The sequence below is a fragment of the Camelus dromedarius genome, chromosome 5 (assembly GCF_036321535.1).
Source record: "Camelus dromedarius isolate mCamDro1 chromosome 5, mCamDro1.pat, whole genome shotgun sequence".
In the NCBI taxonomy this organism is placed as follows: Eukaryota; Metazoa; Chordata; class Mammalia; order Artiodactyla; family Camelidae; genus Camelus; species Camelus dromedarius.
The window spans coordinates 55,153,808-55,442,165 of NC_087440.1; the positions used below are offsets into that span (position 1 = coordinate 55,153,808).

The 288,358-nt window shown below is 38.1% G+C and overlaps 3 protein-coding genes, 1 long non-coding RNA gene and 1 other non-coding gene across 12 annotated transcripts; 1 reads left to right on the top strand and 4 right to left on the bottom strand.

The window, feature by feature from the left end:
- Nucleotides 1-335: 335 nt before the first annotated feature.
- ATG14 (autophagy related 14) lies at nt 336-36,661 on the bottom strand. Of its 2 annotated transcripts, XR_010380973.1 has the most exons (11): nt 36,416-36,661; nt 26,293-26,355; nt 25,102-25,144; nt 23,155-23,236; nt 18,081-18,318; nt 15,025-15,254; nt 13,657-13,774; nt 12,201-12,291; nt 12,037-12,122; nt 7,284-10,658; nt 5,458-5,565 (listed from the first exon to the last, which is right to left on the bottom strand). XR_010380973.1 is itself a non-coding variant. In XM_031453768.2 (10 exons), exons 1-10 carry the CDS (start codon nt 36,634-36,636, stop codon nt 5,259-5,261), a joined length of 1,479 nt encoding a protein of 492 aa, XP_031309628.2. In that variant the 5' UTR covers nt 36,637-36,661; the 3' UTR covers nt 336-5,258. The 2 variants fall into 2 exon arrangements, 1 of the variants encoding a protein (XP_031309628.2); XM_031453768.2 differs by lacking the exon at nt 7,284-10,658 and having other exon boundaries at nt 336-5,565.
- Nucleotides 36,662-38,492: 1,831 nt separating this feature from the next.
- Nucleotides 38,493-60,233, bottom strand: TBPL2 (TATA-box binding protein like 2). The gene is made up of 7 exons (XM_010982958.3): nt 60,156-60,233; nt 57,349-57,806; nt 56,645-56,732; nt 54,486-54,577; nt 51,014-51,181; nt 46,510-46,604; nt 38,493-38,608 (listed from the first exon to the last, which is right to left on the bottom strand). Exons 1-7 carry the CDS (start codon nt 60,207-60,209, stop codon nt 38,532-38,534), a joined length of 1,032 nt encoding a protein of 343 aa, XP_010981260.1. The 5' UTR covers nt 60,210-60,233; the 3' UTR covers nt 38,493-38,531.
- A 52,810-nt stretch (nt 60,234-113,043) lies between these two features.
- On the bottom strand, nt 113,044-135,312 carry LOC135318460 (uncharacterized). Of its 2 annotated transcripts, XR_010380975.1 has the most exons (6): nt 135,220-135,312; nt 133,742-133,814; nt 133,170-133,226; nt 129,179-129,238; nt 128,867-128,992; nt 113,044-117,504 (listed from the first exon to the last, which is right to left on the bottom strand). It is a non-coding gene; the product is annotated as an uncharacterized LOC135318460 (long non-coding RNA). The 2 variants fall into 2 exon arrangements; XR_010380974.1 differs by lacking the exon at nt 128,867-128,992 and having other exon boundaries at nt 135,220-135,299.
- Nucleotides 135,313-135,362: 50 nt separating this feature from the next.
- On the top strand, nt 135,363-235,150 carry KTN1 (kinectin 1). Of its 6 annotated transcripts, none has more exons than XM_031453767.2 (44): nt 135,363-135,498; nt 168,146-168,698; nt 171,828-171,974; nt 173,468-173,641; nt 174,658-174,788; nt 179,809-179,925; nt 181,948-182,088; nt 184,722-184,828; nt 185,641-185,773; nt 187,145-187,232; nt 189,809-189,975; nt 190,399-190,467; nt 191,899-191,936; nt 192,656-192,746; nt 193,106-193,174; nt 193,704-193,741; nt 193,881-193,962; nt 194,736-194,804; nt 199,810-199,844; nt 200,249-200,339; nt 201,034-201,102; nt 201,727-201,764; nt 202,450-202,540; nt 202,693-202,761; nt 203,876-203,913; nt 204,458-204,548; nt 204,625-204,693; nt 205,166-205,203; nt 206,613-206,703; nt 208,260-208,328; nt 209,404-209,441; nt 210,748-210,838; nt 212,880-212,966; nt 216,277-216,366; nt 218,565-218,645; nt 219,431-219,520; nt 219,640-219,732; nt 220,873-220,944; nt 221,179-221,262; nt 221,426-221,509; nt 223,894-223,977; nt 225,957-226,049; nt 226,893-227,013; nt 234,666-235,150. In XM_031453767.2, the coding sequence occupies exons 2-44, from the start codon at nt 168,176-168,178 to the stop codon at nt 234,668-234,670; spliced, it is 4,086 nt and encodes a 1,361-aa protein (XP_031309627.1). In that variant the 5' UTR covers nt 135,363-135,498; nt 168,146-168,175; the 3' UTR covers nt 234,671-235,150. The 6 variants fall into 6 exon arrangements, with proteins under 6 accessions (XP_031309627.1, XP_064342041.1, XP_064342042.1 ...); XM_064485971.1 differs by lacking the exon at nt 234,666-235,150 and adding an exon at nt 231,745-231,951; XM_064485972.1 differs by lacking the exon at nt 234,666-235,150 and adding an exon at nt 231,745-231,950 and having other exon boundaries at nt 171,828-171,965.
- On the bottom strand, nt 217,226-217,423 carry LOC116153764 (U2 spliceosomal RNA). The gene has a single exon (XR_004137644.1). It is a non-coding gene; the product is annotated as a U2 spliceosomal RNA (small nuclear RNA).
- Nucleotides 235,151-288,358: the final 53,208 nt, after the last annotated feature.

Genomic DNA, 288,358 nt, shown 5'->3' on the forward strand with positions numbered 1-288,358 from the left:
CAGTCCAGTGGAGCCAGGCCTGGCCTGCCCAGCTTCCCTATTCTGGGACTGAACTGTTGGCCTCCTGTGTGGGCAGCCAAGCACGATTCAGTGTGCATGACCTGCCATGAACAATCCTCCTTCCACCCCAGCCCTGATGGACTCTTCTTTCTAAGCAGAGATGGTGTCCTGGCTGCCCTGGCATCCAACCTGGGACCCCTCTCGCATGACCTTTTCCATTTCCAAGGCCAGTAGTCTTGGTTTCAGGCCCTTCAACTTGCTTCCAGTGTGTGCTCTGCAGAGGCTCTTTATTACACACCTACTCAGCAGGAAACTGCTGACACACTCCAAAAGAGCAAATTCAAGGAGGGTTTATTTAAAGGGTGTAGATACAGAGGCAAGCCCTCCCCAGTATGTTTGTGGCCCAGGGCAAGAATACAACTAGAACCCTCCTGCAGCCCCTTCCCCCCAACTTTATACTTTACTTATTGATTACATGTGAAATATTATTTTGGGGTATCGAGTTAAAATATAAAAATATACTTTACCCATTTTCTTTTACCTCTTTAATGAGACTACCGGAAAGTTTACAATGACATGGGTGGGTTAAATAACTACATTGAACAGCACTGCTATAGATCAATGCTTTAAAAATGTTAATATACATATGAATTATTGGAATGATTATGACCCAGTGTGTCAAAGATGGCACCCAAGAGCCTGCATTTCTGACAAGCTCTCGGGTGATGCCAGTGCTGCAGGATCAGGGACCACACCATGAGTAGTCGCAAGGCTCCAGAGAAATTTAGGAGCTAATGGGTCTTGGGCATGGTGTACCAGAGACAACGCGGGAGCTTTCCAGCTCTTAGCACGCTTTTCCTCAAAGACTATCAAAATGGTAGCTGAACTCGCAACTTAAACCAGTATCAATGCCCTTCAACCAGAAAATAAGGTGTATTTCCCCCTGTGGGTGGGTGTTAGATGTGGTTCTACTCTGAAGGCAACTATATTAAGTTGTTAACATGGAAGGTAATACCCCGTCTATGTTAATCAACCTTGGATTGGGCGGTGTGTCTCTCCCACCTACTACTTCCAAACCACGTGGCACTTTCTTTCTGAAATCAAGAGTCATGTACTTATACTCTAGAAATGTTTTCCTGATAATGTTTTAAATTTAGGGAATAAGTTGCTGGGAAAGGTAGGAGAGCCTTTTCCTCAAAATCCAGGTGTCTTCTGACGTCACACAGTAAATGCTAAAAAGCCACACCCAAAGGGGGAGATAATGAACAATCTGATATGGACCTGGAGGTACCAGTGCCCTCATGACTGAGCTGCTTCCACTCCTCTGGCTGCTGCCCATCTTTCCACACTTACCCAATGCTGTCAGATACCTTCCTGCCTGTTTCTCACTTTTTAAAGGGACCAAACTGTCCATCAGATTTTCTCCCCACCACAGACTACCCCACCCCTCACTCTCTCCTATAAAAAGCACAACAAAAAAGTCACTGATGTGGCCCTTGCTGTTTTACCATCCCTTTTCTTCTAGACAAAATGGTCCCACTGGTGGTTTCTGGTTTAAAAAAAAAATTCCACTTCATCTATGTAACTCTAGGCAGATGGTAAACCCTTTTCCAGGATATTTTTTCACCATCTCCTTGGAATGGGGTGTTGATAGCTTTCTCTCATTTAATGTTTCATGTCTGAAGTTCAGATGACTTACCCAAAAGTCAAATTTCCTGGTCCATTTTGTTGAAGCAATTTTCAAGTGACCTCCCAACCACTAAGCACAAACTGATCATTAGTTCTTCCATCTGCTTCAACCTGATTCCTGCATCAATCGTGAAGTAACTCTGAGCGCTGGGAACCTGTGTGCATACACTAGACAGGAGCATGTTTTTAACTGTTACCCAGGGAGACTGAAGGACTCAACGAGAGGCACACGCCCTGTTTGGAAACCCTTCAGTTCCCTGGCCTGTTCTGCTGCTGCTGGCTGGTCTCCTCCTGCAGGTGAAGGAGCAGGACGACCACGGCAACAGCTTCTTGGCATTTCTCGGCGTTGTCTTGGAGGGCCCACAGTAATAACCACTCTTAGTACCCCCATCCACCTGCATGTGGCTCCTCCCCATCATCATCTAGCCTGAAAGGTACAGATTATCCACCTTTGGGGAGACAAAAAGAAAACAAAAAGGAAAAGGAAAAAAGGGAGGGATTCTCTAAAGCTGCTCTGTTCTCCTTTCAGTTTGACAGATCCCCTCTAACATTTCCCTTTCTTGTCCTGAAGAAAGTCTAGGCAGATTCCATATGGTCAACCCAGAGGCCACACCCCTCTCTCAAAGGGCTGTTGCAAGACAACAGAAGTCACTGTTGGACACCAGCATCACATGATGGCTACAAAAGAAAAATGCATCTTTAGAGAAAGTAACTGGTAAGCAGCTGGTTTTTGGCTTACTTAAGATGGACCGTAAGTTTTAATACACCCATGATCTATAATTTTAAAAAGAGAGTTAACAGGCATTTTTTATTACCTGGCCAAAAAAAAAAATTGTCAAAAAAATTATTCTATAAGTTGTATAAAATACTCCATAGTTAGATCTTATTCTTGCTATCCTCAGTTTATCAGTAGAAATGAGTAATCGGAGCTTGAAAAAGACATACATATTTGCAAAGTACTGTTAAAAGATTTATTGCAATAATACAATAAAAGTTTAGAAAACATTTTTATAACTCAAACTGGTTTGGAAGTTGCAGAGCAATGGGGGCTCCCTGCAACATGGCCCAGCAGAGAGATTCTTGGACACTGTAGTTCTTTTAACAGCATGCCACCAAACGTTCTTCCCCAAATCATCACTACAAGAATCCTGAAATGAATCCTGTCCGCTACTCAATGCTGACACTGTTTTCTCCCTTAAGTTACAGATGTGCAAAACTTTTAATTAATTATCTTCTATTACAAAAAAAAAAGTCTTTAACAGACTATTTTAAGCAGCCTATTTGGTGCCTATGAATTTTTTTTAGTATTACCTTGTTTCAACAAATCATTTTATTATGGAAAACACAACCAAGTTCTATGGCTTTTTGTTTAAAAAAAAAATACCAGCTTCAATTTATTAAAAAGCTGTTTACATATGGTTCTGGCACCTACATGAAAGATTTTAATGAGCAGCAAAGAGAATAGAAAAAACAGTGGTTGAAATGTATATTTAAGAATATTTACAGGGTGGATCCAGTGCAAAATAATGAAAACCAAACTATCTCAGCAGTGTAAGCCAGTATGTTGGTGTTCAAAACCACTGAAGGTTTGATTTAACCCTAAGTAAAGTGCCTCTAGTTGATATTAACAAAATATACCCTATCAGTCCCTACATTTCCCATGTCCTCGTGAGTTTTGTTGAATTACTCTAGTCCGTGATGTCTGGGTTTGCTCTTCAGCTTCATCTCACATTCATGGTTTCGTAAGAGGCTTGGGAAAAACCACGACTGTCGGGCATCTTTCAGCTTAAGTCATCCTCTACCCACAAGCCCCAAATCCCAGTCTTCCAACTCTTGAATCTAAGCTCTTCTTTCTGAGGGTTTGAAGTGCCTAAGTCCCTCTTATCTCCTGGGATTTTAAATTCATTTGGTATTTATTTGTTCAAGTCCACCACAGCCACTGTCTATGAACTACACTACAGACTTGGGCGGGACAATGAAACCCAGCAGTCATGAAGTGAGTACTTAAAGCTGATACCGGCTGTGTGAGAACCCACGAGGGGAAAAGCCTGCTTCCTCCAAAGTGAAAAATTCATAAAGTCAGGGAACTTGGGACTCCTGGATAGGAGTAGACACCCTTCTTCTGCAATTCTACCAAACACTAACTATCCAATAGCAAGAGCTATAGCACCTCGGATTTGGAGGCATAGTATCAAGTCTAATTACAAGGAGAAAAGAAGCGAGGGCAGGGCAAACCTCCAAGTGATTCATCTGAGGTACTAACATGCTAATCACACTAACAAGATATGATAATAATGCCTGTTAGGAATTTTTCATAGGATTTCTTTTTGTAGTTGTTACATAGGACTTTCTCTGCAGTTATTAAAAATAAAAACTACTTACATATTTGTACATAATGCCTCTCTACAGTTTTCTTATAAGATTGTCACTAAGAGAATGAGAAGACACATCAGCTGAAAATGATCTCTTGGTGAGGGAAAATTCTTCCCATCGGAGATTTCCCAGGACAGAGGAGAGCAGTATCAGCCTCAGTGAATTGCTCTGCACATCTAAGCAAAGGTAGTGTCCACAGAGCAACAGAGACCTCTAGGAAACAAACAAGCAGGGCAGTTTTCCCTGGAAAAACCTGCCACCTACTAAAGGCTTCAGAAAGAAACTGGACACCAGAAGAATGACCAGAGGCCATTTAAGTGGCTTTTAACCAGTGCCCAGGCAGGCATTTAGCTTCCATAAGGGAACAACCTTAATGACTTATTGGCCACTAATGGAAAACAAGTTCAATTTCAAAATACACATAGTGTGGATGGTAGGAATTCAACAGTCTAGGTAAGAAAATTTAAAGAACATTGTTTTAAAATCTCTAGGACATTATTGCAGCCAGGATTTTTTCTGTTCACAGATGTGGGTCCTAAAGAAAAAAAGATCTTGGTTTCTTTGGTGTGTGGGGAGAAAGAAAACAGGAATGTCCGACGGGCCATGACAGCAGCACAAGTGAAATCATTTGTAAACTACGTTTCCCCCGCCAAGAAAAATCACACCTTCCAGACAAAACAAAAGCCCTTGACCTAAAAAACGAACGTGACCAAATCATAAAGAAATCAAGTGTTTCAAATTGCCTGTGGTTCTCTGTACAGAAAATAATGGCATAAAAACAAACTCATAACAGTTTTCTATCTTTCAAGTCCTAATGATCAAGAATCACTTCCTCGTGATTCAACCTCTAAAACAAAGTCTCGGCTTCACCGGGACCAACATGTCAGCCATGTCTGTGGGGCCCATGGCCTGTGATCAGAGGAGCCCAAGTGCATTTCTGCCTCAACACAACTGGCCACACTGGTCTGGAAAGGACCTGGGACCCCTCTGTCCTGTTAATTACCATCAGCACCCCGGTCACCACCGTTGGCCATTTGACAAAGGGAAATGCTTGTTTCCCTGCTTTAAAAAACCCAAAAGTATAACAACCTCTTTTTGTTCCAGGCACTATCTTAACTAAACACGTAACATTTCCTAGGGCGTAGTGGAGGAAGAACCTTCTCGATGCAGATCTGGTGTGTCTTGGTCCCTGCTTATTAACGGTGTCCAGTGTAAGCTTTAAACCAGGAGGTGACGGAGGCCGCGGCCGAGGAGATCATCCCGCCGGCACTGCTGCTTGCGATGGGTGGGGACGCCTGGGTGCTCTGGCTCTGGGAGACCTCCACGGGCTGGGAAGGGATGTCACAGAACCGGGGGCTTGGCAGGTTCTCCCAGTCTGTGCCCAGGTCAGTTTCCTCATCACTTACATGCTCGTCTCCACTCTCGTCTGATTCTCCAGCAACTCCTGGATCCACAAACTCCATGGACTCCTCTAGGTCTGCTCGTACTTCAAAGGGTCCTGACCTGCGTTCAGACAGTGAAGGCCCCTTTAGGACAAGCACCACTCTCAGGACACAAGACAAGATGCTATGGGATGGACACAAGAGACCCAGAGCGGTCACTGCACTCACTGCTGGTCTAGAATTGAGTTTTTCTTTACATAAACAATAACAGCATCCAAGTAATGAATAAAACCACCATACTTTTCCTCAATTCAACCCTATCTATTTGTGAACACTCTGGATGGAAAAAAACCATCCACTGAAACTGCATGCTGGTCCAACATATGATTTCCTGCTTCAAACAACTGCAGTATCTATTTATTCCAATGAGAGATTTCTGACAAAAACAGCCACCTGATGTATATACACTGGTATATTAGTGTAACATAAAACTGTACAGGTGTTCTCTGCCTTATGGAAACCCTCAATTATTAAACTCTTAAGACTCAAAGGGGCTAAATGATAGGGGTTGTAAGCATGTTAGCAAAGCTTCCTTGGACTGGTGTCAACAGCAGGCTCCTGCACACATTTTAAGGTACCATTACATAATCTTCTAAGGACACATTGCCACCGTGGAACCCTGGTCAGCAAACCCCACACGGCCCTCACTGCCTCTCCCTCGCTCCCTTTCAAAGGCCCATCAGCTCCTGCCTGTAGGCAGGCAGGCTGCATTTGCTTCCAGTGGGCAGTCGCCCCCCTCCTCCGCCCCGACGGCCCCTCCAGGGGGTTTCCCTGCAGCAGCTGTATGGTGGGAGCAGGTCACTCCAGCAGCCTCCCTCTCTCCCCTGTTGTCCCAAAATTAAGGGCACAATACCTTGGTTCATTTAAGAGTTTCACTGATAGTTCCTTTGGCAAAAATGACAGACGTTAGCAAAAATTAAATAAGACACGAGAAATTACTAAGAACTGTAAGCTTGCCATTCCAGTCTATGGTCCAAAATTCTTTGCAGCTTTTATAGCAATAAAAGCCTAATGCTGGCCTCCAATGCATCTCACCAGATCCATGCCTTCTGACACTTTTTACAGGGTCAAGCAACCTTCATTCCTCCAAGATAACCCTGCTTCCTGGCTAAAAGACAGCAACAGTAATAGCTAACATTTCTGTTCCAGGCACTGTTTTTAGGCCTTTACAAGTATTAACTGGAAGAAGCACCACAGAAAGGTTTCCCCTTGATCTGCAGTGAGCAGTTTACATTTCAAAGAGCCTCTCAGACCAGCGGCTCGCAAGTTTACCAGGCCTCTACCCTGCCCAGAAGTCCTTAATTTGCAAGAGGTGAAGGGAACAAGAACTGGGCCCGAGGGGTCTCCCCAACAATCTTCCAGCCTCTTCTGACACTTTCTCAAGCAGACGAATAACCACTGCACCCAGTATCTTTGCTCTCAGTATCCCTTTCCTGTTTCCTGAAAAGGTTCTCCTTGTAAGTTCTTTTCTCCTTCCCTTTTTCTTTTCCTTGACAAACAAGGTTGACTCCAAAAACATTCTTTTAGATTCTTCTCCTTCTAGCTCCGCTCCCAAATACCCTCCAGCCTGCCAGAGTATCCGTCTGATGGTTGCTAACTTAGACATCTTCTCAGACAGCTGAGCCAACCAGTCTCAAAACACAAGCCAGCTGGGACTCCTCCCCTCCTCTCTCATGCTCCTGTCAGATATCACCAAACAAGCCCCCTTTCCATCCTCACTGTGTCCCCCCAGCTCAGGGCCTCACTGCATCAGACCCCCACTCCTCACCAGGGTCCCACCTCCAGTCAGCCTCCCTCCATCTTCTCAGCTTCGGACTCTATTCTGTTCAGCCTCGCTGTCCAGGGGCCTCGGCACCTACTACATGGTTACGTCTCCAAACCCCCAAGGCTCCTTCACAGGCCCAGGTCAGCTCTCTACAGCAGTGACTTCCTGTTAGTGAAGAGGCATAGACTGTTTTTGGTTCATCTTTCAGGCTGACACATCTGCTCTTGGGGTCCCTCTTGGCGTGAGGCTGCTATTGTCCCCGGACCCCCTCTTTGAGACCTTTCCCAGGAAAGGGGCGGGAGTGATACAAGAGGGGAAAATGGCACTTCCTCCAGGCAGCACTCCCTGCCGGAAGCCACCTGAACTCCAGCTCTCTGCTTGGAATTCCACAGGGCAGAGTCCACTGGGCCTGGAGAAGGTGCCCAATTAAGTACTTCAAGTGAAAAAGAAACAAGTAGATGATTCCCAAAGCAGCCAGTCAGAAAATTTCAGTTTCCAAGAGTACCCTACATTGTTGAGAACCGGCAGGAGAAGATGTTTTTCCACTCAGCCTCTCTCCCAACAGATATCTATTATCTGCCCAACATACCCCAAGCCACACACACAATTACACAGCAGAAGAATTAAGTCTTTTTTGCTTAATGTCTTTGGGGAATAAAGATTATAAAGTCATTCCTCCAGTTTTCAGTTTAGCTGAGTAACTGATATCCTGTTCTTCAAAGGCCCTGAAGCAAGAATACTCATTTTCTCATGATGCTGCAGGGAGTTACTCTTACCGATTAAGGTGACAAAATGATCTTTTTGGCTTTTGAAGTCTCTTTTGCAAAGCACTTCAAAAATCTTATCTGAAAGAACGTACAGCCTCAAGAGTAAACCCTAATGTAAACTAAGGACTCTGGATGAAAATGATGTATAAAGATTGGATTGGGTAAGAAAAATCAATCGATACCAAATCTAGGGGGAAATTCTGATCAGGATAACTACATGGCCTCAAAGTGTCTCCCAACTGCTTACTAGCTGCAAGGAAGGAAAAATATAGGAATTGTACAGAGGAGAAGCTGGAAAGCATCTTGACTGGGTGATCAAACTAACATCATCAATAAGGGAAAGATAGCTACTGTGGGCCTCTGGATGTGATGTCCAGGAGACACTCCGCCTATGCAGCAGTCCAGCCTAGAATGTAATTTGACCTGATGTCATTTCGAGGAAACATCAAACTCAAAATGAAAGTTCTATTTTAAAAAAGGAAAAAAATGGTTACGTCATAAAAGACAAGGTAGGCTGTGAAAATGTTCCAAATTTAAAGGTGTTTAAAGAGACACAGCAACTAAACACAACACCCAACTCAAGACTGGACCCTACATTGGGGGGAGGTGCTATAAAGGACATTATCTGGTCCACTGATGACACGTGCACATGGGCAGTAGAGTACTGTACCAATGTTAAATTTGCTGATGTTGGTAACTGTGTTGTGCTTAAAAGCAAGAAAATATTCCTATTTTTAAGAAATACACATTGAAGTATTTAGGGATCAAGAGCCACGTTGTATGTAACTTATCCTCACAGGGTTCAGAAAAAAAGTTCTTGTGTACATGTGTGTGTTTCTGAAGACAGACTGCAGAAGTGATCCAGCAAATGCAGTGAAATACTAACAACGGTTAATCTGGGTAAAGGGTAAATCTGTCTTTGTACTATTCTTATTTTTTGAAACTTTTCCTGTAAGTTTGAATTTATTTCAAAGAAAAAAAGTGTATGTTAGATTCAGGATGGGCTCCTCAGTTCAGCTGGTCTCAGTGGAAGCAGGCGTCCCTCCCAGGTTCTGTTAACAACCTCTCTAAAGCCTTGATTTTGACTGAGACAGGGGTGAGAGGGGACTTTGAAGCTTACCTCCTGGCTGGCAGACACAAGCTCGGCTGTGCCAGCAGCCTGCCGTGCACGTGTCCTTCTGTCAGACAGAGCCCTCCACATGGAGAGCTGACTCGAGGGCAGACCACAGAAAACTTCAGGCCCTCCAAAGAAATCCAGTCCTAGAAGAAGGGGATCTGTTTTCCTGAACAACCAGCAGTACTGGGTGTCATCAGTCTTTTCCTTTTTTGCCAAACTGATGGTTGAAAACTAGAAAGCTGTTCTGAATTGCATTTCTTTACTCTTGATTGAGGCTCAAGATTTTTTTCATTTGAATACTGACAACTTGCATTTCTTTTGTGTGAAATGCATGCCTGAATCCTAAGTCTATCTTCCTATTAGATTTCTTTCTTTTATTAATTTGAAAGATTTCTTTTTAGAATTCTAGATTTTAATCCATTGTTTATTATAAAGGTTAAAACATATCTTTTGCTTGTCTTTCAACTTTGTTTATGGTATCTTTTGTCAGAAACATTCAGTTTTGACACAGTAAAATGTGTAACTCCTTTCCTTTATGGTTTTTGGGTTTTGTGGCTTGCTTGGGAATTCCCTCCCCACCCTATGATTTTAAGATTATCTTTTCTCCTAGCTATTTTATAGCTTTTTTTTTTAAAAAATAAGATCTTTTATATCATCTGGAATTTATTTTTACATATGGAATGTAGCATGAATCCAACTTTCCCCACATAAACACCCAACTGGCCCACCCCACTGAGCTGCTCGTACTGATTCAACGTGCCACCTACCATCTACTACATTCCCGCATACACAGGGACTCTGTATTCTCTTCTTCCAACTGCTCCACCTATTTGCACTCCAACAGCACCCTGTTTTAATTACCTTTATACTATGTTTTAAAAGGAGCCAAGCCCATCCCTTTTAATTCTTTTTCAAAATTTCCTGTCAGACTGTGCTTACTTGAACTTTAGAATCAGCCTGTCAAAGTTCCATGAAATATCTTGAAATTCTGACCAGGTTTCCTTTTGGGCAGAAGTGGCATTTTTACCACACTGAGTCTTCCCTTCCTAGAAAATCCTTTGCTGCCCCAGGCTTGCTTTCATTCAGTCTCACACCTCATACAGTGCCTGGCAATGAAGGACATGTTGAATACTTTTTAAGTTTCATATTTTCTTTATATAGGTTTGCATATATTTTGTAAGGATTATTCTTATATAATTTATGTTTTTGCTGCTACAGTAAAAGGGACCTTTTTCCCACTGCATATTCTAACTAGTTGTTGTCGGCATCTAAGAAAGCGATTGCTCTCTGCACGCTGATCTTGTATCTAGCCACCATACTGAACTACCATTTCTAATAGTCTCTTAGTTCTCTTGGACATCCAGTTTAATAATCACACCATCTGTAATGCCAGCTTTCTTTCCAGTACAAACACACTTGACTTCTTCATAAAAATGTTTTGCCTTGGCTAGGCCTCCACAGCAGTGTTAACACAGCAGTGACAGTAGGCATCCTGGTCTTCCTGACTGTAAAGGAAAGCTTCTATTAAATATCTCTGTACATAACATGTCATTACATGTAGTAGTTTTTGCTGTAGGTTGGTAGTAAATATTCTTTATTAATAATCTATTTTAAGTTGCTAATAGTTTCCCTTTAATTATTAATGGGAACTGAATTTTATTCACTGCTTTTCTGCCATCTATCAGGTTGATCTTATGTAGGTAAAGTAGTTGGCCCAGTGTCAGTAAATGTTAGCTCTTATTATTAAGGATAAATTTCCTAATGTAGAACCCTTCACAAATAATGTACAGAGAGGACAGCAAGCAAATCCACAGGAATCAACCACTAAAGATGGGATGGATTTCTAAAAGGTTGCTGTGATTCATAAACTAATGAATGGAATTTGGGGTAAGGGGCATAAACTCCCTTTAAAATGGCATAAAATTCTAGGTGTGTGTGGAATTTCCAGGAGAGAGTTCACAGCTTTTCCCAGAGGGGTCTATGTCCCAGAAAAGTTAACCCCTATTTTAGGTGGGGGGAGGGCTGAGGAAGAGAGGAAAACAAGACAAGGTAAGAGCAGATTGCCATGGAAGTTCACTGCAACTTGAAGGGAGCCAGGCACCCTGGTCAGTGGAGGGTCCAGTGTCAAACCAAATGAATGACAGGGAAGGAAGTCCCACCTTTTATTTTCCTTTGTTCTCTTTCAAAAATTCAAATACATTAACCAAGCTACATCTGCAGAAATGTATGGACAGACTTCTCAGAGCAAGGGAAAAGATCAGCACCCAGAGAAGGGGTGCTCGGATGGTCCCAAAGATAAGCCTCATCTATAGTATGCTTTTGTGGGCTGAGAGTAAAAAGATCCCACAGACCAGTCCTGGTTGGTCTTTTTGTTCCTGACTCCTGTTTTTAAGATAATGGATTTCAAACTAGTTCATCTCATAAACTTCTAATACTCTTTATCTCCAACAAATGGTGGCCAAATGGACTCAGTGACAAAAAGTTGTAAGAACTGTTACGATGAGAAAAATCAGCAGGCGCAAAAGAAAATACAGAACTGGGGGAGACAGTAGGCAGAGCTAAAGAAGAAACAGGTGTGGATTCAAACAAATGGCTTTTGGTCTTCAGAGACAGCACCAGAAGTCCCCACTCTAGGAACAGAAGGGTTCTATTCTGCTTTAGGTATTAAAAACGTTTGCTATTAATTTCCTCTGAGAAATGACTATATAAGGACCATAAGGGTTCAAATATGATTAGCCACTGTCTCCTTCCATACAGGACTGGGTCATCTTTGTCCTTTCTGGAGAGTGTAAGGCTGGGCCCTGTACTCTGCCCACACGTACAGCAACTTGACAGTAGTCACACCACCAACGCTTAGAGAAAAGCAACAAACATGATTCTTACCTGCCTAGGTGTTCAGAGTTCGGACTGACCAGGTACATTAGATTCCTGAGAGTATGCAGTGGTTGTAATTGATCTAAATTTACATGCTAGAAAAAGCAAAACACTGATTAATATTTTCAACCATGTAACAAATTAAAAATTAGCTTATAGCACATTTTCCGTACCTGGGAAAAGCATAGGTAAAGAATATTTGCATTTAGTTTCTTCACTGCTCGAGTAAATTTCTGTCTGCTGAGGTTCTCCCCACAAAATTCACTGTAAAATAAACAATATAGTTTGTAAAGTTGTAATTTTTGAGGAAATTCTGTATTAAAATGTTCATTTTGAAGAGTATGCTTTACACTACAATTCTGCACAAACCATAGCCCACATCCTTTGCCTCTTAATAAACTGTACTTAACAGAAACTTTCTAAGAATGAACTACTGCCTTCATGGAGAGTAATTTCACTGCATCCATAAAAATTACAAATAAATGCATGTACCCTTTGACCAAGCAAAACTTCTGAAAACCTATTCTACACAAATACTTGCACATTAGTGAAACAACGAATGTGTAAGATTATTCCCTCAAGTATAAATAAGGGGCATAGGGGACTGGTAAAATCTTGGCAAATCTGTACAAAGGAAAACTTTGCAACTGGCCACATTAAGCAGAGTGACACTGAAGGCCCACAATGGTCCCACAATGCCACCGGTGCTACAGCCTTGTCCCCGCTGCCCTGTTCTCTCGCTCTCCCCAGGCTCTGCACCTGCCCTTCCCCTTGCTGGCAGCCTTCGTCCCCAGGGATCCCCGTGGCTTGCTCCTGGCCTCCTGCAGGCTCACACATGATCACACACCTGCCCACTCAGACATGATAAGCCCCTACTTGCCCCCGCATTCCCTCTCTTTCACCTGCTCTAGTGTTCTCCCCAGCACTCAGCAACACCTGACATACTGTCTGTTTTTCTATGTGTCTCTCCATTACAATTAAGTGCCAAGAGGGCAGGGATTATCTTATCATCACTGTTCCCCCTCAGTGCCTAGAACAGGGCCTGGCACATAGCAAGTGCTTAATAAATCTTTGTTAAATAAATACTTAAAAAGCAAGGTGCAAAACACCTTAGTTTAACCTGATACCTTTTGTGTTTAGGGAGAGGGGGTGGAGAGTAATAATACATATTTATATTTACTTGAAATGCAAGGATAACAGGAGTGGGTAGGAAGGTCTTAGCAGGAACTGGGTGGACTATAAACCTTTACAACTTTTAAAGAATTTTGAACCACATGTTTTTTATTTAAAAAAATTTTTTTTAAATTCAAGTGTTACAATTTACCCAGTTATTACACATAAGCAAACCTTCAGAATACCCTGTTTTTCCTTCAGTTATCTTTTCACATGGGAGAATTCTGTGGTCTTCTCAAAGACTTCAAGTGCAATTTTAAGATAATGACACATTTGCACATTAGACTTTTGAAATCAATGAGGCTTACGAAATCATTCTCAGTATTTCATGGTCAGACTTTTTCCACCTTGATAATACTTAAATTCTTGTTTTTGGTTTAATTAGAATACGTAAGAACACAACAGAAACATGAGAGAACCATGAGAAAGATCACATCACCACCTTTAATTACTTGCCTGTTGCACAGCTTTTTGGGAAGATTTACGTCGAGTATATGAGACAAAATATTGACCAGCTGAGTCGCATAGCACAATGCAGCACTGATGGTGTAAGCAGGGTTGTTATGCTCCATGTCTAAAGTATAAGAACAACAGCCATGCACAAAACTTTAATTTCAATAAAAATATTCATGAACCTAGACTTTTTATGATTTGTGGTTTTATCAATACATTATCGATAACTATGTTTTACTCTTTACTAATAAAAGGTCCATGCCAGACATTAACGTTTCATCATTTATGACTTTTGCTGAGTGGAATTAACCTAAGCAAGCAGGCCTAAATGGACCCAACATAAATGAAACTGAAGTCTGAACTGCTTGGACCTAATAATGTATTATTTATTAGAACAACTGATGCCCTATTTAAATGTCACCTCCTCAGAGAAGCCTCCCCTGACTACCCCATGGAAAAGTAGTCCCTTCCTCTGTAGCCCTGTCCCATGATGGTGCTGCTTCTGTCCACAGCCCACACTCAGCACATGACGCCTTTGGTCATTACTTGTTTGTTTTCCTCTCCACAGAAAAGCAAAGAGCTACACCTGTCTTGGTGACATCACCTCTGTATCATCAGCTCCCAGCACTGCGCATGACAGTAGGCACATACTGAATACTTGCTAGATGACTAAATGAATAATCTTTCTCTATCAAAGAGAAGCTACCAGGGCTTTAAAGGGTTTTTGTACTGGGGTATTTCAAGCTCCATTTAGGACTGCTACAAGAAGTTCTTTACCAAATTAGAAACTATATAAGTGAGACCCAATGGGCTAAATACACTTCTTTAAACAGTGAGATCTTTTTATACAAATAAAACAATATTGATCTCAAAAGGTGAAACAGCTTAAAAACAAAACAAAAACAAAACATGTTTTCAGTCCATCCACTGATGGATAAACAAAATGTGGCAAATATTTGCAATGGAGTATTATTCAGTTGTAAGGAGAATGAAATGCTGATACATGCTACAATGTGAGCGAACCTTAAAAACATTATGCTAAGTGAAAAAACCAGACACAAAAGGCTACATAGTGTATGATCCCATTCATATGAAATATCCAGAACACACACATCTATAGAAACAGAAAGCAGATCAGTGGCTGACGAGGGCTGGGAGGAGAGGGGGATGGGCAATGACTGCTTTAAGCCCCATAGTTTCCATCTGAGGTGATGAAAGTGCTTTGAACTAGACAGAGATGATGTTGCACAACACTGTGAATGTACTAAAGACTACTGAATTACCCACTTTAAAACTGTTCATTACATAAATTCTGCCTCAATTAAAAAACATGTATTTATAAAAATGTTCAAAGATTATTTTGCCTCTCACCAGGCCCCTGCGTGGTTTTCTTCTCTTCCACCCAGCTGTAGTACGCAGAGTAGTCCCCGTTGCTGGGAAGGCTAATCCAAGGCCCTGTGATGCTAATGCTGGTGTCTCCATTGTGATCGTCACAGACCCATCTCCCCGACAGGTAAGTCGTCCTCCGGGCTTCGGCCAGCTTGCTCACGGTGCTGGAGGTCATGGCGCTGTCACTCTCTGAAGACACATCTGCGGGGTCTCTAAAAACCAAAGAGGCATATAGATGTCAAGGGACTGGGTTTTAAAGAGAATGCAGTTACTTGGCAGATAGGGAGAACCTTGGCAAGATGCATGCGGGGACAGGAACTTAACTGGAATATACAGAGATAAGCAACTCCATCAGAGATGAGGATCACACCAGCAGAGGCGACACAGAAGCCACGGCAGTGTGAGGAGACAGCACCACAAACGAGGGCCTCATGTTTTAGGTTCTCAAACTATTTGGTCTCAAGACGCCTTAATGTGCCTAAAATTTTTTTAAGGATCTGAAGAATTTTTGTGTAGGTGGGTTAGATCTAATATCTACTGTATCAGAAATCTGAGGAAAATTCTAAATGATTAATTCATTTGAAAATAATAAACTCATTACATGTAATGAGCATATTTTTATGAAACAACAACCTGCGTGTTTCAAAACAAGAAAATTAGTAATCCAACAAATAAAGCTTTTTAAACTCTTAAAAAAAATTAGTGAAGTGACATTATTTGTTGACCAGCTGAGTCACACAGCACCATGCAGCACTGGTGAATTTTGAAAATCTCTTTAATACCCAAGTCTTTCAGTTGCTTTTTCAAGTAGATCTTGTGTCCTGTGGGAAAAACCAACTAGTTCCGCCTGCAGCTCACTCACGGGCTGTTCCTTGAGCCACTGCGGCACCTCCGCGTGCAGCCAACTAGCCTTCCGCAGACTTCCCATCTCGCCGTACGGCACAGTTGAAAGATGTACATGTAGAAGTCAATTAATAATTTCTACTGCCTTATCAGTAACATTCTTAATGTGAAACTGGCTGGTTTTTTATACTGCAAAGACACGGCGAACATGACTATGACTACAGTTTGGTATCACTGCCTTGAAATCTGCCAAGACACTAGAGCTTCTGCCCACTATGGCTTTGGGGCCGCCCGTGCAAATGTCAACACAGTGAGAAAGGAAAATAAAGTGTTAGTATCATTATAAAAATAGTTTTGACTGCACAGACTCTCCGAAAGGGTCTCAGGGACCCCCAGAGGTCCACAGACCACACTCTGAGACCTGCTAGCCTAAAGAGTGGAACGCGAATGAGAAGTCACGGCAGGTCCCACACAAGGCAGGGAGAGAACATGTGTGTCTGGGGAGCAGAGAGGATCAGCGTGGCTGCACGGAGGCATGAGAAAGTGCTGGAAGATGGTGTTGGAAGAGTGGGACAGACTGGGAAGGGTCTTCTGTGTTATGCTGAGTTTAGATTCTGTTTTCTTGGCCAGTGGCTCTCAATGCTTCTTCCTTCTGCCACAAGTACACATAAGGTAACTCCTACTGGCTGTCATGGGTAAGACTGGAGGGAGGGAACTATGCCCAGTGCTGAGCTGTACCTCTACTTCTTCCTTCCTCCACTCAAGGAAGTTTGAGAAATGTGAATGAGCAAGAAATCCTATTACAGGGGTAACTTGAAAACTATCAGCTTAAAAAAATGGTTTATAATAATACATACTAATATATAAGATTTAAACAGCCCAGGTATGGAAGAGAGTTTTTCTCTTCTTTGACTTTGTGTTCAGTTGTCAGTTTCCTTACTGGAACAGCTATGTTTACTGTAATGTGCTTTAACATCAACATCAAAATGTATTTTGACATGATGTCTCTGTTTTGTCAGCTTTTTTCTCCCCAAAGGCATGGCCAGCTGTCTTTATAAACCAATTTTTGGATAATCCAATTTTTCCCCACTGATCCAAATGCCACCTTAGGGTCTATTTCTGAACTTTCAACCCTACTCTATTTTGAATCTGCCTTTTTATTTTTATATTTGCCAACTATTACTAATGACAAATTACTTGGTAAGAGTCAGAGAGCAGGTTTTCAAGCCAGAAGCAACAACCAGACCTTTAGGCTTTTAGGAAGCTAACTCTGGCCATAGATAAAGGGACAAGTAGGGGCAGCAAATAGTTAAGTCCCAAGTAGCAACAGTCCACTGACTGCCCAATTCCAGGGAAAGGTGCCAGAAAGCGAGGGCAACCAGAAGAGACAGGAAAGTCTTTAACTGGAACAGCCTGATGGTTAGTGAGAAAGCAAGTGAAACTCTTCAGGGGTAGCTTCTGCACCTGGATGGTCATCAGCACCATCTGGGGAAGTTAAAAAAAATAAAAGTATAAAAGAGATGGACTGGGAGGCTGAAGGTATTTCTCTGGAACCTTTTCCTGAAGTTCCTGAGTGACTCTGATGAACAGTCAGGTAGGCGCCACTGTCTGGTTCATCCCACTGACCCCTAAGGGTATCCACGCACGACAGCCCAAGACCCAACTCTGAGTATCCAGTGCCTGACGTGCTAGCCACCAGGAAGAGGCTGAGTCAGCGTGTCTTGCCCACCAAGTAAGAGACCCCGAGGTGTTTTCTTCCATCTTAGCTCATGCTTTCTCTGTGAAGTAGGCATTTATCATTCCCGTCTAACAGACAAGGAAGTAAGATTTCAAGGCTCAAGAACCTGCCTCACAGCATTTAACGAACAGATAAACAGCCAACTGGCACTGCAGCTGACATCAGCCAGACGTTCCTGATGAGTGTGAGTCTGCACCTCATCTGGATGCTCTGAGAGTACACAGGCTCGGGTCCCACTTCTCTGAGGGCCACCGCCCTTCACCCTGCCCACCCCCCCACCCCCCCAACTTCATGCAGTGTGCACTGTTTGCTGAAGCAGATAAGACTTAAAGTTTCATTACCAGGAAAACCAATGAGCTCAGAACAGTGCCCAATAAATGAGGTGTTGACATGCTTAAAAGATACTTGATCTTTGGAACTGGAGTTTTCCTTGAGTCAAAAGGCTAGCTTACTGTACCTCACGCCAGTCTTTACTTCCTCGATTGGAAAAATGACAGAGGTGAGCTCTAGTATGTGAGATCGCCGAAGGTTTGCCAGACGCTCGTAATGACTTTTTAAGTCAGTGGTTTTTCTTTCTACCAGGTCACCAAGTTTTCGATTGTGCCTCTGAATCTTCTCCTTTTTCTCTTGATGCCGTTGTGCTCGAGTATAAAGCTTCTGATTCTTTTCCTTGGTTTTGAGGAGGCCTTCAGAATCTAAAATAAATAAATCACACCCAACAATTATCTCTACAAACAGTTCCTGGGTACTGCAGACTGCCCCCTAAGCATCAGTGCCTTCCTGCAGTCTAAACTGAAAGTAAAACCTCAATAAAATTAACTGGATGATGTTCACTAAGTGGAAACTGAGAGTTTCGTTCAAGTAGGTATTACACATAGAGCAAAAGGAACGGCCACTAAAATGACTCTGGGTCTTCATTTGTAATCAACACCAGTGAGCATCACTCAACAACTATCAAGTTTAAGTTCAGCACCGGAAGCACCTTTATTATAGTAAGCAACAAAGAACAGCCATGTTGGGCAGAAAAGAGATGTAATTCTAACTCTGAAAAACTTACTGGCTATCTGATTTTCCTTAGAAATCTCTTAAGTGTGTCCTGGGCTACATCCAGAGAACCCAGTAGGTGGTTACACAGCAAAGAAACAGACCAAGGGCTCTGAAAAGTTACAGTGGAGTTCAGCCCCCCACAGGGTAGGAGCACCTACCATACGCCAGCATTTTAAGCACTGCAAGGGCAGCTAGAACCTTGGTCTACACAACCAAGAAAACAGACACTCATCCTGCCCAATGTATGTTCTTTTGATGGAGCTCCTTCAGGTTCTAGGTCCTAAGACCTGCTACCAGTATCAGGCTGTGGCTAAACTCCTCTAGAGTAGCAACAGGTTGTGAAATCTCAGACAGATACCTTGGGACAACTTAGGAGACTCAAACAAGTTCAAAATCAAGCTCATTCTTTTTCCATGAAACTTTCCTCTTGACACATTTTAAGCTAGGTTCCCTACTTCATGCTTATTTTTGACCTGTCTGCTGTCCAAATCAACCCCTCGAGGGCCCATTCCATGAGTGGTCCTATAGTTCCTTGCATCAAGACCTTTCTTTTCATTCCCACTATCACAATCCTAGTTAACTCTCACCAAAACTCTGCCTATCTCCAGGTGGCTCCATTCCGTACCTTCACGCCCCCTTTCCGTGGCTCAGTCTTCATGAGCCATTAGTTCTCCACTGCTGTTAAAAATACATGTCATTTATTTCGTCCCTGATTGCCTTTTAGTGCAGTAGAGCACCCTCTGCATGCACTGAAGAAGAGACTTCACTTCTTGCTTTTGAAAACAGCATGAGAAATATGTTTTTCATCCTTCCTCCTCAGCTTTGGTGTGTAAAAATTTTCCATCGGGGGAAAGCCTTCTGATTCAGATTTAAAGATAAGATTTAGCAAAGTGACTAAAATGTATTAAATAATGCATTACTTTATCAGCATTTACAGAAGTCTGGGGGCGAAAAGGTATATAACAAGAGGAAGTTGGAAGGTCATCGGAACCACCCAGAACAGTGCTATGCAAAGTATGGCCTGTGGATCTGGGCCCATCTACAACCCTTACCAGGCACGAGAAGTACAGAAATACAGAGTCGGTTCAGGCTACTCGGCACTGCCATGCTATCCAAGTGTGCCATCATTTTTCTAGTAATTTATTTTATTTTACAAAAATATTGGTTTGAGTTTTTACACATAGGAAGCGAAACAGAAAAAAGTGGTCTTTCACTACAGACAGTTTAAGAACCACTGACCCAGTCCTGTCCCCATGCATGAGATTTTAATTTACTAAGTCCGGAGTAGGTCCCATGATTCTCTCTATAGATTTTTAAAAGGTTACCAGGTGACTCCAAAGATTTGCTAGGGATGGAAACCACTATTTTGGGTCTACTAATTTAGAACCGTATCTTTTATTTTCTATGGTTGAGGCTTTCGTATTTTGGAGTTAGGAACCTATTAAAAAGAGCTGATCAACATAACACTGTAATGGGGAGTAGTAGAACCAAGAGCTCACCTCCTCTCACGACTACAACAAAGCTGTAACTGACTGCTAAACAACCATCAAAAAAAAAAAAAAAAAAGACTGGAACCTAACAAAAAAGATCTTCAACTGGAAACATAAAGAAGGAACCACAGTGAGATGGCACACAGGGTGTGCTTGTGATGTAACTGGGCCCCATGCCCCCCTGGTGGGCAACCCACAAGCTGGAGAAAAACTACATTGCAGAGGCGTCCCCACAGGAGGGAGAGTTCTGAGCCCCATATCAGGCTCCCCAGCCTGGGGTTTATGCTTGGGAGTAGGAGGAGACCCCAGAACATCTGGTTCTGAAGGCCAGCGGGACTTAATTGCAGGAGCTCCATGGACTAGGGGAAACAGAGACTTCATTCTCTTGGGAAATGTACACAGAATCTCACGTGTACCAGGTCCAAGGGCAGAGGCAGTGATTTCATAGGAACCTGGGCCAGACCTGCCTGCTGGTTTTGGAAGGTCTCCTGGGGAGGTAGGGGGCAGCTGTGGCTCACCCAGTGGACATAAAGGCTGGTGTCAGACATGCGGGGAGTGTTCAACTACATGAGCTTTCCTGGAGGCTGACATCTTGCTTGGGTCATTAGCACTAAGACCTAGCCCCACCCAACAAATTGTAGGCTTAAGTGCTGGGAAACCTCAGGCCAAACAACATACTAGGTGGGAACACAACTCCACCCATCAGCAGATTTCCCGAACCCACAGCCTCTAGACACACCTCTAGACAAGACCCTGCCTACCAGAGGACCAGGACCAAGCTCCATTCAGCAGTGGGCAGGCACCAACCCCTCTTGCCAGGAAACCTGCACAAGCCTCTAGTCCAGCCTCCACCCATCAGGGGGCATATACCAGAAGTAAAAAAACAACCACCCCACAGCCTGCGGAAGGAGTCTGCTAACGCAGGCCAGAATTTACCCTGGGACCAGCTGGACTCCGGCCCTTGGGTGACAAAAGGGGAGTGTACTGCTGGGATGCACAAGACATCTCCTACAGAGGGCCATCTCTCCAAGGTGGAGAAACAAAACTAACCTACATAAAAATACAAATAGAAATTTAGACAAAATGAGGCAGCAGAGGAATATGTTCCAGGCAAAGGCACAAGATAAAACCCCTGAAGAAGAAATAAGTAATGAGGAGCTAGGCTATCTACCTGAGAAAGAGTTTAGAGTAGTGATTGTGGAAATGATCAGAGAACTGCAAGTGAAGTTTTTAGTAAAGAGTTAGAAAATATAAAGAATACCCAAACAGAGCTGAAGAAAACAATTACTGAAATGAATAATACACTATAGGGAACTAAGAATAGACTAAAGGAGGCAGAAGAACAGATCAGTAAGTTGGAACACAGAGTAGTGGAAATCACTACTGCAGAACAGAAAAAAAGAAAAAAGAATGAAAAGAAATGAGGATAGTTTCAGAGAACTCTGGGACAACATGAAGTGCACTAATATTCACATTATAGGGGTCCCAGAAAGCGAAGAGAGAAAGGACCTGAGAAAATTTTTGAAAAAATAATAGGTGAAAAGTTCCCTAACCTGGGAAAGGAAACAGTCACTCAAGTCCAGGAAGTGCAGAGAGTTCCACACAGGATCAACCCAAAGAGGAAAACACCACGGCACATAGTCATCAAATTGACAAAAATTAAGGATAAGGAGAAAAAATTAAAATAAGCAAGAGAAAAGCAACAAATAACATACAAGAGAACTTCCATAAGATTATCAGCTGATTTTTCAGCAGGAACTCTACAGGCCAGAAGGGAGTGGCATGATATATTTAAAGTGATGGCAGAATCACTTTAAATACAACCAGAATACTCTATCCAGCAGGGCTCTCGTTCAGATTTGATGGAGAAATCAAAAGCTTCACAGATAAGCAAAAGCTAAAAGAATTCAGCACCATCAATCCAGCTTTACAGCAAACATTAAAGGAACTTCTCTAGTCATCAAACCGTAAAAATGTTGGGAGTATTTGACAGGAGTTGCATTGGATCTGTAGATCGCTTTGGGTAGTATGGCCATTTTGATAATGCTGATTCTTCCAATCCAAGAGCACAAGGTATCTTTCCATTTCTTTGTACCATCTTCAATTTCCTTCATCAATGTTTTGCAATTTTCAGAATATAGGTAACCTCCTTGGTTAAGTTTATTTCTAGGTATTTTGTTGTTTTTGACGCAATGGAAATGTTTATGCCAGTTATAAAATTCTGGTTTTTGAAGTGAGAAAAAAAAAGTGAATGAAGGGCTGCAAATAGCAAAATATCCTTCTTTTTTGGAGGTGAGTTGTATTCCATTGCATATATACGCTACAACTTCTTTATCCATTTATCTATTGATGTGCACTTAAGATGCTACCATATCTTGGCAATTATAAATAATGCTGTTGTTAATAGCGGGTTGTATGTATCTTTTTGAATTAATGTTTTTGTTTTTCTTGGATATACGCCCAGGAGTGGAACTTCTATTTTTAGGTTTTTGAGAAACCTCCATATTGTTTTCCATATGCACCAATTTACATCCCCACCAATAGTGTACAAGGGTTCCCTTTTCTCCACATCCTTGCCAATATGTGTTATTTGTGTTCTTTTTGATGATGACCATTCTGATAGGTGTGCGATGATACCTCATTGCGATTTTAATGTGCATTTCCCTGATATTAGTGATGCTGAGCAACTTTTCAAGTTCCTGTTGGCCATTTGCATTTCCTCTTTTGGAAAAAGTCTATTCAGTTCTTCTGCCCATATTTTAAATGGATTGGTTGGTTGTTTGCTTTTTAATTGAAGTACGGTTGATTTAAAATGTTAAAAAAAAAATTCCTTACACAAATGTTTTACAAAGAGAAAGGCAAGCAGTAAACTTTTCCCAGTTGCTGTTGCCCCCTACTTCCTCTCTCTCTAGTTTCTCTCTCTAGTTTATTAATCCCACAAAATACCACATGAGCCCCTTATTAGGTCTGGAGAGAGGGGGACAAATTACTTACTTTTCTTCATTTCTTCATTTCCTTTACATATAGTTTGTTTCAGCTGTTCAATTCTCATCTTGCAGGACATTATTTTCCATCTCTTAAAAAAGGAATGCAATAAATATCACAAACGTTGATCTCGTATAATTAATATGATTATCCACCTAAGGCCACTACATATATAGAGGTATATCTTAGAAAATGTAATGAAGAAAAGACCAATATAACTGTATTTATTACAGGTTTTATAACTGGCGAATTACAAAGAAGAAAAAATGTTATTATGGCTCAGTGCAGAGGCTGCTAGGAAATTAAGAAAGAAATTCGCATAGTTCTTTTATGTGTTAATTAACACACAGGAAAATGTTAAAGGATATTCTCACAACATGCTCTGTCCAATATACAGCTACTGGTCCCGTGTGGCTATTTAAAAATCTATTAGAATTATATATAATTTAAAAATCCAGTGCCTACTCCCCCTACCCAAGTGGTGTATGTCAACCCTCCATGTGGCTAACGGCTACCATACCGGGTACTGTGGATAGAGAACACCTGCATTATCAGAGAGTTGTACTGATGAGCTGCTCTAAACCCTTAGTGCTGGTTACTGAGGAGACCATCAATTGTATTATCTCACTGATACAATAAGCTAATATTACTTAAATTCCAGTGGGGTGAGAGAAACATCTGAGAACAGATTCATGGGGACTGAAGGATTCAGGAATGAACTAGCAATGAGATGTCTTCACTTTTAAGAGCTATTAGTCTTTAAGAATCAATATTCAAGCTTGTGATAAAAAAAACTAGAAAACAGAACAAGGAACTTTGAAAAATTTAGGATGGGATTCTTTATAAATAGTCTTTTATAATCTTTTTCCATATAACAAACACACTTTGTTTATATAACATTCAGAGCATATGCAGAATTCACTTACATTACATTTAAATATTATTTAAAAATTATAATGCTTATTAGTATGAAAAAAATTAAGTATCACAAAGGAGAAGAAAGTGATTAGCCTAATTCCTTCCTATTCTTCAGGAGTGATCTCAATTACAGGTTGACAATTTTTTTTCAGGATTTTTTTTTAGAGTATACATATATTTAAAACACATACATAAATGGAATCATACTTTACCCTAGTGTACCTTTTTTTATTAAAAAATCTATCTTGGACATCATTTCACACCAATACATGTAGACTGACCATATTCTTTAATTATCTCATTCTGTTTGATGAGTATTTAGTACTATCAGTGATGCAGGCAATCAGCTTCTTTACCCTTAAGTCTCTGTATTCACGTGCATTTTCTTAGGAGGAAAATTGCCAGATATACTACATGCATTTTAAAAAAACCCAAACCACCACCAAATTGTCCCCCAAACGAATATGTTAATATATATTCCCACCAACAGTGAATAAAAGTGCAATCAATCAAACTCCTTATCTTCATATGCTATATTCATTTTTTCCCAGTTTAAATTCATTTTGCTAGGGACTTTAACATATAGAACTTTTAAACTTTTATGTAGTCTGTCAAAATGTTTTCCTTTATGCTTATAAAGATCTGCTCACCCCCAGATTATAGAAATACTCTCCCATATTTTCTTTTAATATTTTTTAGTTTACTCTTCACATTCAACCATTAATCCATCTATAAAGTGTGTGGTTATGATGAGTAAGTGATTTCAAAAATGACACCTCACTGTTCTTGTATTTCTATGCCAATACCAGACTCCATAATTATTCCTTACGGTGGTTCCACAATTAATTGCCAATACCCCATTTTTGGTATCTAGATGAAATATCTGAGAAGCCCACACTACAAATATATTCACAGAGGACTGCCAAAAAATGATCAAAAATAAATTTAAATTCAAAATGATTTTTTTAAGCTCTACCAACTTAAAAACATGTAACTTCAAGTATAAAGAATATTACTTAAATACATCTGAAAGCTTACCAACTGATCTGTTATCCATTTTCCTTCCATAGCTTTTAACACTCTGTATGGAGAAGAGACATAGGAAATAAGCTCTTAAGATAATAAATGTTGTGAAGCTCAAAAATGCAAAATCAACACCTTTTTAAAATAAGGCCTTAGAAACAGCTGGAAATACCAAAGTGGGATGTAAGCATTTAAAAATGTTTTCCAAATTCCCTGTTCTCTGCATTTTTTTCCTCACCTCCTTCCTTTTGCACTTTTAACACTGCCCAGAGTCTTTCTATAAAGTTTCATAATAAACTTCCATAACAGCCATAGCCTTTGTCTTCCATCATAGTCAGTAATTTCCATCAGTCATAATTAATAATAATGACAGTTACAAGATAATTCACTATCCAAAATGCTATTGTCAATTCCCCGCAAAAATGGCACAAGGCAGCTTTGGCAAAAATCTGTTCTATGAAATGAAGTGTTCTATGGGAAAAAAAAATAGAAGTTTCTGTGAGAGAGTAAGTTAGAAGAAATGACTGAATTATATAAATCCAAGTAGGTTTCTCTGATGCAGGGCATCTCAGAAGATTTAATCTGCTTATAAATATGTTAATCAGACTTGGGGATGTGTAGAGAACAGTGACTAGATCATTTGGGACATAAGGTTCTACAGGACAGTTCTCAAATCCAGAGGATGAGAGATTCATCAGGGGTGCTTATTAATACTCAGATTCCGGGGCCTCCCCACAGACCCACTGAATCAGAACACCTGAGAACAGGATTCCAAGAAGCTGCATGTTTAACCATTACCCAAGTTAATGGACTCTTCTCATGTAGATAATCTGCAGACCACACTCTGCAAAACCCTGATACAGAAGAATAAAGGTAAAGAGAAGCAATAACGTCCTATAAGAGCCGCCACTACTGATTTAAGTCTAATATGCCTTCTGTCCTGGACCCACTTACCACACATCAATTATCAGGGCCAGGGGTTTGATTCATCTACCCCATCACTGCCTGCTGTGAACCAGGTACCTAGTGTTTCCTAAAAACTTGATAATCTCTATTATCTTGCTTCTCCTAGATGCACTGCTCTTCACACTTTGTATCCTAAATTCAATGAATTGGTAACCCACATGACTGCATACCACAGCACTGAATTAAATCATGTGGTAACTGGATAACCTCCACAAATTAAAAAGTAAAATGAAAACTCACTCTTTTTGAAATTCTTCTTGCTTGCTCTTAAGCTGGCTTAACCTTTCCTTCTTGTCTATAAACCTATAAGAAAAAATTCAATGTTTTATTTAAACTTTCACTCTTTTCAGTCGAATGAGATTATGCAAATTCCTGAGAGCCAATCATTTCTGCGGTCTCCTCCAGAAATGTCACCATCCTGAACACATCTTCTCCATGGGATGCACACAGCTGCTTACCATTTGGTTATTTAAAACTACTAAGTTCAAATTCTCAGCTTTAGAACTCCTTCATGGGTTTAAAAAATGTGCCTATAGGTTTTTTTCACCCCTAAGTTAAACTGTCTTCCAAAACAGGCACATCAGAACACTAAAGTGAATCTGAATTCAAGGAAACTGAGGCTTCTATTATAAAAATAATTTTAATTAAGCTTAATTTAACCCTGTTCTAACCTATAAATTGGTTCCTTATAAGTATTAAAGTAAAATTTTTTTTCTCACTGATGTTATTGCTAGTCATTATGGGCTAACAAGTTACTTAATAAAAGTTATCAAAAGGAGGGAATATCACATTGCAGTTCATTTTTCTGTTTGTTGGTATTCTATCCTTATCCTGATTTTCTTCCTGCTTATTTGGGATTTAGTTTCCTTATTTTTACTTTTTGCAGTTTAAGGCAGAAACTTAGATCATCGATTTTAAGCCTGCTTCTCCCTTTTTAATATAACCATATAAACTTATAAACTTCCCCCCAAATATTGCTTAAGCTAAACCCTAAAAATTCTGATACAGTATATTTTATCATTTAATTTGAAATTTCTAATTTTCCATAAAATTCCCTCTTTGCACCATAAATTATTTAGAAGTGTGTTGCTTAATTTCCAGATACATGGGCTTTATTAGGTAACTCACTGTTACTGCTTTCTGCTTTAACTCTGATGTGGTCACAGAATGTACTCTATGAGATTTCAATCTTGTGATTTGAGACTGTCTTAGGGCCTTGCATATGGTGTGCCTTGGTGAAAATTACATGTGCACCTGGAAAAATGTGTATTCTACAATTGCTGGGTACAGAGTTCTATCAATGTCAACCAGATGAAGTTGGCTCAGTGATATTCAGATTTTCTAGATCTGTGCTGTTCAATATGGTAGCCATCAGTCACATGTGGCTACTGAGTACCTAAAATGTGGCTTGTTGTTTAATAAAAATTTGGGTAAAACGGGGAGGAAAATAGCTTGGTGGCAGGGAGCATGCTTGGCATGTATGAGGTCCTGCGTTCAATCCCCAGTGCCTCCGCTAAGGTGGGGAGTCGGGGGAAATGAATTTGAATAAAAAAAATTGTACAACTAACATCATGCAACTGATTTTGAATTGAGCTAACCGTGGCTCACTATTTTCAAAGAGACAAAGGTAATGCCACATGCTACAGTAACATGGTAAGGAGTCCAAGATTAGGCTTTTGGCTATCTCCTAAATTTCTAGCCTAAATGAAAACAATTTAACAGAACCGTAACAGCCCCAAGAATCTCTTCCTTAAAATAATTCAGATATAGAAGTCTCTAATATACATTTCTATAATTCCACATTTTAAAATGTACCCAGATATCTACTTCTAAATGGAAGGTATAAAATGGTCTGATTATAACCCTACCATTAGCAGTCAATCACTAAAAATGTACTATATTAAACAAAAAAGCCAATCAGGCAACATTATATGTGACAGAATTATATACTTATGTGACTAAAATAAAATAAAATAAAAAATTCAGTTTCTCAGCTTCACTACTCACATTTGAATAACCACATATGGCTGATGGCTTACTGGACAGCACAGATATGGCAAATCCTTGCACAAAGGTCTACTAGGTAGCACCATAATGTCCAGTAGTAGATTCACCAATTAATTTATCAGGCATTACTTTGTGCCTGCAACTTGTAACAAAGCATCTTCCAGAATGTTAAGAAATCTAATCATATATTCTTATCAACTGGCTGTGTACTGAACATGTTACTTGTTATATGCTGTCATTTTCTTGTATCAAAAATGAGAAACTAATGTGGCATTTACTTCCACCTCACTGAGGCAATGTGGTGATTCATGCTCTGATAACGTGACAGAGATGACAAGCTCACAAGACTCATCAAACTGTGCAAATGGGTGACGTGGGGGATAAAATCCTGTTTTCAGAGGCTATAAAAGTGCTCCTTTCCAATCTGTTATAAAAACATCACTTTGCACTGAAACAAATTGGGATGATAACACAGTCCAGCTTTGTATCAAGCCGGTTAGTTCTCCTGGGATTTGTTAAAACAACAACACAACAACAAACTTACAACATAAATACACAGATGAGAGAGGGAATAATAAACAGAAGATAACAATTCTTACTGTATCAAAACTTCATGAGTAATGTCATTATTCACAAGGAAAATTAAAAGTAAGTGGTGTTAACAAAGCTAAACAGCAGACTGATGTCAAGGAATGTGGCTGGTCAGCATTTCCATTGCTCATCAGCGCACTCGTCTATTCTCTGCATTCCCCACCCCAGTACTCATGGAGATAGATTAAAAAAGGTGGGGTGAAGGGTTCAAGCTGGGTTTATCACATAAAATGTTTAGTATTTTTTTCCACGTCATAACATATAGCTCTATCACATTCTTGAAAAAGCACACGGAATTTCACCAAATGAACCAAGTTTATTTATATAAGCTCCTATTGATGAGCATTGCCATGGCTTCCAAATTTTTGCTATTATCAGTAATGCTATAAATGAATATCCCAGTGCACAAATCTTTACAAGCTTCTAGGTTTCTCTGTGAGAAATTCTTATAAATTAACCGCTGGGTCAAAAATTTACATGCAAAATTCTGGCAGTTAACCTTTAAATTTCCTGTGAATCACTTCATATCACCTGACCAACCTGTTTTCTTGCTCCCTCCCCCAAACATTGCACATTTTAGTCTTTGCCAACCTGACTGGCCCCCAACTCCTTTCCTTCAAAGATTGAAAGGCCAAAAAAACCCAAAAAACAAAAACACCTCAAAACTAAATCCTTTCAGATATGCAACTCAGGGCCTTAAAAACTATTAAACCCTTTGAACAAGTTACAGCAGTTCAAGGGAAACAGATCAGAGATGAAGAAGATTTATGTCTGAAGGCACCAATCATGAAACTAGTCATAAGCAAAAATTGGAAACTTTATAATGTCCAAGGGGAGAATGACTATCAAATGATACCATATTGCCATGAAGGATATTATAATATTTTTTGTAGACAGACATGAGTATGTGTTTATGAGATGCTGGGTTAAAGAAAACAAAACATTAGAGCATCAAATTATATACACATGGTTCCAGAAACGAGGCTAGAAGTAAATATAACAAAATATTAACAGAGTTGTAATAATATGGGCAAAATCTATTTCCTTCTTTAGGTATTTTTGTACTTTACAAGTTTTCTACAATTATCATGTATACTTTTCTAATCAGAAAAAAAAGAATCCATTCCATCAATTAAAATTTCTCATGCTCTTCCTTGGAGGATCACATCCACTATAGAAACAAATATGCAATCCCTTAAAGTATCTAAAGTCCTTAGGTCTCCTGACACAGATTATATTCTTTGGCTTCCTTAAATCTAAGGGGGGAAAATGAGCACTAACAGTTTTAAGGTCAGTGGTGGGGAACCTTCCCCATCTCTGATTTGGGCACAGATTTGGTGAAGAGTTAATAACGATTCTGGCTCTACAAATAAGGCAGCAATGCTTCTGAGGGAGCACGGGGCCTGGAAAAGAGCACAGCAACCTCCCTTATTTAAGCAGAAATGGTGAAAGAACTGAGTATTTCTTGAACTAAGATACTAACACAGCAAAGATTACTAGCCATCATATTTTTCTCCCTTAAATTCTTTAGGTATACAAAGGTATTGTGTTTATGGACAAATACCATATGAAAAAACACAGTCCATATCAGGATGGTTCTTCTATCTTATGTAAGAAAATTTACTTAAGTATGAGAAAATGCGCAGCTGATTCTTGAACAAAGTGAGTTTGAACTGCCTGGTCCACTTAAACGTAGACATTTTTCAACGGTAAACACTACAGTACTGCATGGTCCAGAGTTGGCTGAATCCGTGGACATGGAGGAACCGTGAATACAGAGGGCTGACTAAATCATAGCGAATTAACCCCATTGTTCAAGAGTCAACTATAGTAAAAACACACTCCACTGGCAGGAACGAAGGTTGAATCATTAGCAACAAGTAGAAACAAAGAACTGTTTAGTTTCCTCACTTGTAAAATGGGAATAATTCTTATCCTGCTTGGTTATAGGGGTTAAATAAGATAAAAGTGAAAGCATCAGGTACAGGCACTCAGCACATAATATAGGCTAGTTTGCCTTTTCTTCACTGCAATGAGTGATTTTGCACTTCAGCTTACTAACATATTAAATTGAATATATATATTATATATATATTTCAGATCTGGAAGTAAATGTAAGAATTAGCATAGCCGAGCATAACTCCTCTGAGTTTCCTCATTTTAAAAGCAGGTTAATAACTCGTGGTTTTGTGGTAAGGAACAAATGAGATAATAAATGCAAAAGCCTTTTATAAATTCTAAAAGGTATGTATAATGGTAACAGTTGCCAGTAATACTGATTGAAAACAAAAGTTATATTTTCTTAGCAGATTTCCAAGTATTGGTATAAATACAATAATAAGCTGCGTGGGATGGGAGTTGTGACCCTTCCTGAAAAACATAATCAAACAGCAGTAAGGCTGATAAACTCTTGGCTAGAGATGGGGAGTTCAGTTACCTACAGAGCTTCTGTTCTGCTGAGTGGGTTATACAAATGCGAGTCCAGAACTGAACTCTCATGACAATAGATTTTTATAGGCTCTGGTGACTGACAACCGAAAAGATACTGGAGGGAGACCAGAAATATCCAAAGGACAGTTTTTTGGATATTGGTTGTATCTTCCCCTTGAAATCTTTAGTAACCTCTAAATTTCTCACTGGGACTTTATCCCATCTCTCAATTTGTTCAGTGCCCATATTTCTGTTTCCTGGTAAAAGTGTATTCATATATTCTTAAAACTCATCAGTGAAGGTAATGCTGTGTTATTCCTGAAAGTGTACTTGCAAAAGCAATATCCATATGCTCATAAAATGTGCCTTTCTTTTTGATCCATAGTTTAAAATAACTGGTTCCTAAACCAGCACGATGATTTTCCTTGGTGCTACAGCCTCTGGGTATCCTCAGATTATGTCCTGTCTCACTACTACACCTATCATAAACTGGTAACCAGTTTCTTTCCAGTTTTGAGCACAAAGATTACTTCAACTTGTCAGTTATCTATTGGGTAACAGTGTTATTTCTGGTGTCAGATAAATGTATAATTCAGAAAATTATGTTCCTGTTAAAAGACTTATAATTTTAGAATATTCACCAGTACGAGATCCAAAGAAGATTCTGTTGAGAGAACTTCTTAATTACTCCTCTTCATCTCTTAAAGAAGCACACAAGTTAAAACGCCAATGAAAAAGCAGAGAAGAAAGTGGGCACTGTTTCAGGACTGGGGCCGCAGTGCGAGATGAGGAAAGGATAGTGCTGGTGAGGACACCAAGGTTATAAGGAAGTGTTCCCACTGAACAGTAACAAAAAAGTCATGAGTTTAGATGTTTTTCAATCTAACTGCCAAACTCACAGTGTCCACAAAATTATACAAAGACACATGTTCCCTTTTTAGGAGTCAAAGGAACTAATTTTGGGGAGATACATTTGTTCTTTAATATCTAATTTTTCTTGAACTGATATACCATTAGAACATGTATATTCAGTGAGTCTATTAATGAAACCTGAAAAAAATACATTTACATTTACAAGAACTTTGATAGGCATATCACATTCAAGACCCATGTAGGCACAGCTAATGTGGCTACTTTACTGTAAAGAATCAGAGGTTAAACAAAGGTTTTAAAATTGTGTTGTAAGATTCCATATTTTATTTCCAAGTGGTTTCCCACAGCTAGTGAGGAGGTCTTCATAAAGTAGAAGGAAAAATAGACTGAAAGCAGAACACAGAATACAAAATTTTTCATAAGTTCTGAAGACAGTAGAATACTTCACAATCAACATCTGGCCCACACAATTTAAGGCTTATCCGTAGTCAATGTAAATCCTTGAGAGCAGAGACCTGCCTTTCTCTTCTGTAACTGCCAGAACATTTTATGCAGATAACTACACACAGTGAGAGCTCAGTAAAAGTGATCTGGTCACCAGGACAGTGGTTCTGGGTCTCAAGAGATTCTTAGAGTCTACTAGATACTGGGCACTGTTCTGGGAACAAAGGAAAACAAACCAGCAAACTCTTCTCCCTTAGGAACACACAGTTCCAAACAGGGAGTGATGGAAAGTGAAGTGAAGCTACCTGAGCAGTCCTGTTACCCCTCAACCCAAAAGTTTCTTTTTCATTTCTGATTTTGGAATGGTTCTGGTATCTGCTCTTCATTTTTCTGCTTAGTTGTGTGTGTGTTTTTTTTTAATTTTATTTTATTGAGTATAATCAGTTTACAATGTTGTGTCAATTTTCAGTGCAGAGCCCAATTTTTCAGTTCTACATGAACATACATATATTCATTGTCACATTCTTTTTCACCGTGAGCTACTACAAGATCTTGTATATATTTCCCTGTGCTATACAGTATAATCTTGTTTATCTATTCTACATATACCTGTCAGTATCTACAAACTTCGAATTCCTGGTCTGTCCCTTCCCACCCACCCCCCTTTTCTGCTTAGTTATAAAAAGAAACCCACTAGAACACATCCCTCTTCTGAAAATAATTTGTACTGCAGTGTTTAAAGTTGTCTTGCCTTTGCCATTTCTTCAACAATTTGCCTATGACGTGCTACCCGCTGACACTGCTCTAAGCACTGGGGATCGAACTGAACAAAACCAGAATTCATGCCTGCATGGAACTACATTTGGGATGCAATTACCCTCCTCAAATAAATACACCAATTACCATGCTCAACACCAGGGAAGAACTGAGTATTGTGACAGAAAATAACGGTGAGGGAGATGGAAGTAGGGACCTACCTTAGTGAAGGTCAGGGAAGGCCTCTCCAAGGAAATGACCTCTAAGCTGAGACCCTAAAGTCAAGGTACCAATCAGGAGGAAAAGTCTTCCGGGCAGAGGGAACAGCAAGGAAAAGGGCCCAGGGGTAGAAAAGTTTCACGTGTTTGAGGATCTGAGAGAAGGCCCCTGACCAAGGAGCTGTGAACATGAGGGAACAAGGCATGAGTTTATTCTATGAGCGCTTAATACATACCAGATGTCATGCTGAATACCTCAGTGCATACTCTTATGCAATCACTACCAGAAACCTATGACGTTAGATACCCCACCATTTTCAAAATGAATTACGCACATGAGAGGCTAAGAAACTTGCTCAAAATCACATAACAAGTGGTGGAGCTTGGATGCAATTCAGTGCAGTTTGAATCCAAAGATCACATTTTAAACTCAACCTTACAGCCAAAGTTAGAAGGCAGAAGCCAAATCACATGGGGCTCAATATGCCACAGTCAGGAGTTTGAATTTTATTTTAAACAAAGTAGAAAGCTTTAAGCAAAACAGTGACATCATCTGATTTACATTTCTACTGTTGCTGCTGTGCAGGGGGCCAGAGGGGGGCTGGCGGGGATCAGCATATATAAAAGAAAGGAAACCAATAAGTAGCCAGGAGAGAAATGATAGTGGTCTCGACTAGAAGTAGACAGATTCAAGATCTACTCTGGAGCAGATCAAAGTAGACTTGTCAATGATTTGGACACACAGAATTAAAAAAAAAAAAGGAAAAGCTAGGATAACTCTCAGGTTTCTGGCTTTAGTAACAAATGGGTCATGATAGATAATAATGAAGTGGTTCAGGATCAGACTGAGTTTGAGAAGAAAGCGTAGATTCATTCAAATCTTTATTAAGCTTCTACTATGTGGGGATACAGCAGAATACAAAACTGTCTTGTCCTCACAGAGCTTACATCATTTGAGTGGAGAGCAGTTAGACAAATTAACATGTAAGCCATAAAATGGTAATAAGTGCTATACAAACAATAAAGAAGGTTAAGTGGGAAAGAAGTTTACTATTTTAACTGAAAGGTCACAGAAAGTTTCTCTCATGTATAAGCAGAGACCTAAAGGAAACAAAGGAAGCAGCCCTGAAGACTTCTGGGAGAAGAGTTTCTGGCAGTCTGAATAAGACTGCAATGGTCCTGAAGCAGGTGTGTTCTTGGTACGTTTGAGGACCGGCAAGAAGGCCAGGGTGGTACTACAGAGTAGGTAAGGGAAAAAGCAACAGGAGATCAGAGGAGGAACAGGCAATGTGTAACTTTGCTTAAGGACTCTTGCTTTTTTCACTTTGGGTAAAATAGGAACCCTCCAGAAGACGTGAACAGAGGACTGGAAGAGTGGTGTTACTCAGGCTGCAACATGGAAACAAGGGAGCAAGGGTGGAAACAGATTCAAGAGGCAATAATCCTCTGGTGGATCAGACCAGGAGGTGGTAAAAGGGTCTGATTTAGGACAGGTTTTGAAGGGCTGATAGGATTTGTTGAAGGGATTAGATACGGTGGCATTAAGAGAGGAGTCAAGGAAGACTGGAAGATTTTTTTGGCTTGTGCCAAAGAATGAGGTTACCATTTACTGGGATGATATGAGCGTGAGAGAAAGAGATTTATGTCGGAAAACTATGAATTCACTTTGCCATATTAAGATGTATATTCATTACAGATTTAAATACACAGTAGACAGTTATTTTCTGGATTTCACAAAAGCCTCAGTTGGAGATACAAGTCTTCGGAATACTGATGATATTTAAACCATGGGAATGGATCTAGGAAAAAGTAAATAGAGAATAGGGTCCAGAACTGAACCCCTGATAAACTCCATTAAATATTTCTATTTCCTACCTAGTAACCTTATAATAAAACTGTTCTCATTTTTAAAGCTGTTACTTATTACATCAGCAGTTTCTAAAGTCATCATCAATGGGACACAGCGATAAACTAAAAAGATTATACCATGCAAATCTCAAAAGAAAAAGAAAAAAATGAACACCACTCATGATCAGACTATCAGGTATTCAAAAAACAATTCCAACTATACATGCTATACAAGTCAGTGATTAAATACATGGCACATGGGTTCAGGCTGCCTAGATTTTAATTCTGGTCCCCACACTTATTATTTATGTGACCCAGGGCAAGGTACTGGGCCACTTTCCTTGGCAGTAAGTTGAGGATAATGACTTGTTGGATTGTTGTAAATGAATTAATACCTGAACTTTTGCACTCAAAAAATGAGCTGTCTTACTATCATTGACACTAAGTTATTTAAACAAAAGTTGGGAGTGAGAAACCTTGCAGCTAATCACACTAATTTTTCAATTATCTTAACCAAAGACTTGTGGGTCTGTTTAAATTTCAAAACAAGGCCAAAACGTGTTCCTAAATTCAATCCTCTTCACTAAGGGCTTGCAGCTCCTAGTCTGGATTTTAAAACAAAGCCACAATACACCCCCAAATTCCTTAGCATCCAAAGCAATCTTTGGAGGCAGAGGGGAAAAGGGAGGAACCAGATAGTCGACCTCACACATTAGAGTAAGTACGTCTGATAACAAGGTCCATCTGTGACACAGGTTACCAGGGCCCGAATCCCTCTTAACCAGTTATTTGATTCCCTTCTGGCCTCTCCTCTAGAGGATGAATGTGCTTTCGAAGATACATGTTAAACAAAGCTTTTGAATGGAAGTGCAGCGAAGTACATAGAATCCATCTCTATGGCAGTTAATAGGGAAAGACCTCTCCACAGTCACAATCTATCCCTTTTCCCTAGGACCCAGGTGCACCGTGAGTCAGACTCCTCTCTAGTGGGTTACCGGAAAACGGCGACCTTCCCTTATCTGGCCTCCACCCCCGGCTCTGTCCCCTGGAGCAAAGAGCCGGCGCAAAGCAGCTACCCTCCCTACCTCGCCTTCCTCTCGCCGGACTCCGGGGCCCACACTCGGGCCCAGGTTACAGCCTCCCAGCCGGCGGAGACACCCAGGGAAGAAACAATAGGGCCGTGGCGGCTGCCGTACCTTTCACGGTCGCGGCCGTCGAAGTAGACGAAATCGCCGCTCTGGACACACTTGGCGCAGGTCAGCCGCCGGCGAGTGGTGTTGCACAGCGGGCACCGCTCGACCGCCACGTAGAGCCCTTCTGCGTCGTCCACAGAATCCACCAGGTCCGGGGCGAGCGGCTGGGGCCCGCAGCCAGGAGCCTCTGGCGCCCGGGCTCCCTTCCCACTGGGAGACGCCATGATGGCCCGAGAACAGAGCCAGTCACGTGGGATTTTGTTTTCAACCCGGTGCATCCTGGGCGAGGAGGAGGGGCCTGGGAGGAGCCTGGGGGAGGCGCCGGGAGCGCGGCGGGGGTCGCACCAACCCTCTCCCAGCCTGACCCAGCCTTCGGCTGCCCGAGGCCGGACGGGCTGACGATTTTCCTGACCGTTCAAGGGCTGCGGTCCCGAAGCAGGAAGAATTATGTTACAGGGGCGAATCCGCCCAACAAAATGTCATCAGTGGCTCCATCCTGCCCAGGCTACAAGTTAACGCCTCAAACTTATGCAAGAAATAGTAATACGATGCCCTAAGGATTCTGGGGAAACGGATTGGGACCGCAGTAAGGGGATTTCTGCAATTCGCTATGAAGGCTTTTAAATTTGGCTAAAACTACAGCAGAGTTGGGAGAGGGAGCTGGGTCTTGGAGCGAGGTTGAGTTTTTTGGCTCACCCACCTTAAGTGTGGGATTCGGGGCTAATTCCTCATCTCTCTGTGCGTGTGTTCTTACCTGTTAAAATGGAGAGAATTACAGTACCTACGTAACGTCTGATTAATAAGTAAATTCGTTTAATAGTAATGTGATAAGTACTTAACCGATAATAGCTAACCAGTGGAAACAACCATAATGAACGTGGAAATCAAAGTTCTGTCTTTCTGAAAAATAAATTTTAATGTCCAGCATTTGGCCCCTACTCTGGGCCGTGCATGCCCTGAGAAAGAAACTACACTGAGTAGAATTTAACACAGATTATTCCAAAAATCTTTCTGTGGAGGTAAATAGGGTGGATCGGAGGATTATATCGGAGTAACTAGTGTATGAATATGCCTCTAAACTACAGAAGGAAAAAAAAATTGGGCTCAGAGGTCAAATGATCTAGATCAGTGATTCTCAAGGATTATTTTGGTAGGTTGTAAATTGATGACTGCCTTAAATTCTCTCTCCCACTAGGGCTTCTCTCCCAAGTTCCATATCCCCAAATTCATAACTGTCTACATTAGGCTTAAAGTAATGTACTGTGACCACCACAAGCTCAGCAATTCAAAAACTGAACTGAACTCTCCCTCCCCAAAATGTTTCCTTATCTTAGTGAAAGACAGAACCACTGACCTTTTGGGAACAAGATCCATGACTCATGTTAGCCCAGCCCTCCCTGTTAACCTCCATATCTCCATCAAATAAGGATGGTTCCACAACCTAATAAGGTCTCGAATCTGAAAGCTTTGCTCCAGCCTCTTAGTCTTATCCCATCTATTTTAATATAATTAGATAGAATTATAAAAGTACCCAAAAAAGCACAAAATCCCTAAACTGTTTTCAAAATAGAGCTTACACTAAACCTAAAAGGTTCCTGAAAGTTTAAGATTTATTTTTAAGGGAGAGAATTTTCTCTGACCATTTCAAACAAAAGGATATTTAATTATTTAATTTTTCAGACTCTCATGTTTCATTTGTATTCTGACAGGATCCTTCACAAAGTCTGTACCTAATGGCCAGGATCATCTACTCAATATTTAAAAAGGCAAAAACCAGGCAATTTCTATCCTGCTATTTTGTGCAGTTACTTGAAATGTCTATATATTGCTATGTATTTTCAGAGAGCACATGTTAAGGTACTACATCTTTTAACAGGAGCAGAGCATTAAGTTTTAATGTTGCAATACCATTCTAGCAAAGCTGTAAATCTTTCAAATTCTGAAATAAGTTTACTTGTTAACATATGAGAATTATTTTGAAAAAAAGTTTTTTCATTTCTTAACCACACTTTAATAACTAAAGTCAAAATGTGCATGGAACATCTACAATCCAGCTGTTTCTGTGCTGGGCATATGCACATATTCAAACCAATATACTATGAGATGTTGAATGACATACTCAGGTTTTTTTAAAACCCTTTAGAATAGGATAGATGTTTTCAAATGCTTCATAGATCTCAGAACGTTCTTTGGCACCTATAAAGAAATCCAAGTTTACATAGTCTTTAATATAAAAACAATACAAAAATTTTCTTAAAACTAAAATTTCATTGTCATCTCCAATTATTTTTTAATACAATGACGTCTCTTTTGGCATACCTGAGAAGTGGCATTTATTCCTGGTAAAGACAAAAGGATTTCGTGACTATAGCCACTTTCCCACAAATACATACCCTAGAGCAGAGTTTTCTAGTACTTCTGCTATGTGGGCATATCAGTATGTCTTCAGCCTGGTAGGGCACAGTATGAAATGGGGATGTTATCTCTCAGTGTGTCATGAACGTGACCACAGAACATGACCTTCATCAGCACCTGTGGGCCCTTAGCTACCAGCAAAAGGGACTTCCTTTGATTCACTCATCTCTAGTTCTCTAGTTAACATCCTGATGCCTAGGTTGACTAACAGAGTGAGACAAATGGAACTAAAGTTTTAAATTTTCAGTATATGGGATGGGATTATTAGAGGGAAAAATTGTACCATTGTTACCCTTAGAGATAAGTTTCAAGGTATCTTTAATTGTAACAGTTCAAGGAGTTAAGATGGATAAAAATAAGAGTTAGACACTGTCCCCACCCTTGAGAGAGATGATCAGTCCAGCACTACTCATATTTCTCACCGCCACCAACCAGTACTAACTACTTTCCACTTCAAAGCGATGCAGGCACATTGTGTTAAGGTTTAAGGACTGGTAGCACTTGTGTTTATATGAAACTGTCAGCTAATCAGGAAACTATTATCTGATATTATTGGGCAGCAGGCAAGTAGATTAATGAAAAGAATATAAAAACCGTTAGCATGAAGAAAAATGGAAAATAGATTAAGGTGATACCTACTCATTCTTGAGTGCTATAAACTTAGAGAGGAGGAAGGCTCAGTGAGAGCAGAAATAACCTGTGAAAGGTGGTTATCTGGCTTAACGATGGGACTAATGAGTGGGAATTACCAAAAGGAGGATCGCCAGATTTGAGAAATAGGTAGAAATAAGGACTCAGAATCAAGGATGAGCTATAATAATTAAAAAAAAAAAAGGAAAATGGCAAGTGTTGGCAAAGAGACTGAGAAACTGGAACCTTCACACGTTGCTGGTGGGAACGTAAAATGGTTCAGCTACTAAGGAAAACAGTTTGCCAGTTCCGCAAAAATGTTAAAGTAAGAATTACCATGTGACCCAGCAACTCCATTCCTGGGTATCTGGGTATACACCCCCCAGATTGAAAACAAGTACTCAAACAAATAACACGCAAGAAGATACATATTCATTGTAGCACCATGCATAATACCCCCAAAGTAGAAACCCAAATGTCTATCAACAGATGACTGTATAAACATATTGTGATATATACATACAGTGGAATATTATTCCACCATAAAAAGGAGTGAAGCACTGACGCATACTGCAAGGTGGATGAACCTCAAAAACAGTATGCTAAGTGAAAGAAGCCAGAGATGAAAGGTCACATATTGTAAAATTCCATTTATATGAAATCTCCAGAAGAGGTAAATTCACAGGGACAGAATGAAGATTGGTAGTTGCCAGGGGCTAGGGAGAGGGAGGAATGGGGAGGAACTGCCTAATGATACAGAATTTTATTTTGGAGCAGTGGAAGTGTTTTGGTACCAGATAGAGGTGGTGGTTGCATGACATTGTGAATGAACTAAATGTGCTTGAATTGTTCATTTTTAAATGGTTAGGTTTATGCTGTGTGAATTTCATCTCAATCAATTAAAAAAATTTTTTTAAGAATCAAAGATAAAGTACTTATAAGCTTAAAATTTGTGGAGGGAAGGTAAGGGCAAAAGATTACTTATTCATTGCCAAGGAGTTTATTCTCTGAGTCTCTACCCTCAAAGATGTGGGGTGAGGAGGAGGGTGAGTTATTGACATGGATAACAGAAACTTGGTACCTTTGAGGTAGGAAAAATCCCTAAGTCTCAGCAGATTTTAGTAACAGCACTAACATTTTAGTTTCTAAAGAGACTAGTTTTGTAGAAAGCACACAGTGAGTTGGGAGAGTAAGTACACCACCATTATAAAGAGACTCCCTGCCTCTGGTCTGGTGGACTTTTTCAGCTTCTGGGTATACCTGAATGGAACAGCCTTCTTAACTGGGAGACAGGGAAGTACAGTAGGTATAGCAAACTCACACACATTCACCTAGTGCCCCTTTCCCCCAAACTAAGGTTCTTTTTATATTTAATTGAGTAACAAGAGTGTCTAGGTCCAGCATTTGGTTAACTATGTACTTAAGTTTTATCATAACACTTTTTAAAAAAATTACATTCGAGCTCAGAAGAGTGTAGCATTCTGGCAGCCCTTAGAGGGTAAAAAATACCCAGCACCCAAGAGGGAACAGACATTGAGAGTGATCATTATTTTATATCATAGAAAAACAACTTTAGACACAAAGGGCTTTCAGGAGATTATCTAGTACAATTTCTTAATTTCCTGTGTGGGAAATGAGGTCCAAAAAGTTGAAGTTTCCCTGAATCATGAGTAGCAACTATGGAAGAAGACCTCTTGTACCCAGTGTTCCTTCACTTACACCGAAAGGCATCAAATAAACATTGCCAGAAATTGTAACTGAGTATTACAATGAGGGGATTTGGTCAATTTAATCAATTATTTCCTCGTTGAAATATTGGCATCAAAATTTTAAGGGAATCTAAATTGGCCCCATAATTCTACTAATAATCAATCTACAACCAAACATCCCAATTTGTGGCACCAGACTCTGATTAGATGACCCTTGCCTTTTAAGCAAAACCTACCAGTCCTTTCCTTCAGGTAATGATGAACACCACTTTGGGGGATAAACACCATTTCTAACCACAGTGACTGAGATGGAAGATCTGTGGCTGGTGCATTGGAGAAAGGATCGACTTGAGATCAAACTACATGGGCTTAAATGCCCGCTCTACCACTAATTAGGTTTGAAATCACAGGTAGGTTGTTTAACTTCTGAGTTTCTGTTTCCTTACCCATAAAATAAGGACAACAACCTTCTCACAGGGTTGCTATAAGGGCTAAATGAGCAAATGTTTGTAAAAATCCCTTTGCAAACCATAACATTTTACAAGTTCTAAGCCATTTTTATTATCCTAGAAGAACATACTTCAGGATTAGGGATGTTGGGATGGCTGGTCCAAGTTATACATGGCTTACTTATTATTTGGCTCTGTAAGAGCCAGTATTGCATAATTTGTCTGTCTCCTTCACCAGGGCTGGATTTTTGCCAGATGAAGAGTATGTTAAATTTGCTTTTGCACCCTCAGCACCTAAAACAGTACGTGCACCTGGTAGGCACGCAAAGTATATTAAATATCTATCACTGTCGACAATGTTTGTACACTCATCCCTACCCCTTAGCCTGCCCAAATACCAATTTCCAATACTACTTGGATTTTCCAGTTCTGTTCTTACACCAAGTCACAACTACACATCTTATTTTCTCAAGTGATACCATATGTGTATGCCCATAAGTGAAAATCTTACAAATTAAAAAAAAAAACAGGATTAAACCCCTCAAAATACACATTTTACAGTACATACTAAGCGCTATTAGTGGTGGATTACCAGTAACAATTGATGAGGATATTCTGTTATCTCTCTGACCCACTCACTAGTAAGTCTTGCTGTTTTTATGCTGCCCTCTGACCTACCCATTTCCAAGAACCACTGACATACAGCTGAGTAACAGTGACCCTCAGTAATAGAGACCCAGCTGCTTCATCCTAAGCTGGAAGGACATAAGTAAATGTGATCCATTTTACTAAAGCCTCTTTAAATTTCATATTCCTATCATCTGGGCAAGGCATGAGAGCAAAATTTTGTCTTTTTCAATGCCAGGGTGAAAACAAGAAGAGTGGGCTTTCATGGAGGTGATAATAGCTAATATTTATACCATGTTTACTATATGCCAGGCATTGTTTTTCTGCCTCCTCACAATGCTTAGCAGGTAGCTTCTATGACTACCTGCCTTCTACATATGTGGAAATCAAGGTGAAGAACTTCAACTTCCCAAGGTCACACAGCCAATAAATGGTAAAGCCTGGATTCAAATAGATGATTGGTTTTCAGCGTCCTGCCTCTTAGCCACCATACCTGCTGCCTCTCACCACTAAGAATATTTTTCATTCCTTCAGCTGACAAGGAGGATTGGGGGAAGTTGCCCAAAAGACCACACAGGTGCTTTCATAGATACCTACAGAGGAGGAAGGACAGGGCGAGTATGTGAAGACGGCGGGGTATGGAGCCAGGCTGCTTCAGTGCTCACGCGTGCTGCGGGACATGCAGCTGTTCGACATTGTTGAGGTTAGTTAACCTCTCCATTGTCCCCATTTCACAGGGGAGGAGACCGAGGGATTAAGTACAACCTCACAGAGTTAGGTAGAACCCACATAAAAGCCCTTACTTATCACAGTGCCTGGCACATTGAGTGCTCAACAAATGTTAACTCTATTATGTCTCATCTTAGATGTGAAAGCTGATATATTTGCTGTTCATTGCATATGGTCCCAGCAGATCCTAGCTCTACTATTCATTTTGCTGTGGTTTGAGAAAAATGGATCCTAAATGCCATGTCAGCCATGGAGAAGCAGCATGGACCTGGGAAAGCAACGGTAGGCGTGACACAGGTCCCTTTGCTGTCAGGGACTGTGACAAAGTAGGGCAGTAGGGCCTCTTTGTCCTCAGCTCACTTAACTATAATTACAACATTCAGATGCAGCCTTGGACATGGTGGCTGAAGTTTTTGGCACCTCAGGGAGTAAGACAATTTTACATGGATAAGTTATTTTCAAAGACCCTGCCAATAGTGTGTGATACAAATAGGTGGCAATTTGAAACCTTTGTATTATGTGCATTGGTGTTCTATAGTTTCTAACTAGGGAAGAGCTGGGATCCATTATTTAATACAGTGAAATTCAAAGTGCATTTGAAATTTCAATACTCTTAATATTTTCTAGGCAAAAGGTATTCACCCTTGTTGGGACCTTACTTTCAAAATAGCTCTGCAGGGTCTTGCCATGTTGGACTAGACCACAGGAGCTTCTAGGACTCCACTGGATGCTCTACATGACTGCCCCCCACTGAAGTTCTAGAGCCAAGGCTAAAGGAGGCCTCCTTGGTCCCTTTCCCCAGGTTTTCACCCAAAATTGGGCACTTGAGTTTTTAATCCCTTTGCAGGTGAAGAGTCTAGGTAAGTTACCAATAAGAAATAAGGAGCATTTGTCTCTAAGTTTGGAGCAAAAGTAACCTAAACCATGTAGTTCTAGGTTAAGTACTAAGACAATACGGCATAAAGAGGGAAAATCCCAACAGATAGTAATTACTCATATTTCAGTAGTAAGACATTGACTGGCTATTACTTCACAATACATATAAGCAGAAATTTGGATTTCAGTTAATACATCTCATTCCCTGTCTCCAAAAAAGTGATGATCTATGACTTCCAAGAATGAAATTTAGCTTTGCCTGCTCTTTGGCCTGAATGCAGTAACAAATTTTAAGAGAAGTGTATTGTACAATCTTCAGTACGGTGTGTTGACTATCCTTTACTTTTGTGATTTGAAACTTCTGGCAAATGTGTGCATGAAAGTTTTTTTTTTTCTTTTTAATTTGAGATAAGTAGGAAAGTTGGTCTGAATTAAGGATATTTAAAGTAATTTGTTCTTGTGTACCTATAATAGGTACTTGGCCTGTACTTGGCAATTTGCACTTTTAATTAGACAGATTCATAATGATACATAGTACATAGATGAAAGCATCCTTCCAAAGGTCTTAAAAAATTTGTTCCCTTGAGTAGGGCACATATTTGCCTCCAATATCTACACTATTCAATTTACTTGGCAGGCTTTTCCCCCTTCCTTTAGGACATACAGAGGTCAACTTTATGTCAGTCACTGGTAGGTCTTAATTACTCTGGACACTAAATTGGTGGCATCTGAGGAACTATAGCTTTGTTGTATTCAAAAGATTCTTGAATTACAAACAGGCCTTCCCCACTTTGAAGACACATTAGTTATTTCTTAGAGGAAAACAAACTGTAAAACTTACAAGGGAAGGGAAAAAAAAAACCTTACTGAGAGTCCTATAAGAAGACTTAAAACAGACATTCCATGTTTTTGGATGCTGAGTGATGGTAACTTTAACGATGTTTCTCAAATTAATTCTGCTAATGCAGAAATCTGGTTTTAGGTGGGGCAAGATGTTATAAAATTTTAAAGTTTGTTTGGAAGACTAAATATTTAAGAGGAACTAATAAAAAGAGAAGCAATGAGGGGAAACTTGTCCTATCAGACAGACCACTAGAATTAAAGCACATTTATGCCACAATATAGTATAAGTACAATAGGATTATCACAGTATGTTTCTGGAGCAAAGGCAGAACTGGAGGAGAGACCCATACATAAAAATAAAAGTCAAAAGGAGTCATCACAAATAAATAATGAGAAGAATATGTAGTTTTCAGATGGCTGGCTAGCTAGCTATTTGGGGGTAAGGTATAATCAATTTGGCTCATGCCATACGAATCTGGTATTCATCTTGGAAGAGGAGAGTGAAATATGTAAAAAGTCAGGCAAAACAAGACAGAAATAGCAACCTTTAGAACAATAGTACAGAAAAGAGTCTCAACTATTTACTTCAAGAATTTTTAAAACCTTTATGTAAAAATAAGTCAATTGGAAAAAGTCACAAAACAAAGGGTAATCATTCAATATTATGTTGAACTCATACAAATTCTTAGGGGTTAGTTTGTAAAACTAGTAAGAACTGAACAGTAAAACTATTAAGTACTGAATAGACAAACGGAATTAGTTATGTACATACTATTTACGGAAGATACTGGATATGTTGAAAAGCGATCTATTTCTGATAATCAGTGAGGTTAAATCAATGAGATCATCCTCACTTATACAGGTAAAGTTTTCTTTGGTATAATTTTGTTCTGAATGCTGCTGAGGGTTTATAAAAGGTATTTAGATACACTGCTGGTAGGAATGTATGATATAGGAGAACTGTATTATACATCCCTTTATAAAACAATTTTGTAATTTGTACTAAGAACCTCAAAAATGATTCTGTCTTTATCCAACATTCCATTTCTGAGCATTTACACTAACAAAATGATTCTCCACACATAAATATAGCCAAATGTTTGTGCCACTTATAAGCAGCTGAGAAGGAACATTTAAACACCTGACAATGGGAGAGTAAGTTTGATGCAATCGTATGTTAGAACAGAATTGGGAAACTTGGGCCTGCTGGCCAAACCTCGTCTGCTGCTTGTGCGGCCTGAATAGCCTGTCAGCCAAGGGTGATTTTTATATTTTAAATATTTGGGGGGCGGGAATCAAAAGAAGAGAAGAGTACATGACACATGTAAATTATATGAATTATATTCACATTTCAGAGTCCTTTCTTTTATGTGATGTTTATAGCTACCTTCACACTACAACGTCAGGGTTCAGTTGTTGTGATGGAGACGCTATGGCTCACAAGCTTAAAACATTTAGAATTTAGCCCTTTGCAGAAAAAGGTTTGCTGACCCCTATAAAAGTCAGAACATTGTCCAGCCTTTGAAAGTCTTCATGAAGGTTTGTAACAACGAGTTAAGCTATGTATGTTACAACGGTTAATAAAAAGGCAGGCTGTAAAGATGAATATATGTATCAAAATGACATAAAAACATGGAAAAAAGTTGCATTGTTTTGGGTACTGGGACTGATAAGTAATGTTATATTCCTTTCCATTTTTCTTTTTTTTTCATATATTCTATAATAGCATGAATTACTGTATAATGGTGAATAAAGCTATTTAAAGCAAAGCACATGCACAGCTACTGAATTTTATGAAAGTCAGAATCTTAGTACTTACCCGTCAACACAACTTTTCCAGATACAAAGATAAGCAACACAATCCGTGGTTTCACCATTCTATAAATGAGGCCAGGAAATAGTTCAGGTTCATAACTGTTAAGATATAAAAGGAAAAAGTTAGAAGTATCACTCACTATACAACTACTTTTCCATAATATTCAAGACCCAAAATACTAAAGCAGTTTTAAAAAGCTATTTTACCAAAAACCTTTTGGCCATCTTGATAAAAGTAGTCTTGGGTGTCCTAGGTAATTTCTGTGACAGTCAAGAACAGAACTCATTTTTCGTCATATTTTTCCAAATGCAAGTCACCCTAAGCTATTAGAAATGAAGGTAACTTAGGACATCAGATTTCACATTTTAAGATCTTGTTGGTTAAATGTTCTCCATCTTTCAAAAAAAGTCTATCAATAAAAATATATAAACATGTCTTCTAAATTTACCAAGTTCCCCAATAATGAGTACATTTTGTATCTACTTACAAACTAATTGCTAAAGTTAACATTTTTAGCAGATAGAATGTAAAAAAAATTTCTAGACTGCTGTTATTTGTCTTTGGACAGATGCTGTATAGAGAAAGAAAACTTAAACTGTCTCAAGTTCTAAAAACTCAGGATTTGTTCCTATAGATAATAATACATTCATATTTACTACTAAATGTAAGCTGATTTCTCCAAGGAACAAGGGATAATTGAACAAGGAATTGCTTCTCCACATGCCAGCCATGGAAAAGAGTTGTTGAGATTCCTAGAAAGGCTTGAGGAGCCTACAAAAAAAGAGGTCAAGAGTTAAGAGGAAGTTGATGAAATAAAACTATTCTCAAAACAATGACTAATGGAGTATAAGAAAAAGAAGAAATCTGAGAAATGGAACACTATAATACACATGAATCTTTGCACTTAAAGGGTGAATCCAGACCACAAAGAAAAACTCCATTCCATTTGACAGTGAGTAAGAGCCATACCACAGGAGATGTGAAACCACTTATGGGCACCAAAAAGAGGTACCACAGTGGTCAGGCTACCCATCTGAAGTATATGGAGGTCATTAAGGGTGGGGCATCACTCTACTTCCTTGCAGAAAGCCTGTCAAGACTTCTGCCCACAAACAACTTACAGACACTAGGGAGACAATGATGCTAGCTGAAGCCCTTAAAAATCTCTATGAGAACTGTGAGGTTTGAGCCCAGAAAGTGAAGACTTCCACAGAAAAAAATGTTTCCATTTGATTTCCAACAAAATCTTAGGACACTCAAAGGAAAAAGAGAAAACAAAAGCCTTTGGTATGTAAATAGCTGAAAAATTCCCTAACCTAGGAAAGGAAGTGTACAACCAGGTCCAGGAAGCACAGACAGTCCCAAATGGGATTAATCCAAAGAGAATGAAACCAAGACACATTGCAATTAAAATGGAAAAAATTAAAGATAAAGAGATAATATTAAATACAGCAAGGAAAAGCAACAAGTTATGTACAAGGGAACTCCCACAAGCCTATCAGCTGACTTTTCAGGAGAAACTCTGCAAGTCAGAAGGTAGTGGTATGATATATTTAAAGTGATGAAAGGGAAAAATCTACAACCAAGAATACTCTACCCAGCAAGGCTTTCATTCAGATTTGATGGAGAGAGGAAGAGTTTTAGGGACAGGCAAAAGCTAAAAGAATTCAGCCCCACCAAGCCAGCCTCACAAGAAATGTTAAAGGCATCTAAGCAAAAAAGAAAAGGCTACAACTAGAAACATGAAAATCATCAAAGGAAAAAGCTCATTGGAAAAGGCAAATATGCAGTAAAGGTAGTAGATCAGCCATGCACAAAGCTAGCAGGAAGGTTGAAGGACAAGGTAGCAAAATCATCTATATTTATTCTCTGTCTCATTTCAAAAGAAGGTTGAGGCAGGAAAAAAAGAGGCTTTAGTTAGGGATGGGGAACATTTCATGAGGATGGAGAACCACAAACAGCTGCCAATCTCTTGGGCAACCCAACTTCAACTCATTGTTCAAGTCTCAGCTTAAATGTCACTTCCCTTAAGAAGTCTTCCTTGAGCTTCATACCTCTCCATCACGTTAAGTTCCCTGCCTGATGGCACCGTAACACTCCAAGGGGTGTTCGCCTTCATAGTTACATTTCATTATTGTCTTTAGTGTCTCTGTTTTCCCTTTTAGGCAGTGGTTCCATAAGGGCAAGGGACCATGGCTGTACTGATTGTCACTACCACCATAGCATCTGCTACACAGTGGCCACCCAGATTTTACTCATTTAAGAAATACTTGTTATTAGACTGTCTTTGATTTAAAAATTGAAGGGGAGGTACCAGAAATTGACACAACATTGTAAACTGACTATAACACAATAAAGAAAAAAAAGAAAAAAATCTAGAGCTAATAACAAAAAAAAAAAATTGAAGGGAAGGGAGAAAAGTGTACAGGGATAACTGAAACAATTATGACATAGAAAGACTGATGGAGAAGATGCCTAGTAACAAGGGAGATACTTGTATTTTCAGATGCTGATATACATATTTGTAGAATCAGGGGAATTAAATGCATTTGAGGTTTTAACAGAAAGCAAACTTGACCTGATAATTAAAACTGATATGTGCCATGGTTCCCCACAGGGCTTCAGGCAATTAAAGAGAGTCCTCATTTTAAAGACACAAACCTGCTGAGAAAGAGGTGTTTTAATGGCCCAATGTCGCAAATACACACACTGGAGTCAAAATCTAACCTAAGGATGCAGAACATTTGGAAGAGGCAAGAATGAGACTAGAAAGAGATAGCTGCAGAAATACAAAGCAAGCTTCCTGGTCAAATTTTTTTAAAAAGATGGTTGAGATCATAAAACTGGCTCAGGACGAAGACAGAACAGTGATGGGCCTACTCCACTGGCTAAAAGCAGTGCATCTGATAAATTCTCATCTGGCCCTACAGGCAATTTTATCGTTCAGAGGTAGAAGTAGTGACAAGGGGCACTCCCACTGCAGACTTAAATCTGATCTACAAAGAAGACAATCTTCGTGAGAAAGAAATGAAATTTGGGAGGAATTGCACACATCATTTTAGAGCCCTAAATGTCCAGAAAGGGGGAACTAATATATTAATGTACCTTAGAATTGGGGCAGAGATCGTTCATAGGTTCAGAAAAAGCTGGTTCAGAGAAAGACTAGAGGCCCAACGTTGAGAACCTGGAAGATAAGATGACAAGTTTGTGTTGAGAGATTCTTAAAATGAAAGTTTTACTATGAATCTTCAAATTACCCCAAGATTGAAAAAAGGAAAGGATATCTAGAGAGGCAATATGTCTTGCATGGGGAGCTTTCCAGTGAACTCAATGGGTGCCTCAGTAAGCGTACAATGGAAAAAAATCAACGCAGAAGGAAAAAGAAATTATAATCAAGGGGAAAATAAACATTGCCTGAAGAGTATCATGAAAGCTAAATCTCAGAAAGAACAGTTTTTTTTTAATGTTAGGAAGAAACAAATCAATTTTAAACTCTGTTCAGGTCACGTCTCAAAGGAAAGCTAACAAATGTTAGAGAAAGACAAGCTATCTGATCCCTCTCCATTCTGTTTAAACAGAATGATTGCTCAAAGGCAAAGGGAAGGAAAAGCAGAGTGAAAGGACTTCAGTTCAAGCTAGTTCAAGAGAATTTAAGAGCATCTGTGATTCTAAGCCAGTTTAAGCACCCTGCCCCAAGTGTATATCCCACCGGTGGTGGGATTCGGTGTTGACCAGTGAACCCCCATCACCACTCTCTGAGGGCCTGAGCAGGCTGGGAGAAACACCCAAGCAGCTGAGGGAAGAGGAGGAAGAGGAGCATTTGCTGTTGAGATGGGAAGTTACATATGAAGAAGCCAGGCAGGCTACAGATACTCCCCAAGGAATATGATTTCATGAAAGAAGAAACTGTGGTGGGGGCTCCAGCTATACACAGAAAAAGAAAACCCTTGAGCGAAATCAACAGGACAAAAACTAGATAAGATTGCCTTCATAGAATGTCCTATGGCCATTCTTTTTTTTTTTTTTTTTAAATCTCTCCAACCCTTTCTCCCCTCACCAGCTGTCAGCCCTTTCTACTTATCTAATCCATGTCATAACCTTCTTTCCCCACCAGTCCCATCACCCCCCAGCCAGGTGTGCCTGTTTTAGAAATCTCTGTATCAGGAGTCTCAACGTGTGGACCTCTGGCCAGCAGCACTGGCATCACCTGTGAGCTTGTTAGAACTGCAGCTTCAAGCAGAATCTCTGGAAACACCAGCCCAGGCAGGAATGTGTTTTGATATGCTGTCCAGGTGATTACCATGCAACTTAATTTTGAGAACCACTGTTTCAGAAGACTGAACACATATGGTAGTCAACTAGGACTCAGGCATAGCATCTTTACCCTTTCACCTATTGTGGCTTTTTAAAAAATTACATTTTCTCTGAAAGATACATTATATAAGCAGCCCATAATACAACTTTAATATCTTGGTAAACCCAAAGTTAAGTTATGCAACAATCATACCTACTGAACTGCTGATGGGTTAGCACCAAACCTTCCAGCCTAATAGGAAATCTCACATCACAGCTTCCAACCATGTTCTGAATTTTAAAATCGAGGAATCTGGCAGGAAATCCCAGCTTCTGCACCACACGAGCATACTTTCTGGCTGCAAGTCGAGACTGCTCTTCACTTGTGTGGAGGGGAGGGGTGGTGGTGGTGGAGAGACAGACATAATGAAAGACGCCTTAATCACTGTGACCGCTTTACTGCTTGGACTGTATTGACGCATGTCTCTGCTTGTACTTTTAGCATTTGTGCCATGTTTATCTTTCAGTATATACTATGAACCTGTAGACTTTGAGGACAAGGACCCACCTCCCCTACATTTGTTCCTCGCACCTAGAGAAAGTTATGGCACAATGTTGTTGTGTTCCGTTGTTGAACTGAATCATAAACAGATTGTTGTCTTCAATTGTCACTTTTCACATGGAAGGTAATTGTTTATTTTGCTTGTTTTAAGTGTTGTTAGAGAAAATTAACTCTTCCACTGGTTCTCAAAGTGTGGCCTCAGACCAGCAGCAGCATTACTACCTGAGAACTTGCTAGAAACGGAAAGTCCTACATCCCACCTCAGATGTGCAGACACTCTGGGGAGGTGAGGGGTGGGCAGAAGTGTATGTTTTAACAAGCCCTCCAGTGATTGTGATGCTAAGGTTTTAGAACCATCCTCTGGTCTAAAAGTGTGTGCCATTTAGATGGGAACAACAGCAACAAAAATAAGGACACATGCACATGGAAACTCAACATGAGGAAGTGAGCTATGTGCCAAATGAGGCAGGACGTCAGAACCTGGGTCTTTATGGGACAAATTACATACTTAAAATACCTCAAAACCTGCCCAGCTTTGCTCAGACTTTCTCACACCATTGACATTCAACTCATACCCAATATGAGGAAGAAAGAAACTCATCCACCTCTGTGGCTATGTTCTTCAGTTTGTCCTACTCCACCTCTAAATCCCTGTCAGAGAATGTGAAATCCTGGGATTTGGGGCTTTTTGTTACATACTTTTCAGTGGTCACTACCAAAACAAAACAATGAGTAGCAAGGGGTTCCCAAACAGGGGCAACACCCGGTGGGTGAATCCTATGAATTCTACCCTCTCTTATGAGGTATCCCTGTCTTTAGTTGAAAATCAGATGCACCTTGAAGAAAAGCCAGACTGAGCTTGCTCGCCTGGACCAAGGGGAGCGGTAGTGTCTCTTTTCTACCTAGAGCCATCGCAACACTCTCCTTTCATCTTGATTCTCCTCATCCATTTCTAACTTCTGAAATGTCCTTGGCAAGGCTGTGTCCCCAAGTTAGCAGTGAAATAAATGGTTTCCACGTTGAAAAACCACATTTCGCCTAACTGACCTATTAAATTTCCCACAGGGCTAATGTTTATAAGGCAAATTTCAAGGTCAAATTTCATAGCCCTGTAGTTTTCTGGATCACACAGAAATTCCCATTCAAACAACTCACAGTTAATGTTTACACACATGCTCTTGTACAAACACTAGAAAACAGACTAAGAACCTTAAAATTTCACCACCAGTGGTCAGAACCACTGATAAATTTGGCCCCTCTACACCTTTCCTATGCAAACACAGGTATCCCTCACTAAGCAAACTATGGTTATTACAAACTAAAGAGAACAGGTTTGGATAAATTTTTGGAGATAATTCTGATATCTCATACTACACAAACTTTCACAACTCTCTATCCAAAACTCAAGAACCAAATATATTTGGATAACAAATATCTCTTATTTATCTGAACTTACCATCCAAGCCTACACTATCAGATTTTAGGAACCAAATAAATTCAGATGGGGAAAAATGCTCATGAATGTGTATATGTGTGCTCCCCTCCCCCAAGTTAACATCCTTCCAACTCCATATATATGGCTAACCATAATTTTATGATCTAATCAAAACCATGTTACTAGATATGGTTCCTCCTTGCTCCTGTTTTAAACAATGTCTAAATGAATGTCCTTGCAGATCTCTTGCAGAGTTGTCCAATAATGGAGACTTAACAATGGAGATTTCTAGGTCAAAGGATACACAGATCAACAGAAGAGAAAGCTCAGAAACTTACTCAGACACAGGTAAGGAACTTAACATGTAAAAACAGGTTGGGAGAAAATAGATTAAAATGGATTCTTTAATAAATACACTGAGACACTGTCCATTTGAGAAAAAATTATCGTATATTGAAATAAAATTCTAGACTTGCTCTGCCCAACATGGTAGCCACTAACCACATGTGGCTCTTTAAATTAAAATTAAATAAAAAGCTCAGTTCCTCTGTGGTATTAGCTATATTTCAAGTGCTCAATAGCCGTATGTCACTAGAGGTTACCACACTGGACAGCACAGATACAGAATATTTCCATCATCCAGAGAAAGCTCTAGATGAATCAAAACCTTAACTTCCTTTCTTTAATACAAAGCAGGATCTGAGAAAGCCAGAAAAATACATAGAGGTCAATACTTATATCATGTGTACATGGGGAGTGCCTTCCTAAGAAATGAAGCCAAATACTGAAAACATAAGGAAAAAAATTGGATAGACTATACACACAAAAAATTAAAATGTGTTTTTAAAAAACCATAAAACACCATCAACATTAATATGGGAGAATATTTATAGTATAAGATGATGAAAATACTTAAATACTAAAAGACAAACCTCCCCCTAGAATATTGGGCAAAAGATACAGTAGGCAGTTTGTGCTTACGAAAAGTCAGTCTCATTACTAAATTAAAAAATGTAATTAAAATAACAACTTTTTGCCAATCAACTTGGCAAATCTAAGAAAAGATATTAACACCCAGCATTCATCAGAGACAGTGAACACTAGGTACAGCTCTCGAGCGAGGAGAAATTGGTGCAACCTTTCAGGAGGACAATTTACTGCTCATCTCCTCACACTTAGAGGGAAGAGCCTCTCTCCTACTAGTTTTATGGTGAAAGGGTCTCCATCAGCACAGGGCTACCTCTGCATGAGATCCAGGAAAGACGAGCCTTCTAAGAGATGCCTCCTGAGCGAATGTGCAAGCTAATGGTCAAGAAATGTCTAACCTCCCTCCTTTAAAAAGTTCTATCCATTTATCTGCCTGCCATGAGGAAAATACACAAGAATGACTCCCCCGGGTTTATAACAGGCTTTACCACTCCCATAGCTTTTTTCTTTTTTTAAAATATACCTTAGAAACAAATTGTAACCCCCTAATGAAGCCCCTTTCACTATGGGGGACTGTAAAGTGGAATATGAGGCAGTATTATGAGGCTGAATGTTTTTAACCCAAAATTTGGCATTTCATGAATTTCACTCTTCAGTGAAGTGTTTTGCTTCTACTCTGTGTTCTAGGACATGAATGCCATCCTTCCATGTTTTACATTTTGAATGAGTTGTCTGGTAGTGGTGGAGGGTGGCTCCTCATACCTTTTGGCTCCTGTGCAGACCATCTTCCCAGAGCTGAATATGAGGGCTGTTGTCCTGGGCTCTCGGATCCTCATTATGACAGCAGCAAACCTCTACACACAGAAGCCAAAAGGACAATTAGCCTCTGCTAGCAGTTAACACTATTCCAGTTGAAAAGCTGAGCTGCGCATGAAAACACTCTTGAATAAACTGAAATTTAATGGGAAAACTGAAAAATGGCTAGGTCTATTCTCCCCCACATTAAGGTTAAGAAAATTATCATGATTCTAAAATGTGCTTAGAAAGAACAGGTAAGAGTAATAACAGTAAAGCTAAAATTTGTGTGTTATGTTTCAGAACTTATGCTTAGAGCTGTACAGGTTTTATCCTCATGACAGGACAAAGTTGAGTCCATTATAATTCCCATTTAGTGCACAGGGAAAGTAAATGGTTACTTAACTTCCACGATTACACAGGAAATAGTAGAGTAGAGATTTAAAACCATGACAAATCAGACTTCATGCTTTTTGCTTTGAAGCATTTTTCTTTCAAAGAATTTTTGAGAAAAAAGAGTATGAAGTATGTTACAGGTTTACCAAGACTCTAGAATGTACTAAAAAGGAGCCAAAATATAAAACAGAAAAAATACACATATATATACATGGGCATTTCAAAAGATGAATGACAGTTATTTGTCAGGTTCTTGCCTGCCATAATTCTCAGTGTGGTCCCCATGCCGGTAGCATCTATAAGTCCTGGTGCTGATGCAGGGGAGGGCTGAGAATGACTGGCCTGCCACACTGACTGGTTGCGAAATGACCTGCTCCTCCTGGTTATACACAGACTCTCGTCATGCCCTCCCGCCCTCCCCATTAAGCTGGGAAGGAAACTGGAGTGAGTACCATGCAAGACTAAAGTTCCCATAGGTCAGAACCACTCCACCATAGGACCATAGATCCCTCCAAGGCTGGACCAGCAATTTCAGATTTGACATGTTCACAGACGGTAAAATGAACCCTGAGTCAGCACTACACAGAGCCGATCAAGTCCTATTAATGTTTTCCAGGTGTTTACTGAAAAGGTAGCACTCTCACCTGGTATTCATTTTGTTAAATTCTAAAGCACCTTTAAGGGCTAAGCCAGAATTTCTTTGGCTGTCAAGTCCCAGTTTGGACAGATCCTGTACACTGAAATAAAACGATGGGAGAGCTGAGGATGGTGGAGAATAAAATATGCTTAAAATGTTGATTGCTCAGTAGTGTGGTTAATCATAGCTGCAGCCATAAAAATCCCAGCTCATTACTAGGTTTCTGTCCCTATCATAGCCAGCTACATGAAATATGAACAGAAAAGCTGCCTTGCATTTGGGCAACATTTAAATTCAGATGTCAGCAACAACACTACTATAACAGGAAAAACAAATACTTAATCTGTAAATAGTTGATGCTCACAAAGTCCTCTGGGTTCCCACTAATAAGGCCTTTTTCATCTAACTCCATAAATCCTCCAACCTCCAAGGCAGTAAACTTTTCCCTAGAAGGGACTAGGTCTTACTCATCTTTGTACTCCTAAGTACAGAGCCCATCAAATAGTTAAATGTTGATGGAATTAACAAATCCACTTCCTAGGTAAATAGACCATTTGAAAATGGGGTGCCTAGTCTTGGAAGGACACAAGAAAGAACAAATTTTATTAAACTTTGAGGGGAAAAAAATCCTCGAATTTTACAGTAGTAAGAAGAGGCTTGAACTCTACACTTTAAACAATTGAGCTTTCTCAAGTAAGAGAAACTTTAAATGGAGAAACACAAAAGTGTCAGCTAGAAATAACAACACTTAGAAAAAATTATTTCCAGAAATATGGTGACATTGTAAGAAACTTAGCATCTCCACAGTCAGGCTGGAAATAGTTATGCTAAAAGGTTCTTCTGAATGACAAGGGAAAGATCTTAACTTTTAGGAACAGTTCAATCATTACTGTATCCAGCATAGAAAATGAGATTATTTTTTGTAAGTTCAAATCAGAGAATGAGACAATTAACCTTCTGAGTTGCCCAAGGCTTTTCACTAACAAATTTTTCTGTTAAAAATAAAAACAGAGGAATGTGTTAATGCCATGATCATATGAAAGAAATAAAACCTAAATAGAAGCTAACTGTTGGAAAAATTGAGCAATCTTACCTTTGGGTTATATTCTGCATTTTTTGCATGCAAAGCTATTTTCTTCAGATCCAATTGACAGGCCAGGTTTACAGTGGAAACTATATTCCTAAAGAAATAAGTCAACCTAAGTTATACCAGATATCAAAAGTAAAAATTAATTACAACATATTAACCTTCTTATTTCGTAGGCTTATATTAGGTGACTTCCTAGGGGGAGAATTATTCTAAACATGAGGTATATAGTAACACAGTCCCTAGTAAAATGTAAAAATCCTAAAGTACTAAAATAGCTTTTTCTAAAATTTCATGACTAGCTAACTAAAGTTTTAGATATATTTTTTAAACTGCTTCAAAATAGAAAGCCTAATATCAAATCAACTTGCAGATCAAATTCAATTTTACATCTTTATATCCTTTGTGTTTATCCAAACCCAACCACAATTTTCAGCAACTACTGTGCTTTAGTATAAACAATATAATCCTTCAAGACTGTGTATACTAACCCTGAGTTCCCTCATAGGAGATCAAGAGTTAGTGCTTCACTTTACAGATAACCAAACTAAAGCCAAATCCACTAGAATAAATGGGGGAAAAGTCCGTTTATTCTTTGATAAAACAAAGAATAATAAAATCTGAAATTCTCTTCCTTACACTAACATCACATTTAGGAAAACAAAATGTGTACTCAGAAGCATCACCCATTTGAAAAAACAACTACTTACTGTAGTTGAGGCACAATTCCAGGACATTCTGAAACAGGGGTCATTGGTGTCATGGGAGTTATGGACACCAGAGGCAAGGAGTATGGTTTCTCAGAAGAGGGCTGGACTGAGTCAGCATCACCAGGGTGCAGATGGGAATTTGACTTTGACCCACTGCTGCTGCTAAAGGCCAGGCCAACGTCCTGTTGGCTGGGTGATGGCAACCTACTTTGCCGACTTTGAGTTTTACAATTTTCTTCAGTTTCATTCTTGCTTCTAATGACAGTCTGGTCTCTACTTTCTTGTGTAAGCTCATCTGGCAGGAAGCTAAGATCCACAGATGAGAAACTGTCAGAAATTTCTTTGACTTCTTCAAGCTGTGAATTAAATGCAGTCTCTGGATTGGATGAATTAGGTATGTGCACATCACAAGGCACAACTGGGCTGAGCAGGAGTGACCTGGGTGGGGAAAGGTCATCCTAGGCCGTTCCCAAAACAGACAAACAAAACAGAACAAACAGAACATCATGTCACACCAAAGGGATGCCACCATGGCCAGCGGGCAATTCATTCAGACGAGGCAGTTCAGGATAGCTTATGTTCATGCCCTGCACTTTCCACAAAGTTATAGAATTACAACACACTTAATGAAAACAGGGAAGTATATCTTAAAAAGCAGAAAAAGCATTTTTCATAAAATGCTTTTCTTACTTTGGTTAGATCCTTAATAAACTGCCACTCTAAATCCAATTTTGTAACTAAGACAATTGAGCAACCATGCCTCTAAATTGTGGGTACTTTGAAGAGTACGGATTTTATCTTTCTTTTCTTTTTCTTTCTTTTCTTTCTTTCTTTCACAGGAGGAGGAGGTACTTAGGTTATTTATTTATTTTTTAATGGAGGTACTGGGGCTTGAACCTAGGACCTCGAGCATGCGCAGCACGCACTCTACCACTGAGCTATACCCTCCCTTAAAGAGTACAGGTTTTCTGTACTCAAGTTGATTATAAATCTTAGCTGATTTAAAGATTATTTTGAGTTTTAAATTCATATTTTAAAGAGAAGAGCAATAAGTGAAGGAAGTTTAAGACATAGCCTTATGTGCTATTCAAGCCATCACTAAGGACCCATCTTTATTCCTTCTAGCCAAAGGAGAGATAAGAAACTATTCCATATTCTTTTTCACCATAGGTTACTACAAGATTTTGAATTAGTTCCCTGTGCTATACAGTATGAACTTGTTTTATCTATTTTATATATATTAGTTAGTATCTGCAAATCTCAAACTCCCAATTTACACCAGAAATTGACACAACATTGTAAACTGACTATATTTCAATAAAAAAAAAAAATATATATATATATATACAGGGAAAAAAAAGAAGTCATTCCAGTTATGTGAATGTACAATAGGAAGAAAGTTATTGAAATGTAACTGGTAAGTCTAGTTTAAATCAATGTATTGTATTTCCAGTCCAGGGAAGGCTGCTCAACTTCCATTACCAACAACTGAGGGAATGAGGTGTGCCTCTGAGGGAAGTAGCTAACGCAAAATTCATGGCCTTTGTTACGGAAAAAAGTCGACGACCTCGGTACATATATTACCACCCACTTTACCCAAGTTGCAGGCCTGGATTCTAGATTTTGAGCACTGCTGGCAGGATAATCTCATGCCTTAGAAGATCTTACTTCTGACAACTGAACAGTCACAAATGTCTTGTGTTGCATCTTCTCAATGACAAAGCTACCTAAGCTAACCTAAAACATCTGTCTAGATCCTATTGAGTTGTCCTATTACTTCAAGTCCAGCAGATGGCAGGGGTGACTAATTGTTTGAAGAAAATGCTTGGAAGAATGCAGTCACTCTCTTGAAATACGATTTTTGACTTTATTTCATTTTGAATTATGTTATTAGCTCCTATCTCCACTCCCACCCCACTGATTGGCCCTAAAAAAGTGAGGTGGGGGCAATGGCCCAGATTCCTCTCCATTATTTCCCTGGCCTGTTCTGTCCTACTCTGAAAAGATCTCATCAGCCAATTTACACTAAAGCACTAATATTTGCAAAAATCAGTGTCTCCCCACCATCTTCCCATTATGGCATTTTAGCAGGGACGAAGCTCTCACCCAAAGAACTAAATTTCAACAAGGAATTTAAGGCAATGGCAACAAGATATTGAAGATGGATGTTTTATAACAATGGAACTCTGACAGCCTCCTTTACCTGTAGTTTAGCTTCAGGAACACACCTCAGAGAATATACCTAGAGTATTCCCTGCATCCTTGGCCCTATATCTGAAGAAACTTTTTGTTAAACTGTCTTTGCAGAGCCTTTAACTTATCTTTCCCAGAACCTTCCCAGCGTGGGCTCTCCTTTGCGATGTTAAACAATACACTATGGGATTTCACTATTTCTACCTTTTGCCTACTTAAAAATCCACCCCCGACCCCCACCCTAAGTTGCTCTCTTGCTTTTCTTTTGGAAGACTCCCTCCTCTCTTTTCTACACTTCTTAAATTAAAAAGCAAAAACAAGCAAAAAAAAAAAAAAACAAAAAAAAAAACAAAAGGGTAAGAATCACAAACTGAAAGAAGCCACAGGTGCCTCCAATTTGGTTCACACTAGACCAGGTTCGAGTTCAGTCGGCAGCCTTAGGTAAGTTATTTCACTTCTCTATGCTTCAGTTTTTACAACTGGGACAATCAAGCCCACCTCCTAAGGTCACCAGGAGTTTTATGAGCTTGACCCGGCGCAGGACCCGGCGCTCAGCGATAGGGCAGAGACGCGGACACTGACTCTGGGACAGTGGCGGCGGCTTCCAGGCTCACCTGGGCGGCGCATCGGTCCAGGTAGAGCTCCAGGTACGTCTCCTCCTCCTCCATGGGCGGAGGGCTCACTGTGGGGGTGGGGGGTGTTGTGGATGGGGGAAACGCCAGCGCGAGCTGAGCCGCGGCGAAGTCGGATGATGCTCGGCGGGCTCAGAGGCCATTTATCCGCCCCGGCAGCACGGGGCGAGGCGGGGCCTCCGGGGATCCGGCGGGGGCTGCGGGTCCCTGGTCCCGGGCTAGCCCTGGCCACATTTTTGCAGACGTGAGTGAATGGATAATGAGCCAGGGAGGGGGATGCAGAACTCAGCACCCGGCCCACGGGTCTTGAGGAAGGCAAGGAGGGCTGAGGGTGGGGCTGGCTAAGGAAGGGGCTCCACGCCAAGGTGCAATTACCGCACTCCGCCCACAGCTGAGAAGCAACTTAGCCTGCAAATCTGGAGATTTTCTTTGGTACCTTCAAATGCTGCCTTTGCCTCCTGGAGGAAAAAAGGTCTCGGTGTAGGTAGCATAAAAGGTGAATGGGCTGAAGAGAAAATAAATAATTTTTAAAAGAAAAAAAATTTTTTTTCTGTCTCTTGAGCAGAGCAAGTGGAACTTGAGGCACCTTACCCAGTCAGGTGTTGCACTTTTATGTCATGATTACTTCTCACCTTTAAACCACAAGTGGATTTTTCTCAATCTCAGAGAATTCAGTCTAAAGCCACATACAAAAGAATGTGTTACTGCATAGGTAGGGTTAATGCAGCTCAAGAAGGTAATGTAAAATCAAACAATCAGGGTTTTCCTCTTTCTTGAAATTACTATTTTAATTTTAAGTACCTTAGCTTTCATAAGAACTTACATGTACAGAATGGTTCTGTAAATATAATTGACACTTTTTATGTAACATATTTCAAAATGTACATGGAGACACACACATAAAATGTCTTTCCTTCTAGCCTATACTCTCTTAGAGCAGGAATTTTGATTACTCATCTTTGTGCCTCTGTACCAAGCTCACAGATGACGGATAAAATTTAATCAGTGAATGAAACTGTCCTCAGAATGAAGCACAGTACAGACAGAGAACTCTAAGAATCAAATCAATAAAAATTTTATAGAATTTCTAATCAAGAATATAGGAAATATTTTGATAAAGCTGGAGTTTTTTATAATGGTTATGATGATGTACAATTTAATCTAATGATTTATGTTAAATGAGATAGCCTACCAAAAATGTTAAGCACAGTACCTGCCTAGCAGCTCAAATATTAGCCCTTAGTCTTGCTGTTAGACTGATATGGACCAAATTGTGTCTTCCCCCTCAACACACACAAATTCATATGCTGAAGCCCCAATCCAGTATCACTCGTGTCCTTATAAGAAGAGAGAGACACCAGGGCTGCATATGCACAGAGAAAAAGGCCATGTGAGGACACAGTAAGAAGATGGCCATGTGCAAGCCAAGGAGGAGGGCCCCAGGAGAAAACAAACCTGCTGACACCTTGATCTGGGACTTCCAACCTCCAGAACTGTGAGAAAATTAATTTCTGTTGTTTAAGCCATTCAGTCTGTGGTATTTTGCTATGGCAGCCCTAGCAGACTAAAACAGAGGCTTATAAAGTGCCTCTTTATATGTGGTAGGCGGAATTCTGAGATGCCCCCCCCCAAATTCCCACCTTCTCCCAGTTATTCAAACACTAATCTAGGTACTTCTGTGAAGGGATGTTGCAGGTCCCAAATCAGTCAGCTTTAAGAAAAAGAGACAGATTATCCTAGCTGAGCCTGACCTCACTGGGCAAGCCCTAAGAGGAACTGGGCTCTTCCTTGGGAGAAAGATTCAAAGCTTGAAAAGAATTACCATAAGGGAGATTCTCCATTGCTGCTTAGGAGATAGATGGGGTCATTTGCAAGGAAGGTGAGTGACCTAAAGGAGCTGTGAGTGGCCCACAGTTGACAGTCAGCAAGGAAATGGAAAGCTCAGTCCTATAGCTGCAAGGAACTGAATCTGGCCGACAACAAAGAAAGGAGTCCCAGAAAGGAGCTCAGCCTGGCCAATCCCTTCATTTCAGCCTTGTGAGCCCTGAGCAGGGAACCCAGTCACGTTGTGCTCAGACTTCTGACTGATACAACTATGATCTTATAAATAGGTGTTGTTTTAAGTCACCAAATTTAATTTGTTACTCAGAAATAGAAAATGAACACATCATAAATTATGATTAAGAAGTGGGAACACAGATTTGCAGTGATCTGCAGGGCAAATGAAAAAGCAAATGAATAAAATGTTAACAATTCAAAGTTTGAAATCATTTGCAAATAAAAATTTTCAGTACAAAAGATGAGTGACTGTTTTGTGTATGTTTTCAGTTTTGATAAGAGTTAATTTATTCAAAATCTTAAATTGATGTATTTCTGAGAATCGAAGATTTGTATGGTTTGGTTCAATAATAATTTCTGGTATTCACTGAACTCTTACTATGGGCCACACACTGCTATAAGTATTTAATTTATACAAACTCACTTAAACATCACAACAATCCTGTGAGGTAAGTATTCTTTTATCCTCATTTTACAGTTGAGGATACTGAGGCACAGAGAGATTAAGTAACTTCTCCCAGGTCACACAGCTCCTATTCAGAATATCTGACTCTGGAGCCACATGCTATGTATTGTCCCCCATCAAAGTCTACATATGCCATTTCAAATTAGTGGTTTGTTTTCATTTGAACTGCACTTGTTAATCTGTTTTGATTCTGATAGTTTTGTTTGTTTTTGCGTCAGAATTTGTAATATTTTGTACTTTGGCAAAAAAAAAAAAAAAAAAAAAGAAAGAAAAGAGAGAGAGAGAGAGAGAGAAACCCAAAACCCACCATATCCAAAAATTTTAATTCATCATTTCTTAATTTACTATTATAAAGATAAATGAGGTGAATGGGACTATGTGTAAACTTTTACCAAGCACTTTGCACATATAAAGTATTGTTTTTAATGTCTTTAAGAGAGTAATTAGTTAACACTTTGATGAACCATGTCAATGATCAAGAGTCTTTAAGGAAGGTCAACTCTATGAAAAATAAATAGGCTTTTAACTATTTTTTAAGAGGTTCTGTCTGTCATCATAGAAAATATTAAAATGAACCCACATCATACATTAAGTGTAATGTATATATAACTAGTTAAAAATTGAATTGCTGTGATTAGTTGATATGTCATATTTTGTAGACATTTAATCAAACATTAATTTGAGCTTTAGAATTTAAAAAACTTTGAAGCCAACAGATTTTTCTCAGCTCTCAAACAATTTTATTGGCCCTTGAAAAGTTTGGAGGCCCTAGGCATGGGGCCTTAGCCTCTAAAATGCACCCACACTGCTGTGGAATGGAGATGGAGCTGCACCACTGAAGGAATATTGGGAAATATTGTTTCACTAGGGGGTGCTGTTTCCCCTCCATGAAGGGAATTTCCTTTTGTTTGGGGAACAGCTTTTGGAGCCAGAGTACAAAGCGGTCTGTGGATCCCCTAGATGTTAAAATAAAAAGTGAATATTTCTCTGTGTCAAAAGATCAGGGGGTACTACCAAAAATAAATAGGATCAGTCTGTACCAACTGATACAAATATATTGGTATATTTTTATACAAGGAGATACAATTTTTTCCAGTGGTTAAACCAATTGAAAATGCTTGAAGAGTAATCTGCATTCATGCCTTGATGGGTGTTAATGTGAGAGGCAATATTGCTGCCTAGGAAAAAGCTGAAAACCAAGAATTTTCATAAATGTGATTAGGTTTCTTGAGGCCACACTAGGCGAGAACATTTTTTAGTCTGGTGGCAATTTTGCTAGATGCAGCCTTCTCTCCCTCTTAGGAGCCTTGGACATTTCACTGTGATGAATCTCTGTAGTCAGCTGCCAATTCTCCTCACACGGATTTTATACCCAAGAATGTGGAGGTGGATTTGAGCATTGCTTGAAGGTCTTGTCTAGATCAAATTTTGATGCATTCTTGTCCTTTCAGCAATCATTTGAAATAAAAATATCCCACAATAACTCATCCTTCCCCTTCACAGTGGATATGGAGCATAAACGTCTGCATCTGGGAAGGAGCCTATATCATGACTTAATTGAGGAGGCTCTGATGCACTGTTGTCACAAATAATCTTCTTAGTCACCATAGCCTTGGCTCACCAATCTCAGTCCGTTGAAAATCCTCAACAGTAAAGGCAGCACAGTGCTTCCCCGTTAATGCTACAGCTTTCCTTCCCTGGTGGTACCACACTCTGGATGTAGAGAAGACTTGCTGTATTTTAATTTTCCCAGGAAAATGGCTCAATTTCATGCAAAATTAGAGACAAAAGTTGAAATTTCACAAGTGCTTTTTTTTTCCTCTTTTTGATTAATCCCTATTATTTTCTCTCTGTATGGACATCTGCTATCAGACAGTTTCTACAAAAAAAATGTATTCTTTACAGTATTTTCATTGTATTTTTTGTACATTACTTTTTAAAGCATATAAATAGTTAGTGTTATTTACGAGCAGGGTTTTAGCAGTTGTTACGTGGAAACAGAACCGAATCAACCAGCACTGATTCTGGGCAGGAGAGAGATGCTTTATGGTTTCCCAGTCACAACACATTCAGGGATGCCTGATCCTAGCTACCTGCCCCCTGCCATGCACAGATTAGGTTTTACAATGTTTGCTTGGGAAAGTGCATATAAGAATTTCAGCTTCTGCCTTCTCACTGAACTCCACTTTGTACACACCTCGATAAAATATGAATCTACACGCCTGCGCTTGCATGCTGTATAATTAGAGTCAAGTTGGGAATGACTCTCCAGTACCACCTTCCCCCTCAAGAGTTAACATTTAAAAATTTAATTCTGATAGATGTCTCCGGAAACTTGAAACATTTCCTATGCAAAATCAGGTAGACTTCTGAGATTATAGCTGTTTACCTATCTGTTAAGGGTCTGTCTCATATTTCTAACCTGGGAAGCGCAAGAAGAAGGTTGTTATTTTCATTCCCAGCTTCTTTGATATCACATGGACCTCCTTTCTGCAGTGGTGGAGAGCGAAAATCTGCCTTTCTCTTTGGAAATAGGTGAATGCATACTGGGGAGTGGTGGTGTCCAGTGGTTAAGAGCCCGAACTTGGGAGTTAGAGCTCAGTTGGAATCTTTGCCTAATCACACATAAGGATTGTGACTTTAGGCAAGTGACTTAATATCTGTAAGCCTTAAATTTCTCCCCTGTGAAATGGAGCTAGTCATAGGACTCTCCTCGGGCGGTGGTAGGATTACAGGGGGTCATCGGTAATGCACTCAGTACAGTGTCTGGCACTTGCCAAACAGCTAGTCAGTGGTTGTAGGGTTGCTGGGACTATTTTCTGCAGCCAGGTAGGAGCAACTACCACCCTCACTTCTAATAGTGAACATCTTTTAGAAAACCGGAGTATTCTAAAACAAAAGACAGAACCATTCATCAAGAGCCTTGGCCCTTTAGAAGGCAACCTTACAAATTAGCCCATGGGAGTACATGGGGGAGAGTATGGTGTGTACAGAGAAGAACTAGCAGTGCCCTAAAGGTTTCCACACCCCCAAGAGGACCTTGAGGGGAGCCACCTTTGGGAAGAGGCCCGAGGCCGAGGTGAGTCAACACACCGACCCAGTTCCTGAGAGAAGGCTCCCTAGGGCCGATGAGTCACTCTTCCCTTAAATCAGGAGTCAGCCCCTCCCCTTCCCTTTTTTTCCTTTCTATTTCAGAGTCATGTCAGTGTTAAAAGTTACAATGAGAATAATAAAATATAATTACCATGATGACAAATCCACAGATGACACTCTTAATGAAAATGATTTCTCCTCTGGATATGCTGTGCTTACTCAGAAGAGCCACTGAGTGGCACATCTCCCACTTGGGCTTCTTGTAAGTCAAAGGGAGTAACTATTGACAGAAATGTCCTAGGAGTGACCAAGGAGAGACTCTCTACATTTGGGGAAGACCTGAGCACTTCACTGTGATGGAGAGTTGGGTTAGAGAGCTCAATCCCTTCATAACATCTCCAAACATGTCTCCCTTTACAATTTTACTTCAAGACAGTTTATCTGTCATCTTCCCCCCACCATGGTCACTCATCCATTACCCTGTGCAAGTCACTCCTTAGATACTGCAGAGGACACAGTGATGCCTGTCTTTCAGGAACTTACAATATAGTAGGAAGATGATGACAACCACAATAACAATAAAGATAATGGTATTAATGGCTTACTATGTCCAGGCACTGCTTTAAGTCCCTTAAAACTTCTTTTTATCAAAACAATGCTGTAAGTAGATGTAATTATCATCTCAGTTTCAAAGATGAGGAAACTGAGGTCTGTGGAAGTTTGGCAATTCACCCAAACATAAGTCCTGTGTACAAATATGCAATAACACCAAGTAGAATTCAGGTAAATGTCCTGGCAGTTTATAGGAGGGAGAGATTACTTCTTGTGGATTGGCATCAGATCATACTTCACAGAGGAGACAGCGACAGAGCAAAGTCTTGCAGAACAAGGGGGGTTGAACTGTAGCCCCTCCAAAAGACATGACCTCCCAAAACATGTGAATATGACCTTATTTGGCAAAAGGGTTACTGCAGATGTAATTACATTAAGGAGCTAGAGATGAGATCATCCTGGATTTAGGGCCCACCCTAAATGGTGCCCTTCTAAGAGAAAAGCAGAGGGAGATTTGAGACATGCAGAGAGAAGAGGGCTATGGGAAGATGAAGGCAGAGATTGGCAGCCCTACGCCAAGGAATGTCAAGGATGCCGGCAGCCACCAGAAGCTAGGAGAAAGGCATGGAACAGATTTCCCTCCCAGCCTCCTGAAAGAAGCAACCCTGCCAATACCTTGATTTTGGACTTGTGGCTTCCAGGACTGTGAGAGAATAAATTTCTCTTGTTTTAAGCCACCCAGTTTGTAGTAATTTGTTGTGGCAGCCCTGGGAAAGGAATACAAAGGATAAAAGAGACTCGCTGGGAAACAACAGCTCAAACGTAATCACTGAAATGGAAAAATACAGAGATTTGAGTGTGTGTCTATTTTGGTTTGGCTTGAAGCATAAGGATCTGGAAAGGGAACAGGCTGTTTAAGATGGAGGTCATGTCATATGATGGGGGGCTTTGAATATCATGTTAGGAAATCTAGATTTTATTTGCTGAGCAACGAGGAATTTGATGAGAGTTGTATATTTAGAAAATCAAGGTATTTCTGAGCTGGTGGGAGGTAATAGAGGCCTGAATCAGGGCAAGGGCAGTGGGAATGAAGAAGAGGGATGGAGGGAAAGGATCCTGTAGGGATCCAACAGACTTGGCAATCGATAGATTCTCCGTCTGACTTGCTTAGTAGCTTGATTCATATTTTACCTGCTATTATTTTTGTGCTTTTGTCTTCTAGGCTGCCTCACACCCACGTGTTAAATGAGCTACCCTGAGTCTTTTGGCTGCCTGTCAAGTCAGATTATTAACTGGTTCTGCCTTCCTGACATTTGAGCTGCACTCTACTTTGAGGACTTTTCTTTTCCTGAATCTTAGGAGTGTTGATTTGGCTTTCTCTGCCCCTGCTCCTCCTACGTGAGCTGAACCTTCAGAAGCTGTTTTGGTACCCTCAGTTCCCTCTTCTTCACTCCCATCCTGCCTGAGTTGGGAGAAGGGGACAGAATTTCAGGGCTGCTGTGCTGGCCTCCCTCCAGCATTCTATAATAGATCCTGTCTTAACAGTTGATGTTAAGTGTGATGGAGGGACAGCATTGACCAAGCTGTGAGATCTGAAAAAGATACCAATCTCAGAGTCATTTCAGAAGTTGGACATTGGCTATGCCCTGGAGACCTTTCATGTGGTCTGAGACTTCAAGCCTCATTATCATCATATTCCTTTGGTTAGTTTCCCCAAATCACACTGACCCTCTTGATCTGGCTTTACACTATGAGACCAATGGGAGGAAAAGAAGAGGAACCAGAGTTTATCCAGGGCTGCTTCGATGCCAATTATCATGCGAGGTGCTTTGCATGTGTCATCTCACCTCATCTTTATGTCAGAACTATGAGGCAGATGCTATTATTCTCACTTTACACATGAGGAAACTGAAGCTTAAAGCAATTAGGTCATACAGTGAGTGATGCTGCCAGGATTCCACCTTGGGACTTTCCCAGACACCACATTGCCTCCTCCATAGGGGATTATTTTTAGTCAGTGCTACTAAAGGCATAGAGTTCAGTTTTGGGCATATGTGCATGACTTGCCTGGTGCGTGCTGGTTTTTCACTTTGTGCCATGATTTTGTATGATCATTTCTCCTGTGGTCCCTCCTAGAGCCCAGGCACTGACCTAGCACTTCCTGGACATCAGCTTTAAGAAAGTTTGAGGACTTTCTAGGCTGATGAACTTGTGCTGTTTCCCAAAGGAACAAAAATGTGTTTTAGCACCAGGTTGCAGTTTGCAGTTTCCTGGTTGCATCTCTAGGTTTGGTTGTATTGGAAAAAGGGAATAAAATGGGTCCCCTTATGTAGCCTGTATCTGCGTTGGTTTGAGGGAAAGGAAATGACTTTGGTACATGTCATGGTGGTACTACTTGAAAAACCTGCTGTGCTATGGCCTCTGTTCACAGTTTCCAAATTCTAGTTTCCAAACCCAAGTCTATATCCTCAGGACTGCAAGCCCACTACCCTAACAGACTTTGTGCATGCTGCTTTTGTCCCACCTTGTCCCTCCTGCTCAATCTCAGAATGTGCTTCTCCTTTCTTCCTGCAATTTTAATCCTGAACTTTGTTCATGGCTCAGTCCCAGCTCACTTCCTCCATTAAGCCTCTCCTGGTCGGTTTTCCTTTTCTGAATTCCTGCAGCCAGTGTGCTTCTATGACGCTCTTCCCCAGCTCTCTTTCTGATTCTGGGTCTGTGCATTATCTCTTTAATTGACTGTAGCCTCTTAGAGTAAAGAGTGTGGTCTTCCTTTTGGCGCCATGGTGCCTGGCAGAATGCTGGGAATACAATGAGGGTGTTATTGATCGAATCCATAAGTTACACATACACTTCTAGAACACAGACGACCTTGCAAAACCTGCATTGCTTCTCCCACTGTGTACAGGGACAAAGTCCAAATTCCTGAGTATGGAATTTTTTTTTTAAAGCAAAAACAAAGAACGAAAACAAAACAAAAAAAAATCAAACCTCTCCATCTTCAGTTTCCAAACTATACTTCCAGCCTCTGAAAAAGCATTAAGTTATCATTGTTCCTACAATTCTCTCAGCTTGGTAATGCCATTTCTGGATACTCCGGCTCTGGAAATTTGTCCTAGTCTTCAGATGCCGCCTTCTGTGTGGAGCCCTCCTCGATCTCCCAAGACACAGCTAAGGCAGTTTCTCTTCTGAATCCCTGTACCATGTCACGTTAGCTCCATTTGGCCTATACTTCATTTAACCTTGTCCTGTATTTCATTGTTTACACTCCCTTCTGGATTGCGCACTGCCTGAGGAGCAGAAGGCTGTCGACTCACTTTTGCACCCAGTTAATGACTAATGTAGGATAAGCAGCCTTTCATTAAGGCTGGCTATGCTTGGCGGAGTTCCTATCTGATAGGAATCAGCAGCAGCTCTAACGCTTTTTCACAGCAGCTGCCTGTAGAGGAGCTAAAAGCAGAGGGCAAGGAGGGAACAAACCTGCTCCTTCCTTCTTTCCACCCCCTTCCCTGGAGGCAGAGACAGGGTTCTTGGGTGAGGCTTCTGGATGCTTAGCTGGCCATCCTTAGCCACCACTCTTTGCTGGAGAGGAAGTGGAAATCGTTCCCAATTCAAGTGCCCACATCACATCAGAGGCAGGCCAGGGCCCCTATATCTTACGAGTCAGCAGGCATTAGACCAAGTTCCCTTACCTCTAAAAGCCAGAGGATAGCAAACTCATTATCACTGTGCGGGCAATCATGAGCATTAGGCCAAGGTCAGAGCAGCCTGGATGGTTGTGGGGGCTGCTTTTTTTCAGGGATGGTGCAGTGAGCCAGTTTCCTTCAATTGCTCATGACTTACGCGACTCACCAGCAATGAACCGGAGACATCCACTTGACATCATTAGTCGTGTGAGCCAGATGTCAGCCACTAGCTGTTTCTAACTTCCCCAGCTTAATGAGCTCATTTGGTCCTTTGTGATTTGGTAAAAATTGTTACAATCTTCATCCCTTATGCAGTAAGTAGCCCAGATGCTTTCTCAAGAGCTCTGAAAATTCTTTCTGACAACACAAATGAAGGGAGTTTGTGTCCCCTCTGCCACTTCTGTCTGCTTCCACTGCCTTCTTGGTCTCCACTCTGCGTTCTGCTCCCTGTAAGCCCTGTTCCTTTTGCATATAGTGTCTACTTACTGGACTCCTGACAAACCCTCAGTACTCAAGTGCCGCTGTTCACGGCTCTGTGTGCTGCAGACTTTACTGGAGATTTGGGCAATGGGATTTGTGTGTGTGTATGTGTGTTTCCTAAAGCTGGTGTAATAAAGTAACGCAAACTGAGTGGCTTGAACTACAGAAGTTTCTTGTCCCACAGTTCTAGAAGCTGGGAGTCTGAGATCAAGGAGTCGGCGGGGCTGTGCTTCCTCAGAAGGCATGAGGGAGGGACCATTCCAGGCGTCTCTCCTAGTTTCTGGTAGTTCCTTGGCTTGTAGCAGTATAATTCCAATCTTCACATGGCGTTCTCCCTGTCTGTGTCAAAAATTTCTCTTTTTATAAGGACACTAGTCATATTGGGTTAGGGGCCCATCTTCAGTAGGACCTCATCTTAATTATATCTGCAACAACGCTATTTCCAAATAAGGTCACAGTCTGAGGTACCATTGGGGGCTGGGGGTGGGGCAGGCGGGTGTTAGGACTTCAATGTATGAATTTTCAGAGGATATAATTTCAACCATAATAGTGTGCGTGTGTATTAGGGTTGGGAGTGTTACATTATATAATAGAAGGGCAAAATACTTGCAACTGAATACTTAACCATCTCATTTTTTTAAAGTCCTTCAGTTGTTTCATCCTCTGGGAAAATTCCTATCGTCATTTCTTCCCCTCGGCCCCCTGCCATGTTTCTGGACCCCTTCTGATCCTTTTCTCGGACTTCTCTTGGCTTCATTGTGGTTCATTCAGCAAAAACTTCAAAAATTACTGAGTGTTTCTGATGCAAAACAGTTTAACTATTTTCCTCTCTCTGCAAACTGGCCAGACATGGCCTAGAGGCCGTCCTAATAACTAAAAAGTCCATCTGAGATGTTTCTAACAAAGACAGTTCTCTGCCTGAGGAGGAATTCTGTGATCAGCTCTGATAGTAACATTTTCTTCCTCCTTCCATCAGTAAATTAAATGAAATTATTTATTGTTCTAAATATTTTAGTGAACTAGTTTCTGTTTATTTCTAGATGTGTTAAAAAAAAAAAAAAAAGAATGCCTGCTGCATAGAACGAGATAAAAACAGAAATGATAGTGAGCCTAGATTGTGCATCTTAGACCAGGGATGGGCAGCTTATTACCCCTCTTTCTACTGGAAGGCACACTGATGAATATGGCACCCTCTTCTGCTGAGCAAAGACCTGGCTTCAGATTCCTTCTCTCCAGAGTTGATTCTGGCCCTCGTTACAAGTCCATAGTTACGGGATAGATAAAGCCAATTTGCCACCACTGCTCTAAACATTCTGTGAGGGGAGTTTTATGCTTTTGGTGATTAGTTTTATTTCTGTTCATTAACAGTTGCCAGTTTGGAGAAATGAGTATAGAGTATGGAGAATGTGATTTCTGTATCAGTCAGTGCATTTCTTGCTCATGCCATTTGTCCTTCCAGGATCAACTGAAGGTCGGCACCTTTATCCAGGGAGTCATGCTGACAGAGCAGCCTCTATCTGGAGCACTGCTTGTGTTGTGGCGGGAGGAAACAAGTCATGTGAACCATGCATTGAATCTTAAAGCTCCTGCTTGTGTCACTTCGATTCAAATCTAATGTCAGGGAGGTAGGCAAGTATAATCCTCCCTTAGGGATCACAGCAAATACATTCATTCAGTTTACATCAGATACTTAACTTTTTTATTGTTCTTAAATTAATGCAGTAAAGGAAAATAGAGTCCTTTTCTATTTGTCAAATTTCAATTACTATTCCTTATTCTTCTTACTATATATAATAGAAAGTTATTTTGAGGTTTAAAGAATAGAAATACATATTTGGTGTGATTAACATCAGGACTTTTATCATTCAACATCTTTTCTTAAGCTGGGATATAATTAGTTTTAACAGAAGGCTGCTTAATGGTCAGAATGAGGTATATTATTAAAGCAGACTAAGATAATAATCTTAGTGGTTAATTTTGGACTCTAATTATCCCACACAATAGTGTTGTCTTTTATTCACCTTCATAGCAGAATGAGGTAAACCTAACAGTATTAACCTCATGAACCATACTCCCTTTAACCTTTTGAAAATATATTGTACTCTTATATATACTTTTAGTAGGAAAATAATCTTTTCATATTGAAATACATTAAAACAGACGTAAAAACCATGATCACATTCTGTGATAATTATTCACTTAGTCCCAATAATGTAAGAGTTTCAGCACGTGACATAAAAAGCAGAACTTTGAGAAGATGTTTGGAAGAACACCAGTTTAGAAAGTGTTAATAGATGTTACATTAAAAAAAAGGTTTAGTAATTCAAGGGTTCAGGGTGTGCTTGGCTAAACACAGTAAACAGGTTTCTGTGATGCAAAATGCCTCAGAATCTTAATGATGCATTATTAGTGCATGAGCCATTTATCTGGTAATATTCTTCAGAACACGCTTTGGGAAATGCTGACTCATAGCTTTCAACCAGTCCCATTACAACCACTTTTCAACCTCATTGGAAAGCCAATTCTTCAAGCCTTCTAATTAATCAGCCTTCTGCTTTCTTTAATTCCCTGTTGATCCACCTTAGACTGAATGATTCATCATTTTAGTAATATGCTTGGCCAATTATCTACCCCCTTATCTCTTATTTGTACCAATCTGGCAAAACCCAATTGTGGATAGATCCAACTTCCTGCTTCCACCGAGCCCTGCTGGAGAAAGCCGTATCGTTCACTTCAAATAGGCCCTTAATAAAGTGACAATCCTACTGTATTTCCTTCTCAGCTCATGTCCTACTCTCCCACTCCGTGTGACACTATTTCAAACTCTTTCTACTTTCTGGATTCTACAACCACTCTCTCTTCTATCCCACTGCATGCACTACCCTCCTAGCTCCTTTACACAGTACAATTGTGCCTGGTGTTCCCAGTCCTACAAACCTCCTATAGCTGCCCCCATTCCAGCCTCCTTGTCCCCTGTTGGGATAGTAGAAATGTTTCTGCTCCATTTAGGAACGATCTCTCTACTTGTACTTTGATTCCCAGGCCTTCCACCCTCCCAACTCTCCAAGGACCTTAACACTATTGATTATACTTTCTTTTTCCTACATAGAGTCAATCCTACTTTTCAACTGGTCTTTCTCATTAATTATTAACTTTTCCATATGCTCAAGTCCTTCCCATTACGAAAAAGAAGGAAAAAAGAAAAGAAGAAAGGGAAAAAAAGGAGGCGGAGAAAAATTCTCCCTTGATATTACATTCTGTTCCAGCTAGTGCTTCCTCTTCATGGCCCGAAGTCTCACTATTTCTATTTCCTCTTCTCCCACTCTTTACTCAATCTGCTGTCATCTAATTTTTTTCAGTTTTAAATTGAGATTTAACATACATTTGGGAATATGCACTAATCTTAAATGTACACCTCAGTGAAGTCTTTTATACACCCCATGTAGCTACCACCCAGATCAAGATACAGAGCATTTTCAGGAACAAAAAGTAGCAATATCTTCAATGTTTAATAACTTGATATCTTCACTTAACAATACATTCTGTAGCTCACTCCAGAGCAGTGTATTGAGACCCTCTTCATTTCTTTTCAACTGAGTGGTGCTTCATTATGTAGCTACACCATCATTTATCAGTATTCTGCAGATGGACACCTAGACTGATTCCAGGCTTTTGCTATTACAAATAATGCTTTAACAGTTTTGTTACAGACATCATTTTGTATTTCTGCCAGTCTATGTTTGGTCCAGATTCATAGAAGTGAAATTACTGGGCCAAAGGCTAAGTATATTTGTAGTTTGGGTGGATAGTGTCAAGTCCTCTCTACAGAGGCTGTGCCATTTGCATTCCCACTAGCACTGTATTAGAGTACCTGTTTCTCCACAGACTTGCTAAAAAGTTAATAAACATTTACATTCTATATGCATATCTTTTTTCCCTTTATTTTCTTGCAGCTTGAGGTATAATTAAAATATAATATACTGCACACAGTTTGATAAGTTTTGCCAGATGTATACAACCATGAAACCATACTACAACAAAGATATTGAGTACATCCACCTCCCTCCACAGTGTCCTCATGTTCCTTTGCAATCTCTTTCCTTCCCCAATCCCATCTCCAAACATGAGTGGTCTCAAAACCTTTACTCCTTATACTCCCTTTCTCAAGGTATCAGGAGGCATGCCTCCCAATGTAAGAGTCAATTAAGAGAGAAGGAAACAGGAGGGAGAAAGGGTAACCCTTTCTCACCATGAGAGGGAAGGGAGATCCCAGCCTGCGGCCTGCAGCAACCCAGGCTGATGGCACCAGCATGTAGGGCAACCCATTTGGATTTGGAGCAGGTCATAAGACTCCAGGAGAGAGGAAGAAGATGAAATCAATGCAAAACTTGATAGAGCAAAAACTTAGGTGGAGATTCAGGGACTTAAAATGAATGTTTGTGGCTGAAAACCAAGCAAATGAGGAAGGTAATTAATAAGGAAAGAAAGGAAAAATTATCCTGATATGCCAAATGGCTCAATCATGAATATCATTTGCATTGTAACTGTAATGTAAATATTGAGGCTGATCTAACCAGAATTATGATATGAGTCTCTCAAGGGAGTGGCAGAATGGGAGGGGCAGTACCTGTGGTGGGCAGGAGTGAAAGCAGGCTAAATCCTTCCCTTTCCACAGGGCAAGCTGAAGGTGCATTCTTACAAAACTGAAAGATCAACAAGCAGCAGAAGAAGCAATATTCTCTGCTCATTCTTACACAGCCTTGCATCTCGGCTTGAGTGACATGTCCACATACCACTTTTCCTTACGGCCTTTAGTGGTTCTCTTTCAGGCATTCGTGTACGTACCTATTAGGGTACCACCATCATTTTAAGTTTACTTTTCTGCATACCCATGGGTTGTGAGGTCCTTGGGGGAAGGACAGTATTTTATAACTCCTTGGTCTGACACAGAGAAAGTGCTAAGTTAATGAACAATACTACAGAATATTGCAAAAGCAAAACTTACAAAGTCTTGATAAAATTAAAAGGAATTGAAAGAGTCTGTTAAGAACCACAATATATTGAAATTAAAATCAAATCACAATTATTTAAACATTTACTCATCTGACTCCCGGAAGCCTTAAAACCTTCCACCTTCTACGGTATTGAACTGTAGTCATCCACAAATTTTCCCTTAACCTTTGGGCTATTGTGCATTTTTCTTATTGAGACCGAGTGCTTAGGGCCCCTAAAGGGATCTGTATTTAACTTCCTCATTCACCTACAGAAAGGTGTTACATTCACTTTTCTATTACCTCCTGCTGGGATAATTTCACAAGTCCTAGGTATTTCATCAGGAATAAGAAACCACTGTTGCCAGGGAACATTACGGAATATTAAATTGTAGTTAACAGTGAAGGTACGTATTACTTTTAGAACTCCATATCAAGCACGTTAATTGATAAAATATATTAATTTTACTGGAGGTGGAGAGCAGATTAGAAAAGGAAGTTAGATGATAAAAATGTGACTATTTAATTCGTCAAATAAATTTATTTTTGCTGAAAAATTTCCTTTACATTATGAGCTTCCCAAATGCATCTGCTTTATTTTTTGTTGCTATTGTTTTGTTTTGTTTTGTTTTTGGTTTGGTTTGTTTTTTGGGGGGGAGGGGGAGGGAGTGTAATTAGGTTTACTTATTTATTTAGTTATTGGGATTGAACCCAGGACCCCCTGCATGCTAAGCATGTACTCTAACCACTGAACTATACCCTCCCCCATAAATGCATCTAAAATACAATTCAGTTTGGCACAACTTGACTTAGAGATTTTTTTTTTTCCCTAGGAGAACATCTCTAATGTAAACATGTAAATCTCTGTTTTCCTAAAACTACAGTATATTCAGCTATATGCTCCAAATGACAAAGCAGGTGGAGGAGGCACCTCTGACCATTTGACTCAGTGATTCACTAACAAAATTTACTTTGCGCATCTTCAAAGTTTTGTGCTTTGTCCTGCCCAGGGGAGGAATGCTTCCATTAGCAGATGCAATTATGGTTCTAATGGACTGGAAGGTGAGGTTTCCACATGCCACTGGCTGAACAGACAAAGAAAGAGAGGTTTACAATGTTGATAGGGTAATTGCGCCTGACTACTAAGGGGAAATGAAACTGCTCCCTGTGGAAAACACAGAGATGAGCCAGCTAGATACCTTTAAAGGAAGGACTGCTGCCCAGCTACGGGCAATGTGATCAGCAGCCAGCTTCCAGATATCAAGTCCTTAGCTGACAAGAGATGCCTTGCCCGGGCCACACCCTTCCTGGGATAACCATTGATTCGGGACGCAGTGGTGACTGGCAGTGCTTCCTCCAGAACTCCCACCAGGCTGGCTGAGGCTTTGCCGACTTGCACTACAGTTCAGTTATTCTGCTCAATTCTGCTTCTGCTCCCTTAAAGTCACAGGTGTCGATCCCTAACAAACAACTGGCACCCCAGCCTTCACTTCTGTGTCTGCTTTCACAGAACTCAACTGGCGACATGGCACAGAGTGAGGGAAAGAACGAATATGGATGGGACTCAAGGGAACCACTGGACCGCCTCCTCCACTGCCGATGGCAGAAGTAAGTGGAAAACTGCAGTAACCTGATTGCAAGTAGACCACAAAAGGCTTAGATCCTACAGAAATTAAGGCTTAGTTTATTTCATCAAGTAAAAATTCTCAACCAGCTGAGATGCTGGTGGAAAACCGAGGGAACATGGAATAGGTGGTGGAAAAATAAGTCATAAATACTATGGTATTTATACAACATTGCAGAAGTGAAAACAATTTCAGCAACTCGTGTTTTCCCTTTACTGTGTCATGTACATACTTATGTGTTTAGTTTCCCCTCTTCCTCCTTTCCCCCCACAGCTATGTATAGAGAACATACTGGTGGTAGTTAACTTTAAATTTTATCCTACACATTACGGACTGTCAGTAAAGACTGCGAGAGAACAAAAGACAATGGATATCTCCCAGATATCCCGGACTTAATAAGCTGGATGTGGTAACTGTTTAGACTTTGAGATTTTAAAAAGGGATGAGTATAGTTTTACTTGCATAAGGATAATTTAGTTTTATTAGGGGAGAGCATTTTGGGGATTATATATATGTGAAGAAAGGTATTGTTGATATTGGGCTATGAAGGAGTAGGGAGGAAGAAGGGAGGGGAGGAAGAGAAGAAAAAAAGAGAAGGGGGAAGGGAGAAGGAGGAGAAGGAGAAGAATTATTTTAACATATCTAACACTGAGCACTAGAATTAACTTACTTGATGGGGTAAGTCATTTCATCCTCAGGACAGCACTATGAGAATGGTACTATTATTATCTCTATTTAAAGATGAGGAGGCTCTTACAGCTTAATTAACTTGGCCATAGTTGCGGTACATTTGGCCCTAAGCATTCTGTGTATAGGGCTTGTGCCCGGTATTGACTCATTTTATTGTAAAGGAGATACGTCATTCCTTCAGGTTGCCCAGCATCTGAATCCCTTATTGTGCTTGGGAAATTCTCCACATGAATCTGGGTGGGAGACAGCCCACCTGCCACTACAAAGCTGAAGTGCCAATACTCACATCCCAGTTTCCCTTGCACCTTGGGTGTGGACGTGTGACCAAGGCTCACCCACCAGGTACACTCTCTCTGGTGGCCACTACAGCAAGAGCAAGTTTCAGGAGCACCAGGGGCAGCACTGTTAGCGGAGTCTCTTGCCGGGGGGTGGGGGGTGGGGTGGGGTGTGTGTTGTGTTGGGGTCAGAAGGTGCAGCTTCTGGTGCTTGGCAGTGCAATAGGCCTGTCTTCACTACCTGGTCTTGAAGCATTGTTTCAGATGTTGTTGGCCATGAAGTCTTTTTAAGTTTGCTAGGTAGCCTTCTTAACAATCCTGTGAGTTCCCCAATATTCTGATTTGTAACAACGGCTCTCACAGCTGTTTAGCCTGTTTTTCTAAAATGAAATACTAGCTTCAAAGATAGAGCTCATAGCCTTTTCTTTACCAGGCATTGCTCTAAGTGCATTTCAGACATGAGCCAAATGGAGTCTTAGAAATCTTAAGACTTCAATTCAACTGTCGTCTTCATTTTACAATGAAAATACTTAGGTACAGAGAGTTTAAATGATCTGTCCCAGATGTGAATGAAAAATACTGTAAACCATGTCAGTAAACAAAGAATGCTAAAGCCGTCAAGTCATCAGCCGCTGCCACCCCCCAACCCCCCCAACCCCCTCAACAATGAAGACAAGCCTGCAGCTCAGCCTCTGCAGCCATTCACAATGGTGCACTCTGCGCGGACTCAGAATAATAAAAGGCAAGATACTGGCCCTAGATAGCTAGATGCCTGTCAAAGGAATGAATTCAATGAGCCCAAATGTTTGCTTCTTCCCATACATAGAAAAGCACTAAATTCTTTAACTTGAGGTGCCTGGTTTTCTTTAGATAACAAGTAATCTTTTATTGTTCCAACTCCTGGTCTTTGTTGTAAAGCTATATATCCTAGCTCCTCCCCTACCTCTTCGGAGCAGTTCCTCAGAGCCATCTGAGAGGCTGTCAATCCAGCTTGAGCCCTCCCGTCAAATAAAACATAACTCAACTTCTAGGCTGTGCATTTATTTCAGTCGACACAGGTCACACAGAGATGTGACTCAAGCCCGGGTAGTCTGTCATCATAGTCTATACTCACCACGAGCCATTTTACCAGGGCCCCTTCTTTTCTAAATCTTTTGTTTTGATTCTGCCTGCCCTTGGATGACTGCATTCTATCATCAGAGTTTTGTTTTGTCTGCTTTTTCAAGAAGAGCTCAAAGTTGCTGTTTCGCTTGAGTCCTCTCATGCTGGAAAAGTCTCTGTATTTTGCTTTCATTTATGAAGAGCAAATTTGCTGAATATAATTTTTTTTAAATAAAAATTCTTAGGTCTCACTTTCCTATAGACCTCTCCAGACATTATTCTACTATCTTCTGGAACAGATGATTTTTGTGGAGAAGTAGGGCCACTAGATTTTTCTCTCTTGTGTGTAACTTTTTCTTATTTGCTTTGTATGTAATTTTTGCTGTTCTCTGTCTGGATTGGTCCTTTTCCCTTCATTAGAATATACCTTGATTCGGGGAATTCTACCTTAGTTTTTCCTGGTCATGTTATGGCTTTCTGTCCTGAAGATTCAAATCTTTATTTTGGAATAATTTTTTTCTATCATTTTTGGGAAAAATTTTAAAATTTATTTGTTTGTTTCTATTCTTTGAGAATATCAACTGTGTCTGCTAGATCTCCTTTGACTTCTATGTTATCCTCTCTACTATTTTTTATATCATTGCCCTTTTGCATCTTTCTGGGGCTTTAAAAAACCTGTCATTTATGTCCTTTGTTCTTGCTTTTGATTGTGTTTTTCCACATTTATTTATCATGTAGTGTTTTTTGACAATGCTTTTCTATTTCTATTCCACCATTTCTTCCTGAGCTCTGCCGGCTTGCCTTTCATCCCTAAGGTTTTTCGAAACCTTCCTCTGTTTCCTTGGGTAATTCCTCTTTTGTGTTCTTTATCTGTAGTCTGATTACATTTCTTTACTCTTTTCTTTCTTCTTCCAGCCTATATGCATAGAGCCTGGATGGTTTATATCTGATGACAGCAGGGGAGATTTGTAGGGGGAGGAGGCCAAGAAAAGTTGGAAAGTCTTCAGCTTCCTATAACCACTGCTTCCTCTTTCCTAAGGGTTCATATACTCTTCATACTTGGCATTCAGGAGGTTAGTGCGGTATACAGCAAAACCCCCCTTAAACCACCTCTGGAAAATCCCTTAAACTCCCTTTCTCTCTCTCAGCTACTAGACCAGGTTATAGACACAACAACTTACTGCTATCATGGTCTTTCTTCCCTCCCCTGCCACATGACATTACAGAATTGGAGTCTCACTAGGGGCAACTACTGCTTCTCCCATGCCCCTTGGTCTTAGTGTTTTAATCAAAGACTCTTTGAAACTGTCACCTATTCTCAGAAATACATACACCCCACCTTATGTCCAAGGCTCTCAGTGCTTTTCATCATTTCTGTTCAAATTTGAAAGTGTTTGGCAAGCATTCTTCATGGCTGTTGTTTGGAATGGTAGTATTTCCCTGTTTCATTGAAGATGGGATTAGGAATCAAGGAGGGGTTTATCTAGGTGGTTCTAGATCAGGGTCTTTCATGAGGTTGCAGTCATCTCAGGGGCTGGAGAATCCCTTCCCAGGCTCACTGTCGGGCAGTCTCAGTTCTTTGCTGACAGTTGACCAGAAGCTTTAGTTCCCCAGACATGGGCCTCTCTGTAGGGCTGCTAACACATGGCAACTTGTTCCCCACCAAGAGAATGTGATGAGAGTCAGAGAGAGACAGGGAGAGAGAGGGAGCACAAAAGAGCAGCCAAAATAGAAATCATATTCTTTTACAATGTAATTGTAATAATTAGAGATAGGATGGAAGAGGGCAGGGCACAGCCACTCAAGGAATGACAGCAATTTAACACCAAAACGGAAGATTCACCAAAATGGTGGAAGATTCAACTCGCAGTTGGCCTTGAGGATTAAGTTGGTGGCAGGTCTGACTTCTAGTAGACCTTGAGCTTCATTATATGCTCATGGTAACAGTGTGATAAATAACATGCCTGCAAGCGCCATGCCAGTCACAAGGCTAACTGCAAAAGGCCAAAGAATGGGTGGTGGCCCAATCCCTGGGAATCCCAGCCCCTTCCCCGGGGTAGTTGGAATGGTCCCACTTATAGGCATGTGAAGCTACTGAGCCCATAAAAACGGGCAACACCACGCCTAGTGGCCTTTTTCGCGCCCTCTTCTTTGGAGACGGTTTGCACTCTGTCTATGGAGTGTGCATTTACTTTTACTTTAACCTGAGCACTCATATCCTACACCTCTTTCCTTGCCTTTCTCTTGCCTTACACTCCATGCAGTATGTATCTCTCTAAATAAATCTACCTTTACTTAACTGTGGCTCACACTTGAATTCTTTCCTATTTGAAGCCAAGGACCCACACTTCGCAGGGCATGTCCCAGGGGCTCAACCGAGACCTGGGACACGGCCCTCCTCACGCCCCACATCCATTTTCCTGCATCAGTACCATCACTTCTGCTGTATTCTACTGCTCACACAGACTCTGGCCTAGTGTGGGAGGGGACTGCACCAGGGTGTGAATGCCAGAAGGTAGGGATCATAGGGGCGACCTTGAAAGATGGTTACCACAAGCACGTGTGTGTGTGTGCCTGTAATTATGTATATATAACATATCACATACAAATTAACCAGAAGAATGTTTATAACAATTCTAAATTTGAATTAATAATATAGCTTCAAAATATATAAATCAAAAATTGATAGAACTATAAAAAGAAATACATAAAATACATAAATCTCCCGTCATAATGAAAGATTTTAGCTCACTCACCCAGTAATGAATAGATCAAGTCGATGAAAATATCAGTAAAGACAGATTTTTGAATAAGACAATTAACAAGTTCGATCTAATGGACATAGGTACAACTCCATAAACCAACTGGAGAACACACTTTCTTTTCATGCTATACAGAACCTTATGAAACTTGACTATTTAATAGTCCACAATTTAAATGTTAATACATTTTGAAGAACTGGAACCACAATTTCTAACCACAATGCAGTTAAAAATCAAATCAGTTTGTAAAAAGATGACGTGAAAATCTTATATGCTAGCAAGTTTTCAAATAAACTGCTAAATTATTCACAGGCAAAAGAAGAAATCATAATGAAAATTTAAAATACGTAGAACTGAAAAATAAAAACAAATGCTACATATAAAAAATTTGGAGACAGTGACAGCAATGTATAGAGGGAAACTTATAATCTTAAATAGATAATTTAGAAAAGCCAAAAGACCAAGAATTAATGAGCTAAGCAGCTAATTTAAAAGTCTTTAAAGTAACAAGAGAATAGAAGTATGAAAATAATAAAGCAGAAATTAATGAAACAGAAAACAAAGGTAAAAAAGAATAAAAAAAAATTGGTTCTTTGAAATGACTAATAAAATTAACATACCTCTGGAAGATTAGTTAAGAAAAAGAGAAAAGGTACAAAAGTGCTATACTGGGAGTAACTGGAACATAACATAAGGAGCAGCAGAGATTAGAAGGAAATTAAGAGAAAAACTCGTGACAAAAAATTTTAAAGTAAATAATAAGTGAACTAGAAAAAAAGTAATTTACCAAAATTAACTAAGAAAAACCAAACTCAATCCTGCGTATTCCTTTAAACGCGTGGAATTGGTCATTTCAAATGGGATTCTCATAAAGAAAACAGCTGCTCCAGATAATTCTTAGGACAAGTTCTAACAAATATTCAATGCAAAGTCTTCTACAGAACTGAATGAACAAGAACATTTATTCATCCAATGGGATTTATTAAAGTATTAATTTCAGAAGATTGTAGTAACTATTAACAAAAATCAGGAAAGCATTTTGTAAACTTTTCTGTTAAATATTTACACAGTTCAAAGTCATTATTGGGTTTATTGTAAGCTCTGTCTGACTCAGTTTACATAACTGAACTTACCTCAGGTAATTAAAGTCCAGTGGAATCCTGTTTTAAGTCCTCTCTTCATCTATGTTAATAGAAGCAATCATCTCCCGTGGGTGTGTGAACTTTCCAGCAGACTGTGAGAGCGTGGTGTTGCAGTATCTGTAAGTAGAGACTTTGGAGTCAGCAAAGTCCACAAACTCTTCCCTAGGAATCACAGATGGGAGGACTTCTTACATACCCATATCAGTTCAAATTTGCTCCACGTTTTTCATTTAAATAATCTTATATAATATGACTGAGTTGATGTAATCCCTCCTCCCTGCATTCCAAGAAGAATCTGGAACCTGGAACTCAATCTTGACCACTGAGTTTAACAGCAATATATTTTATCAACATAAAATGTAAATTCAGCCCTTTTCTATTCCTGTTCTGCATGTTGCCACCGTCTGGACTTTGTGAAAATCCACCCATTAGTTTATGATGCCTGAAAAATCCTCTCATTTATCCTGGCTGTGTCCTCTGATGCTCTTGCTGAGATCCCAGGGGCTGTATTTCCCTTTTGTGATCAAGTAAATGATCTCTGCCCTAGATGTTCATGAATCACAAGTGCAGATTTCCTCCATTCTCTGAGTGTATCTTTTACTTCTAGTGGAGGCATCACTCCCAACTTCTTCTGGAGGCTCCTCATTTCCAGCAGCCCACAGAATCTTCCCTGTGGTTTTCTGCTGAAGTTACGGCTTTGGAGTTAGACACACTCAATATCGAACTATAAAACTATCAAGTAGCCGGGCAATTTATTTGACTTTTTTTTCCTGCTTGGGTTTCTTGTCTGTTAACTGAGTACAATGATTCCTGTCTTGCAGGGTAGTTGTCATGGACTGAATGTTTGTGTCCCCCTAATATTCATATGTTGAAACCTACCCTCTACCTCTATCCCCAGTGTGATGATATTGGGAGGTATTTAGGATTAGATGAGGTCATGAGGATGGAGCCCTCCTGAGTGGTTTAGTGTTTCTACCAAGAGCTTGCTTCTCATCTGCCATTTAAAGGTGCAACTAGAAGGCTGCCTCCAGACAGAGGGCTTTCAGCAGAACTCGACCATGCCGGTGCCCTTGTCTCAGACTTCCAGGCTCCAGAACTGTGAGAACTAAACTTCTGTTGTTTATAACCTACCCATTCTAGGGTATTTCTGTTAAAGCAGCGCAGACTAAGATAGTAAAAAGGTGAGAATGAAATTAAGTGCTTAGCTTAACACTTGAACTCAGTAAACACTCAGTGCATGCTGGTCATCATTATTATCATAATCTCCATTCCCAAAGCCAATTTTCTGTGTATTGTGGGGATAAATAGATCTTTGAATTTTTTGTTCTAATCTCTATTGATTATCTATTGACCTTATTCATTTGCGGGAAGGGCACAATTTAAAATTTTGATATTTAAATACCCTGTGAGGTTTCTGGGAGCATAAACTGGGAACATAATGGTGATGGTTTGTATCTCTAATTGCCTTTAATGTGCTTATAGCCTCCCTGGGAACCTGTACCAAGTCCTTGGGAAATAGTTTAGCCATTAGTACGGCAATGTCTCTTGCTTTCAGGACTCCCAACAGTCAGTTGATATTTAAATCTTATAACTTAGAAGGCCAGATGAGACCATCTTCTCTGTAATTATTTCACAGATGTGCACAAGGCAGTTTTTCTCACAGTTTAGGCCTCATTGGACCCCTTATCAGTGTTTGGCACACTTGTGAACTAAAAATTTTAGGTGAAAATCTTAAAAGATCACCCACTAGTAAAAAGTAATATTCAAAATTTATGATGATCATTTCAGATTTTTAAGAGGGATGATGTAAGCAATTTTTGTCAAGTCAGCATGATGATGGATAATTTGAACTGTAGGTCACATTGGTTTCTTTTCTCACAACCACAGGTGGCTGAGAATAGCAGCAGGTGTTGTTTTTTCTTTCAGATCATTCTCACTACTATTTGCATGGATATGGACCCCCTATTTTTAAACAGCAGCATCCCCCATCCCACAGCCATTTGCAGTAATCCTCCGCTACTCATCTCATCAGGAGGTGAAATCTCTTCCATCCTCTCTGTAGTGTTCCCCTTAGAAATGCTCCTTTTTGGAACCCAGCCATCATGCACTGAGACTGTTCAAGCCCACACATGGAGGAGGACCACAGTTTCCTAGGGACAGCCCCAGCCGTGCTCCCAGCCAACAGCTAGACTGACTGCCTGCTGTATGAATAAGGCCATTCTCAGATAGAGGTGTCCCTCGACTTTCGAAAGTTCATTTTATGCCACTTAACTTTTATGAAAGACCTACATTAGTCCTTAGTTGTTTTTGCTAAATCAAAAATCCAACGGGGATTTCACCTTTAGGGAAAAAGTGAAAAGTGAAACTAGTGTTCAGCCTTTATTTTGCAGCAGCCATTATACAGGCAGCACACGCCAAAGTAGCAAGCAAGGCACCACTGAGATCCCTCCCGAGAACTACACTCAGCCTCTCAGCCACAGGCCATCATACCTTTGAACCATATCTGAGAGCATCTCTGCTTTCTCTTGATTTATTTTGTACATTCCTTAGCAAGATATGTCCTAAGATAATTACTTCTTTGCTTTATGCCATTTTGGCTTATGAAAGGTTTCATAGGAAGGCTTTGCTTTCTGATGGCAGGGAAACCTGTAGCCCAGCCCCTGGTCAGGCTAACCCAGCCAACACCAATGACTCAGAGACAAGCTGTCCCTGCCCAACCCTCTCCAAATTGCAGAATTGTAAACAAATACATGATTGTTGTTGTTTTAAGCTACTAAGTTTGGGAGTAATCTGTTATGCAGAAATAGAGAACAATTTTAGGGCTCCATCAGATGACAGGACTGTAGCATATCATACTCAAACACTGAAGTTTGAGTGTGTTGGGTTAGGAGAGGCAGGGTAAATGGATTCTTAATTCATTCTTTGGCCACAGTAGACTCTGAAAGTGACTGATTCACTGTTGCAGCTTTTGAATGTGATTTAAAATAGGCTGAATAACACATCATTGATTTATCTGTCAGATGTCTGAAGAATCCTCAGGAGTTTGTGAAAATTTAAGGTCTTTAGTGATTGAGCCAATTGTACACAATTCAGCCTTTTGAAGAAGTCCTGATTATTTTACCTTTAAATTATGTATTAAACATTAAAAATCTGGGTAATTGGTGCCCAAAGTTAGCTTCAGGTCAGTTTCAGACACCCTTTATGCTCCCCCTGAGATCTCCTTGGATGCCACATCCTGATCCCTTAGCCACTTACTCTACCTTACCCACAATCAAAGCCACCCAACTCCACTGTGGCCACGTGGTTCTGCTCCCTGGGTCTGACCAGCCTCTCACTGGGAGTGCTGGGTCATTCCCCTTACTGTGCTCCTGCATCCAGGCCAACCACCCATGTGCCAGGGAGTTCTGGCTCCTCCTGTTACTTCTGGACTTGGACAGGTCCCATACCACCAGGTACAGGGTCTACCTTCTCAGAGGTTACCAAAGGGGCTTGAATTAATCAAGGTTCTCCACAGAAACAGAACCAACTGTATTTGTGTGTGTGTTGTGTAAAACTGCCTACTATTCTCTCTGAATAAAGCACAGTGCAGATCAGCACTCAGCTGCAGCTCTTTTATTTGAATATCATTCTTGTTACGTACCTGCCTGGTGCTCTGTCACTGCTGATCTTAGCACACCTTGTCCTGGTAAGATTATGACTTGCAGAATTTTTGTAATCAAGCAAGTAATTAGCATGGGTTTTCAGGGAGAAGGAGACCAAAAAGTCATCCAGAACTTCTCACTTACATATTATATACCACAGTTTGCCGAGGGCTGATTTACACCCTGATTCTCATTAGTGATTTCCTTCCACTGAGAAGTACTGTGTGCACAACTGATGGTAACTGCTCTTGCACCACGCGTGCCTTTGTTGTTAGCTTCTACATTCATTACAGGATTTTGCCGAAAGCTTTTTCTCTGTTCCTCTGAATATGATTCTTGTCATCTGCTATGCAATTACTGTTCAGCAATGCCGTGATATGCAACTCCTTTAATGAGACTCATAAGAATGAATGATATTAGCATTGTTTGATCTAGCAGCAAATTTCATCACTTTCGTATTGGAGAACACTCTTTTCTACTTGTTTTGGAATAGAACAGATCATCGGTTCACCTGAGTGGTCACGATATTTTGTTTGAATATTACAATAAGGATTCATGCTATTGTTTGACATTTGAAAGCAGGCAACATGTTGAGACCTAGAGAAGAACAAACTGATGAATGAATATCATTCAATTTCAAAGATTCATTATATGTTCTGTCTACACTGTTCATCTTTGGTTACTTGTGGGAAATCAGTACACTCACAGATTCACTTGTCCCAGCATGACTAGATTCATATTCTGTATCTGTTCTAGATTCTTGGTCACTTTCATTACTATATTTACACTTCAAAGAACCATGTTAAAGGTATTGTTGCATTGGACATAAAATATAACAAAGAGTAATTTCAAAAGTGCAAACTCAACAAATACAAGCACTATTAAATGATATGAAAGATATTCTCTGAGATAAATTATACCACATTAATTGAACGTAAGCTGAAGCAAACTGATAGAAGTAGTCTTTGTAACATTTTTACAACTTTAAGCATGTAATGATTACTATATATGAAATGATATTCATGGGAAAATCCTATTTAGTTACATTAATATTGCTCATATTTTTAACTGTATGTGTAAATTTATTAGGTTTTGCTTGAGGCTTTAAAGTGTGATAGGTTTCAGACAGCAAAAGTTCTAAGAGAGACCACCATGCAGAAACTTTAAAGTAGATGTTCAAGAATCAATGGAACCTTCTACAATGATGGAAATGTTCTATATCTGTGCTTTCCAATATGGTAGCCACTAGACACATGTAGCTATTAAACACTTGACATACATCTACTGTGACTGAATTTCTAATTTTATGTAATTTTGATTAAATTTAAGTAGTGGAGGACTGCAAAGAGTTAAATGGCTCTTAAACCCTTCACTCACACTGAGAGCATAGATGGGTTCAGAAAGAAAGGATTGGAGAAAGCTATGATGTGAATTCCCCAACCACTACCTAAGAGTAGAGATGGTGAGTGGATGCCCCTCACTTAAGCCTAATGAAACAAGCTCTGTTCCAGAAATCTAAAGTTGGCTGGCTAGCTGCTGACATGCAAATAAAAGTTTAGTAGAGTCAACTCTTCCTGAATGTGTTCCAAGATGTGAGAGAGAAAAGTGTGGGTATCTACTCACACATACTGCCTGCTAAGAGTGTCCTGAAGGGTTGATGAGGGCCTAGCAGAGGCTGAAAAAAAATCACCAGGTGCCCTTGAAGGAGTAAGACGGACAGACCAGATAGATTTAAGATATGATTGTTCAGGGGGGAAGGTATAGCTCAGTGGCAGATTACACGCACAAAGTCCTGGGTTCGATCCCCAGTACCTTCATTAAAAATAAATAAATAAACAATTTTAATCCCCTCCCCCCCCCCCGCCAAGATATGATTGCTCAGATCAAGGAAGGTACAAATGAAAGATCTCTGACTGGGAAGTCTGAAGAAACCATGAAAGTTACCTACAAAAGAGTCAGCTTTAAACATCTGCCAGGACCAGTCTTCAAGGGTATGTTAGATCATTCAAAGAGAAGGTTTCTGCCTTCCTTACCTCTTCCTCCCTACCCTGCCTAAGGGGTCAGGGACCAAGGTTGGCAAGCAGGACAAGGAGGGAGTGTAGGAGCCCAGACATTCTACTTCACTAAAGGCTTTTGTTTATGTCAAGTCATAGTAAGGATTTCCTAAAGGTGATTAGAAAAGTCATGACACTGTTTGAGTTCATTCAGAGGCAAAGGAAGAACCAGCTCCATCTAATAAATTTGAAGGGACAGTGAAAGACAAAATTAAGTTGCATTATGATTACAGCTCATGAGTCCAGCTTTTTCAGTGTATAGATATTTATGTGAACAAAACTGTTCCATCACTTTTTCCTCTGAAATAGATCACCAGAAAACCACTCGATGGAAGGGTGTATATTTTACATTGCTGGAGTCCCACCCTCCCTTTTACTGAGCTGTCCAACCCATCCCTCAGTTGCTGTGCATGTTGGTGACAAACCACACATGCTGCACCTTTCGCCAGAGAATTGCTCTAGTCCGGAGAGAACTAGCTCATCTAGAGACATCTGGGAGGTTAGCTACTTCGCCTCACCTAGCCAGTTACTGACTGATGTGGGGAACAAAGCTTCTTGCCTCAAGAAGGGATGAACTCTGTGATGCAACACACATTTCAAAGCTCCCCATGGGATCAGTGTGAAGCCAGACTCCAGATAAACCTGTGGCTTTGCTCAGCTTTTACTCTTGTCCCACTCTGTTACCCTTCTCCCTTGCAGGTTTCTCCAGAGAGCACTACCCAGTAAATGACTCACCAGTCCCAGCTCAGGCTATACTTCTAGGTAACCAGACCTAAGCCATTATAAGTTATTAATTATGTTCATTCTTTTCACTGACTTGCCTAAAAGTTCCCAGATTTTTAAATTTCATGGTCCAGTAAAATTTTTTTTTAAATTGGAGGACCAACATGGAGTTACCAATATTTTGTTTTGCAAATAAAAATTAAGGAAAAAAAGCCTGTCTATGATAGACACCACTGACAGCATATTAAAATCTCATTCTCTTCTTCCTTGTTTTCAGAATCCCAGTTTTGTTCAGGTATCTGGTAGCCAGGGCATTCATGTTAACTGGGCTTCTCTTCTGCAGCAAGGAGTGAATCTTGATTAGAGTAAGCCAGTTATGTAATCCCAACTCCCCTGCCAATGATTTGGTTAGGAGTGAGCCTTGATTTAGTTTTAGCCAATGAGATATAATACATGAAGAAAAAGTGCTCTTCAGGGTAGGATCCGGGTTGTGGGCCTTGAAGCTTATACAATTTGGGGACCCTTTTTTAAGGAAAAGGGTATACAATTGTCTAGTTTTTTTTTCACAGTTTCCAAAAATATATGAGTGCATTTATAGGGTCCTCTCCAGGGCCTTGGAAAGAGCCTGTGAAAGAGAAGCGTTCTAAAGTTTAAGCCTCTTTGGTTTCATGGTAAATCACCACTGGCAGTCTTTCTTTTTTGAACATTGTTATCTTCATGGGACAACTGGAACTGTGGCAGCCATCTTGGGACCATGAGGAAAGTCAGCTGAAGGGCAGATGGCAGTGTTCGAAGATGAGAGGAAACTTGTTGGAATCACAGCACCTGACTTTCCTGGAAACTCCTTTAAGTGCAGGCTTCTTGCATGAAAAATAATAAATATCTTTATTGCTGAGGCAACTTTTCAGTAATTTGTAGGCAAAGACATCCAAACAAAGACAACTGCCACCTACTCTCTTCATTGTTTCACACACAAACACAAACACACGTACCCCTAAAAATGTGGAAAGGAGATAATCTCAGAATATAGGATGATCCTTTATATCAAATTAAATTATTTTTTATGGAAAACTTAATTCATTATCCCTGTTTTTCTTATTGGCTGTATATCTAGTGGAACTTTCACCATGGTATTTGGGAAGCACTGGCCTAGACCAGTGCTATTCAAAGTGTGGTTCCTGGGCTAGCACGAGTCCATGAGCTGTTTGCTACCAGCCTACCAAGAGACAAGTACTGAAACTGACAGTAGGAAGTTAAAATTCTTTTATAGCATTTACAGATTTGATAGTAATTTTATGCTACAAATTAATGAACCAATATTGACACATTATTATGAATAGTCTGTACTTTATTCAGACTGTCTTAGTTTTTACCTAATGTCTTTTTCTATTGCAGAATCCCATCCAGGACACTATGTTACATTTAGTTGAAGCGATGCCTTAGGCTCCTCTTGGCTGTGACAGTTTTTTAGACTTTGCTGTCTTTTGATGGCCTTGACAGCTTTGAGAACTAGTCAGATGTGTTGTAGAATGTCCTTTAATTGAGATTTGTCCGATGTTTCTCTCATGATTAGTATGTCTTTGTTTTTTAATTTCATTTTTCTAGAACCGTAATTCATTTTTATTGTGTTTTACAAAAATATTCATCTGCGACAGATTAGAAAAAAAAAAAACAAAAAAACCCTGGTTCTTCATCACAGGTAGTTTGAGCAGCACTGGTCTAAAGCACTACTGTTCTAGCCTTTTCATTAAAATTCTCAGTTTCTCCTGATGAAACTAGTGGTTTGCCTTGGGACACCATTCTGTTTTCTGAATCAGAGTATTAGGAGTGGGGCTTCTCAGTTTGAATCTTAAGAAAAGGTAAATCACCTTTTTAAAAGATTATCTTTTGGACTACCTATAGTGTGTCAGCAAATACTTGACGGCTTACAAAGCATTTGAAAGAACACACGAACTCTCAACTATGAAGAAAATGTAGTGTTTCTGAATCACGATCTTTATTCAAGGGGCTTCATACAATTTAAGTCAGAAGCCCTACAGGTATCATACAAACCAGAATACAGTCATAGTGACAATTCATCTACATTCTGCCTTGTTCTGCCTTGTCATCAGGTGTTTTGTTTTTGTTTTTCTTTCTCTTCTCTCTTAATTTCACTACAGCAAGTACCTTGAGCACTGGGAGCCAAATGTTCTCCACTATGTCATATTCCTCAGTAGGTTATCACTGTCATCTTCCTCTTTTTTTCATGTCTCCTCTGATAGACTCATGTTGAAGCTATAAGATGAGGCCCCTAAACCTTGCTCCTTTGGGGATTCTTTCTTTGATCCTTGTGTCTAGAAACTTTGCTATAATGAGCCTGCTTTGGGCTTTGATGATAAAAACCTCACTTAGTATGTGTTTCCTCTCTGGAATTTGATTTCTCCAGTTGTAAGATATGTGTTAAACAGTGTATATAAGCCACTGTATGCCACTTCCTTTTATTTATTTTTGTAATTCATGAAAGTATAGCCAGTTTTTTCCCCCTGTGTGTAATGTAACAGCCTTTAATTTGGGGTTTAGATCTCCTGTTTGCTTCTGAAGATTTTGACTTCATTTTGAAAAGCCAGTTTTTATTTCTTGCCTCACTTATAATGACAGACACAGCTGTGAACTTGAGTTCATTTTTTTTTTTGTTTGTTCTTCCAATAAGTCAATTGAGTAGCCATGGAGTGTGGGTTTGTCACCAGTTGTGGGTTCTGGCCAGAAGAAGTCCCACCAAGACGGAATGAATTACTAAAGACTCTGGGGAAAAGTCAAGAGAGCGAGAGGGAGTTGGGAGCCAACTCCACGAGCCTCTCAAATTTCTCATATTTATTGAGTACAGTCGAAGCAGGAATTTAGGGAAGGACAGGGTGAGATCACAATGAGTACAAAGGCTTTGTTTATTGTTGGTGTTTGGCTCAAGGTTAGAAGACCCTTTTTGGTGAATCATAATCATGTTGAGCCTATCAGGGCGGAACATATGAGAATCAGCTGCTTGACAAGATATTCCTGGACTCAGGCGACTGTGCCTGTCTTAGGTTGCCCTCTCAGGGGACCTTACCAGTCATTGGCTAACCAGCCTTCTCACCTCTGAGTCTGCAGCTTTTTACCATTCCAGCCCAAGGCTGTTTTGGGGATAGAAGACTAACAGCAGGCATGCCCAGCGTTTATAGCCGGGGGGCCTGGGTCATAGATAAAACCTCAAGGCAGTTACTAAGCACCTCTTCTTTAAGGAGATAAGTGGCTGGAATTGTTACAATTTGTTAACCAAATCATGGGCTCCCACAATGGAGTTTTTTCAAGAACAGTTTGCCTTAAGGCTTTAGACTCATTTTTAAAATTGTGGTAAGACTATCCTTGCCCCCTTCTTGATCTTTACATAACAGCTGCCAACACAGAAGGATGAAGAAAGGCACACACTAAGACTATCTTTTCATTCATTCAGTGATGATCATATATATATGATACTACTGCTGACCCAGCATCGCAAGGCTTGCTTGAAAGGTAGACTGCTCCCGTTTATTGTGGGAAACGTGACCATATTTTCAAATGCTCTGCCAGAGATATCTTTTTCCCCTGAATATATTTCTTTAGAACTATTTAATTTTCTTGCTATAATTTTGTCTCTATTCGCTTCTGATCTAGAACCCTGACTTTCAGACGTCTGTTATGATTGGTTTATTTCCTTTCTTATTTCATTTTAAACAACTCAAGGAAAGACAAATTATATATTTTCCTGTAGGTCTGTCTAGCCAAATGTGATTTTGCCACAAGGTCGTTTGTTCATTTGTTCATTGGCTCATTCCTTTATCTATGTAGTCAGCAAATGTTTATAGAGATCTTGTTATGAGGCAATGCTAGTGTGAGGTACTAGAGATACAATGATGAAGACAGACAAAGCTCTTGAAAAGAAACTTTCGATTTAGTGGAAAGAGACAAGTTAAATACATACATACATACATACATACAGATGAAATTCTGATCAAAGCTGTGCAGAATAAGTGCAACTGCAATTATCCTAGTTTTGTGATTGCAGACTGGAGGCTTTTCTTAGCGAAGTGATATTTGGACTGAGACTTGAGGGATAAGGGAAGCTGATCAGGTGAGGTGGAACGAAAGACCTTGCTACAGTGAACTTGTATATTGGGCGAATCTGATTCTCTGCTTTTTTCTTTATCCTGGAAGAGTTCACTCACTCAAATAATACTGAGAATCTACTATGTGGCAGGCAGAGATAAAAACTTTCATGTGGAAAAAATGTCGTATTAAATTCTCCTTGGTGGTAAAGAGAAATAGTTTCATTTGTAATCCTTAGATCAGTTTTGCCTCTAGGGTTCATTTCTCCTTTTCTTTATTTCAGTAATTGATTAAGAAAATACTTAAATAAAAACACTAAGGATAGAGGGGTGGATTATAATAATAATAAAATAATAATATATTATTAATAATAATGAAATTAAAATAATGTTTGTGAACTCATCAATAATCCTTTCTGGGTTTCAATTGCTTCATCTTTAATATGATGAGCAGAACTAGGTATTGTACAAAGCTTCTCTCAGCCTCTAGTTTGGGTTAAGAGCCACTCTACTGAAAGCATCTGCCTAAGAGAAATAATTCTGGCAGCATTATTACTTGGAATGTTTTGCATGAAATACACAGAAGAATTACTTCTGTGAATATAGTTTTGAATTATATGAAGATGTTTTCAAAATCTTATTTTAATTTAGCTGTCAGTAAATTTCTCACGGTAAATAAATTATTTATTTCTGTTTCAATTCACCAAATACACTATTGCTTGGAAACTTGTACTCGAGAAACACTAAACTGATCAAGTGTACATTCAGGCAAGTGTAATCAGTTACGTAGTTAATTATGTATATAAATTTCTTTTTGAATCTGTTGCTCTTTAAGCCCTGAGATTTAAAACAGTTGTTTGGAACTGGAAAGCAAAAGTTAATGCCAGGCATTAGACATTTTCCCCCTCCTGCTCAGTTGCAGAAAATTACAAGATACTAAATCTTGGCCTCATAGTACAGTTATAAAATGTTGTATTTTCCATATAATCCTTTGTGTGTGTGCACACATATACACAAATATTGCTTGAAGAGATATGCAAATGCCTTTAAATATATTACAAGTTTGGCCAGAAACAAAGCCTCTGGCAAGAGACTGAGAGAGTGCTGCAGCATTTTGCCAATTTTAAACCTGCTTCTATTCCTCGTCTGATTTCTGGCTGAAACATGGGCCACCTTCATCATTCTGCGTAGATGGCACCAGCCCAGCTGTTCCCTCATCAAATTGATTAATAAAGATTCCAAATGAGTCGTAATTTCTTCTAAGGAGTAATTTTGGCAAGAGGATGACTTGGCTGAACTCTCTTGCCTCTCTTTATCCAAACAGAGTGTTAGTCTTGGAGTCCTGGCTGCGTTTCTGCAGTGTATCCCTATGGAACACCACCTGCCATTGGATAGATCAGGCAGTTTCTCCGCCCACTCTAAAGATGACAACACAGAGAATAAAACCTCAATGATACTCACAAGGGGAAGATAAACCTAATAACTGATTAGTGGGAAATGGGTTTGGAGTCTGGTAAGTCAGGATTGGAATACTGTTTTCACTGTTATTTGCTATGTAACTTCAGTGTCCCCATCTAAAAATGGGGTAATGATACTGCAGCCCACACACAAGTAGTCCTTGTTGATTGCCCCATGCTTTCTTAAGATCCAATTCAGTATATTAACATTTATGGGAAAACATAAACCAAAATCCACATCGAAAAGTGATGAAGACCAATGAGATTACTCAGGGGAAAAGGGGATTACATTGCATAACACCCAACAATGCTCTTTAAAGCTCCTCTTTAAACACTTTTACTTTTCCCAAGATTTCAGTACCTACATCAATTTTCATATGCATTAGTTAGGATAACAAAGAGTTATTATAACAAAGAGTTCCAAAATGCAGTGGTCTAAAGAAAAGAGGTGTTTTTTTTTTTTTTCTTCCCTCTCTTGTGACAGCTAGGATGTAAATGATCCTGGTCAGCAGGGCAGCTCTGTTTCCTTGTTATTTGAGAACACAGGTTCTTTCCAAAGCCCTGCATTGATATCATCTACATAAAACTGGATAGATTTCAGATGGAGGGGATAGAAAAGAGGGTGTGGAGGAGGCACATCTCTGTGTCTGAAGACTCAGGCTCATATATGCATATTTCATGTCTGCTAACATTTTATCATTAAGTTGTTAACAACTTAACCACTTGACCACACCTACTATCACAGTTTGCAAATGGCCATAATTCTTCACCCTGCCCTGTACCCAACCCTTTTCATTGTGACCTTGCAGCCCCACTGATCAAGAGGTAGAGTTTGTTTCTCTTCCTCTTGAATCTGGCCTGGACTTGTGATTTATTTTTCCTAGTAGATTATGGCAGAAGTGATGTTGGGCCGTTCAGAGCCTAGGTTTTAAGGGCCTTCTACTTTCTCTCTTGGAGTCCTTTCCATCTGCCATGTAAAAAAGTGAACAAGTTCATGTGAACAAGTCCATCCAGCCTCCTGGAGGATGAGAGACCATGGAACAGAGAGGAGCTGCCCCAGCTGAGCCCAACTGAAATTAATGATCTACAGAATTATTAACTAAATAAATGGTTATTTGTTGCAAGTTGGGTTCTCTAGGAAGCAGATGCTGAGATGGAGTCAGGAATACAAAATACCTGTGAAAGGATGGGGGAGAGTAGAGCTCAAATGGTAGTGTGCATGCTTAGCATGCATGAGGTCCTGTACCTCCCCAGCACCTCCTCTAAAAAATAATAAAATAAATTAAAAACCCCAAAATACCTGTGAAAGGAAAAGGAAAGGAAGCAGGGTTTGGCGGGGGGGCCATCAGAGCATGATATTCCTGACAAGCTTCCATCAGGCCAACAAGGAGCTCCAGAACAAAGACTGCCCATTAGAGGAATCCTGCACTGGACAGAAATGGCTAGACCTTTGTATCACTGCCTTGCTCAGTCATGGGCTGTGTGCTACGCTGAGAAGAGAATGGTCTCTGTGTGAAAGTTGTTAGCTGATTCCACCTCTGTCAGCTGGTGAGTCCATACTCAAAAAGGAATCTGCAAGATGCATCTCCATATATACCACATTGTTTTAAATCACCAAGTTTTTAGGGTAATTTGTTATGCAGCAAATGCTAACTGATTTGCATAACTGCAAGGGAGGCTGGGAAATATAATTGAGCTGGGCAACCTCAGCAAACAAAGGTACCACCCTTATTAAAAAAGAGAACGTGAATGTAGGCATGCGTGCAGGTGATCACAAATGCTTGGAATTTAATGTTTACCCTTTATTACCTACCTTACATGATTGTATGTAGTTGTGAAAATTAGAACTAATATACATAAAGTACCTAGTAGAGTGCTCAGAGGTAGATCCAGGTTTTGTAGGGCCCAGAAGCTTATATAAATTGCAGGTCCCTTTCTAAAGAAAAATAATACAAAATTACAGGAACAAAACTGAATTCAAGACCTTGGAAGGCACCCTTGTAAGTGAGAGCCCTGAAGATTTTCCTTCATTAGCTTTATAGTAAACCTGCTCCTGATGATGCCTGCCAGATGGTAGATGTTATAAAGTGTATGTTATTCCTTGTCCAGTGAAAATAAAGTCAAGTAGCCACTAACTTACTGGTAGTCAGGATTTGCACAAACAAGGTGTCAGCAGGTTCACTTAGGTGCAAAATCCATACCAACTTCAATTTCCTCCTGAGGGGAGTGGGAAGGCCTCATCATACGCAGAGATCACTCATTCTTTTTGTCTTTCAGTCCCATGAACCTCTGACAGGGGAATCTGCAGCCTTGTGAGACAATCAGGCTTTCACTCTAGAAGCTGAAAATACCAGAAATGTACTTCCTGAGCCTCTCCTGCAGCCAAGGCAGAGGCACAGTGCCAATCAATCAGAGCACATGACCTAGACTTTGAACCGAAATTACAGTGTGAGGAAGGAGCCCAGCAGAATTCTGTCTAGTAGCTATTATGAGACACAGGTGCAGTGTCTCTGGCAACAGTGCCCAGGGTCCGGTGTCCAGTGTCAGTGGGGTGGAAGTGTTAGTTGCAGTCGCTGCACCCAGGGGCAGTAACAGTGAGTAAAGATCGCATATCAGTCTGAGTATGGATCCTGGCCTGCTTCATAGCCTCCCCAAAATTCTGTGAGATGCCCAATATCTTTACTTTTCTTTTCTTTTTTCTTTTTTTAAATAAACTCATCAATTGGTTCTGAGGCTGTATTTTCACAGATTGCACTTAGAGAATCACTGCCTTTAAAAAAATTTTTTTTGGCAGAAGGGGAAGGTAATTAGGTTTATTTGTTTATTTATTTCTGGAGGGGGTACTGGGTATCAAACCTAGAACCTCGTGCATACTAAGCATGCACTACCGCTTGAGCTATACACTCCCCCTGCCAGTATCTTTTCAATAGATTTCCTTTCCTGCTTAAATTAGCCAGAGTAGTTTTCTCCTGCTTGTGACTGAGACCCTGATTGATATACTATATCTGGGTTTTTAATTTCAGCCCACTCAACTGGGGAGCAGGAAATGTTCCTTTCCACTTTGGGCACCTTCTTACAACTGGAAATGCTGTGGAAAGAAGAATGTGCTTACATGATAATCTGATGAAAAGCATTTTCCTCCTTAGAGTCAGATTACTCGTTTGATGTCTTCTGTCATTTACTCGCTATTTGACCTTGGGCCACACAGGAAACTCACAGTTTCTGAGTCTCTAAAATGTCTGTTTATGCATCTGGGGTTTGTGTGAGGCTTAAATGTGATAGCATATGCAAAAGTGATCTTTAAATTGTTAAGGAGTTAACAAACGTAAGTTATTTTTAAATATATATATATATATAAAAATCTACCAAGCTCTTGCTCCAAAACCAACACACTAATTCCTCCCTTCGGATAGTTTGGATAGTAATTAAAGTCAGTTTATGAGCTTGTACACATTCTTCACATAATGTGAGCTTGTTCCATTTTGTTTGTATAATTAACTGGTGGCATTTACTATGCCAAATGTACTTTTGTTATTTTCTTCTTGCTGTGTAAGTCATAGGAGTCACCTGTCTTAACAGCTCTTAGGTATTTTTCAAAATTTGTGAAGAAATGCCTTTTATCATTTTGGGTTCTTCAAAGAAAAAAAATGTAATGTGGGAGAAAATAATAATTTCGTGATCATTTATGGAATCCACAGATTGATCTTAGCTCTTTTCCATTCTTAGTTTAGAGTTTCAGTTTCAGTTTGGGGTTTCAGAACATGGTTAGAGAACTTGGATAAGCAGGAAATGAATCTCGGACAGAGTAGACCTAAGGATCTTTGGATTTTTGTAGTTATTCTTGAGATTCTTTGCAAAATATTGTTTGGCCTGTGTATAATATATATTCATTACAGAGAAATTGGAAATATACATTAAAAAATTCTAAATCTCATTATTACTACTTTGGCATTTAGTTATCTTTTGTTTAGTTATTTATTTTGACTATAATTATCCATTGCTGCAGAACATACCACCTCAAACTTCGTAGCATTAAGCTTTTTATGATGCACGTAGTCTTTGTGTCAAGAATTCAGACAGAGGACCACAGAGTGAGTTGTCTCTGCTCCATGATGTCGGGGCCTCACCTAGGAAGAGAACTGCTGCTGACTCATAAGCTTTGACTGGAATCATCTGGTGGCTTCTTCACTCACAGGTCTGCTGGTTGTGCTGGGATGACACAAAGGCTGGACTTGGCTGGGGTTCTTGACTGGACTGGGGAGCATCTAAATTTGGGCTCCCTGTGTGGTTTGGGCTTCTCACAGCATGGCAGCTGGGTTCTGAGAAGAATTATCCAGAGGAAACTTCTGGAGAGTGAGCATTCCAAGAGAACCAGGCAGAAGCTCCTTGACATTTTCTGAATTAACTTTAGAATTCACATAGTGTCACTTCTGCTGTACTCTATTGATCAAAACAGCCACAGGCTTGCCCAGATTCAAGGGGAAGAGGACATGCAACCTACCATTCAGTGGAAGAAGTATCAAAGAATTTGAAGGCCAAGTTTAGAACACATATCTTGCAAGACTTCTCTGTATGGCCTACACAATATACTCATATACACACATATATTTAAATACATTTTTAAACAAAAATAGGATCATATATATTTTGTGTTAAGCATGGTTTTATGTAACAAGGAAGTAAAAGTTTTATTGAGATGATTGTTGACTTGTAAGAACCTTTAAGTTCTGAGAAGTTCTATAACAATGATCATAAAATGGTCACCAATCAAAGTGCAATTTAGGGTTCCTTAAAGGTTAATTTAGTCAGAAAAATATGATAAAGAATATGTGTATGTATATGCATGACTGGGACATTGTGTTGTACACCAGAAATTGACACATTGTAACTGACTGTACTTCAATTAAAACAATCAAACAAAAAACCCAATATTACACGGCCTTAAGAAGGAATGCAATTCTGACACGTTACAGTGGATGACATGCTCAGTGAAGTAAACGAGTCACAAAAGGACAAATACTATATGATTCTACTTATAGGAGGTACCTAGCGTAGTTAAATTCCTAGAGACAGGAAGTAGAACTGTGGTTACCAGGGGCTTGGGGAAGGGAAGAATAGGGAATTATTGCTTAATGAGTACAGTTTTAGTTTGGGATAATAATAAAGTTCTGGAGATGGATAGTGGTGATGGCTGCACAACAGTGTGAATGCACTTAGTGCCACTGAGCTGTACACTGAAAAATGGTTGATGGGCAATTTTGTTACGTATAGTTCACCACACAAAAAGACCCCCCCAAATCACTTTGCCACCGGCAAAGCCCACTCAGGTCCACGGGGGAAAGTAAGACAGAATCTAGGTGAGAAAGTCTAACCTTTTGTGCTTCGGTCTAGTTTCACTTGCTTCTGGGTGCTGTGAGCAGAGAGAGGCTTTGCACCAGCCCTTCAGACCAGAGTTCCTAGTGCATTGAAACGGCTGCGGCGACACCTCAGCTGGGTGGACCGCATGCAGAACCGGGGCTCACGACACTCAATCTAAGATGGCGGAGGCGGGCTGTGTGCACAGCGCCCCGCACTGTGAACTGGAGCCTAATCTGCGCAGCTGCGTCAGCCCCGCGAGAACCCCGCCCCCTCTCTGCTGCCGCAGTCCCTGCAAAGCAGCCCCGCCCTGGCCTGTCAGGGAGAGCAGGTGCTCTGGAGCCCAGGCTCGCACCTCTCCATTCTTTGATCAAAGAACGAAGCTTTTCCTTTGCTTCTGAACCAAGGAACTTGGTCACGTTCTATCGGCTGGAACAACACCGGGCAGGAGGACCCTTACTGGTACCCAACTCGAAATATTACATATAACTGGATCTGATTATTTCCATATTAAAAATATAATTGAGAAAGAACTAACAATAGTAGTAAACACTTATGCTTACTGATTCTCAGGCATTTTTCTAAGTACTTTATCTGAATTCATTTAATTGTGCCAGCGGCCAATAATGAGATAGTTTCCACGATCATCTCCAATTTACAACTAAGGAAATAGAAGCAGAGAAAGGTCAAACAACTTGCAAAGGGTCACTCAGCTAGTAAGTGGTGAAGCCCGAGCAAACTCAGGCCCCCAGAGAGACTCTCCCCTTCCTCCATGTAGCACACTGTCTCTCTAATCCTGCAACACACTAATGTGAGAGCCAGGTTAACAACATAAGGGTGCAAGGAGAGAATATACTCCTGCCCCACAATACGAATGAAACAGCTAACAGCATGTCCTCTGCTGCTGCTGCTGCCGTGGCTCTTTCATTCCCTCATTTGACAAGCTCGGAAGTTCCAGAAAGTTTGAAGCCTTTGGGCGGTGAGGAATAGATTATTCTGAACGGTTCCTGCGATTGGACTTGCAGATTGCTCGGTAAACACTGATGTATGCCCTGCATGGGAATCCTCCGGGATATACTTAATTTTAAAATTACGACATGAGCATTTCATTTTGTATTGGCTGGTACACAGTAAATGGAGCAAGCAGAAGCCAGCTGATTTCCAGAGAGGCAGAAAGCTCAGAAATCCCAACCAAGAGTCATTTAGTTATCACATTCTGGGGCATTCTCTCACAGAAGTACACAAAATCAGCACTGACAGGCCATTTCCACTCTTCCACCTCTGATGGACATGCGCTCCAGAAAGGAGAGCAGTAGGCACTGAGCTTTACCTGGCGATTAGTCATGAGGATTGTGGTCCTTGCTGTGCTTTGCTATGATCTCAGGGTCTCTTCACTAAAAGTAGCTGAATTGAGTCCAGCTAACATATTTGAGATTGCCTTACCTTACAGAAGCCATCATCTGTGAAACGTCTCAATTTTTTGTTGTGATAATAGTAAAAATGGCGTAAATTGAGAGCTTACTAAGTGCCTGGCACTGTACTCGGGACTTTATCTCCAAATAGTAAATCCTTGCATTACTTGAAGTATTCCTTTCAAAGCACCGCATTTCTCTCTTTCTTCTCATTTATAGCAAAATAGCCTTAGATCTTTAAAATAGAAGATTGAAGTTTTTAAAAAAAGGAAGGAAAATTCTGACACATGCTATAACATGGGTGAACCTTGAGGACATTATGGTAAGTGATACAGGCGAATCACAAAAAAAAATTAAAGCACATGATTTCACGTATATGAGTACCTGGAATAGACAGACTTGTAGAAAGCAGAATGGTGGTTGCTGTGGCTTGGGGGAAGGGGAAAATGGAGAGTTACTGTTGAATGAGTATAGAGTTTCAGGTTTGAAAGATGAAACAGTCCTGGAGACTGATTTTATAACAATATGAATATACTTAACACTACTGAACTGTACACTTAAAATAGTTAAGATGGTAACTTTTATGTTATGTGGTATTTACCACAATTTAAAAAAAGATTGAAGTTTTTTCTTTTTAAAATTCAGTTTTCTCAAGATTTCTTATTAGTATATGGGAAGATGTGTGAGTTGTCTGTGAAAATTATTTTAGAACACAAAAGTAAAGACAGCTGTTGATTTTTTTTTTTAACTAGTCCTTGAAAGCCCTTCAAAGAGAAAAAGCTAGCTGACAGGCTTTTCATTTAATGCTGCATTTGCTACATTTTACCTGTAAGCATCTACAGGCTTTGAATGTAGTAGCTGTATACTCTTGGCAGAACAAACATGGAGCATCAAAGATGTATTGACAGTGGGTTCTTTCATCAGTTTAGTGGCCTAAGGCAGCACTTCATACTGTTAGAAGTGTTTTAAGAGCATAGCAACTCCAAATGCAGGACTTTTTATCCTTCCCTCCATGCTCAAATATCCTAATGAGTAGTTTCATGAAAATCGGGACCAGATTTATATCTTATATTAGCTTTAATACTGCTGACTGAAAGTGCACCAAGGATTTTTGCTTTTTTTTCTTTTCTTTTCTCTTGTTGAGGTGACAGGAAGTTATGCCTTTGTTCTTAAAACGAGGATGCATCAAGAATATCTTACATAACTGGGATAACACTTAAGCCTCATTGCTAATACTATGCGAATGGATGCTCAGTGAACAAAGGTGCAGGTGCAAAAGTTTAGAGTTTAATGGAAGACACAGGTATTTTACAAGAATAAGGTAATTATGATGTGTCAGAAATGAAGAGATCAGAAAGTCAAATGCAATGGAAAAAAAGGGCGCAAAGATACTGTCTGTAATTAAGAAGCTTCAAGATCAAAGAATCTAAACAAGGCCTTAAAAGCTTTCAAGGTAAACTCTTTAGATAGGAACTATAGAATACATACTTTGTTCTTAAGTATTCTGTATTTAATATAAGTACTGAATATTTATTGTGGAAATCCCTCTCCAGAGGTAGGGAAACCACAGTGGAAATCAGGAGGCAAAATTTCCAAAGTTACTCTTTGGTGCTTTTGAAAGATTTCTATTTGTTCTGTTCTTTCTGTAAATCATATTTCACATGGTGATGACCTTGTCATTTTATTGCTTGATTTTATTGCTAGTCAATAACCATGAGTGATTAAAACTATCTTTTCCAGTGATCGGTTTGAAATTATGCCTCATCAGTGACTACTCTTTGTTGAGTTAGCTCAGAAATCATTTGAGGTCGTGATCAGCCATCAGTAACAGAAAAACCTTTTTAGAGGAGTCAAAAACTAGGTGTTGATTTTTCTCATTACAAGAAGTCTAGGGGGAGGGTATAGCTCAAGTGGCAGAGCACATGCTTAGCAAGCACAAGGTCCTAGGTTCAATGCCCGGTGCCTCCTTTAAAATAAATAAATAAATATAATAAAAAACCTAATTACCTCCTCCTGCCAAAAAAAGGAGTCAAGAGGCTTGTGGCTACCGGGATCTGTTGAACAGATTAAGTTGTCAGGGTCATTGTCTGGGTCAGTGTACTTCAGGCTTTCGGGCCCAGAACCTCTTTACATTCTTAAAAATTACATTATTACTGATATTTACTGTGTTAGAGAACTTATAAACTTAAAAAATTATTTATATATCAATTCTTATGAAAATAATAAGCCAAATTACAAATTAACATGTTTTGAAACATATACTTTCAAAACAAAAAGAAAAAAATCAGTGAGAAGATTGGCATTGTTTTGAATCTCTGGCTTAATAAACTAGATTCTCAAATCTCTTGCAGTCAATCTGTTGGGTCAGGGTCATTCAGTTGATACATATGAGGGAATGACCTCATAGATCATTCTGGTCTCACATAGATACGCAGTTAGGAAAGAGATGACCTTGAGAACCTCCTGAAAAGGCCTAAGGGACTCCCAGGGGTCCTTAGGCCACACTTTGAGAACTATTGGACTGGATGGCTCTTTCTCTTCATGTTTGTTGCCTCCTTGTGAAAGGACGACTATTGTACCTCTGATTTTTGTTTTCAAATCAGAAAGAACTGAGAAAAGTATAGGGATTTCTGGTAAGACTTGTCTTCTTAGTAAATTTCCCCTTCATCTCATTAATCATAACTGGATAATACATCATGATCAGACCAGTCACTGACAAGGAGAGTAAGAAGATCACAACTGATTTAGAACTGGGAGCTCCCTGGGGCCGGTGTAGGATTTACCATCCCTGGAATTAAGAGCGCGCCCTCTGCCTAGGGTTTCCAGATTTAGTAATAAAAATTCAGGACGTCCAATTAAATTTGAATTTCAGAAGTCAGAGTGGCAATCTGCTTCAGGAGAACTCTCTGTGGGGCAGGATGGTTGTTGGGGGTGGGAAGAGAGGATGCAGAGAACAGAAACCAGCTTGAGGAAGGCAGCAGGCAGGAGTTTGTTTCTGGGCTTTCAACACCTAGGGGTTCAAGAGAGGGCTGCTGTACTTCCGGCGAAAGCAGCATGGCCAGGGAAGAGTAATGGAGCAGAAAGAAAGAGGAGAAGCCAGTCCGGTTGGCAGAATGTCTGCGAAGCCCTACAGGACCCAGTCCTGAGGTTTGGCCCCTGGTTTCCAAGTGCCTCGGAAGATGGACAGAGGAAGGCAGGCTATAAAAATGCAATCTTGCTGTCCCCACCCCTCCTTTCCAATCACTCTCCCTTCCAGGTTAGAAGCATTTATATTTGCACTTTCTACATTTATTGATCTTCAGATTTCAAAAATAATCACTGCCTTTTCATTAAAATTCTCAGTACTAATTTATGCCTCAATAAGGTTGTAAGGAAGCAACAAAACCAGTGGAACCTGATGCTTTTTTTTTTTTAAAGCAAACACTTTCAGCAACAATCAAATGGCAAAATAAATTCTTTTAATACTCTTTACTGCTTGGCTTGTATAAATCATTACCAACCTAAAGAAATGAGGCAGTAAGCTATATTGTAAGAAAGCTTTGCTGGTAAAAGGGAAGCAAAAATAGTCACCAGAGATTGCATTTTCCTATGGAATATGATACTATGTATGACAAAGTACTAAATCTTTTATTTTAAACTGCAGCTCTGACAGCCCAAAGAATCATTCATTTATTCACTTAACATTTGTTACATGCCTATTCTATGTGCTGGTGATACAAAGGTGAATTAGACATGGTCCCAGGCTGTTAGTAGAGGGAGGGGAGTATGTTAAGAAATAACTAACAGCAACAAAAAGAAACAATTATAATAAAATCTTCAGTAGTTAAGTGAACAAGAGATAACATTTATTGTCAAGCGTCGAATGAGATGCTCTATATTAAGGATCAAATTCCATAATCAGTATTGGAGGGGTGGGTATAGCTCAATATTAGAGTGTGTACTTAGCATGCACGAGGTCCTAGGTTCTATCCCCAGTACCTCCATTAAAAAATAAATACGTAAATAAACCTAATTACAGTCCCCCCCAAGCCCCCCCAAACCCACAAAAAACACCCCCCAAGTCAATATCAACAATCAAATTTAACCTTTCTGATAGGATTTATTATTATCTTCGTTTGGTTGGTAGATAAGGAAACTGAGCTCAGAGAACTTTAAAGATTTGTCCTTGTTACTAAGTAGTGGAGATGGGATTCAAACCTGTCACTCTGGCAGGTGAGGAAAGGTTTTGGTGAACGGGTGACCCTTGGAAAACAATTACATGTTTCAAGTAGGAAGAATGGAGGGGATGTGTTGAGGGTGGGGCAGTCCGAGAAAGAGAGAAAAATGGGTAAATGGGTGGGAGACAGGACACATCCAGCCTGTGGGGAAGCAGGGAGCAATTCTGAGAAAGCTGGGCATGGGCAGGGTTTGGTGTGGAAGTAGGGGGAAGGCAAGGCAGAGCACAGGGGCCTTGAGTATCTTACTGAGGAATGGCAGCTTTGTTCCTTTGGAGAGACTTAGAAAGGGGGACAGGATCAGATTTGCATTTCAGAAAAATTACTCTGACAGCAGTGTAGAGAAAGGGAGGCAGGAAACTATTTGTCTCCCTGGCTCAGGAGACCAGGAGAGTAATGCCACTCTTGAGAATATAACTTAGAGAAACTCAAACATCTGCTCAAATGCCGAACTGTCTGCAAAATCCTAAATGTCCTTCGACAGAGAACAAATAAATAGTGATATAGTCACATGACAAAATACCATATGGTAGTTAATGTGACTGAATTAGGGCAACATGTGTCAACAGGAAGAAAAAATAAAATTGAGAGAGGCAAGCAGGTGGCAGAGGGTATGTATAGTAGATGTCATTTTAGTAAAATTTAAAATCCTACTAAGCAACGCTTGAAATTGTTTATTGATTTGTACATGTCTAGAGAAAGCATAAAACATACATGAAATTGATAATAACAAATTCATGAGAAAGTGTTGGGGAAGGAGGGACTTGGGAATGGGGGACAGGATAGCCAAGGTGGGCTTAAATATATGTATCTATATTTACTTCTATATCTATAACTTCATGTCTTTCAATAAAATGGCAGGTATGACAATGTTAAGATTTTGATGAAACTGGTTGTCAGAACACAGTTTGTATTCATTTGTTATATTTGACATATAACATTAAAAAAAAGTTAAACTTGGATTCAAAAGTGTACAACTGGGCACATACTGAAATCTGCATCACAATCTTACACCTGTTTACTGTGCTTTGCCTGGTAACCTCCTGTGGGTTTGTCACCAGTTGTGGGTTCTGGCCAGAAGTCCCACCGAGACAGAATGAATTACTAAAGACTCTGGGGAAAAGTCAAGAGAGCGAGAGGGAGTTGGGAGCCAACTCCACGAGCCTCTCAAATCTCTCATATTTATTGAGTACAGTCGAAGCAGGAATTTAGGGAAGGACAGGGTGAGATCACAATGAGTACAAAGGCTTTGTTTATTGTTGGTGTTTGGCTCAAGGTTAGAAGACCCTTTTTGGTGAATCATAATCACGTTGAGCCTTTCAGCTTATCAGGGCAGAATGTATGAGAATCAGCTGCTTGACAAGATTTTCCTGGACTCAGGCGACTGTGCCTGTCTTAGGTTGCCCTCTCAGGGGACCTTACCAGTCATTGGCTAACCAGCCTTCTCACCTCTGAGTCTGCAGCTTTTTACCATTCCAGCCCAAGGCTGTTTTGGGGATAGAAGACTAACAGCAGGCACGCCCAGCGTTTATAGCCAGGGGCCTGGGTCATTGCTAAAACCTCAAGGCAGTTACTAATCACCTCTTCTTTAAGGAGATAAGTGGCTGGGATTGTTACAATTTGTTAACCCAATCATGGGCTCCCACAACCTCCACAACTGACCCTCCCCACCCTCAACATCCTCTTTTGTCTTTAGACAAAAATGGTATTTGAGACCATTTTGGTGAGTTACTTAGTTTTTCTGAATCTCTCCCATGTATACATGTTATTAAACTTTGTTTGATTTTCTCCTATTTATAAAAAAAAGTGTACAACAAAAATAAAATCTCCAACAAAAAGAAAGTAAAGAAAGAGAAGGAGCACTCAGGCAGTAGTGCAGCCCAGAGACAGGGAGCTGGAAGACCACTGCCATGTCCAGGCAAGAGGTGATGGTATGTGAACTGATGGCAGTGGGAACGGAGTGGCCATGAGAGACGGGAAGTAGGTGACTGTTGGGTCATGGGAAGTGGGGGAAAGAGTAGAGTCTAAATGTCTCCCAGCATCTAGGTTGCGCTACTGAGTGGGTGGTGGGGCCAATCGCTGAGAAAGGGAGTGTAGGAGAAGTAACAGGTCTGGTTGGTGTGTGGTGCATGGAGATCAGTTTCAGACATGTTCAATCAGAGGCTCTTCCAGGAAGAAATTTCCAATGTCATTTGATATTCAGACCAGGAGTTCAAGGTCTAGGGTAGAAATATAAATTTGGTTGTCACCAGCATTTGGGGGAAACCAAGAGAATAAATAATAAGATGACAAGTCTCACTGTAGGAATAATATCAATCAATGTACAATGTGGATAATGGTTAAAATAAATTTTAATGGAAGATGAGGTCAGGTATGAGAAGTATGATACGTAAACAAAATACGAACCCTGGCTTTTACTTATCGTACTTGAAACTGCTAAAAGAAGTAGTAACCTGCCTCTGACAAATTACATGTCCAAGAGATATGTGTTGTCTTAACCCCTCCTTGCCATGAAGAGGAACTTACTAAGGATCCTTGGAAACTTTGATCTCTCTGCAGGGTGGTTTGGAACCAGCATAAAGGCATTGCTAAATCACCAGTGGAAACCAGCCTGATGCTGGTAAACCAGTCAATGCTCAGGATCATGTAGGGGACCCATAAAAACAAAGCAAATTCTAGACTGACCAACTGGAACCCTGGAGCTGGAGCCTGGGAATCACAGTTTCAAAAAGCCCTACAGGTCAGGCTGGTCATCAGGTTATCAGCTGGTCATCAGCTGCAGTATCAGCTCCTGACAGCAGCTGTCACCTGATGTAGTGGTGCCTGTCCATATCTATTTAACTACTTATCCTCCACTGGGACCTTGGGCAAGTTGCTCAACATCTTTATGTCTCAGTTTCCCCTATCTGTAAAATGGGAATAAAAAAAGTGACTACTCTTGGGGTAGTTGTAAGGATTAAATGCATTAATTTATGCCAAGTACTTACAATAGTACCTGACATCACCATGTAAACATGCAATAAAAGATAGTATAATTATTATTTTTATTAATATATGTGACAAGGTACTGAGACACCACTTCTGCCACTATTTTTGCTAACTAAAATATTATAATAATTTTTTAAAAAGAATAAAATTTTACACTTGAGTCCTTTATACTAAAATCTTCACTTCCCTTGTCTTCCAAGCCTCGTGAAGTAGTTGCCTTGTCTCTTTTACTTCTTTGGCACAGGAAATTTATCCTGAAGTGACTGGAAGCATGAAAGCATATTTTATGCATGAACTAGTCTATGAGAGTTTTGGCGTTCGAAGGAAGATGAATCTGTATTCAAATGGCTCTTATTACCATCCAGGTGCCTCAGCAGACCTTGATGATATTTGGAGTTTCTGGAAGTTTCAGAAGAAGTATTTCCATGGTTAAGAAACTTGCTTCTAAGCAAATTAGTTTGTTAGACTTCATGTCCATGCATGCCCTGAAGACCTAATTACATGGACTTCCTGAGGTAGATGTATCATAGTATACCTACATTTTTGAAGGGAACAGTCTCTGAATTATTACAGTGCATATAGGTTCTTAATCCAAATTGGTTCATAAAGATGAAAAAGAATACCTGCCTATTATAGACAATCTCACTAATCTCATGCTAACCATGCACCTTGGGTATACTTCATGAATATTGTGTTGAGTCATTCTGATAATTAGAATTCCTCTACATTGAAAGTTACTCAGTAGTTTTAATTTCATGAGAAGATAATACTTCTAAGATTTTTGCCTAATAAGTGCTTAATTATTTCTAAATCATTACTAAAGCACATTTAAGAGCTAAGTAAAAAGATAACCAACTGAGAGAGGGCATGAAATGGTGTGACATTAAAATTTCAACACATTAAAAAATGCTCAACATCAATGTTATTAGGGAAATACAAATTAAAACCAAAAGAACTTATTCTAGAAGGAAGAGGAAGTTCTGGGACCAGGAGAATAAAGAGAAGCCTTTTTCCTAGGGCACTTGGTAATAGAGGTCTACATTTATACGGTGTATTGGAGGGAATGAACTTCTTCAAGACCGGTCCTTTAGGTGAATTTTAAACAACCACATGAAGCAAAGACTGAGACTTTCTGCAAAAGGTCAAGGATACAAAAAAGGGAGGTACAATCATTCATTCATTCAACAAATATTCATTGAGAGTCTATACTATGTGTCAGTGATGAACACGGCAGACAAGGTCCTTGACCTCAATGAACTTTACATTACCATGAGGCAGACAGAATTTTAATTAAGAATCAAAGTAAAGTATTAGTATTATGATAAAAATAAGGATCTATAAGGATATAAGCCAAGGGGTTCTTAAACTGATGTAGGTGATAGGGAAGGACTGTATAAAGAGGAGATATTTAATGAGATTTAAAGATTGATTAGGGTTATCCAGATGATACAAAAGTATAGTTAATAAGATTGGGAGAGGGTTTTGTTGGAGAACAGCAGTAAAACAACCCTGTTTTATTCTGCTGGAAAATTTAAGCAAGAAAAAAAAATCCTATAAGATTATACGGTATAGCACAGGGAAATATATACAAAATCTTGTGATTGCTCACAGCGAAAAAAAAAATGTGACAAAGAATGTATGTATGTTCATGTATAACTGAAAAGTTGTGCTCTACACTGGAATTTAACACAACATTGTAAAATGACTATAACTCAACAAAAAAAGTTAAAAAAAAAGAGAAAAAAAAAATCCTGAAACTAATTAGCAATTGAAACAAAGTGACAGGCTCCAAGGTTAATACATATAAGTCAGTAACTTTCCTATATATGAGTAATGAACAACTGTAATGTGAAATCTAAAACACATTATCATTTATATAAGCACCCACCAAAATGAAACACTTGGGTATAAATCTAACAAAATATGTATAAGATCTTTATGAGGAAAACTATAAAACTGATACAAATAACAAAAAAGAACTAAATAAATGGAAATATTTCATATTCATGGATAGGAAGACTCAATACTGTCAAGAGATTATAGATTGGCCTATAGGTTCGATTTGATCTATGGATTCAATGCAATTCCAAACAAAATCCCAGCAAGTTATTTATGGATATGCACAAACTGATTCTAGAGTTTATACGGAGAGACAAAAGACACAGAGTAGGCAACACGATACTGAAAGAGAAGAACAAAGTTGGAAGACTGACATTACCCAACTTTTAAGATTTATGACAAAGCTATAGTAATCAAGACAGAGTGTGTTGGCAAAACAATTGACAAATAGGTCAGTGGAACAGAACAAAAAGCCCAGAAATACACCCACATAACTATAATTGAATGGTCTTTAACAAAGGAGCAACGATACTCTTTTCAACAAATGTTGCTGAATAACTAGGTATCTATATACAAAAAGATGAATTTAGAGACAGACCTTTACACTCTTTACAAAAAAAAAATGGATCAGATCTAAATGTGAAACACAAAACTCTGAAATTCCTAGAAGACAACACAGGAGAAAACCTAGGTGATCTTGGGTGATGATGACTTTTTAGACACAACACCAAAGGCATAATGCATGAAAGGAAAAACTTGTAAGCTGGATTTCATTAAAATTAAAAACATCTGCTCTGTGAAGGACACTGTCAAGAGAATAAGAAAACAAGCCATAGACTAGGAGGAAATATTTGCAAAAGATGCAACTATAAAGGACTATTATCCAAGATATACAAGGAACACTTCAAACTCAACAGTAAAAAAACAACCTGATTAGAAAATGGGCAGAAGCTCTTGACAGCTCACAAAGAAGATAAACAGATGGTAACTAAGCACATGAAAAAGTGTTCAACATCGTTAGAGAACTGCAAATTAAAACACCAATGAGCTACCATTATGCATCTGTTAGAGTGGCCAAAATCCAAAACACTGACAAAACACCAAATGCTTTTGAGGATGTGGAGCAACAGGAACTCTCTCATTCATTGCTGGTGGGAATGCAAAATGGTTTGGCCACTTTGGAAGACAGCTTGGCAGTTTCTAACAAAACAAAATATACTCTTACCATGTGATCCAAAAATCTCACTCCTTGGTATTTACACAAATGAATTGAAAACTTATGTCCACACAAAAACCTGTACATGGGTTTTTATAGCAACTTTACTCATAATTGCCAAAACTTGGAAGCAACCAAGAGGGATAAATACGCTGGTATAGCCAGACAATGGAATATTAAAAAGAAATGAGCTATCAAGCCATGAAAAGACATGAAAGAAACTTAAATACATATTACCAAGTAAAAGAAGGCAATCTGAAAAGGCTAAGTATTGTAGGATTTCAACTATATGACATTCTGGGAAAGGCAGAACTATGGAAACAGTAAAATGATTAGTGCTTCCCCAGGGTTAGCAGAGAGGGAGGGATGAAGAGAGCACAGATTTTTAAGGAAGTAAAACTATTCTATGTGATACTACAATGTGGATACATGTGATTATACATTTGTCAAAACTCATAGAACTGTACAACTGCAAGAGTGAACTCTTATGTAAATTATGAACTTTGAGTGATAACGATGTGTCAATGTAGTTTAATCGATTGTAACAAATGTCCCACTCTGGTGAGGGTTGTTGATAGCGGAGGAGGTTGCATGTGTGTGGGGACAGGGGGTATAGGAGAATTTTCTGTACTTTTGTTCAGTTTTGCACGAACCTAAATAAAACTGCTCGAAAAAATAAAGTTCATTAATTAAAAAAAAAATCCTGTATGCTACTTTAGTGAAAAGCCAGAGTAGGAGCCATCTTTGACAATTAGCTTTCTTGGCCAGGATACATGGCTCTCTGATAAATTCCTCCTGGAACCACATTAGTATCTGACCTTATTTAACTTGGATTCCAGATCAGGTAGCTTGAGTTACATCTTTTTCACGCATGTTTGAGAAATACATAAAATGAAAAATGCACTTTTTACTAAATCAAATAAATAATGCATCCAACAGGTACCCTTAGCAATTTAACACAACTGTTAATCCAACAATTCAACTTCTAGTAATTTAATATGGGAAAATAATTATTTAAAGAAGTTTAACATAGCATTGTTCATAAAAATAGGATATAATTTAAATGTTTACTGATAGGAAATCAGTTACATAAAACAGAGTGTATATATACTATTCAGCAATGAAAAGTGTTGACGTAGAGCTATATTTATTGACATAGAAAGATACCCACAGCATCTACCACAGGAAAATAGCAGGTTATAAACCGGATACATAGGTGTGTGTGTTCATACGCAGTCCTCCTGGGTGGTAGGTTTTAAAGTGTGTGCCACTTATCAGTTTATCACTTTTCAGCTTCAAATTCATACTTCATTGCCTGTTCTGCAAAAATGGAGATATATACTTTTCCTTTGCCAGCTGATACACATGTTAAACTTTATCAGTACAGGAAGCCGAAGTTTCATCGCAGATGGACGGGATTTTCCTCCCTTGTTCCAGTGCACTGCCTTGGCAGGCTCCTGTGGCCAGAAGCTTTCCCCAGTAGCCCCATCCAACCCCTCCAGTGGTTGTGGTTTTGCAAAAGAACACTTCTGGTTTACCCAGAAACCTGGAAAGTACACTTTGCGCAAGTTTCAACAGCACAGCAGCAGTTCAGTATCCTCCCCGCCACATGAGAGGGTGGGGTGGGGAGGTCCTTTGGCCTACTGTCTCAGACTTAGGGGTTGTGGCAGCTCCTTGTATCTGCCCTTCTTATATTCTTTAGAGTTCTTGTTTCTTACCAGCTGAATCCTTGTTACTCCAATCCTCTGCTATAGTTAGTAACTTTTTACATTAAACCTTCCTTCCTCAAAAACAAAAAAACCCTGCATAAAATTAACTATAACTCTACTCTCCCTATGATAACTGCCATTAACATCTTGGTGCATATACTTTAAACCTTTTTTTCCCTATGAATGTGTGCGCATGTACTGTATGTGTATATATACACATATAAAAACCCATATTGATATCCATATATAGTTTTTAAAACAAAAGATAAGGCACATTATACAGTTTGCTTTGTGAGCTTTTTTACATTAATATTTGTAATGGTTGCACTGGATTTCACTTGGTACATGTATCTTAAATTGTTAAAAAAAATTTCCCTAGTTTGGGACACGGGCTATTTCTAATCTTTTGTTATTATAAACAGTGCTGCAATGAACATCTTTATGTTGGAAATCTTTTATTCCTTCAGATCCACTTCCTACTTTTCTCCATCCTTTTCTCAACTCCACTCTCTTTATGGAGTATAATAACTGGTTCCTTTGCCCTCTAGCTTCCTGTTAGGTCCAGCCCCAGCAGAAGACTGGAGCAAAGGACAGGAGTGAGGTCAGAGTATTCATCCCGGCTCCCTCCTTGTCAGATCTCCTAGAGCTGGCTGTGCTCCATAACTGAAAATCTCTATCCTTATGAGGCTAACCCTACACCACCCTTTCTTCCTAGCTCTCAAAACCAGTCCTTCCCTTGTCTTTTTTTACTGGGCCTAACGGGGACAGTTCTGCTGCTGCTGGAAGCGCTGGGTATCCACACCACTGTAGTTTTCCTACAACTACTCCATACCTTTGTAAATTAACCCCACTCGAATTATTCTAGTTGCTATTTTCTCTAATATGAATTTTGTGTTTACATCTTCAAGTACATCTTTAATTATACTCTTCAAGTAAATTTCTAGATAAAAAATTTGCTAGAGCATTGGGTACATTTGTTTTCAAGATCTGTGAGACATGTTTTGGTATTCATTGTAGATGAAATGTCTATAATCTTGGTGATCTAGGGAGTCACTCTTTAAAAATGTGTAATCTATATTCTAGATCCAACCAGATGAGGCTGTATCTAAAAATTTAATAAGGATAAAGAATTTGTCAAGGAACACAGCCCACAATTTACCTTGGTCCCCGAGAAGTTCTGGAGACCTCAAATCTTCCTGAGCTTTTTAATAAGCCCATTTTGTGAAGGAATATTACTAGGATCTAGTTAGAAAGTGAACTAAAGAAAGAAAATTCAATCAGTTGATGCTGGTTTATAGAGTTGAATAAATAAGACTTCCACATGTCAGTTGTTATCTGGGCTTTGGAGACCTCATTCGTCGAATTTCTAACACGGGTAGCCCAAATTCCTCTCAATGTTTCAATCTGAGCCCCAGTTCTCCTGATTATGATTTCTTATACGTGAGTTTCTCCAAGACAATAAACAATTTATAACAGATGAGGCAGATATGACTATTTTACAGACTGAGGGGACACAAGAAATATTGTAACTTTTACAGGTTGAATCATATAAGCTGATTTTTATAAGTCAAAAACTGTGAAATATCAGCAATTCCATATGCTTTACCCTAGTAATTTTCTCTAACTCAATTTAATTCTATCTTGAATCTTCATCTTGCCACACTGGCTGGAAAGATAACCTTAGCCATTTGCAGGATTCCTCTACACCTCCCCCTTCATCTACCCCTGTCCTCCCTCCAACCTCCTCCTCTACCTGAGAACGTGTCAGTTTCAGGGTGAATCGGGTGTTGTGGGGAGGGAGCGAGCATCGGGTCCAGCTGACGCTGTCTTCCATGTCCTCTGTCAGCCTCTGTTCTCCCTAGGCTGTGCTGGGAGTATGGGACTCAAGAGAGGCTGCCCAGGGATCTGCTGCCTAGGCACACTGGTCAGCACTTTCTTCTCTGGGGTCTTATTGCTTCCATAGTAAGTAGCACAGCTTTGATTGCAAGAGGGTTTCCAGATAACCATGCCAAGTCTTACCGTCAAGGAAATGGATCACTGTCCACAGTGCCTGGCACACCATAGGCACTCACTAAATATTGATTGAAGGGATAAATAAGTGATCTGAAATGGTCAACCTAAGCACACTAAGCAGAGTGAGCAGAAAAATGGCAATAGCAAACCCTTATAGGACTCCTAATGGGACAGGCATTGTTCTAAGTGTTCTATATAAATTAACTCATTCAGTTCTTACATGACCCTCAGAGCTATCTAACTGAGCAGAGCTAAAGTAACTTCTCAAGTTTGTGGCAGACCTCTGTAGTCTGACTCAAAATCTGTGTGCTGAATCACTGGTCCATACTGCAGCCCAAGTGTGGAATCAAGGACGCTTTCTAACTGTGCAGAGAAAGAGCTAGGCCTTTGATGTCCTTGGGGATTACATTCAACTTTAGCCCAGATTTCACTAGTGGCATTTATCTATGATACTTAAGGTCACTAACAAAGCCCGGGCAACATCCTGGCTTGCAGCCAGCCCACTGGCCTTCCTGTCTGGTAAACTTCGCAGGACTGGTCATGTGAGAAAGACAGCTAACAGCAACAATTGCTGGGTGATGAATGGCTAGAAGTAGGGCAGCTCGAAGCATGACGGGGACAAGGAATGCAATCAGGAAATGCTGACCTGGAACTTGGAGTGGGGTAAGTTGGGCTGTGATGGATGGAAGGCAGCAGCTGCACGTACAGCCTGTTGGAACACACAGTCTGAGAAGCACGGCTTGATTTGAATTGAAATGGGCAGCTTGAGAGGCAGAGAGGCAAGCAGTGACCGAAGTCACAAACCAAAATACAAACCTTCCATTCATCTTTCCAATCACACTCACACTCTTGGGTAATGTTGTTGTTCAGCACCATTCTTCAATATGATAAAGAACCATGATGCAGGGCTGTGGGCCCAGGGCCACGCATTATGAGACTTGTGAGGGAGGAACAGGCAGAAGTAGCTTCAAGCTGAGATTTAATGGGCACATCTGAGCCAATCTCTGAACAAAGGTTCCTGTTTAATATTTGGAATGGCAGTTCTGGAATGCACTGAGGTGCTTGTGAACAAGAGCAAAGTATTATTGGTTACTTTTGATTTCACACCTCAAAGTCAAGGGCTTCTTCTGCTATTTTTCATGTTTCCCATCGTGCTTATAGCTCTTGCATCTCAGCCCAAGTCAGAGCTCTGGGCACCCTGGGTGCCAGGAGACTTGACTCGGCAGGAACACAATCCTGAGTGGTCAGTGGAATGTTGGGTCCACGCTCTGTGGGCTCCATATTGTTCTGGATACACTTGTACAATTTGCAAGAGGAAGACACTTCATGGGTCAGTGGCTTTTTTTTTAAATTGAAGTATAGTCAGTTTACAATGATGTGTTGATTTCTGGTGTACAGCACAATGTTTCAGTCATAGATACACATGCAGATATTTGTTTTCATATTCTTTTTCATTATAGGTTACTACAAGATGTTGAATATAGTTCCCTGTGCTATACAGAAGAAACTTGTTGTCATTTTACCTTTCCGAGACAGGGACGGGGACGGGGACCGGGACGGGCGCGCGGGCCGCTACACTGGGAAGCGGGGAGCAGGGAGGACTTGGCGTCTCCCGCTGCATTTGAATCATGCACCAGTTCTGCCCATGCGGTTGAGGGTGGAGAGACGCAGTGGAGTTTGGAATAAAGGAAACTGTTGGAAAAAAAAAAGAAGAAGAAGAAACTTGTTGTTTAGCTATTTTACATATAGTAGTTAGTATTTGCAAATCTCGAATTCCTAATTTATCCCTTCCCACCCCATGATCTTTTTTTTTTAAATTTTATGTATTTTAGGGGAGAGGTAGTTAGGTTTATTTATTTATTTAATGGAGGTTCCCAGGACCTCGTGGATGCTAAGCATGCACTCTACCACTGAGCTATACTCTCCCTCTGCTGTGACTTTTTATTGCAGGCCTCAAATGAGACTTAAAATGGATGTTTAAAAACGAACCCCTTATCAGATATATGGCTCGCAAGTATTTTTTTCCCATTTCATAAGTTGCCTTTTTAGTCTTTTGATTGTTTCCTTTGCTGTGCAGAAGCTTTTCATTTTGATGTAATCCCATTGTCTATTTTTAATTTTGTTGTCTGTGCTTTTGGTGTCATAACCAAGAAAGCATTACTAAGACCAATGTCAAGGAGCTTTCCCCCACCCCTCTTTTTTTTTTTTTCCCTGGGAATTTTATGGTTTCAGGTCTTGCATTTAAGTCTTTAATCCATTTTGAGTTGTTTTTTGTGTGTGCTATAATATAGGGGTCTAGTTTCATTTTTTTTGCATGTGGATATCCAGTTTTCCCAGCACCATTTATTGAAGAGATTATCTTTTCCCAGTGGTATATTCTTGGCACCCTCATCAAAAATCAATTGACCATATATGCATGTGTTTGTTTCTGGGCTTTTAATTCTTTTCCATTGGTCTACATATCTGCCTTTATGCCAGGATCATACTATTTTAATTACTGTAGTTTTATAATATGTTTTGAAATCAGGAAGTGTAATACCTTCATTTTTCTTTTTCTTTCTCAAGATTGCTTTGACTATTTTGGGTCTTTTGTGGTCCATATGAATTTCAGGATTTTTTTCTATTTCTAAAATAGAAATAGAAAATTCTAAAAAATGCCATTGAGATTGTGATGGGGATAGCATTGACTCTGTAGATCTCTTTGAGTAGTATAAACATTTTACTAATATTAAGTCTTCTAATCATACAACTCAACAGCAAAAAAACAAATAATCTGATTAAAAAATGCACAAAGGGCTTGAACAGACATTTCTCCAAAAAAGATATACAAATAGCCAAAAGGTATATGAAAAAATGCTCAATGTCATTAATTATTGGGAAATACAAATCAAAGCTACAATGAAATACCACAGATACCACTTCATACCCACTAGGATAATTATAATAAAAAGGAGAGATAATTGCAAGTGTTGGTGAGGATATGGAGAAACTGGAACCCTCATCTACAACTGGTAGGAAGATAAAATAGTGGAGCTGTTACAGAACACAGTTTGACAGTTTCTCTAAAGATTAAACAGAGTTACTGTATGACCTAGCAATGCCACTCTTAGTTATATACCCAAGAGAAATGAAAATACATGTCTATACAAAATTTGTACACAATGTTCATAGCAGCATTATTCATAATAACCAGAAACAACTCAAATGTTCATTAGTTGATAAATGGATAAATAAAAGTGGTATGTTCATAAGATGGACTATCATTCAGCCAAAAAAGGGAAGAAGTGCTGATAGATGCTATAACATGGATGAACCTTGAAAACCTTATGCTAAGTGAAAGAATCCAGTCACAAAAGATCACGTTTTGTATGATTGTTTTCATATGAAATGTACAGAGTAAGCAAATCAATAGAGACAGGACATAGGTTATAATTTTCAGGGGCAGGAGGGTTTGAGGGAAATGGGGATTGACTGCAAATGTGTACAGGATTTCCTTTTGGGATGATGAAAATATTCTAAAGTTGATTGTGGTGATGGTTACACAACTCAATATACTAAAAACAATTGGTTTCAATACTTTAAATGGGTAAATTGTATGGTTTAAGAATTATATCTCAATAAAATTTATACATATTAAGTATATATAATATATATGGAATCAATAAGAAAGGAATAAAAAATACATTAATCTTTTAAATATTTTATTTTAGCCTAAAACCATTTCAGTGTGCATCCACCCACCAGTAGTTTGATGTAGGGCCAAGATTTCTTTGAGTATAAGTTTGCTGATTGACATTCCATATTGTTTTTCTTGCATTAATCACACTCAAAATGGTTGTCTATGATTTCCATTTATTAAAAGATAAATGAGAAATTGAAGACATTTGCATGTAATTGCAAAGGTCTTTTAGATTTTTTTCAGTGCTTTCAATCTTTTGTAGTCATCTCACCCACTCCTAATTTTTTTTAACAGCTTTATCAAGATATAATTCACACAACATAAACTTTACAACTATAAACTGTACAATTTAGTGGGTTTTAAGATAATTCAGAGAGTTATGCACATACTTAATTTGACATTAAAGTTTCTAGCTATTTGCCTTTACCAACTCTTTCTACAGTAATGAACATGGTTTTAATAAAAAGCTCTTTTTGCACTCAGCATTTGATTAAATCATGTAAATACAGTAACAGAAATCTGACATGAATAAGTTTGGGAGAAAATATTTGATCCTTGGTAAGCATATACAATCATGGGCATAGATGTGCTTGGGTGTACTAGTGTGTAGCCTACAGGCAAAGTGTTTCAAGGCAGTGCATAGTACAGAGAATGGAGAAAGCCACTAAGTTTGGAGAACGAGTTAAGTGGAGGCTGGTAAAGAGAGTTTCCACTGATCAAGCAAAACACTTTGGAAGTTCAAAGGAAGAAAGAAAATCTTGTAGCTTCCTACATGAAGTGGCTTTGAAATGGGCCTATAAGAATGGATAAAATATTTCTCTTCACTGGAAAAAAAATTTGGAGAGAATATAATGAACCTCAGTGTACAGATCACACAGCTTTAACAATTATCAACAATGACCAGCCTTGTTTCGTCTATGTCCTTCAACTTCCCCCACTGGAAACATTGGTACAGTTTTGTTTTGTTTTTACTTTTTTCCCCCAAATTGAAGTATAACACAGGTATAGGAAAACACCTAACTTAGCAACACAGCTCAATGAAATTTTATATATGTATATACCAGTGTAACTACCACTCGGATCAAGACAGGACATTCTGCCTCAAAAAGCTGGGGAAGAAAAAGATACAGAACATTCCTAACTTACTAGAAGGCTTCTTTATGTCCCTTTCTAGTCAATGCTGCCCCACTCCAAAAGATAACCACTGTTCTGACCAGTATCACTATAAATTAGTTTTGCCTGCTCTTGAATTTCATATAAATGGAATGATATAATATGTACTCTGTTGTGTCCAGCTTCTTTTAATCAATGTCATGTCTATGAGACTTATCCATATGGTTGCATGTAATAGTAGTTTGATTTTTTTATTGCTTTATAATATTTCATTACGTGAATACTCTACATTATTTTTAATCCATTCTATTGTTGATGGACATATGGGTTGTTTCTAGTTTTTCCTTTGAATCTTTTTGTGCATGTCTTTTGGTGGATATATGCACTCATTTCTGTTGGGTATATTTACTGGAGTGGAGTTTCTGAGTTGTAGAATACAAATATGTTTATCTTTAAGTGCTGTAAATTTCCCAAAGTGTTTGTACCAATTAATACTCCCACCACCAAGGTAAAGCATTTCTTTCAGTTGCTCTACATCCTTGCCAACATTTAGTATTCTCTTTAGCCATTCTAGAGGGGGTATAGTGGTAATCATTAGTCCTTTCTTCATCTTTGTTTTTTTTTTAAATTAGATACTTATGTTTATTATGTAAGTTCATGAGGAGGTAGTTAAAATGGGGTCATTAGAATTGGCCCTAATCCAATATGATTGGTGTCCTTATAAGAAGAGATAAGAGCACAAGTGCACAGAGGAAAGACCATGTGAAGACCCCATAAGAAGGTGGCCATCTGCAAGCCAAGGAGAGAGTCCTCAGAAGTATCCAAACTTGCTGACATTTTGATCTTGAACTTCTAGCCTCTAGACTGTGAGAAAATTAATTTCTATTGTCTAAGACAATCAGCCTATGGAATTTTATTGTGAGAATCCTAGCAAACCAATACATATGGTAAGGGTATGTTTAATTTTATAAAAATCTGCCAAGCTGTTTTCTAAAATGGTGTACCATTTTTGCATTATCACAGGCAATGTATGAGTTTCAGTTGCTCAGTATCCTTGTCACTGCTTGGTATTGTCAGAATTTTTAATTTTAGCAATCATGTGTGTAGTGGGATCTAATTATGTTTTAAATTAGCAATTCCCTAACGACTTAATAACATTGAACATCTTTAATTCTTATTTGTTGCTCAGTGTAGCTTTAATTCGCAAATTTCTGATGATTAGTTATATTGGACATATTTCTATATGCTTATTGCCCATTTGGATAACATCATTTGTAAAGTGCCTATTTCAGTATTTTGTCCATTAAAAACAAATAGGATGTCTGCCTTTTCCTTTCAGAGTTATGGGAGCTTTTTTCATATTCTAGAGACAAAGACTTTGCTGGATACATGTATTACAAACATCTTCTCCCAGCTCTACCTTGAATTTCAATCTCTTAATGGTGTTTTTCGATGAAAAGAAGCTCTTCATTTTAATGAAGTGCAATTTTTAACTTTTTGTTTTATGCGTATACTTTTTCCTCTTATTTAATAAACTTTTGTCTACCTCAAGATTATGAAGATATTCTCCTGTGTTTTCTACTAAAAGTACTATCTTTTCATATTTAGGGCTACAATCCATTTTAAATTAATTTGTATGTGTATATAGTGTGAGACAGGCATCACATTTTCCTTGTCCAATTTATCCACCACTATTTACTGAAAGGATAGAATGTGTAAAATTTAAACTATGGATATTATGTGAGGAATGGAAGGCGGTGATATTCCAACATGAGGGAATTGAAAGCAGTGCCACAAGAATAATTTATTTAGGAATAAGTAAGTAGGTATGTTTAAGGTGGATATCAAACTTCAACATTCACAAGTATTATGTATTAAAAACGTTAAGTCCTGGATATCCCTCCTCCCCCAGAATTCAGACCAGTGGGTCTGATGTGGATCACAGATAATTTGTGGACTACACTTTGAGAAATGCTGGTAAAGGCCTGGCAGGTGCTATAGGTCTCTGTCTTTTTCAGATCATGCTGATATAATTACTTTTAAAACTTTGTGGACTTCCTGAGTGTTAATTTATAATCCATTCCATTATATAAAAGCCAGGCAGACAAATCTTCTTGAAATAAGCTTTTATCTACCTTGGACTCCTTGTGAAGTTGCTGTGGGACAATGGCCTTAGATTCTTAGACGCCCCACTGCTTAAACAGAGACAGTCTGTATGATACACTCTTAAAATCTTTAGAAGTCCTTCTGTCTGTCTGAGAGAATCTACGAGACACCACCTTAAACCTCTCTGACGTCTTAATAAAGGATCTTGCAGTTCTATCCTAGATTCAATTTCTGCTTTGAAGCCATTTAAAAATTGTTTGCCACCTACGATAGACTCCTACAACTGATGGGACAAGATTAACTACAAGAATTATGAAAAGAAATGGGAAAAAATTTGGGAATCATTCAAACCTGATGCTTTGTGTGATGCTTCAGCTGTTGATTTATACTTCTTCCAATCAAAACATCTTTTTTTCTTTTTCAGAGATATGTGTTATTTCTCTTTTCTCATTCTAAACAACTTTTGACAAAAGTATTCATTGAACTTTTCACTGGAGTATCAGTGCTTGGATCTGAGCTTTTCACTAATCTTGACATTATATCCTCTATTGTCAGGCTGGAAGCTGAATGGAGTTTGTTGCTGTTGACCTTTATGCTTCTGTAATTTGGTTTCTTTTCAATCTCCTGAACTAACGGGAATTCAGATCTCCTGTAACAGTCCCAGTGCACTCAGTAGAAGAAAATAAGTTACAAAAAGTAAATTTTAAAGTCAAAGAAGGGAAAAAGCGGTAAAAACAACAATAACTTTCATTGGCTTCGAGCTGACAGTAGAAATCTCCTCTCCTGGCAATTTTATAGGAGGTAAACTGACAAACCCTGGTATGAGTTTCTAAGCATGATGAAAATTTCTTGGTTAGTATGTAAATTTGCAGTTCATTGTTTCTGCAAATTCTGCTTTTCTTTATTGCTGTCCTTGAAAGATTAGAGCTGATTCGTAAGAATATAACACAAGACTAGTGATCTATTTGTCCCATTATTTGATTGATAGTAGTACCAATGGAGGTTTTGTGGGAGCGTATTGTTTTACCTCAGTTGCTTCTGACATGAAATGAAAAGAAAAAAACTTAATCTTGAGTTCTACTCTGTGATTGGTGCTATAAGCCAGCTCCATCTGCAAACAGATCTTCTGACAATCACTGATGTCATTATCCAGACACAATAGAAAATGAGACTGATGTTCAATACTTAGAAGACCAGGGTCCCTCATCAACAAGCCCTCATTGAGTAGTGATTTCTGATGGGATATTAAAGAACACTGAGCTTTTTCTAGGTTTGGAAAGTTAGAGCTCACAATCATACAAGCAAAAAATAAACTTCTTGTTGGATTCAACGTATAAGTATAATTTTTGGTCAGCTAAAGAAATGAATGCTTGGTGAGCATGACAAATCATAAACTAAACTAAACTAAACTAAAACAAAAATAATAAAATTTAAATAACAAAGCATTGCAAATAAACATGAAATATTTGGGTTGGATTAGATGCTTTCTATGATCTCTTGCAGATCTAACATAAATTTTCCATAGTGCTAGAAAAATTAGGTTAGTGAGAATTCACAAAAAAGATACAAGTCAAAGTACTACATTCATGTCCTGGAAAATATGTGAAAATATGAGTAAAGGGCATAAATGAGCATGACATCCAGGGTTTTCTCTTTAACTTGCCAAGGAAGCATAACTGTCCCTAAAGACATGTGAAACATTGAAGATAATGTTTATGAGGAGAAGTGAGCAAACGAAGGAGCAAGCCAACGTTAGCATCAGACATTTCTCTCTGGGATGCAAAATAAGTTTGTGTGTCATCAAGGAAATATTTTGTGAGGGTAGGGATGGATTTAGCCTGACATAAACAAGATCTACTCTAAAGCAAATTTGCTGAATGCCTTCAATGTCTCAGGGAATATAGTTGAGTGACCAGCTGTCCCAGTTTGCCTGGGACTGGGGTGTTTCCTGGGATGGGAGACCTTGAGTGATAAAACTGGGAAAATCTCAGGCAAACTGGTACAAGTTGGTCACCTGAGTTATGACAAAACCTAGCAGAAGTCAGATCCCATTGGGAGTACAGCTCCATCACTCCAATCAGTAGAATGTATCCCTCTTCTCATTCAATAGCTTGAGAAAACACAAAATAGGCAGATGGAAGCCTCAACTTTCACTTCAAATACAATTACATTGTGTCTCCTGGTAGAAGCCTTCTTCCTTTGGGAGCTAAGACCTCTAAAGCTGCGGAGATCAGAAGCAAAATTTTTGTAAGCAGATAATTAGTTGAATAATGAGAAGAACCACTCTGACTTCTTCCCCTTGGTTTCTGTACTTATACACTTTGTCTGTGGGATTAAATAAAAAAAAGACTACCACACAATCTATGCCAGTGCCACCTCTCCTTCATTCACACCTATTGTCTCATAAGAAATTCCACCTAATCGAACAAGAAAAAAATTGAGCCTGGTTTGGGGATGCAACAACATGTGGGTACCAGCTGAAGGTAAACTGCTTTAGAATCACAATCCCATTCAGGGGTGGCCCTGGAGAACTATGAAGAGGAAAAATTTTCCCAGTGGGCAGAAAATCAAGCCATACATCTGGTATGCACTTTTCCTGGAAGGAGAGATGCTTATATATTTACATCTACATAAATTCATGGGCCGGAGGTCAGGGACTTGGAAGGTACAAGATTGGAGAATTGATAACAAGAAGGTTTGGGAAGGAGGCACGTGGATGTGCTCACTTAATAATGGACGTAGAATTTAAGGGTATTTCTTTCCCATGAAAATGCTCAGCTAGGGCATAAGATTGCAATTCACTATAATCAGGTAGGCAAGATGGGCTCCTAGGATATACCAGTGTCTTTCCTCAGCCAACCTGCAATTTGTTCAGTGAGCTCATAAGTCAAGTGGTAGTAGCAGAGATGGAGCTTACACAGGATTCAAGCACATGAACTTCTTCTCACCAAGATTAATCTGTCTACCACCACTGCTAAGTGCCCAGACTACAAACAGCAGAAACCTACACTGAACCCTGGTATGACATCATACGCTGGGGGGAATAGCAGCCATCAGACAGCAGGTTGATTTTATGAAACACCTTCCATCTTGAAGGGAGGACTGATTGGTCCTTACTGGAATAGCCACTCATTCTAGATATGGATTAATTTTCCCTGCATGCAAAGCTTCTGCCATCATCATCATCTGTCTACTTACTGAATGCCTATTCACTGTCACACAATCCCACACATTATTCTGACAAAGAGACTTATTTCACAGCAAAAAAAAAAAAGTGAGGCAAGGGATTTACTAGAAGTAGCTGACATTATAGAATAGTTGGAATGGAATGGCTAGCAAAGACCCAGTTTTGGTAACAAATGAGAGACAGAGACAATGTCTTGCAATATTAAGATGCTCTTCTACAAGATGGAATATGTACTCTGAATTGGTTACCAATGTGTATGGCTCTTTTTTTTAAACTCATTTGTGCCTTCAGAACCTTTTTAAGCTAGATCTTACATAAACCACATAAACCATATTTTTTTGATGATGAACAACCTTTCCAATGACAACATTTTTGGGTTGATGGGTCAGATTACACCCAATTCACAATAGGCAGCTCAGGTCACCTGGTCGGTTGGTGTTCCACGATCAGGTGCTCAGTTGATTAGAGGACAATGGCATTCAGCATATCCCCAAACCTAGAAGTCTGCACTCTGATTCTCCCACTGAGACTTGCCAATGGCTTTACATAGTATCCTCATCTTCTCTGTTGGGTCTTCTGGGTCCAGGGCTCAACTGACAAGATGGCACACAGTCCTTAGACCTACTACAGAGTTCCTTCCAGATTTGGGCCCTACTCAAAATTAGCATAACTAGTTGCCCAGTAAATGAGTTAGAGTAGCAGACCCAAATGTGGTATATGTTGCCTCCAGAATCCAAAGATACCCTGATGGTTAATTTCATGTGTCAACTTGACTAGGACATGATACTCAGATATTTGGTCAAACATTATTCTAGGTGTTTCTGTGAAAGTATTTTTTAGGTGAAATTAATATTTTCATCTGTTGACTCTGGGTAAAGCAGATTATTCTCCATAAGGTGTGTGAGCCTCATTCAATCAGTTGAAGGCCTTAAATGAGAAAATCTGACCTCCCCAAAAGAAGAGTGAATTTTACCAGCAGACTGCCTTGGGACTTGAATTGCAATGTTCACTCTTCCCTAGGTCTCCAGCCTGCCTGCCCACCTGCAAGATTTTGGACTTGCCAGCCTCCACAATCATGTGAATGAATAGTTTACCAATTCCTTAACATCAATCAGTTGCTCTTCTCTCTCTCTCTTTCTCCCTCTCTCTCTCTCTCCCCACATGGTTTTATTTCTCTGGAGAATTCTGACTAATATAGATGCCTTTTCCTTAGTGGTAGGCATTGCAAAATGCAGCAATTTGGCCTTTGCTTCAAAATACAGATTATAATATAAGACCAGGGAGGTACTGCAAAGGGACAAGGCTGGAACCCTGAGGAACATCAACACAGAAGTGATAGAGAAGACAAACTCAAAAACAGACTGAGAAGAAGCTTAAGACTAGAGAGGAGGAAAAGAGAGGGCAGAAGAGCCATGTGGGTGAGGTCACCAAGGTCAAGGAAAGAGAAGTCTTTTGAGAAGTAATCAGCAGTGTCACATGACAGAGAGGAGTTAGCAGCAGGGAGGTCATTGGTGACTTTGAGGAGAAGCGTTTCAGAGTCAAGTTGTGGGTGCAGAAGCAGGTTACCGGAGTATAAGGAGTGAGTGAATGGGTAGTCACAATACAGTCAAGTAAGTTGCACCGTATCCAATCAATCAGAAACCTGGCTTTGTAGGGGATGGGGTTGATGGGCAGTCTGGAGTTTGAAGGAATTGTTTTCCTCCTCCTTTAAGTGGAGAGATCCTTGAATGCACTAATGGCTGATAGAGACGGAAAGGCTGAAGATACAGACAGAAAGGGCATTGCTGATGGACTGAGGCCTCTGCGGAGGCCCAGAGGGCTGGCATCCAGAGCTGTGTGTCATGAGAGTCAGCCTCCAGAGGAATTATTCTACAGCCTTCACAGAATAATGATTTGCAATGAAGCTTGCAGTCTGTTTACCTTTCTCATAAAATTTCCAAAACAATATATGGAAGTACCAAAAGGTGGCTTTTAAAAATTGTTCACCCAGATCAAAGGAAATTGGTAAACTGAAGACATGGTCAGAAATAAATGGAACAAAGCCTGGGAAAGGATAGTTACAGGGTTGTCAGATGATGGAGAAGAAAAACACTGGGCAAGGACTGGCTGGGATGTAAGAGTTATCATGAAGAGCTGAATATGAGCAAGCAAATAGCAGTCTGATTTAAAAAGTAGGCACCATTCTGGAAGACACAAATTTTCAAATGCACGTTTTATATTCAAAACCTAACATGATGCTGTGTATGTTGCAAATATTGCTGACTTGGTTTGATTTCTTGCTACTGATTTGCCCTCACCAGGTCACACTCTTAAGAATTATTTGGGCAGCAGTGGTGATGGTTTATGCTGAAATACTCATGTTCTCTCGCCTGATTCCTCAGGCCAAGGTTCATCCCTGCAACTTGGCTGGTTAGAGTGAAGTTTGTACAGGCAGCAGTGTGAAAGAGAGTAATTTTTTTTCTTTATGTGATACTAAGCAGTCTGCATGTTGACCACATTTTTTATTTAGGCCTCACTGAATAGTTAATACTAATCAACTGATCTAACTTAGTAAACACGTAAATCTTGTCACTTAATATTCTTTTACCCTGCACGTTACTTAGGTCTCTTATTAGTAAAAGTGTAGCATCCACTATTAAAGAGGGCTGTGAAAAATGTTAAGAGAGGATTGCAGAGATGAGGAGAGAACTGAAAGATAAGACCTGGGAATAACTGGATTAGAGAAAGGAGAAAACCACAAGGATGATTTTAACGAACTCTTCAAGTATTTATGGAGAAATGGGATCCTCACAAAACATACAAAATGGCTTAAAACCACACAGATTTTATCCTCACATTTTTCTGTTTCCTGAAAATTTTCTACAACAACCATATGTCTCTTTTGGATTTTTTCCTCAGCGTTTTATTGTGAAAAATTTCAAACATATAGAAAAGTTGAAAAACAGTGCAATATACACCAGTACACCTACCTCTTAGACACAACAGTTGCTGACATTTTTACATATTGCCTTTCTCTATGCATATTTTGGCTGGATCATTTGAAAGTATGTTATAGACATCATGAGTTTTACTCCAAAATAATTCAACAGGTGTTTCTGAAAAATATGGGTATTCTATATAATTATATACTGCAACCACATATATTAGTATACCCTCAAAAATTAACAATAGTCCTTTAATATTATCCAATACCCAGTCCATACTTAAGTAACTCCAATTTGTACTCAGAATATCTTTTGTAACATTTTTTTTGCAAGAGGATCCAATCAAGAATAACTTACCACAGTTCTTTGGTTCGTCTTTTAAAATATGTGATAGTCTCGCCAACTTCATGAGTTAATCTTAAAGTCAGAAAACATAGATGTTAAAAAACAGAACATTATCTAAAATTTTTGCATGTGTTACTTCATTTGGTATTTACAATCATGGTTACAATAAAAATATGCATAGCTTTTAAGAATGGAAGAAATTTTAAAATATTATCTGGATCATCTCTGCATGTGAGTCTCAGGGCAGGTATTTTTTTAAAAACTGCCTTCTATTTATTTATTTGTATTTACCAAATGTTTTTTTTTTTAAACAATGAATGTGCAATTAAAACTGTGTCCAAGATTGAATTCAGAACATAGAAGAATTACACAACAGTGAGGGTCAGTAAATATTAAACACTGAAATAGTTGTTTGAAGAAGAATGTTGAATTATATTTAAAGTTTTTAGATAAGAACAATTTCTACCTGTCTGGTGGGGATAAAAGTGATTTGGCTTGAGGTGAGAGGAAAGTCCTCAAATCTTCTTTTTTTATGCTGTAAAAACAAGTTATAACCTAGCCTGTTGGCATGTGGGGGGTAGTCTGGTAGACTGGAAGAAGCTTGGATTTTGGAGTTACAGACTCAGCTTTGCCCCTTACTAGCCATTTGGTCTAGGCAAGTTACCTGATTTTTTGAGCCCGCTTTCTCCACTGTAAAATGAGTGCAATTACATTTTACTTGATTGTTGTTAGCATTACCAATTACATACATTATATGAAAAGTAGCTAATATAGTAGTTATCTTTCAGTATAATTAAGGTTGAATGTCTTTTTTTTATGTTGAGTAAGAACATGTAATAAGGTGTTTGTTTATTATAAAAGTTATATACCATTTTATAGTTTAAAAATATTTAAAAATACATAATCTCATTTAATTCTCACACTAATCCTTTGAGCCAAGTGTCTTCCTAAAATTGTAGTATATTTTATTGTACTATAAATAGCAATGGGAATGAATGATCTACAACAACATGGATGGATCTCACAAATAGTGTTGGCTACAAAGCCAGACTCAAAGTAGTATATATTGTATGGCTTTATTCATATAAAATTCAAAAAGGCAATATTTAATTATATATTCACAAGTCAAGATAGTGGAATGGAGGGTGGAAGTAGTAACTGAAATGGTATACCAGGGGAGACCTTCTGGAGTGTTGCCAATTTTCTGTTTCTAGACCTGGTTTAGTAATGCTTCACTGATTGATTGATTTTTTAATTGAAGTACAGCAGGTTTAACAATGTTGTGTTAGTTTCTTGTGTACAGAATAGTGATTTAGTTATACATATAAATATTCCTTTTCATAGTCTTTTTATTATAGGTTATTACAAGACATTGAATTAGTTCCCTGTGCTATACATTAAGATCTTGTTGCTTATCTAGTTTACATATTGTAGTTAGTATCTGCAAATCCCAAACTCCCAATTTATTACACCCTACCCCTTTCCCCTTCAGTAACCATAAGTTTGTTTTCTACGTCTGTGAGTCTGTTTGTTTTATAAATAAGCTCATTTGTGTTTTTTTTTTAGATTCCACATATAATGACATCATATTGTATTTTTCTTTCTCTTTCTGACTTACTTTACTTAGTATAATAACATCTAGGTCCATCCACGTTACCACAAATGGCATTATTTCATTCTTTTATATGGCCGAGTAGTATTCCATTGTATGTATACTCCACAACTTCTTTATCCAATCATCTGTCAATGGACATTTAGGTTGTTTCCATGTCTTTGCTGTTGTATATAGGGTGGCTATGAATGTTGGGGTGCATGTATCTTTTTGAATTAGAGTTTCCTCCAGATCCATGTCCAGGAGTGGGATTGCTAGATCACATGGTAAGTCTATTTTTAGTTTTTAAAAGGAAACTCCATACTGTTTTCCACAGTGGCTGTACCAAACTACATTCCCATCAACAGTGTAGGAGGGTTCCCTTTTCTCCACAGCCTCTCCAGCACTTATTGTTTGTGGACTTTTTAATGATGGCCATTCTGAACTGTGTAAAGTGATACCTCAGTGTAGTTTTGATTTGTATTCTCTGATAATTGTGAAGCCAAGTACTCTTATCTTTAATTAATGAAAGAAGAAATGAAAGGTCTGAGAAGTGAAGTGACTTGTCCAAAGTCACAGAGCAAAAAGGAGCAGAGCTGGGGAACAAAACTAGGTTCTGTGATTGCAAATTCAGTATTTAACAGAAATCCTTAGAAGGAAGCATATAAAATCATGAAATCAAGAATCAAAGATCCTTTAAAGATTGTTTCTTTCAATTTCTAGATGTACTTGGACAAAATGTATGTATTTCAATATTATATTTTTTTGGTTAGAAGAGTTTACCTAATGCTGGCTGGCAGCCAATTTAATATTTCTGATTTAATTTAGTGTTATCTATATGCTCATTATTTATGCTAATGACAAAAAATATAATAAGTAAGGGAATCCTATATATAAATGAACACTCACATATTATTTTTATTTTATTTCAATTTTGTTGGGGGGGAGGTTATTAGGTTTATCTATTTTATTTTTTAATGGAGGTACTGGGGATTGAACCCATGACTCGTGCATGCTAAGCATGCACTCTTGCCACTGAGCTATACCCTCCCCCTGAAAACTCACATTTTAATTGTTTGTACATCTAAAAGTTTATACTTTGGGAGTCAACGTAGTGCAGTGGCACATGCACAGGAGTTGGAGTCAAACAGATCTGGGTTCAGGTGCTGGTTTTTGAACTCTGTGTCCTTGAGCTAGTTAGTTATTCAGTGCAAGCTAGTCCTACAGTATTAGTACTAGTACCATAGGGTTGTTTTGATGATTGTGTGTGCTAATGTATGTTAAACACGTGCATGTGCAGAATGAATACTGATTCCTCTTTCCTCATTTAATCTATCAGTTTCCAATCACTGGACAGCCTTTGAAGATAGGAGACATGAAGGTACCCTCAATAATGTTAAATTATGTTACAAAGAAGCTTTACCTTCCTGCTTATTTCTGCACAAATTTCCCTTGAAAGTTCCAGTGATGTCTCAGACCTGGAATCTTCCCTTTACTTTTAATTCTCGGGATTGTATGGGCAAAGTGGAAATTCCCTTCTGCTTAAATGAGACTCTAAGATTTCTTGCAGCTATTTAGAAATGGAAGAAAAATGTTCTGCTTATCTATTATTGTACAACAAGCCATCCAAAAATTATATAGGGTCAGAAATTCAAGGAGGGCTTGGCTGGGTGGTTATTTAGCTCCATGAAGTACAGACTAGGATCCATTGGTGGTATTTAGCTTGTGGCATGGATTGTCTAGGGTTCTAGAAGTCTCCATTCATGTCTGGCACCTTGGTGGGGACAGATGGAAGGCTGGGCCCAGCTAGTTCCTTCTTTCTCCCCGTGTAGTCTCAAGGCCTCTCTACATGGTCTCTCCAGCAAGGTAGTTGGACTTTCCCACATGGAAGCTTAGGGCTCTAAGATCAACAGTTCAAGAGACAGGAAGTGGAATTGCCCATCTCTTATAATCTGTGCCCAGAACTTGGCACAGTGTTACTTCTGGCATATCCTACTGGTCACATCAGTCACAGAGCCCTCCAAGATTCAAAAGGAGGGGACACAGATCCCACCTCTCCATGCAGAGTGGCAAGTAATGTATGGTCAACTTTAGTTCATTATGGAATCACTCAAATGCCATATGCTTGAAGAGACTACATGTCAAAGGGGAACAATGTAGACTTCTCATAAGCAGTTATGTGTCAGATGCTTTGTTAGAATAGCTGATTACTTCTAGATATGCAACTGTAGATGTTTTTTATGAACTCCCTGACTCCATTATTTGGGTGGAGAAGATGGACCTGGAATCTTCCCTTTACTTTTAGTCCTGTGAAATGCTTCCATTATACTTTCACCTCTGCCATCCCTGAAATGGTGGAGTAGAAGATGTAATATGTAACTCATACATTATTCAAATCTCTACATAACTCACCAGTTCTGGGAAGTCTTCCCTAGACAAAACAGGAATAGCCGGCTTTCTCTCTACCTGCTGAAGAGATGTGTACTATGTGCCTTTAAAACTTCTCCAAAATTCAGAAAAAGATTATTACATGCTAAAAGTCAGAAGGCAATCTCCAGTAAATTGCACTTTGTTAAACTGAGAGAGAGAGAGAGAGAGACAGAGACAGAGACAGAGAGAGAGAGAAAGGAATATTATCTAGATAACAGTGCTACACTTTATCATTTTCAATAAAATTTAATTTCTTAGTTGTTAAAACTAGAGGTACTTCAGATGCTGGAAGTGCTAATCCTTTTTTTAAGCAAGTTAGTTGCCGCTTCAGTAACATTAGAGGGTAGTAAGCAGTAACCAAGGTTAATTTTATCTTAGGTTAATTATATGTGTTAATTATAGTTAATGATAATACATTATATTATACTTCAAAACTTAGAGGGCAGATCTTAATTCCTAAAAGAGCTTATCATGTATAACAGTCCTAGTAAATCTTTCTGTATGGATGTGAATAAATAGAAAGCTTATAAAGAATGAAGCATGCAGTCACTTGCCTTTTAAAAAGTCAAAGTCCAATCACTCAGAGAAGTTGAAAGAACTGATACATTTATGCTTCTTTGCTTCAAACTATGGAAAATACCACAAAAATAAATAAAATATTATCACAAAAATAAGTGATCCCTCACTACCAGAAATGGTATATTTAGAGTAAACATGTCTCTAAACTCCATTTATTTACTTAAGTCAGAAAAGAAATTTTTTATTCTAACCTAAAACCTGCTTTAGTATCAACCAGAGGAAATTAGATGATTGTTTGTAGGCTAATCAAGAATCCTTAAACTCCTTTTTGGAAATGATATATTTTCCTCTTTGTATTAAGAGACTAATGGCTTCAGTGAAGCTGGATCTTTTGGCACAGGCTCAGGAGAAGCCAGCGGTTTAGAGATAGATTGCTTTGAGGGCATTGAAACCACTGAGGTGCTGAGTAACTCTACTGAGAAAGAAAAGAGAGGGCAGCCCTTATGGAGTTAAAATAAGACAGAGAATGCTTCATTGGAGAACACAGTGGCTGAAGACTGGCAGAATTCTCAACATCTCAGGCTACCACATACTGTTCAGTTTTCATTTGTACTTTGGAGGTGTTCTAGAAAGCTTAGACAAAAAAAAAGTAAGATACAAATATATAGTACGTTTTTAGCCAGCCCATATAAAGGAAACTGTCGCTGTAGGAACTGTTCTGATATTCGTTACTTAAAGACTTCTCTTGTTCCGCTTTGTCAGGATTTAGCGGGAGGTGTTAGGGATGGGTCCTAATTTTATCTCTATACACACCCTTAAAGCGTTTGAATCATTCTGAGCTCTCAGAACATTTGCGGAGAGCTTGGAGTGTTTTGTATATGTTCTGGGCAATGACTGGCATTCTGCGAGAGACTGATAAGCAGTAAGTGATAATAATCGACACGTCTTATTTGCCAGTGGACCAGGAAGATCGCCGTCATTCTTTCAGCAAAGAGCAAACTAACAAGAAGGAATTCTGGCCAACCTCTCCTTTCCTCTGCATTTTCTAGTTATTCGCACAGGCTTAATCTTAATGAATGACCACCAGTTGGCAGACACAACAGCTTCATAAAATTTGCACACAACTTATTTGGGTTGGTTTTTAATTTCTCTGTTTTTGAAGCCAGGGTTGCCCCAAGTAGAATTCAGAGAGAAACTCTGGAGACAGAGAAGTGAAGATTTCCTTTTCTAGTGATTTCTGGGGAGAAATCTGGGACGGGCAGGGTGAAATCGCGCACTATTTGCCTAAGGTTAAAACAAAAAAAATTCCAGTCTGGGGGGCCAGGTGGTGCTTCGGTGGGAGGGCTACGCAAGACGAAATCAGGTTTGGGGGAAGGAGAGAGAGCAGGGGGAACGCGTGAAGGGAATTCCGCCGCGCCTCCGGCCCTGGGGCTCCCACCCTTCACCTAGCTTCGGGACGTTATCTCGGGAGGAAAGCCTTGGAATCCCGAGCCGGCGGGACGCTGGGACTTACCCCGAGCGGGCGGGCGAGCAGGCGGGCGGGCGCGAGGGCGCGAGGGCGCGAGGGCGAAGGCGGCGACGCCTGTCCCTTTAAGGGGCCGGTCTCCGGGCACCGCCGGCCCAGACGCCGGGACGTACCGAGCCCGCCCCGCCCCGAAGCCGCCCGTTTCCTGCCCGGCGGCGCGACGGCACCTGAGCGAGTGCGGCGGCGGCGGCTCCTCGGAGCAGGCGGCCCGGGTTGTAGCACCGGTGCCGCCGCGTCTTCCCGGTCTCCTTTCCCGGCCGCGCAGGGGTAAGGGCGAGCAGGCCGCCCAGGGCCCCGGCTGGGGCCGCGGGGACCGCGGGGGGCGGGGAGGGCGGCACTGGCCACGGGGTCCCAGGGCGGACGGGAGGGCCGTGCCGGGCTTGGGGCGCAACCGCGGGGCCGGGACACCGCCCGCTACCGCCCGCCTAGTAGGCCTCGGGGCCTGGGGTGCCGCCGCAGGTTCCTGCTTGGGCCAGGCCGCCGCGGCGGGAGGGCTCCGAGGGGCCTTTTGGCCTCGCCGGGCCGCCCCGGGCCCGACCCCGGTTCCGGCGCAGCGTCTCCTCTGGGGACGTCTCCCGAGGGCGAGGTCGGCAGGAGAGGGCCCTGGGGTGACCGAGGCGCCTATTTTTAGCTGGGCGTGAGGGCCCCCGGGATGGAAGGCGGATTACCGCCTCCTCGGCCGGTGGACGGAGGGAGCGCGTCCCCGGCGGCGTCCCTGCGCCGGAGCTGGGCCACGCTTACGCCATGCTGGAATTTCAGCCCTCGCCGCTCTCCGCATACTTCGGGAACCGGCGCTCGCCCCTTCCCAGGGCCCCCTCCCGCCGCCCCGTGCGAGTCCTTGCGTCCTGGTGAGGGGCGGTTGGGGATGGGAAAGCAGCGTGAGGGGAGAGTTTGGAAAAATCTCTGGACCGCCCTCGAGACGGGGGAAGTTATCCTTTCTTTCCCTGAGGGGTGTGTCTTCCTTACTGATTCCCCCTCCCCCCCTTCAGTTTCCAACAATGAGATTTTTGGCGTTGGGGACCTCGGCAGAAAATCTAGCTGGCAGCCTAGAAAAGTCGTACGGCAATCAGGGAACTGGTGTGGGATGTGCAGCCCCGCACGTTGGTCGTGAAGGAGCGGAGCATGTGTGTACCAGAGACATGCAGCCTCGGACGCGGGGAGCGGCTTCCTAACCTGGGCCAGCTGCACCCCGATTAGGTTCAAGACCGGGCTGTTTAATCTTAGACATTCCTCCTAGGAGGAAGAAGGAGTTCAAACTTCATAGTTGGGGCTATACCAGAAAAGGATTCCTTAGCAGGTATCTGAATAAGCACTGCTTAAAAAGCTACAGTTGAAGATAACTGTTCAAAGTTGTTTGTTTTTTGAGATGCTTTGTGGAAAGCCTTGGGAAATTTAGTCACCCATATCGTGCTATATAGAAACATCTTCGGGGTGAACTAAACACTCTGAATTGTGTGGGAATTGACTTAATGTTTGAATTCTTGATAGGTTAATGTGCACTTCTCCGTACCTCACCTATCAGGCAAATGGCAACGCTGTCTCAAGTTTGGCTAAAGCAGTTGCTCATGAGATTGGTGTAATTGTCTCAAGAATTATACTGGAGTACTCTTGAGTTGATCTGTGTTTTGGGTAGGCATGCCTTGCTGTAGACGTTCATGTTTAATGTGTTCTCTGATAAACAAGCCCCCACCACCTGACACCCCCACCTCCTTTTGTTCAAATATCTAACAATAAGTAACTGGGTTTGTTGGTTCTAAGAAAAATTCATTAATTCTCTCCTCTTCTCAACATTGAGTTAGAAATGTCTTTAATTTCACAGCATCATCTGTCATTACAGTACCTCTATCAGGTACTCTTTGAGAATGAGGTGTTCTATTTACCTGAGATTCATACTGAAACTTAAAATATAACAAAGCCTAATGAAATTTTTTTTCCTTAAAAATATTAAGCACTTTAAAGTTATAAAGGTTATTGAGTATTATTTAACTCTTTCTTGATGACTCAGGGTCAGCATTATAAAGACCCATTATTACTTTAAAATTTTGTTTCCAGTTTAGTTTTTTTCTGTATCCTCCCTTAATATCAGTGTCTCTCTTGCTTGATGCATGTGTTTTCTTGGGTCTCTCACCCCAAGCCTCCTGCATAGTTCATAGGCTTTAACAGTAGAGAGAACATTTTAATAATTAGATGTTAAGTGACAGTCAATATGACTTTTATAAAGGGCCTGAGAAGTGAAGGCTTTTTTGAATCTTAACTTCTAAAGAACCCATGTTAAGATTGTTACTGTTGACAAGTTCTTGAATTTTAGTTGAAATGTATAGAAGATGTATTTTTAATTGCATGCTTATTATAATTTTTTAATAGCAAAGAAAGTTTAAATCTAAGGGATCTCATGAAACTTTGTAAAAAATTTAAGTTGTTAATAAATGTAGTGGTCTGGATTTCTTAGGCATCTGACCTAATAGGTAATAAGGGAATACAGTGAGACCATGCATTACAAGAACATTCAAATGTTTGAATGTAACACCTTATAAGCTGCTTGTTCTGTTTATGTTTTTAGTTATTTTGAAGATAAATTCAGAGTATACATACAGGCTAGAAGCAAGTAACTTTTTTTTTTTTAACAAATGATTACTCTTATGTATAAATAAAGTTGAGTTTCATTGCTTCCTCTTTCAGTTTTTGTGAATATGACTTTGGGTGTCCCGATCTTAAAAATGTATTTTATGTGGATATCACAGGGAAAACACTGTTTTAGATAAGAATATAAACTATTTTTTTTCTGTAAACAAAATTAAACAGAAAGAGGAAAAACCTTAAGTGCCATGATTTAACTTAACCTTCTGTATCTGAGCTCTAGAAAAACAAAAGTAATGACAGTTTATAACTATTTGCATACCAGGCCGTTGAGTTGGTGTTTAAATGTTATTTTTGGTCTTTGAGAGAGTTGGCAGTTTAAACTTAGGCTTTTAAAATTAATTATTTAAAAAAAAGGTGTGGGTTTTTAACTGACTTTATGTTAAAAAGATAAATGAGGCAAAATAGTATACTTTTAGTACTAAGAATAGTTTTAGTAATGACTCGAGTAGGAAATCTAGTATTCCTAGGAAGTGTGTAAAAAATACTTCTTTTTAAAAAATTATGATTTAATATTTTACCTGTTCCCTTGACTAGTACAGGCTGATTAAGAACTTCTAACTTCAAATCTAGTTTTAGTGAAGTGATTGATACACTAAGTGGAACTTAAATGAACTGTTTACAGTCTCCTCCTTCCAGGATATTGCTTTTTGGGTTTTTCTTCTCACTAAATTGCTCTGCTCATTCTGTCTTTATAATTCTTCCTCATTCTTAAAGTGTTCAATCTTTGGTTCACTTTTCTTTTCATATTCCCCTAGTGATCTCATCCAGCATCATGGCTTTAAATACCTGTATGCTAATGGCTCCCATTTTTATATTTCCATTCTAGACTTGCCGCCTGTATTCCACACAGCCTGTTCTGAATTTCCAATTGATCTGAAGGAGTCAACTCAACCTAAAATTCCATGTTTCTCTTTAAACCTGCCTCGGGTGCAGTCAGATCCATCTTTCTTGATGGCAGCTCTATCCGGCATTTAGGTTAAAAAAAAAAAAAGTTGGAATCATCCCTGACTTTTTTCATTCACACTTGGAATTCTTGGCTCTATTTTATCTTGAAAATATATCCAAAATTAAATAATTTCTTACCACCTCCATTGCTTACTAGGCTGGTCAAAGCCATTCTTCTCTCTTGCCTAGATTTCTACAGTTAGTCTGCTAATGGGTTTCTCTGCTTCTATCCTAGCTCCCTATAGTCGTTTTCAACACAACAACCAGATCATATCACTTCTCTCCTCAAAACTCTGTAGTAACTGCCCATATGCAGAAGATAATCTAAAGTCCTTATGGCCTACAAGGCCTGATAGAATCTGGGAACCCCTACTCTCCCCATCCCCTCTTACCTCTCCTAAGTGGGCCAGCACTCTGTCCCCTGCTTATTTTACTCTAGCTCCACTGGCTGTTTTTTAGGGCCTTTACACTGGCTGTTGCTCCTCCTTGGATTACTTTTTCTGTAAGGTGTCTGCATGGCTGATTCCCTTGTCTCCTTCAAATCTTTGTTTCTGAAATGTTTTTCAAAAAGATCTGCTTTACTGTTTAAAGCTGCACTTGCCTCCTTATGATCCATGGACCATGCTCTATTTTCCATAGCACTTGTCACCTTCCGACAAACTATGTACTTTCCTTGTTGATTGTGTTTATTGTCTCTTCTCTCTCCCCACAGACACACAGTTATAGTAGGGCAGAGTTTTTTGTCTGTTATGTTTATTCATGGATCCTAAGGGTTTAGGGCAGTGCTAGGCACATAGCACGTGCTCAGTAAGATTTATTAAAGATTTATTCATTACAAATGAATTAAAATCCTTACCCTGCAGTTTTTTTGTTTTTTACTTTGATGGATACATTCTGTGTGTTCTTGGACACATGTAGTTTTCAATTTGCTCCTTTCCTGGGAACAGTCAGAGAACAGAAGAAAAGTGGCAGGAAGCCTTTGGGAACCCCTTGGTGGAAGGAGTGATGTTCAAGTGTGGTGAATGCCTTCTTACCTGCTTCATGTGATTAGTATCATTGATTAGGTAATTAAAAAATTTGGCTAAAACAAGAACTTGAGATATCTGTACACTTTAAGTGTTTTTACTTTAAACATTTATTTTCATTTGCCTGTCTTTTTATTTGGATCAGTCTCTTGTCTTTGAGTAAGGGTCTCCTAATCTTTTTTCTGTAAATCATACCCTAAAGGTATTCATTGTCTATGATTTCTAGGTTTTTGTTTTTTTTTTTTTTTTTAGTTTTTTTTTTTTAGTGGAATGAAAATGTAGGCACTGGGAAACTTTCCAACTTTAAACTCATTCTAGATTTTTCCAGTCTTTCATCAAGGCCTTCCCAAGGATTTAACTTAGTTTTCGTAGATACTACAGCTTGTCCTTATTCTCTCATTTAATGTATTTGTAGAAATTAGCAAATATACAGGAGTGTAGTTTGCTAGCCTGAAGCATTTAGCTTTCTGTAGCCGTCAGCCCATGTATTTTCACCATAGGGAGAAATGTTATTTTAATCCAGTGAGAGATCCTTGAAGATAGCTTCCATATTGAGTTTTCATAGGGGCCATAGGATTCTAGCTGTGTGCTATTACTAGAGGAGAATGTCATTTATCCATGTTTCTTTATTTTGACTCTAAGTAACATCCACAGTTAGTTATCAGAACTTACATGATTTTTAGTAATTATCCATCAAGAGACCTGATGTTATGCTACATTCTCACTGGAAAATGTGGGATGATTATTATTTATTCCTACACGTGAGTCATTTAATTTGCCAAGGAAACAGTCTGGTCTGTAAGTCAGTACTTAGGAGACCTACAGGTTTTAGACCTTATTAATTCTAAAGTTTTATGCAAGTTTCTCATCACTTAGTTCTTTAATTATATAATGTGTGATGTAAGTGGACTGAGTATGGGTGCTTGGGAGTCTGAAGAACTTAGGTTTGAATTTGGCTTTGCTAGTTAATACCACTTATTGTAAAGAGGGGAGGGTATAGCTCAGTGGTAGAGTGCATGCTTAGCATACACGAGGTCCTGGGTTCAATCCCCAGCACCTCCTCTAAAAATAAAATAAGTAAACCTAATTACCTCCTCTGCCACACACAAAAATACCACTTTATTGTATGTGTGAGTTGAACTGTCATAGTTTACCTTCCTGGGGCTCATTTGCCTTGCTGATATTAATAGTTGGTACATAAATGATAGCTAACATTAGAGTGTTTGCTGTGAGGCTCTGTAAACATTTTACATACAGTATCATTTAATCGTCTCCACAGCCTTACAAGATAGGTAGTATTCAGTGGAAACTAGGGAGACAGGTTAAATAGTTTGTCCAAAGACACAGAGCAAATAAAGGGAGGAACCTGAAGCTTTTTTCATTTGAAGTTTAATTTCTCATATGTCAAATTAACTTTTTTTGTATATATATGTATATATTCTTATTGAAATATGGTCAGTTTATAATGTGTCAATTTCTACTGTACAGCATAATGCTTCAGTCATACATGAACCTACATATATTTGTTTTCATATTCTTTTTCACCATGTTACTACAAGATATTGAATATAATTCCCTGTGCCATACAGAAGAAACTTGTTGTTATCTATTTTGTATATAGTAGTTAGTATCTGCAGATCTTGAACTCCCAGTTTATCCCTTCCTACTCTCTTCCCCCCAGTAACCATAGTTTGCTTTCTATGCCTGTGAGTCTGTTTCTGTTTTGTAGATAAATTCGTTTGTCTCTCTCTCTTTTTTTTTTTTTAGGTTCCACATGTAAGTGATATATGGTATTTTTCTTTCTCTTTCTGGCTTACTTCACTTAGAATGACAATCTCCAGATCCATTCATGTTGCTGCAGATGGCATTATTTTGTTGTATTTTATGACTGAGTAGTATTCCATTGATTAAATATACCACAACTTTTTTTTTTCTATCGTATAGCTCTTTATTTAGTCATCTGTCGGTGGACATTAGATTGTTTCCATGTCTTGGCTATTGTAAATAGTGCTGCTATGAACACTGGGTGCATGTATCTTTTTGAATTAAGGTTCCCTCTGGATACATGCACAGGAGTGGGATTGCTGGATCATATGGTAAGTGTATTTTTAATCTTCTGAGGAATCTCCATACTGTTTTCCATAATGGATGCACCAAAGTATGTTCCCACCAACAGTGTAGGACGGTTCAGGAGGAACCTGAATTTTAACCAAGTATTCTGACTCTAGAGCCCATTCTCACACATAGAGCTGTTTTGTAAGAATGCTTTATATATATAAAAAAATAAAGCACTGTCCATGTGCAATTATTATCTCATGTTAGATGTTAGAAAGCTACATTAAGTTTGTAAAGATTTCTTTCCCCTGAGTTAGAGGATTAACTCTTAAAGTTAGTAACTTAAATTTGAGAACTTAAAGTTTCCAAGTAGAGAAAATAGTAAAAGCTACTTAAAACCAAATGTAAAATGTTTCATATAGAAAGCAATAGGTAGACTATGATACTTTTAATTTACTAGAAATTTTTTCAGTCTCAGTTTCTGTGTATATGCATTGTGAGTTACTGCCATGTGGTCTTGTAGGGATTGCTCGGTGGTTATTTCAAAAAACCTTGATCACCCTACCTAAAATGCATGTCCTCTATTATTGGCTCAGCCTTATTTTTCTTCATTGTATTATCAGTTATTACCTAACATTATAACATATGCTTATTTAGTTATGTGCTTGATATCTGTCTCACCTATAAGAATATTTACACTATGAGGTGGGAACTTTGTCTTGTTCAATGTGAACTATGTTTCTGGCACTTAGGTAGTGCTCAGTTTGATGAATGAATAAGTTGCCTGATATTTGAAAATGATTAGGACTCATTGAGCCTTCTGCTTTACTTGTCATTTGTGACATCCTCCTTCTCCATTGGTATGGCTAGTTGATTTAAATGGAATGCCATGTAAAATGAGACTTCAGGAATAAGGATTTCAGTTTACTTTTTGGAGTGGAATGGAAAATGAAATTTAATAGATGAATTTCAGCAAAAATACTTCTATGCTTAATACAACTTAATCTTGTTAATCAGTAATGTAAGTGTCCTGAGTGAAATATGAACATAAATTATTTAGTGGTTGCATGTGTTTAGATCTGGTTATCTTTGAAATAAATTCAAACAAGCTAAGCTACATTGAAAGCTCCCTAGTGTTCTGAATGCTGCATTGTTGAACATTTAAGATGTTTCCTTAAATTTTTAATATCCACGCACAGGTTGAATTCATTTACTTGCTTCTGACCTGTACTTGATTAGTTTATTAGGAAGTAATATTCATTTGAAATGTGCTTCATAATTTGCGTGGTTTTCATGACCTGAATGTCTGAGGTTGGCTGAACATAATTTCTGTGAAGTGAATTTCTCCAGCATGTCATATAATTTGGTACTGTCATTTCTGGGCATAGTTTCAGTTACTGTGGTGTATAATCCTTTTATTTATTTGTTTGTTTCTGTTTTGTTTTTGAACTCTATAAATGGGGTCCTTTTATATGAGTTTATTTGCAACTTCCTCCCCCTTCCCTCAACTTTATGATCCTGATACTCTCCCACCATCTTTTATAACTCTAATTCATTCACTTTCACTGCTGCATGGAATTTTATTGTATGAATATTTTCCAACTTATTTATTATCTGTTATTAAGCAGTTGTGTTGTTTCCAGTTTTCTTTTGCTATTATAAACAATGCTGCTATGAACACTTTATATAGGTCTGTTGGTGCACTTGCATACATATTGTCTCTAAGATAGTCTTTTTAAAAACTTTTGTTACTACTTACAATAAGAAATTTTACATTATGAGACTCCATATATTAACAGATGTACATATACATAACAAAAAGTTTCTTGAAAGAAATAAAACCTATGTAATGCTAGTCCATTTCATTAAAAATAAGAATGCTAGCCAAGACCTACTAAGCTGATTTTTGCTAGTCACTAATATGTTGAGATTTGCAGTTTGAACAAATTGTTTGACCTTAAATCTAGGAGTGGAATTGCTGAATTGTAGGAGAGGTGCATTTTTAGCTTTACCCGAGGTAGTGCCAAATTGTTTTCCAATATAACTGTACCAGTTTATTCCCCTTAGTAGTGTGTGGAACATATGATGGTTTCGCATTCTTGCCTATACAGTTGACACTTGAACAACTCAGGGGGTTATGGATGCTGACCCTCCATGCAGTCAAAAATCTACCTATAATTCATAATCAGCCCCCCATATCCTGTTTGAATCTGGTTTGGCATCTGCAGGTTAAACCAATCGCATGTCATGTAGTTCTGTAATATTTACTATTAAAAAAAATGTGTATAAGTGGACCCTTACATTTCAAGCCTGTGTTGCTCAAGGTCTACTGTACTTGATATTGACAAATACTAGACAGCCTGGTGGGTATGAATTGTTATCCTGTAGATTTTACATTTTTGCTTACTGGGAGATGTCTTTTCAAATGTTTGCTGGCCTTTTTGTTTTCTTTTTTCAGAAATAGCTGTTCATTTTTCTGTTGGGTGGTTTTTCTTTTTGATTATGGGCGTTCTTTATATGTTCTGAATAATAATTCTTTGCTTACCACATATCATAAGTGTCTTTCCCCACTATATGGCTTGTCTTTTTCACTTTCTCATGGTTTGTTAATAAAAGTTAAACAATTTAGTTGAATTTCTCAGGATTTTCCTTTTATGATTTATACTTTGTATCTTGTTTAAAAAATCTTTCCCTGCCTCAAGGTTATAAAGATACTGTTGCATGTTGTCTTATAAAGTTTAATGTTGCCTTTCACCGTTCTTTCCCAGGAATTGATTTGTTTCTTCCTTTTTATGCTGCTGTTTTCTTTTCTCCAAAATTCCATTGCTTAGCATTTCAGTTTTCTTTTTTCTTTTTCTTTTTTTTTAAACCTTTTTTATTGATTTATAATCATTTTACAATTTTGTGTCAATCAGTTTGCTTTTTTAAGGGCTAAAATGTGTGACTTTAGTAGGTGCTTTGAAATAAATCTTCAAGTTACTAGTTTTATGTACTGTCCCCACTTTGCTTTTAGAATCATAGGAAAATAATTATTTAAGGATGTCAAGGTATGGGTTGTTATCCAGTAAACTTTGAAATCTTCACTCTCCCCCATATGACATTATAAGAGATTTGTAAACATTTCAGTGATACCAGTGTTTGCATGTGGTTTTCTTAAGTTGTTATGGACATTTCTTGTGTAGCAGTCTGGTTAGTTGTTTCCTTAAAGTTGCAGCTCTTTGTGCTTTGTATTTTGCAGTTTCATCATAGTGCACTGTAAGCGTGGACCTACCTCTCTATATCCAGCTAGAGTATACATATAGTATACTCTATATCCACTTAGAGTATACATATAGTCTGAGGACTTGGATCTTTCTTCATTTTTGGAAAAGTCTCAGCTCTTGAAATGCCGCTTCTGTTGTTTTCACTTTTCTTCTCTTTTGGTAGACCTGTGTTGGGATCTCTTAGTTCATCCTATGTATTTTAATTGCTCTTTCAGTTTTTTCTCTTTATTTTTCTATGCCTTATACTAGGTGAATTTACCAGTTTTTCTCCTGCTTCTGTCTAGTCTAGAGTTTTTTTCTCTCTATTGAGTCTACATGCCAGTGTTTAGAATTTTCATTTCTTAGATTTGGAATTGCTTATTCATATATACCTGCCAGTTCTCCCTGTTTTTGCTTTATGGCCTTTTTGCTGCTTTATGAAAAGACTCCTGTAGGTCTCTGACATCTTCAGTGTGTTCAAATTTAAAAATCTGTCAGACTGTTTCATAAAACTAGTATCATCTGGTGTGAATTAATCATTTTATCGATTATTTTCCCTCATTAAATTTCTTCCTATGTTTTGGATTATTGGTTTATTAACTTCATTTTGAGTAGAGTTGGTTTTTTTCTTTTTTAACCTTTTTTTCCCTCAGTGATCATTCTCACCCCCACCTCCAAATTATTTTTCAACTGTTTCTACTTGGGCCACTGTTCCTCTTGTCACAAACTAGGTTTGTTCTGGAATAGTAGAAAAAAGCAGAGTGGAGAGAAGTGTTTATAATACGAAATCATATTGAAAAAGAGAGATAAGAATGTGTGTATATATATAGCTCATATTTACAAGCATATGGAATGAAATCTAAAAAATGATAGTTACTTTTGGGGAGAGAAGCTTAGTGTAGAAAAGCATAAGGGTACAATTTATGCTCTGAATTTTTCTTTTTCTTTAGACTTGACTTTTAAGCCATGTAAATATTTTACATAATCATTAAATTTTTTTTTAGATCCCTAAAAATCAAAAGTAAAATGAAACAAATGAATTTTATCTATATTCACTTGGTGGCCACCAGAGTGAAGCTGTGCCAGGTGACTTTAAAACACAGTAATCTGACTGTAGTATATCCCCATTGGAATATACCCTGGAAAGAGAATGGAGGAAGGATGGCAAAAAGGAAAACAAATCTTGAACTATTACAATTATAATTTTTGTGGTAATGTGTATGTTGTTATTTCAGTACTGCGTAATGTGTGTATTGTGGGCTAAATGAAATGAGTGAATATGTTGGCATTGTTCAGAACTAAGATTTTTAGTATTCTTTAAAGCAGATACAGTTTTAAGGGCAGTGAAATTAAGTAGAAACCCCATAGTACTAAATTAGAGTAGAAGCATCTGTGTTCACTCATGTAGTAATTCAGCTTATTAAAGTGTTTACATTTTCTAGCCCTGTTGACTACTTAAAAGGCCTAGAGATAGTGACCAACTTGGGAGCACTCCTGATGCTCACATTGTGGTCTTAAATACCTTTTCATAATAAAAGTAACTGAGTGCTCAGAATGGGCATTTTCCAAATCTAAGGCAGGAAATATATGAGGTGAGCTTGCATATTAATTATCTATTTCTGTATAACAATATTACCACAAGCTTAGGGGCTTAAAACAACACTTCTGCAGGACCTGCTTAGTTGGGTCCTCTGCTACAGGGTTTCACAAAACTGCTCTTATGGTGTTGACCAGGGCAGGGGTCTTATCTGAGACTCATCTGGGGAAAGATGTGCTTCCAAGTTCAGGTGGTCCTTGGCAGCATTCAGTTCTTGAAGGCTGCTCAACTGAAAGGCTAAGTTTCTTGTGGCTGTTGTTAGCACCTTGTCACATGACCTTCTCCATAGGCAGCTTATAACATGGCAGCTGGTTTCTTCAAAGCCAGTGAGAGAGGGAAAGAGTGTCCTAGTAACAGGAGTTACAGTCTTATGTAACATAATCATGTGCATGTAATCACTTAACATCCTATTACCTTTGACATATGGTATCGATTAAGAAGCAAGTTACAGGTCCCACTTGTACTTAACGGGAGGAGATTGTATAACAGTAAGAATGTCAGGAGGCAGGGATCATGGGGGTGACTCTAGAGTTTTTTTTTTTTGCCACTGCCTATAGAATGTCTTGTCTTATCAGAAAGCAACAGAGCAACCAAAAACTATGAGAGCAGTATCAAAACAACCCAGGAGCCATCCTGAATAAGATCCCATTGGCCAAAAGGGACAATTTGAACATCAATAAAGAAAGCAACAAATGAATTGAAACAATTCAAATATGTTTAATTTGTGAGTTCATAATGATACTAAAACATTAAAAAAAAAACCCTTAATTAGTTGGTTGGGCAAACTGATTATTTTGGCAATGATAACAAATAAAGAAAAATAAACATTTATCCTACTTTTCTTACATGATTTGTATCTCAGGGTAACCAAATAGGTCATGAGAGAAGTTTCTTTCTGTAGATGTATTCTACCTAATAAAGAATGATATATATCCTGAGGAAACTCTAATTTAAAAAGATACATGCACCCCAGTGTTCATAGCAGCACTGTTAATAATAGCCAAGACATGGAAACAACCTAATTGACAGATGACCGGATAAAGAAGTTGTGGTGCATATATACAATGATATACTACTCAGCCATAAAAAAGAATAAAGTAATACCATTTGGAGCAACATGGGTGCACCTGGAGATGGTATTCTAAGTGTAGTAAGTCAGAAAGAGAAAGAAAAATACCATATGTGGAAATCAAAAAAAAAAAAAAATCACACATGAACTTATTTACAGAACAGAAACAGACTCACAGACATAGAAAACAAACTTATGGTTACCAGGGGGAAAGGGGGTAAGAAGGGATAAATTGGGAATTCAAGATTTGCAAATACTAACTGCTACATATAAAATAGACAAACAACAAGTTTCTACTGTAGAGGACAGGGAACTATATTCAATATCTTGTAGTAATTTATAATGAAAAAGAACATGAAAAGGAATGCATGTATAACTGAAGCATTACGCTATACACCAGAAATTGATAGAACATTGTAAATGACTATACTTCAATTAAAAAAAAGAAGACTTAGAATATCACCATTTTGCATCTCCTAATGAATAATGTCTAGGCAAAGATCACCAATGGTTGCTAATACCACAAAGAGACATCCAGACGTTAGGTACATCCTTTTGGAAGTATGCCATGCTGTCTGTGTCTTAGTCTTGCACTCAAGTCATGATCCTGAATCTGATCTAAGTTAATAGAATGGTTTCTAGTTGGAATACATCATATGTATTGATGTACTGCACACATCTGGATGAACTAAAAACATTTGTTTTGTGTACATATGCCAAGGAAGAAAGATGCAAAGCTATCATCCTCTACAACTCTTCAGTACTTTTGGCCTGTGTTCTATTTCCACATTGCTTAAAGGACTTGTGTTTGGCCTTTATTCTGTAAAGGTGCTTATCTGTACCACAGTTTGACTTTTTAAGTGCAGACTGAATGCAAGATAACCTTTAGCTCCAAAAAGGTTGAAATTGAAGAAAATGGTGTAAAAAGAACAGACTTTCCAAAGAATTACACCCCACCAACCACCACCACTACCAAGTTTTCTCTTCCTCCTTTGGCAAGTACAATAAACCTTCATTTTATGACATTAAATTTTAGGTTCAAAGTGTATTTATTCACTGTCAAAGTGTTGCTTACACTTATATAAACTCATCGTCTTTACTACATTAATGTTTTCCTATGTGAAAACTGATTGGTTGAAATGCAGCAGCATAATTTCCCATTAAAAATTCATGAAAATGTTTTCTTAGGATGGCTTTTCATTTAGCAGTAGAGTTTTCAAGAATGAAGTCATTAAACAAAGGATACATATATTTGATTCCCAGTTTGAGACAATAAGCAACAAGAGTTGAGATATCAAGATAACCAGTGCTACCTCAAAAAAGAAAAAAAATGATTCAGCCTTAGTTGAACTAGCAAGGGATACCTATACTTCAAAACAGACTAGAGAAACATAGGATGAGTGAGATGAACTAGCAGAAACAAGAATCATATTTCAAGGGTTATGAATTTTAATTGATTACAGTCAGAACAAACTAGTGTGGTACTAAAATCAGATCTGAATAACATCCAACAAGATTAAAAGAGGGCAGATTTGAGCAAAGGGATGAAATAGATCACTGAACAACACTGAGGATACACTAATTTGAGCTTCAAAAAAACAAGGTAATAGGTAGAAATAATAATGAAGATGCCCAATAAGGATGCTTCTATTCAAAACACTTTAAAATAATGGTTGAAAAACAAAAGATTATCAGAAAGATATGGCTGAACTCAGAACTAACATACACATGTCCCTGAGTCAGAAACTAAAAATTCAAAAGAATAAACCATACCTAAAATGCAGGTAGGGAATAAAGAATGGGGAAGATGGCTGTACACCGGCTCTATAGAAGGCAAAAGTTCAGAGGTATGTTTTCATCTGTGCATTGAAATAACATGGTATCCATCCTTATCTGAGCTAGTTATGGAAATTCCTACTGTCTAGCCAGGAAACACGGAAAGAGTTTGGTAGCAAAGGATAAATAAAAATCTTATTTTGTGAATAATTTTTGGTTGATTTGTCCTTTGTTCTCTTTTGAAATACCCTTGTGTTTAACACATTGAGGAACAGAGCCTTTTGATACATGATTAAGACTCTTTCTAAATTATTAATTGGCAACTCTGGGATATGATCATTTAACTTTTTAAATATTCCTGGATTTCTTCTACTAATCGGCCATCTTTTAATACTTTTCTATATTGTCTCCAAGCATAGCATGTCTACCTTGTCAAGTATTTTGCCAAAATCATACATTCTATGATGTGTATTGGGTTCTCCTGATTTAGTAAGTTTTTTATAGAGGAAAAAAAGAGAGGCATTGAGATGACTTGTTTATAGTGAATGACTTTTAATGCTCCTAAGTTTTTTAGTTAGTAACATTAAATTTACCCATAATGAATTCACCAATTTAAATTAGACTGCTTTCTGCTACTGTTAGTAGATGATCACTAAATTTTTTTTAATATTTTCAGACATCTTTTTTAAAATTTTTTTTATTTTTTAAAACTTTTTAATTGAAGTATAGTTGATTTACATTGTGTTCTTTTCTTACTTACTAAAAAAGAAAACTGATTAGTCCTATAGTTAAAACAATTGGGCAGCCAAGCCTAGTGACTATTTTTTACTGATTGCTTGTTTTCTTGCAAGCATCAAAGAAAATGGGGAGGCTAGGGGTTTAGGGAAAAAAAAATACTATTATTTATGCCCCATGATACAGTTGGAGCTCACCATGGGATACTTTTTGCTATGCTTTGAATGTCCATTGGCATCAAAGTACTTTTCATTTTTAAGGAGCCTTTCCTAAGGGAAGATATTTTAAGAGGAGACTCAGAAAGACTGAAAACTGTTGAGTATGGGAGGAGGTGGGTTACGACCACTGAGCCTTCCTCTACTTTGATTCCTCTGCTCTGTGCTGCCTCTATCAAGCAGTATGTCAGACATCTTCTGTTAGTGGGGAAAGCGGAAGTCTTTTGTGGATCTTGAAATGTCGGATTGTGGCACCAGTGTACTGTTGAAGGCAGCACTTTGTCTTTTCACTGCTCTTAAGATTGCTGTGTAAATGTGGTTTCTAAGCACAGTGTTCAGAGCAGAATGGCCATAGGAATAGGGCCTAAATTTGTGCCTACATTTTCATTTTTTTCTGGCTTGAGATATAATTGACATATAACATTGTGTGAGTTTACTCTGTTAGCATCTTTTAAGTTTATAGTACATTATTGTTGACCATAATCACTATGCTGTGCATTAGATCTCCTGGAGTATTTAATGTACTAGTTGCAAGTTTATGCCCTTAAAAAACATCTCCCCAAAGCCCCTGATAACCACCATTCTACTCTGTTTCTATGAGTTCAGTTTTATTTTAAATTCCACATGTGATATCATACAGTATTTGTCTTTGTCTTATTCCAGTTAGCATAATGCCCTCAAGGTCCATCCATGATGTTGCAAATAGCAGGTCTTTGTTCTCATGGCCAAATAATATTCCATTGTATATATGTACCGCATTTTCTTTATCCATTCATCTGTTGATGGACACTTAGGTTGTTGCTATGTCTTGGCTATTGTAATGCTGCAGTGAACTTGGGGGTGTAGATATCTTTTTAAGATAGTGATTTCATTTCTATTGGGTATTTTACCTGAGGGAATTGGGTTTGCTGGATTATATGGTACTTTTATTTTTAATTTCTTGAGGAACCTTCGTATAGTTTTCTACAGTAGCTGTACCAGTTTACATTTCTACCAACAGTGCACAAAGGTTTTCTTTTCTCCATATCCTTGCCAGCACTTGTTGTCTCTTGTCTTTTTATGATAGTCATTCTAACAGGTGTAAGGTGATACCTAATTGTAGTTTTGAATTGCATTTTCCCTGTAATCAATGATATTGAGCACCTTTTCGTGTACCTGTTGGCCATTTGTGTATCTTTGAAAAAATGTCCATTCAGGTCCTTTGCCCATTTAAAACAATTTTTTTTTGACTATTGAGTTGTATGAATTCGTTATATATTTTAGCTGTTAATTCTTTATCTGGCATACGGTTTGCAAATATTTTTCTCCCATTCTTTGAGCTTGCCTTTTCTTTTTGTTGATCTTTTCTTTGCTGTGCAGAAGCTTTTTAGTTTGGTGTAGTCTCACTTGTCTATTTTTCCTTTTGTTGCATGTGCTTTTGGTATCATACCCAAAAAAAGCACTGCTAAGACCAATGTCAGGGAGCTTTTCCCCACTGTTTTCTTCTAGGAAGTTTATGGTTTCAGATCTTACATTTAAGTTTTTAATCTGTTTTGAGTTAATTTTTGTGAGTGTTGTACGATAGGGGTCCAGTTTCATTCTTTTGTGTGTGAATATCCCATTTTCCCGACAACATTTATTGAAGAGACCATCTTACCCCATTGAGTATTCTTGGCTCCTTTGTCAAATATTATGTGCATATATGTGGGTTAATTTCTGGGTTCTTTTAAAATTTTATTTATTATTGTATTACTTCATTATTTTTTGGTGGGGTGGAGGAGGTAATTAGATTTATTTATTTTTAACAGAGGTACTAGGGATTGAACCCAGGACCTCGTGCATGCTAATAAGCATGTGCTCTACCACTTGAGCTATACCCTCCCCCCTATTTCCGGGTTCTTGATTCTGTTCTGTTGGTATGTATCTTGGTCTTTATGCCACTACCATACTGTTTTTTGATTACTATAGCATTGTAGTATAGTTTGAAATCAGAAAGCCATATTCTTTTTCAAAATTGCTTTTTCTGTTGGTGGTCTTTTGTGGTTCCACATGAATTTTAGGATTGTTTTTTCTGTTTCTGTAAAAAATGTCATTTGCATTTTGATAGGTATTGCATTGAATCTATATCTTTTCCATGTGTTTGTATCATTTTCAATTTCTTTCATAGTATCTTTATAGTTTTCAGTGTACAGATCTTTCACCTCTTTGTATTTATTCCTAGGTATTGGTTTTGGTGCTATTACAAAATTTTTTTTGTGGCTATATTTAAGATTTCTGATACCTGATCACATTTGAACTTCTTAAATCATATTTCTGTTGTTTGAAAGGGAGACTTTGTAGTCACAAATTTTCAAGGTATGCTATATGTAGTATTTCAATTATGTTAACTAGATAATTTATAAACCAACTTCAAGAATGTGGGAATCCATTTAGTGAAATTCAAGAGATGTGAATTTTTCTTGGAGGTTGTTCTTAGATTAACCTCTCTTACTGTTTTTTTTTGCTTTGGTTGCTTACTGGGAGCACTATCAAAAGAATGGAATCAACAGCAAAAAAAAGTTTTCTTTGCTGGATGATTGTTGTAGATTTAAATGTTTGTTAAAATATGAAATTTGTACTTATTTCCAATTCATGGCAGTTTTATCTGGACTTTTAAAAACTTTTCTGTTAGAGCCTCCTTTTGCAACTTCCAGAACATAAAAGTCCATATCGTGATAAAAATCCTTGATTTTGTGTTTCAGAGTACGGGTGAACACAAATGGTATTGATGTATACTATATTTGTGAAGGTTTATTTTGAAATAGAATCCACAGTCATAAGGACTACCTATATAAAGTTATTTATGTTTTGAAGCTATTTATGTTATAAAATGAATTTTCTTTTCCTTCCCAGATTTACGCTTGTTGCCTTTTTAGCTAATTAAAATCTAACAGCTCTGTATGTTGAGCACTGTGTTGGCCTCACAGATAGTAGGAGCGAACTTTCAGATCAGTGGGAGAGTCACTCACTCATTCAGCATGTTAAATTTCAGTAGTATAAAGTAAACCTTGTATAATAAGTAACTGAAATTTTTTAGTGAATTTTTTTTAAACCATAATTCTCAAGGTACAATTTCAGTGAAAGATGACCACATAAGATTGTGAATATAGAAACAAATGCTGCTTGATTTCAGTGAATGGGAATGGGGAAATTTCTTAATATTTAAAGATTCTTTAACTTCACCATGGGCTAATAATTTATTAAAATAATGTTTCGGAAAAAAATAGGAAAATGAAAATATATAAGCAGTTCCCTTACTGTATTTTAGTGTTTTCATTTGTATGTATTTGTAGGTTGAATATGTGTAAGATTTTGCTGTTTAGTCATAATTTTATTGTGTGTGTAGACTTTATATCTCTTTGCTTTCTCAATTAACAAAGGTAGGAATTTGTGGAATGATGTTAAAATAAAAATTGAAATGTGGATCATAGAAGTGTAGAACTTGAAATATAGACTGCAGAATAGATTATATAGTCTTAGAAAAAAATAATCAGGGTTTTACTGTTACTTAGTTGGTGCACTTGATTGTAAAATGCTGTCTAGTTTGGCCCTAATTTTATATGGCTTTGTATTTGGAAACTCTGAACATTAATTGAGGGACCAGAGAGAGAAAATTTTTTGCTAGCTTCCTGAAGAATTTATTAAGAAGAACATTAGTTGTAATCCCTAATGAAAGAGTTTTGTAACATTCTCAGTTATACTCTGGTAAGAAGAAGTATTGCTCGTTTACAAAAACTGCATTCTAGATTGTTAAATTTTAGATAAAGTATTTTTAATTTTTTGCCCAATTAAATTTGTTAAACATAGCTGACAGACTTTATTTATTGCTTCTGAAAACTGAATATTCCAGTGTTTAGCTGGATCTGGAATTCTGTGTTAATGGTCATTGTTTCTATGGAGATTTTATTCCATTATCCTTTGGCTTCTATTGTTGACTAATATGTAAGTCTAATTTTATTCCATTATGGGTAATTTTTTCTATATTGCTTTTAAGACCTACTTTGTATCTTTTGAGTTATACAGTTTTACTATTACATTTAGATTTGTTTCTTCTTATTTATTCTGTCTAGATTTTGTTGCCCTTCCGGAATTAGGAGATTTATATCTTTCAACAGTTTTTGAAAATTCTTAGTCATTATCAAATATTGCCTTTCTTCGTTCTTTTCTCTCTTTAGTCCCATTTGATTTGTTGATCTTTGTTGACTTATTCTTTCATGTCTAAATAGTTTTTCTTTCATATTTTCCCTAACGTATTATTTTGTGTAGCATTGTCAGTTTTTTATTAGCTCTATCTTTCTGTCTGATAATTCTTTAACTGTGTATGAATTAGCAGTCCATTTAGTTTTTAATGTCTGTGTCTGTGCACATATGTGTGTGGATGCTTACACACAAATGACTGTTTCTTCAATTCTTACCTCTCTGGCCTTTAATATGAGTATTTTATTCTTTTTCTATGTGTGTGATTTCATTTATGCTTCTAATAGCTGAAAAAAATGTTTTTTATAGTCTTTCATATTACTCTATTTGGATTTCTTGGTGATATGATCTCTGTATCTTTGATTTTTTTCATTTTTTATTGTAGACTCACCTTCAGCAGGAGTGTATCTGTAGATACTGTGCTGTACAGTCCTGACTGGATAGAAGGAATTTTTTTCCAGAGGCTTTCATGGCCTTGGAGCCATTTTTGTGTAATATTTTTGGTAGAAAGGGTGGGAGTGTTCTGGACTGGCAGAGACTGTAGATGTAAATTTAAGAATCCATGGTTATAAAATCTTAATGAAAACTTTTTGTCTAGCTGTTGGCTGGTAGGAGAAGCAGGCAAGCTTTCTCTTTTCCTTGTGTCAGTATGGGGATTTCTTTTCCCTTAGTTTACCCTTTGCTGACTTGAACCTTTTAAAAAAAAATTCCGGTTTTATGTACCTGTCTCATTTCCACTTCCCCAACTTGCAATGTAGTTTTTCCTGTCTTAGTCTTAAATGAGCGTTAATGCTTTCAGTTCCTATTTGATCGTCACTGTTTTTCAGGATTTCCCTTTGTTTCCAGAAAACTCAATCTATTTTAAAGCAGAACAATTTTTGTTAGGTTTAATTGGAGAGTTTTTGCTCATTGCTGGAAATGGTTTCCTCAAATTAGTTTTGATAAGTCATGATTTAATTTATAATTTAAAAATACAGTAAACTTAATTTAAGTTTAAATTATATTATAAGAGTGTTATGTATGAATGGTGGGAAAATGTAAACATTCAGAAGAATATAAGGTGAAAAGTTACCATGGAAAGTACCTAGAAGTCACCATAGGGTTCATGGTTTCTGATGTGTTTTTTCAGGAGATTTTTAAGCATATGTGAGCATGACCCTTGCATAAAAGGAAATTTTCCTTCTGTACCATTCTGCAGCTTGCTTTTTATGTATGTTTGGTGTATTTATAATATGTTTTTCTTTTTTTTCCATTAAAAAAAATTGAAGTATAGTCAGTTTACAGTGCTCTGTCAGTTTCTGGTGTACAGCATGTTTCAGTCATACATATACATACATAGATTCATTTTCATATTCTTTTTCATTATAGATTACTATAAGATACTGAATATAATTCCCTGTACTATACAGTAGAAACTTGTTTATTATATATATAGTAGTTAGTATCTGCAAATTTTGAATTCCCAATTTATCCCTCTCCACCTCTTTTCCACCCTGGTAACTATAAGCTTGTTTTCTATGTCTTTGAGTCTTTTTCTGTTTTGTAGGTAAGTTCATTTGTGTCTTTTTTTTAGATTCCACATATATGTGATAGTATATGGTATTTTTCTTTTTCTCTCTGGCTTACTTCACTTAGAATGACGATCTCCAAGTCCATCCATGTTGCTGCAAATGGCATTATTTTATTCTTTTTTTATTGCTGAGTAGTATTCCAAAGTGTGTGTGTATGTATGTACTTCTTTATCTAGTCATCTGTCAGTGGACATTTAGGCTGTTTCCATGTCCTGGCTATTGTATATAGTGCTACTGTAAACATTGGGGTGCATGTATCTTTTCAAATTAGAGTTCCCTCCAGATAGCTGCCCAGGAGTAGGATTGCTGGGATCATAGGGAAAGTCTATTTTTAGTCTTTTGACGAATCTCCATACTGTTTTCCATCCTCCATAATGGCTGCACCAAACTGCATTTCCACTAGCAGTGTAGGAGGGTTCCCTTTTTTCCACACCCTCTCCAGCATTTATCGGTTGTGGACTTTTTAGTGATGGTCATTCTGACTAGTGTGAGGTGATACCTCATTGTAGTTTTGACGTGCATTTCTCTGCTAATTAATGATATTGAACCTTTTTTCATGTGCCTTTTGGCCATTAGTTTATTTACAGTATTATTTGAATGGCTTCCCATATTACATGTGAAGCTGTACTGCAAGCTTATTTAGTCATTTCCTTAATGCTGGACATACGGTTCTTTCTAGTTTTACAGTTACATTACTAGCAGTGATTATATCTATAGGATAAACTACTGGAAAAAGGAATTTTTTTCTGTTGAACAGTATGCACTATTTTTGTACTCTAAGATTTTTCCAAATTCTAAAGAAAGTACTAGTTATAATCAAGTTAACACTATATGAGAGTACACTCATTTTCGTATTTCCTGGCCCATGCCTACCTTTTTAAAAGATAGTTTTATTGAGGTATAATTGATGTACAATGAAATGCACATGTTTAAAGTGCACAATATGATAAATTTTGACATGTGTACACTGGTGAAACCATCACCACAATCAAGATATTGAACATATGCATCACCTCCAAAATTTTCTCTTGTCCCTTACTCCTTCATTCCTACATCTTCCTACCCTGCCAACCTAAGTGGAAAGAGGTGACATATTGTTTTAATTTATATTTTTTACTATGACTCAGGTTGCATTTAAAAAATATATTTATTGGATATCTTTTTTCCTCTGGGAACCTTCTAAACATGTCTCATTTTTTCTCTCAGGTTCATCCTTTTTTTTTCCCCCACATTTTAAGTGATATTTGTAATTTAAGGCTACCAGACATTTGTCATTTTTGGTTTAGTCACTTATTTTTTACCCCATAAAATATTTATAACAATTTCTACTGAGATTTTCCAGTCTTTTCCTTTGTGGCTCTGGATTTTACATGAGACATAGAAAAAAAGGCACTTTATTTTATTTTATTTTATTTTATTTTAATTTAATTTAGTGGAGATACTGGGGATTGAACCCAGGACCTCATGCATGCTAAGTGCTCTACCACTGAGCTATATACCCCCCAAAGGCCTTTTATAAAATAAGATTATTTTAAAGTGCAAAGAAATACATTTGTCTTCCAGTTTTTTCTTGGTTTAATTTTTTTAACCTCTAAAACTTTGATCCATGGCCATCATTCAAAAGTCCACAAACAATAAATGCTAGAGAAGGTGTGAAGAAAAGGGAACCCTCCTACACTGTTGGTGGGAATGTAGTTTGGTGCAGCCATTATGGAGGATGAAAAACAATATGGAGATTCCTCGAAAGACTACCCTGTGATCCAGCAATCCCACTCCTGGGCACCTATCTGGAGGGAACTCTAATTCAAAAGGATACATGCATCCTAATGTTTATAGTAGCACTGTTTACAATAGCCAAGACATGGAAACAACCTAAATGTCCGTTGACAGATGACTGGATAAAGAAGCTGTGGTATATTTAAACAATGGAATACTACTCAGCCATAAAAAAATAAGTTAATGCCAACATGGATGGACCTGGAGAATGTCATTCTAAGTGAAGCCAGAAAGAAAAAGAAAAGTACCATATAATATCACTTATATGTGGAATAAAAAAAAAAAAAGACGAACTTATCTACAAAACAGAAACAGACTCACAGACATAGAAAACAGACTTATGGTTACTGGAGGAGGGCAGGGGAAGGGAATGGGAAGGGATAAATTGGGAGTTCGAGATTTGCAGATACAAGCTAATATATATAAAACAGATAAACAACAAGTTTCTACTGTATAGCACAGGGAACTATATTCAGTATCTTGTAACCTATAATAAAAAAATATGAAAACAAATATATGTATGCTCATATATGACTGAAGCATTATGCTGTATACCAGAAATTAACACAACATATTGTAAACTGACTATACTTTAATAAAAATATATATACAGAGAAAAGCCCTCAAAACCAAAGAAACTTTGATCCATATGTAATTATGATAGATATTTCCCCCCAAAATGACTGTCATTTGTGCCAGTACTATTTATTAAATAATCCATATATTTTACTTACTGATTTGCAGTGACCCTTTGATTATATATTAAAATTTTCATATGTATTTGGGCCTTTTTCTTTTGTATCTATTTGGCAATTCTTAGGGAAGTTTTAAAAATTCTTGTTTCATAAGTTAAACTTTTCCAGTATTTCCCTTAGACTTTTTTCAGATAGTATTTGACATTTTTGTCTCATCATATACGTTTTATCTTTAGTTTGTGAAATGGTGTTAAGTATTATGTCTTTTTTGGGACTAGGCAAGAATAAATGTAGCATTTTATCATTTTAGTGCTTATGTTGTTGAGTGACCTAAGGTGATGCATTTATGAGTTATTTTATCGGCTTGTTATGTTTAACACCCTAGCCAAACTTTTCCTAAGGGATGACAGATTTTGAAGTAATTTTTCTGTTTGTTGATAAATTTAACTGGTACCAGACATCAGTTGTTAGGACTGCCTTGTGTTAGTGGGATTGGACATAGTTGGTGAGGTTAGGGTAGTTATAGGGCCACAAGAAGTTACAGGATAAGATTTTTGCATCAAAACTAGGAGAATATTCTAATGTCTTTTATAAAAGGGGCTTATGGGAGACTCTTAAACCTCTTGAACATAGGCTCACTGACCATTCAGCTGGGTCTGGTTTTTGGGTGGCTAGTTGAATTAGATGGCCATTTCCAACCCAGAGATCTTATGAAAAAAGTAAAGGTAGGCCAAGACTATAGATTTTAGGGGGAGAGAGTCTCCTGTATATGGTACAGCTGTTTTAAAAGTACATTATTAGTGTTAATTTCATGTTCTAATGTTAATTTTTGAACAATTTTGATGATTTATGCTAGTCTTTGGAAAGATTTTGTATATTGATTTGATATGCTAAATATTTAAATGTGCACTAAGCTTTTGATATTAAAGCTTTAAATTTGTCTAGTTAAGTTATCATAAGTTGGCTTTCTTTACAGAATAAACTTTTAACTAGGTTATCTCATGTGGAGATATTTTAAAATAAGCAATATCTTTTCCTGAGAAAATGGACTAGTTGGGGCTTGATGGGTAGGCAAAAGCCTGAAAGATACTGATTAACTTTCAGCAGCTACCAGCTATGCAGATCCTTTTCAGTTTCTTGGAGGAGCTGTTCAAATGGATGTATCTATTCTTGTATTAAAGGGAGGAAAGTAACTTTGGTTAAAAGAATAAAACAGAAGTTTCACGTGTTGTGACACGATACCTAATGGAGAAATTTAATTTCATTACTCATCTCTGGCCTTAGTTGGATTTGTTTCAGATTGGGGTGGCCATACTCCAGAAAGGGTATTGCTGAAATAACTTAAGGGGTGTGTTAATAAGGTGTGAGTCATAGAAATAACTATGTGTTGCAGTTTAAAAGGAGAAATTGCACTACAGCTTTGATTTCAGTGTAGTCTGTAAAGTTAATTTTAGAAAAGCTGTTTGTAAATGAAGTTCTCAAGTCAGGCAACTCATTGTTTGATTTTCTAGATTATCTTGTCTTTGGTTCCTTTGAATCTTTTTTCCTTCTTATTTTAAAATACAATTTTATAAATATTGTGAGCTCTGGAGTCATTATGCTTTTAGTTTAACGACTAGCTACAGAATGGAGATTTAGATGAGTTTTTATATTTTGGCCATTTCAGGAAATGATTAATACTTTATTTTTCTCATTGATGTCTTTTTCTTACTGATTTGTAGAATTCAGTTTTTAAAAATTCTTGCAGATTTAATACATTTGTAAACTTTTAAACATACACAGCTGTATATAATAAAGTGAACCTACTTATTTTCTTGTGTTTTTTCAAATATTTTATACTTTTTCCCATGTTTAAAACTTTAACCTGTCTGGATGTCTTTATATGATCTGAATGATCTAGCCTTTCGTCTGCTGATTTGAAATGATTTACAATAAACTAAACTTAAAAAAGTCAATTGGATCTATTTTAGATTTTGAGTTCCAGTATTCTGTGTTCTTTTATCTATCAAACTGCGGTATATTGTTGCCTTCTTATACTTGTTAGACTGTCACCTTCCTCACAGAATTCTATGAATGTGTATGTAGAGAATAAATGCTCTAGGGTTTTAGGAGAAGGAGAACTAGCTTATAGGCATGGTACTTGAGTTGGAGGAATAAACCACATTGAGGCTCAGGTTATGTTTTTATGCTCTGTTTTATAAATACTGTATACTTAGTTCCTCATCTAGATCATAAATTCAAGTCAGCAAATCTATTTGTGCAACATTGCTAAACATCCTGTATTCTCCATTCATAGTTTTAAATTTAAGTGGATAATCAAAATAAACAGTTTATATAAAGAATAAAAATTAACAATATAATAATTGTAATATGTTTTATAGGACTGCTAGGATCATCTTTTCTGAACTAATTAGTTTCCCATTTCATTAAGCGAAGAGTGGTATTAGGAAGAGGATGTTCACAGACTTCTACACTTTGTCTACCTCCTTGCCTGTGCTTATATACTCATTCTTCCCTGTGTTTCTGTAGATGTCTGTTCCTCCATCTAAGGCCAGTCTCTCTACTTTTACACCAAATTCTATTTCCTCTTGTCATTTGAAAACACTACCCCTCACCCCTCAATCTCCTGCATTGTCAGTCTTTCCTTTTCTCCATTTCCCTTTCATCTTTGTCAGCATAGTAACATGCTATATTTCTGTCTTTAAAAACTGAAGTCCAACCTCATGTTCCCCTCCAGCTACCACTGTATTTCTCTCATTTCTTCACAGGAAATCGCCTCCAAAGACTTGTCCACACCTGCTGGAGTTTTCACTTTAGGATTCATTTCAGTCAGGTTTTGATCACCACCACCACTGTACTAGTTTTTGGTCAAAGTCACTAAAAATGTCTCTGTTGCTAAAATCCAATAGTCAGTTCCTAGTTTGCATTGTACTTTAATCAACACTATTTGACAGAGGTGATTAATCTCTCCTTAATATATTTTATTCATTTAGCAACCAGGGCAAATGCTCCTAATTTTCTTTCTACCTCTTCTTCTCAATCTCCTTTGCAAATTCTTGTTCATCTTCCTGGCACTGAATTGTCCTAGGGCTCAGTCTTGAAACCTGGGTTCTGTTTATACCCATTCCCTTGATGATTTTATCCAGGCTATGGCTTTAAGTATAATTCATGTGCTGAGTACTCCTAAATTTGTATCTCCAGCTTGTACAGATAAATGTCTTCACCTATCTAAGCACTCTTTTTGTTTAGCTGCATACTGGACATCTCCACCTGTCTAAAATCTAACTCCTGGTCTTCAGCCCCAACCATGTCTTTCCTACATTTCTTGCATCTCAGTAAAGAGCAACTTTTTTGTATTTGGTTTACTCTAAAAGCTTTGGAATTATCTTTGCTTGTTCACTCACACCCACATTCCAGTCCTCAGCAAATTATCTTATCTCGACCCTCATAACATACTCACAGTTTGACTACTTCTTACTACTTTTGCTAATAGCTTGCCCATATCATTTCTTGCCTAGGTTATTTCAGTTGTCTCTTAAGTTTTCCCTGCTTTCACCTTTTCCCTTTATCTTTTCGACTCAAAACCCATCAGTGCTTTCTCATTTTACCCAGAGTATGGGCCGCAGTCCTTCCAATTGTCTGTAAGGAACTACATGGTTTGCTCACTGCCCCCTGCCCCCTTCAAGTGATCTTTTTAACCTCATCTTCTGCTACTTTTCATTCTTGTTTATTATACTTGAACCATATTGTTTTTATTGTTCTTTCTCACATGTCATTTGTGTTCCTGTCTCTTACACTGTATATTAATTGATGGGCTGTCTTTTAGTAGAATGTCAGCCCTATAAGGTAAAGGATTGTGGCCTTTTTTTGCTGTTTATTCAGAACACCCTAGAAAACAGTGCTGACATATAATTAGTGTTAAATAACTATACAAATTGAATTAATAGACTGTTGTGGAAGATAGGTATGATTTGTGGTGGATTTTGAAGGATAAGTGATGATTTGATACAAAGGACAAGGCAAAGTTTTTTAGATTTGATGGTAGGGAGGATGTGAAATTGGACTTTTCAGAAAGTCACTCCTTTTGGTTTCCTGATTTGGAACCTGCAGTTGCTTCTTACAGCTGGTTTTGTCCACTCAGTTGACTGTTGATCTTCTCTAGCTGGTTGTACTTTATGATTCTTCAAAATCATGTATAAACTCCCGGACACGAGCCCATTCCTATATTCTTGAATTTGACATGTGGTTTCATCATTTATGGATTCTTCCAAGCTAGAAATATAGGACTTGTCTTAGACTCCTCCCTCACTTTCACCATGTGCTGTGGTTGCCTTGTCCTGTTAATTGTTTTACCAAAGTATCTGTATCTGCATTGACTTGATTCACTCTCATCAGATCTATTTGGCCTATTGAAATAGTCATTTAAATTGGTCTCCTTGCACCTATGTTAACCTACCCATTGGATTTTAAAATTCGATTATATTTTCCATTTGTAGAAGTCCTAATTGATTCCTGTCTACCCAGTTACTTTTGACGGTTCTGTTCTTTGCGTATTTTCCCAGTTTCCTCTTATTCTTTATGTGTATATAATGTAATCATTATCGATTAATTCCAGTATCTTAAATCTGTAGGGGTCTGATTCCTTAGTTTATTTCTGTTGTCTCTTGTTCATGGTGGCTAATCTCATTCCTATCATTTTGGGTTGTGGGCTCTTATATGGATGACAATCTTTGGCATTCCTGAGGCTCCTTGAGGGAGCATTCCACCAAAGAAGTGTGCATTCACTTCTGGCACATGCACTATGGGCATCACCAACTTGGGACCACTTAAATTTTTTTATTTGGCATTTTCAGGATCATGCAAGTAATTTGGACCTTAGAGCTATGTAAGAAGAGACCCCTGGAACCAAGGCAGAATTATGACCAAAAATCGAGGCTCTTAACTTTATTTTTGTGCTTCATTGTGTTGCTATTCATCAGTCTTCATATTTATTTTTGTTCAGGATATATCTGGAATATGACAGGAATACTTTATTTGAAGGTTAGTGACAACACAATGTCTAATCTTAAATTTTAGCAAGAAGAGTTCAGAAAATACTGTAGATAAGTTCTGTTTGTGAAATGGAAATCTGATTAAATGATGTATGTCTGCCAGTAGACTTTTTGTCACTGTAGAGTACTTCCATAAATAAATATTTTTCCTTAAAAAGATTAACTTGTACATTAAAAAGACAACATAAGATTTTATTATGGATTTAAAGGAAGAGAAACATGGTATGAGTAGTGGCATGTTTGGAATACAAACTATTTAGAATTAGTATGATCAGGTCACAGGTAGATTTTTTAACTTATGAACACTGTTTTTACAAAGAACTTATAATAAGAACTTTTGGCTTAAGCTTCATAGCTACTTGTTTTTAACTATGTTGTACGTTGAATAAAGCTCTTACTGTAGGCTCCTCTGGGTGCTTATATATCTTTTAGAGGTATATTCATTTAGTTGTTTCAGACATTATAGATGTATACAGGAACTTTTATGAAATTAAGTGTTCTTGGGTTGAAAACTACCTTTCCCTCAGTTGATTGCTCTTTACAAATGTGCCTGCTTGTATGTTATTTGGTATAATCAGTGGAAAAAGATTGTTCAGATTTTAGTCTTGAAATTTTCTTAAAATTTTCCCTAGTAGTTCTTTTTAGTCACTCCAGTTGACATCCATTTATCAGTTGAAGAACAGAATTTATGAAATTAGTTTCATTAGTGTCATTTGTTTTAAATTCTCTTTTAGTTTAAAGAAAGTGATGGCAAAGGCAAGAGTAACTGAAATGCCACGGTAGTAAGAAAACAGATTTCGAAATTTTTATATTTACTTAAAATTCAGTAGTATACTGATCAAACTTGCTTCCTTTTTCCCTTCTGGGCATATGTAAATAACAATTCTTTTTTTTAAATTTGTGTTTAAACTTTTAAAAGTGTAATATTGTGCATTCAGGGTAGTTACGTAAATTTCTGTTTTAATGCAGAAGAAATTAACATTGAACAAATGACCTGTACATAATCTCACTCTAAAAAAATGTAATGATTCTCATTTTTATGTAGTCTCAGACTATGTATGTATGTAATTGTGCTCAACATAAATAATTTTCAACTTTTTTATTATGTAATGTATTTTGCTGCAGTACACTGTCTTAATTATTTTAAACAGTTTGATGTTTAAATGTGTGATATTTCTGTAGGTATCCCTCACTTAATTTCACTGCTTTATCATTATAAACAGTAGACCCATCATTATATATATATTTTTTATCCTTTTTGATTAAGTAATTCTGTTGAACTTATAGTCATTGCTCCTTGATTTTTTTTATGTCATTTAAAATTTTAGGTTTTGTATTATTTGTTACATTAATATAAACAGATTATCAAGCCTTCTGAGAAGTTTACAAAATTTAACTCAGTGTGCAACTCAGTTTTTGTATGAACAAACTTAAGTTATGGGAATGCAAGTAAATAGAATTTTAAAACTATTTGATTAACATTTATAATACATACTCAGATGGAACAGAATATGTATATCCATTCTGTTAACTTTTTCTCGGAGTGGTGGTGGGGGATTAGAGCAAGTCAGGGCTAAAAGCTCTCATCTCTTATTTTAACCTGTGATCCATACATACCCTTCAGAGTGTCCAGAAATCTTTTGACATTATATGTATACCTTAGTGAGTATGTATACTTTTTTGTTTGTTTTAAGGAAGGACTGATACCTTTTATAAGTTTTTTTGACTGATTTATGTCCAAATAAAAGATAAAGCCAGTGATTTGGGTTTGATTTCTTAGGACCCCATGGATATCTCTCTCCTGGTTCACCTAACAGAAATCTGTACCACTGTTAGCTGGTGTTTTTTGTTTTTTGGGGTATATTTCCTTTTATTCATTATTCTATTCACAGATTTTATTTTGTACATTTTTGTGATTACACTGAATATATAGTTTTTTTAAAAAATTGAAGTATATTTGATTAACAATGTTGTGTTTCAGGTGTACACCCTTAGCTATTCTATTAAAATTGAAATCTATTAAGGTTTAAGAAATGATTAGGTTAAAAGGTCATTAATATTACAAAGGGAACGTGATAATATGGGAGAAATTAATGTTGGTGTATTTTGTTGTCATCTCAGATTTTATTAACTCAGCATATATACATTAAATTGCTTCTGTGGACTTAGAGAAAATTTTGATGACCTGATTCCTTTCACCTTCAGCTAAATTAACGGTTTCAACCTCTTCTTCCCCTTTCTTTTATTTTTCTGTTGTCTCCCCCTTCCCAACTTAAAAAGTGTCTTCTTGTCTTTGCTCTTCTCCCTGTATTCCCCTGGATTTCATTGCTCATTTCCTTTTGCCTCCTTTCCCCTCTCCTTACATTACTCTTATGCCCACGGGAATAATGTGAAACTCTGATATATATTGATATCGTAGTATGTATTAATTTTGCCATTTTTAAAAATAAGCAAGAAATTGAGCATTTTAAGAATTTCTCTTAAACTAACAAAATTTAAAATAACGCAAGTGAGACTGCATCCATGATTCTGGCACAAGCCTTTCTTTCGTTTTCATATTCATCTTAAGCTATATTATACATGAAATATTTTGATCATACAAGTAAAATTATGATTTTGACCATTCAGGATTTAATTGAATTTAACAAAGTCTTAGCATTTACAGTTTTAATTAGCAATGTTTTATTGAATTGATATTTTAACCCATTCTGATGTTGTATATTTTATGTCTCTTTCAGGTTTTCATATTATATGTAATATTGCTATGAATATCTTTATATATGCTTTTCCTTGTAAATTTCTTAGGGTAAAGAATCGGGAATAGTGGATTAAAGGCCTGCAGACATTTTCTTGACTCTAAGTTTGTCTTGGTGCTCTGGTTGGGCTCCTCCTAGATGCAGAAAGAGAGCTCAAATGAAGAGGAATTGAATTAATTATGTGAAGGGAATCTCATGAAAATCCAAAGATGGGAATTGTGATTCTTCTAGGCTTATACGAGACCTGGAAAGGGGAACTAGAAAATCATCAGACCATTTGAGGAGTTTCAGAGTTCTTGTAGTCTCCTGGCCTGTCTTCTTCCTGAATGTTTGTTTCTTGCTCTGCTTAATCATAGATTTTGCTCTCCTAATACCTAGGCTGCACATGGCTGCAACTTACTCTTCATCAAAGCCTTTCTGACTTTGACTTGACCTTTTTTTCAGAATCTGTGGCTGCTGCTAAATGCCTTAGCCTCTTTTCTTACCCCAGAGCAAAAATCAATGGAGTTCTAACTCATTGTTTTGTCCTTTATCCTCCCCCAACCCTCTGCAAAGTTGAAGGACTTAGTAGCCTGTGGATGGTAATGTCAAAACAAACAAAAAGCCAAAAATAAAAGTCTTTTAAAAAGCATTTCTGCTTGACCAGTAACACTTAGGCACAGTAAAAATATGTCTAATTAATTAAAAATCTTGGATAATTCATGAATTGTCAGGGAAGAACAATTATGTGTGGAGATCCTTTTAGTATTTTGTTAGCACATGATGCCTTTTCCCCTTCATCTGGTTAAGACTGTCTCTTAGTAAGTCCAGGATTATGTTAATATCGTTAAAATTTTTGCTTACTGATTAAAAATTGCTAAGATAAGGTGATTGCCAGCTTTGTTTTTGCAATATAACTTGTTTTGTAGTATGGAATAAAAAAAATCGAGAAAAGCATCTAATTTGTACCTTATTTTAGTGCCAAATGACATGTCTTAACATTTTGATTTTTATTTTGTTGTGAGTCCATAATACCTTGTTTTATCCCACTGTATTATTAGGCTGTTAGTTACTGAAATAAAGGTGCTCACAGTTTATGAATGAGCTTGGATCTAAATGAAGGAATGAACTACCTCTATTTTCTTTGCTGTTAAGAGTGTGATACTTTTAATGAATATCCAGTTTGCTGGTAGTAGTTAATGCCTCTTTATGTCCTTATACAGTGATATTCATGAAGATTGTATGATAAGAGGGAAAAAAGCTAAATACTAATAGTGTCAAAAGTAAATGTTTGGGGGAAAAAGTAATGCGATGGCTAGGTTTTTTTCCTTCTGTTAGGATCACGTGATTTAAAAAGAGAGGAATGTGTTATCCTCCTTCTAGTTACCATGGTTTTTAAATTGCATATTTGAATTGTAGTTGGCACAGTAATCAAGTATGTGATTTAAAAAACTAACTTGCTTTGATTTGTAAATCAGGTTAAATCTGAAATACCAATAGAAAGAGCAGAGATTTTGTGTGTTTAATTTTTATAAGACTGATTGACTTTTTTTTTCCTTTTTTCACATTTAGGTTTTATAGAATCACATTAACAAAAGCACCATGGAGTTTTATGAGTCAACATATTTTATTGTCCTTATTCCTTCAGTAGTCATAACAGTAATTTTCCTCTTCTTCTGGCTTTTCATGAAAGAAACATTATATGATGAAGTTCTTGCAAAACAGAAAAGAGAACAAAAGCTTATTCCTACCAAAACAGATAAAAAGAAGGCAGAAAAGAAAAAGAATAAAAAGAAAGAAATCCAGAATGGGAACCTCCATGAATCAGATTCTGAGAGTGTACCCCGGGACTTCAAATTATCTGATGCCTTGTCTGTAGAAGATGAGCAAGTTGTACCTGTTCCACTGAATGTGGCTGAAACTTCAAGTAGTGTTAGAGAAAGAAAGAAGAAGGAAAAGAAGCACAAGCCTGTACTAGAAGAGCAGGTCACCAAAGAAAGTGATGTATCAAAGATTCCATGCAAAAAAGTAGAACCTGTCCCAGTTACTAAACAGCCCACCCCTCCCTCTGAAGCAGCTGCCTCAAAGAAGAAACCAGGGCAGAAAAAGTCTAAAAATGGAAGCGGTATTGTAATCTATTTAACTTTATTACATGATTATATTTTAATAACTTTAGAGTGTGAAGTTCAGGTATCTTTTTTAAGTGTACACGCAAATGTTAAGTACTGAATCTGAAATCGAGATCATTATCCTTTTCACTGTGCTTTCATTAATTGCTGTTAGAAATAATTAGTATTGATCATAAAACAGCATTTAAAACTAAATTTCATGTGACAAATATGGAAAAGACCTTTAATAGTAACATATAACATCTAACTGTTATGCTAAAACCGCTAAGGACCTGTAAATATCAGTACTTAGAAACTTACATGTATTTCAACCAATACTTTCTAATCAGTGTGATAGGAATTAAAGATGAAAAAAAATCAGATATTTTCACCCTTGATTGATTCATTTTGCAAACATTATACATCTGTTTCATGCTAGATGTTATATTAAGTACTAGGACTGTATGAAGACTGCATTTCTAAGGTAGTCGCATGCTAACTGCAGACACAAACAGAATTAGGTTATTATACTGTAAAAGGTTTAGTATAATGATTTAGGTATGTCTAAACCAGTGTAAGAGTTCTAAGGTGGGACACTTAGAGCATGTAATGCCTAAAATTATCTTAAAGGTTGAATAAATACTAGCTAGCTTTCCTTGGTGGCTGGAGTATTCCAAGGAGAGGAGTTAACAGGTACAATGGAATGGACATGAGAAATGGTGTGATGATGGGTGAAACTGCAAACAATTTGCTGTGTATGAAAGGGCTTGTGTTTACTATTAAATTGTTTTTGTATCTTAATTTGTGGGTTATTAAATTAGTTATTTTGGATTTTAAATATTTGCTTGCCAGCTATGATCAAGACTTGATACTATGGAAATGAGAGTAAGCACCCCACATTTTAGTTGGGGAGGAGGACATATATGTTAAGAGATGTACAAAGTACAGAAGTAGTACAGAAGCCAAAACAGCTACTACTTATGGGGACCAGGGATGAAAAGCTTTACAGAGGAGGCAGTGCCTGAGTTGGGTCTTCCAGAATGAATCACTTCATTGAGCAAATAGTGGGTCTCATTCCCTATTGGCCGAAGATGATGCATGAAGACATAAAGGTACAAGAGTACAGCGTATCGTTGAACCATGAAATGGGAGGTAGGGAGTGGTAGCTGAAAAGCTGAGCACAAAACGGCTAGCTGAACAGAACACAAAATGGTAGCCGAAAACAAAGCTGAAATCAGGATTTTTGTATACAGTGCTAAGGAGCTGGAATGTTACAGTTTAGCCATTGTGGAAGATTATGTCAAGCAGGTTATTTTATATGGTCAGATTTATATTTTAGAGAAATATCTTTGGCAGAACTTGGGAGGACAAGTTTCATGTGTTTGATGTAGGCAGACTTGTTAAGAGATTATTGTTTTCCAAAATTAAGTTGAAGGACTGAGCTATGGTAGTGACAGAAGAAACAGTAGATTAGAGAGATCTACAAAGCAAAAATGACATGACTAAACTTACTGGATAGGGTATGGCAGAGAAAGGAGAAAGTAGGATCAAAGATGATTTCCAAGTTGTAAGTTAGATCAGGGTTGGCAAACCATAACCTGTGAGCCAGATCTGGTCTGCTTCTTATTTTTTATGGCCCATGAGCCAAGATTGGTTGTTAAATTTCAGAGAGTTTGGGAAAAAAATCGAAAGGAGAGTAATATTTTGTTAAATGTGGAAATCATATGAAATTCAAACCTCCATGTCTGTAAGTTAGTTATTTTGAATGCAACCACACTCATGTTTTTACTATGTCTGTGCCTGGCTTTCACGCTGCAACAGCAGGTGGATAGTTGTGACAGAGTCTAAATGGCCTGCAAAACCTGAAGTATTTACTGTTGAGTCCTTTACAGAAAGAGCTAGCCAACCTCTGATTGGTTGATGTTGGTAGCACTGAGATGGGGAATAATGGAAAGAGAATGGATGTGTACGGAGAGGAGAATGCTTTCAGTTTGTGTTTCTGGTGCCTATGGGGGCCACTTATATATGGGGCCGTTCAGGATGCAGTAGGAAATTTAAGTGCAGAGGCGTAAGGCTGGAATACAGATTTAGAAGCCTTAAACATGAAGGTAATGGTTGAAGTTGTGGGTGTGAATAAGATCATTTCAAGGAAAGTATTTAAAATGAAGACACAACCCTGAAGAATATCAGCATATGAGGTATTCAGTAAGAGCAGCTTACAAAGGAGACTTCAAAGGAATATTCTGAGAAATTATGGGAGCTGATAGGAGAGAATTTAAATATTATTTATTTTATTGTGGTAAAATAAATATAACATAAAAATAACCATTTTAACCATTTTTAAGTGTATAGTTCTGTGGCATTAAGTACAGTCACATTCTTGTGCAGTCATCATCACCAGCCATCTCAGGAACTTTATCAATCTTTCCCAACTGAAATTCTGTACCCATTAAGCACTAATTCCCCATTCTTCCCTCCCTCTCATTCCTGTCAACTACCTTTTAATTTCATATCATACTTTATATGATTTTATACAAGTGAAATCATACAATACTTGTTTTTTTGTGGCTGGCTTATTTCACTCAGCATAATGGAGAGGAGAGAATTTTTGAGGAGGAAGAGACCAGTAGTATGAAATGCTAAATAGAAATCAAATAATGATTAAAGGATATAATTGATAAGAGTATGGCATTTGGGACACTAGGGACCTGAGTAAAATCTTTCATGGATATAATAGAGGAGATAAAAATCAGGTTGCAATTAGTTGAGAAATGATTTGTAGGAAAGGAAGTACAGACTATTCTTTTTGTCAGTATTAGAAGGAAATGGGTGTGGGAGGAGAGGGATTACAGTGGTGGGAGAGATTTTATTTTTTGAGATAAGAGATTTGGCCATGCCTTTAAACTGAGTAGGGAGGGGTAGGAGTGACAGAGAAATGGGATATTAAAGATGGAGCAAGTACTAGAAGTCTTGATGAAGTTAAAAAGCGGGTGTGGTAGAGTAAGAAAGCTAGAATGATAAGTGAAAGAATTGTCTATCAGTTTAAAATTTTGGTGGTAAAGCATTCTGGGAAGTATTCATTAATAATCAAATCTTTCCTGGTGTGTTCATTGTTTGCTATGATGATTTTTTTGTTTTTAATAAAGATGATCAGGATAAAAAGGTGGAACCTCTTATGGCACCTTCAAAAAAGCAAGAATCATTACCCCTGCATCAAGAGACTAAACAAGAAGGTGGATCAGGAAAGAAGAAAGTTTCATCAAAGAAGCAAAAGACTGAAAATGGTGAAATGTGTAGATATGTATTTTTATTTATTTATTTCTTTTGATACATATTTTTATAAATACTAATTTTAGAGAAGTATATTAGGGCAAGGACCCTAGAGACCTCACATGCTCTCTGATTCCCAGCTTAATGTGTACTGTAACAACTTTAATACTGATGCAAGTCCAGAGTTCTGTTGGCCTTGTGGCTTTGTAGTACTTTGACAGATGTGCAGGGTATAAGTTTGTGATGAAGAACTTTATCTGAAATTTTAAAAGGACAAAGCATATATAAATATTCTCACTCTTAACTGAGTTTTGAAAATAATGTAAATAGTATACAAGCTCTATAGAAGAAAAGCATTCCTGAAATATTTGTACTTTTTAGTATTTTTAGTATTTAGTATTGTACTTTTTAAAGATTATCTTGAGAACATTAGCTAGGTCTGTCACTACCCTATGTTCCTAATTATTTACCAAGCAATTTGTATGTATGTGTATATATGTATATATACATGGGAAGCATCCTATTAAATGTGATGGCACAATTTTTATTCATTCAGGATTGTCTAAGGAAGACTTAGCTATGAAATTTATGTAGATTAAACAGTGATTTTTATAATATTGGGCTATGGTATCAAGTAGTACTAGAAAATAGTAAAATTGGAAAGGGAAAAGATGAAATTCTTTGATTTGCATTAAAATTACGATATATCAAGCAACCAGGTACAGAAAAATATTACCCCAAAATATTTGATAATATTAAATATTTATTACAGATTTCATATAAAAGAACTACGCATGTCCTAAAGTTGCTGTTGTTGTTTCTTAAAGTAGGGATATAGTGAGACTTCCATATGGGTGTAGAAGTTTGTATCTTTTACCCAGAGGTATCAGACTTAAATGTTCAAGTTCTTAGAGTTCTTATTAAAATTGGGAACAATATAAGGAGGCTTCCTTCTTCCACTTTTAATGTTCTGGATGGAAGTTTCAGCCACTCTAATAGGATGTGTCGAGGAAATTAGAGGCATAACTATTAGAAATGAGAAGATATCTGCAAGGAACAGTGTCTAATTTTTGTATCTAGCAAGTGAAAAAAACTCCATTAAGAATTATCAATTGGATAAGAACTCAATGAAGTACCAACATAAATAGAAAATAATATTTTTCCTTGAGCACTCATTATGAATGGATTCTTAGTTAAATCAGGAGAAACATGAGAACTAACTAAACTGTAAAGGTTGTATAAGAAGGATTTTACAGATACTTGTTAGGGAGACAAGATGTGTAACACTCTTTGGATAACATAAATGATTTACTATAAAATATTGAACGGGTACTGCTTAATTAGAAGAGTGTTTTGACTTGTTAAATGATAAAATAGGAATTTAAAGCTAAATTGAGCTGGTCTTAGAGATTTGAAAATAAGTACATTTATCACTAAACTTAACTGTGCTTACATGTTATTTAATTACTCTGTTAATGAAAAAACCCTGAATAATTTTGATTTTGTTGAACTTCAGTTGCAGTCTTGGTAGATGAACCCCTCATTCATGCAACAACTTACATTCCTTTGATGGATAATGCTGACGCAAATCCTGTGGTGGATAAGAGAGAGGTTGATCTGATTAAACCTGACCAAGTAGAAGGAATTCAGAAAACAGGGAGTAAAAAACTGAAGATTGAAACTGACAAAGGTAATATACAGAATGTGACAGTCAGTTGTATTGAAAAAATACATTTTTCAGTTCTGATGGAGTTAGTGCATTTTCCTCATAGAACCAATGACTTGCAAAAGACTAATAGAATCTTTGTCGTAAAAGATTTATTGATAGTTTTCTAATCCAGCCTTCTTAGTTTTGTAGAGCTGGATTTTGGACTTCGACTTGCCTAATAAGATCTTATAGCTGTTTTGCTGTCTGGTGATATTTTCCCTGTTGTTATTGTCTCTGAGAGGTTTCTATGCTAATTCACAACTGCCTTTTACTATTATTATTTTTAATAGACTTTTTTAAAGAGCAGTTTAGGTTCACAGAAAAATTGAGTGGAAAGTACAAAGTTCCTATATACCCCTTGTTCCCATACATGTACACAACTGCCTTTTAAAACTTGTAATATAGCTGAAGTATTAAAAGCTCTGGACTCCTTTGGGTCTAATGGATGGCAGTTGCTTTTAAGAAGAGGAAGCTGTTGTCTAATATAAGAGCCCTGGAGGAACTGAGGTGGGTGATTCAGGGGATGTGTGATGCGTGAATTTTTTTAAATGTGAGGATTACTTTTATCTATTTGATCTTTGTAAAATCAAAATTCCTTTTTATAATTGTCTTTAAGCTTATTTCTCATCTCTAAAATTTGGTTTATATGTCATGAATATTATGATTAAATGAGAATATTTGTGAATATATTTAGTCCAGATACTAGCATGTACTAGACATTTGAATGTTTTTTAAGTTTTTAAAGTAAGGTTATATTGGCACTTTAATATTCTGCAGTTTGAGCAAATTTTTAGTTAATGTAATTATTCCATATTGTATTAAAGATGATAAACACTCTTTCTCTCTTGATTAGAGTGTTTACTCTTGTTTGACCTGAAATGTTAATCTATTTTCTCTTGGTTATTGACTTTCTGGGTCAAGAATTCTGGCTGCTTACTTTTGTTGAAGCTATTACTTGTATCTTTTAAATGTTAATTCTTTTTTTTTTTTTTTTAAAGAAAATGCTGAAGTGAAATTTAAAGATTTTCTTCTGTCCTTGAAGACTATGACATTTTCTGAAGATGAGGCCCTTTGTGTTATAGACCTGCTAAAGGAGAAGTCAGGTGTGATACAGGATGCTTTAAAGAAAGTAAGCATATTTTTAATTATGGACATATTTGGGGGCAGTGAGTAGAAGTTCATCAAGGAAGACTTCTGCTAGAGCAATAAATTATAAATTATTTTCACCCTTTATATCCCTAAGCACATAGTCACATTTAAAAGTTCTGGAATGCCTTCATAAGTTACTTCATGTATCCATACTAATCAGTACACTAATTTAGTTCAGTCAGGTGTCTGAGTCATCGAGGTTTTAACAAAAACAAATTCCTTATAATAAATAAGATGATTTATATGACTTTAAAGTCATTTGTCACTTGGCTAAGATGAATGGAAGTATTTAAGGCAAGGTCAGGTGATTTCTTGATAACATATGGAATGTTTTTGTGGCTGAAGACAGCACCATTCAAAGTGCCTGGGAATCTTTTTCTTGTGTGTGTGTATAATATTACCCTTCTAAAATAAATGATTTAGATGATAGAATCACTGCTGTGACTAACTAAAATTTGCAAAAAATGAAAAGAAATCTGTGGAAGTTAGTATTTAATTTCTCATAGGTCACACTCACTATATTATCTCACACACTATGTCATACTGGGAAAAGTGACAAGTTTTTAAGTGTTACTTACATAAGGTAAAGATGACATGGTACCTGGTGTTCAGTATTAGATAGTGGACTTAACTGTTCTTATTCTAAACATACACAAACACACACACACTCTCTCTCACACACTCCTAACACTTTTCTGCTTTAAAACTTTTAGTGCATTCCATTTTTTCTTAAAGACTACCGTAGTCCAAGCCATCACCTCTCATCTGATTACCTTCCATAGTCTCCTAACTGATATTTCCATGTTCCCTTGTAGCCTTCAGTTTTTTCTATACAACTGCAAGATGTATGAGGTTATATTACTCACTGCTTCAAAAACCCTTTGGTGCTCTCTCTTTGCACTTAGAACATAATCCAGAGTTTTTAGAAGGCCTATGCCTATCTCTGTCTACAGCCTATCTCATGGAATTTTTCCCCATTCCCTTATTAGAGCGTACCAAACATCTTCTTTGGTCTGGACTGTCCTAAAACCCCCAAGCCCTAATTTTTTCCCATGGCTAATTCCTCCTTTACATCTCCATTTAAGTATTATTTCCTCATCTAAGGCTAATCTGAATTCCTAGTCTAAATTATTCTTTCTGCTATTCTTTATCATAACTATCTGGACTTTTTTTTTTTTTTTTGTCATAGCACTTGTTATAGCATTATAAGTCTGTTCATACTTCCAAGAATCTGTTGACAGTGTGTTTTATAAATCTGTGACATCTTACAATGTCATATGCTTGGACAGTCTCCTTGTGATACCAACAATAGCTCAGGGTAAACAAGGTGTTTGAGGGTCAGCAGAATAAGTGCAATAACTTTATGACTTTGAATACAAAGCAGATTATTCTGTTGCAAGGAACTTTCTCAGAGTTCTTGATTGAAGAATTTGTCTCTTAATTTACTTTAATTTAATTGGGTTGGTGTATGTCTTAAAAGGGTTCTTACTTATTTTGGGGGATTGAGAAAATCTAGCAGGGAAAAGCCTCCAGCTAAAGTGACTGTGTTACTACCTAACTTTGAAATTACTGCTTTTTAAAATTAATTGCTTCAGTTGTTTTTCTTCTGACTAAAGATGTTGGTGGTAGCTTATGGGTGCAAGAGTAGTCATTTTATTGCTTGAGACAGCTTTGGTCTCTAGAGACTGGGTGGTAAATCACACTCACCTTGATAGCTGTATGAGGCGGCCACGGGGCAAGTTGGAGACTGTTAAACGTAAGGTTTTGAAATAGAGTAATTATTTTGAAACTTCACATTTTTCCTTTTCCGTGGAACCTTTTGCCTTTCAATTAAAATCTTGTTCTGGGTTTCTCATGGAGTGGTTCTATTCTTACCTGCAGGGACTTAGTGTTCTTGTAAGTCCCCTATATCTGGGAAAACTAGGTAAGTTTAATTTCTCCCTTTTTCTGTCATGGAAATTGAGTCTTGGTCAAACCTTTTAGTTGATTTCAAGATCCTGGATGTAAATGAATCCCCACACCTAATAAAGACCACCTCAGAGAGAGGGAAGGATAAATGCAGGAGCACAAGCAGAGGCATGGGATAGAGATAGAGGAGTTAGACGACTTGCTGACCAAGTAGAAGCGGTGGCTAAAGAAGAGTCCAGAATGAATGCTTGTTTTTGCTGTGGAGTAACTGAATAGATTGTGGTGACAGTAATATTTGTGAACACTTTGGAGAGAAAGAGAGAATAGAGGATTGTGAAAATTTTAGAAAGTTGTTTTAACAACGTGGAGCATTTAAGTGGCTACAATCATTTCACAGTTGAATGTAAATTTCTCTGGAGTTGAAAAGAGATTGCAATGGGAGTAATTTAGGAAAGTAATCCACTATCACCAGTACATATGTGATGTATATTAGACCATAGAGGATATGGGGAGTGGTAAGAAAGTTCAAGAATGAACCTTGAGAAGCACCAACATTTAAAGGCCAGGGAAAGCCACCACAAAGGGTTCAGAGAGGAGAAACACCAGGAAACAGTGGAATCAAAGTTGCCTAGGGAGGGTGAGGAGGTGAAGGGTCAGGAGAAAAGATAACAATGATATGGTTTAGAGCAATCAAGGAGAGTACAGATTGAAAAATTGGATTCGATATCCTTAGTGAAAGCAGTTTCATTGGCGTACTAGACTGTAAATAAGTGATGAATGAATAGGAAAGGTGACAGTGAGTGTCCACTTTTAATAAGCTTAGATGGGAGGGGAAAAACAGTAAAAGCTAGAGAGGTTGCAGAGTTGGAGAGGAGATGTTACATTGTGTGTGTTTAAGCTACAAGACAGTTCTGTTTTGCATTTAGAGTATAGGTTAAGATCCTGGACTCTAGAGTCAGATTTTCTGGGTTCAAATCTGGACTCTCCTACTTTGAGCTTTGTGATTTTAGATTAAACTACTGAACCTCAGTGCCTCAGTTTCTCCATCTCTAAAATGGGAATGATAATCAAGTTTTGAGGATTTAATGAGATAATACATAGAGATGCTTAGAGATCCTAGCATTACAGTAATTGCTCAAAAATGTTGACTGTTAGTATGATTACTAGTAAGAAAATATTTAAAATGTATTTGATAATTTTAGTTGATTATTAATTTCTTAGTGTTGACTTTTAAATATATTTGCCTCAATTATGTGATTTTAGGGGGGAGGGTATAGCTCAAGTGATAGAGTGCATGCTTGGCGTGCATGAGGTCCTGGGTTCAATCCCCAGTACCTCCTCTAAAAATAAATAACAAACCAAACTACTACCTCAAAAAGTTACGTGATTTTTTTTTTCCAACTCTAAGTTATTAACTATTTTGGCCCCATGCTATGTGTATAACAAGAGGAAGTCTGCCTGTTTAAAATTTTTCCTGCTTTCTCTCTTCTCTCTCTACTTTTGCTAATTAATTACAGCATTTGTTTATCAGATACTTGCAATACTTAATGTTTGTTTTGTGACTATAATTTTAATGTATCTTTTAGTCTTAATTCTACCGCTTAATGGTGAATTCAAAGCTTGAAACTAATTCTTTTGCCATAGCTTGTGTATTCATCTCTTGGTTGACTAAATTTTTTTTTCCTGGAATTTCTTTAAGAAAGTCTTATGGTAACTGTATTTCCCAAATTCTGGCAAGTTGAAATGCTTCTGTGTTGTCTTTATACTTGAATAATAATTTGGTGGGGTGTAATGTTTCTGGGTTTCACTTTCTTTCCTTGAGAATTTGTCATGCTTGCTTTACCATTGTCTACATTTATATCGCTGGATAGAAGTCTGAGACCAGACTGAATTTTGCATTTTTTTCATGTATTTTTGTCCAAGTATGCTGTCACAATAAAAGCATCCTTAGCATAATCAACCAAGTTTTTATTATTTTATTGAGCTTTTCCAGTGGCCACCCTACTGTACAAACCTAAGGAATTCAGCTTCTTTGAAGTTACAGTAATTTTACTATCATGTGGCCTTGCATTGATTCCTATAATATTCCCTGGGACAAAGCAACTCATGGTGATATTTTTGTCACAATTTTTGTCTGTTCTTGACAGTCTTATTCTGGTAATCTCTTACTTTTTTTCTTGGCATTTGGTTTTTCTTACTATTTTCCTTCCTTTTTTCTTACATTTTGCATAAACCGTGTTTTCTTTCTTTTTGACTAATACTCCTGTTCCAATGAGGGATGTTCCTCTTGGATCATATCTGTGGCTGGAGGTTGATAATGAACGGCCAAGGCCATCTGTTCTCCTTGGGCTATGCGTGAAAATGAGTTCTTTTAGCCTTTCCTTCTTCTCAGATAAAAGGCTTCACTACAGAGAGTATCACTTTAGAGAATCTCTCTTAATTCTGCCTCACTGACCAAGCTTCTCTCTCTGAGTGAAGTTTATATGTATGATTTCTCCTTTATTCCTACTTCTACTTCTTGAGACCTTCTACCAAGAAAATTCCAGTCTTCTACATTTGCACTGGTTGCTCATATCACGAGGGATTGTTGGCTTTACCTTTGAGTGTATGTCTGTTAACTTCAGGTGTGTACCCATGGCACCTCTGTAGTCTTAGGTGTATTCTGATAGAGTTGTTGAGCATCTGTTTGATCTCCACCACTTTTGGCAGTCTTTCCTTATATTGTGCTTTGACATTACAGATGATCATTTCATTTTGGTTCAGTTTGCATTTTGGTTTCATACTCCTCTTTTGCTCTTTTAGGAAAAGGGAGAGATTAGTGTCTTGATTCTGGGTTTAAAAATGGAAATTCTATAATTTTTTATAAAAATCTGTTTCTTGATTGATAAATATTTTATGCATCAGAATATATAATGATACAATGGTTTTTCTGAATGATACTTAACTGACCAGTGTTTGGCAATCATTCTACTTTATATGTAATAGTAAATTCTGCATTGACCTAAGAACACTTATATCAGATAGTTCATTTTCATTAATTTCTTTAGCTGATGTTAACTATTACTAATTCTGTATTGATTTCTCAATTGTAGTCAAGCAAAGGAGAGGTAACTGCACTCCTACATCAGCTTCAGGAAAAAGACAAGTTACTTGCTGCTGTGAAGGAGGATGCTGCTGCTATGAAGGATCGGTGTAAGCAGTTAACCCAGGTAAAGGCATCCTTATATTTAAGGATTATACTTTCTGAATTGGTGCAATGAAGGATTTTAGAAATTGTCCATAATTCTTGATTTATTTGTGTAAAAAATTTATACTTGGTAAAAGTAATTTTCTTCTAGAATTTTGACAGTAGTGAAGAGTCTCACTCTTTCATATCATTATAGCCTACAGCTGAATTGTGTTTAAAATTACAGTACTTATAAGTATACTCATTTCAGAACAATGGAAACATTTAGACACTGGGAGTATGTTTCAATTGGGTCTGACCTAAAATTATTCTGTAGAAGCACAAAACTTGGTGTCATCTTGTTTAAATCCAATTTATAGGATAAATATGAAACTCTTACATAGGTAATTTATTTATAAGGGTTTTTGTGGTATTTATAATTTTTTATCAATGAATTTTACTCTGAGAGACCTTTTAAAAACATGTAAACCCCATAAATTTTACTGAGAGACCTTTAAAAATCATGTAAAAATGCAAACTTCCAGTTATAAAATTGTTAAGTCCAGGGGATGTACTGTACAACATCGAGACTATAATTATTAATACCGTACTGTATATTTGAAAGTTGCTAAGGGTAGATCTTTATAAAAAGTTCTCATCACAAGAAAAAATATTTGTAATTATGTATGATGATGTTAACTAGACTTACTGTGGTGGTGATTTCACAGTATATACAAATTTTGAGTCATTGGGTTATATACCTGAAACTAATATAATATTCTATATTAATTACATAAAAAATTGTATAGACTGAGAACATAATTGAAATTCCATAGTGGCCTCATTCCTCTTGAAGTGCTTGCTTATCCTTTTAGGAGTTAATAGTAAGTGAGGTTTATTTCTGTTAATATTCACATAGCTACTTGATGACATTATGAGAGTGGCCTCATTTAAATACAAAATCTTTTCTATGAATTACAGGTAAATAAAAAAAAGTCAACAGAAAACTTGGTCAGATTAAGATTAATCAGAGTTGTTGCTAAAATAGACATGTTTCTTTACGATTAGAAACTTTGATTTTATGTGACTATAGTTTTCTGATTACTGTAAAAATTTAAAAGGGAAACTACTTTGTGTAATTCATCGCATTGTATACTTAATATATGTGTACTCTTTCCTAAGTGTATTATGTACATCAGTAGAACAATCTGCAAATATAAATGAACTAACACTTATGGGCAACCGTCAGTTAAATAAAAATCTTAAATTTTATCAAACAATTTCTTAGAGCAAGGGGAATGGACTGATCATACCTGCAGATAACTTTAAAGTTACTTGGCTTTCTTGTACTTTGATAATTAGTATTTGTTCTAAGAGTTCACTATACTTGGAACACAAAACAAAATCACCCTTTTAAGGTTTGATTTGGGAAGGTAATAAAACTTTCTGAGTTTTACTTTCCTTATTTCAAGCTTTCATTCTGCTGTAAATATTATCTCATCTCTTTCCCTTGGGAAAGAGACTTTCTGTGTCTCTCTCTTTTTGAAATTAGTTTTTAAATTTATTTTTTTAATGGAGGTACTAGGAATTAAACTCAGGACCTTGTGCATGCTAAGCATGTGCTTTACCTCTGAGCTATACCCATACCCCTCTCTTTCCTTTTGGCCTTTTCTGTACCCTAAAAGAGAGCTAGTACTTGCAGATGATGGAGAATTAACTGTTTTGTTTTAAAAATGTTCTTTCTTGGAGTCAAGTTAGAATGTAGGATTTATTCCAGGTTCAGCTCTTGAACTCTTAGACCAGAAAGTGCATTTGAAATACAAGTAAACAGGGCAGCAGAGTGTTTATGAAGAGAATTGGTGTAAAGAGCAGGTAAGATGCAGAAGACAGTTTTTAAAAAAACCTGGGACCTTGCCTTTTAAGCAAGTACCTGTTTCGGAGTTCATGATTGCTTTACTGGCATCATTTTTGCTAATGTTAAAAAAGTTTTCTTCTTAATGTAATCTTGTTCTTACTTTTTTAATAACAAATTTTTTTGTAATTTTTTTCTGGCTTACTCTTCTAGGAAATGATGGCAGAGAAAGAAAGGAGCAATGTGGTTATAGCAAGAATGAAAGATCGAATTGGAACATTAGAAAAGGAACATAATGTGTTTCAAAACAAAATGCATGTCAGTTATCAAGAGACTCAACAGATGCAGATGAAGGTACATTTTCATTCTTTGAAAAGAAAATTAAATGTTTGTATTCATTTAATTAGCAAACTTTTAAGTGCCTAATATATGGAAGGCCTTGTGCTGGGCATAGGATAAATGGCTAATTAAACTGGCTCCTTGTTCTTCAGTAAGCAACTTTTCTAGGTGGAGAGGCTGGAAGCTGACAAGTAAATCCTCCATTAAGTAGAGGTAAACATTGAGTGCTTTGGAACAATGGAGATGAAAGTTGGGAAGAGGACTGATAAGGAAGACTTGTTAGAAATGATATGTAAGCTGTGTTGAATCTTTTGAAACAGTTAGGCATTGTCAGGAAAGAGGGTGAAGGAATGGGCACTGGATATAAGACATTACTTGGTCTAATAGTTCCTTCTCATCCCAAGAGATTATGGTTCAGTGGGTATTTCTTGGGGCCCAGGATTGAGCTTTTTGATGAGTGTACTTCAAGTGCTTTTGATACAGATTGTCTAGTGATAACAGTTGGTGAGAATACAGTAAGAGTTGTGGTATTTGAGAATGAGGGCTGGAATGAAGAGACCTAGAGAAATAAATTAGAGGTCTTAGAGAGCTTATATACCCAAAGACAGAGGAGCCAGTGAAAGAGTGTAAGCAACCTGGCAGTGTGATTATTTTAGTATTTTAAATTACTACTCTGGCATAGCGTGGAGCATGGCAGCAGTGTGGAGAGTGGAACAAGGGCTAGTTGGAAGGCTTTTTGCAGGAACTCAAGTTAGAAAACAGGAACCTTGAGTCAGATGTTGATAATGAGGGGAAGCATTTGACTTATAAAAAGAGGTAATAGATCGAGCTTAGTGATGCAGTGGTGGAGAGAAGAAGAGTGATAATGAGGGATAAATCCTAAGGTTTTGGCCTAAGTGACCTTGTTTTGTCTCTTGTTCTTTTTTTCACCTGTCTTCTTCCAACATTTTAGAAGGTTCAGTTCTTACTGTCTGTTTATACAATGTTAATCCTTTTTCATGATTTCAGTTAGTTCTGGACCAGTGATTATCATTGTAGTTTTTTCTTTCTTTCTTTCTTCCCTCCCCTCTTCATTCTCCCTTCCATAGAAATATCATCTTTATTACTGATAAAAGGACTATTGAGGAACATGGTTGGAGTCTGCTTGTCAAATGGGCTTATAATACTCCTCCTAATTGAACTTTCTGGATGAGTGATTTTTTTGAAATTGTTTCTGTTGCTGGCTGATGCTTCAGTTTGGAAATGGTTGTCGTCACCTCAAATTTAACGTTTGTCTAAAATCAGACTCTTGCTTTTGATCAGGTTGTTTTTATTTTCTAATACTTCAAGCCGTATTATCCTTACACTTGAATCCTTTGACTTCTCTTTCCCTTGCCCAATCTACGATTTGTTTTAAAATCTTTAAGATACTTTATTTCTCGTTATTCTTGCATTCAGTTCTTAGATATAACCGTAGTTTATTATTTCTTATTAGCATAATTGTAGTACCTTCTTGATAGATGTTTCATTTCCATTCTATTATGTAATTAGTACCAGATTTTTATTTGTAAAATATTACTTTGATCACATTGTTGGTCTGCTGAGAAATTTTAAATTATTCTTCACTGCTATCAAAGTCCCAATATTTTCCATGAAAATAACACTAATAGCAAAAAAAGAAGTGAATGAATCTCTTGTCAGGTTCTTACTTCATTCACTGCTTCGATGCTTTCATTTGGCTTAATCCTCCATCTTCCCAACTCCCAGCCGTTTGAAATATTCTTTCTCATTAATCAGATTATTGAAGAACTAATTTTTCTGGCCTCATGTGATCCTTTTTTCTTTTTAATTCTGACTTACTATTCATTTGAAAATTAGTCAAGTACTTGTAGCAACATCTTTTATTGAAACTTAAGGGTGCTTAAGTGATTCTTTTTCTTTTTTTTTTTTAAATTTGATTTCTTATAGAGGCCAGGATATAGATTCCATATGGCAAGTTCTCTGAAAAGTAGAAACATATACTTTATTTTCTTTTAATTGAATAAGTTTACTAAAAATTATTAAGATTATTTTACATACTAAAATGAGACATATCCTTGTGGGTATATAAAATTCAGTGTTCTTTATATTTTGATTCTGTAATTCTGAAATAAAAAATTAGAGTCCAGATATTTTTAGCAAGTAGATTTTTGTGAATTTGCCATTTATTTGGCTTAGGCTCAATTTGTAACTTAATAGAAATTTTTTGAATATATTTTCAGTTCTTCAACTTTTGATTAAAATTTGAAATTAAAATCTTTTATTAAAAATATTGCTAACAAAATTGACATTCTAGGATCAATACAGGCTTAATTCTATATGAGTATTGGGTAGGAAAGATTTCTAAAACATGTTTTAGTTCTAAAATAGTATCTCTATGTATGTATTTTGCATATGGTAGCAGGTAACATCTACTTGCATTTTTGAATACTGTGGCAGCTTACATGTATTTTGTGTTCATCATTATCAAAATGTAATTTATTCTTTAAATTTATTTTTATTTATTTGAGAAAGATGGTCCAGAATTCATTCTATTGATGCTTTTTACATTCTCATCATAATAAATTTTCCTTGAAGTTGGCATTGACAGTTATTTTTTTCTGAATCTTACGTATGTGAAATAATTTTAGTTCCAGCAAGTTCGTGAGCAGATGGAGGCAGAGATAGCTCACTTGAAGCAGGAAAATGGCATACTGAGAGATGCTGTCAGCAACACTACAAATCAACTAGAAAGCAAGTATGTTACTAAATGCTTTATTTTTAATTGAACGGCAGAGTACTTTCATTGAATAGCAGAGTATTTTCTCCAGTCACCAAAATGGTGTTTGAAAATAATTGGTTAGATTTTTGTTTCTTACACTTGTTTCTAAAATAAATTAATTTTCAAAAACTATCCTCTTGCTGTGTAAAGAACCTCTTCAGCAAAAGTATATGATAAATACTAGTGCCACCAGTGAAACAATCTACAAATCTATGATTTACAAGTTTTAAGCCATCTATTCCCTTTAACAGTAGTTCTCACACTTCATTATTCTGAAGAACATCTGGCATGTTAGCTTAAAAGGCATATTTTTGAGTCCTACTCCTAAAAGATTATGATTTAGTTGTTCTGAGGTAGAGTCCTAGGATCTGCATGTTAAGGTGCATTCCTCGTGATAGTGATTTAGTTGGTTCTGGGCCATACTTTGAGAAACCAGTATCCTGGAGAAGACTAGTAGCATGCTTATACAGAATAAACACTTCGAGTGGTTGATTTTAATAGATTTTTCAGAACAGCAGTTTGAGGGTGACACTGTTGATTCATGCTCATGAGTGTGTGGTCATCCATTTTTCTTGATTATTTTACAGTAATTTTAGTGTTTGTGTTATTGTCATCAGAATGATTCAGAGTTTATACTCCACCAGATTTCATTATTGATAGTCACTTATAGCGTTCTTTTTCAGTTGGCTATAAGTGGAATTACTCAATTAGCAAACTAATATAAAGTTGTTTACTCTTTATATGTGTTTGTAATAATGGAAGGTTCCTAATCCAATTACTGTCTTCAGGCAGTCTGCTGAACTAAATAAACTTCGCCAGGATTATGCTAGGTTGGTGAATGAACTGACTGAGAAAACAGGAAAGCTACAGCAAGAGGAAGCCCAAAAGAAGAATGCTGAGCAAGGAGTTGCTCAGTTGAAGGTGATATATTCTTACCTTTATTTATTATTTTATAAATAATGAAGATATTCAATTTGATGACCTAAATGTATACATAAGTTTGAGAAATGTAGTTTGAGGTTTAATGGGACTTGTAGTCTAAGTGCTCTGCCTGTATATGAAGCATGTACACTAACAGAAGAATTGGATATAGGTTTGAGTTTGAAGTTGAACACAGTTTGAAGATATGAAAATTGAAATTAGCTGATTGACAGATATAAAAGTAGAATTTCATGTTTTATATATGGAAGTTAGGGCCTACATGTGAAGGCAAAAATCAAGTTTTTGATATAAGTTAAAATTACCTTCAGTGTCACTTACCATCCATAGCTTGGATTTCTCAGTAAATTTAGTAGAGCCTAATCTTATTCCAGCATTGGAATAGATGATTTTCCTTTGAGCACAAGGCCAAATAATGCTCCAGTTGCTTTTACTTAGCCACGGTAGAACCAAAAATCACACTGTTTCTTTAGATACCAGAATGTGACTTGGTGCAATGAGATGCTCATACTGAGCAGACATGCATGGAGTTACTTAGGCTATCTGAGATGAACGTGGACTCATTTCTCTTGCACTTTTTAACGTATGCACGTTGAGTAGAATGATGACTAGAATTGTCTGTTCTTTATTTTACTGGGGAGAGGATTTATTGAACATATAGTTCAATTTCTATGAGTTAAATGTATCAGATAGAGTCTTACCCAATCGATATACCTTAATACCAGTTCCAGAGTAGTAGGGATTATAAGGGTTTTGAGAATAATTGAAGGTGGAAAGTAGTGTAATTTTTGTTTTCTTGAAGTTTTCATTGGTCCCTGTGAGAGAGTGATAGATACAGTGTCTTTTGAAATATTTGTCTTGCTGGTGTGTTTACTGGTGGCATTTATAAATATGGAAGTTTGTTCTCTATGCATATGAAGAAGTAGATAAATGACATTAAAGATTATAGTCATAATTGAAGTGTTGTGCTATATCTCAAATTGTGAATTTTAAGTGCCTACTGTAATTTAGCAATAAAGATACCATCTTGTCTTTTGAAAGCTTGGCAGTTGAAGGAAGATTAATGGAAAACATATTATAGCTAAGTGGGTTGATATATGTATATTAATAGCTGTATTGATCCACCAGCACAAATACTGAGTTTATGAAATAATCTGTAATCTGTAAATCTTGTATATTGGAGAGTAAAATGGCTGTGGCTGATAATATCTGCATATTATCAGGCTGGACACATACACTTATCTTGTTAAAATGTAGGAGACTAGTGACTACATTTTATGACCCAACAGTAAAGATGGAGGATGCTTTTTTTACAATTGAAATTTTTTTTGTGCTGACTTATCCTTTCTCCAGGTTCAACTACAGGAAGCTGAGAGAAGGTGGGAAGAAGTCCAGAGCTATATCAGGAAGAGAACAGCGGAGCATGAGGCAACACAGAAAGGTAAGGGGAAGGAGGTATTCGTGTAAATTTAGTATGTAATTCTGGGATAATTTCCTCCTCTCTCCATATGTGAAGAAAGTGTAAATTGGCATTTTGGTTGTAGCTCAATAAAAATAGCTTTTATGTTTTCAGAGTACTTTTATTTCTTTTAACATTTCTTAGAGTCTTAAAAATAAGCTTTCTACTAGTTTTGTCTGAGGCATTAAGTTGCAGATAAAATTATAGTCCACAAATAGGGAAAACGAGAAACCTACGTGTATTTCCTTCCTGTAGTTATTCCCTCTGGTTCCTTGATCAGTTATTTTTTTATTTTTTTTGTTTCTGAGAAAGACCCACTTCCTATACTGTGAAAAGAAAAAGATTGAGAGCATTACCACTCCAAGTAGTTGACTTAAAACTACCAACTTAAAATGCTGACTTTCATTACTTATTCTTAATTTGATGAATTTATCTAGGAGATAATGGAGATTGTATTGGTGAGTGTTATTTCTGTCTCCACTATTCCCTGTCCTCCCATGAAAGTGGCAGTGAGCTAGTAAAATATAGCTCCAAGCAATAGGATAGATGATACAGAGTTTTGGCTCTTTAGGCCTTCAGTTCCCTCTGATTTTTTTCACCCTCTAGGTATTTCCCTTTGGGTCAATATTTAAATATATCTAAGATATTTGAAGGCCTTTTTCTTTATATAGAAAATTTTTTTTTAATGTTTAGATACATTAGCTTATTTTTAATTAATATTTTGTATTTCTTCAACAAAGCACACATGAATTTTGCCAAAATTGTAACTATAAACTATATGTAACTATCTATAAACTATATAACTATAAATAGTAAAACCTCACTTTGACCTAAAGCAGTTACTTTTGTTTTTAACGTTTTCTGTCATGTTTCTAAATAACATTACTTCTATTTATACTACCTCTTGATAGGCATCTGTTGATGTTCTGTTACAGAAAATGAGGGTTTACACTGTCACACCATTCCTCCCACCTTCTCCTCATTCTCCTGATATGGTTTGCTTACTTTTTGATTATACCAATATTCAGTGTTTACATGATTATGACTGTGAAACTCAATGCTGAGCCAAGATGAATAAAACTGTAATTCTTTTCTTGAGCAACGTTTTTTAATTTCCTGAAGCTAATTATTGCTTTATGTTTTTAACTAGCTTGATCTTTGTTTTATTGTTTAAATTTTTAGCTAAGGCTAAAGTCCTTAACTCTCTCCTCTCCCAGCCTCACAACATACTAGATACTGGAGAGGCTATCAGATTTCCTGGGGATATCCCTCAGGAGTCCTCAGTCTTCCTGCTCTGCTACTCGTTGCTTTCTAGGTTGGTTGCATAGCTGACTTCCTGAAACTTTTTTTGGTCTCTCTACCTGATTTTCTGGATCCTGTGTCAACTGCCATCTTTCTTGCTTTTCTCCCTTATTTAATAGCATATCTTTCAGTAGCTTCGTAAGAATATGCCTTGAAGTGCATTTGTTGAGGCTTTGAGGATCTGAAAATGTTTTTATTCTTTCTGCCTTCATGTTTGATTGGTAGTTTGACTTCTTGGTTGGAAATAATTTTCCCCACAGAATTTTGAAAGTAGTAATTCAGTGTTTTAACTTTAACTATTACTGGTAAGAAATATGCTCTTCTAAGTTCTAATCTTGGATATTACCACTATTTGTTGAATTTTCAATTGTTCTTTTTTGAGTTGTGTTCCATTCTGTTATTAATGTCTTGTTATGAAAGTAACATCTTACTTTTCTTAAAACATATATAATATACACACATACATAAACACATTTTCTCTTTTTCTCTATATTTCCCTCTCTAGCCTTCATGATAGTGTTGTGTTTATTTGTTCGTTTGTTTTTCCCTCCCCTGTTTTTGACTGAAATTATGGGGCAGGGAGTTGTCTCTTATGATACCTCCTATCTCCATTTCCTAAGGTTATGCTTTTTCCTTCCTTGTCTCTGCCAAGTTAATGATCATAACTCTATTCATTTTATCTTAATTTCTTGTGATTTGGAGTTACATTTATTTTCTTATTGCATCAAAGACAGTTTGTGTTTCTCATTTTCTTTATTGTTTTCGGGTTATTGCTAAGAAAAGAAGCAGACAGAAAAGTTTTACTTCATCTTACACCAGGACATTTGTCAGCCTTCAGCTGTTCTCTATTCTCTAGGTAGGCGAGTACAGAGAATTTATAGGAAATTCACTAAATAACTTACTAAAGTATCTGAGGAAATTAAGAATGCTTTCAAGAAATGATATAACAGTTTTAAACATCCATGTACCATTCAGTAAACACATTTAATGATTGAGTACTTTGTGCCAAGCCTTGGGCACAGCTCTAGGTGTAGAGAAAAGGTAATCTCTGATCTCAGAAAGCTCACACTCTGGGAGACGAGATGAATTAGGACAGCATGGCAGGTGCTGTGAAAAAGGTAACATAGGCTTCTTAGGGAGCCACATGCAGGAGGGATTCAAGGAGGGTGTTCTAGAGGAGATAATGCCTACACTAAAGGTGAGTAGCAGTACTCAGGCAAAGGAAGAGACCTCTGTAAAATGCAGTGTTTTGTTAGATTTACAGAGTAAATTTGTGGCCAAAGAAAATGAAGTACAGAGTCTGCATAGTAAGCTTACAGATACCTTGGTATCAAAACAACAGTTGGAGCAAAGACTAATGCAGTTAATGGAATCGGAGCAAAAAAGAGTGAACAAAGAAGAGTCTTTACAAATGCAAGTTCAGGTATCTAATTTTTCCTCTTTAAAAAAAAACAAAGATGGACAGCGGTTGGATGTGTCTTGTGTAGAAGAAAGAAGGTAATCTACCTTATCTTAATTCTGGAGTGGGGATGAGTAACTATAATTTAATTTTTGCGTAGTTGTCACATATTGTTTGTTTGTTTGAATGTGTGCTCAAAGACGTCCTTGCCCATAGTCTTATGCTTTTTGTATTAGATCAGGAATTGTACAACATATTCTTAATTTCTGCTTTGTAAATAAACTTTCAGAATAGAGTGCCTAATCACTATTGTTTAAAATGTTGCCTTTTGGGATCTAATAGGGCCTTTTAAAAGATAAATATGTGTACTTGTAACTCATTTTGTCCATATACGTTGGTTTAACAGCACACTTTTTCCTTCTCCTTTTTGGTGGCTGTTTACAAAAGGATATTTTGGAGCAGAACGAGGCTTTGAAAGCTCAAATTCAACAATTCCATTCCCAGATAGCAGCACAGGTAATGGTGCTTATTATTGCTTATCATTATTAATAGCTTCCTAGCTATGTAAATACTCTGAGTGCCTGTTCAGTGCCAAGCACTGGATTAGTTGTTGGGTGGCTAGTCAGTGAATCAGCAGGATGATCCTGAGTGCTGAGCACTCTGATAATTATGTATAGTGCTGTGAGAAATCCAAGTCTGACTAACGGGAAGGTGGATTAGAGCGTTTTTACCTTAGGAGGAAAAAATGTCCACTATCTTGTCACAGTATAGGGGTAATTGGCCAAAATAGTATCAAAAATAGTGGTTCATGTATTAAAAGTATTCACTAAATATTGACTAGCCATAAGGGAAAACTTTATATACCCTCAGGTGGTAGCAGTATGTTAACCATAGTTCTCAGGTTATGTATAGCAAAGTATCATTTTAAAATTTATACTTCAGTTTGGTGAGTGGGAAACCTTCCAGAGGTTTGTAGGTGGTAGTGTAAAACCTGTTATTCTTTGACAACATTGTTATATGACATGATAGATAGCTAGATAGAAAGAAAGAAATATGTAGCCTTCAGAATATAAATAAGTATGTTAAGAAGGAAGAGAAGAAACTTCCAAGTACTTGTTTCCATAATATACATACTATGTATTTCAATTTCAGTTCTTCAATTTAAAAGTACTGGACATTATTAAAAAAAAGTGTTAGCTTAGAAGTCAATTTTCTGTACAAAAAGTAGTTTTAACATTAAAAACTTGTTTTTCAAATTCAGGCAAGTTGAAACTCCCAAAACTTTGAGATTGCAAACATTGTTTGGTTTTTTGTTTGTTTGTTTGTTTTGTTTTTGTTTTTTTGTAATTGCTTTCTTTGTAGAAACTATAGTCTAAAATTAATTGGGAAACAATTATTTAAGGGTGTTTGTATATGGATGTATGTGCATATGTAAATTATCAGTTCAAATTGAATTGAGATCTTAAGTTATAACAGAGGTGGTTCTAGAAAATTTATCATGAATTAAATATTTAGAGAATGATATAAGTACCTTTTAAAAAGTAAAGATGAGCATGGGCATTACCAAAAAACTGCTTGTCTTAATCATGAACTGTGTCATTTCATTATAGGAAATTCTTACTAAGGAAAAGAAGCACAGGAGTGAAAAATGGCCTTTGCTGCTGTTTTTCCTGTTTCTGTGTTGCTTGTCAGTTAGTTTCCAGGCCTGTCAACTTACTTCATTAGAAATGTCTTATGATGTGTCATTCCCTAATATTGGCTCTTGGTGATCAAATTTGCTTTCAGAGTAATAGCTATTATTTAGTGAACACTTACCATGAGCCACATACTGCCTTAACTTTATATACATTTATTTCTTTTAATTTTTAAAGTTCTTTTGTGATGATTATTGTACAACGTTTCAATTTTCTCTTAAGGCTTTTACGTTGACACTGTTTTCTTTCTTAGACCTCTGCTTCAGCTCTAGCAGAAGAATTACATAAAGTGTAAGCCTGCCTTTCTTTACTTCTCTTACAATTACTTAGTCACCACTGATACTGTCATGTTCTACACTTATGGTTAACTTTATGTTCTAATTTGTTCAAAAAAATACTGTCAACTAGATTTGGAACAACTTTCATCCATCCCACTTCCCACCTCCCCACTCCCCTCTGTGAGTTTGGTTCCTACCCATTATGTATTCTTTTTTTTTTTTTTTTTTTTGAATCTTTGTGTCATAAAAAGAGTTGGAAACTTTTTTCCATTTGGGCTTTAGCAGTTATGTGGAAGAGATTATTGTGATTTGAGATTAGTGGAAGTAAATTAGTTTTTATGTCTAATAAGTAGTTGTAGTCAATCTGGATCTAACTATATGATGGTATGCCCAAAACAGAGTTCAGTTTTCTTGTGTATTGTATAATTTGCATAGACATGGATCTCTTAAGTTCAGAAGACCTGAAATCTGTTTTTGACATTGTTGGGCTTGTGAGCTTAAATTATTTAACTTCTTTGACCTCAAGTTTTAAAATAGGTGTATGTATTTTAAGGAGTTGTAGTAATAGAAGTGACAGTTATTACTAAACTGAAAGGGGCTATAGAAATGGAAGGTATAGTTATGTGAAAAACTACTTAAGTAAGAATGACTATTTTTGAGGCTTTTAATCCTTTGATTTGTGATTTGACCTCTAAATGTTTATTGAATGTGCAAATCTGTTTCCCATTAAAGGATTGCAGAAAAGGATAAGCAAATAAAACAGACTGAAGATTCTTTAGCAAATGAACATGATCACTTAGCAAGTAAAGAGGAGGAACTTAAGGTATAGTAATTCTTACAAATGGCTATAGTATTTTATAGACATTGAGTTTCCCATCCCTGATACTGTAATCAGTACGATTGTCTATGAAGAATGAAAAATACAATTTATTTGAAAAGTTTCTCTCTTTTCTAAACTACAAAATCCTCTTTAGCCCTCTAAAAGGAGAAGTTCAAAGGCCTTTTCTCATGTGATATTCACCATAATTTGGAAAATATATTAAGTAACAGGAATTGATGGTTTGCTTTCTGACTTAAAAATAGTAATTTGAGACTTTTGCTTAGGTAGAAGAGATGCTTTACAAACTTGAAATTTAATATTACATTAAATACTTCTAATACTATTTTTCCTTTTTGTTCTAGGATATACAGAATATGAATTTCTTATTAAAAGCTGAAGTGCAGAAATTACAGGCCCTGGCAAATGAACAGGTAGATCTTTATTGCTTTTAAGCATTTACCTTAGACTTTCAGTTTGCCTGTGCTTATTTTCATTGGTATTGCAGGCCCTAATTTTACTCATGTAGATAATAAATATATTGGTTACTTGTGGTTGGCTGCGTGGTATATTGTTTAAAAACCTCTTCTATTTGGCCATGACTCTCACAATTCTAACCTAACCTAAATGTTACTATTTTCACACTGGAATTAATGTTTGATTCAAAGAATTGATCACTTTTGAGATATCGGAAGACTCAAGTTAAAACATTCATAATGTGCTGATTTGTTTTAGCCTCTGCCATTTAATCATAAAAGGATATACTTTTTATTAGGATGAAAGTTGATCAGTGAGAAGTACAAAATATTGGACAGCAAGAAGTATTACAGACGTGTATGCTATTGTTTTAACTGTTTTCTCCAAATATATGAAAATATAACTTTAATGTGTGAAAATAAGTAAAAGAATAGTTTTGAGTGCTTTCTGAGAAATGATACAGTTCTCATCTCATTCCAAACACAGGCTGCTACTGCACATGAACTGGAGAAGATGCAGAAAAGGTGATTAAAGTATTGCTGTACATGGAGCCATTTATACATTAATGTTCAAGTATAACTGCAGAAAATATTGGTTGTGCACATAATTTAAGTAAAGCTTTCTGAGTATATGAATATTTTAATTGCCTTTTTTTCTCCATAGTATTCATGTTAAGGATGATAAAATAAGATTACTTGAAGAGCGGCTACAATGTGAAATTTCAAACAAAATGGAAGAATTTAAGGTGTGTAATTAAGCTTGTTCACCCAGCTTTCTATGAACAAGCTTGTATAATTTTCAGTTGAAGTGCACGAAGAAATACTACTTTTCATATGTAATCACGCTATAGTTTATTTGGGGACTTACTCAAACAGTTATATCATAAACTTCTTGCTTAGGTTATTTTGACTTACCTGTTTTTATAATAGGCTTTTGATATTTGTTTTCCCCTAACCTCTTCTCTGTAGTTTAAGATGCTTTCACCTGCCTCCATTGTTGGTGTAGTGCTAGTTTCTGCTTATGGCCAAGCAGCTTGAGTATTGTAAAGCATTTTGATTGCCAGGGCATGTATCTCTGCAGTGCAGTAAGATTTGCTTTTTCTCAGCTTTTACTTAATAGGAATCACTTACGAAAGCAGAGTTTTGCAGAATTCGTTGGCACAAATTGTTTAACTTTTTGAAATACACATGGAAGAGTTCCAAGCACAGTTTTTACATTGTTTGGGATAAAACCATATGAATGAATTAGAGGGGCTCAGTAGAAACTACTTTTTAGAGATCATTGTATGTGTGCTTTATACTATTGCCATATTCCTGTACTCTGGAAATATATTCATTGAAACTGTGAAAAATGGAACCACATGAGATTTGCATTCTTAGATCAGTGTTAATTCACCTGTCACTTTATAAAGTACTTACAGCAATAATATGGCTTTGATTTTTTAAAAAACCCCATTAAATGATCGCTTTGTTGTTACCTTTTCTTATTAAAACAGTAAATTGAGATTCTTTCTTCTAGATTCTAAATGACCAAAACAAAATATTACAATTAGAAGTTCAGAAGCTACAGACTCTTATTTCTGAACAGGTAAGGCTTTTCATGAGTTGTAAGTTAGAAATATCGAATATATAACAAGATCTTACTTTTCTTAAATGGTAATCACCTCATTCACTTTTTGAACTCTTATTTAAGGGTAGATTTGTCTTTTAATTGAATTTCTGTTGATCTTCTGCTAATCAAGTATCTAAATTAAGGAAAATATTTTTCTCCCTGAGAGGAAACTAATGCTAATGTGTTTATAAGCGTTTTAAAAAAAAGTATAATAGGATATAATAGAATGTATAAAAATAATTTCTTTAAGTCATTTTGATACATTTGGCTCTCAGGATAAAATCTTTAGACTTTTGAAGTCTCACTTTTTTTCTCTAAGGCAGTGTGGATTCTTTAAAAGAGAATGAATTTGAAACCTACTTCCAGCACTAAAAGCAGAGGGATGTTCATCAAGTTGCTTAACCTTTCTGAGACCTCTCATTCCAAGTCTTTTACATTGAGATTTTATTTACATTATAAACTTATTAGATTTAAATGGGGGAGTTTATGTACAGTGCATAGCCTAGGGCTTTGCATATAGCAGACATCTTAAGCCTTAATTCCCTTCCTTTAGAATATTTATTTTTTCAATCTCATCTCCACCCACTACCACCATCATACTTCTTTCTGTATTTATAGCAAGCCATCAAACTATAGTAGCCTAAATAAGCGTAGCTCCATAAACTCGAGGCCCAGGAGATGTCTGTTCTGTGGCTTTTCTTCCCATACTTCTTCAAATTTGAGTTTTTAAAAATGTTCTAGAAACTCTGCATATTAGATGACACATTAAAATAGAAGCCTTGCATATTTCTCTAAATACTATTAACTTTTGACGTATTTTTTTAGAAGCTGAAATGTAAGTTATTGCAAATGATAGCACTTCCTTTAGCAGATGCATGCTTTCTTTTTTATTTTAAAAATCATATTATGCAGGTATTGCACTGGTCTAAGTAGCTGTGCCAAATGCTGTGGAAGTATTTTATCAGGATCTGTTTACTTGTCAAGAAATAATCTATTATTTCTTATTACCCTCCCCACTAAATATGATAATAAATGTTTTGTATAATCTTCATTACTTTGTATATGCCTTACCCTTTCAACTAAAGATAATAGAGGAAAAAACGCTCAATGGATGATATTTAGTGCAGGGACATGACTTCGTGCCAGTAGAATGCTAAAATGGTATTTAAGTCTTGTTTGTAAATCTTATTCCTATTTCCCTCATACAGCTTTTAACAGATAAGATTTATTTCATCAATTGTAAGATTTTTTTCTCTTTCTCAATTTATCATATCTGAAGTCTTGGATGTATCTTAGTCTCTGGTTAGCAGTTTAATTGGAGGCATTTAAAAATTTTAGTGTTATGTAAAATACCAGTTGTGAGATGCAACATTGGTGACTTGGATTAGATAAAATATGATAGTTTTTTTGGCTATGTTAAATCTTACCCAGAAAAGCAGAATGTAGTTTTTTCGAGTTGGTTATCAGAGATTCTAGAACACCTATTTCAAAATATAAAGTTTTAAGCTTTCTTAAATTAATTTCATGGGAGGTAAATCAAATGCTTAGAAACGTCTGATTCTGCCCTAGAATTCCAATATTAAAGGTGCTGGTAACGCTACTTAGGTTTAAACAGAGTACCTAAATCTTTCCTTTTCACTTTTGTGAATATCACTGAAAATGCTATTCTTCATTGTTACACAAGAGTAAAACCACTAGCCTTAATTCTTTTCCCTCTAAAGATAACATGATACCCTAAGAATTACCATTCTGATGTCTTGCGTAAAATTCCCTCATCACATTGTGTAGGAGTATATATTTAAAAAACCCTCTAATTTCTTCCTTACTGAGTCAGCCTTTTATCTTCTATAAAGCTTCTGTTGTACTTTTAGATCTCTGTTAACATAACTTTTAGCATGAGTTGAATTTTTTTAATGAAGAGTAATTTAATGAAGAATAGTCCACAGAACAAAATTTCGCAGCCACATTTTAAAATTTATTTAAAAGAATTATTTGATAAGAGGGGAAACTCATCTTGTACTAATGTAAGGTTTGCCCTTTGGGTAATTCTTAGAATTTTTCTTCTTATTCTGAAAACTCCCCCCCGCCCCATCTTTTTTAATAGTCTAGAAAGCATATGACTGAGATGTTATGTTTTTGGTTATCATTGTAATTTTTCTCTCTCATCTTGGCAGGCGAAAGAATTATCTCTTTGGCTTTTTCTCTGGTCATTTTTTGTGCCATTGCTAGTGAAAGGGGAGATAAAGTTTAGTTATAATTGTAATTTTGTTCATTTCCACCTTTCTTTAACCCCTTCTGCCTATCAGTCAGAATTCCAAATGGCAGTTGAGAGATGAACAGTTTAGTTATGTAAAAAAAGTCAGTCCTTTTACCCCATGGATTTTAATCCTGGAGAAAAAGATTGAGCTTATTGAAGCAGAAACCGATAATGGTGCCAAGTTGTTGTTTCTTCAAGTGTGGGAAGCAGAAAGACAAGTTCCAGGTAACATGTTTATGTGTATACTCAGAAGGGAAGACTCCTTTTGAGTGTGGGCCTATGGATAGATCATACAAATGAATCAATTACTAAGATCTCATTTATTCAGAATAAAATAAAGCTATTTTGGGGAAAGGGTCCTGTTTTTTGAACATCTTGACTTTTTAGCCAAAGGAACAGCATGACTTTCTAGTCTTAGTCTAGTAGATTTTTAAGATTCAGTGATCAAGATTATTAAGTAAAAAATGATAGGAATGGGAAGTTTTTTCTCTTTTTCCCTGCAGCCTGGTTATATTTTATTGCAGAGGAATTCATTATTGTATAAGGTGTAGTTTTGAAAATTATCCAGGGAGGGAAAAATTGGATTGGATTAGATTGATAATGTATAAAGTCAAAATGATTGATAGATGCTAAGCTGGGTCAGTTTCAGGTAATTGAATATTCGATGAGCAGTTGACCTAGAGTACTTGTTAAACTGTAACCTTGTTAAAGTATATTAAGTTCCTTAAATTTTTACTGATTGGGAGTATGCTAGGTGCTGTGATACATGCTAAGGCTACAGAGATGAATGAGACTTGGTTCCTGCCCTCAGGAATATGGCTTAATATGGAGATACATGTATAACACAGAAAAGTGTGATGAGTAAAATTCTTGAACTGTGTGTACAGGTTTAGAGGAGGAGAGAATGAATTCTTCCAGAAGGAGAGTAAGGGTGAAGAGGTGTCACAGAGAGAGGACAGCCAAACCTGATTTTGAAAAATAGCCAAGAATTTGCTAAACAGCTAAGGTACAGTCCAGGCTGAGGGGAAACAGTGTTGAAAATCGTGGCAGTGTGTGGCAAAATTGGCATATGAGCATATTGGCTGGCATATTGTGAAATTGCAAAGTATGAGTTGTAGGGAGTAAAGAAAGATTTGCTAGGACCTAATCATGAAGAACTGTATGTGCTGTGTAAGGACCTTGAACTTGACCTGGCATGTGGGTAAGCTGCCGAAGGATGTTGAGAGAATGAGTAAGCATCTTGTCTATAATTTTAGATCATTCTCGTAATCGTGAGGTGTTTGAATTTATGTGACGGTGAAATATGTAATACTAAGATAATACAACTAAGTGATTAAGTTGCAAATAACTTGGACTTAATAGTGTCGTCTTTTTTTTAAATTGAGATATAATTGACATTTTAGGTGTACCACATAATGATTTAACATCTGTATATTTTGTGACATGATCACCACAGTAAGTCTCATTAACATCCATCACCATATATAGTTACAAATTTTGTGTTGTCTTTATGTGAGATGACAGTCATCAAAAATAAAGATGGACAAAACCATCCTGATGAAAGATTTTTAAACTTACTGTGTGATTTACTTTTCACAGTTTATAAACATGATTTAATGTATTTTTGACAGCTTCTATCTGATGGTAGGAAAAATTTTTCCTCTTGGGAAGTTCTTCTGTACCCCTCAGAATATAATCCTTATGAACTAGAGACAAGGGGAAAAATTAGGGTATTGTAATATTTGAGATGAGAAAAGCCAAGGGCCTAACCTAAGACATTGAAGAGAAGGGGGTTAATTTTTAGAAATATGTAATAAGTGGAATCTTAGGACTTGGTTTTGGCAATGGAAAAATTAATAGTATGAAAACCATTTTGTGAAAAGTGGTTGTAGTAAAATTAGAAAAAAATTAAGAAACTAGCATAATTAGAAGAAAGCAGGTTGGGAACGGGATGGGTGGAAGAGAATGTTGAAGGAAAAAGACCCCAGACCTGTTAGTCAGGTTGCTTAGCTGCCTGAAGGCCTAGGAATGCTGAAGGGGAGGCCCTACTTCTGGACACACAGTAAATTATAACACTGAGGACTTTGTGTATACGGGGGAATGCTAGAAGTGTGGGTCAAAGGCAGGGGTCAGCTCACATGTCATGTTTTACTGTAACAAGGAGATTATGTTCATGGGTTGCTTCTGCACTTTACAGTCAATTTTAAAACATTCCATGTATTGGCTTAGGTGTGGTTATATGAAATCTACATGTTAAAAGTTCATTGACTTATACACAGGATCTATGTACTTGCCTTATACCTTAGTCTTAAAAAAAGTTTATTAAAAGAAAGATTAAAGCCTCCTTCTTGGCCTGCAAGACCTTGGAGTCTTGGATTTTTAGATTTGGAGAATTGAATTAATGTACAGGAAGGGCAGATTGTCTTATCCTTAAGATTTTCTTTTATAGTATTTAAAAATTTATTCACAAGGTACTAGTGCATTTTGCTAGCCCATTTTATACTTCATCTTTTTTTGTCTTTTGTGTAGCTGCTGCTTTTCTGTCTTGTGTTTTCTGAAGTAAATAATTCTTTAACTATTAGCAGTCTTCAAATATGGATCATTTTCCTAAATTATGGATCTAATTAATATTGAACAATTTTCATAGAATTCTATTTCTAAACTAGTTTCACTTCATGCAAACTTGGTAAAATTAAACTTTTTTTTTTGGTGATTTTATTTTAGCCTAATAAAGATGTTGTGGAACAAATGGAAAAATGGTAAGAGATTAAAATTTTATTTTTACATTTAATGACTCATTTCTACCAAGTTTGAGATAACAGAATTTTTAACTATGTTAATCTAAATTCTTAAAATTCTCTTTATCTTTCTTAATGGAAGAGAGTAGTATACTGTTGATTGATTTGGTGTTACATTAGGTTTGTGGGTGTTGTGTGGCTTGTTTAGGTTAGCGTGTAATCTTGCATTACTTGAACGTATTTTACTTACTGGTAAAAAGGAAGTATCCTTAGACTATGAACAAAGATCCTCAGAAACCTTTAGAATTGAAAGTTCGTAAGGAATGACGGACACAAGAGTTGATCCATGTAAAGTATTTATTTACAAATTATATAATTTTCCTTGAAAAATAGTTCATATACATGTTTTAAATTTATAACTTCAGCATTCAAGAAAAAGATGAGAAGTTGAAGACTGTAGAAGAATTACTTGAAACTGGACTCATTCAGGTGGCCACTAAAGAGGAAGAACTGAATGTAAAGCATTTTGTATATTTGTTTTTCTTGTGGTTATTCAGTGAACATAAAGGGGTTTCACTATGATTTATGTATTATTTTTCCCATAGCTTTTAAACTTATTAGTTCCCCACATTTTATGAGTTTATATGATGGCTTATCTTTTTAATTAAATTTAAGATTTTATTGTAAATACAAAAATACGTAGTTGGTTGTAGCTTCACTGCTTTAATGGAGTAGACACCATTATTATGGTTGTAAAATATGCTTTCCCACCTCCTCCCATGTCCAAATTATAACCAGACAATAACTAGTGGACTTCATAAGTTCATAAATGGTATTGGAGGCCAGAGAAAGGAGACAATGCAGTTCTATTTTATGATGAAAATCATTAGCCTTAACTAACTCATTTTGGATAGGGTTGCTGGATGAAATAAGGTAAAAGGTGTATTTGATTTGAAGGAGAGAAATGACAAGTGGTATATTATGTGGTTTTGAGGTTGTAGAAGCATAAGTAGAAATACTTGTGAGGATAATTGATTAAACCCATTTGGCTAGCTGTGGAAGTTACTGAATTGCAGACAGGTGGAGCAAGTGAGATTTCTGGGCCTTCAGAGAGGAAAGGAAGCAGCTAGAAAAAAATGAGAAACTAGTGTATTTGAAAGCTGTTTTTTTCAGAAAATAAAAGTGTTATGCTTGTGTGTCTTTGAAAAAGGCAATAAGAACAGAAAATTCATCTCTGACGAAAGAAATTCAAGACTTAAAGGCCAAGCAAAATGATCAGGTAATGAATGTATTCAGTCGATCCTGCAATCATTCTCTTTTAAACAGTGGACAAACCTTTTAAACTCAAATATAGCAGCAAATCTTTTGTTTGTTTCTCCCTTCTCCAACTTGGAATTTGTCAATTATAGTTTTAATCTGTGAATGATTGGTGACTTGATTATCAGTAATAGAGGCTGCGATTTATTGAATGCTGACTGTATGCCAGGCACTGGGTAGAGTACTCTGGTTAGAATGTCATTGCTTCTTTCTATGGAGATAAAAGGTTTTGAATATACATATACAAAGTAAAACTCTACTTCATAGTAAAAGAGGCTACCTGAAATTAGGCAATTTCCTATTTTCTCCTTATCTAGTTGGAATTATTTAATAATTTTAATATTTATCTGTTGATTTTTCTATGACCTACATTTAACATAAGTAGCTTCAAAGCTGCTTGCTTTTAAAGTGCTTTTCATTTTCATATAATTAAGACATTTAAAAAATCTAGAAAGAAGTAATTCCTAGGTTTACTTTTCCCATTTGGATTTTGGTCTAGTGAAAAATTTAAGAAAAACATACTTTTCTATTTATGACCATTTATATTTTGACCAAATTAGTAAGTAAGATACCTTTCTATTTCCAGGTTTCTTTTGCATCTCTAGTTGAAGAACTTAAGAAAGTGTAAGTGATGACATTATTAAACTGGGCTTTCTTTTTTGGTTCATTTTCTCAGTGGACATTCATAAGTCTTGTTTTAATTGTGCAATTGAGACAGCTGATGTGTACTAGTTTAACTTTCACTCCAGAGTTTTTCATTGGTGGAGTAAGGAAACTTTCCCAGTGCAATGTGAGTGTTAAAAAACCAATTTCCTCAGTTGATTCCATTATTTTCTTAACTTATGGCATCAAATTGGTAATTTTCTGTTTCTGCAGTAGAAACTATTAATTAACAGGTTATATTAGATCATTTCCTTCTTGAAGTGTTTGGAAAGTTTAATGCTATAATTTTGTGTAAGTTCTGCCACAGATTTCAGAGCCCTAGAAGCCAGCTTATTGAGAGGAGCTCACTTCTCCCTAATAATCTTCAGGGTAAAAATCTTACATTCCCTGTGCACTTTTGAAGCATGTCACCAGTTTCTCCTTGTGTGCATAGGCTTCAGCCATCTGGTAGTTACTGCTTAATTCTCATTTAGGAAGAGCTTTAAATATTTTTTCCCCTTCTGTCTGAAAGATACGTTGCTGTTTTACTTAAAACAAGAAGAGTTGATTTGGTGAGCCTATTCATGATTTGGTACTATTTTTATGTCTTAGTTGGTAGATCTTGATGATTTCTCTCCAAGTTTAATACTGTACTTCTTTATCTAAGGATCCATGAAAAAGATGGAAAGATCAAGTCTGTGGAAGAGCTTCTGGAAGCTGAACTTCTCAAAGTTGCTAATAAGGAAAAAACTATTCAGGTATTGAGAGAGAAAAAACAGTGTTTTGTTTTTTTTTTTGTATATCAACTTCAGTGAATACCATTTAATTTCATGTGTTTGTCTGTACATTGCATTTTATGTCAATTTCTGTGTTTCCATTGTCCAATCTTGTCTGTTTTGTCATTGTTAAGGATTTGAAACAGGAAATAGAGGCTCTAAAAGAAGAAATAGGAAATATCCAGCTTGAAAAGGCTCAACAGGTAAAAATCCCAGAGCCACAGCATGACAGATTTGTTAGTGACTGTGTATTTATGAAGTATTTGGTTTTTTCTTGTTACTCAGAAGAAACATTTAGTAGTATGCTGTAAGTATATTGGATTATGTACTTTTTATTATTTTTGCCTGATTTGAGAAAATGTTCTTAATATTTTAATATATCTTTTAACTGTTAAGGATTTTTTTTTTTCTGTAAAGTTTTCTGTATTAATATTTCATTTTAGTTTGCCAACTTAAACAAAACACTTTGGTAGACATTTTTTTTTTTAACTGCATGGACCAAAATGTTTTGTTATAGAATATGTATTGCTCAATCTTTGCCTACGGAATAAATTATAGATTTCATTGGAGGATTTTCAGAGGTAGATTTGGTTACTGGAAATGGATGGGTGGTTTTGGTGAATTTAATCTGATATGATTTCATTGAAAAAATGGTGAAATTGCATGGAAGAGATCATTCATTCATTCATCCAACAGATTTATTCAACAACATTTATTCAATTCTTCCTACTTATCAAAGTACTGTGTTAGTAATTAGAGATAAATTGTTGAATGGAAGAGGGTATGATGAAAAAATTAAACTCCTAATGTGGATAGATTTGGAGTTCAGGGAAGTCTTCTCCTGAGACACTGACATCTAAGCCACAATCTGAAGGGACTATGAGAAGACAGGAATAAAAGATACTATTGAACTGTGTATGATAAGAAAAGGAGATTAGAGAGCAATATAGAGAACTGTTGAGTAGTTGGCCTTGAAGACTGGGAAGGAGAAGAACTCTGACATGGTAGGGAGGTATGTGTACAGTTAATATTCTAATTTTCACAGTTTTAGAACTATCACATTATTTAGACTTATTATTCATAACTATATCCCGTGCCTCCCTGTGAGGGTTGGGGAGCATTTTTAATTTGTTATTCTTACTGTCATTGGAGTCAAGAGAAGGTGAAATAAAAACACATCTCATTTTGGCATGGATAATTCAGCTAGGATCTTTGTAATTTGAAGTGTACATATTTTAAAGTTTATCATAAAGCTTAATAAGGTAAATTGAAAGGATTATGAATTGCTTTTTTTCTGCTTCTTTCTTTGTATTTCAGTTATCTATCACTTCTCAAGTTCAGGAACTTCAGAACTTGTAAGTACCATTTCTCTCATTTCCCTTTAATATCTTTTCCTCAAGTTAAATATAATGAGAATCATAACTTCTTTTCATTTGATTTCAAGTAATATTTTAGAGAACATTATATCTCAAGAAGGCCTTAAGGTCTTAAATTTCTCATTAGGATTTAACCTGTAGGTTTTTTGATGGGAGTGGGGCTAGAGTAGAAGTCTTATTTTCATCATTTATAATCTAAATATGACCCTAAACTTACATATTGCTCTTTGCCCATTTTAATAATCCCTGTGAAACTGGTTGTGTATTTCATATCCAAACTGCTTATAATAAGTGGTCTAAATTTGTGGGTACCGACTTAAACAGGGTGATAAGGGGTGAGAGTAGAGCTACTTCTCAATTTGATAATCTCCAAAATCTTACATGCCTTTATGCATAATATCTTTAGTTTTTAGTTTGTTTACAATCAGTTTGTGTTGTGAATACACTTTTCCAGTCTCCAGTATTGCTGCTTTGTCTAGTCAGGTAACATTTTCATTGTTAGTTCTTATTAACTTATTGTCAGATTGAAAGGAAAGGAGGAGCAGATGAATACCATGAAGACTGTTTTAGATGAGAAGGAGAAAGACCTAGCCAATAGAGGGAAACAGTTACAGGTGAGAATTTAAAAACAAAAGCAAATAACTTTTTTATACTTGAGTATCACTTTTATTCACACCAATTTTTTTTCAGGATCTTCAAGAAGAAAATGAATCTTTAAAAGCTCATATTCAGGAGGTAGCACAACATAACTTGAAAGAGGTATAGTATAAACAGATTACCAACATATTCCATAAAAAATGAGGAATCTTTATTTTACTGTACTAGAAAATAAAGAATATGTTCTTTGAGTTTCTTTGCCATAAAAATTACTATTGTGTCATAGTTATGTTGTTGATAAAATAAATTAACTCTTATCCCTGTCAAGTCTATTATTGCCTGATTTGTCAACCTAAGTCTAAAAGCATTTCATCTCTTTACTTTTTCAGATGGATTCTTAAGCTCATTTTTACATATCTGTGTTGAAATGGCATGTTAACCTGTAATCCTTTTAAGAAATGGATATTAAAATTAAGTTAAAGAAAATTTACTCTGTCTTTGTTTTATGAATGGCTCAGTCGTAAATGTACCACACGTAATTATGTTTTTCTTTTGTTGGTGATTGATTCTGTAGATATGCTGTAGTATCTGATCTTTCTGATGTTAGAATTAAAAATGTGAATCTGTTTCTTAGGCATGTTCTGCATCACGATTTGAAGAACTTGAGACTGTGTAAGTATACTTTTAGCCAACATTTAAAAGAGGAAACAATGAGGACATTGTTTTCTAGAATGTTCTTGAATATTACGATGAGTTTCTTCTAAGTCATAAACTTTCTTGTTGAGTTAAGGAATTATAGTCCAGGGGCAAATAAGTTAGTTTCTGTTTGATGTAATAAAACAGGGACCTTTTTAAGTGCTTTCAGATACCTAGAGACTTTATCCTTTCCAAACCCTTCAAATGCATTTTCTGAAATATTCTTTCTGCTCATATGGGCTGATTTTATTTAGTCTCTCTCTCTCCCTTTTAAAAAAATGAAGTATGTCATTATCGTAAAGAGAGGTTAAATTTATTTCAAGATGAGACCACTTTTAGTATTTGAAAGAATAACATCTCAAATTAACCAGAAGATGATCCTAGCCATAATCTTAATAATGAATATTGAATCTTTCTATAAAGGTAACTTGCTTTTTGGGGAAAATAGTATAGGTTGTCGTATCAGTCATGCTGTGCCAAATAGTAAAAGTATTGAATCTGATGTGCCTAGGAGGTACCGGTGTTTACAGGTGTTCATCCTAGGAAATTTTTACCCTATGAAGTCTGTTTTCTTAAACTAAGTCAGTCTGCAGTGGTAAGAAGGTATCTAGACTTCATCTTTTTGACCTTCTATCAGTTACTTTTAAGTGATTTTGCTTTGATATGATCTCATCAGTTTTTATTGATGCTTAAGAAGTAGCCCTTTGAAACTGCCTTTATCTTTGTTTTTGTCTTTGTTTTTTTTGTATTTTTTTGCTTATTTTTTTCTGGAAACTGTATCTTTTAAAAAAGTCAGATATTGAAGATACTTATTAGGTCATTGTCTTTATGGAGACAAAGGAGATGTCTGTTCTTGGCACTAAGATTGCTCATTGGTACAGTCAATTGTTTATCTTGTGGACATTGTGTAACTATCTTTTTTTGTCATTTGCTAATAAAAAGCTTAGAGACACATTTGTGGCTTGTTTGTAGTAGGTATTAGATCATTAAAGTATGATTTTAGACTTATTTCTATGTCACATTGTTCTTTTTAAATTAATAGAATATTCGGTGGGGGGCCATTTTTAGGTTTACAGGAAAAATTGAGAGAAAAGTACAGAGAATTTCTATATACCCTCCTCCTCCATTGCTCTTCTTATTTACATCTTGTATTAGTGTGGTACGTTTGTTAAAATTGAACCAGATCAATATATTGTTACTGACAAGTTCATAGTATCCATTAAGGTTCACTCTTTGTGTTGTACATTTTATGGGTTTTGATGAATGTATGATGACATGTATCCATTATTACAGTATCATTTAAAAAAAAAGTTTTACTGTCCTAAGATTGACCTGTGCTCCACCTATTTGCCTAACTAAATATAAGGTCTTTGTAAAAATTCTAGGTTGAAAGAAAAGGAAAATGAAATGAAGAGATTAGAAACTGTGCTAAAAGAGAAGGAGGGTAATCTTTCTAGCAAAATTAAGCTGTTACAGGTAAATATGTTTACTTAAAAAAAATCATCTTGTGAGTCACTGTCTTTGTGTTCTTGAAAACAATTTTAACTACTACGAAAGAAAACAGAATACAAAATGGCACTCCTGCCCACCCACATACTGCGTCTCACTCCTCAGAGATAACTACTGTCAGTTGTTTATATATCTTTTGAGAAAGTACCCATGCACAAAATATGTATGTATGTACTTAGTAGTTTTTTAAACATATTGTATTTAAACCGTATACTTTTGTATTTTGCCACTCCCCAAATTAATAATGTTTTTGAGGATCTTTCCACATAAGCACATTTTTGTCTTTAACTTTTAATGGCTTCATTGTATTCTTTTGTATGATTGTATCATTTATATATTCAATCCTAATTTATGGATACCTAGATTATTTAGAGTTGTGTTTCCTGTTACAACAGTTTTACAGAGAATATTTTTGCACACAGATTTTCAATACTTATGCTAATATATGTATTTATAATTCTTAGAAGTGAGATTTTGTGTTAAAGTTTTATGCAGAGATTTTTTTTTCCTTTGCTTTTTGAAAGTGATAGGTAAACTAGAAAGTTAGTATCTCTTCACCTTCATGTAGTTAGTATTGAAAGTCCTTATCCTTACAGAACATTCTTTTGAAGTAATAGGAAATTTTAGATGTATGCACTGTCTGAGGTACTCATGCTCACATTTCATGCTCCAAGGGTTGATTCTGTCACATTTCCTCTCCTTTCTAAGTAGATTCATTTTTAATTTTGTTAGATAAATTGCCCGTCAAAGTGTTTTTACTAATTTACACTCTCTAACCAACTATTTTAAATTTTTACTTCATTTGTTTTTACTACATCTTTTGGAAGTTTAAAGCTTTTATGTACTCAAATACAAGTAATTTTCTGAGTTTCAAGACTTGAAAGGTATCTCTCAGGCTGTGATCATAAAAATATTTTCACAATTTTTTCTAATATATTTATAATTTATTTTTTTGTTTAGAAGTTTTATTCCCATGTAATTTGAATAAGTTATGAGAATAGCATTTCAATTTTTAAAAAGGGCTAGCCACATTATTAAATAATCCATCATTACTGCAGTGGTTCTTTCTCTTCCACCCCCTGGAATACTTAGCAATGTTTGGAGCGTTTTTGGTTGTCACACCAGGTGGAGGCATGCTACTGCATCTAGTGGATGGAGGCCATGAATACTGCTAAACATCCTACAATATGTAGGACAGCACCCCCTCCACAAAGAAATATCCAGCCAAAAATATCACTAGACCTTCTCCTACTGATTTGAGATGTCACCCTGTACTAAATTCTTAAAGGTCTTTGGATTTGTTTCTGGGTTCTGCTTTCTTCCATTGAGACATACCCACTCCCAGGCTAGTATTGAATAATTTAATTATTCTGATTTTATAATGTGTTTTATTTAATACAGGGCTTATTACACTCTTTAAAAATTGTTAGTTTTAGAATTTTCCTGGCTTGTATGATATGTTTTAAAGTTTATAGGGAAAGTAAAAATTTCTATGTATTAATATTTAATTTTTATTTGAACAGGAGGTACAAGATGAAAACAAATTCTTTAAATGCCAAATTGAGCAACTTAAGCAGCAGAACTATCAACAGGTATGTACTTTAGATGCCTTGTCTTTTACTTTGTGTGGTAAAAAATTATATGACCCATGACTGTAAGTATTATCATTCTACGTATTCATTGAGAATAAAGTATATGTTCTTTTATTTATAAGTGTTCATCAAATTTCCTTAAAAAAAAAAAAAAGCAGTTTGCTATGCCATAGCTAAAATTAGATAATTACAATTTATAAGATTATACCAAAATAATATTACTATCTGTATTCCAGCCCTGTTATGTATGTGTGTGTTTTCAAATTCTTCAGAATGCTTTTCTTAGCAATTCAGTTAAAATCCTATAGAGGTCAGTTTAGGCATACATGTATACTCTACTTCCCCCTCCCCCAAACAAAGCATCATTTATAATTGGAGAGAAACTAAGAAATGTATAATATTGTAAGTAATAGTTTACCACTGTTTAAAATAGTATTTCAAGGAATAATTCTGATTGGTGAAAAAAAATTAAAATGTGTGTTTTTTTTAAAATGTTACCAAAATATCCTTGAAATTAATTAATTTATCTTATTGAACATATATGGATAAACTAGAAAGTATTTTGAGGGAGAAAAAAATTAGAGTCATTGTTAACAAGAACTTTATAGTAGTTTAGTTCAGGAGATGTATTTATCAAGGAAGAAATACCATATGTGGATGGTTACATATTTTTATGTATTATGCAAAATTTAATTTTTGTTACATGCAAGTTAAGTAACTTTTCCTACTTTTCCTTTTTACTTCATTAATGATTTTTTTATTTTTTGAAGGCTTTGCATAGCCTTCAAATATGAATTGTGCAGTATGAACATGTTAAGGTATTAACTCAGTGCTTTGTACATAATGGGAAATAAATATTAAATGAAGAGCTTAAGAATATAGTGACAATGAAGGTTTGATTTAGCACTCAGTACATTTTATAACTGTGTATATGTTTTTATTAAAATTACTTGGTGATGGCATATAGAATACATGGTATTATTTTTGGTGTTTATTTGTATCTGAGAAGAGTTTTAATTTTTTTGAAGTCTTCTAGAAAGCTTTGTTTTGAAATAACAGTTAACTCTTTTAATAGGCATCTTCTTTTCCCCCTCATGAAGAACTGTTAAAAGTGTAAGTAATAATTTTTATTCACAATTTGGAAAGTGGTAACTTTTTATGTGCTAAATCATTCTCAGGTAAGCAATTTAATATAACTGCAAGATGTTCCCCTAATTCTTACTGTTCTATGTGGATTTCTTGAACTGCAGGTCAGTAGAGCTTAGCTATGCCTTTGGTTGAGCCAACATACCTTTTTATGGTATTTGGATTTCTTTGAATATTTTGTTGAGAGAGATACTGGTTTTTCAGGCATTCAGAAAATATTCTAATCACATTAAACTGTACTTTGAAGACTTTACTAATTTACCTTAAATTATCTCAGTTATTTCTCTGATATTGTGGAATTGAATGATGGAAATTTTAGTTTAGCTTCTGCATTAAAAAAAATCTTGTAATCTTTATAATTGCTCTCCTTTAAGGAGGGGCTTTTTTTTCTTTTTTTAACTGAAACATTTTTCTTTTATTTACAGCTAAATTGAGTCTTGACTATATAGTGGAAGGATCAGCAAACTTTTTCTATAAATGGCCTGATAGTGAATATTTTATGCTTTGTAGGCCACATAGTTTCATATTCTTTTTTCCCACAGTCCCTTAAACATAAAATCAGCTCTTAGCTCGAGGGCCATGCAGAAAAAGACTGTGGTTCACGTCCAGAGCCTCAGATTGCCAACCCCTTATATTGAGCCTTATTCTTAGGGAAGAGCTATTTGTAATTTGACTTTCTACCCAAGCTGCTTCTCAACTGTAACAGGATTGGATTGTGAATCTTTGCCATTGCTTTCTGCATTTCTGGGAAATAACTGACTCATTTGACAAAATCAGAAAAACATGAATCCCAAGAAAATGAAAAGAGAATACCGACCTCACGTTAATATCATACTTTCGTTGTGGGTTAGCCACTTAAAGAAAGTCATAATTGATTTCATTACCTTCTGGGAAAAAAATACATATTTAAGAGAGTGTATCTACATCAGTTTTTGTGCTTCTGAAAATAGCGACTTCACTGCCCTAGGTCAAAACAGAAGTAACTACAGCTACAGCAGTTCGTGTATTCATGAACTGTGTCTTAGGCAGTGATTTCTCTTTCGCACCAATGTCAGCATGTCATATTGTAAAAATTTATTTAAAAAATCATTTCTGAAAATAGGAATTCATGGATAGGCTTTCTGTGGTACCTATGAAGCTTAAGTAGTTTGCCTGTGAAATTATTACACTCTTCAAAAAGCATCATCTACTTGCTGTTTTTATTTTGTAGTAACAAATATTATGTTCACTGTTTACCTAAAATATTGCTGTATATATTCATGTTCTGGTTCAGAATTTCAGAAAGAGAGAAAGAAATAGCTGGTCTCCAGAATGAGTTAGATTCTTTGAAGGATGCTGTTGAACACCAGAGGAAGAAAAACAATGTAAGCAAATCTTTATCAGAATAAAGCTTTTAAAAAATTACTGTTATTATTTATCTGAAATGTCATGGTTCAGAAGTTTTCACAATCTACTTTTACTTTAGATTTCCTCTTGATCTTTATAGGAAAGTACTGTTTTGTGTGTAGCTTTTTGGGGAGTATTATTGGAGTAATCACTTTATTAGAGTAGATTTTTTTTTAAATGAATAAATGAAAAGACTATTTTGTACATTTCTGAATATCATTTTAAATATTAAAGCTACAATTATTTCAGCTTCAGTTTTTTTTAAAGCTACACTGCAGTTGACTTTCTGAACTTTTAGTTGGAAAAATTATTCTTTCAGCTCAGTATTTTAAACTAAAAATTTTTTCTTTCTATTTTGATTAGGCTAGCCTTTTTGTAAACTAAAAGTAATTCCAGTATTCAAATCCAGTGTATTCAGTAATTGTCTTTCAAAGCCCTCTGGAACCTCCCTTTTCTAACTGAAGGTGGTTCAAATTTTGGTAATTAAGCATGTTGGAGGCCTCAGAACCTGAATACGTTTAGGCTAGAATGGAAGGAATAGTGCCCTAAGAAATACTGACAAATAGTAAATTCAGGTGAATTTCTTAAATATCTTTGACCAGAAGGTAACACCTGTGAGTAGAATCCAAACATTCTTGCTAGAGAAATAATCTTTGCCCACAAAAGTATCATTAAGACTTGAGCAAGGTCAAAAATGTTATTGAAGTCTAAGAGGGTATTGCTAGTGAATTGATACGTATACTTTCTCATGAAAGTTAAATTTTTCAAAGTTTGCGTTAATTTGTTAATTTAACAAGTTGACATGTTCCTGCATCCCTGAGTTTGTCAAAATTAGGTACGTGAATTGCCCTTTGTGTGTTTGTGTAACATTTCTAATAGCATCGCTTGGCCACAAAACCTGAGATGGATTTGCCAATATACTGCTAACATCTTAACTATGTTTTATTATTGGGATTTTGAGAAAAAGAGGGCAAAATAATGGAGGCATTGAAGTGTGTTTTTGAAAAGAGCCAGGATGCCGGAGGCCAGCAGATTGCGACGTCAGTCCATTCTAGTTCTGCCACCTCATTTGCTGTGTACACTTGGCCAAATTTCTTAACCAACCTGAGCTGTGATTTTGCCATCTATACTATGTGAATGACTACCTCTTAGGGTTGCTGTAAAGATTAATGAAAATATATGTGAAGTGCCAAGTACAGTGTTGGGCACATAAGTAAGCATTCAATACATGGTGATTATTGGCTTTGTATTTTTTGTTTTTAATCTGTTTAGATTTCTAAATCTGAAGAAAGATGGAAATATAGCAGATTGTCCTTACTAGTATTTGCTAATGAAATGCCGTTAAAATACATCTTTCAGAACTCAGTTTCCAAAGACCCTTGTTTCTCTTTCAGAAAAATGTGTTTTACTACTTTCTAGCTTCCCTGTTTGCCTTGTTCAAGTAGCTCAGACAGTTCATGTTGGGTTGCTGTTTGGTATGCACATTTGACCATGCCAAGAAAGATAGAGAAGTACAGTGAATTCTATGTCATTCCTGGTTAGACTTGAAATGTGTTAAATCAATAAAACATATTTAGAGAAAAAAATGTTATCCTGCAGTGGAAAATCCCACAAGTGATATTGGGGCTTGTTTAAAAATCACATGTAGAAGCTTTTTGTAATACTTGTGTATTTGCTTTGTCCTTAATCTGCTAATGATTTGGTATATCTGAAATCATATTTGTAATCTTGGCTTTTGTGTTTACTTTGGAATGCTTTCTTCTTTGTCATATGTGCATAGTAATTACTTTAAAGCTGGCATATTTGGTGTGTATACTAAATCTTAGGAAGTGGGCATCTTTATTTTCTCATTCAGACTTCTAAACATGGCTTTTTATTTTTTGCTAATATACATATTTTCCCATTGAAATAATTTTGCAGTAACCAGCATTTAAATGCAGTGCAAAATACTGATGAAGTAAAAAGCAAAAATCTTTCAATAATGGATAAACTGAAATCATTCTTTCTAAAAATGATTAGGACCTTCGGGAGAAAAACTGGGAAGCAATGGAAGCATTGGCATCAACTGAAAAAATGCTGCAGGACAAAGTGAACAAGACTTCCAAGGTTGTAATGCTAACTCCTAGAAACAATCCACTGAACAGAGAAAATCTGCAGCTTGTCTTAAAATCAGACTAAAGCATTTAATTTTACTGCAATTTAAATATAAAATCTTCTTATCACCCACATTTATCATCTCTATCATCTCTGCTTTTTTCATCTACTCCTTGAAGCTTTAATTTTGGGTATGCTGTTTTGTTGTGATTACCTGATTGAGCTTTGGTAATTACTGCTTTAGGTTGAAGAGTCTCAGGAGACCTGTGCTCCCCATGTAAACTCTTGTCAGACAAAGTGTGCCTCTTGGATTGTTTATGAGAACTTGGTGAAAACCCGGAGCCAAAAAAACTAACTGAATTAACAAACACATTTGACTGCATAGGATGTACCTGTGATGCACAGTGACCTCTCCTGGGTTGTATGAGGCACGCCACTATGACAGTTACATGGAAGGGATCAATTCTGGGTGTGCTTTTGGGGATGGTTCCTTAGAAAGGCTGGAATTAAAATTAAACGAGGTTTTGAAGTGGCTGGACAGTAATAATGTATGTGTTGTGGTTAGTATGGGATATTAATATAAGAGATAATTCTCTTGACAAGAGTATGTAAATTGCTCCTGAAACACATACCCCGACCTGTTTTTAAAACCATCGTAGATATTCTCCTTGAGTTCAAGTTGCTCCGTGGGTTTGAAGATTTCTAATGAATTGTAATTGAGAAGTTGTTTTCAAAGATTGGAAGAAATGGATGTGTCAGTTCTGTCAAGAATTTTGAAAATTCCTGCCAAGAATAAATGTGGAACAGAATTATTAAATTTTATATATGGGTTAAAGTTCATTATGTTATTCAGTTCAGCATTCTATAAGTATTTTGTGTACTAAGGTATTATGTTGAATTTTAAATGCAAGTCTTAATGACACTTGAAGGACTTTTTTGTTTTTAAAGCAAAATAGAGTTTTAATAAATTTTTTAAAATCAAGTATATGTTTGTAGTTATATTTCCTTTAGTGGATTTGTATTTACTTATATGCTTATTTATCAAGCCCTAATTTTCACTAAAACTTTACTTTGAGACAGCTGGCAGATACTGGGACTAGACAAATCTAGGCCAGAGAATAGAAAAATCTAAGCCAGATGGGACATTTTAATTTCATTGTGAATCCTTGCAGTCAGCTCTGTCAGCAGTGAGGGTTCTGGTATAGTTTTTGGTTTTTTTCTGTAACTTTGTTTTTTTCACTGTTAAGAACTAGCTTTAGCTTTTAATTTGTTAATGAGCCTGGTTATCTGGAACATGCTAGAACTCTTAATATCGTGCCATTCCTACAGGAAGTTAGATTCACCTGTCATAAGCATTCTTGTGTATTCCAAAAGCTAGAATTTATGTTTCATCTTGTGTTTGGTGATGAGTATAAGAATTTATATTTCAGAACTCATCACCCAGTGCATGACTTCTTACATAGCTGATGATCTACAGAGAGCAAGATCTGTGGTCTTTCTCTATTTTAATGGAATTTAGACAGTCCTCAGATAGCATAGGTGTAATGTGAGGTTGATTAACCCAGGACTACAAGTTGTGCTGTAAGTAGTATGTTTTTGAGGAGCTACTATAAATGACAGATTCACATAAAAGATACATCACACTCATTATATTAAACTTAGATTAAAATAGTAAAGAAATTATAATAATGCAATTTTCAATATTATATCTTTTCCAGGTGTTAAGTGAAAATTGCTATGCACAACAAAACTGTTATGTCAAATGAAATTTTTTTTCCTGAAAATTTTAAGTACATCTTTGTGCCTCTTAGTTACAAATTAGGCACTTACTTCTTTTAGTTAGATTCTTTTTTCCTTGGGGGATTGTTGAAAAAGTTTCTGTTCCACAGTGTCTGTTTTCCTTACTGATTTTCTTTAGAGATTGCTCACCTTGCTTCTACACTTGCTCTTAGCCAAAAGATTGAGAAGCAATTACTTGCCCACTTCTCTGGTCTTACGATAAAAATGACCTCTTAATTGTCTCTGAATTAGCAGTTAATTATTTCCCATAAATGAGTATACCTTATTTTATGCAGTTAAATGATTGTAGTCCTGAAAAATAGTGGGCTTTATTGAATTATTGAAGACACTCCATTAAAACATCTATTTTTAAAATCCTGCCACGAATCCTGAATAACAGCATCTTGTGTGTACAGAATATGATTAATCTCTAGCTTCTCATTGTATAACTTTAGATTTTCATGTTATTAGACTTTCTTAAACTGAAGTATGTATGTCTTAAATCTGTAATAGATTTCAAAGATCACATTTGATGGGGGAAGATAGGGTTGAGATCTTGCTAGCTTGCTTGCTTTCTTGTCACCTGTTGAACTTCACCAGTGTTTTGAGATGATTTCTTGGCTTCGTTTAGATGTGCATTTTTGTAGGTGTTTTTTTTTTTCTTCTTCTAATTTTGTAGAGATGGTTTGAATATTAGATTTTTACTTTTTGTGTGATCAAGTCATTACCCTAATTTTGACAAACCATGGTTTTGAGTTAGCAATTGATATCCATTAGACATAGATTTAAAATGACCAAATTTAAATATGCACTTATAATACTTATTTTTAAATTTACAGCTGACAGAATCCATATACACGTGTCAGAATTAGTTTTCTTTATGCATGACATTGGTGAAGTAATATGCCATCAACTTTTCCTCTTTCTCTTTATTCTTCTTTCCCATATGTACCACCTGTCAAATTTTGGCGGTATTTTTTTCTTTGTTTAGCATAAGTAGCTCCATCTGACTTTGAAACTAAAAATATGAAAATTGTCATTTTAATCCCATGGTAGTATAGTCATACATCAGTGATACAGGTTTTGGAGAGATTTGCCAGCCAATGAGCCTCAGTTATGTTGCCCAGATGCATATTTTTTACATGAGTTTGTCTTAGTTGTAGCAAGTGTTTTTTGTTTTTTTTGTACATGTAGTTTAAAGTTTTTAATAAGAAATGTATTTTGGAGGTTTTTGTTTTATTTTTGTTTGTTTTTGTATTGTTTCCTGAGGGACATCACTTGATTTCTAATGGCAAGGAAAATGTCCATATTGTCAGATATTGCCTTGATTTGATTAATGTAAGACATTATTTCTTATTTAGGGTGCTTTAGAGATTTTGCAGATTTTTCCTTATGGAAGCATTTTGACATTTCAAACTGGAAAACTTGAACATTTGTCAGTAAATACTATGACTTTTTCTTCCCATAGAGCTTAAAAGACTAGCTTTTTAAAATTTTAATTCTATAATCTTGGAAGTTTGATTTGGGTCATCTTCTGCTTTAGGAAAGACAACAACATGTGGAAGCTGTTGAGTTAGAAGCTAAAGAAGTTCTCAAAAAATTATTTCCAGAGGTGTCTGTGCCTTCTAATTTGGTAAGATGGATTTATTATTTTTTTTGAATGTAACATCTTTTTCATTATTCAAGGAAGTTGTGAATAAGCAGCATTGGCACTCTCCACTTGGTTTTGGTGGTGCACAAATTCCTCAGTATTTCCTTTTTTTAACCTAGGGTGCTTTTGAGTAGTTAAGATCAGTACCTTGGTTCAAAATCATTTCTGTTTCTTCATCTGATATTTTGGTTGTATTCTATAAAGTTTTTATATGTGAGCAGTATTATTTAGAGGATCATAAACTTCATATTTGGGAAAGAAGTATTTCTTAATAAATCAATAAATCAATAAACCAATCATGTCCTTAATGGCTATATTCAGAATAGAACTTAATTTTAAGTGATTGCTTGTTAGTTTTAGTAATACTATTTTTAAATGTATTTAATACCATGAACCAGGTCTTTTCATTTCAAAATGTAAGATTTTGGTCATCTGTTAACTTCTTCAAGCAAAAGTCTTGAAGATAACAAGGAACAGCTTGCTTTACTTGAGGTTGTATGTGTTTTAAATGGGAGAGAAAAGTTGCTTTGGTTCAGCGATTTAATATAGTGAATATTTGAGGGCAGAGAATGCCAATGAGTGTACATGTAGTTTCTAAATGGTGGTACAGGTATTTTTTTCTTTTAATGAAAATTGTGTACACAACCAGAAGTAGAGAAAAGAGCATAATGAGCCTGATGTACCCAGTACCCCACTTTAGCAGTCATCAACATGTGGCATGCACTGCCACACAATCTTGTTTTACCTTTAGCCCTGTACTTCCTACACTTTCTGACGGATGACAAACATCAGAGCATTTCATCTGTAAATATTTCAATACATAGTTCTTTTTCCCCCTCTGGAGGGGTGCGCTCTTCCTGGAGATACTGCAATACCAGGTCTGTGCGTGGAGTGGATGGAGCAAACTCCTGTTCCAACTCCCTGCTCCAGAAACCCATTTAATGAATTGTCCTTGGATAGAGGACGTATCAGATATTAAACTGATAAGATCAGATACTACACTTGATCTTAGCCAAAAGGTTTTTACTAAGAAAGTTAGCAGAGGTGAGATCTAAACTGTATAAGCTCGACTGGAGAAGAGTTTACATACTTTAAGCAACTAAATCAACTTTTCAGCTCAATTTAATTTATATTGAATTCCAATATATGAAGCTAAGTAGGATTTTAATAGTATCATTTAGTCTTCATTCACATTTATAATATGGGAATTTTTTTAAAATAGAGGCTTTGTACTAATTTGTACTATGGAGCATTGTACTATAGTGTGATAAACAAACAATTTTATTTATTTTTTTAAAATTTTTATCTGGTGAAGTGTAGAAAATCCTGATTCAGCCACATAAATAAAACTTTTAATTAGAGCAGTTAATAGTAATTTCATATGTATTGTTTTTTTTTCTTGGATTAAACTAAACCAAAGACTTAAGAAGAGTAAGAGGAAATTTGCTTTAAAGTATCTAACAAATACTCTTTATCAGAGTTTAAAATTCAGACAAGAAGCATCAAAAATCTTGAATAATTTATCCTGAAATATAGAATAATGACTAAAACTGTAATAGTGCCTTGTGTTTACATCAGCTAACTTTCAATACAGATGGTTTTTGTTGGCTTTAAACACAAATATTTGTGTATTTTTATTTCTCATTATGATTTTAAAAATACTTCATAAGACATATTTATTTTGAAATATTTTCAGAATCCCTGGGACAACTTCCTAGAATCTGAAATCCTCTGACTAGAGTATCTTCAATTCAACTTTTAGTATATGAACTGAATTTTTGAGAACTGATTCACCTGAAAAAATTTTTGAAAAATTATTCATTCTAGGCTTTCTGTGTCTTAAGATTGGATCTATTAGCCCGAGCACTAGTAAGTGGTAAAGGCTGTGTTGAGCCCAGATCTTCTGCCGATATGTCCAAAATTCAGGTGCAAATATCCTTGGACAGGGTAGATAAGATTTGATTTTTATGGTAGTATATAGGTGTGTTTCAGTGTTTATTTTCAAGGCTGGTTTATGTTTAACTTACGCAAAAATTATATTCTTCTTTGGAATTTCCAAGGAATGGTGTTTGTCTTTGTAGATTTCTTTTATAATCATCCAATTTGGTTATTTAAATTTTTTTACTTATTTCATTTAGGTATTTTTGGAAATTGGTTATTTTGACTTTTCTTCTCCACAGAGTTACAGTGAATGGTTACGTGGATTTGAAAAGAAAGCAAAAGAATGTGTGGCTGGAACTTCAGGTTCAGAGGAGGTTAAGGTTAGTTCAAGAGAAGTATTTATATTTTAAACAAACAAAGGAAAAAGAAATAAGTGAGGATTTGTCTTTATGAACTTGGGAAAGGTAAAGGCTATATTATGAGTAGAATAATCTTTTGAGAAAGTGTAAGAAGGTGATTTCATTTTGTGTACATTTTGGTGGAAATGCTCTTGTCTTCCTTGGGTTTGATTTGTGTACAAAGCTAATGTTTGCCATTTCTTTAACTCTGTATTTTAGTCATTTCTAAAACTGAGTATTTAACTATCTCTTACTCTCTTTTTAGCCTGGGTTTAGAAAGTAAAGATCAGTTGAGGTGGGTAGGTGGAAACTGATGGGTTTGCTAATGTATCCCCAGATATATCATTAGGAATGTTCAGAGCCTAGATGCATTTTTAACCTGGACTACTGAAATTTGGGAGATTAACTTTTTTTTTTGTATCTCAAGTGGCATGAATAAAACCCCATTTCCCATGGTATTTTGACCTCACTTTACATGTGGGTCTGCTTTGATTTCACTATTCTATTAAAGAGTGACAAACCTATTTATTATACAATTGTATAATATATTTTGTAGTAAACAGACTCTTGGGAGTTTTCTTAGGAAAACCAAATGACCAAAAAGGTCATCAAACTTCATTGCCACTTAAGAAGACTGAAATGTAGAATTCCATGATAAAACAGTTAGGAACCATTTGTCATAATATACCATTAAGTACTGAAACAAATTTGAAGCACAGAACTTTTTGGTAAAACTAGAGAATTTTTCTTAATTTCATTCTTTGCAGGTTCTAGAGCACAAGTTGAAAGAAGCTGATGAAATGCACACATTGTTACAGCTAGAGTGTGAAAAATACAAATCCGTCCTTGCGGAAACAGTAGGAAATGATATTTAATCTACATTAAAAAAATCACTAATTTAATGTTTAATGGCTTAAATAGTTTATCTTGGCATTAGAAAATAAATTTTTTGGAACTACTATGCTTTTGTTCATAGGAAGGAATTTTACAGAAGCTACAGAGAAGTGTGGAGCAAGAAGAAAATAAATGGAAAGTTAAGGTTGATGAATCACAAAAGATTATTAAACAGGTATTTAAAAAGGAAGAACTTGGGGAAAAATAAAAGGGATGTGTGAATTGTAAAAAACAAAAACAAAAACCTTAGAGCAGTGGTTCTCAAAATGTGAGCCTTGGACCAACTGTGTCAGCATCATCTGGGAACTTGTTAGAAATGTACGTTCTTGACCCGCCCCATCACCCCTCCCCACCCAACACCACCACCACCTCCGACCCCTGCCCCTAAGTGATTCTGATGCCCACCCAAGTTTAAGAATCACTGGTTTTAGTGTTATGACTAAAGAATAATGATGTAAAATATAAAGTGCTTTGAAAGTTACAGAACCACTATGTAGTAACATAAGGGAAAGAATTTGGTGTTCAAAATAAGTTCTAAAAGTTCTAAAACATTGATATGTGACTCGTGTTCAAGAAAAAGTTAGTAAGTCCTTTTTCTTTTCATGGGACCAGAATGGTATTGTGCTGTCTTAATTTTTCTTCCATTTACTGTTGTCTCCCCATATCCATTGGGAGATTGGTTCCTGGTCTCCACAGATGCCAAAATTTGGTATCTTGGATGCTCATATAAAATGGTGTAGGAGTACTTGAGTGTGGTAAAGAGTGCCATCTGTTGCTCACTTGTTTTCTTGGGCTGTGCAGAATTTAGGGTTGCTGATGGTATTCTACATTAATGCATTTGGGATGAAATACAACTGATTACCAGTTGATTATTTTTAAACATTAGCACTTTAGCTAGGCCTAATATTAATAGCATGGAAATAGGGTGGTTTTTTTTTAACGTTTTTTTTTTGAGTTATAGTCATTTTATGATGTTGTGTCAAATTCCAGTGTAGAGCACAATTTTTCAGCCATACATGAACATAGACATATTCATTGTAACATTATTTTTCGCTATGACTTACCATAGATCTTGTATATATTTCCCTGTGCTATACAGTATAATCTTGTTTATCTATTCAGTAGGGTAGGTTTTGACCACAATTTAAATCAAGTTAAATGTGACACTCACTTTTCAGGTCTTTCAAAATTCAGTACGGCTTTAAATGAGATACGTTTTAAAACCTCTGAAGCATCTGATTAAAATTCTGTGAGTTAGAAAAGCCTCTGTATCCTTGGTGGTTTGACTTGGACATATAATTGTTTCACATTTCAGATGCAGTTGTCATTCACATCTTCAGAACAAGAGCTAGAGCGATTAAGAAGAGAAAATAAAGATATTGAAAATGTATGTTACCTCATCATTTGACTATGTAACCTATGGACTTTTTTTTAGCATCAAGTGTTGTCTTAAGAAATGTGTTTTAAGATTTCATCTAATGATGTGATTGTTATGCTTTTAAGAATATCTTGGGTGGTGTTTGAGATAATATATAGTTTTATATTCATAAGTGTGGTAACTTTTCATTGCAGGGGAGCATCTTATATATGTTTGCTAACTTTTCCTTTGTTGCATTGCTAGCTGAGAAGAGAACGAGAGCATTTGGAAATGGAGCTAGAGAAGGCAGAAATTGAACGATCCACCTATGTTACAGAAGTCAGAGAGGTATTTAACATAGAATTTTTTCCACCTTGCTTCTCAATTTAAATTCAGTTTATAACAGTGATAAAATATTTCAGTGTAAGTTGTTTGTGGCAGAGCTTCCAAGTAGCATACAAACATGGGATATCATAAGGAGATCAATCTTAAACTCTAAACTTCATTGCAGCTGAAAGATCTGTTGACTGAATTGCAGAAAAAACTTGATGATTCATATTCTGAAGCAGTAAGACAGAATGAAGAGCTAAATTTGGTAAGAAGCTTGTCCTCCACTGGGTATCAAGTAGGCCCTGAAAACACTTGTGTTGACATGTGGAGAAACCATCCAAACCTTTTCTCCTTGCTAACATCTTTAACTTGGCATTTTTATAAGTTTAAGATTATCTTCATATTCTGATGACTCCTAAGATGATCTGTCTGTTCTTGGTTCCTAAGATGACCCTTCTTTTCTTAGCTCCTAACAATGGCATGTTTGGCTTGCAACTCTTTTTCAGAAAAGTTTTCCATGTTTTACAAAACCTGTTTTCTCAAACAGCATTATTTTCAGTGAATAAGAAATGAAACAAACAGATAAGGATTGGCTGAGTTGTGAAGATTCTCTTTTCAGAGTCACCATAATTAACTGGACCTCTAATTTTTTAACCTGGAAGGAGATTATTGAAGATGGAAGAGACATATTCTTCATTCAAGGGCAATAGTCCAATCTAGCTTCTTATTTTAACTGGCCTTTCTACAGCTTATAGATAACAAAAAGCTTGTGGAATTCTTTATCATCAACATCATTCAGCATAATAATCCTGAAACTACAGACTTAAGTTAGCTAAATGTGGTATTCCCATTCTTAAATTTTCTGGAAATTTACACTGATAATGACAGGCTTATTTGTTAGATAAACATGACTATTCGTATTGTTATGTTTCAAACAATAATCATTATGTCTGTTCGTGACTTTTAAAAATTAAGAATGTGATTAGATAAGTACCTGAATAAACTCTAGTATGATTGCAGTAAGTTAGTTTTCTCCTTACTACAAGTTAACACTGCCAGATTTGGAATTTTCTTTTTAGTACTGCTGTATGTACCAAAGAAAACTTTTATCTCATTTATTTATGTTATAAGTGATTTATAGGAATCGATTTTCAGAGCTGGGCTCTCTATGAAATGTACACCTAAAACCCCCACCCCGACACACACACATACCCCTCTCTATTTTTGAATAAAATTTGCCTTCATTTTACCTTTATTGAAGCATTCCCACTGCAATGTAAGACTAGTTTTATGCGTATGTTTGCTGTATGTTGCACAAATTGGGACTGTGATAAGCCACAGATATAAGCCTTACCCTATAATGTGTTTTTTGTTTTTTGTTTTTTTTTTAAATTTCTAATTGCAGTTGTTGGAGATTTTACTTTTAACTTTGGTGCTTTGTGGGTAACTTCAACAGTAGCATCAAGCCCGCAGGGTTATGGCTGAGTTTCCATTCAGCCTGGTCCTCTCTTTGTATATTTTGCCCTTCTACTTAGGTCAGGAGGTTCTTTTGAGTGGTATTTTTAATTTTTTTGCCTTGAATTTGTAATTTTCATCTTAGTCTTTGTTTCCTTTTTGCTCAAGATAATCATTGCCATATTTTAAAATAAGATAAAATAATTTTGTTTGTCTATACATTGTGTCTTCTTGGGCCGAAGGAATAACGTCTCTGACATGAAATCTCTGATGTAGAGGAGCAAAAAACTGAAGCATTTGGGTATTAAAATAGAGTTCCCAAAATAAAAATTACCAAATGGAATGTCCTCCACTAATTTTCCCTATATGTTTAAAATGTCACTGTCTTGTATTTCCCCCTTTTGAGTTTCCAAAACTATTTGGAATGTTGTGCCTGTGGGTGGGAAGCAGAATTAAGTAACTTGATGAGTTTAATAAGAAAAGTCGCTTTTTTGTCAGTGAGCCCATTTCCCTTGTTCATACTTAGAGTAGTTTTTAAGAGAAGAGGCATTACATATTGGCACTAGAGTTTTACAGAACTTTATACCTCTTTTGGCAAGTTGGTTGAGAAGTATATTTTAAGACATTTCTTGTTGGTATAGTTAGGCCAGTGTGGTCTTGCCCTGACCTCTTTAGTGACATCTTAAAGGATGAGCAACATTTAAATTTCCAAAGATTTTATTTTACTGGATTTGTAGTCTTCTGTCCAGTATCTTTTAAAATATTACACAATTGACTCAACTGAACTACGTATCTTAAGAAAGCCTTTAAAAATTTAAAAATTAATTAGTAAAACTTCTTACTCCTTGCCTTTTAATTTGGTATAAACATGAATAAGCTGCTTTATGAATAGTGAATATTAGTACTTTTAAAAGATACTTAATTGGAATTTAATGGTTTTATTTTTATATGTGCGATTTTCTAATCTAAACCTTAGTTCGTTTCTGTAGGTTTTCCTTTATTTAGCTTTACAGATGGGAACCTCCACTGCTTAGCTTTTCTATACTCTTGGTGTAGCATATTGGCTAATCCATTGTGCATAATAATAACTTAGTGGTCCCATTCTTTTTCATTCATTCTTTAGTCTTAGAGGTCTCAGCATAATCAAAGAAGGATGTAAATTAAGATAATTGTGGTATTCCTTTATTTTTACAGTTAAAGACACAGTTAAATGAAACACTCACAAAACTTAGAACTGCACAAAGTGAAAGACAGAAGGTAGCTGGTGACTTGCATAAGGTAATACACGGCTTGCCCTAAATAAAGATGCCTTATAGTCATACTATGTTATGTCTTGAATTGTAAGCAAACATACTGCCAACTCTGGATTTGTTCTTTCCCATCATTATATTAGTTTGGTTATAAATTTAAGCTGTTTGTTATACAGCTGCATTTTTGGCACTAAACTTTTTGCCTTGTTTTTCCGTTAATTTGCTTCATCATTTCATCACATTTTTATAATTAATTGCTTTGTAACGTATAGATTAAATTTTTAATTGACATTCTTCTTAAAAAAATTTGGTTACATCCATGTATTTTTTATTGGGATTTGCTTATGCAGTCATTTGCAAAGTATGTTTCTTTTGATCTTTATGGATCTAAAAGATATATTCCTGATGTTTGAGAAATTTGTTCAATTATTTCTTGTTGAAATACATTTTTCTTAATCTCATATATAGCTGGGTGGTTTTTAAGGTTACATTTCTTATTCTTTGCATTAGGTTGACAAGTTATTCATAATTTTGTTCTGAGATTTTTACTAGTGTGATTTACATATGCTTATGTCAGAGCTGCTTTAGAGCTATGATTGTGTTTGTGGGAGATACAGTCATTAGCAAAACAATTAAATACATCACTTTTGTAAAGGTTGAAAGAAATTACTGTTGGTTCTTTATGATTATAGCTTATAATTGTTATGCAAAAGTCTAGGAATCTAAAATTGCTTCAAATTATTTTAATGTCACCAGTAAGTAAAATGTGAACTTAAAGAATTTTGGAGCTCTGACTTAGATATATGATACATTGTCAAGGTTGAGCAATCTAATTTACTTTGATACATGATTTTTTTTTAACATTTTTTGTTGATTTATAATCATTTTACAATGTTGTGTCAAATTCCAGTGTAGAGCACAATTTTTCAATTATACATGAACATATATATATTCATTGTTACATTTTTTTCTCTGTGAGCTACCATAAGATCTTGTATATATTTCCCTGTGCTATACAGTGTAATCTTGTTTATCTATTCTACAATTTTGAAATCCCAGTCTATCTCTTCCCACCCCCTGCCCCCTTGGCAACCACAAGTTTGTATTCTAAGAGTCTGTTTCTTTTTTGTATTTATGTTTTTTTTTTTTTTTTTTTTTTTTTTTTAGATTTCACATATGAGTGATCTCATATGGTGATACATGATTTTAAGTTTTGATCTCTAAACAAAATATAAAACATTCAGTCTTAGCCTAGAAATTTATTTTCTCAGAGGGTACTTTAAAGAGTTAATTAAACAGGTACTCAGAGGTATGGGTATGCTGTGTTATTTGCCATAAAATGGTTAACAGTAGTTGACAGTGTACTGTCCCATATCTATGTAATAGAATACTGTGCAACACTTGATTGGTAATGCACGTATTTATTGACATGTGAAGAGATAAAATACTTGGTAAAACAGCAAGTGTAAAACAGTGTGTATGTTAAAAGCCCATTTATATAAAATTTTCTGCCAACTTTTCACTAGGACATATGTTTACTAAAGAGGAATTTAGACGAGGAGTCATCAAATCCACAAACTTTTAGGATTTGTGGGCCATCTACAGTTTCTTTCACATACTCTTTGTTTGTTTAGTATGACCCTTTAAAAATGTAAAAACTATTCTTAGCATGAGTTGTAAAAAAATGGGCTGTGGCCAGATTTGGCTGACCTCTGATCTAGACTAATGTTAACCTAAATATCAACTGTGGTTATTTCTGTTTTTAATTTCTTTATGCATTTTCTGCGTTGTTTGAACTTTTTAAAACAATGAGCATGTGTTTCTATAACCCAGTTGGGGAGGAAGCTATTTCATTTTGGAGAAAAAACTGAATAGGTTGGCTTTACACTGTGTTTTGCAAAGAGCTTTAATCTTATATAAAATATGTAAGAAAATCACTCATTTTTCTCGTATATATTTATTTAACAGTTGTAGTATTCAGAGGCTACCATATTGCTTTCCTTACAGGCTCAACAGTCACTGGATCTTATCAAGTCAAAAATAGTAAAAGCTGCTGGAGACACTACTATTATTGAGAATAGTGACATTTCCTCAGAAACAGTAAGCATTTTCTTTAGCCCCAAATCTCTGGGCTAATCGTAAATTATGTGAAGAAAAAAAATGTGCAAGATCCACCTTTATAATGTGGTTTTATCAATTATGTTGCATCCTTAACCGAAGGTCATCTTTTCTTTGAGATCTTCTATCTGAAATGCAATATTTTAATTAATGTTTGCTTTCACTTTAGCTTGGTGAGATATTTTGTTAATTTTTAGGTTTGTTTTGGGAGGTATTGTGATATACTGCTTAAGAGCATGGACTCTGTTAAACTGCCTGTGTTTCAATCCTGGTTCTGCTACTTAGTAGCTATGTGACTGACTTAGGAGAAACTCAGCCTCTCTGTGCTTTAGTTGCCCCATCTGTATAAGGCAATGAGAATAGTATCTATCTTGCACGATTGTTGAAAGGAATGTATGAGTTATTATATAAAACACTTAGAATAGTGGGTAGCACTTAGACCAGTGACATTTAGTCAGACATTTAGTAAGAGCGCAATATATGTTGTCTTACTTTTCTGTTGTTGTGAATGTACTCTCCTTTGGTTCTTTGCAATTTTTTCTGAAAGGAGAAATGGATTTATATCTGCTATTCATAGATTCCAGACTTTTCCCTTTGTAGCCCAGTAACAACATTTATAACATAGCTTTCTTGGGTGCAAACTGATTTACACCACTAGGTAGCAAACATTATTGCTCCATGTGGTTTTTGTTGCCAATTTTCATGTGATTTTTCAGAGTTTTTGTTTGTATTTAAAACAACAATAGAATATTTTGTGGTTTTGGTTGCAAATGTCTTTTCTTTGTGCTCAGATTTTTTTTTTAATCACTTCCGTCTTCTTTTTAGGAGTCTTCTGAGAAGGAGACAATGTCTGTAAGTCTAAATCAGACTGTAACACAGTTAGAGCAGTTGCTTCAGGCGGTAAACCAACAGCTCACAAAGGAGAAGGAACACTATCAGGTATTAGGTAAGAATACCTGAAGTACTACTGTCTGTCTGTGGGTAATTGACATAGTGTGTTGTGTGGACGTATGTGTAGCATGTGTCTACCATAAATACAGGACTCATTGCCCTAGTTGAAACAGTCCCTCTTTATCTCAGAATGTCTGCATGACAGCTTCAGCGTTCTTGGAGCTTTATTTCCATCTTGTGCATATTTTGGTCTTATAACTTGGAGGAGAAAAAAATACTTTGTCTTTTAAAAAAAAGTATATATATATATAAGTTTCATGAATATAGCAATATACATGTATACACTACAAAGTGATCACTACCACAAGAATAGTATGCCATCTATCACCATACAGTTGACCCCCTTCACTCAGTCCACTCTCCAACCCCCTTCCCCTCTGATAATACTAAGGTGCTCTCTGTATTTATGAGTTTGTTTTTGTTTTATTTTGTTTGTTTTTTTAAATTCCACATATGAGTGAAAAATCATGTTATTTTGTCTTTCTCCATTTGACTTATTTCACTTAGCATTAATACCTTTAAGGTCCATTTATATTATTGCAAATGGCAGGATTTCCTTCTTTTTTATGGCTGAGTAGTTTCCATTGTGTGTGTGTGTGTGTGTGTGTATGTATATGTATTTATCTCTTTCTGTCTGTCTGTCTGTCTGTCTATCTGTCTAATCACAGTTTCTTTACATTGGATGCTGGGTTTTACTTAAGTTTGCTTATTGATAATCAAAGAATCCATTTTTTAACTCCTGAAGTGAGAGTCTTATTAGTTGATGGTAAATAAACCATCATCAACCAAACCATGTTAGGAAATTTTTATTGCCATATTACCTGGGAATGCAGATTGATTAATTCATTAATTGATTCCTGAGTTTTACCTGTTTTAAAATGATTTAAGTCACAATGCCTTGGGTCATTAGGATGCTCTAATGTGCTGAACACTTCAGATATTTTTCTTTTGAAGCTGTTTGTTCAGTAATAATCATATTTTGGAGATCAGTGGAGTGGCCTGTGCAATGCCAGGGGGTGGCTCATCACTGAATCGTCCCTTTCAGAACCCATTTTTAGGACTCTTAGGTCATACAAAGGCCTTGGGATAGATTAGATGTCCTGGAGAAGTTGGGAGGGGCCTCCATATTGAGTATAGGGGCATTCTGTCTCACTTTTGTAGAATGATCATCCTCTGGCCTGCCATAGCACACACCCTCCTTTAGAATGCTAGTTCGGGTCAGTTACCTCTAAGAAGACTTCCAGATAGGCCCAGCTCATTTTTCTAACCTGTCAGCAAAACGAATTATACCTTAATCTTTTATCTTTGGTAGGCTGACCCCTCAGTTGCCTGGAGTTAAAATTCTGCCACTTTACCCTCCTCCCCCAAATTAGAAAATAACCTTACTTCCTGTTTCATGGGGCAGCTTTCCTTCCCATGTCTTCAGTCCTGCTCTCTTTCTCTCCATGTGCTGCTTCTGTTCAGTCTTGGAAACATGCTCAGATGTCTTATTTTAACCTTATACTTCTTTCAGGTTACCTTCCCATTCTTTTTACTTCACTGTTTAACAAAGAATCTTTTTTTTTTTTAAATGAAGGCTTTTAATTTTTTTAAATTTTGGGGTGTTTTTTTAGGAGGTGTGGGAGCAGGTAGTTAAGTTTAGGGACTCAAGATTGAATCCAAGACCTTTTCTATGTTAAACACACACTCTATCACTGAACTATACCCTCTGCCTACCAAAGATTCTTAAAAAGAAGAAACTATTCTCACAGTATCTACATCCTTGCTTTGCTGCTAACTGCTCCATCTACTCTAGAATGGCTTCTCTTCCTGCCATTACAGTGAAACCACTTTGCTGAGGTCACTCATTAGTGATTTCCTAATTGCTGGATCCAATATGGGCTCTTCTTTTGCATACAAGATACCAAAAATAGTTATGAAATATACAGTGAATAAACAGTGAATATACAGTAAAGTCAGTCCATAGGCCTCTGTGTTCTAAGGGAAGGGTTTCATTTTTTAGAGCCTAAAAAATTGCAAGGTAGCCTATTTAACCCTTTGCCGTTAGACCTTATCAGTAGTATCTCTCTAGTCTCTCAAAAGCATCTTAATATTTTCTTTTTCTTCCCAAACCCATGGTCTGCTCATATTAAGTCTTATGAGCCATTTTGGCTTGCCTTTTTCCATATTTGCCTTAATCATATTAAATTTTAGACTTACACTGATCATTGGTAATAACACCTTTATTTTTCAGATTTTTTTTCTTCCTCGTTTATAAAATTGTAGTATGTAATTTGTTAAAAGAAACACATGTACCCTGGCAACACAGCCAAAACCGAACTGTTGTTTAGCAGGCAGCTCATCTAAGTGCTATCTTTTGTTAGCTGATGAATGTATGTCCAAATTGGCAAGTGAAAGGGTGATTGAGTGGTCAGCAGTATAGATGGATTGTGTGAAGCTAGAGGTCCACGAGCACTTGAACTCTTCTTTACGTAGGCTCTACCCAGCATTGACAATGACAGCCCCTCCTTAGGGATCCCTTGGTTCCCATGGCTCTTCTTTACGCCCTTTAAATGTTTGTATTACCCTCAGGTTTTTAACTTAAGCCATCATTTTTGCTCAGTGTATTCTCCCTCTTGTCACCTCTTTTAAAACTACTGAATGATTAAATTGGAAATATAAATTTCTTAATCATCGAAATTAATAGGTTAATTAATGTCAGAATGTTGCTTCCTTTTATTATATACAAGTGCATATGAATTGTTGAAGATAGTGCTGTACATATTCAGTAAGGGAAAAGCTATTTTTAAAAGATAAAAATGAGAGAGGTGTGATATGCAGTAGTTTAATTTTCTAAATCCTAATGCACAGTACTTAGCATTTCTGTGAGTTGTAAGGGTAGGTGTATTATTCTTATATCCTTAATTTGTAAAACCTTAACCTTTCTTTTCTTTTGGAAGTCTTTCTACCTATCTTCTGTACTTCTCCCCCTTCTTCCCACCCTCTAAAAAGAAGACTATTATTCCCTCTCCCCTTTTTAATTAAGGTAATTTTTTGTAGCTTTGGACTGGTTGGTAACTAGTATTTTGTAGTATACTTTTTTGTTTCCAGATACCTACTTTTTCTTATGTTTCATATTTTCCTGGCTTCTAAGTGTTCTAAGTATGTATCCAGCCATATCAGAAAACTTCATTACTCCAGTGTCTTAGTGTGTTTGGGCTGCTATAAGAAAAATCCCACACACTGGGTGGCTTAAACAATAGACCTTTATTTTTCATGGTTCTGGAAGCTAATGAGTCAAGATCAAGGCACCAGTAGATTCTGTCAGGTGAGACCCACTTCCTTGTTTAAAGATGGCCATCTTCCTGCTGTGTCCTCACATGACAGAAAGGGCAAGGGAGCTCTGGGATCCCTTTTATAAGGGCACTAATCCCATTCATGATGGTGGAGTCTCCTAAAGGCTCCACTTGCAAACACCATTACATTGGGAGTTAGAATCTCAATATATGAATTTAGTGGGGACACAAACACTTAAACCATAACACCCAGGTTTTCTTACCTTAGAACCCGCTTGTGGAATCCTGTGGAAGGAGGAGGATGATTTTAACCAGTGACATACTTCATTAGTGTGCCTCTAAACATGAGCATGCTGACATGTCATTCATTTACATTTTCATAGCAACCCAGTGTGGTAGGTAGGTAGGTAGGGGTTATCATTATTGTTTATAATAATATTTTTTTTATTACCATTTACAACAGACTAAAGAGGTTCTGTAACTTCCCCAAAGTCAGACAGGCAGTAACTGGGTGAGCTGGGATGTAAATTAAGGTGATCTACATCCAGAGCCTATGCTCTTAATCAGCACTTTTCTTCTTCCTAATTCAGGCACTCTGTGCTGCAGTCCTTTTTGTCACTGCTTGCTTTCCTCTTCACTCTGTCTAACCCTTTGTTGGCAACCTCTTACAATTTCTGCATTCAGTTTTGACTTTTTCCTAAAGTTGGTATTTAGTTTGTCAGTAGTGAATTGGAGAGGCTCTCAGTGTTATCCAGGAAAAATTGAGGTGAAGTTTTACATGTCTGTTCTGTATATATGTGCTCTGCCTACTCCCTTTGACAAATAGAATTTTTTTAATCTTTTTTTTTTTTAAGTATAGTCAGTCAGTTTACAATGTTGTGTCAGTTTCTGGTGTGCAGCATAATGTTTCAGTCGTATATACATATATATACTTGTTTTCATACTGTTTTTCATTATAGGTTATAAGAAACTGAACATAGTTCTCTGAGCTATACAGTAGAAACTTGCTGTTTGACTCTCCTATATATAAGTTAGTTTCTGCAAATCTTGAACTCCCAGTTTATCCCTTCCCACCCTCTTTCCCTCCTGGTAACCATTAGTTTGTTTTCTGTGTCTCTGATTCTGTTTCTCTATTGTAAATAAGTTCATTTGTGTCCTTTTTTTTTTTTTTTTTTTTTTTGAGATTCCACATATGAGTGATATCATATGGTATTTTTCTTTCTCTTTCTGGCTTACTTCACTTAGAGTGACCATCTCCAAGTCTATCCATGTTGCTGCAAGTGGCATTATTTTATTCTTTTTTTATGGCTGAGTAGTATACCATTGTATATATAAATCCACATCTTTTTTATCCAGTCATCTGTTGTTGGACATTTAGGTTGTTTCCATGTCTTGGCTATTGTAAATAGTGCTGCTATGAACATTGGGGTGCATGTATCTTTTTGAATTAGAGTTCCCTCTGGATATACCACCAGGATTGGGATTGCTGGATCATATGGTAAGTCTGTTTTTAGTTTCTTGAGGAATCTCCATACTGTTTTCCATAATGGCTGCACCAAACTACACTCCCACCAACAGTGTAGGAGCGTTCCCTTTTCTCCACACCCTCTCCAGCATTTATCGTTTGTGAACTTTTGAATGATGGCAGTTCTGACTGGTAATACCTCACTGTAATTTTGATTTGCATCTTTGAATTAAATCTTTTTTTTTTGTTAATAAGTTGTATGAGCTGTTTGTATATTTTGTAAATTAAGCCCTTGTCAGTCGCATCATTTGCAAATATTTTCTCCCATTCCATAGGTTGTCTTGTTTTGCTTATGGTTTCCTGTGCTGTACAAAAGCTTATAAGTTTAGTTAGGTCCCATTTGTTTATTTTTGCTTTTATTTCGATTGCCTGGGTAGAAGGCCCTAGGAGAACATTGCTAAGATTTATGTCAGAAAATGTTTTGCCTATGTTTTCTTCTAAGAGGTTTATAGTGTCTTATGTTTAAGTCTTTAAGCTATTTTGAGTTTATTTTTGTATGTGGTGTGAGGGAATGTTCTCACTTCATTGATTTACATGCAGCTGTCCAGTTTTCCCAAAACCCCTTGCTGAAGAAACTTTTCTCCATTCTATATTCTTGCCTCCTTTGTCAAAGATTAATTGACCATGAATGTGTGGGTTTATTTCTGGGCTCTCTATTCTGTTCCATTGTCCATATGTCTGTTTTTGTGTCAATACCATGCTGTTTTGATTACTATAGTTCTGTAGTCTTGTCTGAAGTCTGGGAGGGTTATTCCTCCATCTTTGTTCTTTTTCTTCGGTATTACTTTGGCAATTCTGGGATTTTAGGATTATTTGTCCTGGTTCTGTGAAAATGTCCTGGATAATTTGCTAGGGATTGCATTAAATCTGTAGATTGCTTTGGGTAGTATGACCATTTTAATAACATTAATTCTTCCAATCCCAGAGCACAGGGTATCTTTCCATTTTGTTAAGTCATCCTTAATTTCCTTAATCAGTGTTTTGTAGTTCTCCATGTGTATAAGTCTTTAACCTTGTTGGTAAGATTTATTCCTAGGTATTTAATTTTTTGGATGTGATTTTAAAAGGGTTTATTTCTTTACTTTCTTTTTCTAATATTTCATTGTTAGTGTAAAGAAATGCAACTGATTTCTGTATTTTAATGTTGTATCCTGTTACCTTGCCGAATTCATTTATCAGCTCTAGTAGTTTTTGTGTAGCGCCTTTAGGGTTTTCTATATATAGTATCATGTCATCTGCATATAGTGGTAATTTTCCTCTTCACTTCCAGTTTGGATCCCTTTTATTTCTTTTTCTTGGCTGATTGCTACGGCTAGGACTTCCAAGACTACATTGAATAGAAGTGGTGAAAGTGGGCATCCTCGTCTTGTTCCAGATTTTAGCAGGAAGGCTCTCAGCTTTTCATCATTGAGTATTACATGGGCTGTGGTTTTGTCATAACTAGGTTTTATTATGTTGAGATATGTTCTCTCTATACCTACTTTGGCAAGAGTTTTTGTCATAAATGTGTGTTGAATTTTATCAGATGCTTTTTCTGCATCTATTGAGATGATCCTATGATTTGTGTCTTTTCTTTTCTTGATGTGGTGTATGTATCATGTTAATTTGTATATGTTGAACTATCCTTATGTCCCTGGAACGAATCCAGCTTGATCATAGTCTGTGATCTTTTTTATGTGTTGTTAGTAGATTCTTTTGTGATACAGTTGTCTCTTGATTCTGAAGGAAAAAGTTTGTTTGTAGAGCTTTTGAAGTATGAGTTAATGTTTCAGATAAAAACTAGCTTTTATTTCTACATTTTACACTTGACTGTCATGTGGATCAAGTTTTCATTTCCTGTAATGTTTTTTCAGAGTGCTTCATAGTTTAATGTACCAGTGGGCTGTGTAGATTTTCTGATCAGCTGTTAATCTTGTTTTAATTAGAGGAGATGATAGCCAGTGATAACTCTGCTTTTTAACTTACTAATTGCTTCTTTTCCCTTTAGCTATTTATTTTGAAAAATCTCACACAGAAAGAAAAATTGAAAGAATATATAAGACTCACTCTTGACCTGCTTCATTTCTATATGTATAACATATTTTGTTGATGTCAAACCATTTGAAAGTAATTTTTGAATATGATGAGATTTTATTTCTAAGCACTTAAGTATACATCTCCTAAGAAAAAAGATATTCTCTTGCAAATCCATAGTATCATTATCACATCCAAAAAAACAAAACAGTAGTTCTATAATATCGTTAAGTTTTAAGCCCATATTCAGGTTTCCCCAGTTATACCCAAAATATCTTTTCAGCTATTTTTTTCTAAACCAGGATCCAGTCAAACTTCACATGTTGCATTTGGTTAAGTCCTTTTGGTCTAATGGCTTTTGAAGTTTAATATCTTTAGTCATTTTATCTGACTTGGAAAGCTTCGTAAGACCTCAGAAAATCTCTGTCTAAAACTTAAATTATTCATGGGTGGAGAGTTGTAAATTTCAGTCTGTCTTTTCAGTGCTACTCACTCATCTTACTAGCTTTAGTGTTTTGAGTAGAACTAATACAAATGGATTTCCAGTGTTGTTCTCTTCAATGTTTTCTAAGTAGGATTTTTAAATTCCTACATTATTCTACGTTTGGTCTGAGGTTTTGGCTCACATAGTTTAAAATCAACCGAAAAGTTTCTTCTGAATCCTGGGATTTTTTTCTTATTTTGGATCACCATTAACATTAATTGTTCTGATCCTAGTTGAAAGGGCTATGCTGGGTCAAATGGAATATGTACGTTTGGTGTTTGACAAATGTCTTCTGATTGCCTTTTGTTTCTTTGTTTTAAAATGAATTCTTTCTTTCTGATCTTTTACAGAGTGAAGTAATTGGGAAACTGTTCATTCAAGGATAACAGAAGGCATTGTATTATATTTTGCCAAATTAAAGCCTTATTTATGTTTTCACCCTTTCTACTTTGTCAGAAACACTGAACAGAGTTTTGTCTTTTCTAATCCTTGTTAGACTACTGATTTAAAGAGAGAAAAAAAAAGCCAACTCTGTAGACACCTTCAGAGTTTAGTTTTATAATAAAAACTGTTTGAATAATTAGACCTTTACATTCCTGAAGATAAGATGAACATGTAATCTTTTATCTTATTTTGCTCAATAAAATTGTTCAGAAGATCAAAAGTGGTAAAGACAATATAAAATTTAACATTTTAATACTGATGTTGTACACTGTTTTACTTAACATTTTGGGGAGTAACTGCCTCTGACTTCAACTCAAGAAAACACTTTTGTTGCTAATGTAATCAGTTTTTGTAATGGCGCCAGCAAATAAAGGGATGCTTATTATTCAAATTTGTTCTGATTTTCATTGAGCTTTAACAGATTTCATTAGCACTTCAGATCAACATTTAGAATACAATCGTCAACTGTAACCTTCAAACAAGATAAGACAGGTATGTTGCTTGTACACCTTCTCAGACTGGATCTCTGGGTCTTCTCTGTGGTTCTGTGCAGTGTAAACTGTCCTGACATGCGGGGAGTTACAGAAAGGGCAGGGCAAGTATTCCGGGTTTCAGACCTACCACCCCAACTTCGTGTAGAAGAGCTCTACTTTAATTTTCAGTATTACTGTTAATTCTTTTGAGTAATAGTTAACTTTTTAGTTTCTTCCTTGTCAGACACTGTGTTACACAGTTTACATGTGTTATCTTTGTTGTTTGAACATGTTGATAACATGTATTATCTTTTTCTTTTTCTTTTTTCTTTTTATTAATTGGATGAAAACATGGAGCTCTTCAGATGCTGGCACATATCTTACGCCACTGAGTATAGACGTACCTGCTAGGCCATACGGTGGCCTCATTGCCGTTTCAGTCATGCTTTTACCATGAGGTCTTTCCACTTTCTGCTAAACCTATCTTCTCTTGGTTTTCAGTTTTGTTCCCTCTATTCTAATTTGGAACAGCTGTAATTGTTAATGATTATTAAATTATTATGAAAAGTTGTGTTCCTGTCACTTGTATCAATTTGTCCTACTTCCTTACTCCAGAATCACATAGGACAAGCTTATCACACTCCTATTCAGTTATTCTTCCAATGTGCCAGGATAGTTCCCTGTTCTCTGAAGTTAATTCCCTTGTAGGTTGAATACTCCCAGTTGCTTAGTTAGTGTGAATGACGCAAGGCTAAACTAGCCTAGTCATCTCATCCATCCCCAGCTGTCCATCTTTCCCCATCTAAGCACATCGCTGGGAGAGGAAGGGAGCATCAAAAGAGAGAGGGAATCCCTGTCCTTAAGCCTCTAGTAGCTCCCCTTGCCACTGTTGGCAGGAAGCGGTGAGAACATTTCTCAGGTTGGGGTGTGACTACCAGGAGGGGAGAATGACCACTGTGGTTGAGAGCAGATATCTTGATCCCTAAAAAGAATGAATGGAGAGACGTGGAAGGGAGGAGTGAGGGAATACCTGTGAAGCCAGCTATACCCTTCAGTTTGGTGTGGCAAAACTAGATGTTTCTGAGAGGTCAGTGACATCATGTAAAGCACAGGCTCAGATGCCTTGTAAGTGTTTACCTCACCAGCTAAAGGTTACAGGAAGTGAAGCTGTGGGCAGTAGCTGTATTGCCCATAGAGTTCAAGCCAGGTTGGGTTTTTACATGTTTTGCATTCCAGGACCGACCACCTGTGGCATCTACCACTCATGGGATCTGCCCTAAATGACATTTTTGGGAGGACCGGTGACCACCAGAAGAGGGCTGCAGCTGCACCTTCAGTTGAGTAGAGATGTTTGTCCTTGACCCCATTCGTCATGTGGATCCCAGAGAAGGGAAGACAGAGGAGGAGTTAAGGAACTGACTCCTTCTGTCTGCCTCTGAGGCCAGTGGCCAAGCCTGAGCTGGAGGAGAGTTGGTGGGAGACAGGCTTTTAAACTGGGCTGGCCTGAACTTGTGTTAACTGCAATTGCAGGACAGCTGTGGTATCTGCATAGGATGTGCTTAAGAGAAGAGAGGGGTGCTGGATAAAGACCATGCTTGGGAAAACAAGGCCAAGTCCAGGCTCTTCTATCAACTGATTGACAGATTTTTCTATTTTTTCTTAACTCAGTTTTTAATCATAAAAGTTTTCCTTGAAAATTGGGCAATTTCATATTAATTGGTAGAATTCTATTATGACAGCTAACATATATCACACACCTTGTCACATGCCACACTTTTTTAAAGCACTTTGCTTGCAGTTGCTCATTTAATCACCAGAATTTACTGAAGGGGGAGTACTTTCATTGACATCTCCATTTGATAGATAAAGAAATTGAGGCCGAGGGAGGACAACTAAAGGTCTCACAGCTACAGACTGGAGGAGCTAGGATTCCATTCTCCAGCTTAAGCTTTCTGGCCTGATTCTCTTATTGGCTCATTCATACATCTGTTCACATACGTATGTGTGTGTAATTATATATAATTTGACACACATGTATGTGAATATATGAATATGTATATATTTATAAATTTATAATTAAAAATACCATATATATATATATATTTTTTAGCCCTCATTTGTTCCTGATGTTAATATACCTTCTCATTTTCTTCTGTTTGTACTTTCCAAGGGATTGTCAACCTCTGTGGTTCTCAAAAGTGTGGTCTGCAGAATCTTGGGCATCTCCAGGAGTTTGAAAGGTCAAAACTACTTCAATAATACTAAGCTGTTATTTACCTTTTTCCCTGATGGTGCTAAAGCAGTGTAGGTAAACTATTGGTGCTTCGGCAAAGATCAAAAGCAGTGGCTCCTAACAGTTAGTAGTTACTGTATTTTCACCACTATTCCACTCCCAGTAAAAACAGTCTGAAGTTCACTTAATATCTTTTCTAATGAGATCAATAGAGATATTAATGAACATGGTTTTTTGGTAAATATAATGAAATGTATGAACATTTGGAAGATCTGCATAACTCAGTGAACCAGTATTCCCAAATGACCAACGAACTGTTAGAAAATCAAGCATAGACAGAACAGCCAAAGATCGAGATAAACCAATGAATTTTAATGTAACAGTGCAAAAAGTTCATTGATAAGATTTCAGACTCCACATTACAATTAATCTTTAAGAAATTATCACATGTTGAGTTTTGCTGTTGTGTAAAAGAATATCAACAATTATCTGAAATGACTACACCTCTGTTTTCCAATGACATACCAGTGTGAGGCCGTATTTTCTTCATATACTTCACCAAAGCAACATATCACAGCAGACTGAATGCAGAAACAGTTGTCTTCTGTTAAGCCATATACTGAAGAAATTTGCAAACATGTACAAGAACAGTGCCAGTTTTCTCACTGTATTTTTTTGGTTGGTTTGTTTTGGAAAATTAAGTTATATTTCATGAGAGCATGTTCATTATGCTGTTACTTTAAAGTAAATTTTAAAATGAACATTTGTAATTTTTCTTGGCTTTAACTTCTAGTACATTGAATATGCATAGAGGTAATTAAAACAAAAGCTTTTTAAAATGTGAAGGAGTTCTGAGATCAAAAATTTGAAGGCTACCTGTCTAGTATCTTGTTTTTTTCCAACAGTTTTTAATTATTTTGAGCAGTTGTAGCAGCACTCTCTTGTTGTATTTTGTTTTACATTTAATTCATTTGTGTTCTTAACATTTTCAGTCTTTTTACTTTCTTCGCATTTATTTTGTTGCACTTTGTCAACTTCTTGTCTTTAAATTTTAATTCATTTATTCTTAATTCTTCTTGTTTTCTAATTCCTTTTAGAGGCCGTAACTTTTCCTCTGAACTTTTTCGCATCACACAGATTTTGAGATGCAGGGATTTTGTTGTCTTTCAGTTCTTAAGTTTAAAAAATGATGAATATTTCAAATATACAGAAAAATATGGAAAATAATAGGAAAAAAACCCTGTGTACCCCACTTAATATCAAATATTAACATTTTGTCATATTTGCTTTGAGTTTTTTCTTTTTAAATAAAAGGAACAAAACAGTAGGTAAAGTTGAAGCATCTTGTATACCTCTCCCTGACCCCATTTCCCTCCCTCTCCAGATGTAGCCACTGCACTGAAGGAAATGTTTATCATTTAATTTTTTTTTGAAGTATAGTTGATTTACAATATTGTGTTAGTTTCAGGTATACAGCATAGTGGTTAAGTATTTTTGCAGATTATACCGCATTGTAGGTTATTATAATATAATGACTTTACTTCCCTGTGCTGTGTAGTATATCCTTGTTGCTTATCTATTTTATGTATAGCAGTTTGTTAATCAAGCTAAGAGGTTTTTTTTTGTAGTGTATGTATTTTCCACATCATGGATTTTTAAGGTATTGTTTTTGAATGTTATTACATTTGAGTGGCCTGTGTGACACCAATTTCCTAAATATGTGGAGAATTCAGATGAAAGAAAAATTATAACCACCCCCTCAAAATGATTTAGTTTGGTTCAAAATAAAAGAGGTTATCAGCAAGAATGCTAAGCTTTGGCAGGAAATGATCTTATTTGTGGAGTTGTTTGAATTTTCAAATTACTTTACCAGGCTGCTTGTTACCCTCTTCAGTTAGAAAGTAAGAGCAGTGGGGAATATTTATTTTCCCATGATCTCAGGAGTACAGGAAACAGAGTCAAACGGGTGGGGAAAGGTCTTAATTATTTACATATATATTTATGCACTGTCTCTTGCTTTTGTTGTAAACAATCAAGAAATTATGAGTTTTTCAGTTAAGAGCAGGCTTTTCTTGAGCTATTCAGTAGAGTTCTTGAGATTTCATTTAACGCCAAGCATAAAGTTTCTGTTTATCTGTTGAATGCAGTATTCCTTTTAAAAACATTTGAATATGCTATTATTGATGGTAATCTATAGCCTGAGTTTTATGAAATGGAACTTTGTTCACTTATGTTGATGAATTAATAAGTTCCATCACCACCTGAATTGTGCAGGCTTTTCATCCTGTGCATCTAGTTTTTCTCCTTGCTAGCTGAACAAGTAAAATAAAACTGTGGGCCTAGTGTATTCTAACCCAAATGCAATCATGAGTTTTCTTCCACAGTTCCCCTGTTGCCAAGTTCATGGTCAGTATTTGTAAATATTGTTCCAAGCAATTGAAAAGAATATTTCCTACTTGTTAAATTCAAATTTATTAATTCCCACCATTCCCAAACTGTTCCTAGTTCATTAGGTCTAGGGTGGGGTTCAAGAATCTGCATTTTAAGCAAGTTCCAGAGATGCTGATGTTGCTCCTTTGGGAACCACACTTTGAAACCACACACTATGGTTTTCAGTTTGTTTTTTTTTCTTTTGCAGTTTCTTCACATTTTCTTGTCAAAGGAGAGTTCTTGTTTTCAAATACTGCTAAATGTTTACTAATTATTTTTATATTTTTCTAATTTCTACGAATTTGGGGAGGGAGAGAAAGATTGCAGCATGTCACAACCTACCACCTTGAAAACCGAATTCTCCCAAAGTAAGCCTAAAAAGGGTAAAGCGCTAATTAGTGGTTTTCTTGATGTTTCTTATTTTCAGATTATGCCACACAAGGAGTATTTTTTTAAAAGTAAGTTTATCTTAAGCTTTTTCCCTCTTTGCTGAATATCTTTATATGCATGAATGCTATTTTCCCATTGACCAATGTTATGATTTTTATCCCCTTAAAGGAAGACTCAATTGGAATAGAATGAGAAAAACAAGTTTTTCTGACTTTTGATACCAAGGATAGGATAATTTATGCACTCAGCAGTGTGAGGACAGTATAAAAACCCAGGTATAAAGATTCTTACAGAATCTTTGCCTTAATGTTCCCTTAGGGGACAGTTTTTATGGACTCGATCTTCTGTTAGAACAGATGAACATGCACAGTCAGATGGAAGAGGGTTTTTTATGACAGTCATGGTAACTTCTGACCGTAGCTTGACACCTATTTTGAATAAACTAATTGTATTTCCAACCCACACTTGTGTAGAAAATACAAAGCTTTCTCTTGGGTGTTGAGGGCCTGGTTTGGATGAGTGGCCTCAAGAGAACTGGCCCTGCTCTCTAATCATCTCAGAATAACTTAGGAGTGAAGTACACACTACTTACTTACCCCCATAAAATGTGTCACCCAACACCTTAGACCATACTGGATTTTAACTGGATTATGGCTGATGCCTCTATAAAACAGCTAATTTACTTGGGGCATTTTATCAGTGATGATAATAATACAAAAATAATGGCAATTGTAATAATTACATTTATTGAATGCTATTTTTCAGGTACTATGCTAAGTGTTTTTAAGTGCATGTTACATTTTGCTGATGATTTACTTTTGAAGATTGTCTGAAAAGATGTATTGTTGTGGGAGTATATCTTTTGGAGTGACGAGAGAGCTTTCCAATGCCTAAGTTGAGTTTTTGGTAACCCAAGGCCTAGACATTCTAGAAGCTGAAAAAGGGAAGGAAAAGGATTCTCTTCTGGAGCCTCCAGAAGGAACTTGGGCCTGTCAACATCTTGATTTATACCAATGGTACCCATGTGGGACCTCTGACCTCCAGGACTGTAAGAAAATTAATTTGTGTTGTTATAAGCCACTAGGTTTATGGTATTTGTTACTGCAGCAGTAGGAAACTGATACGTTTGCTCTTGGCAGAGATTTCCTATCATCTGCACCCTGGAGGGGTGTTCCTGCTTGTTCAGCTGCTGCAGACCAGCTCTGGCCCAGGGCAACCCAGTGATCTGCCACCTCTGGGCTGCAGCCACACTCTCCAGGGAGGTTTGAACCCCTGCCTCCCCTTTTATTCTGTGCTTTTCTAGGGGATCTCCCTCAGCCCCAAGGTTTACTTTATAGAGTTATTTTTACCCTGTTACAGGACAACCTGTATAATTAATAGTTCTTTATATTAAACTTTACCTGTTCAAATTTTGTGAGTTTTTGTCTCTTGATCAGCCGTTAACTGATAGACCCTCCAATCAACTATCCTCTTCCAGATTTTCATTCTCACAGTGCCGTGTGCTTTCTCCCCATTGACCCAGTTTTTCACCTTGCTTTCTTCCCGCCTGAACCTTTCCACTTCACCCTCTGGAAATCCTTTCCCTTGGAAAACTGACACTTTTTATCCATTCTTTAATTTAAAAAATTTTACTTCCTTGATTATTATGCTATCCAGAAATGTTTTGTCTCCTCTTTCCTCTCAACCGTACAGCTCCTAGTCATGCCTCCCCATTTGTTAAAAACTGACATCTACCTCATAGCTTTTTCTCCAATGTAAGTTCCACAACCATCACAGGTGATTTGAATGTCCATACTGAATTGTCCCACTCAGTATTCTAGGCTCCCAATTTTTAGACCTTGACTACTGTAGAGTTTCTTACAGCTGCTATAACAACTTGCCAAAAATTTAGTGGGTTAAAAACAATACAAATTTATTCTTTTATAGTTGTGGAGGCTAGAAGTCCAAAATCAAGTCAAGGGGTCAGTAGGAGTGGGTCCCTCTGGAGGATCTAGAGGAGAATCCGTTCCCTTGTCTTTCCTAGTTTCTGGAGGCCTCCTGCATCCCTTGGCTCATGAGCCCTTCTTTATCTCACTCCAACCTTTTCTGTTGTTGCATCTCCTAGTTCCTCTTTTGACCTTCTTGCCTTCCTTTTAAGGGACCCTTGTGATTACACTTGAGGCCCACCTTGATAATCCAGGATAATTTTCCCACCTCAAGATTTCTAACTTAATCACATCTGCAAGCCCCCCCTTGCCGAGTAACATAACATCGTCCCAGGTTCTGGGAGTTAGGACGTGATTCTCTTTTGGGAGGCCATGATACAGACTACTGCAACTCCAAAGACCTTTATCTTTATCCCTATCTATGAGCACACCTTGAACCTTGTCATAATTCTCCAGTATTACAGTCTTTGGTACTATCTTCCATCATTCCAGATCTCTTGACCTCTAAATCCTACAGCTCATGGAGGCTTTAGCCCCTCGGCGGCCTTAAAAAAAAGTTATAATGCCTATTGATTTCATTCCTTTATGGTTCCACATAGCTATGTTTTTTTGTGTGAATATATGAAATTCTGTTACCCCTTATCACTCACAGCAAAGAGCTTCAAATCTGTATAAGAGACTATTCAAGTGGAAGCTAATTGCAGAGTAGAGTGGGACTCTGCCGTATTACAGGATTCTGAAAATGGAGGAATGGAGAAGTGGTCCTGCTGCTCTTACTTCCTACCTCCACAGTGATGGCAGAATAGGGATTGGAGTTAGAAATTAGTTAAGAAGGGAATTTTTCAGAGATTGATGTTACTGTGCTGTGAGTCCCACCCTCACCAAGAGGGAGGAATGGGGGATCTTTCATCACCAATCAAGAGGAAGGGCCTTCAACTAGGACCGTCTCAGGAGCTTGTAATGCATCCTCTGTGTTTGGAAAACAGTGGACTGGTGACTCACTCCCTCCTGGAAAATCCAAAGGCTGAGAGATGGTCACTTTCATGGCAAATTAGAGGAGAGGTGGCTCTGCTGGACATTACCCACATTTTTCAGAATGAAGGCTATGTGGATGCCTTCCATGGACCAGACATGAGCCATGTGAGAGAGAAAGCCAGTGGGATTGCCTTGGATTGTGTCCAGAAAAGACCCTGCAGTCAAAAGTGAAGATACCACCAGATGCCTATGAGTTGAGGAAGAAGTAACTAGCAAGTTCCTGCCCTCAAGGCGAGTGCGAGTTCTCCAAGGCTGGGAATGGAGGACTCGGGGTTGGCAGAGTCGCACCAAGGGGCGCAGATCCTAGAGTCTGTGCTCGAAGAAGAGCCATGCAGAAGAGCGCCCAGACCACAGCACACTGTGTGGGCGAGCAGGAGCTGATATTGAGTGTGGCCACTGGGGCTTATCAGTTACCACAGCACGTTCCCACATACAGCAAAGCCGTTTACCCAGAGGGTTGTGTTGAGAAAAGTGAAGAGCCCCGAGTAATGTTCGCCCCCTCCCTCCACAGTGAGTAGAGCAGCCCTCATCACACAGCACGTGTGCTGATGTGCGTCTGTGCCAGGGGAACTGGACCCCTGTTGCCAGGGAGCCTGTTTAGGTTCCTTGAGCATTGTCTCTCAGCCTAATTTATTGGTTTTTCTTATTCTTTTAAGTTTTATTCAGGTGTGCAGATTATCTGAGGATCTCAGCAAGAGGCAGCATCTTGATATATTGGGCCAAATCGAGGTTAAGCCCATTCCTTCTTGGCTTCGTTTCTAGGTGATTTTTGTTTGCTTACTTGCTTGCTTTTTGGCTGGGAATAGGGTACTTCCTGAAAAATATGGATAGGCTACAGTATGTTTATGGAGGATGTGTGACTTTCATTCATTCAGCAAGTTTTATTTGTTTATCTTCTAGGAACCAGGCAGAAAGTCTGGGGCTGGGACACAGCAGAGAGCAGGAGGCATGATGGTGTCTCCACAGAACTCAGGGGGCCCACAGAGGGTTACAGAGCATGAAAAACCCAGGGGCAGGGCCACTGAGACTGGTCAGGGATGGCTCCCAGGAGGACGCAACATCCAAGGCCTGAAGTGGAAGGTACAGGCAGACAAGGAAAATTGGGGTGGGGAGTGGCAGAGGGGGAGGAGGGGGTGGAGCAGAAGGGACAGGAGAGGGTGATGGATGATGTAGGTGTGTTTCTACCTTCGTCTACATGGTTCTCCCTTCCTGTTGTCAAGCAAGCACACTATAATGGTGACTTGACAATTCTGTACATAGAGCTTCACTCATAAAGCATTTCTGAATGAGAACCAGCACAGCAATCAGGGCAGTCATTTATGGATTATGAATTAGGGCTCAAAACTTGGCTTAAGCATGTCTTAGTCCACTCAGGCTGTATAACAAAATACCATAGACTGGCTTGCAAACAACAGAAATACATTTCTCACAGTTCTAGGGGCTGGAAGTCTGAGGTCAGGGGGCCGCCATGGTGGGATGAGGGCCCACTTTCAGGTCAGACTTCTCATTGTATCTTCACGTGCGGGAAGGGGCAAAGGAACTCTCAAGGGCCTCTTTTGTAAGGGCACTAATTTCATTCGCAAGGGCTCCTTATCATGATCTAATCACCTCCCAGAGGCGCAGCTTATAATGCCATCACCTTGGGGGTTAGGTTTCAACATAAGGGTTTTGGGAGGACAACATTCAGACCAGAGCAAGCATCATACCTGCTTTGAAACATTCCTAACCCTGTGTGGCCTGTCCACCCAAAAGCTGCACCCAAACTTCATCTCTTTTGCTGCCTCCCACTATAGGGCCTAAAAAGCCAAATGCTTTCCAGCTTCCCTTGCAGCTAAGGGTGGCCATGTAAGCCAGATCTGGGCTGTGAACCCTGACTGGAAGTCTATAGGAGGGTCTTCTGGGAAAGCAAAGGGATGTGAGCTGGTCTAGCCCTTTGGCCTTTCCTCTTTCTCCTGTCTTGAATATAGACACAATGGATGGAGATGCAGCAGTTACCTTGTGACCTGAAGGGCAAGCCAAAGAAATTTTAGAATAGGCCTCCAAATCTTTGAAACTCTTACCTACCCCTGTAACTTCTCACCTCCAGACTTCTGAGTATGCAAACAGAAACAGAAATGAAAACAATTTGTTCAAACCACTTTAGTGTTTTGCAACCCAAATAAGTCTTGTTACACAATGGTAGGCAGAATTTGGTAGTCCTGCCTTTGTTTCTGTCTCACTTGTTGCAGTCTTCTACTCATCATCACTGACTATTCCTCCTTTCTGGTTTGTCTGTGTGGCTTTCCTAGTACTGTGAGCCCTTCGGGTCAGGGACTATCTTACCATTTTGGTAACCCCAAAGCTACTACAGGGCCTGGCACATAATAGCTGCTTAGTTTCACTTAGTGTAATGAGTGAAGGACTGAAAGAATAATGTGGCCATGTGGAGGATGGTGTGGAAGGAGACAGTGGCAGTGAGACCAGTGAAGAGGCTGTAGCAGTGGGAATCCAGGCAATGGGCTCTGAGAGCCTGAGCTAAAGCAGGACCATACAGGTGAGAGAGAGGATGGATTCAGGGCTTATTTAGGAGGCAGAAGGGCAGGACCTGTGAGGGTGTGGGGAAGAAAGGAAGAGAGAAGAAGTCTCAAGGATGGCTGAGAACTCCTTATTGCATGGTGGGTTTGGGCGTCCACTAGTTCTGTAATCTTGGGTCAGTTCCTCAGACATGTCAGCACCTTTGTCATCCCACCTGAAAAATAGGGATAACAGTAACACACACACTTCTTAGGTTTGTTGTGAGAGGTGAACGGCTTAGCACCCATAATTCCTGATAACAGGCCTGGCACATTGTAAGTGTTCCTCAGTTGTTACTCATCGTCACCATCATCATCAGTGCTGGGCAGGAGAGCAAGAAACTAAGGAGGTTGTTGAGAGAGGGGTGAGAACGAGCTGGAGGGGAGTCAGGAGGAGTGGGGAGGAAAAGCTGGGCTAGCAGAGTGACTTGAGGATGCTAAACACCTTCTCAGGCTCATCCCCTGAAAAGAAAGTCTTTATTAAAACTGGGACTGAAAGTCATTTAATGATCTCAAGAGGAATGGGATGAGATACAGGCTGCTCTTATTCACGACTTGTGTAAACTGGTTATGCTGCTTTGATTATTGTTTTAAACATGTCCCAAAGGGGCTTAGGGTAAGAAATGAAGAGTTGAAAAATGCTCATTTTTAATGTGAAGAATTGTAAGCTATTCTGGGACACAGCAGGAGTCTCGGGAGGGTTGTGCCTAACAGATTTCTGAAACAATGAAACCTAACAGCAAGAATAACATAAGAGGCACCATGTGAGGACCATTAGCCTCAAGGCGGTGGAGGATGCTGCATGATTAGGAAGGGTGACATAGCGGGGCAGAAACCACACCGGAGCTGCTGCAGCTGGAGCCATTTGTAAGGTTCCATTTGAACAACGTCAGAAGCTCCACTTGCTACATGCCTATGGGGGTCAGGTATCTCACGTGGAACTCTATTGCTGCGTCCAGCGCAGCTCGAGACCGAGGATGGGTGATGCAAGGCTTAAGAAACAGAGACAAAGAGCAAAGATGGGACCTGGGGACTCAAGATCTCATGGATCCAGAGTCCTGAAACCCTGGTCAACATCATATTTATTAGGAGTATACAGCTCAGAAAAAAGCTCAGAGGTGAGGCTTTAGATATTCCATGCGATAAGCACTAAGTTCTGCTTGCTGATTAACTGATTAATTCCAGGCCTATCCCTTCCAGGAACAATCACCCTCCTCAGGGGTATGCAAAATTTCTAAATCTATCCTGTTATTGCCTCCAGGCCATCTCAAATATTTCCCCTGGGCTTAACCGCATGCTTTCATGCCAGAACAAAGTTCTGTTAATGGATGACCTGGCTTTCCAGGACCTTCCATTGTTTCACCCTAAGGAAATATCTGCCCTCCTTCGTGCCCTTATGGTCAATCGCAGGATTGCCCACCACAAATTTTACTTAGCATAATGTGTGCTATAGGTCATCTACTTCATAAAACATTAAAACAAAACAAGCATGTGCATTTTAAGCAACCAAATGTGAATATATTTTAAGCTCATGGAAATTTAGGTGCGGCTTGTTTTCCAGCTGTTCATTTTCCAGCGGCTTGTTTTCCAGCTGTTCGTTTCCCAGTACTCTACCCAGTACTTCCTCTTGATTTCCCTGCAAGAGTGGGATATTGTTATGTCCATTTTAAGGGTGAGAAACTGATGATTGAGGAGATTAAGTGACATTTCAAAAATCCACTAGCCAGGAAGAGGTAGAATCAGGATTCAAACTGTGTCTGGTCACCACGGTCTAGCTGTTTCCTCTTCATTGTGTTGCAGATCATGATGCTGCTGCTCAGGAAATTTTATTGGATGAGGTTTGGCCTCATATTACAGGAGGTGCTTTTCAGCTCATACTCAATGTGGAAGTTCACTTGCCACCAGAAAGGGCAGAGTATAAATCCTTAATCATCCTTAAATCATGGGCAGAAGGTGGAGGGACTAGGGAGAGACACAACTAGCAGCTCAGAGAAAAAAACCTCACACACTGCATGTGATGGTTAATTTTATGTGTTGACTGAGCCACAGGTGCACAGATCTTTGATCAAACGTTATCCTGAGTGTTTCTGTGAGAGTGGAAACTCTCACAGAATGTGATTAACATTTGAATTGGTAGACTGAGTAAAACAGACTCCCCTCCCTGATGTGGGTGGGCCTCATTCAATCAGTTGAAGGCCTGATCCTGTCCCGAGTAAGAGAGAATTCCTCCTGACTGTCTTTCAGCAAGGACATTGGTTTTTCCTGCCTTCACACAGAAACATCAGCTCTTCCTGGACTTCAAGCCTGCTGGCCTTCAGACTGGAACCACGCCATTGGCATTCCTGGGCCTGCTGACTCACCCTGCAGATCTTGGGACTTGTCAGCCTCCATAATCACATGAGCCAATATTATGATCAATCAGTTTCTTTCCACATCGCCCCCTCTCTTCGCTTTCTCTCTTTCTCTCTTGATGTGTACCCCCACCCCCCACCCGCAGGTTCTCTTTCTCCGGAGAACCTTGATGAATACACTGCAAAACCATGCACATATATGCCCACTAGTGGTAAAGCAAGACAGTACCTTTCCCTTCAAAATGCAGTAGATGGAGACTACATTTACAATTACGTGTAGACTTGGAGCAGATGTTAGTTATTCCTTGCATTTAGTATTAAGGACTCTGATTCCAGGAAAGGGACAAGTCATGGTAGCAAGACACCGACGAGCACTGGGTGAGAGAGTTGGCAGCTCTCTTACTTGGACCCCGGTGGTGTCTCCTACTTCCTTTTCAGGGACCGGATCATGAGTTCTCTAACCTCACTACAGAGAAGCATGCATGAGCTTGGTTGTGTGCCCGAAATCTCACATCCCAGAATGTGAATTTTGGAAAGCATCTTCCCACTGCACAGTAAAAGGAATTCCAGTTCTCTGCACCTTGGAGTGCAGGCAGGGGTGGTGTTTTCTTCAGCAGTAGGAAGGAGGACCCCAGATAAAAAAGTTTCTGTAGTCCCTGATTTTCCTGTTACCTTTCTCCCCTATTTATTTCATAAGACCCCAAGGGACCTGGCAGAGTCTTGACTCTTGACTCCTCCATGAAGTGTAGACAGAGGCTAACACTTGTTACGAGGGCTGCCTGGGTGACTCCTGTTGTGTCAGAGGTGTTTGTTCAGGAACAAGCTGTTTGCTCTTCATCCTGACATCTGCTCAGTCCAGGTGCTGGAGCTATTTTTGGTAGCCGACTACAGAAATTACTTCCCACCATCCCCAAACAGATCTCATGAGCCTATAATTGCTCTGAACCTGTGTGTGTGTGTGATAATAAGTCTAATTTAGAGTCTTAAAGGGCTCCCTGTGGATTTTTCTGCCCTTCCTCATGACCACTGGTTCCTCTTTATCCACTAGTGGATAAAGGCTTTAAGGAAGAGAATCTGTTCTGAACACAGCCTGGTCTGAATGCACTCTTCTGGTGATGCTGGGCTCCCCGGGTGCCTGGAGGTGGGCAGATACACTCTTATAGGAGCCAAGGGAGCTTCAGGAAAGGGAGTCCTCTGGGCTTGAGACCAAAGCTGAGGGATGGCAGGAGGGAATTCTTGCAATGTCAAGACTCTTCTCTTTTAATATGAAAAGGAGTATATGTGTGTGTATGTATATGTGTGTGTGTGTGTGTGTGTGTGTGTGTGTGTGTATGACTGAAACATGCTGTGCACCAGAAATGGACACAACATTGTAAACTGACTATACTTCAAAAAAAAAAAAAGGCTCTTCTCTTTTAGACATGAGCTGTATGACAGGTCTTAAGCCAGGTCAAAAAGGGAGACATAAGCAGAAAATATGGGTAATTGAACAAAAGAAAGTAGATTTAAGTAGTTATAGAAACATGTTTTTCAGTAAGATGCAGTATGCAAGTAATAGCAACATGGTTTTCAGTAGGATGCCTCCCATAAGGTTCAGAAACCATAAATGTGTTTCTAAGGCAGTGGAGCCCCCTCCTCAAAGGTGCTGTTAACAGCAGCAGCAGCAGCAGAAGCGTAACATTTTTACAGTCCTTACCTGTACACCTGGCCCAGGCTCAAGCCCACATAAATATGGTTCACTGAGTCCTTATTGCATCTCTATGATCCCTTTCACACATATGGAAATAGAGGCACAGTGTTTAAGCCCCTGGCTGGACACCACAGTGGGATGCCTGGCAGCACCAGGCTCCAAGTGCAGGTCTCACTCCAAACCCCTAGTTTGTTCTTTCTCTGGTTTTAACAGGCTCCAAAGCAGTGTTGGCTTGAGGCAATTTAGTGATGGAATACCCCTGCCTGTTTCATGGGGCTGCTGTCAGAGGACAAAATGCAAGCATTTTGAGGAACTGCAATATCATGCAGGTTTAAAGAGGCCATCTTGGGTCACTAATTTTTCAGCTCTACCAATGGATTCCTAGTGCACATCTCATATGCAATCACTAGGGGGAGGCAATAGACAATGCATGGAAGTGAATTTAGTCTGGGACCGGAAGTGTATTTTCCTGTAAATGATGCTCAGGGATTTAAAATTGAAAAGCAAAGCTTTGTATAAGGGACTGGCTGTCATTTTCATCCAGGTTTGATCTTGTGTTTTTGTTGAAGTGTTTCCATGAAGGCATCTTAGTCTCTCGTGAATACTTCTGAATGGTGGGTACTGCCCAACCAATGAATAAAAGATAGTAAAGGCTGAGCATTGGCTCTTTCTCGTTGTTCTCTGGCTTCTTGCCTTATTTCCTCTGTGGTCACTTCTGTTTCCCTTGAGCTTCGGTTTCCCCTTCTCTCTCTCCACTTCGTCTCTCTGCAGACATGTTGGTTGGTCATGTGAGGCTGAGCCAGTAAGGCGTGTTCCTGACCCTTCCTGTTCTTTTAATTGTGCTCTCCTGGGCTGGTCTGTTTGGCTATTGCATGTGGATCCTTCTAGGGCTATTTCTCAGTCATTGTCATCCTCATGTTTGTTTCTGTGGTGATTTGTTCTCTTTCCATTCTTCTAGAGTTCTTCATTTCTCTTTTGGGAAGGAAAGAATGTTGGACTAGCCGTTCAAGCTCTATGAATACCGCTTGATAGCCAGCTGACCTTGAGAGATAGCAGAATGCCACTGAGCCTTTGTTTCAGGGGTTTAGAACCTCCAAGTCCACCGTTCAGATGTAGCATTATTTACCTTGTAACCCGTGATAATCTTGCTCTTGTCTTGCTTTTAATGCCGAATTATCAAATAGTCCATCTTCTCTCCCACTTCAAGTACTTCTAGGGGTCAGTCCCCAGGTACTCAGGATGAAGTCACCACCTGCAGTGTCTGCTTTTTTCTACCAGGTGAAGAGTCTTCCTTAGAACCAAAGCTACGTAGGGCTCTGGTGCCAAAAGGAAGAGAGGTTCTCTTACCTTGTGTTACCACCTGCTAAACGGGCCCAGAATAGTGCTGCTTGAACTTCCATGTGAAGCAGAGTTTACCCTCATGTCAGTTGCTTCTCTCACCTTCAGGACTGGCTGGAGGTGGATTCACAGAATAGCCCCCATACACTCATCTTGTGAACTTTACTCTCCTTTAACAACCATGGGCCAATCAGTGGCACTCAGCTCACCTCCGTGAAGACAAGTCCTACATCCTTCTGAACACAGGCTATTTGCCAGGCATAACCCAATGTTTTTGAACCAATCAGGGGACATCCTGAATTATTCCCAAGAGACTTCCCACACACATCGACAGTTGCAAGGACCTGTCCCCATGGCTTCTGACCCCCAGCGGTGGACAAGTGGTGGATATCTCTGGCTGAAGATGAGATCTCTATTTTGACTGAAAAGAACTGTCACTGTGACCACAACTATCCTCTCTGGTCCTCTTCTTCCATATTTCCCTCCATCTGTCTTTCATTCTAAATACCCCTGTAATGTGTTCAAATCTGAAAGGGCCATGCCAAAAGGACACAGGATTTGCTTCAAGGGGCTCCCCTAACCAGGTTTGGAACCACTTGAACATCAAAATTAATAACGATAGTAATAATGACATTAATGGATAATAATACTTTGCATTAAAAAAAAATCAGCCAGTCTACATTTATACTGAATAAAAGAGGGAAGGGAGAAGAAAAAAGCCCTTCTTTGTAGAGGAACAATTAATAAACAACAAGAAATGATCAAATTACAAAACCATCATTTTTCAACGACCATAGTAATAATTCAGGTAGGAATTATTAACGGATGCTCAAACAACTGGGGGAAAGGTTGAGGGGGAAGAAGATATTCACACAGTCACTGAGAATCATCCCCTAGATTACTTACTAATTACAAAGGGGAAAAGGTATTTTATAAAGGAGAAATCTGGCAGACACCATCTTAACTAAGTGATCAAACTTAACATCATCAGTAATGGACAGACAGATTGGCACCAAGGCTTCTGGTGTGACACGTGAAGGCATAACCACTCCTGTGTGAGGCTAAAACGCTGAGCCTAAATCTAATCAAGAGGAAATATTCAAACGTATCCAAACTTGGGGACATTCTGCAAAATAACTGACCTGGAGTCTTCAAAAATTCAATGTCCTAAAAGACCAAATGTCTGGGAACTATCTCAGATTAAAGGAGATTAACAAGACATTTCAACTAAATACAATGTGTGGTCTTTGATTGCATCCTGGATATTGGGAGATATTAAACTCAAAAGGACAGCACTGATAAATGAGGAAATTTGAACATGGATAGGTGTAGTATCTTATCAGTGTTAGAAATCATATGTTGTGTAAAAAGGAAAAACTGAGACTAGAAATAAAATGAAATAAAATGTCATTCATTATTTATGCATGCTGGTCTCTGTTTTTCTAAAAGTCTGCAAATTTTATGGGCTGGTGAATATTCCTGTGATCCTTATTTGCTCCTTTTCTGATTTCTCTCAATTTTCTTTCTGTTATTTCTCCGTAAGAGGGATTTCATGAAGAAGAGGGAAAATAATCAAGAAATGGCAGTTTGAAGGGCAACGTTGTTAGCTTGTAGTTGCCTTCCGGACAATCGTGGGAGGGCCACAGCTTTGGACAACAGGGGCCTTTTCTGTTTTTGTTGGACAAGGGCTTGAGTTGGGGTAAGACATTTTTACTTCCTTTGGGTTCTAAAAGTTTGCTTATTTGAAAAACACAGTGTTTCCATCCCTTGCACTTTCTAGCTCAATACCCAAGGCAGAAGCCCAGGACAAAGAGGGCTCCATAAATGGGTCATCTGGTCAAGGAGCTCCTTGGGCTATGCCATGGGCAGTGAAGCCTGCAGTTCCTACCAAGAGGAGAAAAGTTGCTGCTGTTTGAAAATTACTGTCATTACTATTTTGTTACTATTACTGTTACTGTTATTTGAATTTCAAAATTAAAAAAAAAAAAAACCTGAAGGAGCATAAGGTTAACTTCATAAACAACAGAATTGGAAAGAATGACTATGTAAGGACGGTCTTTCCTGCCGAATACAAAACTTTTCTTGGCTTTGGAGACGCTTCTTTGGTTTTGTTTTTTGAGTTATAAGAGGAGATAAATTGAATTTGATGTCAGGAGTACTTCAAAGAAAGGATCACACCCCCAGAGCCAACCCCCAGCTTGGAGGGATGTTGATGAAAACCCCAGTTAAGTCTGGGTGACCCCAGAGCATGGGTGACCGTGTTTTCCTGCCCATGGTGTAGCCCAAGGACCCACAGATGTGGAGAAGTCACAGGTGGCTGGGGGACAGCCAGGGGGCTCTGAGGGAAGCCTCGTGGAGTCCTGGCCCCTGTCTTAGTGCAAAGAGAATGCCCAGACATCCTGTGCCCCTAGAAAGGCAAGGAGGGGCTGAGAGAGGCCCAGAATGGGACTGCAGAACATGTGCATGGACATGAATTTAAATTTGACAAGATTAAGTTTGCTACCATCAGCAGAACAGTGGCTCAGATACAGAAATTAAATTGGTTTATATAAAATTAATGTTATACCTTGACAGTCTGAGTCAGAGGCTCTGAAATTTGAAAGGTTATACCTATTTTTCTGGGTTTAGCTGGGGCTGGAACAAACTGCATTTTTTGCTGGGTCTAGCTGGGACTGGAACAAACTGCCGTTACGAGAGCAGACGGTACCTGAACTTCCCTTGCTTGTTTGGTTTTGGATGAAAAGTTTCCCATGACTGTGAGGCCAGGCCCTTTATTTTTGCCTCATTCTCCCTCCTGGTCCACCTGGGGTTCCTGACGCAGAAGGGCTCTGGGTGGCTTGGGATGCTCCCCCACATTTCTGGGGCTCGCTCCCCATGTCAGTCTCCCCTCACCCTCCCACTGAATGGCCTGAGGTGATGGAGGGGACTGTGGGCCCGGGGACCCAGGAGTGCCCACAGGAGAAGCCCACCCGCAGTTCCCCAGAAGCAGGAGCTTCTCCTCCACCCCGGGGGGCAGGAGCACTTGCTGCAGCTTTTCTTTCAGCCAATCAAGTAACTTTCACGTGGGGCGGTCAGACTTGAAATTGAAAAAAGTTAAAGTTGAATGGGCCACATCTTGGCCTACAAGACTGGAGATTGGTAGATAAATCCCCTCTCCATTCTTTCTTTGATGGATAGTCCTGAGGTACGTATTTTTTCTCTTTATAGCCCGACCAGAGATGTCCTGTTGTGGTCAAGCAGGTACACCCATTGAGCAATGGCTGCATCTCTGTAAGACTTCTTGGAAAGCAGTGAATGGCATAGTTAAATGCACCAACATGCATTTACTTTCCTTCCTTCCCTTCCTCACCCTCCTTCCCCTTCATTTTCACTGCTCTGGCATTGTACTTTCCAACTAAAGCATTAGCCCTTAATCTCTGCCTAAGAAATCTAGGCTAAGAATTACCTTAACATGGGCTTTGGGGTTTAAAGTGAAGTCCCTTCGGAACTTTTCCTCTAGGTCACTGCCCTATACAATTCAGTTTTAAGGAAAGATGACTGTCCATGGACCAGACTGTCCAAGAAGCAGAGCTGTTGGCTCTGGGGTGGGAGATGTGGTCTCTGCTCAGAGAGCCTGATTCCCAGTAGCTCCATGGCAAGTTTGATTGGGATGGAGAATTCATAACTAGATGACTGTGACATTTGCCACAATCTTTCATCTCCTTGCTGCTCACCTGGTCCTGCCTTGATGGCCCCGTCTTCTCTCTCTTGTCTGTCACTGATGGCTATGCCTTCAGCCTTCAAATCTTATTGTACTGAGATCATTCACACTCCTCTGACTGAGCCTTATGTGTTTCATTCCTAATAAGCTAAATGATGACTCAGCCCCCAACAACTGCAAATCTCTGTTGTGAATTAGTGATATTAGAAAGTTATTGCTATGACTTTCCATTCTAATCACTCTGAACGAGCTCCCTTGCTCTGATGTGACTGCCAAATTCTTGTGGGACTGTTCACAGATGAATTCTAGACAGCTGAGCATTTTGTTGGCAGATTGAGAAATAAGAACTGGAACTTTTCCCCCCACTGGACTAAGAAAATGCTGAGTGAGAAGTCCTGGCTTCCTATGACAATGCCACCTCCTTCAGCTAGTCGCTTGGGCATCTGTTGGCCCCTGGCTGTAGAGAAGTCTCACTGTGAGAAACTGTATGGTCACAAAAGACACATGTTTCAGATCCCTTTGTATTGGCTCTGACACAACAATGACATAACCTAAGATTTCATGAGCATTTAATGACTCTCTAAACATTTACTTGAAGTCTTTGGGGTTTATAAAATGTCCCCAAATTCCTCTGTCACTATCTAATGAAAATACCAGAGCAAAGCCACCCCACAGCAACGTTGCTGAACTTCCATTTCAAGCTAATGATGAGGGAATGCCTTGGTCATATCACTGTGAAAGAAGCTGTCTTATCTGGAGAGAGAAAGGGTTAGTTTATGACTTCAGAGTCCCTTAGGCTGGGTCAGATTGGAGAGAAGATGGAGGAAGGTCTTTGGGGGTCAGAGAAAGCAACCCAGCAGTGCACATTGCACATCACTGTTCTTTTCCACCTCAGAATCTCCAAGTAGACAGCTCTGAGGCAGAGAGGTGCACTGTGGGAATGATGCCCCTCAAATGGAGCTTCTGCAGGCTCTTCCTGGAGGAAAAGTCATTTAAAGTGACCCTCCCGAGGCTCAAAGAAACTCCATTTGGGCATATGATGGGGCTGTGGCCTCAGAAGCAGTAGTCACCTGGGCCTGCTCTGAAAGGAGCTCTCCAGTGGAAAAGCATTAGGAGTGATGAAAGGCAGGGAACCTGGGTAAAGGGAAGGCAGGAAGATGTCCCAGGATGTCCAAAGAAGCAGCACTGGCGTTTCTGCATGAATAGCTGCTCTGGTCCAGGAGCCAGAAGTAGCCTGGGTGTTCTGAGACCCCATAGCCCAAGCCTTGGGTCTCTTTCTCCATTGACCATCCACTCTGTCCCATCCTCCCTTGCCAGTGAGACCCCTTACCCTTGTCTGGTCCCCAGAAGACAGAATAGGTTAGGGGGGCCCACAGAAGTGTCCCACAAAGAGGCTTCTGTGATCAACATGACCCCTTTAGACCCAGGGGTCTGGGTTCTTCCAGGAAGAGCTTCCTGCTCCCTTACCTTGGATACCATTTCTTGCTAAATAGACAGACAGCAGAGCGGCAAGTCTCATTTCACTTGAGGCTGTGTGTGTTGCAGGCACAACTAGGATGAAAAAAGTCTCCAGCATTTGGAGTCAAAGACTTTTTTTGCTATCGGGCTTTTTGGGGAATCACAGACTTTTAAACAGAGATCTTTCCCCAGAGTTTTCTTGGTTGTATCTTTGGTGCCAGGGTGTCTCCTGTTGTTTTGTCTGGGGATGCATCCAGAATTGATGGCAGATGATTCAGCCCGGGGTCTAGTTTCTCTCTCTCTCCGTAGACTCAGCGGGACTGTGAGCTGATAGGTCACTGCAGGCCTTTTGAGTGTAGATATGACCTCTACACAGCTTCTTTTGTCTTTCAACTTCCTGCAGCCTGTGTGAACCTTTCAGTAGCTGGATTGGACCATTGTGAAGAAGGCTGGGTAAATTCCCGTGAAGCAAGGTAACAATAGAAAATTTCCGTGGTGGCGTAGTGCCGCTGTGTTTATTTTTACTTGTTTTGATTAATCAAGTAGGGGCCCCATTAGGCTGTTGAGGCACTTGGGTGGCTGGTTCTTCCTGGAGGGCTGAGGGCTAACTAGTGTTCACTGCTGAGAAAAGAGAATATTTGACTCTGGAAACCCAGGACACTACCATACACATAACTGCTCCTCTTGGATGAGGTGCGCTACATACTGATTTTATTTTTCCAGCATCTTCTAGAGCAGTGGTTTTCAAACTTTTTAAGGAACTGGATCCCTCCTCAAGTGAAAAACCATAGCTCTGATGTGTTAAACAGATAAAGCAGAAGCCTTGGTTGTGGAGGTGAGAGAGACGCTCCACCCTCTTGACCTTGTCTCTCCCCTTCCTATCCTGGCAGAGTCCATGAGCCGCTCCATGAAACCCTGGCACTCTGGAAAACTGCTGTGCTAGCAAGAGGTGTGAGCTGATCTATTTTGGTACTTATTGGCGAGACCATGGTCCCATCATCAGTTTGTAAAGAGCATTTTGGGGTTTATCGATGGTACAGTCTCAATGGCTCCTATGCAGGGGCATTTGATAGTTAATTCCTGCCTGGAGAGAAATAACAACTTATGTCCTATAACAAGCACATAGATGTGTGCATGGTGGTGGTGCCAAGTGCTTAGAAGAACACAGAGGTATGAGGAAGAGCACTTGTAGTCTTGTGAGCTACGTCTGCTCAGCAGGCTTACAAAGAAGAGTTTCTTCCATCATTTCTGAATCAAGGCTCCTTGACAGTCAGAAAACCAAAGGGCTTCCTTTGGGGTTACCTTTACCCTCTGTCGGTACAGTGAAGCTGGTCTGTTCTGTTTGACTTGAAAGTCCTTGATAACAAATTGATAACTTTGGTGAATGTTACCCATAATCATTTTAGGGTTTATGTGTTTGGATGGACCTCTACCTCCCCAACAGGTTTTCCATCCTCACAGGCTTCTGATCCCCGTTTCCAGAGCATGTCACCCACCAGCTTGCTGGGGCTGAGTCTTTCTCAACAAACACAACCAAGGAGATGTGGGCAGCAGGTGGAAGTGTGTGATCAGAGGGTCATTGACAGACAGGGTCTTGTGTGCCGTCGTAGCCTACCTTGGCCAACTGCTTTTACCCCTACAGCTTCCCCTTAGTAATAGTGACCATACACTGTGATCCAGAAATTGTTCATTGTAGCCCACTTTGTCATGTGAAAGAAAAAAGGGACAAGGACTTGGAAATAGCTTGTGGGCTTAGTCTGATAAACCACATCCCATTAATTTCCAAGTATTTCTGTGAAATCACGAAGGGGAATCTTGTAAGTTCTATCAGTTCATGACTGAGTGATTGCTAATTGGTTATGAATTTAAAAACACAGAATTACATTTAATATTGTTGTCTCTGTTTGGAGAGAGATGTTTTGTTTGACAGAGCATTAGCTGTGACATCTTGGGGTTAGTGCAGACCACTTTGTTCTCCCTGAAAATTCATAGATGTGGAATTAAAACTTTTCTTTTAGGTGAGTATTTAAATAATAGGTACTAAATCCCTTCTCCAATTTATTGGTCCCGTAACGCTGAAATAGTAACTATCAGGACTGAGGGAGTGGGCCTGCTCCACCCATGGGGTCCCCCTCTTCTCCCTGGAGATAGGCGTGAATTCCCTCTCCTGCTTCTGCCCTATGACACGTCCTTAAAACACTTTGTTCCAGGAACTATCTTCCTTGGTTTATAAAAAGGCAGGGGGAAAATGAGGTTCAATGCTCAGAATCTGGCATGCATATCTTGTGTTAAGGGGCTGACAAAGTTAAAATAATGAACTTCATTTATGGCTTATCTTTTTGACTTATCTGCTCCTTCTCTAAAAGCTTGCTGCCAAAGATGTTCTCTGGAGTACAGAGGCAGACACAATAGGTAGGGTGTAGCAATGGGATGAAGGATTGCGGTGGTCGTCAGGAGACACAAAGTTGGTTGTTACCCCTTCCTGACTGTGGAGCAACTTTGGCTCAATTCTTTAATCACCTCCAGTTCACCTTTCCCTGTGTACAAAATTGAACTGTTGGAAACCACAGTAGGTGGCAGTGAGAGCCTTGAGATATGTATGTATCATGGTTTAATACATATATTTTAAGGATTCTTGTATATAATGTGGTGCCAGTGAGCAAAAGCACACACTCATGTGAACCCAGTGGGCTCTTTGGAAGTCTTTTCATGTGGTAAGTACCAAGAGCCTATCATTTATTGAGCACCAGGCATGTGCTTGGGTCTACTTAGTTACTGACTCATTTATTCTTCATAGCAACTCTGTGAGTAAATTGTATTATTTCCATTTTTCAGGTAAGGAATCTAAGCCTCCAAAAGTTTAAATGATATGTTCAAGTTAGTGAGAAGCAGAGAAAGGATTCGAAGCCAGACCTGTCTTGAGCACGGCCCCTGTGGTAGTCATCAGTGCTGTTTACTTCCAGGCCACATCATTTAATTGCCAGTTCAAGGTTCTCATTCTGCAGGGGCAAATGGCTGCTTCGTTGGCTGTGTCCTTTGGTGACTGTGATGAGCAGATGCCCTGCAGCCTGAGTGGACTTGTGGTGTGAGCATTAAATAACCTCTGTGGTTTTCAGTCATTAAGGTTTTGGGGTTCTTTTTACTGTAGCATAACCTGGCATATCTTGACTAATGCATGCTCCAATAAGGTGATTAACACTGATAGCTAAATTATCTGTGATTTTCATTTTTGTCAAGTAGAGGCAGCAGGCTGAATCATCTTGTGGTGGGGGAAATAATGATGAAATGTTTCTAGGTGCTAATGAGGTAGGTTATGGGTTGGAAAGGATCTTTTATCATAATTTTTTCAATATTTTCTTTCTGATCAAACTTTTCTCCCTCTCTTGCCATTTTCCCCCCTCTACCTTCCACTTCTTTCATTTTTTCTCCCTTTTCCTGCTTCCTTTTATTTTCTATACAGATCCAATACCTAGTGCCTAGTAGCACTCAAGTGTCTTTTTAAAATAGGAGGGAAAATTCAGAATCCAGGATAGCAGTCTTGAATTTCAAACTCTCTTCTTTTTGTTTACAATCTACTTTAAAAAATGATGCTTAAGGAGTTTACCTTTAACTAAACAAAGCAATCATAAGACTCAGTTTCTTAGTTTTCACATATCTTCGATGTTCTTTTCACCTCCCATTTCTCTTGGTATTGTATCTCTGTGGTGTAAGGAGGAATCTTGGCTAGGATGCTTGGGCAAGCAGAATGAACTTCTTTCTTTTTTTTCTTTATATATATTTTTTGATTTACAATGTTGTATTAGTTTGTGGTGTACAGCATAGTGATTCAGTTATACATATGTGTATATACATACACACACATATATTCTTTTTTAGAATGAATTTATTTCTGGCTGAGCTCATCCCTGTTGGGCACCCAATTATCATCAATAAATATTTAAATATCAGGCTAGCAGCCCCTGAATGGAGCCCTGGGTATTAGGCCTTTGTGAACCCCAGCTGATCATTATTAATTCAATGAATGTAGTTGTAAATTAGCTAAGAACATGCAATGGAAGCGATTACAAGTGCTGTTGTCAATGTGGGCTCACTCCACTGAAAGATATTTTAGGTTTGCTTTTGCCTCATTCCAAGAAAATAGGAGATGCAATTTGCTTCAGACTAAATGCTCCCTTAGTTTCTTGTCCAAATATTAAGCAAGAATAAGGCAGGTTGGAAGCACCATCTTTGAAATGTATTGTTCTGAATGACTTGGAGGTTTGCAGGGTCACTTTTTGAGTTAATGTGAATTGGCAGGCAAAATGCTTTCCACTGAGATGAATTATGTGCTCAGGGTTACCTGGTTTTTTATCTGAGTTAGACGGAGAAGTCAGAAGTAGATAGAAATGAAATGACCCATTATCAAATAATCAATGAAAAAGCTACACTCCTGCAATGTTTCTGGATCAATATACAAGTTACCTTTCAGATAGATGAATTATTCTTGTGCAGTTCAGGGCAGAACAAAGCCCACTTCCAGCTAGACATCCCAAATGCACTGTGTGTGAAAGCAGAGAAAGAAGGCATTGACCCCCCCGGCACAAAAAAGTGTGCTCTCTGTGCAGCAGCCTTTCCTCAACAGTGCTCAGTGAGAGTGTTCTTAGGAACATGGTTTGGTAAACACTGATCCAGAGGCACATGCTGCTGAAGGTTTAGGGGAGAGTGTAGATAAGGCTCTGAAGGAAGGGCATGTCCACACCCCGAGGGCAGGAGTATAAATCAGCAAAAACTTTCTAAAAGGCAATTTCACAGTACCTATCAGAATTTAAATTTCTGTGCTCTTAATTCTAAGAATTAATCCTAAGATGTAATTACATCTGTATAAAAAGATATTTGTATAAGGATGTTTCTTTGTTGTGATAGTAAACACATGACCCAACTTTAAAATGTCCATCAAAAAGAGAATATTAAGTAAACTGTAATCTATTAATACTGTTGAATATGATCAGCCATTAAGAAATGAGGCAAAAATATATGTGCAGACATATGACCTTGGGGAAATTATTCACTCACTCACTATTTGAGATTTCTCATTTGTAAAATGAGTACAGTATTTAATAAAGGTTAGTTGAGTGACAGACTAAATGAATATATTTATGTGTGTATATATGTTATACTATATACAACTTTTTAATTTTTTTGAGAGATGAAAAATTAGAAAAATAACTGATAAATCCAGTAGATAGAGCTAAGTTTAGAATCCTAAAACCCTCCTCTAGGAGTGGGGGTGGGGTGGGAGATGGGGAGACAAAGGAGGAAGAAAAATAGTCTCTTTTGAAAATACACACTACAATAGACTATCAGCCACATGCTTTCCATAATCATATCATTTAATTCTCACAATCATCTGAAGTAGGAACCATTATCTCCATTATACAGGTGAGAATAATAAGGCTTAGAGAAACTCACCCAAGGTCATACAGTTGTGAGGAGCAAAACTAGGCTTCCAATCTTGGTAAAGTCAAGGCTGTGCTTCCCATCACCTCCTTCCATGCTGAGACCATATCTTACTCATCCCTGAATATTCTGTGTCTAGCATAGGGCCTGACTCCATTATGCTTGTTACATTTGATTAAACATTTGCTGAAAAAAATTGAGGATATTGACATAGATTACCCTTTGCTTTATGTTGTTTTATATGTGGGAATAATTATTATGATACTCCTTTGATGTGTAAGGTTTTTTTTGCATTTGTCTTATCTCACCTTTATCAGTCACCATAAGCTAAGTTATGCTACAATAACAAATATCTCCAAAAACCTTAGTGGACTACTTTGTTACATGTACTTCATGGGTCTGGCTGCCACTCTGCTCCATGTTGCTCCAGGACCCAGGCTGAAGAAGCAGCCCCTTCCTGGGACATTGTGAGTATCATGGGAGAGGAGATGAGGGATGTCGGAATCACCCATCCATTAAAGCATCCATTAATGGTCCTTAAAACTTCTACACAGAAGTAGAATATGTCACTTCTACTCACATTTCATTGGCCAAAGTGAGTCAGATAGCCAGACATGAACACATTAGGATGGGAAGAGCATAATCTTCCCACAGAGAGAGTCTCTCTTGGGAGGGCTCATTTAGGAAAAGCCGATAAGAAGAGCAGCTGATAATTTGAAGAGTAATGCAGTGTACTTCACTATTCTATTGCAAAATAAATTTTAAGCCCCTTAAAATAGATACTGTGCTTTATACTTCTGTTTATCTTATATATAGAATGGAACTTTTACTTTTTAATCCTAGTGCTATCTTCACTGGATAGTAAACTTCATTTTGCTTTTATGGGAGTCAGTCTTATCCAAATACGGCAGTTCTCAAAATGTGTTGAGGGAAACCTCGTGGTCCCAGGACACTCTCAATGGAACTGAGATCAAAACTATCTTATTAACAATATTAACTTGTTTTCTTCTTTTTCACTCTCACTTTCTCATGAGTGTATGGGAGGTTTTTCCAGATGTTACATGACATGTGATATTGGAACACTTCGAATACAGAAGCAGATATGAGAATCTAGTTATCGGGGCATTAAAGAGATTTGCAAAAACATATAGCAATTCCATTCTCTCACTAATGTTTTTGTCTTGGAAAACATAGTTGTGTTCTGTCAAAGTATTAAGCTGTAATAGATTTTTTTTCTTAATAAGATTAACAAATACAGACTCAAAAATTTTTCAGCTTTAATTTCAAATACAGCAATATATTATATAGATCCTTATAATACACCTCAACAATAGCTCTTTGGGGTACTTCATAATTTTTGTAAGAGTGTAGAGGGGTTCGGAGAACAAAATGTCTGAGAACTTCTGTCTTAAAATGATGTGGCAGGCCCTGCCTATCTCAGTGACAGTATTAGTGGCAAGATCATTAAACACAGTTAAAGTTTCCTTAGGTATAGCATGGAGCCCAGTGGCTTCTTATAAATACTGTTATTTTTCATAATCGTCACCAGTGTTCCATATCTTGTACTTCCTGAAGGGGCGAGATGATGAGTTTGTTAAAGAAGATTGGTTGCATGAATTATTTTCATCCGCGTAGAAGTTCACAGCTTGATGTTTCATCAGTAATGAATAAGAAAAATGGTGGTACATAACCCTGAAAAGAAAAATGCTGCTTTCTAATAAGAGACACTAGTAATTCAACGTTGTCTCAAAACCTCATCATCGTGTCTCACAAGCTTCAATACAGAAGAATTGAAAACAAGCCACATGTTTACACTGAATGATAATAATGAAGAACACTTTCTGGAAAGCCTTTATTCAGGCTCTGTAGTGTTTTGCACGTGTAAACTAATTAATCCTACTTTTACATTTGTGACCAAGCTTAGACAGTTGTTTTTTTTTGTCTTCCCTTTGCTTTGTCTTTCCCTTTGCTTTGTCTTCCCTTTGTATCCTACTTCCAAAAGAGGTATCTCCCAATAAAAAGACTTAATTTTATGAGCAGAATATTTCTGTTCCAGAATTCTTAACACATAACTTTGTTCTGAAAGTTAGTTCTGGAAGGAAAGTTCTGAAAGGGTGTCTGGACGTGCACATTTCTGTTTGCCTGCAAGTCTGTGTCCTGGAATTTAATGCCAGGAGGAACTTTTTTCTTCTGAGGTGCCAACAATGGTGTTTACCAAGCAGTGGAGTTACGTAACGTACTGCATTTTGTTTTCTGCTTTGGCTTCTAGGAAGCTCAGTCCTCACATAATATTTACTTTTGGTGATTTTTATTCTTTTTTATTGCACATTTCTTCCATCTTGGGAGCAGGCACAAGATGTAATATTAATAAATGAACAACAACAAGTCAGATGCAGGACAGCCTTTAAACATAGGCAGAGGCAGTAACTGCAACATTTCGAAAAGCTCAGCGAGGACAGAAATTCCTGCTTGAGTACCATGTATCTGCCACTATGACCTGACAGTCCCTCCATCAGGGTTCCTCCTGTCAGGTAAGATATTTTGATCTTTAGAAAGCAGGGGTGTGTTTATCTGCTTGACCAGACTGAGGGTTTAGTCCTGAGAAGATGGCGCAGGAGCTTTACTACAAAGGACTGGCGGGTCAGGTGGGCTCTCAGCATCCCGAGAAAACATGAAGAATGGGTATTGGGGCATATGGACTGAGGAAAGGTTGGGCTAACAGTGTGGTAAGGGAATGAATAGCACCATTCATCATTTCACGGCTGTCCTAAGAGGCTGTGATGGCTGTGGGGAGAAAGAGTCTGGAGGAAGCACCAGCCACTGAAGAGTTGAGCAGGCTACCCTGCTGGTTCCATAGAGGGGTCTGCTGGAGCGATGGCTGATACTTGTAGAGAGCTTTGTAGTTGCTAATATTCACATTTGTCCTCCTGTCCAATTGCATCAAGCACCAGAAGACTGCTAGACAATAGTAGAGAGAGTGGGCAACTTCATTTCTTTCTGATTTTAACAAATATTTCTGTAGTTCTTCACCATTAAATGCTAAGCACTCTACCACTTGAGCTATACTGTACCCTCTATATTCTTTTATTATTGCTTTGTGTAACATTATTTTTAAAGTCTGCATAATATCCCATCATATGGATATGCCATAATTCATGTAAACAGTTCATATTATTGGATATTGAGGTTATTTCTGAATATCTCCTATTTTAAATAATGGTCTGAGAAGCAAATTTATAATCTTTGCACATGTTTTACTAGTAGTTTCAAGCACTTAACTGCTACATGCCACCAGTTTATTTTTCTTGAGTTCTAGTGCCAACTCTGCCCACCCTTGCCTTCCCCTGCTGTGTGATTTTGTTGAGAGGAGTATAACAAAGAGATCTGGCCTTTGAGTTCAAATCTTGTCTCTACCACTCAATAGATTGGGATTCTAGGGGATTAATCTCTCTACATCTTAGTTTTCTCTTCTGGAGAGTGGAGATAAAATAGTAATTTTAGTGATTTCTGTATTCAGTACAAGAAATAGAAACCCTTCCAAGTATTTTAAGCAGAAAGGGATTTAATCCAGGGAGTTATCTACTCACACAATTGTTGGCTAGGCTGGAGGAGCAATTACTCATCAACCTCCTAGAATTATTCCCCACCACAGAACTGACCCACCATGGGACACTGCACCTCTGAAGCCACCGTGGGAACTGCTGAGTTCAGGAGCATACAGTGGAAGTGTCTTATTGCCATTGCTTCTGCTTCAAGTGCCCGGGAAGCCAGACGAGGTCTACAATGCTGCTGCAGAAAAATCTCTCATCTCCACAGCCTTGCTTGTCAGAAAGAAACTTCCAAAGGGGCAAGAGGTGGCCTCTGCTTCATTTCTACCTTCCCAAACTCACGCAAATACTTATAACTAGTGAAACCTAATTGACATGCAAAACTCCAGCAAGTTTCACAGGAATCTGAGATACTCAAGTGTCCAGCTTAGCAGCCTAGAGGTTGAGCAAGCCAAGTCACAGTGTTTACCACAAAACCCTTCATGAGATTGTTGTGAAGATTAAATAAAACATATGAGTGCCCGGGATAGAGTGATTACAACCAGTATTGTTATTTATTATTGTTAAGAGGAAATTGTGTGTAGAGACAGCACTCACATACTGGGGACAGAAAAACTAGTAATGTTTCTGTGGTGTCCTCAAAATAGTCCCAGTATAAATAGGAAGTAGATATTAGAGAAGTAATTATATCATAACAAAAAAGGGCTATGAGAATGTAGAGGATGGGATAACTATAAGTAATATGTGTTACATTTATTCATTTGTGAAAAGATAGCTTTATCGACATAACTCATTATTTGGGCCAGGACTGGTGCTACATGCTGGGAAGCACGGGTGAGCCACACAGGCGTTGCCCCTGCACTGTGGTGTGTGGGGGTGTGTTGGGTGGGGGGAGTCGGGATTAGGGGAGAGTCTGACGGGAAACCTTCACAGAGGTGGGGGCATTGAGGCTGGATGTTTTTAAGGAGATTCATTTAAGATAAAAGAGACTTTAGGCAGAGAAGAGAAAGAAGGCAAGTACAGAATCACAGAATCCAGATTTATAAAGGACTTTAGGCATCAACTTAGGATAATGTTTCCCAAAGTATGTTCCACAGAACACCAGTCTCCAGAGTGGTTCCTTGAAGGGCTGATTCCCAGTTAAGGCACCATTAGGGATCACGATGATTATAAACACATTAAAATGTTGAGAAGGTTCACAGTGAAATATCATTATATATCTGTTCAACTCAAAATTTCTTAAATTTTTGACCATAGAAACCTTCTTTGATGTAATATCTATTAGCAAAGAACACATTTTGGGAAGCATGATCCCAAGGTGATCAACCGCTTCATTCTATGGATGGAAAAGAGGTGTGGAGAGGCTAAGGTCACAGAGCTGCCATACAAGCACCAAAAGTCAGGTACATGTTATTCTCTAGCAACTAATCTAGTACCTGGTGCAGGACAGATGTGCAAAAATTATTTGGGATGAAACATTGATGAGTCAATGAGTGAACTAGAAAAGAACTCAGACGTCTCAGCTCTCAAACTTTTGTTCTTATTAACATATACCTCTCAGCCAATGGGAAGTTTCCAAAGAGACAGAGAGAAATTTTCCCCATGAGCATTATGTAGAGACTTTTCCTCTTCAGGTAAGGTTGCCAGATAAAATACAGGACACATGCAATATTTGGCACATGCTTATACCAAAAAATTATTCATTGTCTATCTGAAATCCAAATTCAACCAGGCATCCTGTAATTTTTTCATATATATATATTTTTCATATATATATATATTTTATGAGGTATAGTCAGTTTTACAAAGTTGTGTCAATGCATCCTATATTTTTATTTGCTGAATTTGGCAACCCTACTCTTAGGAGAATAATGTGGAAACCTTTCTACTTGCTAGTGTTGCTTGCTAATCACCTTGAAAAGTAATTCGTAAACACATGTGTATTTTATTTTCCAGTGTTATCACAGGGTCAGTCCTTCTAAGTGGGTCTGAGAAGATAAACCAATTATTTACAACTTCATTTCTTCTAAGTACCTGCTGAGAGGGAAAGCTTTTGTGTAAACAAGAAAGTGACATAGCATTTCTCTCCTCCAGTAGGCCCCCACACACGTAAGAGAGCACCCAGAGAATTCTTCCAGCCAGGGCCCTGCTGCCACCAGTGATGACTACCCAACAGCGGAAGCTTGGGGACAGAGAAAAGATGCATGTGAAGGAACAGGGGGACCAACTTCTCACTAACGAGGCTTTAATGACACTTGCTGTTACACACCCAAGCCAGGCTTATGTTTCCAAAAGGTGATACCTTTAGCCATAACATTTCTGGAGCTTGGACCAAGTGACCCCTTCATTTTGTGCAGTGCAGACCTGGATGTAGATCCCAAATTATATTGCCTCTAAAAGCCCTCTTGTTCCCTGTCCATCTTTGTCCTGCCCCACAAAGATGCACTGAGATCTCTCACAAACCAACCATTGTTACTTTGCCAGGAGGATCCTGACCTTAAGACAATTAAAGAATTAAAAAGAGTGGTGTAAAAAAAAAATACCCCAAAACTTCTCTGCTTTTTATGTTGCAAGTGGCTTAGGCTGTTCACTCTGCTTTCATCCTCAATCCAGTGTGAATTATACGTGCTTTTGTAAACCCAAAGTTTAAACCCAGCATAGCTTCAGATAGCTTCTCCCTCCGCTCCTTTGTGTAGGTTATTTCTCACGATTCGCTACAGCGATTCTGCCTCCGCAGAGAAGGGCAACGACCTGCTGAAAGTATTGATTAATCACACTTTCACTCATTGTTTTGCTCATTGTACAAACATTAGGAAAAAAATGCATACCTTGTGCCAGGATCTGTGTGCAAGGCCCAGGCAAAACAGAGAGAAATAAAGCACAGTCCATGCCCTCAAGGAGCTGACAGGTTAAACAAATATTTGTGATTCGGTGTGTGAGTCAATAGAGGTGCTGCAAAGAGGGGCTGAAATGCTACCTGGGGGTGGGGGAGGCGGGGGGAAGAGCGGCACGGGGTAGATTTATGAGCTGAATCCTGAGCAATAAGTAGGCATTTTCTAAGTGCAGAGAAGGCAAAATGGGAACAGCCTGTGCAAAAGTGAGGACATATGGAGTGTTAGAACTTGTTCAGTGAGAGGCCTCCACAGGCTAAAGATGATCCACTGGGATTCAAAAAGAAAACAGCATGACTTCTCACCTTTATTTATTTCTATGTAAAAATAAGCTCTACTAATATTCAGTATATGATTGGTAGTTGGCCATATGTAATAAATATCTAAAATATTCCGCTGGTTGTGGGCTCTAAAACGCCTTACCAAAAAGGGGTGCTCACGACCAAATTCATTTAGCTGCCACTCCAGGAGTGGTAGAACCAGGAACTGAGTTCATGGCCCCCAACTCCCCCTGCAACAGAGCCAACAGGAGTCTAGATAATGATGTTTCTTTTGGTCCCGGGTACCTCAAAATTTAGGTAGAATGCTTAGGGTGCTTGTTTAAAAAGGGCAGATTTCCAGGCCTGTTTCAGATCAACAGAGTCAGGTACTTTCAGGAATAAGACCCAACAACCTGTGTGTGTAACAAGCTCCCCAGGGGATGCTTATTGCCTGAGTCTGTTCAGGCTGCCATAACAAAACACCACAGGCTTCGTTGTTTAAACAACAGAAATGCATTTTCTCAAAGTTCTGGAGTCTGGAAAGTCTAATCTCAAGGTTCCATCAGGGTTTGATTTCTGGTGAGGGCTCTCTTCTTGGCTTGTAGGTGGCGACCTTCTCCCTGTGTCCTCACATGGTGGAGAAAGAGCACTGGTGTTTCCTCTTCTTTTTTTAATTAAGTATAGTTGATGTACAGTATTATATGTTGTAAGTGTACAGTATAGTGATTCACAGTTTTTAAAGGTTATACTCCATTTGTGGTTCTTATGAATATTGGCTATATTCTCTGATTGTAAAGTATATTCTTGTAGCTTATTTTATGCATAATAATTTGTACTTCCTAATCCCCTACCCCTGTGTTCCTCCTCCCTCTTCCCTCTCCTCACTGGTTTGTTCTCTATAACTGTGAATCTGCTTCTTTTTTGTTATATTTACTAGTTTGTTATATTTTTTTAGAATCTACGTATAAGTGATACCATAGAGTATTTGTCTTTCTCTGTCTGACTTATTACACTTAGCATAATACCCTCCAAGACCATCCACATTGCTGCAAATGGCAAATTTTCATTCTTTTTAATGGCTGAGTAGTATTTCACTGTATATATACACTATGTCTTCTTTATCCATACATCTGTTGATGGACACATAAGTTGCTTCCATATCTTGGCAATTATAAATAGTGCTGCTATGAACATTGGGGTGCATGCATCTTTTCCAATTAGTGTTTTTATTTCTTTTTCAGATATATACCCAGGAGTAGCAGCTTTATGGTTCAGGGCTTCATCTGTGTGACCTCATTTAACCTTAATCACCTCCTTGAAGCCCTTATCTCTAATACAGCAATACAGTCACATGAAATGGGGGACAGGGGTAGGGGGTGGTGTTAGGGCTTCAACATATGCCTCTTGTTGGGGGACACCATTCAGTCCATAGCATTTATGTTCACTGATGTTTGAGAACCACTGCTCTAGTCTAACCAATAAATAAATGTAAAGTTAGTGATGGTTTCTGATGTTAGTCCCTTTTTCCTAAATCTGAACCCAGAGGAAGAACCAGAGGAATGAGGGATTTCCAGTTCCCACCTTGCTTTCCAGACTAGTGCTGTTTAATAGAAAAGTATTGGGGTGGGGGGCAACATTACAAATCACATATGCAACTTAAGATTTTCTAGCAGCCACATTGAAACAACGGTAAAAAGAAAGAGGTGAAATTAATTTTAGTAATTATTTAGTGTAATCCAATATATCTAAAATGTTATCAATTCAACATAAAATCAATATGTTAGACTTACTAATGAAATATTTTATAATTTTTGTACTAAATCTTTGAAATCCTGTGTGTATTATTTTACACTTACAGCACATCTGAATTCAAACTAGCCAGATTTCAGATGTTCAGTGACCACGGGTGGCCAGTGGCTACCATATTGGACAGTCTGTGTTAGATTATTACAACCTTCAATTCAATGCTTGAGGAAGCAGAGCAGACAAGGTGTGTTGCCAACATGTTGTACAAGCAGCATCATTTCTAAGAGAGGCTTTATGATTATGATTAGCCCAGAAACGTTTCTGCTAACACGACTCTCCTCTAACCAGCAGCCTAAGATGTCAGGTTTGAGCAGGGAACAGAAGCCGACGGCTCATCCTAGCAGTGGAAGAAATTGTCACTGTTCAGTGTTCTGTTTACCATTTACGTAAGAAATCACAAGCTTCCAGGGCTGGCTGGTGACTGAGCCAGGCTGACTGGATGTTAGTTTGCCCTTAAATGAAAACTGAGCTGCATTTGATTTATCACCCTCAGCTGTTACTTCTCACCTCGGCTGAACCTTCCCCAAGACCACAATAAATGTCACTTCAAAGGTTCAGAACTGGATTTCAGCTGTGAAGAGCGTATTAGTCCTGAAACAGTCTCTTTCAAACAGAGCGGCGTCTGCCGTTAGTGTTGGGGGTGGGGAGAACATATGGAGAAAGTTCCTTGAATTTTATAGGATGAAGAAAGCATTAGGCTAATCATTAGGTTAACTTTATCCATATCCCACAGACCAAGTTTGGGATCCTTCAGGGTTATAGGCACGTTACTGGTGCCAAGAAGTGTCTCGGGACCCACTACAGCCAGATGCTTCTAGTTACTTTGAAGACAACAAATTCTTGTCTTGTTGGAGGAAATGGGGATGTGTGGCTGGAAAACAGAAATTTGGTGAGGAGGGCATGAAAGATGACCCTCATATATTTGAGGGCTTTTTGGAAGAGGAATTAGACTCATTCTGTATAGTCAAAAACGGCAGAATGAGAACACATTTTTAGTTCAATACAAAGAAGTGTTTTTAATGAGAGTACGGCATCCTTAATAAGACCCAGACATTAGACAGAAAACGTTTATCACATACCTACTTTGGGTCAAGCATGGTCACATGTATCATTTCAATTAAATTTTGCAACATTCCTGCAAGGTGGGTGTTACTACCTCATTCCAAATGTGGCATCCCCCTGCTCCAAGGCTACGGCAACAGCCATGAGGGTGAGGGAGGCATTTATCTGCCCCACGCCTGGAACCTGCTGAATGCTCAGCTTTCTGGAGCAGACTTTATGCCCCAGACAGGAAATCAAATGTAAATGTCATCTGCTTTCTGTGCTGGATTGGAAAGGACACAGCTTGTCTGTCCTGTACAGTGGAATTTGAATTTAGCTAATGAGAGAAACGCATTAACACAGCGTGTACGAAGTTGCAAAACATTTTTATTTAAACCAGTACCTCTCTCCCATTCTCACCAGTGATAATGTGTGCCATGGCAGAGTCTAAATTCTTTTCTCTATGTGCATTTAAGATTTTTACTATCCTGTACTATTTGTCCAGAATCAGTCTTTTTTGCTAAGATATATCTTGTCTATGAAAGAACATGTTACTGACCCTCCAGAGTTGGTCCCTAACTAGGGTCCTCCTGCCCTGTGCTGCTCCAGTCAATAGAAGAAGACCGAGACTGAGTTCTCAGGTTCAGAAGCAAAGGAAAGCTTTGTTCTTTGATCAAAGAATGGAGAGGTGCGGTGGGAGCCTGGGCTCTAGAGCACCTGCTCTCCTGGACAGTCCGGGGCGGGGCTGCGTCAGCGGGGGTGGGGGTGGGGTGGGGGGTGGAGTTCTCGCGAGGTGGGCGCAGCTGCGCAGCTCAGGCTCCAGCGCACAGTGCCTGACCCAGTGTCTCTGGAGGCGGCGGCCGCCACCGCCATCTTGGATTGAGTGTGGTGTGTAGCGTCTCTGCACGCGGCCCCCAGCTGAGGTGTCAGTGTGGCCGTTAGGCACCAGGAACTGTGGTCTGAAGTGCCAAGCGCAAGGGCTCTGCACGCGACCTCTTATGAGCAAGAGAAACTAGATGAAGCACAAAGAAAGAGGTTAGACCTTATCACCTAGATTCCATCTTATTTTTCCCGGGGACCCTGGGGGACTTTGCTGGTGACAGGTATGCTCAGAATGCAGTTCAAAAAACGGATACTGGTTTTTCTTTTGTTGTACCCGCAGAATGTGTGGTGACTCAAGCTCCCTTCCATCTCTCGTGGCATGAAGCGGAGCATAAATATCTGTACATGATATGACCATCTAATGAGATATCAAATGGCTGATACACTCGGGTACTTACCACGCCTCAGGCATCGTTCACAGGGCTGGGTGGGTCCTAGCTCGTTGTTGCTGACATTTCTTCCACAGAGTGGACGCTGTTATCACCCCTGCTTTATAGAAGAGGAAACCGAGGCACAGGGAGATCACAGAACTTGCCCAGGGTTGTGCAAGTAGTGCGAGGCAGAGTCAGGATGGGACGCGGTGGGTCTCACACAGCCACCAGAAGCAGAAGGGCTGTGTTGTCTCCTGCTGTGGCAGAGCTTAATTTTCCTCCTACTTCGCCAGCAAACAAGCACACTGGGAGGCCCTCATGTATGGTAACCTCGTGGCTCTGAGCACTTGAAATGAGGCTTGTCCAAACTGACGAGGTAAAACAAGTTCCGGATTTTTAAGGACTTAGCATGAGAAAAAGGACACAAAAGATCTCTGTTCTTTGCCCACTCATTTGTTCACTCTTTCATTCAGTACGTCCTGGCACCGGTGGTGGGATGAGGTGGTCAACCAGATAGATCTGGTTCCTGTTCTCATGTAGGTCAATATTCTGGAAGGCCTGGTGGGCTGGGGGTGGGAACTGGACCCTAAGAAATGATTATGTAAGTAGTCAGGGAATTACCATCTCTCTTGTTCAATAGGAGGAGGGGTTTGCTGTGGGAGATTACACGAAGGGCGCCTAACCCTTGGGGACTGCTCAATAAATATTATTCATTCAGTAAGTATTTGTTGAGTGAAAGAATGAATCTGGGGGACGCGAAGAAGTCCCTGAGGAAATAACTTTCAGATAGTTCTGAAGAAGGGAGTTAGGTGAAGTCTTAGGGGCGTCTGCTGTGGTCACAGACCTGCTATGCAGGTGGCTTTGGCCGGCTCTCCCTTTATATCAGGGACAGTTGTCTTTGGCCAGATTTCAGTGGCACAGCTGTGCCCAGGGATTTTAGGGGTAGGGGGAGGCACGGAGAGCTGTGGTCACAGGCACGGAGGTGGTGGGGGTGTCTCAGGGAGCCGGCAGGAGGGTGGCACCTGCCCCCCACCCCCAGCACCCCCCAGCACGCAGACTCAGTTTCTCCCACGTGATAGCTTCATGTCCCTCTCCCTTTCCTCTTGGCCCCCACCAGTTTGCCTCTGCAGCATTTATTTCCCTTTATTGCACAATCCATTCGACAGGTTTTTATTTTGTTGTTGTTTCTCCCCAGTGTAAATGAGAACTTCAGTCGGGAGAATGACTTAAATCTTTTGTGACCCTAGAGGACAAAATGTTCCCAATTTCTTCCGCCTGAGCAGTTTCCATTTCTGTGGCAAGTAACCACTGAGTGCTTATTCCTGTCGATAGCAGTGTGGCAGTGTGGATGTGAGGAGGAGGAGAGGAGAGCCCTGGGCTCAGTGGCTGGGTGCTGGGTGGCCGGAGTCTGCTGCCTGTAACCTGCCCGATGTGAGGGGGAGCTGGAGCAGTCTGGACCAGGGCAAGAGTGCAGCTTTGGACAGCTGGGAGGAATGCTAGGCGTCTGCCCTTGGGCTTTAGGCTGTGCTGAGCCTCACCCCTGTGCAGCCCCTGGGGGAGTTGAGTCTTGGATGGGTTTTCTTCGGTTCTTTGCATACCTGACCCCAGGTTGCCAAGTTACCCAATGAGCCAGAAAACAATAAAACCACCATAAAATCAGCTGGGTGTGATTTTACTGGGTTCTGAGTCTGTATATCAAGCCTGGATTTTATGTTGGGCTTGAACACAAAGAGGGCTATCCCTGGTGGGTAGCAGTGTTGCTGGGGATATTCCGCACCACGCCCTGAACGTACCAGGAACCCAATAATATTTGTAAATCAATGAATAAGAATTTGCAGTAAGGAATACCATTTTTAGTTAATTTTCTGTTCATGTACTACCTAGGTGGAAAGTCAACCCAGCAGTGCATTATAATGTGGTTTGGTAAACACTGTGTAGCTTTGCTCTAGGATTTTCCTAAAAACCCAACTGGCTCTCAGTTTGGCTCCTTGTCTCTGAAGTCTCTTCCTGTTCCAAGATTCTGTGATTCTTTGATACATGCCTGGTCAGGGACAGGCTTCTGACCTGGAGGAGTGTTGTATTCAAGGCTTTGTGTCTACCTAGTGGTGACTACTGCTTCTTTATAGCACAGTGTTTCAATTTCAGCACTGTTGTCATTGGGGCTGGATAATTACTTGTGGCAGGGACCATTCTATGCATTGTAAGATGTTTTAGCAGCATCCCTGGCCTCTATTCATCACATGCCAGTAGCACCTCCTTATCCTGCCCAAGTGGTAAAAAGCAAAGATGTTTCTAGACATTGTCCAATGTCCCCTGGGGGGCAAAACTGCCCCTGCCGGAGAACCAGTGCTCTACAGGAATAAAGTGAGACAGCAGTGCAGGCTGTATGAAAAAGCCCATTATGCAAAAGCAGTTTCTGCTGGAATATATCATACCGTATGCAGGGTTTGTGGATTTATCTTCCCAAGGCATTTAATTTGGCATGTATTAAAATTGCCTGTCGTCTCCTAGTGCCCACCTATTGGGGTGGGGGGTGTTGGGAAGGAGGGTCCCTTGCAGCACAGCATGGCTCTGGGGATGGATAACTGGACACAGATGACGTCTACTCGCTCCATTGCCCTTCTGTCCACACCCCCCTCCTCTATTCCTTGTGTAAAGCAGGGGTTCTAGACCCTGCATGCTCACTAAAATCACCTGGGGATCTTTTCCAAAATTCACATGCCTAGCTCCACTGCCAGGGGTTCAACTGAGTTGGTGGAGGCTGGGACATGGGTTTTTTTTCTAAAACTGTTCAGGTGATTTAACTGTGCAGCCAGGTCTGGGAACCCCAGGGGTGGCAAAGACCAGTTTTAGCTGGCCAAACTTCTTTGAGTTTACTGTTGATGGAGTTGGGGATAATAATAGCTCGCTTCTGTGGTGACAAGTAAAGGAGGTAACATCTGAAAGAAGGTCTTGTTGTAAGGTGCATAGTAAGTGCTCAGTAAATGCCCTCTCCTTTTGGGTCTGCCTTCCCTGAGCTACTTTTCTTGTACCGTCTCCCCTCTGGTCCCACCAGATCTGGGGCACTCTTCCTGTGGCTGATGTGAGATTGACTCTCTCCACTCGATATGAAATCACTTTAGTCCCCTGCACCTGGAAAGAACTGGTTTCTGCACATTTTTGAGGCACAGCCGGGACTCAGAGGGCTCTCCGGGTATATTCCAGGAGAAGGTTTTAGAGGGGCCAACAGTGAGCTGCCAGGGGGAACCAAGAGAACCCATTCCCAGCCAGGAGTGTACCTCAATCACAGCCTGTTTTTTTTTTTTGTTGTTTTTTTTACATTTTACTAATTTTTTATTTTTTATGGGGAGGTAGACGTTTGGGCAGAGCCTGTATGTTAGTAAGCCCAAGTCCCACAGGTTAACAGAAGGTGATGTGAAAAGGAGAGGTTCCCTTCATTCTTTCACTTGTTTATTCTTTTAAATTGTTTTCTTCTTAAAGGGCCCCCTGCAGATGCAGGCCCCTGGAATTGGAACAATGCCTTGGTTATGTTTAACTAGAGAGTGGTAAATACCTTTGGAAAGAACGCTCTCATGTAAGGCTCTTGGCCCCCATGGAGGCTGCTGACCAGCCACAATGTTTAACCAGGGTCAAAGGGCTCCTGCTAACATCTGGTCTGTGCTCGAGCTTTAGAAAATCCCACCATTCAGTCAAGCAGAAATTTGTAGTCACAGATATATTAGCCTGAAGCAACCTTGTAAATAAGTACAAATGTTACATGCCCACCAAATTGTTTCCCCAGTTCATTCTCTTCCCCTGGAATGCAGTGCTTGTAAAATGTATGAGGTGAATGTTCTTCTGTGGTTTGCCAGAAAAAGGTAACCCTGGGCAGGTGATTTGTAGCCAGAAACTGTCCGCAGAGTCTTTGACCTTGGTAAGAAACACATTCTGGACATTTCAGCAGACCAGTGGTACAACCAGGGGTGATTTTGCCCGAAGGGGTACATATAGCAATGCCGGGGAACATCTGATTGTCACAACTAGGGGAGGATGCTACTGACATCTAGTGAGTAGAGGCCAGGGATTCTGCTAACCATCCTGCAAGGCGCAGGACAGGCCTTCCCAACAAAGAATTATCTGGTCCAAAAATGTCAGTAGCTTTGAGGTTGAGAAACCATGCTTTAGGCCAACAAGTGTCCAGTGCTGGCTCTGTGCTCACTGGGATGGGAAGTCCAAGCGTTTCTGTCCAACCAAATCCTGCCTCTCTTGCTGAAACAGCCTGCTCAGGCTGGTGATGGTCATGGTTAGAGCTGTGCACATTGTGGCCGAACAATGATGGTGACAGCTATACTCATGACCATTTCATTAATGCTTACTCTGTGCCCATCCAGAGCTGGGCCCCTTATATACATTATCTCACTGAATTCTCACAACAGTCCCAGATCATACAGACGAGGGAGCAGAGCCTCAGACAAATGAAATTGCCTAGTCAAGTCTGCATGGCTAGTAAGCAAAGGAATCAGGGTTTGTACCCAGGTCTCATCCCTCCAGAGCTGGGGTTGCCTATTCCCAAGAAACCCAAGGGGAAAGGCAGTGGCTCAGTGTCTGGATTCTTCCATTCAGCTTTGGGATGGAATTTTGTCCAAGAATTTGTCTTCTCCCTGTTCAGCTAACTGGTAATTGGATGAAGTCTTCACTTTTGTAACTTTTTAACCTTCCCTTGATTCGTTTTTCCTGACTAGTGATTTTGGCCAGTACCCTTTCATAAGCAACAGCAATATCATGTCACACAATGGGCAGAGTAACTTGCCTGAATTTCTCAATTTGCAGGCTAGATACGCTGCAGTGGGCCTTGTGTCCTCTGGCGTCTCCAGATGGTCCTTATCCGGCCAGGATAACAGTGCTTCTGTCTACATCAGCTGTGAGGACATGGAAGCTCAGAGGCCCTCCCAGCTCCCACACCTGGTGTCTGTGAAGACTCTTGTCAACCCGTCTGCCGGTGCAACTCTGAGACCCCTCTGGGCAGCTATGGAGAAGTCCCACTGGTACCAAGATACGTGGGCAGCCAGTCCAGATACTTAATTCCAGGACAAGTTCTGGCAACTAGGTATGTCACACAGCTTCTTTGGGTCTTAGTTTCTGTATCTGAATACAAGGAGCTGTACTCTTTGCACTTTTTTATCTCTATAATTCTATGGCTGAAGGCAGAGAGAAATTTGAGGTCCAGTCTAAGGAAAAAAGGGGAAGGAGAAACTCCAGAGAGATTTTTATTTGCCAAATCAGACAGGATGCAGAAACTTCAGACTAGGGCTCCCATGTTTAGACTTCAGTAAGTTTCTCCTGCTCCTGCAATTTCCCACCTTCATTATTTTGTTTTCTCTTTCTTTGATTTGCAGAAAACCCTGAAAGTGGGTGTGAATAAGGGGGAAGGAGGCAGACTAATTCCAGGACCCTCAAAAACACTATCCCTTAGATCTAACTTCATGTTTGCTGCTTCCCAGAGTCTGTCTCTTGGAGAAGGCCAGAGGAATTTTTCTCTAGTTCTTCTGGCTAAACACCCGAGTAAATGCTCTCTCTGCCTCCACCATATACTTTGGTCTGGCTCCTTGCACGCCTCCCCCCACAACCATAGCCTGTTTACAGAGAACAGAATCTGCCTCTATTCACAGGCCATGTCACATAGGCAAGCATGATGCAACGCTGTCCTGCCTGAATCCTGCTGACAGGTGGGGGGCTGCACCTCACCTGAGGGGGGGTCCTTAGTAGCAGCCTTGCCAGTGAACAAGGTCAAACAGATCCCCTCTCTGGGGAAAATGTGAGTAGCAGCCACATGGGTGAGCAGGGAGCACTAAGGCTAAAAGATCCTCTCAGGTCAGGGGCTGGGATGAGCATTAATGTGACAGTTCATTTTCTAGGCGAGGACATTGGAAGATGAAAGATGCTCTTTGAAGGTTAAGATTTGCATTCATGACAGAACCTAGGAAAGCCTGGATGGGCCACTTCTGGTCCTGATCATCTGCTGTGCTGGCTGTGTTGGGGTGGACAAAACAAATGAGACCGGCCCCGGCACGGGTGATGTCGGCTAAGAGGCACAGCTATTAGAGGAGGCTCCAACAGGATTTGTTTTCTAACTTGTGCTCTTTTGCTTGAAAGTCTCTTAGTACAAGTGGGAATTTGGATTTCAGGAGGACAAGTGCAAATGTAAAGTCCATTCTTTAAAGCCCAGCTTGGAGCAGGCCCCAGGCGAAATTGGGATGCCTGTAAAGTTGGCTTTCTGGTTCCATCAGGCCCTTCTTTCTCTGTTCTTCCATCTACACCCTCAGCACCACAGCCACCTTTCCCCTTTACAAAACTGTATATTGTAAAGTAAAAAAATGACTTAACATATGAATAAGTGAAAGGAACTGAACTGAAAAGGCTACACACTGTGTGATCCAGCACTATAACATTCTAGAAAAGGCAAAACTATGGAGACAGTGAAAAGATCAGGGGTTGCCAGGGGTTGGGGGCACAGAAGGGAGGGGAGAATGGGTGAAGCACAGAGGATCTTTAGAGTAGTGAAAATACTCTGTATGATATTTTCATGATGCATACATGTCATACATTTGTTGCCACCCATAGAACACACCGAGAGTGAGCCTGGGTGTAAGGTACTGTTTTGGTGATGTTCTGTCAATTTATGTTCATCACTTGTAACAAATGTACTGCTCTGGTAGGGGATCTTGATAATGCGGGAGGCTGTGCTTGTGTGGGCAGGGGTATATGGAAAACCTCTGTGCCTTCCTCCAAATTTTGCTATGTATCTAAAACTGCTCTAAAAAAAACTTAAAGAAAACAAAGCCAAAACCAATTAACCAAATAAAATGGCTGTTGAGACAGTGTTACTTACACTACTAGATAATTTTACCATTGAAGACAGATAGCTTTAAACCAAAGAAAAGGTTGCAATTGTGTAGCACAAGGAACTGCACATCACACTAAAAACAGCATTTATTCAGCATCTCTGTAAACTCAGCAACTATGGTTGGTGTTGTTGCTTCCTAACCCATCAGTCATTCTACATCAACTCCTCCTTCTTGCTGGCAGAGCCCTGATGTCCCTTTGACCCCCTCCTCCTTGTGTGTTCCAAGGAGGTGACTGTACCCTGGTAGCAGGAAGGACATGTTGCTTTGACCTAAGCCAATCATGCTACCTGGATTCCTGTTGTCAGGGATTGGTTTAGATATGGAATGCAATGCACACCTGGCTAGTGAGACATAAGGGGGCTTCTGGGAAAGGTTTTCTTCCTTGATATAAAGAATACCTTGGGGGAGAATCTGCTCTCCTGCTTTCCTGCCAGTTATTGTTGCATGAGGTGGTGCTGCTTGGATTGTCTTCTGCCATCTACATCCATCATGGGAGACACACTGCAGATGGCACAGCAGAACATGGAGAGTATGCATGAGTCCTTGATGACATAAAAAGACCCTGATTAACCAACCTTGGAACAGTCCCAATTTTGAACTTCTTATTTTAATTCCTTAATTAAAAAAATACTTTTAGTGGGTTCTTCTGGTATTTGGAGCTGAAAGCATCCCAATGACTGCCATGCTGCGTGCTTTATATAGATCATCTCATGTGATCCTCACAACTGTATAATGACGAGAATATTGTGCTTTAGAGACCTTAAATAGCTTTCTCCAAATACACACAAGCAGCAAGTGGGGCCTCAAGTCCAGACAACTGCCTTCAAAAAGCTTGGCTCTTAACCACTATGGTTAAAAAACTGTCTCTTGCCTCTACTTCTTTCTGGGCCCCACTTAAGGAAATCTTTTAACCTTGCTGGCCTCAATCTTCTCACCTGTGAAGAAAGAGACTGGATGGTCTCAAATGTCCTTCCCAATTCTAAAATTCTAGGAATAAAATTCAAGCTCTCAAATCCTTGCTCCCTTATGGAGACAAAGTCCAAGCATCTCTGCAAGAACGGGGGTCTGTATTTAGTTGGCTCCATGGATGGAGATAAGTTAATCCAACTCTGGATACCATTAGCAGAAAAGACATTGGTTGTTACCTATCAGGTGGATCAGTCAAAGTCATGTACTAGGAAGAGCCTGGTAAGAGTCCCTGCTACCTTCATGGCTGCCAGCTGGAGCTACCACCTTGCTGGACACAAGAGGCCCTTGCTGGTGGCCTCAGAACAAATTCTAACCTTTCATTTGCTCGTGGGTGAAAATCTCTGGTGGAAATATTTAGGTCAATTGGACTTAAGTTGGATGCCTTGGTTGCCAGGGGCTGGGAATCCAAGTCCAGGTTGAGTTCTCCCTAAAGCAACACCAAAACAAGGATTTGAGTGCAAGCAGCAATTTTGGGAGGTGATCCAAGGAAACAATGGGAGAGAGTGGGAAAGTCAGATAGGGAGGGACTGAAGCAATAAAGGGTATATTATCAAGCAAGTTACCTTCGTGGGCAACTAGAACATAATGACCCTGCTGGGGAGTTTTGGGAGACAGTGTAGACCATGCATCTCAGAGCTATGCCACTGATGGGCAAGGGAGGTAGATAGTTACCCACCAACCCTGGCCGTTGTTAGCTGAGGGCTGATGGGCAGGAGGTGCAATGTGCATTTCCTGCTACTCCCTGCTCGTCTTGCACCCCGGGTTTGCAAAGTGAGCTCTGGGGGCGGAAGAAGACCTCAGACAATGAGTCATGGGAGCTGGCGATTGGAAACCTAACCATGCACAAGCACCAAATTTTGCTATGCATCTAAAACTGCTCTAAAAAAAACTTAAAGAAAACAAAGCCAAAACCAATTAACCAAACAACATGGGTGTTGAGACAGTGTTACTTATAGTGCCTCTTACCACCATTTACACAAACACAGGAAAAAATTTCAGAAACTGATCTGCAGCCATGATCAACATCCGTCATGGGGTCCTTGCGAAATCATGTCAGGGGGGCAGCCACACTACAGCCCACAGAGACCTGGGTCCTCTGTGAGCCCCCAAAACTGAGGCCCGCACATTCAGTAGAAATACAGCCCATTCAGGCTCTGGTGTCTCGTGGCTTCCCATGTGTCATCTCATCTCTCGTGGGACCATGTGCTCCTCGAGGGTAGATACCGTTTTTGATGATTTTCACTCCTCTGTCTCTTACCAGTTGCATTCTTTACGATGTTACGCATATAGCAGCCATTAATATGTTTAATAATTGAATTCAATATTTGTACAAATATTATTATTAATAGTCTATATACGTTGATTGAAAACTAGTCATAACTGTTTGGAAGGACCCTATAAGTCACATAGAACACACCTTTTCTGTACCAAAGCCCCGTCTATATGGTCCCTGTTGTGACTGATAGTCATAGCTACTGTCCAGTGACTTCCAGGGGCCAGTGTGGTGGTGTGGTTGGTGAAGAGTGAGGCTCTGCAGTAGGCTGCCTGCCTTTCAATCTCCACTAAGCCTTTTAATCTATGTGTGGCCTTGGATGAGTTAGGTAATGTTCTGGGGCATTAGTTTACTTATCTACAAAATGGGGATAAATGGTAGTATCTCCTTACATAGGGTTGTAAAGATTAAATAGAAAAAATGGATATAAACATGAATATGAGTTCATACATACATAACACATAGTCACGTATTTTTATGTATCTCTACCTGTATCTACATAGATGATGCTATTTAGCATAGAATCATAAAGAGCGAACACTTCATCTGGGATGGCTATTATTATTATTCCAAAGAAGGCTGTTCAGTCTTCCTGAAGGTGGGCTTCTTCATTTGGAACAGCTGTTATTGTCAGTAAGTGCTTCAATATATCAAGCCTGGATCTTTTGTCCTCTAACTTTCTTGCAAAGGTTCAATATTGAAACTAAACTGTCAATTCCACTTCCCCAAAGGAGTAAATTTAAACATGTGTTGATCTTGTTTTGCCTTCTGAAACTAGACAGCATAATTCTTTTTCATTTGCATTATTTGCCTTCAAATAAGAGAAGTGAGCTATGAGGCAATGTTTCCCACAGTGTCTTCTGAAAACTTTACTCTCCAGAGGAAAAAGTCTCTTTCAAATCACAATGCCCATTTGTTCATTAAAGGCTCTGAGAAGTCCTGCAATAAATCATTCCTCAAACTAATTTGAGCATGGAATCCTTTTGCTACGTGATATTTATTAAAATCCCTATAATTTCCTGGCATAGATTTTGATTCGTTTGTCCTCTTTTCAGCAAGGATTTTGGCGCTGCCCACCAATTCTATAGATACTGGAAATAAGTGCTTTATTTTCACAAAAAATCATATAATACTTTTTTTTCACTTAAAAACTTTTCCTACCTCTTCCTTTTGCCCTTTTCAGAAGGACATTCTTCTCTGTCTACAAAACTGGAAAAACAGTGAGAGGCAAAAGAGCCTGTTCTCTGTGAACCTGCTCTCCACTCCTCCTCTCAGGTACTTCCCATCACCAGTAAAACTACTGTTTCTTGAATACCAGCTGCTCCCACCCCAGCAGCAGACCAAGGAAGTGTTCTACATGGAGAAACTTCGCTGCTCCTTTTGTTCCCACTGCCCTTGAAGAGGGGGTTTCCCATTGTAGTAGACATGAAAAATTAAAACTTGAGAAGGAGGCATGTTTTCATCATAACCTTCTCCTCTTCAGCCTCTTCCCAATGTTACTAAAAAATGGCTATGAAGAATATCTACCTACTCTGTTCGGAAAATGAGTAACTGGGCTCATTACTCAAAGCTGGAGGTTGAGAGAAAGGTCAGCTCCATGATTTGAATGACAGTGGCACCTCATTATTGTTTCTACCCTGATAAAGGCAGGCTGTGCTTCTTTTGCAGGCAAACCGTGTAATTAGGTGTGAGGGACAGGGCCTTAGAGGAGCTCAGAGCCTAGGATCCCAGCCCAGGCTCACCAATCCCAAACTTTCTGCTATACAAATGAAGCAGTTATGGCCCAGAGAGGTTAACTGTTTTGACCCAAGTCACAGAGCAGAGGTGGCTTCTTCATACTGCTTTAGTGACAACTTTCTTTGCTTTCCTTCCTGCTCTTTGTGTGGGTTGTGGGAGGAAAGGGGACGTATGACTTCACAGATCTGACTTTTACCTTTCCCCACTTGCAGCCAAGAAATATGTATACTAGGCTTAAGATATTTCTCATTCAGTAAGTAAGTATTTATTAATTGCCTACTGGGTGTCAGGCATTGTGCCAGAACATTCTTCCACTGTGTCTGTTAAACAAACATGATTTATTTCCCTCTGAAACTGGTGGAATGAGGCCCTAAGCCAGTTACTATATGTATGAAAAGTACCATTTTCTATTTTCTGGTTCCTGGCATCAGGCACTTTGGACCCAGTTACCAAAGGACCCCACTGGTGTTTCCAGCCTGTTGGTGTCCCTTAACTGAGACCTTGGCATTAAAGCTTTAAGGAGGTGGCCTGCAAGGTCTTTGTCTGTCTGCTTCCTTGCAGGGGACAGAGTGGTCCTTTTCCTTGACCACTGTGGTAGCATGGAATGGTCCGAGGCTTGTGCCCTTGTGCCAGCCCCCTGTCTCCACAGTGTGAAGAACCTGGCTAAGCTGACTGGGGGTGTTCCCCAAATCCTTGCAGACTCTCGGGATGAGCAGACTGATGCTAGGAGGAGGGGAAGGGGGTGGGTGATTCTGGCTCTAGCCTATAGAAGGTCTTTACCCTTGGTCAGGTCCCACCCTCAGTTATTAAAACTTAAGTTTAACCAGTATTTAGTGAGTGCCTTCTGCGTGCCAGTCACAAGTCAAAGTGCTTGTACACAGTGGTAAACAAAACAGGCAAAGTTCTCGGCCCTTGTGGAATATACATATAAACATGGAACGTGCATACGGCAGCTTCCTGCAGATTCACTGATAGCTCAGTCTAGAGAAAGAATGAGGCCAGGACAGGCCCCTAAGGCTGCTCACGAGTGTGGAGTAAGGGAGAGACAGTGTGTGGTTTCCAAAGAAATACTCTATTCACTTCCCAAATTTTCCTGAGCGCTGACTTTTGCTGTGCTCTCAGTAGAAGCAGGAATTGCTTGTGTCTTTCCTTGTAATTGAGAATTTTGATCTCCTGACAACCTCCCATAGCTCCGAGCAGCAGGGGGAGGACCAGCCCACCCATAGCACGGTGCCTTCATCTTTCCGCCTGCAGAGGCGGGGCTCTTTGGTCCAGTTGCTGATGTGTCAGACTTGTCTCTGCAATCAGCATGATGGGGAGTCTGGAAGGACGCTCTTGTAACGTTCTAGAGCTCAGAAATATCACAGACCAGCATCTCCCCACCTGAACAAGTCAGAAGACTGAAAAGGTTGTTCCCTTAAAGCTGAAATTTTCAGTGTATGGTCTTTGGACCAGTGGCCTCAGCATTCACTGTGTTAGTTACACAGCACAGCTTGACAGATTACCCACCAAAACACAGTAGCTTAAAACAACAAAACATGTATTACCTCACAGTTTCTGTGGGTCAGGAATCTGGATGTGGCTTAGCTGGGAGCCTCAGGCTCAAGACCTCTCATGGGGCTGCAGTCAAGCTGTCAGAAGAAGCTGTGAGATCCTCTGAAGGAAGGGAAATCCACTTCCAAGCTCACTCGTGTGGTTGTTGTTGGGCTTCCGTTTCTCACCCCATGAGCCTTGTCATAGGGCTATTTCTTTTTTTATTTTTAATTGAAGTATAGTTGGTTTACAATGTTGTGTTAGTTTCTGGTGTACAGCAAAGTGTTTCAGATATATATAGAGAGATATATGTGTAGATACGTATGTTCTTTTTCAGATTTTTTTCCATTATAGTTTAAGATGTTGAATATAGTTCCCTGTGTTATACAGTAGGACCTTGTTCATCTATTTTATATATAGTAGTTTGTATCTACTAATTCTGAACTCCTTGTTTATCCCTCCCCCTCCTTCCCTCTTTGGTAACTGTAAGTTTGTTTTCTATGTCTGTAAGTCTGTTTCTGTTTTGTAAAATGAGTTCACTTATATCATTTTTTTAGATTCCACATATAAGTGATATCATATGATATTTATCTTTTTCTGACTTACTTCACTTAATATGATAATCTTTCAGTCCATCCATGTTGCTGCAAATGGCATTATTTCATTCCTTTTTATGGCTGAGAAACATTCTATTATATATATATATACACACACATACTATGTATATAATTACATATGCATTGTACATATATAATATATATATAATAATGTAATGTATATATATACCATATCTTCTTTATCCAGCCAACTGTCAATGGACATTTAGGTTTCTCCCATGTCTTGGCTATTGTAAATGGTGATTATGAACACTGAGGTGCATGTATCTTTTCAAATTAAGAGTTTCCTCCTGATATATATGGGGCTATTTCTTAACATGACACCTGGCTTCCCCTAGGGCAAGCGATCCAAGAGAAAGTGAGTAACCATCCAAAATGGGAGCCACAGCTTTTATGCAGCCTAAACTTGGAATTGATAGCACATTACTTCTGCCATATTCTATGTGTCAGAAATGAATCAATAAGCCCAGGGTGTGACTACTGGGAGGTGGGAATGATTACATGCCAGGAAGAAAAGAGATAGGGGGTCTAGAAGGGTCCACTGAGGTGATTTGATTGCCTCAGGGTTCTTATCCCCTCTCAACTGCTGAGATATGGATTCTCAGCCACAGAAAAGGATGCAGCCTGTGGGTATGACAGAGGGTCAAAGGGACTTCAAAGAGGAAAGAAGTGCCTTTTTATACTAACCCTTCTTATTGGAGAATCCTATGAGATTTGTTCCTTTGTTAGGAGCCAGTGGGGAGGGATGTGGGGCAGTGCTGATTATTTAGTTACCACTAGGATATGTCATTTTGAGAATAAGCAATCCCCAAATTTCATAGCAAAGGGAGAAAAGGGTTGCATTTGGAAAGTTGATTTAAACTGGGTATATAGGCTTATCCAAAATTAGAATAAAGTAACACACACACACACACACACGGGCAAAGTGCCCTGGCAGATGGCCTGCAAGAGATACAGGCAGGAGATGCACACATTTCCTGAGCAACATTTCTCCGTATTGTTTCACTTGAGGACCATATCACAGAAGAGATAGAATAAGGGTGGGGAAACATTGAGTATTGATTAGTATGTCAAGGGGCAAAATGATTCTGAAAAAATAATACAAACATTTATACTTCCTTATTTGATCACAAAAATAATGATGTTACCTTGCATGAGTGCTGACCTCTCAGGAAATGATTAAACTAAGTTTTGATGAGCTTCATATAAAGAGCAAAAAAATGTCCATATCTTCTCAACTGGCTATTTGAGGGCAAGGGGTGTTCTTATTTTAGAGAGGAAGAAATAGAGTTTCTGCAGCTCCTCTGCAGGAACTGACCAGAAATCCCAAAGAAATCCAATTTTGAACTGAGATAAGTACTAAGAATATCTGTGTTTGCATCCAGAGAAATCTCTACGTGAATAGAAGAGAAATAACTAAAGAGCTAACTGATGATGATGGGAAACAAGAGGGATTTAGGTTAGACATAAGGAAGTACCTGGAGAATAAGAGGACCTACAGACAATGAGACAACAATGGAGAGAAACTCGGTTATTGTTATTTTTTTTTTACCTAGAGTTTCTAAATGGAAGAATTAACAGCTTCTTGGTGACACGCTCTGCGAGCAGTCCTATTCAGAGGGATGTGGGGGAAGGATGCCGCCCCTGGACCCCTTTCCATCCTGTGCTTTCTTTTTGGGCCCAGCAAACAAAGGCCCCCCCAATTTACTAACTTACCAAAATGATTTACCAGCTGTCTCTTCCCCTAGGAGGTAAACAGGCAATAAAATAAATGAAATTCCTATCTTTATGACTTGACCCCCATAAATCATCAGTCACTCTGGGTGAGCTCTTATCTCTAAGGCATCACACAATATTTAAAATGCTATCTCCTTTATTATGAATGAAACAGAAGAAATGAGCGAAAAAACCAATGATGATGTGTCTTAGTGCAAGGACAATTCCACAAGCAGTAACTGTTAAATTTCAGAAAAATGGGAGACTTGTGTGTGTGTGTGTGTGTGTGTGTGTGTGTGTATGTGTATGCGTATGCATGCTGGGGGGTGAGAGGATTCTTACGGCCTTCTCAGTTTTTTCCATTTTGTTCCAAACCTTTCCTAGGGTTAGATTCACTTTTTGAACTTTATGTCCTTACAGAGCAACAGACAGATAAAGTCGTATAGGAGGTTACTTTCCATATTTGATTACTTATAAAGTCTATCCTGAACTAAAAGCTTATTGTGCCAAAATAGGGGGCTTTTGTGTGGTGCTGGTGAGCAGGCGGGTGCTATCCTGTCACCATGACAACAAGTATTTGCATTAAAGCAGGCTCCTCAGACCACATTCCAGTCACGTGGCCCAGAGGGATCCCTTTGAAGGCCTTGTAATCGTTTCCCTAAGAGTGATTGTTAACATCTTCTGAACATAATCATTAACCATGTTCCGTAACAGATAATTACCTACTGAAGTTAGCGTTTTCTATCCCTGAGAGCTCTGTGAAATTCACAGAGTGCAAGACTTCCTCTACTGTTACCTTACCTAGCCAAGTAAACTAAAGCAATTTGACTTCTTAGAATCTGAGTAAGTTTGCATTTTACACAAAAATATTGTGCTGACCCCAGCGTTCTCTGTGTCTGTCATGTGCTCTGAGCTGGTCTTCGCCCCAGTCTTTGAATAGCTTCTGCAATGCCAAGGGCTCCCTTCTCTTATCTGTGTCTCCTCTTTCCCCTATGACGTGTGCTTACTTACTGAATTTCTAGTCCGAATTTGTCCTTCAGATTTATTGCACTCACTTGCC

What these genes read in the sequence shown, in the direction of transcription:
- ATG14 (XM_031453768.2), bottom strand. Translation starts at nt 36,636, where the DNA reads ATGGCGTCTCCCAGTGGGAAGGGAGCCCGGGCGCCAGAGGCTCCTGGC. An exon ending in GAAGTAAAGACTGGCGTGAG is followed by an intron (nt 15,255 to 18,080) that starts GTACAGTAAGCT and finishes TTTGGTTTTTAG; the next exon opens with AGACCCCGCAGATGTGTCTT. An exon ending in GAAAACCACGCAGGGGCCTG is followed by an intron (nt 13,775 to 15,024) that starts GTGAGAGGCAAA and finishes CTTATACTTTAG; the next exon opens with ACATGGAGCATAACAACCCT.
- TBPL2 (XM_010982958.3), bottom strand. Translation starts at nt 60,209, where the DNA reads ATGGAGGAGGAGGAGACGTACCTGGAGCTCTACCTGGACCGATGCGCC. An exon ending in GTCTGCACAGGAGCCAAAAG is followed by an intron (nt 51,182 to 54,485) that starts GTATGAGGAGCC and finishes CCTCCACACAAG; the next exon opens with TGAAGAGCAGTCTCGACTTG. An exon ending in ACCCATCAGCAGTTCAGTAG is followed by an intron (nt 46,605 to 51,013) that starts GTATGATTGTTG and finishes ATATCTTAACAG; the next exon opens with TTATGAACCTGAACTATTTC.
- KTN1 (XM_064485971.1), top strand. Translation starts at nt 168,176, where the DNA reads ATGGAGTTTTATGAGTCAACATATTTTATTGTCCTTATTCCTTCAGTA. An exon ending in AGGCCAAGCAAAATGATCAG is followed by an intron (nt 201,103 to 201,726) that starts GTAATGAATGTA and finishes TTCTATTTCCAG; the next exon opens with GTTTCTTTTGCATCTCTAGT. An exon ending in ATGTTACAGAAGTCAGAGAG is followed by an intron (nt 221,263 to 221,425) that starts GTATTTAACATA and finishes ACTTCATTGCAG; the next exon opens with CTGAAAGATCTGTTGACTGA.